The 262,833-nt window shown below is 42.5% G+C and overlaps 5 protein-coding genes and 1 pseudogene across 5 annotated transcripts; all 6 read right to left on the reverse strand.

Annotated features, from left to right (window-relative positions):
* Positions 1 to 9,442: 9,442 nt before the first annotated feature.
* On the reverse strand, positions 9,443 to 48,592 carry LOC141116698 (high affinity immunoglobulin gamma Fc receptor I-like). The gene is made up of 8 exons (XM_073609090.1): positions 48,562 to 48,592; positions 47,296 to 47,316; positions 41,448 to 41,711; positions 41,095 to 41,364; positions 38,067 to 38,348; positions 28,986 to 29,267; positions 28,559 to 28,840; positions 9,443 to 9,588 (listed from the first exon to the last, which is right to left on the reverse strand). The coding sequence occupies exons 1-8, from the start codon at positions 48,590 to 48,592 to the stop codon at positions 9,443 to 9,445; spliced, it is 1,578 nt and encodes a 525-aa protein (XP_073465191.1).
* Positions 48,593 to 58,580: 9,988 nt separating this feature from the next.
* Positions 58,581 to 102,013, reverse strand: LOC141116699 (low affinity immunoglobulin gamma Fc region receptor III-like). Its single transcript, XM_073609091.1, has 8 exons — positions 101,935 to 102,013; positions 83,393 to 83,659; positions 83,040 to 83,309; positions 64,394 to 64,531; positions 63,567 to 63,581; positions 62,977 to 63,051; positions 61,161 to 61,177; positions 58,581 to 58,787 (listed from the first exon to the last, which is right to left on the reverse strand). Exons 1-8 carry the CDS (start codon positions 102,011 to 102,013, stop codon positions 58,740 to 58,742), a joined length of 909 nt encoding a protein of 302 aa, XP_073465192.1. The 3' UTR covers positions 58,581 to 58,739.
* Positions 102,014 to 113,418: 11,405 nt separating this feature from the next.
* On the reverse strand, positions 113,419 to 161,912 carry LOC141116700 (low affinity immunoglobulin gamma Fc region receptor II-b-like; annotated as a pseudogene).
* LOC141117546 (Fc receptor-like protein 6) lies at positions 139,648 to 149,096 on the reverse strand. The gene is made up of 4 exons (XM_073610444.1): positions 149,057 to 149,096; positions 144,021 to 144,302; positions 140,095 to 140,376; positions 139,648 to 139,949 (listed from the first exon to the last, which is right to left on the reverse strand). Exons 1-4 carry the CDS (start codon positions 149,094 to 149,096, stop codon positions 139,648 to 139,650), a joined length of 906 nt encoding a protein of 301 aa, XP_073466545.1.
* Positions 161,913 to 176,243: 14,331 nt separating the features above from the next.
* On the reverse strand, positions 176,244 to 237,987 carry LOC141116701 (high affinity immunoglobulin gamma Fc receptor I-like). The gene is made up of 6 exons (XM_073609092.1): positions 237,924 to 237,987; positions 232,725 to 233,006; positions 231,874 to 232,155; positions 226,381 to 226,662; positions 213,847 to 213,937; positions 176,244 to 176,445 (listed from the first exon to the last, which is right to left on the reverse strand). The coding sequence occupies exons 1-6, from the start codon at positions 237,985 to 237,987 to the stop codon at positions 176,244 to 176,246; spliced, it is 1,203 nt and encodes a 400-aa protein (XP_073465193.1).
* A 554-nt stretch (positions 237,988 to 238,541) lies between these two features.
* On the reverse strand, positions 238,542 to 246,771 carry LOC141116702 (low affinity immunoglobulin gamma Fc region receptor II-b-like). The gene is made up of 5 exons (XM_073609093.1): positions 246,741 to 246,771; positions 245,469 to 245,489; positions 240,080 to 240,346; positions 239,734 to 239,996; positions 238,542 to 238,667 (listed from the first exon to the last, which is right to left on the reverse strand). The coding sequence occupies exons 1-5, from the start codon at positions 246,769 to 246,771 to the stop codon at positions 238,542 to 238,544; spliced, it is 708 nt and encodes a 235-aa protein (XP_073465194.1).
* Between the last annotated feature and the right edge of the window lie 16,062 nt (positions 246,772 to 262,833).

The raw sequence follows: 262,833 nt of genomic DNA on the forward strand, positions 1-262,833 counted from the left end.
ATTATCTCTAAGCCACACAGCGTCGGATTTTGCGGCCGCACTTCCGCACTTCCGATTGAGAAACGAATGTGAAAGTTTGGTTGGATGACTGCTGGGGCAGAGTAGACCAATGAGCATGAATGATGAAGATTCGACACAGAAACGAAAAAATGCAAACGTAAATCTTTGGCTTATGGTGTCTGTCGAAAGTTAGAAGATTCGACGGAGCAGCTAAACAAACTGTACGATGCTGCTATCATACATTTCCGGTCAAATGCATCCCGGTAAATTCGACTGGAATGTACGATTGCGACGTCGTACAGTTTAGCTGCTCCGTCGAATCTACTTTGAACATTCGACAGACACCATAAGCCTTTAATGACAGATTCGACCTTAATTCATTTAGATTTTCGGATGAATGCACGTTTTTAACGAAAAACGAAATAAAGAAAAACGAATTTCGGGAGTAACTAAATAAATTTATTTTTTGGACGAAAACGAAATTCCGAAACAAAATATTTCAGTGTGCACATGTCTAACCTAGAACACTCAACAGAGCCATGGCAGTTCATTGAGGACTATAAGCTGACAGCTGCAAAGACCTTTTGGTACTTGTTCAATCAATATCAGAACCCAATGACATGGCCATGTGGGTGGAGCCCTGCATGACCCACTCTGATGGGACAATGAAGGGGGGAGTGGCTGCAAGAGTGGGAACATGTTACATGTTCCCAAAGGTGAATTTATCCTTAAAAGAGCAATTTTTTGTGGAAGTTCACCTTCCTCTGGATCGGCCAAGGTTTCTAAAGCACAGGTTTAAATAGGACTTTAAATGACCTTTTACAGAGATAAAGAATACATATGAGTTCTCAAATACATTTAAACTATCTTCGCTGTATATTTTTTTAGTACACTTGTACAGTCCAGACTGACTCACTGATGATTGTATCTCCTGATCATCCTTGTAGAATCTTGAGGATTTTTTCTTTTTTTTTTTGCTCAATGTGCTAAGTTAAAATAACACTTAAGTCTCGTACACACGATCGGATTTTCCGCAGACAAAACCTCGGACTTTTGTGTGCCTGGATTTTATCTTGCGTACAAACGGCAAGGAATTGTCGACCAACAAACATGAACATATTGACGTACTACGTGGTTTTTCAGCTCTTTAGCGCCACCCTTTGGGCTCCTTCTACTAATTTTGTGTTAGTAGAAGTTTGGTGAGTGTTGATTTGCGCTTTTCATTGAGCACTTTTCATTTAGCGCTTTTCATTTCGCGCTTTTCATTTCATGCTTTTCAGTTCATTTCGGTCAACCAGACAAGTCCCAGAATCAGAGGAGATAATGTGTTATTTATTATTGGCCTTGGAGTTATTGCTTTGACCTAAGTCCAGTCCAGGAACAGGAGGATTTCTTGGACCAAAAATTGGTTGCTTTATTAATCGTTACCAATTATGAAATATGCCTTTGCTGCAGGAGCTCCAGGAGAATAATCTGGATGTTTTTCGAAATTATCTCCGGATGACGGACCCCTACTTTCACCAACTCTTGCCATTTCTGACCCCCTATATTAAGAAGCAGGACACATGCATGAGGCTTTTATTTTATTTTTTGGTGAAATAATAATGATTTGATTTGTTATATTTTCTATATTTTTGGATTCATAGAATGCACTTTTTGGCTAAGTTCAATTGGCAGATAGCATGTCTAATTTTAGTTGTAACTTTGATCTTAAAAACTACGGGATAGATGCAATGTGGAGTAGGACGTGCAGGACCCGAGCTCTGTCCACTACTTCTTCCTCACATCAATCCTGCTACCCAGTGACCTCCTGCAGCAGCCTGACATACCCCCCGGGGGCCCTTCATACACACAGACCCAATTCCGCGGGCCTCTTACTGGACGGGGGTCTAAGCAGTGCGATACTCCTCCACACGGCAGCAGCCACAACTATAGGCCGTGGCTTCAGCCTAGTCTCCGGATCCGGTGGCCATCTTGGTACTCCCGGCCTCTCCACCAGCACTGTATCCTGGCCTCTCTGGTGCCTGGCTCCCTCACCGCATGCAGATCCTGCTACATGGGATTCCGACCGGGCAGGAGTATGAACGAAACGGTGCCCTCCCACACGGCGGCAGCTCCAAACCCAGGCCACAGCTTCAGCCTAGTCCCGGCTCCGGTGGCCATCTTGGTACTCCCGGCCACTCCACCAGCGCTGCATCCCTCCTTTCCTGGTTACTGCATTCAGTGGATTGCCAAGCCCTCACACTGCTCCCCACAACCCTCCCAAGGGCTTCACAGTGCTCAGGCCTACGGACGACTCCTGCATCCTCCAGGAAATATTTGATCGGATGGCTTTTAAGGTAGCCCAGTCTATTATTTTCAAAGGCAGAGGCAAAATGTAGAACATAGTATTCAAAAGACACACCCCTGGGGCATACGCGGGATCCGATGATGGCGGACGTGTAATTCCTCCACTCCGATCCCCGCCGCCTTCCACAAGCTCCCGCACAGCGAACGGAATCTACATCAGCCCCGGGAGAACCCATACTGGACCATAGAACCCTACAGGCAACCCATGGTGAAGTACAGGCCAAAGCAAACGGCTCCATCACACACCCTGGAGCTGCGGCCTACACAAACACTGGATCACTTTCTGTACAGGCCTGAATCCCCGGCCTCGATTATGCAGAGCGCCCTGTTGGCTCCAGTGGACGCACACGAGGAGGTAGGAGACATCCCTCTGCTATTTGCACCCACTCCAAACACAGAGATGTCAGCCCCCCTCACAGTTGAAATACTGGATGCTAAGCTGCAGTCTCTCCTGCAAAACATGACATGCAATTTCACCAGAGAAGTGGGAAAACTGGTACAAGAACTGAGGGGGGAGATAATCCACATAGGAGAACGTACTGATCACTTAGAAGCTAAATTTGATGATCTGATACAATACTTTCAAGTCCTAGAAGAGGACAATGCAGGCTTAAAACAATCTATTTCCCAGCTTCAATCCCAACAAGAGGATTTAGAGAATAGAGAATGCCGTCAGAATTTACGCATCCGAGGCATCCCCGAGTCTGTGGGGGACTGAGAGCTTCGACCATATTTGCTGAGCCTCTTCAACACCTTAGCTCCCCAAATACCTGACATAGATTGGCGCCTGGACAGAGTGCACAGGTCGCTGGCTCCCAAGCCCCCTGCAGGGGTGAACCCCAGGGATATCATAGTACGTTTCCACTACTATGATAGCAAAGAAACCTTATCTATGACTACTCTCAACAAACCAATTGGAATTTAAGTGTGCAAAAATACAAATCTTCAGCGATTTATCACCCATAAACCTCGCTAAACGTCGCAGCTTTCGCCCGGTGACAACACACCTGTAATACCATCAAATTTCATATGGCTGGGGTTTCCCTTTTCGCTTATCCGATTCACGAGATGGCACCCAATTTTCCATGAGGGATCTTCAGGAAAGTGAGGCGTTCATATGCAATCTGGGCCTTCCACCACTACCAGACGAGGAACCCATACCACTTCCTGCAACACCTAAGCCAAAACCAATCCAGGTAGGATCTGGACCCCTGCTCGCCAGAAATCGCAGAAGAACTTCTCCACACCCCAACAATGCATCTTCTCCAAGATCCCAACTTGAGGACTCCCCTTTGACATTTTTGTTTGATTTTGCTTCGGCCCATGCCGTACTGAGTTCCCCCTGATTTGGGGAGTTTACCACCCATACCCATGTGTTGACTCTATGATGGTCCACGTTCCAAAATTTTTTTACCAGCTTTCACAAATTTTGCTGGAAGACGGCAGGGGATCACTCCAGACAAGTTGGAGCCCCCCATGCGCCTCCCTTTGATCTTCGGCCACGGCTGTGGAATCTGAGTGATCCTAACCCCTCAGGCTATGGTTTCAAAAATTTGAAACCATAGTCTTTTGCCCCTTGGTACCTCTGATGTATCTTCACTATCATTATTACCCATACTCTACATTAGCTACTTTAGGGTAAGAATGATTGGACTATAAGTCCTATGTCCCTCTTCTCCCTATTCTTTGATCAATTACCATTGATGAAAGATTTTTATTTTATTTTACTCTATTATAGATACCTCCAATGTATAGCTGCTCCTGATGAGTGGAAACAACCCACGAAACGCGTCGAGCATGAATTTTTGATGCTATGCCACATTAATCATGGGTTTACTAGGGTTTTACTGTTTGAATCAATCATGTAATCTTATATGCTATTTTATTTCTTATTATGTCCTTTCATGCATTAGGAATGTTGCCGGTTCATTATTTCATGTGTGCAATAATTTCTATTATATTACCTGGATTGTTATATGATGTACTTATCATGTCCTTCTTTATTCTGTATTGTACATATTGATTTATTATTATTAATGTTACCGGTATACAGTGCCTAATTATGGCTAACAATAAATATTTCTACAATTAATTGATTGATTGATTCAACCTAAGTGATGTGTATCATATAAAGTCCTATTTTCCCAATTTCCCTTTTCCAATTTTTTTCTCAACGAATATGGAATGGAGACCAATGTACGACATGTCATGGCCTCATATAAAGTTCCAACATTTTTTCTTTTTCTTTCAAAAATTTAGTTTTTATAGGTTTTTTTGACCTATTGTTCATTTTTTGTTTTTTTTCTTTGTTGCTCAAACCTTTTTTCATTGCTGATTTTCAATGATACTTTGTTACTTTATGCTTTCCCCCTACAGTATACACCATGGACTTTTTATGTTTTTTTCTTACTTTTGTTTTTGACTCTGTTTCTGATTTCTAACATTAACTACTGTACAGCATAACCATGTTATACCACTATGGCTTTACATGTTCTTATGCATAATGTGAAAGGTTTGAACTCCATTCATAAAAGATGGCTAGCCTTGAAGGAGTTCAAATCATCAGCTGCTGACATAATCCTGGTCCAGGAGACTCACCTCCGCCCTGGGGGATCCTTTAAGTTTGCTGCAAAACATTTCCCTATGTCATTTACAGCCTCCGACCCCTCCGATAAAGCAGGCGTGGCTATATTGATCAAAAAATCATGTCCCCTGAGAGTGAAATCCTCATTTATGGACCCCCATGGTAGATAACACTACAAATCCTTCATTCATTCATTCATTCATTCATTCATTCATACATTTTCCTGGACTGCGATTATCTCTCACGCTCTTTTACTCTAGTCAATATTTATGCTCCCAACTCAGGCCAAATTCAGTTTCTCACTGATGTGCTTGGCAAACTTGGAAAATATGCTCAACCATTCATGATTGGTGGGGGGTGATTTCAACATGACAATGTCCCCTAGAAGAGACAGACGCACACTATTATCTACAACCTCCTCTTCTAAGGTAGAACGTCAATCCACCTCTTTTCGTAAAATCATCAAATCTTACAACTTACTAGACATATGGAGAATTAAACACCCTACACATAAACAATTTACTTTTTTCTCCCCTCCCCACAAGATGTACGCTAGACTAGATTACCTTTTTGTGACAGCCCCACTATTAACATCCACAGTTGCATCAGAATTGAATCCCATAACCTGGTCAGACTTTGCTCTGCTCAGCTTGACCTCACACTCTCCTTATCTAGAACCTGCCACTGGAGACTTAATGATTCTCTCCTCCACAACCCTGTCACTAAAACTCAACTGTCTAAAGGACTATTTGAGTTCTTCCAACTAAATGAACACACTGTGGCGGACGTGTCTACCCTATGGGAGGCACATGAGGCCTACTTTAGAGTCCAGTGTATTTCGGCTGGCTCACGTTTAAAGAATGACTCTGCTGCTCAGGGACTTGATATTCTTTCCCAGATATGTAAAGCAGAAAACCTGCTGCTTGCCTCCCCTACGGTGGCATGTCTGCATACAGTCATCTCCCTACGCGAACGGTTGAAATCCATTGACATGAACAGATGCTCCAAATCCCTTCTTTGGGCTAAACAGAAATTTTACGAATATGCTAATAAACCGCATAGAATGTTAGTAAATAAGCTTAAGCCACGCACATTCCATTCCTACCCTGAATTTCTTACACAAATTGATGGAACTCCAACTCACTGTCCGCAAACAATGTCTAAAGTCTTTGGGGATTTTTATAAAAAGCTATATACCTGTTTACACACAGACCCTAAACACCTCTTTTCCCAAGACGACTTCAATTCCTTCTTTGACTCTTTAAAACTATCCAAATTGTCATCCTCTCAAAAATCAATACTTAACGCTGCCATCACACCAGAAGAATTAGCTGGGGTAATTAAAGATCTACCATTACATAAATTGCCAGGACCAGATGGCCTGCCCTATTCCTATTATAAGACGTTCCTTCCTATCCCAAGTCCTTACCTACTAGATCTTTTTACCTCCCTACAGAAAGGCACCATTCCTCATCCTCAATTCCTACATGCCCACATCACAATCCTTCCAAAACCTGGGAAGCCCCCTTCAATGCCAGACAACTATAGGCCCATACTCAATTCAGATTATAAAATCTTTACAAAAATCCTAGCCAATAGACTCACCTCTATAATCCCTAAGCTTTTTCATGATGATCAGGTAGGCTTTGTTTCAGGTAGACATACAGGTGACAACACCAGACGCACTATTGACCTGATAGACCTACTAGACAAGACCTCCCACTCTGCCCTTATTCTGAGCCTAGACACTCAAAAAGTTTGACAGGCTTGGATGGTCATATATGTTGGCTACGCTCACACAGTTTGGATTTACAGGCTCATTCATGGCAGCTCTCCAGGCCTTATACTCCTGTCCTACTTCCCAAGTACAACTGGCTTCCTTTCTGTCCCCATCCTTCTCACATAGCAATGGAACTAGACAAGGGTGCCCAATATCCCCCTTACTGTTTATACTGTGCCATGAACCCTTAGCCGAAGCCATACGCATACATCCAGACATAAGTGGAGTCTCCTTACGACAAACGGAGTACAAGCTCTCTCTATTCGCAGACGATATACTGCTAACGTTAACAAAACCCCACATCTCTCTTCCCAACCTCCATACTTTATTAAACACATTTGGCAAACTCTCCGGCTACAAAGTTAACACAGCCAAGACGGAAGCTCTTCCTATACATGTTTCCCCTACACATCTCACCACATTGCAAAATAACTTTCCGTACCACTGGTGTTCTTCCTCCCTTACATATTTGGGTATGCACTGTACCAAGCAAACTATGCCCCTTTTATTCTGGAAACACACAGGCTATTGCGTAACTGGGAGGAATGTCCTCTGTCTCTTTTAGGTAGGATAAATGTCCTCAAAATGTCTATACTCCCAATGTTTTTATACCTCTTTGAAACCTTGCCAATCGCAGTTCCCATGTCACAATTTTGAACTATCCAAAGGGCCTTTACTAAATTTATCTGGGGTAACAAAGCACATCGAAGTAGTATCGGTCTCATGGAGGGCTGGAAACCCCTGATATTAATAATTACTATTATGCTACCCACCTCACAGCGACTATCTCCTGGTCTACACGATTTGCAACAAACGGATGGTCAGAGTTAGAACTGAGCGTTACCAGTCCTGTACATCCTTGCTCCATGCTCTGGTCTGACTTGACCACCTCTATATTCCAGCTGAGAAATATATGCTTAGGACCGATGTTATTTACCCTCGCTATTTGGAAAAAATGCCAAAAAAGTTTCTCTCTCTCTTCTCCATGCCCACCTCTCCTAAGCATACTTTTCAACCCGGATATCTCGGACAGCCTGTCCTACATCAATATGTATCCATGGTCACAGCTGGGCATTTTTCAGCTCCATCATCTAGTACACCCTGTGACTCGTAAACTACTTTCGTTCCAAGACCTCCAAAACAAATTTGAGATCCTTAAAAAGCTCTTCTTTTCTTATCTTGAATTTAAACATTATTTTCCCTCTATATCACCTTACTTAAACTTAGAAAAACCTGCAGCCTTCGATGTTGTATGTGCTCAAGATCCATATAAACCTGGTCTCATATCTTCTATATACAAGATTCTCCATGAATCAAACACACTTACGATAAACTCACATGCATACATGCGAAAATAGACTAAGATAATTCAGACCCCTATATCCCTCCCTCAATGGCAAAAGATCTGGGATTCCACATCGAAAGCTTCCAGATGCGTGGAGCAGAGAGAGACAGCTTATAAGGTCCTCATGTTCTGGTATAGGACCCCAGAACCTATTCTCAAATATGACCCCTCTGTATCCCGGAAATGTTGGAGATTGCCTACAAGATCTGGGAACACATTACCATATCTTTTGGGAATGTTCGCTAATCGTACCATTTTGGACCTCGGTCCAATCTTTACTCCAGACAGTGCTAGAGACGGATTTCCCGTTGGACCCGGTCCATTATTTACTAGGCCTTCCAATCCCTGGAATATCTAAACACGCTAAAATATTGATGTCTTATATTCTGTTGGCTGCCAAGAAGCAATACCTACCCACTGGTTATACTCTAATTCTCCGAAACAGTCCCAATTAATATTGTCCATAGCACAGATACGTAGAATGGAACATATGACAGTAGTGATACATGACTCCTTACCTCAATTTTCCAAAATATGGGATCCCTGGGATGATTACAAAAAATGTGAAAATAAGTTCCGGCCCAGTGTAAAGTAAATAAAATTTACCAAATGGCTCCTTACATTAAAAAGTGCCTGACCCGCCTCCTGAAGACATAATCACGAAACGTAAGTCGAGGCGGTACCTGGTCACGTCTACCCTACGCCATATCTGGGTGTCTGGTTGTCTGCTGTGGTCGGTGGAATGCACGCCCTTCACAGAGCTGGAAGCGGTACAGATCCAGCTATCCTTGTGTGACAAGCCAGCAGCCCCAGTGCCGGGTCAGGCACTTTTTAATGTAACAAGCCATTTGGCTTTTCTTTTTATATTCATGTTTTAATAAACAGTATTATGCTATGGGAGTTTTTTGATTGTTTTTGCATATCCTGCCTTGCACTCTGAGGAAGAGGTTCCCTGTACATCTCCGACTTCATTTATAAGTGAGCAGGCATTATCCTGCCAAAGCGATATTTGTTGTGAGCCCAAATAAGCATGTCTTCCATGCTGAGCCACTGTTTTCTGTGTTTGCATCCACCTCGGAGATGCTTTTTTGATGGGGGGATGCAGCTAAGGAAAAAATGGGCTTTAAATGGTTTATGAAAGTTAGCAAAGCACACTTTTTGCAACAAAGTCAACTCTAAAGAGCATTTTTTGTGGGAGTTCATCTTTCTCTGCATCAACCAGTATTTCTAAGGATACAGTATTAAATAGGATTTTAGTTTACCTTTCACAGAGATAAAGAATACATCTGAATGCTCTTGTACATTTGGACTATAATTGCGTTGTATTTCTTTAGTACATTTGTACAGTCCAGACTGACTCATCATTATATTAGGAATATGGAACTCAGTCAGATTTTGATGATTTTATCTCCTGATCATCGTTGTAGAATTTTGTGTTTATTGCATTAAAATGTTCTACATGATGACATCTCAGAGTCAGGGGGTCTCCTTCATATATTGCAGATGGAGGTCTCTGTAGGATGACATAACCTGAAATATAATAAAAAATGATTTAGGTTGTTCAATTCACATCCAACAAATTGCAAGAGATTTGATGGATGACTCACTTTGTGTAACATTTAGGAAGACGGGATCACTGATATCACCACCGATGGTCTGGCACTGTTAATCTCCTCTGTCCTTCACTACTGAAGATGTTATATGAAGTCTCTGCTGATCTCCTGGTATTGGTCTCTTATCATTGCACCAGTGATAGATCCAGGGCTTCTCTGGTACAGTAGGCGGCACATCACATGTTAGAGTTACATTGTCATAAAATAATATATTCCCCAGTTGGGTGTGAAAGTCACCACAGGTTTGATGGCCCCTCCTATAGAAGAAAGGAGATCACACAGAACACATCGAGAGCACAGTGTGCAGCAAAACACAGATGGCTGGACTCATTTCGCTTAAAAAAAAAATTCTCTATAGGAAAGGAAATATTTGTAGTCCTGGGCACTGAAATTTTCCAACATGTTGGTAGATCTGTGTTTGCAAAAATTAAAACTACTCCCCTTACACAGCACATGTTTTCTGGTTACTGCAAGAGATGTTCTGATTAGTCCAAATACCTGAAGCAATCATGCTCCATTAAAAGGATTTCATTATAAAAATCCCATTTTTTTGTAGCCATTCTGGAAGGATTAGACCTTCCATCAAGGTTTTATAACTATCTGTGACCCCACTGGGGTGATTCACCCTCTTTTTCCAGGCGACCAATGTCACAGTTCTAGTCTATTTGTTTCTATTATATTCTAGTCTTTTCTGTTCTTTTATTTTCAATTCTATTTTGTTCTGTTTTATGCTATTATGTTATATTATTTTATTTTATGTTATATTCTTTTCTAGTCTATTTTATTTTTTTATTCTATGCCTTTATCTTCTATTCTATTTTATTCTCTTTGGAACCTGGAATACTTTTCGATTTTTAATTTGAAAACTATTCAAATTCGAAAACTTTTTGAATTTGAAAACTATTCAAAAACTATATGAAAACTATTCAAATTTTAATTTTGTCCAGTTTTTTTTTTCATTATTTCCGATTTGTTTAAATTCAATACTATTGTAATTCAGAAATTTGGATACATCCAAATTTCCCAAAAACTAAAATTTGTCCGAATTGTAATTTGGAAGGAAACGAACCGCACATGTCTAATGGAGTAAGATTTACTTTAATGTGCTGTTCCAAGTATAAAATGTTGGATGAAAAACATAATGTTTCTTTATAAAAATTGAATGTATCATTATTATTTTTGATCTTACTTACACATATCTGAAACCTGACAACTCTCTTTCTCTTAATGTGGAGTTAAAGTGTTTTAAGCAGAAAGGCTTTTATAATAGAATAGACTCTGTGAGGGGTATTTACTAAAAATGGAGCACTCAGAATCTGGTGCACCTGTGCAAAGTAGCCAATCAGGTTCTAACTTCAGCTTGTTCCAGTAAACTTTGGCAATAAAACCTGGAAGCTGATTGGTTACTGTGCAGAGATGCACCAGATTCTGAGTGCTCCAGATTTAGCAAATCCCCCCCCCCCCTTGTGTATCTTTACGGCAATGTATGGTTTAGTTAGCAATTTTATTCTGTTTGTTTGATAAGCCGCACATTCGGGATACATTATCTCCTGTGCACTTGAGCAGAGTTTCTCAGGTCAGGTGGGCATTATGGCTAAATCTGGAAGATAACCAGGTGAAGATGTCAACTGCAGCAATGGAGGACCAAGAGAGATCGTGGACCTTATATTGGTGGAGGGGCTGCCTTAGCAGTATGCCTATTATATGCTGTGCCTACACCACCCAAGTCTATCTGTGTAACAATGATGTGTTTTCATCAAAAAAGTACTAGACCTGCTTTGCCTTGCAGAAGCTGTATCTCCAAAATACTCAAATGTATTAATTGTCAGAAAAAGGTTTATTTTTCTCTTGTCTTTGACTGAAGTGAATGCCAAAAGACCTAAATTCAGAGACACAAGCCACAAGAAGGCAAAAACTTAAAAAATTGGTGCTAATATGGGGAAACCGGAGTAAGAGTTCACAATAGAAAGTCCATAGATATAAAATAAGGTCCACATGAAGAGAAGCTCACTGTTGTGGCAGCTCAGTCTGGGTGTAAGAATCCGCTCTGTGAGGGCACAAGGAGCAAGAGACAAATGCCAACTAATTGTAGCAATAAAGTTACTTTAATAAAGGTAAAAGAATATCACTCACAAAAAGAGTAAAATCTCAAGCATGAAGCTCTGTTTAAAAGTGTCCTTGCCATCACTAAACTCGGTCTCAGGCCTGAAGAAGGAGCTCCGCAAACGCGTTGGCACGTCTTTGCATCACCTCCGGTTGTGACGTCACATCTGCCAGGCTCAAAATATTTTACAGCGCACACATACAAGAATGACATTTCCTGCAGGGCTAGTTAAAAACACCTGAACACCTGAACATATTCAAAAAATACGGGGGTTTGGTCACACTATATGGTCATATAGTGCTAAGCCCACTTACTGCGACAAAGTACCCCGAATTAGTGGGTCTTACACTAGTAATAGAATGGAAGATCCTCTGTCTCAACCATGGGAGCTGAACTCCTCTATGTGGGAGAACTGAAAGGGATACATCCTAATCACTGGTGGCCACTAAATAGGAGGTAATGAGGAGGGGGAGGGGTGCTCCAGCCCAAAAACCTGGTCAGGGCCTATTATAACATACAAGAACATATTTGGGGGGCACACCATACAATGCATTTAAATTCAAGATGGTGCTGCTGTAAGACCTATAAACAGTACAAAATATTTTACAGCGCACACATACAAGAATGACATTTCCTGCAGGGCTAGTTAAAAACACCTGAACACCTGAACATATTCAAAAAATATGGGGGTTTGGTCACACTATATGGTCATATAGTGCTAAGCCCACTTACTGCGACAAAGTACCCCGAATTAGTGGGTACTTTGTCGCAGTAAGTGGGCTTAGCACTATATGACCATATAGTGTGACCAAACCCCTGTATTTTTTGAATATGTTCAGGTGTTCAGGTGTTTTTAACTAGCCCTGCAGGAAATGTCATTCTTGTATGTGTGCGCTGTAAAATATTTTGTACTGTTTATAGGTCTTACAGCAGCACCATCTTGAATTTAAATGCATTGTATGGTGTGCCCCCCAAATATGTTCTTGTACATCTGCCAGGCTCTTCATGCACCCAGGAGGCCTTGAGAGCCTCCAACGCTCCTAACAGCTTGGACCGCAGCCCTCAAACCCCAGATGGATGTAGACCTGGTTTAGTGACGGCAAGGACCCTTTTATACAATGCTACATGCTTGAGATTTTACTCTTTTTGTGAGTGATATTCTTTTGCCTTTATTAAAATAACTTTATTGCTACACTTAGTTGCCACAAACCACAGATAGGCTTCTAAAAATTAGATCTAAAGCCCTCAGGTATGGACCTTGACATTGACTAGCAGAACAGTTTACTGACAGCAGTCCAAATACAAAGACACAATCCACAGTAAAATGTCCTTACAAATATGTAAACATTCCATCAATTTTGAGCTTTGGAAATTTCAGATGAACTTAAGTTTGATCCAAATTCAAATTGAAGCACTGTGGCCTTTCCCCACAAGCATTTCTGTGATACATTGAAATAAATATTTAATCTCAATTATGTGCAAAATGTAGCTAACCCGCACAATATTAACCTGCACTGTTTTTGTATAGACCTTTACAGCTGCATTAAAGCAAAGCTATTGGCAAAATGATAATCAATGACCCAAACTCCTTTCTCAGGAAACTTTAAAATCACATTTTTATACTAATATTGCATTTAAGGCATATTATCCAGTATCAGCTCTGTACTCACCAGATTTTCCCATGTTTAAAGCTGAAAAGCCAGAATGCACTTGTTAGAAACTATCACGTACAGTACATGTCATTAAAACATATCTATTTTCTTTATAAGAGGGATGTTTTTAGGATCCTAATTTTCTCAGGTCACAAGAAGATTGAACCTGTGACTCTCACTTAATGTAGGTAAAAGCAGACATGGAAAAACTAAACCTATGGCTTCAGGAGACTGGATTGAACAATCAGACCATATGCTGACACTCTCCCATTGTGTAAGCAGCATCAACTGTCCGTATAGTCATCCCAAAAGCCCCCTCACACAATAATTAGACATGTTAATTTCCCCCTCATTCTTCCATGTATCCATCATAACCCTTTACCAAGCTTCTTCTATTATGCTTCATGCAACCTCCAGCCAACCCACCACCACCTTTATGAAGCTTATTTCCATCAGCAGCTAGACCTTTCCCCATACTTCTTATACAGTTCCAGCCATCAGACTCTACTATGTATGTCAGCGATAAGCCTCTGAAATATGCATTCACCAGAATCCCCCTTTACTCAGATACCTCATGTAGTGACTCCCAAATTCCCCATGAGCTGTATGCTGTTAGTCGAAGGGTGGAATTACAATTCTGGGATATACTGTGAAAGAGAATATAACTTAAAACAATATCTTAATGATGTGAGACAAGGAGCACTCAGCAGTAGACCCAGGACACATACCCCGGTACCCAACCCTACATTGCCCCAAACTTTAATTACATTTTTCTTCCTAGATATGACATTCAGCTGCATTCATCATTGACTTTGGCAATTAAAATTAAACTCTACTGAAAATCACAAATGTTGTTCTGACTTATCTAGGTAAATAGGAACCTTCCAGCCTATGTGACAAGACCACAAAATAGCTTACAATCAATACTCATAAAACAGCACTAGTCAGATGCTCCTCTCTGTGATGTGTAATCCACAGCAATGAGAAGATTATGGTAAACAATTGTGACATAATATACTTCTTATGGAGCAAGACAGCTGGCACTTAGCATCCTTGGTAGATATGATAGAAGAAAAGAAAGAAGAAGAAGAAAAAGGAGAAGGAAAAGGAGAAGGAGAAAAAAGCATAAGAAGAAGGAGTGTGTTTTACATAGAGCCTCCAAAAGGTTCATAGTAATGAGTTGTTTTATGTGTTTCACACAATTTCAAAGGAGAGACACTCAGTCGATATGAAGATAAAATTAAGTATAAATATGTTTCTACTTACACAGAAATACGATGGTGAGGAAGATGGACATGGTAGCCGGGACCTTGAAGTTATGACTGTCTCACTAAGAAGCAGAAGTTATGAACATCTTCTCACTTCCTGAGTTTGGTTTAATGACATTTCACCAGAGTTAAAACTGATGTTGTAAGATAGTAGAAAGATGAATAATCTGTAAATGCCAATCATATCTCAGATCAGTGTAGCCAGTTCTGATAAAAGTGCCTTGTCGTGTATGAAAGCCTAAACGAAATTCAAATGACATTTTAGGATGGACACTGTTGGCCTTTTAACTTGGGTTGCTTGCTAGTCTAGCTGGAATATACAATACTGAGGAAACTTGCGTAGAGTCCAGTTTTAGCTGTCAGTGATACATGCAAGAGTCAGCGCTCCAAGTATCCACTGCTGCAAATCCAATTGCGTACTAGTATAAGGTGCCCCTCCTCCCCTCGTGAAGGTAACACTGACAGAAAGGTTACTCCACATACAGGGAAATAAATCACAACATTGACTCCTCCCATATCTGGCAGCTCCATCTGAGGTTTCAGTCAGACAAAGTAAGCTTTAAAGCAGGCTCCAGAGTGCTCCAACATAGAAACCTTGCCAATAAGTGAGTTGTATGAAGCACGAAGCTACCCCTCACTGCCAAAACCTCTATAACCTACCACCGTCACCGTTTCCTTTGCCAGTTGGCTGCTTTTCCTTCTTGTTGCATTCTTCTTACACCATTAAAATGATTTTACCATTCACTCTTTTACTTTTTAACCAAGAGGAAGATCCATGGTTGTAACTCACTGTTTACCTGTTCTTTTGGATACACCTTGATTACACATTTATATCCTTCTCCCCACCTCAAGTAAATGACACAAGACAACTTCTTCTTTGAACAAGAACTCAGTTTACTGGATCAATTTGCAGAATACAAATGAGGTAGTACATTATTTCAGATAATTCTTTTACATACAAGGTTATACTTATACTTACAACTGATTATTCATTTATTTTGGCCCGTACGTTGGCCTGGCTGTTCTCTGTGCTGTTTCCTTAGTGGTGCTGCCCATACCCTAAAGTTAGAAAAGTCCTCATATACATGGTTGCCCATAAGCTGTTCCCAATGGGTGAATGGACACACAGTGCTGCGGCTCAGATTGGGTGCCCCCATAGCAAGCTGCTTGCTGTGGGGGCACTCGACGGGAGGGAAGGGCCAGGAGCGCCGGTGAGGGACCCAAGAATAGGAGGATCTAGGCTGCTCTGTGTAAAACTACTGCACAGAGCAGGTAAATAACATGTTTGTTATTTTTAAACAAAAAAAACAAGACTTTAGTATCACTTTAAATTCAACCAAGACATTTTCCATGTTCACTTTGATGTTACATTAAAGTCCTTAGATTCATAGAAGTTCTTCTTCTTCTCTACCACTTGTTGTGGAAGTAGGTGAAGCATACAGCAGCAGACAATACAAAGGCAGAGATCACCAGTCGTATTATATTCTGCACCGTGTAATCTGAGGAGAGAACCAGTGATGGAAGTTATATGATTTTTAGAACATATTGTGTGATTTTGAACTAATACAAATTCTGAGTCTATATGAAGGATCTGGATCAGCTTCCTTCTCATTGGACAGAAGCAATTATGTTGTTTTATGTTACAATAGTCCTTCTGTACGAGGGGAGGTGACATAGAAAGTAACAAAAAATAACTGGGGGGCAGAAGTAGCATGAGGAAGAGGAGTAACAGTAAGAGGAGGATAAGGAGGAGGAGGAAGAGAAAGAGGAGGAAGAGTAAGAGGAGGAGGAGAAAGAGTAAGAGGAGGAGGGGAAAGAGGAGGGGAAAGAGGAGGAAGAAGAGGAGGAAGAGGAAGAAGAAGAAGAGGAAAAAGAGGAAGAAGAGGAGGGGGAAGAGGAGGAAAAGAGGAGGAAGAGGAGGAAGCATAAGAGGAGGAAGAAGAAGAGGAGGAGGAGGAAGAAGAGGAAGAAGAAGAAGAAGAGGCGGACGAGGAAGAAGAATAAGGGAGGAGGAAGAAGTAGAAGTTCACAGTAGTGAGTTGTTTTGTGTGCTTCACGTGATCTCAAAGGAAAGACACTCAACTGATACTCAGACCATATAAACAATAAAAACCATTTTACTTACACAGGAACATGATGGCAAGGAAGACAGACATGGTAGCTGAGACCTGGAAGTTGTGAGCTTATTTCTTAGAATCGCAAGTCATGACTGTCTTCTCACTTACTGAGTTTTATTTATAGACATTTCACCAGAGTTAAAACCAATGTCATGAGAAAGAAGAAAGTGGAATAATCTGTGATAGCCAATCAGATCATAATTCTGTCATATTTGATATGATAGTTTAGACAAAACTCATATTACATTTTATGGTGGACACTGCTGCCCTTGTACCCGGGATTGGTGGTCAAGCTGGATCAAACAATAGTAAGGACACCTGATTGGAGTCCAGTGTTGTCACTTTGGCATGGTATGGCTTCCGTTTATATCTCACTGAATAGTACACTCAGGTGATACCATGTGGGCTTTCCTTTGAAGCAGATTTACTGATAAAAATTGTAAATTCAGGTTACACCCTACAGGCAATCTTTTGGGGTAGATGTACCAATAGGAATATAATCAATAACCCTTTTGGGGGAAATATATCAATAATATTAATAATCACTCTATAGTATTACCTTTCGCTCCTCCCCAAGCTACTAAATAAAAGTTTTTATTTAGAGAGCTGAGGATTGGAGGGATCAGAATTGACAGTAGCTGATACTTCTAGAAGAGAGGGCAATAATATGCAGTGGGGAGGGGGCTGTGTTAGGGAATTGACACTCCTGGAGTAGTCACATTTCTTAGCAAATTCAAAGGCAAGTTGGAAAGGAATAAAACATAATTTAGAGAAAAGAGCACCACAAATTAAAAATGCTATTCAATTTAATTTATTTAATTTTTCATATTCAAAGCAAGCTCCCCCATCCATCCATGTCTCCATGCTTATTTTGCTGAGAAATCACTTTGAACCCCCCCCAGCTTTTTTGGCCATGGCCATCTTGAGTAGGGACAGATGATTCATGTAGCATTTACTTCCGGTCACGTAAACGGGTGACCCCGCCCCCTCTCTGACACCACGTGACATCATAGGAAGGCGGGGGTCACCCGCTTACGTCATCAAGTGGCCCCGCCCTCAGCTATATAGCAGCTGTCATCGAAAAGAAGCGTCACTCGGCGGAAGCCTCCCACAGAGGAGGAGCTGTTGCGGCTTTTTTTCTTTTACTTTTTTGGCTTGTCGGGTGGCGTAAGATGGATTTACATTGCGGAATATTTTTGTTTTTTTATTTATTAATAAAGGACTTGTCCCAAAGTGTCTCCTGTCTTTTTTGCTATTTTTGACACTTTTGTACCCACTACCAATTCACATAGGAGGGAGGTCGTGATCTGGGGGTCCCCTTTTTAAAGGAGGCTTCCAGATTCCGATAAACCCCACCACCCGCAGACCCCCACAACCACTGGGCAAGGGTTGTGGGGATGAGCCCCTTGCCCCCATCAACATGGGGACAAGGTGCTTTAGGGACCCCAAAGCATACTCCCCATGTTGAGGGCATGTGGCCTGGTACGGTTCAGGAGGAGGAGGGCCACTCTCCCATCCCATCTCTTTTCCTGCAGCCTGCCAGGTTGCGTTCTCGGATAAGGGTCTGGTATGGCTTTTGGGGGGACTCCTACGCCATGTTTAAAAAAAGTTTGGCACAGGGTTCCCCTTAAAATCCATACCAGACCTGAAGGGCCTGGTATGGATTTTGGGGGGACCTCCATGCAATTTTTTTTACATTTTTGGTTCAGAGTTTCCCTTAATATTCGTACCAGACCCAAAGGGCCTAGCAATGGACTGGGGGGAGACCCATGCTGTTTTTTTCAATGAGTTTAATCTATATTGCCGAGAACCGACAATTCATTACAGCCGCGATCAGTTTTAAATGACTTTTTCCTTTAGAAATGTAATTTTGCTGTGGTAATGTTCTAAACACGGGAAAACTGCGCCACTTTACAGGCATACTATAGACACCCCCAGGCATGATATTTAAAGGAATATTTCATTTTTATTGTTTCACTTTAAGCATTATTAAAATCACTGCTCCTGAAAAAAAACTGCAGTTTTTAAACCTTTTTATGCATTTATCCATGTCCCCTGGGGCAGGACTCAGGTCCCCAAACACTTTTTATGACAATAACTTGCATATAAGCCTTTAAAATGAGCACTTTTGATTTTTCATGTTCATGTCCCATATACTTTAACGGTGTTCGTGTGTTCGTCTGAATTTTTTGCCTGTTCGCATGTTCTGGTGCTGGTCATGGCTTTGGAATGAGATGTCCAACAAACCCATATAGCTGTGATGGCTCATTGCTCACAAACGTTTGGACATAAATATTTTAGAGGTGCTTTTTAGGAATATGGTGTTTTTTATAATAGGTGAAAATGGGCATTTGTCCAGTGCCCCCATATTGAGATGGATGTTTGGGGTGCAGTTTTTCTTAATATGGGATGGATCACGTGATCTCAGTAGAAAGTTTATATGTCTTACTTTCACTTAGCATTCATTTTACCCAAGTCCAGTGGTGTGGTCTATGTCTGTGTGTGCAGAATAGAAAATGCTTGCAAACACCTTGTAATATATTGTACATATCATTGATCCAAAGGGATTTTTTACCTTAAAGTGGATGTAATCCTTTCTAAACTACTGCCATAGGGGTTATCTATAAGGATATACATGCCTCCTGCATGTATCTTTACCTGTCAAATGTCTCCCCTCTGTCTGTTATGAGAGCCGAAAAACTGCAGATTCTGTGGGTGGGTCTGTTGTCTGGAGCTCGGTGGGTGGAGTCTTGATGTCAGTAGACTCCCTGCCTACATCTACACTCCCCTTGTCAATATGCATTTCTCCTGTGTTACACCTCCTTCTCCTTACACTGAACTTCTGCTATGATCTCTAACATCCAGTGAAAAGACAGGAAAGTAACCACGTGACTTCAGCATGCCAAATCATGCTGAGGTGTGGAACAGCCAATCCTTGCAGAGCTGCTGAAGAAAGGAGTGGGGGGTGGGAATTAAAACAAAATGCATGTCTTAGGCTAGTGCACACGATATGTAAATCACCTGTTACTCACAGCAAGGGGGAGGATTTGACAAAGTTTTTCTCTGTTTGTCAAGATTTATCTCACTGAACAATAAAAGAGGATTGCTCAGAGCTGGATTAACTCTTTGTGGCAAGACTCAAATGATAGGAAATCTTATGCCCCGTACACACGGTCGGATTTCACGATGGAAAATGTCCGATCAGAGCGTGTTGTCGGATATTCCGACCGTGTGTGGGCTCCATCACACATTTTCCATCGGATTTTCCAACACACAAAGTTGGAGAGCAGGAGATAAAATTTTCCGACAACAAAATCAGTTGTCGGAAATTCCGATCGTGTGTACACAAATCCGACGGACAGAGTGCCACGCATGCTCAGAATAAATAAAGAGATGAAAGCTATTGGCCACTGCCCCGTTTATAGTCCCGACGTACGTGTTTTACGTCACTGCGTTAAGAACGATCGGATTTTCCGACAACTTTGCGTGACCGTGTGTATGCAAGACAAGTTTGAGCCAACATCCGTCAGAAAAAATCCTAGGATTTTGTTGTCGGAATGTCCGAACAAAGTCCGACCATGTGTACAGGGCATTATACTCTACATTATGAAATACAAAAAAAAAAATTTTGGGTTTACATCCACAAAGTTGAAGTTTATTGCTTTAAAAGTAAAAGGATTTCTAAATGGTAACTAAGCTTGGTTTGATCTTGGCTGCTCTCAGCACAGCCAACAAACACAATACTTTTCCGATTTGGATGTTGTACATTGCACTCTGGAAACAGCACAAAGCTAGATAGACTTCAATGGACTGTAGTAAGGGTCAGCCAAAGCATACAGTATGTTCAAATAAAGGTATTTTATGCTTTCAAATGTTTTATGTGGTTTTAACTATGTAGAATATTCCCTCTGCTGTTTGTTTGCCTCATCTTGTAATGATGGGCTCACATGTTGTAACTGTAATTTGTAGTGCCGATCAATCCCCTTATGTCCATGTATTTATTCACCTAGCTTGTCCTTATCCAGTAAAGAGATAACTTCTTGTGTCAGGTCACACAGCCTCCAATCCAGGCCTCACCATTTCCTCTGTGTTGTATCACAAATATGGGAGTGATAATGTGATGAAAGACTGCATGGTGAGCTCCCTGTTAATTGCTCTGTCTGTTTGTGTCTGTGTCAGATCTAATTACTGTGTGGACCTCACCTGCAGAGCACTAGTCTGAGGGACCCAGGGATTGTGGGACATATAGTTTCTTCACAGGAAGTGTCAGTTCGCAGACTACAGACAGAGGTCATGCTTTAACCTGTGCAATGCTATGCCTCATGTTTGAACACAAACAAAAACTTCTGACACCAGAATGTGAAGATTTCCTTTACTATAGGCTGTGTGTACAGGTCAACCAAATGACACCAAGACACCACATGATTCAACGCACATCTTATTCAGATGAAAAACATAAGGTGCAGGTATGAATGTTGATGACACATTTAATTCACCCTTATGTCCCGTACACACGGTAGGATTTTCCGATGGAAAATGTTCTATAGGAGCTTGTTGTCAGAAATTCCGACCATGTGTAGGCTCCATGGGACATTTTCCATCGGAATTTCCGTCACACAAAATTTGAGAGCTGGTTCTCAAATTTTCCGACAACAAAATCCGTTGGCGTAAATTCCGATCGTGTGTACACAATTCTGATGCACAAAGTTCCACGCATGCTGGGAATCAAGTAGAAGAGCCGCACTGGCTATTGAACTTCATTTTTCTTGGCTCATAATACGTGTTGTACGTCACCGCGTTCTTGACGCTCGGAATTTCCGACAAGATTTGGGTGACCGTGTGTATGCAAGACAAGTTTGAGCCAACATCCGTCGGAAAAAAAACATGGATTTTGTTGTCGGAAAATACTATCATGTGTACAGGGCATTAGACTCCAGAAGGCAGTGCACCTAATCTTGTGACACCGCACACTGAATCCTGGGAAAGCTGAAAGTGTTTTCTGCCAATGTTTGGAGGTCTCATTGACTTGATTTACTTTTACACCCTTACCATGTATCTGGATATAGAGCCCATCACTCATCTTCCTCACAGTGTCAGATGCTGTCCTCACTTCACAGGTATAATTCCCAGAATCCTCCAGCTGAGATGACCGCACTCTGTATGTATCAGATACATTGTATCCCCGCACAGTCCGTCCATCTCTGTAGAAGGCGAAGTGCAGCTCTGTGCCGCCTCTGAGCGGATCCAGTCTGGTGTCACATCTCACCATCATCTCATCTCCTTCTATTACCCTGGACGGGGTCACTTTTATTTCAGGAGGAGAGAAGATCTCTGGAGGAGGAAATTGTTAGAAATAGAAATTAATGGGAAAACACTTATTCTCCAAATAGATCACACAATGCTTTGCAGTGGACACAGAATAATTTCCATCTGTGTTTGGCTAAGCCAAGGGTCAGCATGGAGGGCCGCATTCACCTGCTAGTAAATGAAGATAAGATTACACAGCCCCCGCACCTCTGGATACCTTTACATTACACAGCCCCCACAGCTCTGGTCCCCTTTACATTACACAGCCCCGCACTTCTGGACCCCTTTACATTACACAGCCCCCATACCTCTGTACCTCTTTACATTACACAGCCCCATACTTCTGGACCCCTTTACATTACACAGCCCCAGTACCTCTGGACCCCTTTAGATTACACAACCCCCGTACCTCTGTACACCTTTACATTACACAGCCCCCCTGCATATTACACAGCCCCCGCACATCACACAAAAAATGTTTTGATCACTTTTATTGCTGTCAGAAGGAATGTAAACATCCCTTATGACAGTAATAGTCAGCGACAGGTACTCTTTATGAAGGGTATATAAGACTCCAAATCCCTCCTTTGCACTATAAAAGTATTCAAAACACCAAGTTTGGGAGTTTTGAATGCTGTAATTTTTTAAAATTTGGCGCCTTTAAGTCTTCTGTAAACCGCAAGTGATGTCATGACATAGCTTCCGGATTACTAGATCTGAGACCCGGTTGAAGCTCAAAAATTAAAATATAATTGCATTTGCACTAGGAAAATAAATAATACAAAAATAAATAATAATATAAAGTGCTTAGCTATCAAATGAATATACCCAAAATACTATTGTAATCTGTGCAACATTAATCTTGTGATACAACAAATAAAGTGCAACATGCGAAAAATTGAAAATACAGGTGTAAACTCCGGCTAGAGAGTGTCCACTCCTTCACCAAATTGATTTATAAAAAAAAAAAAAATCATAAACGTTCATTAAAATTATATCCTAAGTGCACAGATCCAGTGTTCATCAAAAGTGCTTTTCATCATGCTCATAAAAACCAGTGCAGAACATATAACATGCTTCAGTGCTTCTCCAGTGTTCCCCAAAAGTCTATGCGCTCACCTCAGAGCGTGTGACACAGTACCTAAACTATGCCAAAACACGCTTGGGAGCCACTCCTGGGCTCTAACAATATGCAGGTGATGAAATCCAACTCGCTCAATCAGTGGAATTCCAGATCATGGATAAAAGAGAAAAGCTCCATAGTGTGATATTGTAAAGACTTTTATTAAAAAGTAAATATTCCCCTCATAGGGGTACTCACATGGTATAGGTGCGTAAGTGCACCATCCTATTCAGGGCTCTGTAAGTACGAATCAGATCGCTGGTACGGCGTGCGGCAACTTAACTTAACCAACTTAACCAGTCAGTCACTTCTCATATTATTTCTCAGTTATATTTCCTGTTTCTTGGCTTTAAAGTGATATTACACCTTACATTTTTTAACACTTTCACTAGCGGATTTAACCTCTTACTGAGTATGCAGCTTCTTCATCTTTTAATCCTTGCCTATGCTCCAGTTTTAGCTGGTGCCATGACCGCTGCCCCAGGATTTCTGTTTAACCACTTCAGCTCCGGAAGGTTTTACCCCACTTCATGACTGGGCCATTTTTTGCGAAATGGCACTGCATTGCTTTAATTGACAATTGCGCGGTTGTGCAACACTGTACCCAAACAAAATTGATGTCCTTTTTTTCCCACAAATAGAGCTTTCTTTCGTGGTATTTAATCCCCTCTGCAGTTTTAAGTTTTTTAGTTATAAACAAAGGCGCCTCAGATGACGTCTTGATGACGAAACGCGTAAGGCGTGGTCTCTTGGTACGCATACGTCTTTTTATCCTTTCGTTGTTGTCCTGCACTTCCGGCATCGGCAGACGGCTGTGGAACGCACGCCGCTCACACTGCTCTGTCTGCGGCTTCTCACGTGGAGTCAGCCGGCAGAGTGCTATTTGTTTCCATTTGTTTTAATCTTCGGATTTTATTTATTCCTGTTGTGAGCTTAAGCTTAATAAATTTACTTTCGGAATTACACTATGAGGCTCTTCTCTTCTCCCTGCACATGATAACTGTTCCGGATGGATGTCCTCTGAGAACGATCTGGTGACACAAGTGATAAAAGGTGGTGAGGGGGACACCGACCGATTGGATCATCAGATTTGGATCTACATGCTCATTACCCCTGCAGGGGTTGGGCGCTCTGGTGAGTGGGGGCACTAGAGGGGACTCCACCTTGGACAGTATATAACTATTGGGACGGACTTACCTGTAACCTCTGAAGATGCACTAGCCTGTTGCACTAGAACTGTTTTACTGAACGACAGAACTAATATTCACGGCACTTGTTGTTTTTGTGTTGCTTTTTGATAACAATTTTGGGGTTACCTGGACTTTGTTTTTTTTCCCTATGTTTTTTTATTTTTATTTTTGTTTTGTGTTTTTTCACTTTTTTTCAACACATTTTTTCCAAATAATATATATTTGTTTCAATATTTGGCTACACCAGTATACACACTTATTTATAGTGGGCAACAGTGTGTTTGTCCCCACTCTTAGGTATAACTCACTTATATTTTTTATCGCACTTTTTATTGCATACACATCATTCATTCTCAGTGGACTCTGACAACCACTTTCTACACACACTTGATTGATCACTCATTGTTTGGAGTTCCATTTTTTATATATTTTTTATGTATTATATTCTTTTTTACTTTGGGTAGTCTGCACATTTTTGTGACCATTCCTAGCACTTATTTTTATTTTTCTAACAGCGTTTACACTGTGCTACATTTTTCATTCATTTATAATTGGGGTAAAATGTTTTCCTTGGAGTAGCAGTTTGTTTATAGTGGATTTCTTTATCTCATACTAGTGAACAACGCCAATCCCCTAATTCAGATTTTACAACTACTGGATCGCACCTTTGGGGCTTTCTTTATCTGGGGGGCTGCAGTTCAGTCACAAGCCCGTCCTAAGCGCAGAACACCACCATATACGTTTTATAAACAAAAAAAGACCAACAATTTTTTACTTTTTGCTAATAAACATTCTTCATCAGTTTAGGCCAATTTGTATTCTGATACATATTTTTGGTAAAAAAAATCTCAATAAGCATATAATGATTGGTTTGCGCAAAAGTTATTGTCTGCAAACTATGGGATAGATTCAGGGACTTTTTATTTTTTAAATATTTTTACTAGTAATGGCGGCGTTCAGCGATTTTTAGCAGGACTGCAACATTCCGATGGAGAAATCTGACAGTAAGTGACACTTTTTGGGGACCAGTGACACCAATACAGTGATCAGTGCTAAAAAGAAAGTACTGTCACTATATAAATGACACTGGCAGGGAAGGGGTTAACATCAGAGACGATCTGTGTTCTCTGGGGGTGTTTTCTTACTGTGTGGGGGACGGATGCAAGAACAGAGACATCTGTGTTCCTGATTAGCAGGAATCATAGATCTCTCTCTTCCTGCCTGACAGAACGACGATCTGCCTTGTTTACATAGGCAGACCATCTTTCTGTCTCTCCAGCAAGTGATTGCGGGTGACCGGCAGACATTGTGGCCACTGGACCAGCTGATTGGTACCCACTGTGTCCAATCACAGTGGGGCCGTGGCTCCATCGGCACGCCCCAGAGCCATGCACAAGAATCACGTACAGGTGCGTGTTTTTGCGCTTAAGGGCCCTGCCGCAGTAAATGTACCTGGGGCGGTCCTTAACCACTTCCGACCGGGCAGTGGTTCCGTTATCCTGAACGGACGTCATATGACTTCTTTCAGGAAAACAGCCAGTGCTTCCGGGTTACTCTGGGGGCGGCTCTTTACCATGTGATCAGCCGTGTCCAATCACGGCTGATCACAGTGTAAACAGGAAAAGCCGCGTATCTGCTTTTCCTCACTCGTGTCTGACAGACGCGAGTAGAGGAGAGCCAATCGGCTGCTTTCCTGACAGGGGGGTCTGCACTGATTGATTATCAGCGCAGCCTTCCCCACAGATGCCCACACTGGAAACCCAGGAATGTCCACAATGGATGGCCACCCTGTACCACCAGGGATGACAGTTAGTGCTCAGACAGATGTCAATCAGTGCCCATCAGCAATGCCTGCCAGTTCAGTGCCATTAGTGATGCCTATCAGTGTCCATCAGTGCCACTCATCAGTGTCCATCAGTGCCACCTATCAGTGCCCATCAGTGTCACCTATCAGTACCCATCAGTTCCGCCTATCAGTGCCACCCATAAGAGCCCATCAGTGCAGCCTTTCAGTGCCCATCAGTGTCACCTATGAGTGCCAATCAGTGCTGCCTATCAATTCCCATCAGTGCTGCATATTAGGTCTGATGTCTGCTTCAGGGCTCTCTCCAGCATTCGTTTAAACTGCTTGAACATGCCTGTCTGTGTGTCTGAGGTGCCTGCATCTGAGTCAGACTCACTATTCTCTTCCTGCAGTGACTGAGTATGGCGCTGGGTCTTTGCTGAGCGTGGCGTGCTGCGCTGTGAGGAGGAGGTCGGTGCCATCTTGCCTGACAAGCGGGCCAGCAAGTCCCTGATGTTTCCAGGCTTTAGTTTTGTTTTTGAGCCCCCAAAGACGATGGCGGTGTGAGCGGTAGGTACTCCAAGGTGGTGGATGTCGGCGGGTGCCGTTCTGGGAGCCTAAGCTGCGTTGTGTCCCCCCAGTGTGGTTCTCCCTGGAGCGGAGCGGTCGGCATTACCACTCGTGTTAGAGCTCGCGCATGCGCCCCACAATTAATTACTTTCAACCTTGTGGAATGAGCTTATAGATGGCTCTTCTCTGTTCTAGCATGACTGTGCCCCTATGCACAAAGCCAGCTCCATATAGAAATGGAGGATGTTGTAGTACAAAGGGGGACCAACTCAACATCAATGGTCATGGCTTTGGAATGAGATGTCCTACAAACCCATATAGCTGTGATGGCTCATTGCTCACAAACTTTTGGCCATAAATATTTAGAGGTGGTTTTTAGGAATATGGTGTTTTTATAATAGGTGAAAATGGGCATTTGCCCAGTGCCCCCATATTGAGATGGATGTTTGGAGTGCAGTTTTTCTTATTATGGGATGGATCACGTGATCTCAGTAGAAAGTCTCTATTTCTTACTTTCACTTAGCATTCATTTTCCCCAAGGCCAGTGGTGTGGTCTATGTCTGTGTGTGCAGAATAGAAAATGTTTGCAGACACCTTGTAATATATCAGGGATATGCAATTAGCGGACCTCCAGCTGTTGCAGAACTACAAGTCCCATGAGGCATAGCAAGACACCCAGAGGCAGAGGCATGATGGGACTTGTAGTTTTGTAACAGCTGGAGGTCAGCTAATTGCATATCCCTGTAATATATTGTACATACCATTGATCCAAAGGGATTTTTTACCTTAACAAAGTTGAAGTTTATTGCTTTAAACATAAAAGTTATGGATTTTTATACGGTAACTAAGCTTGGTTTGATCTTGGCTGCTCTCAGCACAGCCAACAAACACAATACTTTTCCGATTTGGATGTTGTACATTGCACTCTGGAAACAGCACAAAGCTAGATAGACTTCAATGGACTGTAGTCAGGGTCAGCCAAAGCACACAGTATGTTCACATAAAGGTATTTTATGCTTTCAAATGTTTTATGTGGTTTTAACTATGTAGAATATTCCCTCTACTGTTTGTTTGCCTCATCTTGTAATGATGGGCTCATATGTTGTAACTATAATTTGTAATGCCGATCAATCCCCTTATGTCCATGTATTTATTCATCTAGCTTGTCCTTATCCATTAAAGAGGCAACTTCTTGTGTCAAGTCACGCAGCCTCCAATCCAGGCCTCACCATTTCCTCTGTGTTGTATCACAAATGTGGGAGTGATAATGTAACGAAAGACTGCATGGTGAGCTCCCTGTTAATTGCTTTGTCTGTTTGTGTCTGTGTCAGATCTAATTACTGTGTGGCCTTCACCTGCAGAGCACTAGTCCGAGGGACCCAGGGATTGTGGGACATGTAGTTTCTTCAGAGGAAGTGTCAGTTCTCAGACTACAGACAGAGGTCATGCTTTAACCTGTGCAATGCTATGCCTCATGTTTGAACACAAACAAAAACTTCTGACAGCAGAATGTGAAGATTTCCTCTACTATAGGCTGTGTGTACAGGTCAACCAAATGACACCAAGACACCACATGATTCAACGCGCATCTTATTCAGATGAAAAACATAAGGGGCGGGTATGAATGTTGATGACACATTTAATCCACCCTTAGACTCCAGAAGGCAGTGTACCTAATCTTGTGACACCACACATTGAATTCTGGGAAAGCTGAAAGTGTTTTCTGCCAATGTTTGGAGGTCTCATTGACTTTATTTACTTTTACACCCTTACCATGTATCTGGATATAGAGCCCATCACTCATCTTCCTCACAGTGTCAGACCTCATCCTCACTTCACAGGTATATTTCCCAGAATCCTCCTGCTGAGATGACCGCACTCTGTATGTATCAGATACATTGTATCCCCGCACAGTCCGTCCATCTCTGTAGAAGGCAAAGTGCAGCTCTGTGCCGCCTCTGAGCGGATCCCGTCTGGTGTCACATCTCACCGTCATCTCATCTCCTTCTATTACCCTGGACGGGGTCACTTTTATTTCTGGAGGAGAGAAGAGCTCTGGAAGAGGAAAGGATGACAATGATTGGTCAGTATGAGTCCTATTCCCTCAACAAGTGACTGTCAGGGAATAAAGAAATTAAAAGTGTATGTAAGGATAATGTATGATTGGATCAAAGCCATTCTTTTAGGTTTACATCCTCACCATATATCTGGATATAGATCTCATCATTCATCTTCCTCACAGTGTCAGACACCGTCCTCACTTCACAGGTATAATTCCCAGAATCCTCCAGCTGAGATGACTGCACTCTGTATGTATCAGATACATCGTATCCCCGCACAGTCCGTCCATCTCTGTAGAAGGCAAAGTGCAGCTCTGTGCCGCCTCTGAGCGGATCCAGTCTGGTGTCACATCTCACCGTCATCTTATCTCCTTCTATTACCCTGGACGGGGTCACTTTTATTTCTGGAGGAGAGAAGAGCTCTGGAGGAGGAAATTGTTAGAAATAGAAATGAATGGGAAAACTTTTTTTCTTTAAATGTTGACAAATCACACAATGCTTTGCAGTGGACACAGAATAATTTCCATCCGTGTTTGGCTAAGCCAGGGGTCAGCATGAAGGGCCGCATTCACCTGCTAGTAAATGAAGATAATTACACAGCCCCGCACCTCTGGACACCTTTAAAATACACAGCCCCCACAGCTCTGGTCCCCTTTACATTACACAGCCCCCTGCACCTCTGGACCCCTTTACATTACACAGCCCCGGTACCTTTGAACCCCTTTACATTACACAGCCCCCGTACCTCTGGATGCCTTTAGTTTACACAGCCCTCCTGCATATTACACAATCCCCCCGTACCCAGCCCCTCCCTGCATATTACACAGCCCCCCTAGATGTGTGAGCATGGAGGGATGGGGTGCCTTACATTTTTTTTCTTCTTAATTTTATTTTGAAAAAAAATGTTTTGATCACTTTTATTGCTGTCAGAAGGAATGTAAACATCCCTTGTGACAGTATTAGGCAGTGACAGGTACTCTTTATGAAGGGATATGGCGTCTATAATACTCCAAATCCCTCCTTTGCACTTAAAAGTATTCAAAACGCCAAGTTTGGGAGTTTTGAATGCTGTAATTCTTAAAAACCTGGCGCCTTTAAGTCTTCTGTAAACTGGAAGAGAGGTCATGACTTGACATTCCGGGTTACTAGATCTGAGACCCGGTTGAAGCTGATTTCAGCTTCATTTGGGTCTCCGTCCAGCCGGCGGATGTGTCGGCTGGTTGCTTGGGCCTCCCGGTGGGACGGGAGAGCCTGGGCGTACCACGGAAGGTGGTGGGAGGGGAGATGTCCCCTCACGCTGTTTGGGATAACAGCTGAGCTGCAGGCATCACCCCCTTCAAGCCGAGGAAGCATATTTGCGTATGGTCAGTAGGGATGAGCCGAACACCCCCCTGTTCGGTTCGCACCAGAACATGCGAACAGGAAAAAAGTTTGTTCGAACACGCGAACACCGTTAAAGTCTATGGGACACGAACATGAATAATCAAAAGTGCTAATTTTAAAGGCTAATATGCAAGTTATTGTCATAAAAAGTGTTTGGGGACCTGGGTCCTGCCCCAGGGGACATGGATCAATGCAAAAAAAGTTTTAAAAACGGCAGTTTTTTCAGGAGCAGTGATTTTAATAATGCTTAAAGTCAAACAATAAAAGTGTAATATCCCTTTAAATTTCGTACCTGGGGGGTGTCTATAGTATGCCTGTAAAGGGGCGCATGTTTCCTGTGTTTAGAACAGTCTGACAGCAAAATGACATTTTGAAGGAAAAAACTCATTTAAAACTACCCGCGGCTATTGCATTGCCGACAATACACATAGAAGTTCATTGATAAAAACGGCATGGGAATTCCCCAAAGGGGGACCCCGAACCAAAATAAAAAAAAAAAAATGACGTGGGAGTCCCCCTAAATTCCATACCAGGCCCTTCAGGTCTGGTATGGATATTAAGGGGAACCCCGGCCAAAATTTAAAATAAAAAATGACGTGGGGTTCCCCCTAAATTCCATACCAGACCCTTAAGATCTGGTATGGATTTTAAGGGGAACCCCGCGCCAAAAAAAAAAAAAAAACGGCGTGGGGTCCCCACAAAAATCCATACCAGACCCTTATCCGAGCACGCAACCTGGCAGGCCGCAGGAAAAGAGGGGGGGACGAGAGTGCGCCCCCCCCCTCCTGAACCATACCAGGCCACATGCCCTCAACATTGGGAGGGTGCTTTGGGGTAGCCCCCCAAAACACCTTGTCCCCATGTTGATGAGGACAAGGGCCTCATCCCCACAACCCTGGCCGGTGGTTGTGGGGGTCTGCGGGCGGGGGGCTTATCGGAATCTGGAAGCCCCTTTTAACAAGGGGACCCCCAGATCCCGGTCCCCCCCTGTGTGAAATGGTAAGGGGGTACTTACCCCTACCATTTCACTAAAAAACTCAAAAATGTTAAAAATGACAAGAGACAGTTTTTGACAATTCCTTTATTTAAATACTTCTTCTTTCTTCTATCTTCCTTCATCTTCTGGTTCTTCTGGTTCTTCTGGCTCTTCTGGTTCTTCCTCCGGCGTTCTCGTCCAGCATCTCCTCCGCGGCGTCTTCTATCTTCTTCTCCTCGGGCCGCTCCGCATCCATGGCATGGGGGGAGGCTCCCGCTCCTCTCTTCTTCTTTTCTTCTCTTCTTCTCTTCTTCTCTTCTTCATTTTCTTCTCCGGGCCGCTCCGCATCCATGCTGGTATGGAGGGAGGCTCCCGCTGTGTGACGGCGCTCCTCGTCTGACAGTTCTTAAATAACGGGGGGCGGGGCCACCCGGTGACCCCTCCCCCTCTGACGCACGGGACATGATGGGACTTTCCTGTGGCATTCCCCGGGACGTCACAGGGAAGTCCCGTCAAGTCACCGTGCGTCAGAGGGGGGCGGGGTCACCGGGTGGCCCCGCCCCCCGTTATTTAAGAACTGTCAGACGAGGAGCGCCGTCACACAGCGGGAGCCTCCCTCCATGCCAGCATGGATGCGGAGCGGCCCGGAGAAGAAAATGAAGAAGAGAAGAAGAGAAGAAAAGAAGAAGAGAAGAAGAGAAGAAAAGAAGAAGAGAAGAGCGGGAGCCTCCCCCCCATGCCATGGGTGCGGAGCGGCCCGAGGAGAAGAAGATAGAAGACGCTGCAGAGGAGATGCTGGACGAGAACGCCGGAGGAAGAACCAGAAGAGCCAGAAGAACCAGAAGATGAAGGAAGATAGAAGAAAGAAGAAGCATTTAAATAAAGGAATTGTCAAAAACTGTCTCTTGTCATTTTTAACATTTTTGACAGTTTTTTAGTGAAATGGTAGGGGTAAGTACCCCCTTACCATTTCACACGGGGGGGGGCCGGGATCTGGGGGTCCCTTTGTTAAAGGGGGCTTCCAGATTCCGATAAGCCCCCCGCCCGCAGACCCCCACAACCACCGGCCAGGGTTGTGGGGATGAGGCCCTTGTCCTCATCAACATGGGGACAAGGTGTTTTGGGGGGCTACCCCAAAGCACCCTCCCAATGTTGAGGGCATGTGGCCTGGTACGGTTCAGGAGGGGAGGGGCGCACTCTCGTCCCCCCCTCTTTTCCTGCGGCCTGCCAGGTTGCGTGCTCGGATAAGGGTCTGGTATGGATTTTTGGGGGGACACCACGCCGTTTTTTTTTTTTTTTTTTTGGCGCGGGGTTCCCCTTAAAATCCATACAAGACCTGAAGGGTCTGGTATGGAATTTAGGGGGAACCCCACGTCATTTTTTTTTTAAATTTTGGCCGGGGTTCCCCTTAATATCCATATCAGACCTGAAGGGCCTGGTATGGAATTTAGGGGGACTCCTACGTCATTTTTTTTTTAAATTTTGGTTTGGGGGGTTCCCTTTTGGGGAATTCCCATGCCGTTTTTATCAATGACCTTCTATGTGTATTGTCGGCAATGCAATAGCCGCGGGTAGTTTTAAATGAGTTTTTTCCTTCAAAATGTCATTTTGCTGTCAGACTGTTCTAAACACAGGAAACATGCGCCCCTTTACAGGCATACTATAGACACCCCCCAGGTATGAAATTTAAAGGGATATTACACTTTTATTGTTTGACTTTAAGCATTATTAAAATCACTGCTCCTGAAAAAACTGCCGTTTTTGAAACTTTTTTTTGCATTGATCCATGTCCCCTGGGGCAGGACCCAGGTCCCCAAACACTTTGTAGGGTAATAACTTGCATATTAGCCTTTAAAATTAGCACTTTTGATTTCTCCCATAGACTTTTAAAGGGTGTTCCGCGGCATTCGAATTTGCCGCGAACACCCCAAATTGTTCGCTGTACGGCGAACTTGCGAACAGCCAATGTTCGAGTCGAACGTGAGTTCGACTCGAACTCGAAGCTCATCCCTAGTGGTCAGCGCAAAGGGGTTAAAATGTCCGCGGACCGGGTGTATATGAATTCACCACGTGCACTGACAGGCCGGACATTTAGCAACGGCGGGCCATAGGTTACCGACCCCTGTGCTATTGTATCCACTACAGTAATACACGGTAATAGAGAACCCGGTAAGGTCAGTTTTGTTACAAGTCATCTTTTCTACCTGTATATTTAGATTGTAAGTGGTCAACCAAGACACTGGAGATAACCAACACAAATACAGACTTCAATTGGGCAATGTCCTTGGAGGTAACTAGGCTCAGAACCCCAGTGCTGCAAGGGGAGGCTGGTAATAAGTCTACTTCAGGGATATGCAATTAGCGGACCTCCAGCTGTTGCAGAACTACAAGTCCCATGAGGCATAGCAAGACTCTGACAGCCACAAGTATGACATCCAGAGGCAGAGGCATGATGGGACTTGTAGTTTTGCAACAGCTGGAGGTCCGCTAATTGCATATCCCTGGTGTACTTGATTGCATTAGGGCTTATCAGTCTACTATCAACTTAACCAGTCAGTCACTTCTCATATTATTTCTCAGTTATATTTCCTGTTTCTTGGCTTTAAAGTGATATTACACCTTACATTTTTTAACACTTTCACTAGCAGATTTAACCTCTTACTGAGTATGCAGCTTCTTCATCTTTTAATCCTTGCCTATGCTCCAGTTTTAGCTGGTGCCATGACCGCTGCCCCAGGATTTCTGTTTAACCACTTCAGCTCCGAAAGGTTTTACCCCACTTCATGACTGGGCCATTTTTTGCGATACGGTACTGCGTCGCTTTAACTGACAATGGCGCGGTTGTGCGATGTTGTACCCAAACAAAATTGGTGCCCTTTTTTCCTACAAATAGAGCTTCCTTTTGGTGGTATTTTATCCCTCTGCGGTTTTAATTTTTTTCGCTATAAACAAAAAAAGAGCGACAATTTTGAAAAAAAAAATGTTTTACTTTTTGCTATTAAATTTCTTAATAAAAAAAATCTAATTTCTTCATCAGATTAGGCCAATTTGTATTTTGGTAAAAAAAATTACAATAAGCATATAATGATTGGTTTGCGCAAAGGTTATTGTCTACAAACTATGGGATAGATTTAGGGACTTTTTATTTTTAAATGTTTTTACTAGTAATGGCGGCGTTCAGCGATTTTTAGCAGGACTGCAACATTCCGATGGAGAAATCTGACACTAAGTGACACTTTTTGTGGACCAGTGACACCAATGCAGTGATGAATGCTAAAAAAAATAGTACAGTCACCGTATAAATGACACTGGGAGGGAAGGGGTTAACATCAGGGACGATCTGTGTTCTCTGGGTGTGTTTTCTTACTGTGTGGGCGATGGATGCACTCGAGGAAGAGGGACATCTGTGTTCCTGATTAGCAGGAATCATAGATCTCTCTCTTCCTGTCTGACAGAACAACTATCTGCCTTGTTTACATACGCAGACCGTCTTTCTGTCTCTCCAGCAAGCGATCGTGGGTGACCGGCGGCCATCACAGCCACCGGATTTGCTGAATGGTTTCTACTGTGTCCAATCACAGCAGGACCGTGGCTCCATTGGCACGCCCCAGAGCCATGCATGGGAATCACGTACAGGTACGTGATTTTGCGCTTAAGGGCCGCCCTGCCGCAGTAAATGTACTTGGGTCATTCCTTAACCACTTCCAGCCGGGCGGTGCTTCCGTTATCCTGATTGGACATCATATGACGTCTTTTAGGAAAACAGCCGGTGCTTCCGGGTTACTCTGGAGGATCTTTTCTATGTGATCAGCCGTGTCCAATCACTGCTGATCACAGTGTAAACAGGAATCTGACAGACGTGAGTAGAGAAGTGCCAATCGGCTGCTCTCCTGACAGGGGAGGTCTGCAGTGATTGATTATCAGTGCAGCCCCACGCGGATGCCCAAAATGGATGGCCACCAGGTATGCTACCCTGAACCAGGGCTGACGGTTAGTGCCCAGACAGATGCCAATCAGTGCCCATCAGCAATGCCTGCCAGTGCCATAAGTGATGCCTATCAGTGTCCATCAGTGCCACTCATCAGTGTCCATCAGTGCCACCTATCAGTGCCCATCAGTATCGCCTATCAGTACCCATCAGTGCCACCTATCAGTGCCCATCAGTATCGCCTATCAGTACCCATCAGTGCCACCTATCAGTGCCCATCAGTATCGCCTATCAGTACCCATCAGTGCCGCCTATCAGTGCCACCCATAAGAGCCCATCAGTGCAGCCTTTCAGTGCCCATCAGTGTCACCTATAAGTGCCAATCAGTGCTGCCTATCAATTCCCATCAGTGCTGCATATTAGGTCTGATGTCTGCTTCAGGGCTCTCTGCAGCATTCATTCAAACTGCTTGAACATGCCTGTCTGTGTGTCTGAGGTGCCTGCATCTGAGTCAGACTCACTATTCTCCTCCTGCAGTGACTGAGTGTGGCGCTGGGTCTTTGCTGAGCGTGGCGTGCTGCGCTGTGAGGAGGAGGTCGGTGCCATCTTGCCTGACAAGCGGGCCAGCGCGTCCCTGATGTTTCCAGGCTTTAGTTTTGTTTTTGAGCCCCCGAAGACCATGGCGGCATGAGCGGCATGTACTCCGAGGTAGCAGATGTCGGCGGGTGCCGTTCTGGGAGCCTAAGCTGTGTTGTGTCCCCCCAGTGTGGTTCTCCCTGGAGCGGAGCTCTAAGTCGGCATTACCACCTGTGTTAGAGTTCGCGCATGCACCCCACAATTAATTACTTTCAACCTTGTGGAATGAGCTTATAGATGGCTCTTCTCTGTTCTAGCATGACTGTGCCCATATGCACAAAGCCAGCTCCATATAGACATGGAGGATGTTGTAGCTACAAAGGGGGACCAACTCAACATCAATGGTCATGGCTTTGGAATGAGATGTCCAACAAACCCATATAGCTGTGATGGCTCATTGCTCACAAACTTTTGGCCATAAATATTTAGAGGTGGTTTTTAGGAATATGGTGTTTTTATAATAGGTGAAAATGGGCATTTGCCCAGTGCCCCCATATTGAGATGGATGTTTGGAGTGCAGTTTTTCTTATTATGGGATGGATCACGTGATCTCAGTAGAAAGTCTCTATTTCTTACTTTCACTTAGCATTCATTTTCCCCAAGGCCAGTGGTGTGGTCTATGTCTGTGTGTGCAGAATAGAAAATGTTTGCAGACACCTTGTAATATATCAGGGATATGCAATTAGGGGACCTCCAGCTGTTGCAGAACTACAAGTCCCATGAGGCATAGCAAGACTCTGACAGCCACAAGCATGACACCCAGAGGCAGAGGCATGATGGGACTTGTAGTTTTGTAACAGCTGGAGGTCAGCTAATTGCATATCCCTGTAATATATTGTACATATCATTGATCCAAAGGGATTTTTTACCTTAACAAAGTTGAAGTTTATTGCTTTAAATGTAAAAGTTATGGATTTTTATACGGTAACTAAGCTTGGTTTGATCTTGGCTGCTCTCAGTATAGCCAACAAACACACTTTTCCGATTTGGATGTTGTACATTGCACTCTGGAAATATCACAAAGCTAGATAGACTTCAATGGACTGTAGTCAGGGTCAGCCGAAGCATACAGTATGTTCAAATAAAGGTATTTTATGCTTTCAAATGTTTTATGTGGTTTTAACTATGTAGAATATTCCCTCTGCTGTTTGTTTGCCTCATCTTGTAATGATGGGCTCACATGTTGTAACTATAATTTGTAGTGCCGATCAATCCCCTTATGTCCATGTATTTATTCATCTAGCTTGTCCTTATCCAGTAAAGAGGCAACTTCTTGTGTCAGGTCACGCAGCCTCCAATCCAGGCCTCACCATTTCCTCTGTGTTGTATCACAAATGTGGGAGTGATAATGTGGGAGTGATAATGTGATGAAAGACTGCATGGTGATCTCCCTGTTAATTGCTTTGTCTGTTTGTGTCTGTGTCGGATCTAATTACTGTGTGACCTTCACCTGCAGAGCACTAGTCCGAGGGACCCAAGGATTGTGGGACATGTAGTTTCTTCAGAGGAAGTGTCAGTTCTCAGGCTACAGACAGACATCATGCTTTAACCTGCACAATGCTATGCCTCATGTTTGAACACAAACAAAAACTTCTGACACCAGAATGTGAAGATTTCCTCTACTATAGGCTGTGTGTGCAGGTCAACCAAATGACACCAAGACACCACATGATTCAACAACGCACATCTTATTCAGATGAAAAACATAAGGGGCGGGTATGAATGTTGATGACACATTTAATCCGTCCTTAGACTCCAGAAGGCAGTGCACCTAATCTTGTGACACCACACATTGAATTCTGGGAAAGCTGAAAGTGTTTTCTGCCAATGTTTGGAGGTCTCATTGACTTGATATACTTTTACACCCTTACCATGTATCTGGATATAGAGCCCATCACTCATCTTCCTCACAGTGTCAGACCTCGTCCTCACTGCACAGGTATATTTCCCAGAATCCTCCAGCTGAGATGACCGCACTCTGTATGTATCAGATACATTGTATCCCCGCACAGTCCGTCCATCTCTGTAGAAGGCAAAGTGCAGCTCTGTGCCGCCTCTGAGCGGATACAGTCTGGTGTCACATCTCACCGTCATCTCATCTCCTTCTATTACCCTGGACAGGGTCACTTTTATTTCTGGAGGAGAGAAGAGCTCTGGAAGAGGAAAGGATGACAATTATTGGTCAGTATGAGTCCTATTCCCTCAACAAGTGACTGTCAGGGAATAAAGAAATTAAAAGTGTATGTAAGGATTATGTATGATTGGATCAAAGCCATTCTTTTAGGTTTACATCCTCACCATATATCTGTATATAGAGCCCATCACTCATCTTCCTCACAGTGTCAGACCTCGTCCTCACTTCACAGGTATATTTCCCAGAGTCCTCTAGCTGAGATGACCGCACTCTGTATGTTTTAGATATATTGTATCCCGGCACAGTCCGTCCATCTCTGTAGAAGGCAAAGTGCAGCTCTGTGCCGCCTCTGAGCGGATCCAGTCTGGTGTCACATCTCACCGTCATCTTATCTCCTTCTATTACCCTGGACGGGGTCACTTTTAGTTCAGGTGGAGAGAAGAGCTCTGGAAGAGGAAATTGTTAGAAATAGAAATGAATGGGAAAACAATTTTTCTTTAAATGTTGACAAATCACACAATGCTTTGCAGTGGACACAGAATAATTTCCATCCGTGTTTGGCTAAGCCAGGGGTCAGCATGGAGGACCGCATTCACCTGCTAGTAAATGAAGATAATTACACAGCCCCGCACCTCTGGACACCTTTAAATTACACAGCCCCCACAGCTCTGGTCCCCTTTACATTACACAGCCCCCTGCACCTCTGGACCCCTTTACATTACACAGCCCCAGTACCTTTGGACCCCTTTACATTACACAGCCCCCGTACCTCTGGATGCCTTTAGTTTACACAGACCTCCTGCATATTACACAATCCCCCCCTGCACATCACACAGCCCCCCCTACCCAGCCCCTCCCTGCATATTACACAGCCCCCCTAGATGTGTGAGCATGGAGGTATGGGGTACCTTACATTTTTTTTCTTCTTAATTTTATTTTGAAAAAAAATGTTTTGATCACTTTTATTGCTGTCAGAAGGAATGTAAACATCCCTTGTGACAGTATTAGGCAGTGACAGGTACTCTTTATGAAGGGATATGGCGTCTATAATACTCCAAATCCCTCCTCTGCACTTAAAAGTATTCAAAATGCCAAGTTTGGGAGTTTTGAATGCTGTAATTTTTAAAAATTTGGCGCCTTTAAGTCTTCTGTAAATTGGAAGAGAGGTCATGACTTGACATTCCGGGTTACTAGATTTATTAGGTTACTGATTTCAGCTTCATCCGGGTCTCCGTCCAGCCGGCGGATGTGCCGGCTGGTTGCTTGGTCCTCCGGTGGGACGGGAGAGCCGGGGCGTACCACGGAGGGGGTTGGGAGGGGGGTTAGTTTAAAGCTGGCTTGCCATTAGTTAATATGGCGTTAGCTTATACGCTCCATCACCCTATTCGCGGCGGCCCTTACTCAAAATGGCACCGCGCTACCATTTAAATGACATACGTGGTGACAAATTCACAGCAGCCAATCCCCTGACGACGTCCTATTGTGACGAAATGCGTAGGGTGGGCCTGTGATACTGACGTCATCACATTTTGTCTCTATGGAGATTGATGGTATACAGTAGCAGGCAGAGGAAGCCCGAGGAGACGCCGCCATATCATATATTGACACACCGCATGTTTATCAGCTCCATGTCGTAAGTGCAATTTACTTGAGTTTAATAAAATATTCTTTTAAATACTGCACTATGGGCGCAATTTTTGTTTATGTCTTCGAGTAATAAAGATCCAGGAGTTGGGGACATCCATTATTAGGTTTTTGGGAGACCAAATTCCCTGTGCTTGGTGAGACCGGTGATGTGGTCGTTTTTTTGGGTAAGGAGAATACATACTCACTTCGGGTGTACAAGTCTGTTTGGAGGAAAGGTTTTTCTTCACAGCTTCATGACTACAATATATCTTCATACCCACATGGATGTCTTTTGAATCACTGTCTATTTTAATTGGGACTTTGGTTAACCTAAATTTATTTTATATATTCCTTTTATTACTTTCTGATTGAGGTATTTCACTGTCAAGTTTATGTGATGTTTTACATATATCTGTTTTCATTTATTTGAATTATATTTGTGGACTTCACCATTTATACTTTTTGGACCATTTATTACAATATTTGGTACTTGTACATGTCATTTGCCATTTATATTGTATACATTGTCCAATTAGGCTCACTATTTATGTAATATTATACTATATTTTACATTGGGACTCTGCTTTAGTTTTCCCTTTTTACTCACTTAGGTTTTTCACCACTTCTGAATATTTGACACAATTTTTAAATTTTTGTGTTTTTCTTACAGTGTTATTAGCGCTGCACCCACTTTATGTTTTCCACAGATTTGAGTTTGTTTATAGAGCTTTTTGGTACTGGCAGCTTTATTTATTTGATTTATTTCAATTTTTCTTTTTTACATATTGTTTTTGAGCGCAACGTTAACCATCTGGTTCTTTTTCCACTGTTAATTCTTTCCTGTGAAGACCAGAAGATCAGGAAAGCGGGAGCCAGCTACATTGAAAATTGTAATCTGCAATGCCAGGATAAGAATTTTACCAAACAGATTAATGGGGATTTTTTTTTTGCTCAATGTGCTAAAATAACATTAAGGGTTTGATTTTACTTTAAGAAGGAAACTTTCAATATTTGTAATGTTAGTACAGCTGTATCCGTACTTATCTGATCCTCTCATCCAGTACTGGAGGAGTCCCCAGCCTCACTGCTGGAAGTGGTTCTGGCTCAGGGACAGGTGTGTCTCTATGGGAGGCTGTACAGGTCTACTCTGCCCTGGAACTATCACCACATCCAATATTCACACAATGGAGGCCTCCAGAGCTGAATAGAAGTCTTGGCACACATATACACCACACATCACTTCACAAGCTACTGTATTATGACAGGTTCCTCTAGGAAATGTTTAAAATCTATATGATTTCTTTTAAGTTGTGAGCCCAAATAATCATGTCTTCCATGCTGAGACACTTTTTGCTGTGTTTGCATCCACCTCGGAGATGCTTTTTTGATGGGGGGGGGGGGGGGTGCAGCTAGGGAAATAATGGGCTTTAAATGGTTTATGAAAGTTAGGAAAGCACACTTTTTACAACAAAGTCAACTCTAAAGAGCTTTTTTTGTGGGAGTTCATCTTTCTCTGGATCAACCAATATTTCTAAGGATACAGTTTTAAATAGGATTTTAGTTTACCTTTCACAGAGATAAAGGATACATCTGAGTGCTCATGTACATATGGACTATCATTGAGTTGTATTTGTTTAGTACATTTGTACAGTCCAGACTGACTCATCATTATATTAGGAATATGGAATGTGGAGTCAGATTTTGATGATTTTATCTCCTGATCATCCTTGTAGAATTTTGTGTTTATTGCATTAAAATCTCTTATATGATGACATCTCAGAGTCAGGGGGTCTCCTTCATATATTGCAGATGGAGGTCTCTGCAGGATGACAAGTTCTGAAATGTAATAAAATGATACTTTAGGTTGTTCTATTCACACCCAACAATCTGTAATGATGGAGATGAGATGGATGACTCACTGTGTGTAACATCTAGGAAGACGGGATCACTGATATCACCACCGATGGTCTGGCACTGGTAATCTCCTCTGTCCTCCTCTACTGAAGATGTTATATGAAGTCTCTGTTGATCTCCAGGTATTGGTCTCTTATCTTTGTACCAGTGATAGGTCCGGGGCTCCTCTGGTACAGTAGACGGCACATCACATGTTAGAGTCACATCGTCATAGTATATTATATTCCCCCAGTTGGGTGTGAAGGTCACCACAGGTTTGATGGCCCCTCCTATAGAAGAAAAGAGATCACACAGAACACATAGAGAGCACAGTGTGCAGCAAAACACAGAGAGGTGATCACATCTTGTATGAGAAAAAAACATTCTCTATAGAAATGGGAATGTTTGTAGTCCTGGACAAAGAGATTTTCCTCACATGTTGGTAAATCTCTGTTTGCAACAATGAAAACTAATATCCTGACAGAACCATTTTGGAGTTTAAAAAAAATAATTTTAACCACTTCAATACCGGGCATTTTCACCCCCTTCCTGCCCAGGCCAATTTTCAGATTTCAGCATTGTAACATTTTGAATGACAATTGCGCGGTCATACAACACTGTACCCATATGAAATTTTGATCATTTTTTTTTTTTTTTAAAAAAAGAGCGACAATTTTGAAAGAACACACTTTTTTTTTAACTTTTTGCTATAATAAATATGCCAGATTTAAAAAAAAATAAATACATTTCTTCATCAGTTTAGGCGGATATGTATTTTTCTACATATTTTTGGTAAAAAAAATCACAATAAGCGTATACTGATTGGTTTGCGCAAAAGTTATAGCGCTTACAAATAGGTTATTAATTTATGGCATTTTTATTATTATTATTTTTTTTACTAGTAATGGCAGAGATCTGCAATTTTTTTCAGGACTGTGATATTGCAGTGGACAGATGGGACATTTTTGACACTATTTTGGGACCATTGACAATTATACAATGATCAGTGCTATGAATATGCACTAATTACTGTATAAATGTCACTGGCAGGGAAGAAGTTAACACTAGGGGGGCGATCAAGGGGTTAAATATGTTACCTAGGGAGTGATTCTAACTGTGGGGGGAGGGGACTGACTGGGGGAGGTGACCGATCGGTGTGCCTATATACAAGGAACACACGACCTGTCTCCTCTCCCCTGACTGTTCTGTGACCAGCAATCGCGGGTTCCTGGCGGACATTGCTGATTGACGTAGCTCACGCGCGCCCCCTAGACTGCCGGGAAGCCGAGGATGTCATATGACGGCCGCCCGGGATGGCAGAACCATCTTGCGGCCGTCATATTACAATACGCGGAATGGGAAGTGGTTAAACCTGAAGATTACTTAAAACCCCCAAAACATGAAGTATTTTCTGAAAGCAGTACCCCTGTGGCACTAACACACTCCCCCACCACCACCCACTGTCCTTACCTTGGAGTGGGGGAGTGTGTTAGTGTCCATCCTATTTTGAAGCCTATTAGAACCTCTGGTTCTGAACAGGTTCTTCAAAAAAAAAACCTGGCCCCTGTAATTCATGCGCCCGCTCACCAGAAAGGGGCCGGACACATGAATAGGTGGCGGCCGCAGATAGATTCATGCTATGCATGAATCTATCCACTGCATATAGGGGGTGGGGAGGAAAGAGGGGGCGGAACCTGGGCCACCCCTAATGGACGGGCCGCCCCTGATTGTATGGATGGAGAGGCTGCCTTGATAGTATATCATACTGCCTAAGCAGCATCTTGCACATTATGGTCAATTCCCACCCTCCACGATGTGGTTCCACTTTACATGGACACCAGCCAGGTCTGGACATAATGAGTTCAATGTCAGTTCACTTAAGAATTGTAAATCTGTTACGATTTTGGGGGATACTCTAAAGTTGCATGTGATTATACAGAAAAACCACAGCTTCAACCACAGCAGTTACAATGTACTTCTGTCATATTTGGCTGTTCTTTTTTTTATATAATTCTGTTGCTTACAACCAGAATCAACCCTGGGAAATTCCTACTTTAATTTGATTAATTTCAGTCAAAAATTTTTATCGGTAGTTTTTTTCCCAGTGGATTTAGCAATGATGGGTTTTCAGCAAACAATACTAGGCCTGTTTTGATCTGCGAACTTGTAGTCCCAAACTTCATACTTCATTTTTTTATTGTCAAGTCTCTAGACTTTGACTGGAGACAGACATGCCACCAACACACCTAAATGCAGAGAAACAAGCCAGAGGAAGGCTTCTAAAAAATAGAGGTGAAGCCATTGGTCCACATGGATTAGTGGCACCACCATTTTCTGACAGCACCAATAGGCCCAAATACAAAGGCACAAGCCACAAAGAGAGGATTTTCTAATAAATAAATAAATATTCTTGCCCATAAAAAAACAAAAAGCTTTTGAACTTTTTCTGCTAGTCTAAGAAGGCCTTGTACTTTACAAGGATACCCACAACTGTTTCCATTTTTGCATGTCATTTGGGTGACAGCAGGGCCAGAACAATGGGTGGGCAGGAGGGGCAACTGCCCCGGGTACAGTGAAGCAAGGGGGCAAAGAATAGATGCAAGGTGGTACACCCATTCTACAGAATGTATCATCAGTGGGGTAGGGGGCGCATTTCTGGACCCTTGCCCTGGGAGCTGGAGGACCCTGTCAGTTGCTTGTTTAGAAGCTCTCTGAAGGGCCAAATGTGACCATAAAAAAACTGTTTCCCACTGACTTTAAATTTTGGTAATTTCAGAAGGATTTAAGGTATGACCTGAATTGAAATCCCAGCACAAAGGGCCTTTCCAAGAAGCATTTCTATGATACATTCAAATTAACATTACATTTCACTTGTGTGCAAATTGTGGCTAATCCACAATGTTTAGAATGGTCGTCAACCATTGCATTAAAGCGATATTAACCGCTTGCCGACCTCCGCACACAGATATAGGTCAGCAGAATGGCACAGACAGGCAAATGGGCGTACAGGTACGTCCCTTTTAATTTGCTGCCTAGCGGCCTCGCATGCACGAGTGTGCCCGTGGGTCCCAGGAACTCGATGTTCACCGGCGGCCCGCGATTGCGGTATGGAGAAGTAGAACGGGGAGATGCCTATGTAAACAAGGCATTTCCCCATTCTGCCTAGTGACAAGACAGAGATCTACTGCTCCCTGTCATCGGGAGCAGTGATCGCTGTCATGTCCTAGGTAGCCCACCCCCCCCACAGTTAGAATCACTCCCTAGGACACACTTAACTCCTTCATCGCCCCCTAGTGGTTAACCCCTTCCCTGCCAGTGTAATTAATACAGTAATAAGTGCATTTTAATAACACTGATCGCTGTATAAATGACAATGGTCCCAAAATAATGTCAAAAGTGTCCGATGTGTCCGCCATAATGTCGCAGTCACGATAAAAATCACAGATTGCCGCCATTACTAATAAAAAATAATAATAATAAAAATGCTATAAAACTATCCACTATTTTGTAGACGCTATAACTTTTGCGCAAACCAATCAATATACGCTTATTGCGGGTTTTTTTTACCAAAAATATGTAGAAGAATACATATTGGCCTAAACTGAGGAAAAAAATGTGTTTTTTTATATATTTTTGGGGGATATTTATTATAGCAAAATGTAAAAAATATTGCTTTTTTTTCAAAATGGTCGTTTTTTTTTTATAGCGCAAGAAATAAAAACTACAGAGGTGATCAAATTCCACCAAAAGAAATCTCTATTTGTGGGAAAAAAAGGACTTTTTTTTTGGATAAAACGCTGCATGGCAGCGCAATTATCAGCTAAACCGACGCAGTGCCGATTCGCAAAAAATGCTCTGGTCAGGAAGGGGGTAAAACCCAAAAATGTAGTATAGCCCCCTCCTTTATAGGTGCTAGGAACAAATAGATAGATTTAGTGTCGACTCACTGTGTTCAGTGGAGCTGGGTGTGTTTTGATAGGTAAATTTAGTTTGTCCCACTGTAACCCTTGTGGCTGTCATCATTGTGTTAGGTAAATTTAGTTTTGCTGACTGTAACCAGTGCAGGTGATTAAATAGGTCATTAGGTTCAGTGTTCTCAGCTGCTGCTAGTTTGTTTACTCCCTCTGTTTTCCCGAGGCCTGGAGAAGTCTCTGGAACATAGGTGTGCAAGTATGCAAATTACAACATGAATATTTATGCAGCCCTGGCCAATCCCAGGGTGCAGGGCCCTGAAGGCTGCTGGGAGTCTGTATATATTCTCTGGAACACTGAGTTCTTGGTACTTTCCTACAAATGATCAGTCCTGCCTGAAGGGCTGCTGCCATCCAGGGCAATGCTGCCATGTGCGTGATTTTTGTAGGCCTTAGCTGGGCAACCTGAGGGCCTGGATGCGGAAACTAAGGAGAGCTGACTGAGGGGCTGTCTGCTGAAGATCTAGTCTGGTATCACCGGAGAAAAGTGTTGCTTGGAAGGAGGAAACCAACTGCCCCAGGACATTTTTTAGTACAGACTGCTGAGAGATCTTAGAGACTTGTTGACTGCTGCCATTCCCTGTTGTGCTAGAGAGTCAGCTGTGTGTTTGTACAAAGGGAACATTGGCTCCTGAAGATCTTAGTCTTATCTAGTTCTCTGAGAAGGGACTCTGCTCTTGTTGCTCTAATTAAGAAGCGTGTGTGCCATTAACTGCTTATATTACAAAGCCTTATTCACAATTTGCTGTAGGCAAGTACTTCTGCTTCAGCTTTACAGAAAGGAGTTCACTGTCCTCAACTTGTACATAGTTTCTGTTTTCGGAGTATCCCACTCAATTCCCTCAACCCTATTCCAGTTCTCCAAAGACAAAAACAACAAAAACAACACTCCTAGAGACTGGTTATTGAGGAAAAGTGTGGCTGAGATTGTGTGTCTGGCTGTGGGGCAGTCCACTGGAGAAGAAACAAGAGGTCCACGCTGCTCACAGGTGAGCCGGCTCCAACACCATGATCTCCTCACTGCGTGGTGCTCGCCCGGTCACAGCTGAAGCAATAATGAAAGGAAAGTCCGGATGGCTGCACACCAAACTGAGATCCAAAATGCCTTTATTCACATAAAACTATGAAGAACATGAGGAGCACTACATGTACAAGCAAGGGAGGCACAGCTCACATGTTTCGCACATGAATTGTGCTTTATCAAAGCCCACTGGTGAAGAATATGGGCAAAATTCCAGCAACTCCTACGGGAGTAAGCGCTGCAAGTCATATATTGCAGTTTACCAATTTAGTGGCTACATTAGTTTTCTTTTTAGGCTTTATTCCCTCTTTTTTCTCCTTGTTATCCAGTCAGTAACATGCCTCCTGTATTAGAGCGCCCCCATTCTGGATGAAGGAGAGCACAGGGGGCAGATTTGGACAACAGTCTTGTCAGTCTGGGGGGAGGGGGATGGGGTTGTTAGAAGTACTAGCAGATTTATATACAGTAAAACAGATTGGAGCCAAACTCCAGTTAATACTTCATATTCAGTTCTAGCAAACATCTTTTTCTTTTTGGGATAAAGGTTTTACATAAATAAATAAAAGCTGATCATTGCAAGCACCTCTGTCAGTGTTATATGGTCTCTCTCATCCCTGTAACTTCAAGAGAGCTTTTCTGTTGAAAAACAACTGATTTAGTGACCAGATTACCAGATGAAAATAGATTAAAAAGCTAAACTAATACAACCATTGCATGTAATTAGCAAGCTGCATTATAATAAATGTTTGCTTTGGGGTTTAAATACTGCTTTATTGCAAAGTTATTAACAAGATTATAATCAATGATCCAAAACCTGTTCACTATTTGTCATTAGTATTATTGTATTTATGACACATTGTCCAGTATCAGATTTGTACTCACCAGATTTCCCCACGTTCAAAGCTGAAAAGCCAAAATGCACTCCTTAGAAAATATTTTGTACAGTACATGTCATTAAAACATATCAAATGCATTTCAATCATTTATCTTTCTTTCATTTTCAGTTAGAGATTATAAAAAAAAAATTATAACAAAGATGTTAGGATCCCAATTTTCTCAGGTCACCAGAAGAAGATCAGAACTGCCTCTCTCTCTTAGATGACAAGCTATGGTTTGAAGAGGTCATGTTAGGCAACCAGACATTGTGTTGCCATTCCACCATTGGGTAAGCATCAGTTGCCGTTTTATTCACCCCACAAGCCCCCTTACACAGTGGACATGTTTATTTACCCATCAGAACATTCTATGAATCCATCATAACCCCCTTACCAAGACACTGCTATTGTGCTTTACATAGCCACCAGCCAACCCACCACCTCCTTTATGAAGCTTATTTCAACCAGCCCTTTTCCCTTCACCCTTATGCAGTTCCAGTGACATAACTATTAGAACCAAACTATGAAACCACCAGATCCCCCTTTACTGACCAAGCAACCAGTCCTCCCAACCCTTCATAAGCTGTAAAAGTCCAGGGGTGGAGATACTGGGATTCTGAGATGTACTGTGGACGTGAATATAACTTAAAACAATATTTCAATGACAAGGAGCACTCAGTAGTAGACCGAGGACACATACCCCGGTATCATACCCTAGAATTGCCCCAATCTTACTACAGTTTTCTCCTTAGAGCTGAAAGTCATCTTCCGTCATCATTTACTTTGACAATTAAAACAAAGCTCTTCTGAAAATCACATTTGTGGTTCTGACTTATCTAGATAAATGGGAAACTTGCAGCCTGTGTGACAAGACCACAAACACAGCTTACAAACAATACTTATAAAGTAGCACGAGTCGCAAATATGCTCTGCCCAGACGCCAATAGCCCATTTCTACAATGTGCAATCCACCATCACTGAGAGTGGATTATACTAAACAATTGTAACATATTGTATTTCTCATGGAACAAAATAGATCATACATTCCCCTTTAGATGGTGAACACAAAGTAAGAAGAAGAAGAAGAAGGGTCATCATACTTTGTCCACAACAGATGCAATAATGAATGTGTTTAAAGGAAAAGCCTCCAACAGGCTCATAGTAATGAGTTGTTTTTTTGTGTTTCACACAATCTCAAAGGAAAGACACTCAGCTGACACTCAGAATATAATAATAAAATACTCAGAATGAAAAAAAAGATCTTTCTACTTACAAAGGAGCACGATGGCGAGAAAGACAGACATGGTAGACGGGACCTTGAAGTTGTGACTGTCCTTCTGAGAAGCAGAAGTTTTGTCCGTCTTCGCACTTCCTGAACTTTTTTTAAAGACATTTCACAAGAGCTAAAACCATAAATGTCGTGAGAAGGTAGAAAGAGGAATAATCTGTTATGGCCAATCAGATCTCAGATCTGCCTTATCTGATATGAGACATGCTAGACAAAACTCATATTACATTTTAGAGTGAACACTGCTGGCCTTGTACCCAGGATTGCTGGTCTAGCTAGTTCATACGATAGTAAAGACCTTGTTTAGAGTCCATTGCTGTCACTTTGACAAGGTTTGGCTTCCATTGCTATCTTACTGAATAGTACACTCGGGTGACACCATATAGACAATCCTTTTTGTAGATGAATTGTAAACACAGACTGGAGCCTACAGGCAATCCTTTGGGGTAGATGTACAGATTAAAATAGAAACAGGCGCTCTTTTTGGTTGGGTGTACCAATATGAATTGTAAACTTGGTTACAACCTACATGAAATCCTATGATGTAGATGTACCAATAACAATTGTAAACTCAAGTTACAACCTACAGGCAATCCTTTGGGTGAGATGTACTGATAGGAATAAAAACGAGAGCACCCTTTTGGGGGAAATATGCTGACTAGTAAAGACTCTATAGTATTCCTCTTTTGGCTGCTACATATGCAGGGCCAGCATAGACAATAACTGTTACTACCAGAAGAGAGAGGGCTATGATGTGCAATGAGGGAGGGGGCTGTGCCAAGGAATCGACACTAATGGAGTAGTCACATTTTTTAGCAAATTCAAAGGCACATTGAAAGTGAATAAAACATGGGGCGCATGCTCGCAATCGCGGGAGATGGCTGCCTGAACTCCGTGCTCCGCGCCACCGGGCACTAAAGACCCGGCTCACAGAGCACAGACTCAGCTCAGACACGACAGCTCCAGCCCCTACGATCGTGGACACCGCCAGGCACCCAGGGGTATGTACAAGGGGCACAAAAACAAAATTCCGCTCTATAGTGCGGGATGCAATATCCATCGCCTCCGGCAAGCTCTCTTCTGATCTCATGCGAGGCCTTAAAGAGATAGGCCACCGCACAAACCAGCTAGAGCAGCAGATGGACATAACCACTACTGTGCTAGAGGGACATGAAGATGAGGTGGATAGGCTGAATGCTGAACTTACAGTCAATTGCAGCCATAAGGAAAAGCGCTATTCGAGGCAGTCTTGTGAAGACAGATAAACAGGCAAAAATCAATAAGAAGAACCATTTATCGATTTATTGTTGCCATAAGATGATTTTTTTTATAAAAAACAATTACAATTCTCCTTTGCATAGATAATATAATGGTGAACTTGAAGGCTTACATGATAAGCTGCAGGATGCCAAAAATAGGGCCCACAATCTCCGAATACGCGGGATCCCAGAGGTTATAACAGACCTGCAAGGCACCGCCACAGCCTTTTTCCAGGAATTAGCACATGAGCTCCCACTAGAGCACCTGGAATTCGATCGCATTCACAGATCCCTTGCGCCTAAAACCTATGGATGGCCCTTCCAGGGATGCTATTATAAAATGTCACTTTACCGCACTAAAGAGAGGCTTCTGCAAGCAGCAAGAGAACGCCCTGATCTTTCCTTCCAGAACCATTCTCTCCAATTGTTCACGGATCTTTCTCCAGTCACGATCGCAGAGCGACAGAACCTAAAACCATATCTACAGATGCTACAGAAGGTGTTCAGAGAATGGTCAAGACAAGTCATGTCTGGAGCTGATCGGTAAAGCAGGAGCCAATGGAGCAGACAGAAGCGGGGGCCAGAGGACAAGCCAAGGTAGGTGAAGGTGTTCAGAGAATGGTCAAGACAAAAACAGGTCTGGAACGGATCAGTAAAGCAGGAGCATAGGCGTGTGCACAGGGTGTGCCAGGGGTGGCTGGGCACACCCTAATCGCCTTGTGTGGTGCATATTCCCCCCTGTTTAGACCACTGATATTTCATCCCCAAAAAAAAGTTACAAAATAAAATAATTTATAAAAAAATAAAATAAAACTAATGACACTGTCCACTGCCCTACTGACACCATCAGTACATATACACATGCATATGTATTTGAGCTTTGGGGTGCACACCCTAATGCAAGAGGCTGCGCACACCTATGAGCAGGAGCCAATGGAACAGACAGAAGCAGGGGTCAGGGGACAAGCCAAGGTAGGTGCAGGTGTTCAGAGAATGGTCAAGACAAAGTGGGGTCAGAAACCTGAAACAGGATACAGATTCACAGGGTCACAGGTTACACAGGAGGCTGAAGACAAAGCAGCACTGATGCTGAACACTGGCTGAGTTTAAATAACCTGTTTGGCGCCAGCATCTGTCATAGGAGCACACAAGCACCGGGGCGTAGGAGAATGCGCAAGGGCACTTGTACACATATGCATTAGCCAGTACCCAATTTTTGCAAGTACGAGAGGGAACATGTATTAGCCTGTGCACAGAAGTCAGTCCAGAGAAGTTATCTCCTCTATTTGCAAGCCTTTCCTTACACATAATTTATTAAAAAGAAAAATGCTGTAAGTGCACATTTAAAATACTTGATTTGTTTGTGCTTTAAAGATGTTAATTAGGGGTGGGTGGCGCTACCTTTAACAGGGTACCTTAAAAAATATTATATATGCATATCCTAAAATAGAAAATACTCATAAGTGCAAAACCTCAATCACTCAAATTCATTGGATAGTGAATGTGAGTGTGCAACTCTTAAATAGTGAACCGTGCTACCATGCCAGTCTCATATCATGCATAATGGTGTATAACGTGTAGTTGACCATCAAAAATATATAATAAGTGACAACATAATGGTAAATGATAAATGACAGTAAATTAATTAAACCATTCAATAAACACCACAATCTGTGACATAGAAGGGAATCAGTCCAATAGGAATCCCCCTCAAGAAACAATGTGTGATCCACTTTCCAAATGGCATTAGTCAGCATGTGCTGCTGATACTATCCCATGCCTAAATCCTATGTTGATCCACAAGTGTGTCCAAAATTACATAAGGTGAAAAATCTAAAGCGGCTAAAATATATATATATATCATAAGTAGTCCCAACTTAGGTATAAGATGCAAAATGCAAACCTAAAAAATGGTGAAAAAATAAGGATAAGAAAAAATGGATGTGTCAGAATGCAGCATAAGCAAAAAACAAAAAAGTCTGTGATAAGTGACTTTCGTGAAGGCAGCTGTTCAGATCCAGTGACTTGCGGTGCTCCCCCTCAAAGATCCCCACTCACCAGCTCCCTACACCCCTGCAGGGGTAGTAGGCATGTAGTACCAGGCAACGATATGGTGTTTTGGGTCCCCAGGTGCTCCCGCTCCAGCTGTGAAGTATCCGTCAGTATATCCTCATATGGAAGAAACAGGGCTCCATAGTGTGATACATTTTAAATTCTTGAGGGGGATTCCTATTGGACTGATTCCCTTCTATGTCACAGATTGTGGTGTTTATTGAATGGTTTAATTAATTTACTGTCATTTATCATTTACCATTATGTTGTCACTTATTATATATTTTTGATGGTCAACTACACGTTATACACCTTTATGCATGATATGAGACTGGCATGGTAGCACGGTTCACTATTTAAGAGTTGCACACTCACATTCACTATCCAATGAATGTGAGTGATTGAGGTTTTGCACTTATGAATATTTTCTATTTTAGGATATGCATATATAATATTTTTTTAGGTACCCTGTTAAAGGTAGCGCCACCCACCCCTAATTAACATCTTTTTATCATTAAACTTACCCCTTTAAGGGGTAAGTGTAAGGGGAGGCTGCAAGCCTTCTGGTCCGTGAGCGCAGAAACCCGTCCCTCAGTTTGTTTGTGCTTTACCTGCAATTTTTTTGAGTTTGTGAAAGGGTCTGTTTAGCCTTACATGTTTCATTGGACAATGTGTTTGGGTTTAATGTGAAATTCAGTAGACTGGTTCTGGGAGGAAGTCCACCACCTTTTCTATTAACTGCATTGTATTGATCTGCACAACAAAAGTGAACTTCAGGCAAACAATTGAATACACAAATGATATACATACTGTATATGAGAGCTATTTTTCCTTCCAAAGGATTTGTATTTCTGTCCATCCAGTATTGAAATTACTTCTGCTTTGTGGCTTGTCATGTTTGGTGTATGATTTAATTGGTTTTATTGGTTTCATTGGTGACATTTTTATTCTTTTTTTTTTTTCCGAAGTCTGGCTAAGATTCTTATTGAGTTCTAGCGGAGAGTTCCTTTTAATCTTTTACATCAGCCAATATTTTTTTTCAGCTCCTCAAAGTTTCATGGAGGTCATCAATTTCTTATGCCCTGTACACAGGGGCTGACTTTTCGGCATCAAAGGTCCGACGGTCTTTCCGACGGACTTTCAACAGAGTTATGACAGACTTTCGACGGACTTTCTAACGAACGGACTTGCCTACACATGATCACACCAAAGTCCGACGGATTTGTACGTGATGACGTACGACCGGTCTAAAATAAGGAAGTTGATAGCCAGTAGCCAATAGCTGCCCTAGCGTCAGTTTTCGTCCGTCGGACTAGCACACAGACGAGCGGATTTTTCAACCGGACTCGAGTCTGTCGGACAAATTTGAAACATGTTCCAAATCTAAAGTCTGTCAGATTTTCAACAGAAAAGGTGTGCTGCAGGTCTGATGAAGCCCACACACGGTCGAATTGTCCGACAGATTCATTCTGTCGGACCAGTCCGGTCGAAAAGTCCGCCCGTGTGTACAGGGCATAAGAGGTTCTTCCTCGTCTCTACTGCTTGTTGTGGAAGTAGATGAAATATACAGAAGCAGCTAATGCACATAAATGTATTATATTTTTCACCATGTAATCTGAGGAAAGGAAGCAGTGAGGGATGAGACATAGTTTAACCTTTCTGCCCCCCAAGGGCCATATCTGTGTTTTTTGCTAAAAAAGTAACCACTTCCCGCCCGTAGGCCGTCATATGATGTTCTGGACTTTGAGTGGGGATATCTGAATGACCCCCCCTCCCGCCGTCCACCGGTACTTCTACCTGCGCGCCTGTGCGATCAGCGAATCAGAGAATGAATCGGTTGTCGCCCGAAGTTGTGCATAGAGTTTTCCGGTGACCAGATGGTCCCCAGTCATCTCTATGACCCTCGGAGGCCCGGGCACGCTGTTATGACGCCATGTCTGGGACAGCGGAAGTAAATAATGCCGGGGACGCAGCTGGAAAGGCCAAGACAGTTTTTTTTTTTTTTATCTCGGTATTTCCAGCCTGAAGGAGAGATGTGGGGTCTTATAGACCCCACATCTCTCCATAAAGGGGACCTGTCACGCACTATCCCTTTTTCAAGGGATATTTACATCCCTTGTATTTGGAATTAAAGGTGATAAAAAATTTTAAAAATCTAAAGAGAAAGTGTAAAAATAAAAAGTAAAATAAAGAATAATTAAAAGAAAAAAATAAAGTGCCTCCATTCTGTGCTTGCGCACAGAAGCGAACGCATACATAAGTCACGCCCACATATGTAAACAGTTTTCAAATCACACATGTGAGGTATCGCCGCGTGCGTTAGAACAAGAGCAACAATTCTAGCTCAATACCTCCTCTGTAACTCTAAACAGGTAACCTGCAAAAAAATTTAAAGCATCACCTATGGAGATATTTCAGTACCAAAGTTTGGCGTCATTCCACGAGTGTGCTCAATTTTAAAGCAAGACATGTTAGGTATATATTTACTTGGCGTAACATCATATTTCACATTATAGAAAAAAATGGGCTAACTTTAATGTGTTTTTTTTAATTTCATAAACATCGCTGCACAAATACCGTGTGACATAAAAAGTTGCAACAACCAAAATGTTATTTTCTACTGTCTCTGCTAAAAAAACATATATAATGTTTTGGGGGTTCTGAGTAATTTTCTAGAAAAAAAATTATGAATTTTACATGTAGGAGTAAAGTGCCAGAATTGGCCCGGTGGGGAGAGTTAACACCCCCAAAACACAATATACGTTCTGAAAGCAGACACCACGGAAAATAAATGGCAGCACTTCCAATTTTTTATGTCACACAGTTTTTCAAATGCAAAATTTCAGAAAAAAAAATATCCTGAAGTTAATTTTCTAGCAACCTAATGACATATATTAGTGTTAAAGGGAAACTTAATAGGTTCCCTACCAATGCAGTGGGAAGGTGAATAATAAATAAAATAAAAAAAAACACACAATATAAAGCTGCCCCTTCTAAGGTTGTGGAACCAATAAAGTGAAATATATGTGTGTGTTGAACTGCGCTTATTATGAAACTATTAAACAGTGCAACTGAACAGTACAAATCAAATATATGCAACTACCGGGTTAACTCCAGTGGGAAATGTTTAATGCGTTGTGTAAAAAATATGAAAAAAACTGTATTCAAACATCAATCATGAACTTCATATATTGCAATCATAATGTCCAAAGTGATAAACTAACATATAAATATGAGTTTAAAAAAGGTTCATCCAAAAATTTTACAGTGATAAGGTGCTTAGTCCAATGTGACCCCTGATAACGTTAGACGCACTGACGAAAAGCATAGGGTGTGGTCGAGTGTTATACGTCACTTCCGCCCATAGTGGAACGCAGGTGGAGCGCAAGCGGCGTCCCCGTGTCCATCTACATGTTTTAACCTTACTGCATGTTTTTTGGCTTGTTGATGCCTTTTTTACCAAATAAAACCCCCTTTTTTATGAAATACAGTACTTCATCATGGGAGATTGTTCCTTATTTTTATGTTCTACCTGGATATGAGTAACTATCCTTATCCGAACGTTTGTTTGGAGACACCGCCAGTATTGCTGAAACGGATGTCCGGATCCATTCCAATATCTTAAAGGCTCTTAAGATCTCTATGGTAGGGATCATCCCCATCTGGTGAGTAGGCTGTTTGCTTGGTGTGGTGGAGGATTTCTATAGTCACCTGTACATTGGACTAAGCACCTTATCACTGGAAAATTTTTGGATGAACCTTTTTTGAACTCATATTTATATGTTAGTCTATCACTTTGGACATTATGATTGCAATATATTGAGTTCATGATTAATGTTTGAATACAGTTCTTTACGTATTTTTTATATAACACATTAAGCATTTCCCACTGGAGTGAACCCGGTGGTTGCATATATTTGATTTGTACTGTTCACTTGCACTGTTTATTAGTTTTATAATAAGCGCAGTTCAACACACATATATTTCACTAATAATGACATATTTTACCTAGTTTTTTGGCAAAATATAAAAGATGGGGTTGCGAATAGTTAATAGATACCCAAGATGCCAAGCCTTAAAACTGTCTGCGTCTGTGATTTGGTTCCCCTAATTTTCCATAGGTGACACTTTAAAAGTCCCTACAGGTCATCAGTTTGTTCACTAAACTTTATTTTTCACCACATAGGAGACAAAAAGTCCCCTATATATAAACACTATTGGCATTTTTACATTTATATGTGCATGGCTTTTTGAGGAGCGAGTAGGAGGAGAAGGAAGAATTCCCAATCCTGAGATCTGGAAGGTGGATTGTTGGTCCCCTTGGGAGAGACAAAAGCATTATTGGATCATATTTGGGTATATGATCCAAGATCCCAGGTGAGAGCACAACCGGTGGAGGTTGCACATGGCATGAAGCATGTTTGGTACAGCACAGTAGATGATAGCCAGACTAGCACCATAGAACACTGAGGACTATATCATTTCCATATAGGTATATTCATTTGATTATTTATAATTAATCGGTTAAAATGTGAAAAAAAAGCCAATGAGCAAATGCATTTCAGGGATCAGAGTACCTCTCCTTTAAGGGCTGCAAACAGGCTGCGCCTAAAAAAAAATCTCTATATATATTGTGAGAATTGGTTTCAAACAGTAGAGTTTTAAAGATACAGCCACTCGCCAACTCTTCTTTTAAGGGCTTTCCTTGCCCACTTTTATTACAAGAAGCTCACAAAGACACATGGGTTACCCTTGCAGGGGTTCATTAACATTTATTCTCCAGAAAAAAAAAAACACACACAAATCCTAACATAATCCTCCTTGCTGGCTCTTGCAGAACTCTGCAACAATTTATAACAATCGTCAATCCCCATCTGTATCTATCAGACAGTCTCACACAGCCCTGTCTTCACATACACATTCTATATACACCTCACAGACTTCTTCTGTGCTGGCTCCTACTCTGACATCTGGGCAGAGACCACCTGTCCCCAAGTGGAGCCATGAACACCAATCAGCTCTCTAACAAAAGCCCTGTGCACACACCTGTACAATCAGTGTGCTGGTTGTCCCCTAAATGTGGACCCAGACCTGGAGGCTTCATCCCACCCAAGACTCTACATAATACAGTAGCCTCTTGACTCCAGGACAAAATCCAGGATTTATCAATCCCTGAGGAAACTGAAAATCCAGACACAAGCATCCCAAAACCCCTGCTAGGGTGAGAATCCTGGGTCAAACAAAAAAAGAGTAGATGGATAGATAAATAATAGACTGATCAAACCCTAAAGATAGATAATTTGAGGGTTCTTCAAAAAGTTTCTGAACTTTTTTAACTCTTTTTATTAAGAATTTAAAAAACAAATGACATTACTCGTACTAAACTGCAAGGTCAGCCGGCTTACCAGACAGACAGGTCACATGACACTCTCAGACAACTACTACTCCTCCCACCCTCACCATTTCCAACGATATTATAAAAGTGCAGAAACTTTTTGAAGACCCCTCATAGACAAACTGTAGAGGACAGATAAGTCTAAGCTTATAATATAATTCAGTATGTTCATTTACAACCAAAACATCCTTAACAAAACTTTAAAAAGTTTGGAATTTAACCACTTGCGGACTGTCCGCCGTCATTATATGGCGGCACTTTGAAGAGGAATATCGTTGTTATGGCAGAAGCTAGCTGCCATAACCCCTGTATCCTCTTCTTCAGCGGGCGGTCCTCTTTCAGATAAAAGTGGTCTCTGCTGCGGATTCGCTGCAAGATCACTTTTATTAGTGCCAGGAGAGGGGCCCCCCTCCTGCCATGCTGCGTCTCTGCCGCTTACCGGAGCCGCCTTGTAGTGGCGGAGACAATCGGGTCCTTTCCCCTGCTTGGCTGGCTGCCGAGTGAGGGGAGGATTCACTCGGCTCCATAGCATTGACTGGCGGAAGCGACGTCAAATGTCACTTCCCCCAATGCTCTTAAAGGAGACTTTTTTTTTTTAATTACATTTTTTTTAATTGCATTTTAGTGTAAATATGAGATGTGAGGTCTTTTTGACCCCAGATCTCAGATTTAAGAGGTCCTGTCATGCTTTTTTCTATTACAAGGGGTGTTTACAGTGTCAAAAAAAAAAAAAAAAAAAATAGAAATTTTTTTTTTTTTAAAGCGCCTCGTCCCGACAAGCTCACATGAGTAGCGCCCGTATATGAAAATGATGTTCAAACCACACATATGAGGTATCACCGCGATCGTTAGAGTGGGAGAAACAATACTAGCCCTAGACCTCCTCTGTAACTCAAAACTGGTAACCTGTATGAATTTTTAAACATCGCCCATGGAGATTTGTAAGGGTAAAAGTTTGTTGCCATTCCACGAATGGGCAAAATTTTGAAGCGTGACATGTTGGGTATCAATTTACTCGGCGTAACATTATCTTTCACAATATAAAAAAAATTGGGCTAACTTTACTGTTGTCTTATTTTTTAATTAAAAAAAGTGTATGTTTTCCAAAAAAAGTGTGCTTGTAAGACCGCTGCGCAAAAACAGTGTGACAGAAAGTATTGCAACGACCGCCATTTTATTCTCTAGGGTGTTAGAAAAAATATATTTAATGTTTGGGGGTTCTAAGTAATTTTCTAGCAAAAAAACATGATTTTTTTTTTTTAAACACAGAGCCTGAAAAATAGGTCTGGTCCTTAAAGAGTGGTAATATAGTTAGCTGACACATTCATAGTTTTAGCGGTATTATTTCTTCTTTTTGATCATTGTTGGTATTCAGAAAGTGCCGACTGGAATCACCAATATCATCCATGGAAATGTGCAGAGTTTGGTATCATCCATTCCAGGTCTGGTATCCTTTCTTAGATATTCGCATTATTCACAGTAGCGTATGTAACAGTCAGATCCTCCTGGAAATAAATAAAACAGATAATATAACTGGATTAGTGTTATAGGAGCACTGCTATCATGTTTTTGTCATCTACCAGTATATTTTTATCTATCTATCTATCTCATATCTATCTATCTATCTATCTATTTATCTATCTATCTATCTATCTATCTATCTATCTATCTATCTACAGTGGGGACGGAAAGTATTCAGACCCCCTAAAATTTTTCACTCTTTATTATATTGCAGCCATTTGCTAGTTCTGTCAGGTTGGATGGTAAACGTTGGTGGACAGCCATTTTTAGGTCTCTCCAGAGATGCTCAATTGGGTTTAAGTCAGGGCTCTGGCTGGGCCATTCAAGAACAGTCACAGAGTTGTTGTGAAGCCACTCCTTCGTTATTTTAGTTGTGTGCTTAGGGTCATTGTCTTGTTGGAAGGTAAACCTTCGACCCAATCTGAGGTCCTGAGCACTCTGGAGAAGGTTTTCGTCCAGGATATCCCTGTACTTGGCCGCATTCATCTTTCCCTCGATTGCAACCAGTCGTCCTGTCCCTGCAGCTGAAAAACACCCCCACAGCATGATGCTGCCACCACCATGCTTCACTGTTGGGACTGTATTGGACAGGTGATGAGCAGTGCCTGTTTTTCTCCACACATACCACTTAGAATTAAGGCCAAAAAGTTCTATCTTGGTCTCATCAGAGAATCTTATTTCTCACCATCTTGGAGTCCTTCAGGTGTTTTTTAGCAAACTCCATGTGGGCTTTCATGTGTCTTGCACTGAGAGGCTTCCGTTGGGCCACTCTGCCATAAAGCCCCGACTGGTGGAGGGCTGCAGTGATTTGACTTTCTACAACTTTCTCCCATCTCCCAACTGCATCTCTGAAGCTCAGCCACAGTGATCTTTGGGTTCTTCTTTACCTCTCTCACCAAGGCTCTTCTCCCCGATAGCTCAGTTTGGCTGGGCGGCCAGCTCTAGGAAGGGTTCTGGTCGTCCCAAACGTCTTCCGTTTAAGGATTATGGGGCCAATGTGCTCTTAGGAATCTTAAGTGCAGCAGAATTTTTTAGTAACCTTGGCCAGATCTGTGCCTTGCCACAATTCTGTCTCTGAGCTCTTTAGGCAGTTCCTTTGACCTCATGATTCTCATTTGCTCTGACATGCACTGTGAGCTGTAAGGTCTTATATAGACAGGTGTGTGGCTTATCTAATCAAGTCCAATCAGTATAATCAAACACAGCTGGGCTCAAATGAAGGTGTAGAACCATCTCAAGGATGACCAGAAGAAATGGACAGCACCTGAGTATATAAGTAAGTAAGTGAGTAAATATATGAGTGTCACAGCAAAGGGTCTGAATACTTAGGACCATGTGATATTTCAGTTTTTCTTTTTTAATAAATCTGCAAAAATGTCAACAATTCTGTATTTTTCTGTCAATATGGGGTGCTGTGTGTACATTAACCACTTAAGGACCAGCCTCGTTTTGAGATTTTGGTGTTTACATGTTTAAAACAGTTTATTTTGCTAAAAAATTACTTAGAACCCCCAAACATTATATATTGTTTTTTTTTTATAACACCCTAGAGAATACAATGGCAGTCTTTGCAATACTTTTTTACACACCGTATTTGTGCAGCGGTCTTACAAGCGCACTTTTTTGGGGAAAAAATTCACTTTTTTTAATTAAAAAATAAGACAACAGTTAGCCAAATTAGCCAAATTTGTCTGTATATTGTGAAAGATAATGTTACGCTGAGTAAATTGATACCCAACATGTCACGCTTCAAAATTGCGCCTGCTCGTGGAATGGCGACAAACTTTTACCCTTAAAAATCTCCATAGGCGACGTTTAAAAAATTCTACAGGTTGTATGTTTTAAGTTACAGAGCAGTTCTAGGGCTAGAATTATTGCTCTTACTCTACTGATCGCAGCGATACCTCACATGTGTGGTTTGAACACCGTTTCTCAGCCCCAATCCTCTTCTTCTCAGGTCTTCCACTGGCACTCCTAGCTCCTCTCCCGAAGTGCCCCCATAGCAAGCCGCTTGCAATGGGGGCACTCATGCATGCTCGCTCCCAAGCCAACTCTGTGCATCTGTAGACCCTCAGAGTGTGGCTTGGCCCTGCCCCTCTGCTCCCTCTCCACACCACTGGCTGTGATTTACTGCAGCAGGAGCCAATAGATCCAGCCGCTCTCTCTCTCCACCAATTAGGAGGGAGAGAGCCGGGAGAGCCGCTGCTATTGTGCACAGTGCTGGACAGATATGGGGGTCAAGTAAGTATGAAGGGGGGCTAAGGGGGGAGCTGCACACTGAAGGTTTTTTACCTTAATGCATAAGCGCCGACCCGAGAAATGCGTTGAATTTTGAAATGAATATGTTGAATACTTACATGTTTAATTCTTTTACCTATAAAGGGAATGAGTAAACAATGATCAGTAATTATTATATTAAAGAAAAATGTTACACTTTTATATACTTTTGTTGCCAAAGATGGTGTGATTAGAGCAATAGTTCTCAAACTTTTTAAGATCAGAGTATGGAAAATACTTCCAAAACCTTCCATGCCCCAACAGTAAAGAATAAAGTTCATACTCAAACAATAAAAGTATGGAAATACAAATAATGTATTGAAATGCTGGAAGGCTCTGGATGAGGTTGGAGTCACTATAGGGGGAGATGGAGGTTATGGAGGGGGTTCGAGGACTCTGCAACAGACTTGGTGGCCCTGTAGGGGTGAGGTTTTTGGAGAAAGCTGAGGGACAGTGTGGGACAGTGTTGGTGGTGGAGAGCACTATGGAGGGTCAGAGGCTGTGCAGCAGACTGGGGGGGGAGGGTCACTGTGGGAGGCATTGTGGATGTTGGGGGTGCTCAGGGGGCCTGGGGACACTTTGGGCCACTATGGGAGGTTGGGGTGCACATTGGAAAAATGGGAAAAAGTCCCCCGAGCGGGGTTTTTAGGCAGCTAGCTATAGATATGAACAAGGCATTAAGTAAAATATTAAAATGCTTTATTGAAGGGTAATGAATAAATGTAACAACATATAAATATAAATTGGGAGCTCCAGTGGGAAAATACCCATACCAAATACATATAATAGCAAACATAGGTTATACACAGCATGTGATAAGGCTATTGCATAACAATCCTGGTGCACATTGGGAGCTGAAAGTCACTGTGGGAGCTTAGCGGATCAGCAGATGGCTGAGAAGGGAAGCCATGGCCTGGCACTGGGCTACAGTCCGGGGGTTATAAGAACCACTGGATTATAAAACTAAAAATGAATATGGTAATCACATTCTTGTCCTGATTAATCATTTAAGCCAATATAATGGAAGCTCAACTAATTACATTTATTATACATTTAAACACTGAAATATTTCATTTCAGAATTTCAGTTTCGTCCAAAAAATACATTTATTTAGTTACTCCTGAAATTTGTTTAGTTAAGAAGTGCATTCGTATGAAAACCCGAACTAATTAATGTTGAATCTGTCAGTTGAAGGCTTATGGTTTCTGTCGGATGTTCTAAGAAGATGCGACGAAGCAGCTAAACTGTACGACGCCACAATCGCACTTTACCGTTTGAATGCTACGCCCACAAGCTTTAGTAGAATTCTAATGTTTGACTAGTAATAATTATAATTATTAATTATTATTACTAGTCAAACAACACTAGAATTCTTCTATAGCCTATAGGGGGAACATTTCATCGTAAATGACCGCTCGCGGCGATCGTATGTTTTTGGCTGCTTCGTTGAACGGTATTACCGCAAGTTCGATAGACACAGATCGCTATTGTCACCGTCATGTCAAATCTTCTATCTATCAATATGGAACTGTTGTCGCAACAATACAAAAATATAATGGATACGAAAATAAAGCATTTTTTATTTAGGATCTTTCGGATTTCGGATTCTGCACGTTCATTATCGTTTTGTTAAAACGAACACGAAAATTTCCGAAATTGGGGCGAAAATGCATTCGGACGATAACAAATGCACATGTCTAATATTTATGAGCATAAAATAATATTTCTGTGGTGACAGCGAGACCTAGATGGGTCATTAGGTATAAATCTCCTTAATTCAGTTATAAATAGAGGATATAACTAATTTTGAAATGTACCCTCTTTTCTTCAGAAGCAAACTTTTTCTATTTAATTTAAAAGTTTTGACAAATACAGTCACCTACTATGACAACTAACCTTTGGAAAGCTGACTTATATCTAGGTAGGCGTAGCAGACATCTTGTAGATCGGGGTCTGTGTTATTTACTGGAGAAAAAAATCACATGCAGGTGAGTTCATAGTTATTAAATAGACATTACAATGTAATCAAAGTAATCTTTCCTTGGTCAATGTGCTTATGTCCTTCAAATTATACATTTACAATATGTAACACAGCTTTTTGTCCCAGGACTATCAAGATTTAAAAATAAAACAAAACTTTCCATGGCTGTGTACAATTTTTTTAAAATTACATTCTGATTTGTAGTAATTTTGGTAAAAAACACCCTGACTAAAGTTTTTCTGACTATTAATATTCTCTATTTCATAAAAAAAAAGTTTTGGTGTATGTATACATATTTTCAATAGAAGTTTTAATGAGAAAATCAATAATAATATACACACACAATACCAGATTGGTAAAGTGCGCATCCTGGATGAGCCCCCCAATAAATAGCAACAGCGTTTAAAGAAGGACAGGCATTTGGTCAACCAATATAATAACTTAGATAAAATTAATATAAAGCTCAAAACAATATATGTGTGCAGCAAACTAATATACAGGCAAAGCATATTGACTATTTCTACCTGTTTTGCGAAAATTGAGTACTGTCCGTGATACTTTTTTTATTTGCACTAACATACAATTTTTCAGGACAAGCTTTCGGGGTATGTCCCCTTCTTCAAGGTCCAAGCAGTACTGAGTACTGAGCGGTCCAAGTTGAGTACTGCTTGGACCTTGAAGAAGGGGACATACCCCGAAAGCTTGTCCTGAAAAATTGTATGTTAGTGCAAATAAAAAAAGTATCACGGACAGTACTCAATTTTCTCTGTCACAATTGCACTAATACGGCTACAATCAAATCAAGTACCTGTTTTGCCTATTTCACAAGGCAAAGGGCAATATCCAAAATTAAATTAACAATGACAATCAGTTGATATCTTTAATTATAATGATCCTTCTGCACTGATGATAAGTGTCATGGGATTGGTTCCTTGAGTAAATGTAATCTAAACATTATAATCACATTTTGCATTGTCCTGCCTAATCTATATTTTATACACTTTATGTTTTTATATACTTTATTGTATTCGTCAACTAGACTTTTTTAATGAATTAAACAAAATGTTTGTATTCTTAATGCAGTAAGCCAAGTAAAATTAACTGTGCAAATCCAACCAGTGCCAAGATATTCTTATTGGTTGGGATGGGATAATACCTTTTTTCAACAAAGAGGTCTTATTATTAGGTGTACTTTGCTTAAAAATGACCAAGGATCTCTTTATTGAATAAGGCCACTTATAGAAATGTGATGGTTCCTGAACCTTCATTTCATTTTGAACGGTTCTGATTAGTAAAATAAAAAATCCTGCACTATAAATGAATTCTAATTACCTGCTGTAGGTATTGCTTGATGAGGGTCTTGATGTGAAAACCTTTTTCTTGTTTTACATTTCCAGATAAGAACAGCGGAGACAACAATGACCACAAGACTCCCAATTACGGCTGCAGCGATTACTGGTAATTCATTATCTGTAAGAAACATGTTGCATTAACTTTACAGAATATTACAGCTCTGCAGAATATAAAGGAAAGGGGACTTTTGCAAACATTAAATTGCAATATGGTTTGTGTACTAATTGTATATACTATATATGTTTTCTATTTGGTATATTTTTTTTCTTTTTTGCCAAAGTGGAGTTAACCATTAATGCAAAAATATACATTGTAATAACCTTAACACATAAGCAGATCTGTAAAATGTAACAAACCAATGGTTGATTTGGTAGAAAGTGTCCAAAACGCAAATGCCACCTTTAGGGCTCATGCACACTGCAGATCAAAAAAAAGTGGCTTTTAACCACTTCAATATCGGGCACTTACACCCCCTTCCTGCCCAGACCAATTTTCAGCTTTCAGCACTGTCACTTTTTAAATGAAAATTGCGCGTTCTTGCTACACTGTACCCATTTTTTTTTCATTTTGTTCCCACAAATAGAGCTTTCTTTTGGTGGTATTTGATCACCTCTGCAGTTTTTCATTTTTGCTAAACTAATAAAAAGAGACATTTTGAAAAAAAAAATGAAAAAAAAAAGTTTTTCTGTTTCTGTCATAAAATTTAGTAAATCAGTAAGTTTTCTCCTTCACCGAAGGGCACTGATAAGCTGGACTGATAAAGCGGCACCGATGAGGTGGCACTGATGAGGTAACACCAATGAGATGGCATTGATGAGGTGGCACTGATGGGCACTGACATTGGGCACTTACGGGCACTGATAGGCAGCACCAGTGGGTGACACAGATATGTAGCACTGATGGGCATGGATAGGCAGCACTGATGGGCACACATAGGTGGCACTGGTGGGCATTGATTGGCACTGATAGGTGACACTGATGGGCACTGAAAGGCTGCACTGATGGGTACTTATGGGTGGCACTGATAGACAGCACTGCTGGGCACTGATAGGTGGCACTGATGGGCACTAATGGCTGGCACTGATAGACTGCACTGATAGGCATCACTGGTGGCACTGGCAGGCATTTTTAATTGCCACTAATTGGCAGCTGCCTGGGCACTGATTGGCATATCCCTGGTGGTATAGGGTGGCATACCTGGTGGTCCAGTGTGGTGGCCATCCCTGGTGGTCCTGCCGGCATCCTGGTGGTCCTGAGTGGGCATCTAAGGGGGGCTGCACCGATAAACAATCAGCACAGACCCCCCCTGTCAGCAGAGCAGCCAATCGTCTCTCCTCTACTCACATCTGTCAGGCGCGAGTGAGGAAAAGCCGATCAATGTCTCTTCCTGTTTACATCGTAATCAGCCGTGATTGGACATGGCTGATCACGTGGTAAAGAGCCTCTGACAGAGGCTCTTTACTGAGATCGATGTAGCGGTTGTCAGACTGACACACCACACCATTGATCGCCACGCTGCGCGGCCCCACAAGCAAATCCACTTTGCACTACAAATGCACTGCAAGTGCACTTGGAAGTGCTGTCGCTGCAGATCTGAGGGGGACCTGCAAGGAAAATAAAAAACAGAATTTTAGCTTCCACATGATTGGATGATAAAATCAGCAGAGCTTCCCCTCATTTCAGATCTTCCCCTCTACAGATCTACAGCGACTGCACTTCCAAGTGCACTTGTAGTGCAGAGTGGATTTGCCTTTAGTAAATCAACCCCATAGTGTGCATAGACTCTATAGGGGTTGATTTACTAAAGGCAAATAGACTGTGCACCTTGCAAAGTGCAGTTGCACGCTGCAAGTGCAATTGCTCCAGAGCTTAGTAAATTAGCAAAAGCTTTGTTGACTTCCATCATCCAATCATGTGCAAGCAAAAATGCTGTTTTCTTTAATTTCCTTGCACATGATTGAGTATTCTTTGCAAAGTGAAGCTTTAACTCTTTTTTTTTGTTTTGTTTACAAAGTTTCTTTATTAATGTATTTTAGCAAGTACAAAGATATACGAGCAAAAGTATACATTCAAGAACCAATGTGATTATACAGATATACAGCTCTCATTGTGACATTATAGCAGAGTTCCACCCAAAAGCGGAATGTCCGCTCATTGTACTCCTCCCCCCATCTAGTGCCACATTTGTCACCCTTCGGGGGGGGACAGGATACCTGTCTTTCACAGGTATGCTTTCCCCACTTCCGGGAGCCTCATCTGCGGGTATTGACGTCACGGCTGGGGCTCCCTCCTCCTTCCTTCCTCCTTGTGTCACTTTTATTCCTATTACAAGGAATGTAAACATCCCTTGAAATCGAAAAAAAGCATGACAGGAATTCTTAAATATGAGATCTGGGGTCAAAAAGACCTCAGATCTCATATTTACACTAAAATGCAATTAAAAATAAAATAAAAAATTTGTCATTTGAAAAAAAAAAAAAAGGCCCTTTAAGAGCTATGAACGAAAGGGATGTTTTGACGTCCCTTCTGCCCTGCAATGGTATGGATACGGGTGGGGGCCATCTTCCCCTCACTCGTCTCCATACCCAGGAAGGACAAGCATCCGATCGCCTCCGCCGCTACCGACAGCTCTAGTAAGCAGCAGAGGACACCTGAGAGGGCCCCTCTCCTGCCGCCAATGAAAGTGATTTGGCTGCGAATCCAATCCAATATTATCAGAAACCGAACCACCCGCCGAAGAAGAGGATACAGGGGTTATGGCAGCTAGCTGCTGCCATAACAAAGACTAGGGATGAGCTTCGAGTTTGAGTCAAACTCATGTTCGACTCAAACATCGGCTGTTCGCCAGTTCACCGAACAGCGAACAATTTGGGGTGTTCGCGGCAAATTCGAAAGCCGCGGAACGCCCTTTAAAAGTCTATGGGAGAAATCAAAAGTGCAAATTTTAAAGTCTTATATGCATGATATTGTCATAAAAAGTGTTTGGGGACCTGGGTCCTGCTCCAGGGGACATGGATCAATGCAAAAAAAAGTTTTAAAAATGGCCAATTTTTTCGGGAGCAGTGATTTTAATAATGCTTAAAGTGAAACAATAAAAGTGTAATATTCCTTTAAATTTCGTACCTGGGGGGTGTCTATAGTATGCCTGTAAAGGGGCGCATGTTTCCCGTGTTTAGAACAGTCTGACAGCAAAATGACATTTCAAAGGAAAAAAAGTCATTTAAAAATACTCGCGGCTATAATGAATTGCCGGTCCGACAATACACATAAAAGTTCATTGATAAAAACGGCATGGGAATTCCCCACATGGGAACCCCGAACCAAAATTTAAAAAAATTACGTGGGGGGTCCCTCCAAATTCCATACCAGGCCCTGCAGGTCTGGTATGGATATTAAGGGGAACCCCGGCCAAAATTAAAAAATAAAAATTGCGTGGGGTCCCCCTCAAAATCTATACCAGACCCTTATCCAAGTAAGAACCTGGCAGGCCGCAGGAAAAGAGGGGGGATGAGAGAGCGCCCCCCCTCCTGAACCGTACCAGGCCACATGCCCTCAACATTGGGAGGGTGCTTTGGGGTAGCCCCCCAAAACACCTTGTCCCCATGTTGATGGGGACAAGGGCCTCATCCCCACAACCCTTGCCTAGTGGTTGTGGGGGTCTGCGGGCGGGGGGCTTATCGGAATCTGGAAGCCCCTTTAACAAGGGGACCCCCAGATCCCAGCCTTCCCCCCTGTGTGAAATGGTAAGGGAGTTGTACCCCTACCATTTCACAAAAAAACTGTCAAAAATGTTAAAAATGACAAAAGACAGTTTTTGACAATTCCTTTATTTGAATGCTTCTTTCTTCTAACTTCTTTCTTCTATCTTCTATCTTCCTTCGGTTTCTTCCTCCGTCTTCTTCTTCTTCTGGTTCTTCTTCCGGTGTTCTCGTTCGGCATCTTCCTCCGCGGCATCGGCGTCTTCTATCCTTCTTCTCCTCGGGCCGCACCGCATCCATGATGGCATGGAGGGAGGCTCCCGCTGTGTGACGCTTCTCCTCTTCTGACGGTTCTTAAATAACGGGGGTGGGGCCACCCGGTGACCCCACCACCCTCTGACGCACGGGGACTTGACGGGGACTTCCCTGTGGCATTCCCCATGACATCAGAGGGGGCGGGGTCACCCATTACGTAACCCCGCCCCCTTCTGACATCACCGGGAATGCCACAGGGAAGTCCTTGTTAAGTCCCCGTGCGTCAGAGGATGGCGGGGTCACTGGGTGGCCCTGCACCCCCTGTTATTTAAGAACCGTCACAACCGGAGGAAGAACCAGAAGAACCAGAAGAAGAAGAAGATGGAGGAAGAAACCGAAGGAAGATAGAAGATAGAATAAAGAAGATAGAAGAAAGAAGATAGAAGAAAGAAGAAGCATTTAAATAAAGGAAATTTCAAAAACTGTCTCTTGTCATTTTTAACATTTTTGACAGTTTTTTTGTGAAATAGTTGGAGTACTTTTATACCCCCTTACCATTTCACACAGGGGGGAGGGCCGGGATCTGGGTGTCCCCTTGTTAAAGGGGGCTTCCAGATTCCGATAAGCCCCCCGCCCGCAGACCCCCACAACCACTGGGCAAGGGTTGTGGGGATGAGGCCCTTGTCCCCATCAACATGAGGACAAGGTGTTTTGGGGGGCTACCCCAAAGTACCCTCCCAATGTTGAGGGCATGTGGCCTGGTATGGTTCAGGAGGGGGGGCGCTCTTTCACCCCCCCTCTTTTCCTGCACATCATTTTTTTTTTTAAATTTTGGTTCGGGGTTCCCCTGTGGGGAATTCCCATACCATTTTTATCAATGAACTTTTATGTGTATTGTCGGACCAGCAATTCATTAATAGCCGCGAGTAGTTTTCAATGACATTTTTTCCTTTGAAATGTCATTTTGCTGTCAGACTGTTCTAAACACGGGAAACATGCGCCCCTTTACAGGCATACTATAGACACCCCCCAGGTACGAAATTTAAAGGGATATTACACTTTTATTGTTTAACTTTAAGCATTATTAAAATCACTGCTCCCGAAAAAACTGCCATTTTTAAAACTTCTTTTTGCATTGATCCATGTCCCCTGGGGCAGGACCCAGGTCCCCAAACACTTTTTATGACAATAACTTGCATATAAGCCTTTAAAATTAGCACTTTTGATTATTCATGTTCGTGTCCCATAGACTTTAACGGTGTTCGCACAAATTTTTTGCCTTTTCACAAGTTCTGGTGCGAACTGAACAGGGGGGTGTTCGGCTCATCCCTAACAAAGACATCCCTCTTCAAAGTTAGGACGTATCAAAAAGAAAAAGAAGATATCCCCCGTGGGGCTTTAAAGCAGCAAAAAATTATGAAAATAATAAGTTGTTACTTGACAGGGTTTTTTTATCTAGTAGGACTTAACCGTAATGGTTAAAATAAGAGCTGTGCTACAGAAGATAACACAAATGAAGCTGGCACAAGTTTATACAATGATCAAGCGCTATAATAGGGTGATAATCCTGACGCGTTTCGACCCCGTTGGGTCATCTTCAGAGGATTGAGGCGCTGTGACAAAATTTATGTATTAGAGTTCATGGATGTGACCATAAAAATATAATATAATATATATATGTTTAACAGTATAATTACCAATCACATTGTGTTTGAGCAGTTTCTCCTGAGCTTATAATTCTCCGACGTCTTCCCCACCGGGTCCCGACAGGGGTCCCTGACCTTCCACCACGTCAGCAGGGGAAAAGAGGGGTTTACTCGTCCATGCGTGTCTTACAAGGAGTCACGCCAAGTGGATATTTCCCAAAACTGGGGAGGAGCGTGGGGGCAAGCGAGCGACACCTGCAGCCAAAGCATCAAATAACAGACAACTGTACCATCAGTGCGTTCTGTTTAGCACGGATAGAGATATATGTATCATGTGTCACTTTTTGAAAAAAAGGATAACTCTGTTTATAATTTATTTAATATTTGTTTGATGTTGTCTGTACTTATTGGGGTCAGCGATGTATGAATATTCCCATAGTGGTGATGGTAACAAAAGGGGGGGGGGGAGGGGTTAACAAGGGTAGATAGGACTGCATGTAGATATCAGTATGTCAGAGTATGTAATGTAATAAGTAAATAGTGGTATCTATGTGTTGGCCGTGAAATAAGTGACAAAGTAGGGTGAGAATATAGGAATGTAAAGAAAAAGGCGAGTGTGGGGAGAACATGTGAGGAAAGAAGGGGACGGGCAGACTAGTAGGGAAAGGGAAAAAAAAAAAAAAAAAACCCAGGGGAAAGAAAGAACGGGAAGGAGGGGGGATGGTTAAGGGGGGAAGGGGAAAAAAGATTAGGGAGTGAAGGAAAAAAGCTTAAGAGGAAAAGATCCAGTGGAAAAAAAAAAAAAAAAAAAGGAGACAGATTGGTGAAATGTGAGGATAGTGCAGGTGGGGTGATGCAAGTGAGTGAAAGGGAAGCATGGGGGTGGGGAAATGGGAAGGTGCAGTGCAAGGGGCCAAATAAAACAATCAAAAAGCAGTGAAAGCAAAAACATCAGCAAAAAACACACAATCCAACCGTGTGTATGTGAGAGATAGGTGTGTGTGATGGTGTACTGAAAAATGCATAGGTGCTGGAAAAGGGGTGATGAGGTGTAAAGATGGGAAGAAAATGGGACAGAGGTGAAACTAAGAGACACACAAGGTGAAGTGCAATAAAGGTGAACGTGTATTGAGGGTGGGTAGAATCGGATGTAAATTGTACAAAATGGTGTAACTAGTCACAGTGGGAAGGAATGACGTGAAAGAGACCCACAATACAGGGTATGTCATGTCAGGTCCAACTCATCAATGTGTTCAGATACTGGTGATTACCTGTCTCCAGAGTATAGGTCAGTTGGTCAGTCTGATGAAACAGTAGGAAGTAAATGCAGATCCCCCAGTCTGCTTGGTCATTATAAATAAAGTGCTGGCCGCTGATTGGATGCCTAATTGGGCTGCAGGTGCACGCAGGCTGTCCCCACCCCCCTCCTCCTCCAGCAGGGATTAACACTCCACATGTGGCTCCCCCGGCGTTCAGGAAGATGGATATCCTGGCACAGCCGTCACATCCGCCGTAATAGTGTGATGTCGTGATGTCACGCGCACGCATGCAGCATCGCGTGCCCGCAACGCCACGGCATCCGGATGTGATCCGGAACGCCGCTGGAAGGAAATTGGCGTGCGGCGGTCCGGAAGTGGTTAAGGTAATTAACTATATTTTCAAAAACTTTATTCAATAGGGATGAGCCGAACACCCCTCACACATGCGAACAGGCAAAAAATTTGTTCGAACACGCAAACACCGTTAAAGTCTATGGGACTCGAACATGAAAAATCAAAAGTGCTAATTTTAAAGGTTAATATGCAAGTTATTGTCATAAAAAGTGTTTGGGGACCCGGGTCCTGTCCCAGGGGACATGGATCAATGTAAAAAAAAGTTTTTAAAAGGGACTTTTTTTTGGGAGCAGTGATTTTAATAATGCTTAAAGTGAAACAATAAAAGTGTAATATTCCTTTAAAATTCGTATCTGGGGGGTGTTTATAGTATGCCTGTAAAGGGGCAAATGTTTCCCGTGTTTAGAACAGTCCGAGAGCAAAATGACATTTCTAATGGAAAAAAAGTAAATATAAAAGTACAGAACTCGCGGCTATAATCAATTGTCAGTCCCGGCAATACACATAAAAGTCATTGAAAAAAATGGCATGGGATTCCCCCACAGTCCATTACCAGACCCTTTGGATCTGGTATGAATATTAAGGCGAACGCCGAACCAAAATAAAAAAAAAATTGCATGGGGGTCCCCCCAAATTCCATACCAGGCACTGCAAGAAAAAAATAAATCCTTTGTGCCAGCCTGGAATAAGCTACAATGGATTCATATCTGCATCATCTTGGTGGGTTAACACTGCCTATGGATCTTGTCAAGTCAGCAAGTTGCCAAACTATCTCTGCAGACTGGGTCTCAGGAGGAATGTCTTTTTCATAAAGTCAAATTTGAGACAGATGAAGGGGAGAGTACAAAAAAATAATGACATATTAAAAAAAGAAGAAAATGTACAGATCAGAGGCTTGTTTGATTCTTCAAGCTTACTGTGTATCTGGATATAGAGTCCATCACTCATCTTCCTCACAGTGTCAGATGCCGTCCTCACTTCACAGGTATATTTCCCAGAATTCTCCAGCTGAGATGACTGCACTCTGTATGTATCAGATACATTGTATCCCCGCACAGTCCGTCCATCTCTGTAGAAGGCAAAGTGCAGCTCTGTGCCGCCTCTGAGCGGATCCCGTCTGGTGTCACATCTCACCGTCATCTCATCTCCTTCTATTACCCTGGACGGGGTCACTTTTATTTCTGGAGGAGAGAAGAGCTCTGGAAGAGGAAATTGTTAGAAATGATAAATTATGGGAATACATTATTTATTCTCTAAATGTTGATAATCACACAATGCTTTGCAATGGATGTAAAACAATTTCTATCCATGTTTGACTAAGTTGATTTGTTGTATCCACTACAATAATACACGTCAATAGAGAACCCAGTAAGGACAGCTTTGTCACAAGTCATTTATTCTACCTGTATTAAATAATAAAATGCAAAGATCAAAATAAGAAATAATCATCCAAGCATTAACAGCGCTAAAAAATAACTAGGAGTATTTAGTGCAATTAAAAGACAAACGAATTCCACACACAAACATCAATTCATATGTGACAGAGTCCAAAAAAAGTCCTTAGGAAAGATGTGGTGCTCCGTGACCCCTCAGAATCTTAGGGAAGCCTCAAAGCCTGAATACTGTGACCGAAAGTAACCTCGTGCTTAAGTGGTCCCCGTTGGTAATGCACTTACCACAAAAGAGCTTTAAAAATTCCTTGTATCTCCAAACACTATTAGGTAGGCTACTATCCTAGAATCAAATCCTTTGTGGACCAACACTAGGGATGAGCCGAACACCCCCCTGTTCGGTTCGCACCAGAACATGCGAACAGGCAAAAAATTTGTTTGAACACGCGAACACCGTTAAAGTCTATGGGACACGAACATGAATAATCAAAAGTGCTAATTTTAAAGGCTTATATGCAAGTTATTGTCATAAAAAGTGTTTGGGGACCTGGGTCCTACCCCAGGGGACAAGGATCAATGCAAAAAAAAGTTTCAAAAACGGCCGTTTTTTTCGGGAGCAGTGATTTTAATAATGCTTAAAGTCAAACAATAAAAGTGTAATATTCCTTTAAATTTCGTACCTGGGGGTGTCTATAGTATGCCTGTAAAGGGGCGCATGTTTCCCGTGTTTAGAACAGTCTGACAGCAAAATGACATTTCAAAGGAAAAAAAGTCATTTAAAACTACTCGCAGCTATTAATGAATTGCCGCTCCGACAATACATATAAAAGTTCATTGATAAAAACGGCATGGGAATTCCCCACAGAGGAACCCCGAACCAAAATTTAAAAAAAAAATGACGTGGGTGTCCCCCTAAATTCCATACCAGGCCCTTCAGGTCTGGTATGGATATTAAGGGGAACCCTGGCCAAAATTAAAAAAAAAATGGCATGGGGTCCCCCTCAAAATCTATACCAGACCTTTCAGGCCTGGTATGGATTTTAAGGGAAACCCCGGCTAAAATTTAAAAAATAAATGGCGTGGGGTCCCCCCCAAAAATCCATACCAGACCCTTATCCGAGCACGCAACCTGGCAGGCCGCAGGAAAAAAGGGGGGATGAGAGAGCACCCCCCCTCCTGAACCGTACCAGGCCATATGCCCTCAACATTGGGAGGGTGCTTTGGGGTACCCCCCCAAAACACCTTGTCCCCATGTTGATGGGGACAAGGGCCTCATCCCCACAATCCTTGCCCGATGGTTGTGGAGGTCTGCGGGCGGGGGGCTTATCGGAAACTGGAAGCCCCCTTTAACAAGGGGACCCCAAGATCCCGGCCCTCCCCCCTGTGTGAAATGGTAAGGGCCTACCATTTCACAAAAAAGTGTCAAAAATGTTAAAAATGACAAGAGACAGTTTTTGACAATTCCTTTATTTAAATGCTTCTTCTTTCTTCTATCTTCTATCTTCTTTCTTCTATCTTCTATCTTCTATCTTCCTTCGGTTTCTTCCTCCATCTTCTTCTTCTTCTGGTTCTTCTGGTTCTTCCTCCGGTGTTCTCATCCGGCATCTTCCTGCACGCAGTCTTCTACCCTTCTTCTCATCGCACCGCTCCGCATCCACCAAGATGGGAGGCTCCCGCTGTGTGATGCTTCTCCTCTTCTGACGGTTCACCACCCAGTGACCCGTTAAGTAACGTTGACCCCGCCCCCCTCTGACGTCACAGGGAATCAAGTCCCTCAAGTCCCAGTCAAGTCCCCGTGAGTCAGAGGGGGGCTAGGTCACCGGGTGGCCCCACCCTCCATTAGAAGAAAGAAGAAGCATTTAAATAAAGGAATTGTCAAAAACTGTCTCTTGTCATTTTTAACATTTCTGACACTTTTTTGTGAAATGGTAGGGGTACAAGTACCCCCTTACCATTTCACACAGGGGGGAGGGCCAGGATCTGGGGGTCCCCTTGTTAAAGGGGGCTTCCAGATTCCGATAAGCCCCCGCCTGCAGACCACCACAACCACCGGGCAAGAGTTGTGGGGATGAGGCCCTTGTCAACATGGGGACAAGGTGTTTTGGGGGGCTACCCCAAAACACCCTCCCAATGTTGAGGGCATGTGGCCTGGTATGGTTCAGGAGGGGGGGCGCTCTCTCATCCCCCTCTTTTCCTGCGGTCTGCCAGGTTGCGTGCTCGGATAAGGGTCTGGTATAGATTTTGAGGGGGACCCCACTCCATTTTTTTTTTAAATTTTGGCTGGGGTTCCCCTAAATATCCATACCAGACCTGAAGGGCCTGGTATGGAATTTATAGGGACCCCCACATCATTTTTTTTTTTTTTTTAATTTTGGTTCGGGGTTCCCCTGTGGGGATTTCCCATGCTGTTTTTATCAATGAACTTTTATGTGTATTGTCGGACTGGCAGTTCATTAATAGCCACGAGTAGTTTTGAATGACTTTTTTTCCTTTGAAATGTCATTTTGCTGTCAGACTGTTCTAAACATGGGAAACATGCGCCCCTTTATAAGCATACTATAGACACCCCCAGGTACGAAATTTAAAGGAATATTGCGCTTTTATTACTGTTTCACTTTAAGCATTATTAAAATCACTGCTCCCGAAAAAACGGACGTTTTTAAAACTTTTTTTGCATTGATCCATGTCCCCAGGGGCAGGACCAGGTCCCCAAACACTTTTTATGACAATACCATGCATATATGCCTTTTAAAATTAGCACTTTTGATTTCTCCCATAGACTTTTAAAGGGTGTTCCGCGGCTTTCGAATTTGCCACGAACACCCCAAATTGTTAGCTGTTCGGCGAACAGCCAATGTTCGAGTCGAACATGAGTTCAACTCGAACTCGAAGCTCATCCCTAACCAACACCAATGGGAAAGGTTAGAACCCGATGTCTCCTTATAGTGTGGGAGGAGCTCCTGTCCTTGATTGTTTCTTAGGTTGGCTCATAAAGTACACGATGCAGGAAAAGAAAGAAGGAACTTGCATAGCGTAATACTGTTTTATTTGGGAACACACTCGCAATATGCTTACAAGAACAAAAAATCAGCAGTAAAACATTGGGACTGTGCTGCACAGCGCATGTCACTCTTTCCTCTTCCTGGTGTTGTTAGCTGCGATGAGACCCGGAATGACACGTACTGAGACTGACAAACAGGGGAGCTGCTTGGTCATGGCTAACGCGTTTCGTCATCACGTCTTCTTTGGAGGGCATGGCCACGCAGCACAACTCACCCTTTATATACACCCGGAGAGTGAAGATTTTACTCTAATCTGCCAAAAGCAAACGGCGCCAGCACGGACCCCACCATGGCCAGCGCCAGTCAGCGCCACACTGCAGCCCTTACAGAACATCAGGACTGCAGAAATGTGCACATAAAAAGACGCCCAGTCAACCCTGCATGAAAAAAGGCACAGTGCGCACAGCAATGCTGGATTAAATAAATTCAAAAGAATAGACCAGTTTAAAAAAACTTGCACGGTGGCCAACAATTCCACACTCGTTCTTACATTGATAAAACAGCCGCCACTCTATCTCTAGTATGTCTGTGACCACACAACCAGTGCAATACTTACACGGGTGGGTGACAGGGACATGTGTGCACTTAAAAGAAGATACCAATGCATGCGTCAAATAAACATTGATAATAGATTGACATTAAAACCCAAAATTGTAGTGCTGTCATACATAAGGATGCGATCATAATGCGATAATATCTTTCCCGCATCTCAAACAGCACAACAACAATTAAAATTAAAAAGAAAGAAATACATGAATTTGAAATTAAATATATGGAGCTTGATACAAATGGATAAAAGAGACAATTATCATTTTTGAGATGACATCATACTCACTATGGCCAATGGCCATAGATAAAAAAAGGGAAGTCATCATAGGTGTGATGAAATCATACTCCCTATAACACAAAACCCAAAGAAAAATATACCGTATTTATCGGCGTATAACACGCACCGGTGTATAACACGCACCCCAAGTTTAGGAGGGAATTTTAAGGAAAAAAAAAACTTTTAGGAGGGAAGTTTAAGGGAAAAAAACTTACATTTAAATGCCCATCATTGCAGCCTTCTCAGTGCAGCCTTGCCCCAGTGCAGCCATGTCAGTGCAGCCATGTCAGTGCAGCCTTATCAGTGCAGCCTTCCCCAGTGTCCATTGCAGCCTTATCCCATTGCAGCCTTGCCCCAGTGCAGCCTTGCCCCAGTGCAGCCTTGCAGCTCGCAGTTTGAAAATGGCGCCGCTTCCCTGCGATCCTGTGATCCCCTGCGATCCTGAGCTTCAAAATCGCCGACCACGATTTGAAAATGGCGCCGACGGCGCCGAAATACACAGAGCCGGTCCTCGGCGGCTCTCGTTCCCTTTTGGCTCCACTCGTAGTCCCGCCCGGGATGGTCGTGACTGTGAGCGGAGCTATTCGAATCTAGCCGAGTACACTCGGCTAGGTTCGGGCGGCGCTCGAGTGAAGCCGAAAGTGGCCGAGAAGAGCCCAGGACCGGCTCTGTGTATTTCGGTGCCAGCGGCGCCATTTTCAAATTGCGGTCGGCGATTTTGAAGCTCAGGATCGCAGGGGATCGGCGTATAACACGCCCCCGTGATTTTCCCCTGATTTAAGGGGAAAAAAGTGTGTGTTATACGCCGATAAATACGGTATATGCATATATCACAGACACTCTCGAAGAAGGGCAATTCAAGCATTAATAAATATTTTATCGTAATTGAGGACAAAAAACAAACTTATGTAGGTTTTGGGGGTATGTCAAAATGTTATAAATGTGTTCAGAAACTCTCTTGCCCAGTGTTCTTTTGGTCCTGTAAATATACTTTAGGCCATAGGGGCACTCTAGTGCATACACAACGTGAGTAGAGAGGCATGCAATAAATTCCTTCACCTCAAATTCCATTCCAACCTGTTGGCATGCTTTGCCAACCTTTTTTACTACTTTGTTCCTAAAAGAGGACGTCCTTCTGTATATAAATGGAGGAGCATCTGGAAGAGCTTTATTTAAAATCTTATCCATTTTCAAGATTGACCAATGCTTCCTAAAAATCAATTCAACATCTCTATACTTTTCATGAAATTGCTAATAAAGCCCCATTCATGCCTTGAATACTGAATTTTTACCCTGGCTTTAAAGCAAGAATCTTCAGTTGCAGCTCCAACCTCATGGACCACCTTGTCTAGACATAAGGGGCTGTAACCTTTTTCTACAAATGTATTCTTAATCTGCTGTGCTTGAGCAGCATAATCAGAATCTCGGGAACAATTCCTGCGAATCCGCGTGAACTGGCTCTTTGGAATAATATGTAGCCAAAGCGGATGATGCCCACTATTAATTGGAATGTAACTGTTCCGATCGGTAGGTTTGAAGTATGCTTTGGTAAGCAGTGAATTTTGACTCTTCCTGACAGTCATATCTAAGTAGTTAATAGATTCACTACTCCAACTGAACTCCAATTTAATATTATTAGTGTTGGTGTTCAACCATTCTGAAAACTCTATCAACGAAGCCTCAGACCCCTGCTAAATAAAGAAAAGGTCATCAATGTAGCGTTGGTAAAAAATACGTTCTTTCCTCTTTTGACCATAAATCTACTTGTCTTCCCACTCACTCATAAATAAATTAGCGAGGCTTGGTGCAAATTTAGCACCCATCGCTACGCCACGTCTTTGGTTAACCTCCCTGGCGGTATGATTATTTCAGATTTTTGGTGCTGAAAGAGGTACCATTATTTTGCATGGAAATTTGGCATTTTATATTGTAAATATTATAATATTGTAATGTTATAACTGTAATTCTTAGGAATAACAAACTTATATCTGTCCAAACAAGAGTCTAGTAGACATCCCGGGTATGATAACGTTTGAAACACTAAATCATAAATTATAGTATAATAAATAACTATAAATAATTATAAGAAATAATAATATAATAATAATAATAATAAATATTCAATAATGTAATCAAATCAAAAACACTAAAATTTGCTCAGTTGCAGAATTGTTGCTGTCATTACTTTTAGTGTTTGACAGATTTCCCCACAAATCGCTATCACTCAATTCTGCAAGTGATTCTAATTTATTATAGCTGTTTTCTAGCTGGTCTAAACCTGCTTTTGATGTAAAGGGATGGTTTTGGTTGCTATGGACAATCTCCAGTTTCCAGGCAAAAAGAACAGTTTTTATAATATAAAACTGCATGCAGGGCACTGGAGAAAACACTAGGGACAAAAGGGAGTTGAAATAAATTGATACAGTAATGTAATCTGTAAGATTACAATGTACTGTATTTGTATAGTGTGTGTGTTTCACTTTTTGAATTTGGCGCCGTTCTCCGTCCCCGTGCGTCACAACGCTCGCAGGGAACGGAGCCCGGGCACAGTGATAGATCGAGCGGAGGACAGCTCACTCACACTGCAGGGAGAAATCACAGGATCCTGGGGACAAGGTAAGTAAGCTCTTCCTGGATTCTGCGATGCGATCTTGAGTCTTGCTCGGGGTTACTGCTTTTGGTACTGAAAATCCACCCCGAGCCAGACTCGGGAATAGCGCCAGGGAGGTTAAAGAATTTTCCGTCATACCAGAAGTAATTATGCATTACACAAAATTCTAAAACCATCCTAGGAAACTTCTTCTGAATATAAGGTATGTCTTCCCTTTTGCAAAAGGCCCAGTTAAGGGCTAGTAATGCATCGTCGTGTTGGATAATTGTATACAGTGACGATACATCCGCTGTTACCAAATAAACCTCAGCATCCTCAGAAAAAAACAGCATCTTTCAATAATTGTAAGAAAGTAGTCTTCGTGTAGATCCTGCTCATCTGTAGAAAGAGGTTGAGATATTGATCAATTCTCGATGTAACGGAATCAATCACATTTACAATGGGCTTAGCTGGTGGCTCAACTGGATCTTTGTGGATTTTCGGTAGGGTATATATTGTGGGAATGCGGCTAAAACTAGGTGTCAAATAAAACTTTTCTTTTTTTTTAAGTACTCTCATATAGAAACCATAGTCAACTAAATTGAAAAAAGTCCATCCTATAATTGTTAGTTGGATCTCTATCTAACTGAAGTTATGTGTTCTCATCTGAGAGCATAGTTGACAACTGGGAGTGGTAAAAACTTTTGCCCAAAATTAACACCCTCCCTCCCTGGTCAGCAGGTTGAATAATGAAATTGTTTCTGTTTTCCAATGCTTTAATACCTTCTTGGATGTATTTGAACATTCTTTGCTGAGCCGCCCAAATCATTCAAAACCAATTTCTTAAACACCTCAACCTGGTAACTGGCCAGTTGTGGAGGACTGAAAAGGGATCTATTCTTTAGACCACTATCAATAGACACCATATCTGCTCCTTTCCTATTCCTTATATTAAAATTGTTTGTCAGGAAATATTTTTTCATATTTAATTTCCTGACATATTTATGTATGTCAATATATACATTAAAGTTATTTAGGCTTTTGAGATGCATTTACAGTAAGCCCTGCATTGAGAATATTAATCTCCTTCTGGGTTAACGCTACATGGGTTAAATTATAAATCCCACTCAGTCCATTTCTCTTCGTCTTTTTTTGTTGGACCCTGCGTCCTGCTCTATAGCCCCATTGCGCATTGTCCTTGGGGGTCTGTTTGGACTGTATGGTTTCTCCCACTCGGGGGGGTTCCACCATTCCTGTGTATTTGGTGGAAATTGGAGTTGTGAGGGATGCCCTCTCCAGGGGCAGTTCCCTCGACCCCTCCCTCTCTGATGACCCCTCGTACCTCTCCCTAAAAAAGGAGGAAGGCAGGGAGATTGTGAATAGTAGTCATTCCCATGTTTTCCAAAGGCTCATAGCGGTTTTGTGTGTTCACCGAATATGAGCCCTGGTACCCAGAATAAGATGGATTCATGGGCTGGGAATAACCATTGTTCTTACCCCTTGAACTTTGTTTATTGCCCCTCCCTCTATTACCCTGGGACGGTGACATTGGTCCTGGATCTCTAGTCCAAATCTTTGCAGGGGGCTCTACTATGGTAGGTTTAGTCCCATTCACAGTTCTGTAATCAGTCACCGTTGGGTTATCCCTAACCACTCCTTCAGCAGCCCCGAATGGTTTGTCTGTGTCCTGCCAAAGAATAGAGTTCTTTTTAAAATCACTAATGTCGCTACAAAATTTTTAAAGTTTTTTCTTTTGGGTAGCTTTATCTGTTTTTTTCCAATCTTTTTTTAATTTCATTGTAAAAATTAATCAATTGTTGTGTTCCCTTAATAGGATCTAATTTCCCCTGTAAATCTGCGATCTTTTTTCTATCAGAGTAATTTTTTTCTTTTTACCTTTCAAAACTAATTGTTGTAGTTTAAAACCGACTCCATTAAAGAAGTCTAACCAGTACGTGTCATCCCGGGTCTCACTGCGGCTAACAACACCAGGAAGCGGTGAGAGTGACATGCGCCGTGCAGTACAGTCCTAATGTTTTACTGCTGATTTTATCTGATTTTCTTGTAAGCATATTTTATATTGTTTTTTGGGTGTGTTCCCAAATGAAACAGTATTATGCTATGCAAGTTCCTTCTTTCTTTTCCTGCATGGTGTACTTTATGAGCCCCATCAAATCATTCTTTGCAGCTATTACCTTTTGTACCACCACCCCCTCTCTTTAGAATGTAAGCTTTACGAGCAGGGCCCTCCTATACCTTTTGTATTGTACTGTAATTGTGTTGTCCCCCATATACATTGTAAAGCACTGCGTAAACTGTTGGCACTATATAAATCTTGTATAATAATAATAATAATAATGAGCCAACCTAAGAAACAATCGTTATAAATCAAGGACAGGAGCTCATCCCACACTTTAAGTAGACATCAGGTTCTAACCTTTCCCACTGGTGTTGGTCCATGAAGGATTTGATTCCAGGATAGTAGCCCACCTAATAGTGTTTGGAGATACAAGGCATTTTTATAGCTCCTTTGTGGTAAGTGCATTACCAACGGGGACCACTTGAGCACAAGGTTACTTTCGGTCACAGTATTCAGGCTTTGAGGCTTCCCTAAGATTCTGAGGGGTCACGGAGCACCACATCTTTCCTAAGGACTTTTTTTGGACTCTGTCACATATGAATTGATGTTTGCGTGTGGAATTCGTTTGTCCTTTAATTGCACTAAATACTCCTAGTTATTTTTTTAGCGCTGTTAATGCTGAGATGATTATTTCTTATTTTGATCTTTGCATTTTATTATTTGTTCTATTTATATAATAGCTGCTGTAGTGCACCAACTCCACTTATCTGTTTGAGTGCTGGGATCAGTGATACGCAGTCTTACTGATATTTTTGATTATTCTACCTGTATGTATATCTGGATGGTGAGTGGTAAACCGAGACACGGGAGGAAGCCAACACAAACATACAAACTTCAATCGGTCAATCTACTGAATGATAACTGGGCTCAGGGCTCCAGTGCTGCAAGGGAGTCCCCCTGTATAAAGTATTAAAGTGGTTGCAAACCCTTCCATATACCCAGTGAAGGGACTGGTCCCAGTCCAGAATTAATAAAGCTGGTAGAGCTATCAAAAAAAATGGGGGGGGGGGGCTGAAAATACATCAGTGAGGAGAGCTCTGAGAGCTGATTGGAGGGAAGGGACACACCCCCTTCACATAGAAACAGAGCTGAGGCTGTCACTCAGCATGGATCATCACACATTGGATATTGGCAGATCTGAGAGTATTTGGGTTTTCTGCTCATACAAGAAGACCCGACCAAATGCTGGATGTAGAGGTGACAGGTAAGTGTTTGAGGGAAGCACAGAAGGGAATATTCTTTTACCTTAATGCTGAGAATGCAAATCTTTAGCCTTTGCAACCACTTTTCTTCTATTTATTTCTGCAACAGTCACTTCAAAGATCATATTCTTTATGGGAGTTCACCTTCCTCTGGATCTACTAATATTTCTAAGAATACAGTTTAAATAGGACATTCATTTACCTTTCACAGAGATAACGGATACATCTGAGTGCTCTATCACATTTGGACTATCCTTGCGTTGGAATTCTTTAGTACATTTGTACAGTCCAGACTGACTCATCGTTATATTATGAATATCTAACTCGGAGTAATATTTTGATGATTGTATCTCCTGATCATCCTTGTAGAATTTTGGGTTTATTGCATTAAAACGTTTTGCATGATGACATCTCAGAGTCAGAGGGTCTCCTTCATATATGGCAGATGGAGGTCTCTGCAGGATGACAACATCTGAAATGTAATAAAATTATACTTTAGGTTGTTCTATTCACACCCAACAATCTGTAATGATGGAGATGAGATGGATGACTCACTTCTGGTAACATTTAGGAAGACGGGATCACTGATATCACCACCGATGATCTGGCACTGGTAATCTCCACTGTCCTCCTCCACTGAAGATCTAATGGTAAAAAGTCTCTGTTGATCTCCAGGTATTGGTCTCTTGTCTTTGTACCAGTGATAGATCTGGGACTCCTCTGGTACAGTAGATGGCACATCACATGTTAGAATCACACTGTCTTTGTATATTACATTCCCCCAGTTGGGTGTGAAGGTCACCACAGGTTTGATGGCCCCTCCTATAGAAGAAAAGAGATCACACAGAACACATAGAGAGCACAGTGTGCAGCAAAACACAGAGAGGTGAACACATCTTGTATGAGAAACAAAAACATTCTCTATAGAAATGGGAATGTTTATAGTCCTGGGCACAGAGATTTTCCCACACGTTGGTAAATCTTTATTTTAAACAATGAAAACTACTCCCCTTAAAGTGATATTAAAGGCAGATATTTTGAAAAATAAGAAACATGTTATACTTACTTTGTGTAATGGTTTTGCACAGAGCAGCCCAGATCCTCCTCTTCTCAGGTCTCTCACAGGCACCCCTGGTCCCTCCCCCCTGCCAAGTGCCCCCATAGCAAGCAGCTTGCTATGGGGGTATCCAAGCAGGCCCATTCCCAAGCCGCTGTTCTGTGTCCATTCACACACGTAGCGCAGCTCTACCCCACCCCCACTCTCTCCTCCTTGGCTCATTGGCTATGACTGACAGTAACAGGAGCCAATGGATCAGTCAATGAGGAGGAAGAGACCTGGGAGAGCAGCTGCTCTCATGTACATTGCTGGATCAGGATAGAGTAAGTATTGTAGATCTGGTGGGGGAGGGGAGGGGGGCTGCTGCATGCTGAAGGTTTTTTAAGTTAATGCATAGAAGGCATTAAGGTAAAAAAAACGTTGGGGGTAAACTTTCCCTGCCTGAGCCATTTAAAAAAATAATTTTAGGCCTGAAGATTGCAGAGATCCCGAAGAATAAAATGGTGGTAGTTTCATTTTTATGTCACGCAGTCTTAGCATAAGCAATATATTACCCAGTTAAAAAACGGAAAATCCCCCTAATGGGGCTTTAAAGCAGCCAGTAGTATAAAATGAGTAAAATACAAAAGGAATAGTAATGAATATTTTATTATTACAGCAAGTACTGACAACAAAAAGTTGGGACATAGACTGAAATCCAAAAATAAACAAAATGAGAGAACAATGCCAATAACAGAGGGCAGTGTGCGATAGGGTTACATCATAAGCAACAGTAATACAATAACACAGAGATGTTGATTGTGTGAGAAACTGACGCGTTTCGACCCCAATGGGTCTTCTTCAGAGGATAAATATATAGAAAGACTGTGAAGATGTAAACATGTGTCAAACGATTTAAAGCCAAGAGAAAAAGAATATATAAACAGTTCCATATGGTGCGTCTTTACCAGTCACGATGCACTCGATGGTTACAGATGGCCATGGTGTGAAGGAGTTTCCCTCTTATTGTATCCCCGATCTCCTTGCGGGTGGGCCGGTCACAAGGGGAGCAAGTGCCACCCACACATGCCTTACAGGGAATCACACACTGGATATCCCCAAAAGGTTGGGGGAGAGGAGGGGGTGTGTGCTGCACCTGTGATAAAATCATAATGTATATGAAGTAACGGATTCCAAAATAGGGTTTATAAAGGCAAAAAAGACAAAAAGAAAGATGTATCTATGTATGGCTGTTTAAATTCCGATAGGGTTAAAACTGAATGTTGACGGACGTGACAGGATAGCGGGTCCATACAAAAGGGAAGACATATGGGATAGCAAAAGTGAGGGAAAGAGGTGAAGGAAGGAAGGTGAGGGGGAGGAAAGAAGTGGAGGAAAGGGAGGTAAGTGATGAACGGGGATGGGATGGAGGGGGGGGAGGAAAAGCGGGTAAGGGAGGAAGGGGGGAGGTACAAAGGGGCCGGAAGAAAAAAAAAAGGAGATCGGGGATACAATAAGAGGGAAACTCCTTCACACCATGGCCATCTGTAACCATCGAGTGATCGTGACTGGTAAAGACGCACCATATGGAACTGTTTATATATTCTTTTTCTCTTGGCTTTAAATCGTTTGACACATGTTTACATCTTCACAGTCTTTCTATATATTTATCCTCTGAAGAAGACCCATTGGGGTCAAAACGCGTCAGTTTCTCACACAATCAACATCTCTGTGTTATTGTATTACTGTTGCTTATGATGTAACCCTATCGCACACTGCCCTCTGTTATTGGCATTGTTCTCTCATTTTGTTTATTTTTGGATTTCACATCTCTATACTTACCTGCTCTGTGCAATGGCCCTCAAATGAGGTCAGGTAAGTAAAATTGGGGGGGGTTAGGGGGGAGGCTGACACCTAAACTTTTTTTACCTTAATGCAAGGAATGCTTTAAGGTAAAAAAAAGTTTAGACTTTACAACCACTTTAAAGAATAGGTTACCTTAACATTTCATATTCCTGATATGTGTCCGCTGTACCATGTACTTGTATGAGAAAGTCTCCTGTTCCGTTTGTATTGCTTTCTGTATGTGAAATCCCTGGTGATCCTACCAGTCCCTCTTATTTCCTATAACAAACTTACCACTCTTAAACAGGAGAGCACAGCGTGGTCAGTTCCCTAGCTGTGCTGGGAACCAGTGGCAGATGGTGGTAAATATTTTTTTTTGGGGGGGCGCAAACCATGCACTCACAGTCATCCAGCCCCGCACTTACCCCATCTAGGTCGCGTACAGTGCTTCCTCTGGATGGGAGGTGGTGACTTCCACTGCGTCTCCTCCTCCTCCTAGTAGGCGGCCAATAGGATCGCTTCTCCTCTCGGCCAATTGGGTGACAGGTCTCAGGACCCATTTCCTATTTGGTCGGGAGGTGAATCGGGAAGACAATAATGAATGAAATGAAAATGAATGAAAATGTCACACAACTGGGTGGGCTCGGGGCACAGTGCTCTGCACCCCAAGCCCATCCTTTTTTGAAGCCAATTAGAGCCTCGGGCTCTAATCATGTAATTCTAAAAAAAAACAAAAAAAAAAACGATTGGAATCCTGTACCCTGTATGGATGGGCCGCCACTGCTAGAAACTCAGCCTGCTCTGGGTTAGGAGGTGACGTCACATCTGGTTGAACACATGATGAGTCTCTGGAGAGGACGGCAGAGCGGTTTCTTTACACACATAGAGGATGATTGGGCCGGTTGAGCTGACTGTGGATGCATACAGGCCAATCGAGCTGATGCTGGTCTGGTCACTTTTAAATGTAAGCGCATCAAACTGGATGTGTTTTTAATGGAAACATTTTTAATAAAAGTACTGCACAATCATTTCATAATTTGTTTTTCGGGGTATTTGGCAATACATATTGGATGTGAGAAATTATGTGTTGAAAGTGTGTGTGGAGATCGTACTAGATGGAGTATTTATCCTATTTGTTCCCGTGGGCATGATTGGCTGTATTGGTCTTTATGACCATAGGAATCTGGTGATCTCTTCTACTACACATGGTGGAGCACCATTTGTTTGAGGGTGGAAACGTTTTTCATACCCAATACATACTCTGCGGTGGATGGGATTAAGGGACTCATTGGAGTAACACAAGAATTGCACAGAAGAACTTTATGTGTTTTTTTAACTTCCCTTATTTTCATTTTCATTTTCATTATAAAGAAATTTAAAAAAATCAAATTTTTCAGCATGAAAATTGTATTGTTATAACATGGACACAGGGATTGAAGTGTTTTGGGCATTTTTGTGTGTGTTTAACATTTCACATTGTTGGAGAAAATTTATATTTTTTTACATTTGGTTCAGTGTTGCCAACCCCCTGAAGTGAAATTTACTGGCAGGATGACAAAATTTACAAACGGCACCACTTTTTTACTGGCAAAAATCATGAAAATTACTGGCAGATCTGCATTTTTTACTGGCGCTGCAAAAAAGTACCTAAAGTTACTATTTTCAGTGCTAAACAGTACAAGGATACATATTTGAACTATAAACATATAGCTAGTGCTATTAGCAATGTGTTTAAGCTAAACAAAAGTTAAAAAACATATTTCTCCATTGACATGAAGGTCAGGTTACTATAACCCAGCTAGCACTAGGTTCCCTCCTTACATCAGAGTCTGCAGGGATCCCCCTTACAGTGAAAGGGAACTCTTATGTAAAGGGGAACGCTGCAGATCATGATCTAAGGGGGAACTCAGATGTAGAGGGGAGGCTCTGGTGACCAGAGACCACCTTATATCAGATTCCACTGTGTTCACTTTACATCAGAGTTCCCAATTACATCAGGGTCTGCAGATTGAGTTCCCCTTTGCACTGTAAGGGGCAATCCTGCAGACTTTGATGTAAAGGGGAATGCCAGGAACTCTGCTGTGGTGGGCACTCTGGTGACCAGAGGCCACCTTCCGCAGAGTGAATACACTAAGGTAAGGGGAGTTACTAATTTAGGGGGAAACCTTTATATCAGTGCCCCTTACATTATTGTATTCACTCCCCCTTACATCAGCAACCCCCCTAGACTGGCCTGGCGGTGCTGTCACTGACCTCCTCTCAGGTGCATCGTGCAGGGCTCAGTCAGATGGCTCCAGCTTGGTGGTTCTGGTTTTCCTATGGTCTCCTCTCCACAGTCCACACACGTCTGCCTTCTCCCGTGACCCCATGATCCCGGCGGCGCTCCCACTCTTGACTCCTTTCCCGACTCCCCCTCAGAGACTGCAGACATGATGTAGGAATAAGTCAGAGGCTGCGGACAGGAGATGGTCAGAGGCTGCGGGCAGGAGATGGTCAGAGGCTGTGGGCACAGGAGATGGTCAGAGGCTGCGGGCACAGGAGATGGTCAGAGGCTGCGGGCACAGGAGATGGTCAGAGGCTGCGGGCACAGGAGATGGTCAGAGGCTGCGGGCACAGGAGATGGTCAGAGGCTGCGGGCACAGGAGATGGTCAGAGGCTGCGGGCACAGGAGATGGTCAGAGACTGCGGGCACAGGAGATGGTCAGAGACTGCGGGCACAGGAGATGGTCAGAGACTGCGGGCACAGGAGATGGTCAGAGACTGCGGGCACAGGAGATGGTCAGAGACTGCGGGCACAGGAGATGGTCAGAGACTGCGGGCACAGGAGATGGTCAGAGACTGCGGGCACAGGAGATGGTCAGAGACTGCGGGCACAGGAGATGGTCAGAGGCTGCGGGCACAGGAGATGGTCAGAGGCTGCGGGCACAGGAGATGGTCAGAGGCTGCGGGCACAGGAGATGGTCAGAGGCTGCGGGCACAGGAGATGGTCAGAGCAAAGGCTGTGGGCACAGGAGATGGTCAGAGCAGAGGCTGTGGGCACAGGAGATGGTCAGAGCAGAGGCTGTGGGCACAGGAGATGGTCAGAGCAGAGGCTGTGGGCACAGGAGATGGTCAGAGGCTGTGGGCACAGGAGATGGTCAGAGGCTGCGAGCACAGGAGATGGTCAGAGGCTGCGAGCACAGGAGATGGTCAGAGGCTGCGAGCACAGGAGATGGTCAGAGGCTGCGGGCACAGGAGATGGTCAGAGGCTGCGGGCACAGGAGATGGTCAGAGGCTGCGGGCACAGGAGATGGTCAGAGACTGCGGGCACAGGAGATGGTCAGAGACTGCGGGCACAGGAGATGGTCAGAGACTGCGGGCACAGGAGATGGTCAGAGGCTGCGGGCACAGGAGATGGTCAGAGGCTGCGGGGCGGGCACAGGAGATGGTCAGAGGCTGCGAGCACAGGAGATGGTCAGAGGCTGTGGGCACAGGAGATGGTCAGAGCAGAGGCTGTGGGCACAGGAGATGGTCAGAGCAGAGGCTGTGGGCACAGGAGATCATGGTCAGAGCAGAGGCTGCGAGCACAGGAGATGGTCAGAGGCTTTTACTTCTGTCACTCACTCACTCACTGACGTCCTGCCGTGGCCGGGCCCGGTAACATGGCTCCTCCTGCTCCCCCCCGCTGAACCGCCGAGAACTGAAGAACGAGCGGCGGCCGGCGGCTTCTGTTCAAAAATGGCGCCAGGCGGCGTCATTACATTACTGCGCATGCGCCGGCCTGCCGAGCTCGTACGATATTTCCCGAGTCCTGCAGGCTTCGGAACGGCGCATGCGCAGTTGCATGGCCGGCCCGCAGCCATATTTTTTACGGGCACCGGCTGCCCCTAACGGGCATTCACGGGCGCCCCGAAAATGGGGTGCTTTTTACGGGCTGCCCGTAAATTAACGGGCGGTTGGCAACACTGATTTGGTTGATCCAACTAAAGTAGATGTTTAGCACAAATATTGAAAATGTTATGATTTTTTTGGCCTTAAAGGGATTAGTTCCTTACTTTACCTATTTACTCTAACCATGAATAATGTGCCGAAAAATATTGATCTCACCCCAGTGTGCATGGCGATATGTAATGACTGTAGTGCAATTTACATTTCCATGTGTAGGTGCCCCCAATAGATACCTTTATGTTTGCATGTGTGTAGTGGTGGAGGTTTTTTTGTAGGGGTTGTAGGTGCCCGATTTAATTTTGAAACCATTGTCACTGAGATAGCAAGTGAGGGGATACCTAAAATTTTGAGCAGAAAGAGAGGATTTTTTTAAAAAGGCTACTTTCTGGTGACAACCATCTAAACAAGAATTCCTCTACTGGGGGAGATTTCCTCTCACTTCCTGTTATGTCTACGGGACAAGGAGAAAAATCTCTCCAGTGAGACACAGATGGCAGGAAAAAGATAGAGATTTAAACCCTTCCCTACCTATCTAAAAAAAAAAAAAAAAGGTTATGGCTTCAGATTTACTTGATTGTGTTACTTCCTTTATAAAATTCTAGAGGAAAAAAACGAAATATATCATTCTAAATGCTGGATGGATCATTAACATTGTTGCCTTTTTCTGGTCTATTTTGGTCTTGTTCACACATATCTGAAAGCTGACAACTCCCTTTCTCTTAAAGTGGAAATAAAGTGTTTTAAACACACCTTTCTAGAAGGAAGGCTTTTAAGGTAGAACAGACTCTGTGGGGTTGATTTATTAAAACTGGAGAGTGCAAAATCTGCTGCAGTTGTGCCTAGTAGCCAATCAGCTTTTAACTTCGGCTTGTTCAATTAAGCTTTGACAAAAAAAGGGGGGCGTGGCCAGATGGGGAAGAGAGCAGTCGCATAGACACACAGCTTCGGCTCTCGACGACCATCCTGCACTTATCCTTGGTCCTAAATCCTTGTGAAAGGTATCATTCTGTTCCCCACGGCTGTGGGCACCCACCAGACTGGCAGACATGGTGAAATACAGGCTGCCGTGGCCCTCACACACGGCGGGACAACTGGTGTGGTTCCGGAGGCAAAATGGCGTGAGACACATGCAGGGTACTCAAACACGCTGCCGCCCTCCTCCTCAGCCATCCAGTACTCTGTAACAGGGGTGAGTGCATCAATTCCTGCTATATTCCTCACACATACCGAACCCCTGCAGGCACAAGAATCACAGCAATCTGCTGAGTTTAGCCAGGCTATGGATTCTCCCCCTGCTGAGCCTACATTACCTACTATTATGCTGGCTATCCAGGATTGCAAGGCCTCCCTCTCCACTCAAATAGCTTCTATCCGTATGGACTTTTCTTTATTGAAACAAGATGTCCAGAACCTCATGGACTGCACAGGAGATGCTGAGGAACAGATCAGTACATTAGAAGATACTGTGCACCCCATGTCTGTTACCATACGTGATACTACAAGCGAGATGGCGGCACTGCGTGCCAAAATCGATGATTTGGAAAATCGCTCTCGCAGGAACAATCTCAGATTTGTGGGATTTCCGGAATGCATGGAAGGTTCCCATCCTGAAAAGTTTCTTTATTCATGGCTGCGGGTCATTTTTGGTAAAGACGCACCCTCATTCTCACATGTTATAGAGCGTGCGCACCGCACTCCTCCTCGTCCTCCTCCAGTGGGTTCCCCACCACGTTCCATCATTGCACGCATCCTCAATTTTCAAGATAAAGTGGCCATCCTACGCCTGGCACGAGAAAAAGGCCCGCTCACATTTAATGGCAATAATATTTCTGTTTATCCAGACTTTTCTGCTGAAGTTCAACGCCAGCGGATCTCCTTCTCAGCAGTGAAGTCTAGATTGCGCACGGAAGGCCTCTCCTACGCCATGCTCTTCCCTGCCAAATTGCGCATTATTCATGATGGTAAAGCCCATTTCTATACCAACCCCATGAGGCCATGAAGTGGCTGAATGATCACTATGGTGCAGCACACAGAAGCAGAGGAGACTGAAGTCACCATTATCATGCAAGGAGAGATCTACACCCTGCTACGCAAGCTACAGTGTCAACATTCTGCATGTCTTTTCATTTTCCCCTGACCTTCATCTCTACATTCCACCCTGCATTGGTACGGTTTGCAGCCCATGGTAACCTGCACACTAGAGTAATCATCCGGACAACTTTTTCCACATGAACAAACAGCTCATGTATCCTCCAACAGGACACGTCTATTGGGGGAAATTTTTGTTTTTTTCTTTCCTCGGTCATTAGTTGGGAGCCTCACCAGACCCCACGCTACCCTATTACCAGCTTGTGGCGAGGCCACGGTACAGTTTTTGACTTCCGCAGTTTTCTAATTAGGAAGGACTTTCAGTTTAGGGATCCAAAGCTTGCTATGTTTGGGATGGCTGAGCAGGGTGGGGGGCACAAAAGTTTAAAGGGAGCGGTTGTTGGGTTTTTTTTTCTTTTTTAGTTTTTTCCTTTTTTTTTTCTTTTTATTTCTTTTTCACACCTATACCATTTGCTAACAGAGAGTCATCAAGAGCATACCAGGTCACCACTTATAGTGGTTTATTAATGCCTCTGCTGTCATTTATATGTTTTATTTTTTTTCTAAAACAATTTTTTTTTTTCTGGTCCATACTATCCTACAAGCAGACCCACGCACTTTTTTGTCATGTGCTTGTGTGTGCTTCAGGTGGCGCAGCTTATTCACTTATATGGATACTAATTCAAAGGTTTACTTATGCTTCTTTATTATTACATGTTCCATTATCGCACAATCCCTTAGGATAGTCTCCTGGAACACTAGAGGCCTGAATGCACCTCAGAAAAGATCCTTGTTTTTTTCTGTGTTAAAAAAATGTCACCCTCACATTATTTGCCTCCAGGAGACTCACCTGACGGGTTCTAGGACAAGGGCCCTAAAGCGCCCATGGCTATCTAAGCTATACCATGCTACTCACACTAATTATTCAAGGGGTGTATCTATACTTTTGTCTAAATCCCTTCCAGCTGAGATGCTCAGCGTTAAAACAGACCCAGAGAGGAGGTTACGAATTTCTACTATAACCTTCACGTTGGTGAATATTTATATTCCCCCCCCCATTCTCAGTGGAAGTACTCTCTAAATTATCCCTCCAACTACTAAATAGGCCTCCAGGCCCTTTGCTTTATGTAGGGGATTTTAACGCAGTCTTGGACCCAACAGTGGACCGCCTGGGTGGGGGAGGCAGGTCTTTTCCCTCTTTTGTTGACTGGGCCCAGGTCCATGGTCTGACTGAGGTATGGCGATGGAAACATCCAGATGAACGCCAATTTTCCTGTCATTCGGATTCCTTCCATACTATGTCTAGGCTGGACATGGCATTTGCGCCGTCGGAGACCCGTCCTGTTGTCTCCGCCGTCTCATATCTGCCCAGGGGAGTTTCAGATCATGCCCCTGCCTTATGGCGCCTGAACTCGTACTGGCTGGAAGACGAGATGGTACAGGGTGAGTGTAGGATGAGTATTTCTAATTACTGGAAGCATAATTTAGATAAAGTAGATCCCTCCACGGAGTGGGACGCATTCAAGTCTACATTGAGAGGTACCTTTATGTCTATTACGGGGATTTTATGTAAAAATAATCAGACGCGCACTGAGGAATTAGAAAATGCTATGGTATGTGCGGAATCTGCTTATGCCTCTAACCCTGCCTCTGACACTAGGGAGACATGGTTACAGAGCCGTAGGGAATATGAACTCCGTCTGCTAGATCACACACAAAAACGCATGTTGTATGTTTCCCAAAAGTCATTTGAATATGGTAATAAAGCAGGACGTCTCTTGGCATACCTGACCAGACCTGACCATTCCCCCATTTCTATACCACGTATCCTTACTACTCAAGGTACTATTAGTGACAACCCAGGAGATATCCTAGACTCTTTTCTATGCTTTTACAGAAAGTTGTACACTTCCAGGGTTGACTATGATGACTCCCAGTTGTCTGACTATTTGGCTGACATATCTCTTCCCTCCTTGTCAGATGAGGGACGGGACATGTTGGAGGAGCCTATCACGGTCGAGGAGATTGCTGCAGCGGTCTCCAAAATGCCTGCACATAAGACTCCTGGACCTTATGGTTTCCCGACTGAATGGTATGCTAAGTTCAAGGACCTTCTATCCCCCTTCCTTCTCCGAACCTATAACAAAGCCCTAGAGACTGGGATCCTCCCCCCATCGATGAGGGAAGCTTTGATAGTACTCCTATTAAAGCCCCGAAAGGACCCACTTAACTGTGAATCTTATCGTCCAATTTCTCTCATAAATGTGGACGTTAAGATTCTGGCCAAAATATTAGCAAACCGTCTAAATGCTGTGGTTACATCCTTGGTTAATAGTGACCAGGGTGGATTTATCCCTGGTAGGTCTACAAGAATGAACATTCGCAGACTGTTCCACAACTTGCAATATCCACATGACTGCCCTTCTACACGTGTTATTGTGTCCTTAGACACCTGTAAAGCATTTGACAGTGTGGAATGGCCGTACCTTTTTCAGGTGTTACAGAAGTATGGTTTCGGTCCCCGGGTGGTAGCATGGATAAAACTTCTATACACATCCCCAACGGCTAGGATAAGGGTTAATTCATCTATCACTGATCCCTTTCCAATCACTAGGGGCACTCGACAGGGGTGCCCATTGTCGCCCCTGTTGTTTGCCCTGTCCATGGAGCCGCTTGCAGTTCGCATTCGCTCCTTCCCTACAATTAAAGGACTCCCAATTGCAAATATAGAGGAGCGCATTTCCCTTTATGCAGATGACACACTGGTGTACCTGGCAGATGCAAATGAGTCTCTGCAGGCTTTGCTGGAGGAGGTCAACACCTTTGGGGTCTACTCTGGATTCCGGGTTAATTGGGACAAGTCCAGTCTTTTTCCCTTGGATGTGAATAACCCTCCTCAGGTACACCCGGACTCCAAGCTTCAGGTGGTGTCTTCTTTTAGATATCTTGGAGTGTTGGTTCAGGCTGCCTTATCTCTATATGCCACTAATAATCTTGATCCTTTGCTGACCCGCCTCCAGGAACAAACTAGACAATGGATGGATTTGCCTTTAGACCTCGAGGGGAGGGCCAATATTCTTAAAATGATTAATTTACCCAGATTGCTTTATATCCTTACTAATTCCCCATGTAAAATATCAAAAGCTACTTTCAAACGCATAGATATGATATGTACTACTTTCTTGTGGAAGGGTGGATCCCCCAAAGTGGCACTTGAGACTCTGAGACTACCAGCTCATCTGGCAGGTCTAGCATTCCCTAATTTTTTCCTTTACTATATGGCATCCCAACTGGTGCACATACATGACTGGATGAACCCAGATCCAGCTAATGCCTGTACAGCCACAGAGGGGGCTATCGCATCTTCCCTTGAAACTCTGCATAACATAATATATAGAGGCCAGGTCCCGGACCTCCCTGGAACCTCTCTACTCTCAGTCTCCCTTTCACTGTTTAAATACATTACCACAAAAATATTGAAACATTCCTGGCTGAAATCCCCTAAAAACCCCTTGTGGTTTAATCCCAATCTGCAAGAATTATACTCTTTTCCAGATGCCAACCGCTGGTATTCAAAAGGGGTTAAATATCTGTGTCATTTATATACTACACAGGGCTTTAAAACTTTCTCTCAGTTGAGCAGGGACTTTGACTTACCAAGATCACACTTATTTTATTATTATTATCAACTCAGACATGCCATACATGCTCAATTTGGTACCTTAGATGATATCACTGATCTGCCTCCACTGGAAAGACTACTTAGGCAACCAGAACCCTCTAAATTAGTTTCCACTTACTATGCAGCCTTAATGACTGACTTTAACCCTAGGTTTCACAAAGCACAGGAGAAGTGGGATTCATCGGATATTTCTATGGTAAATGAGGATTGGTCAGAATTTAGCGACACATATAAAACCTCTTTCATTTCCTCCCAAGACCGTATCATACAAGTTCAAATTTTTCATCAGACCCACCTCACCCCGGCCAGACTGTATAAAATGGGTCTCTTACCATCAGCTGTCTGTTTCCGAGGCTGTGGCCAAGAGGCAGACTTCTTACATTGCTTTTGGTCATGCCCGATAATTAGTGACTTCTGGGAGGAAGTGGGTGCCTTTATTTCGACTGTGCTGGGCCTTCCTAACATAATTCACCCTAAGAACTGCCTGTTGGGAGTATTTGGAGATTTACACATATCATCACATTCCAAGAGATTGCTCTGTATACTTTATTTTTATGTTAAAAAATCTATTCTACTGTCCTGAAAAGGTGCACAGACCTCTTTGAAGTCCCTCTGGTTAAAACTTATCAATGACTCCATTCCATTATACAAATTAACCTTTGAAATTCGCAAACAAAATAAAACCTTTCATAAAATTTGGGGTAAATGGTTGGCTAGTCCGCTAACTCTCTCTCAAATTTGAATACAATTGATCATTGATGGGCCGTGCCACATGGACCTTCAATACCAGGTCCTTTAATATGGTTATGTCGTGCAAAGGTGCCTATATCTGATTGTTATTATTACCACTATCTCAGCCCTCTTGAAATGAATTGCCTACGATGATTTGTGTGATCTAATTACAGATTGGATACCACTTTTGTATGCTTAATGGATTAGATACTCGTGTGTGTTTTGTTTTTATATTTTTATTTGTGACTGTTTTGTGTTTGTTGGTTTGTGCTGAACCTAAAATCAATAAAAATATCTTTAAAAAAAAAAAAAAAAAAAAAAAAAGCTTTGACAAAAAAAAAAAAAAAATGGAAGTTGATTGGTTTCTATGCAGAGCTGCACCATATTTTGCACTCTCCAGTTTTAGTAAATGAACCACATTGAGATTGCTAGGTTAGGGAAATGTAGTTATTTTGGCTCCTCTGTAATCTGTGGAGAAGTTGTTGATTGTTTGGGGCTGTTCTGTGTTTCAAAGGCTGCAGGTTTGATTGTTCATCCCTGTATTCTGGAGGATTCTAGAATCAGAGTGAAATGGAAAGTCAAATGAGCAGTCTGAATATTTATTAGGTGGCCGAAGAGCGCACAAATAGTTGGAGGGCCTGGAGCAGCCCTTGTCTAAGCCCTAGTTATTGTCCTGGTTCTAGTCCTGGTTCTAGTCCTGGTTCTAGTCCTGCAGGAGGAGTCCTGAGCCTGAGGGGCTCTTCCCCTTTGGGCAGATTGCTGGAATTTTGCTGCATTTTCTAGAGCTAATCAAGGATCTGGTCTGAAGAGCTCACTGAAGAGTGCTTGGTGCAAGTTGAAAGGGTCTAGCTGTCTTGTGGCATTGTGACAATTAACCTCTCCCTCACTGTAGAGTGTCTGGTGGAGGCAGGAGGGAGGCATCTGGTGATCCTTTCACACTATGAGTACTGATCTAAGCTCAGCTCTTAGTGACTGTATGCTGTATTCCTTTTGGTGAAAGTGCAGTGGTAGCTCTAACCGAGATCTTTTTTTGCTCCTGCAATAAGACTATTGAGAGAGGCTTAGCAAAGTGAAGTGTCCTCCTGCTATCATTCAGTGTTTCTGGAGTATCTCATATCACCTTATTCACAAAAAGACATCTCTAGACTGTTTAATGAGCCAGTGTGAATGAACCATTGCTGTGTGTCTGGATGCTTCTGCACTTGGTAAAGAACCAGTTAAATTACAGTGGCTCCTGTGGGGGTAGTGCTACATGTCTTTTCTTTCATATAAGATTATTTTTGCAATTGTCTTCTGATTGTACGATACACATGTACGCCATCAATAAATTTGTGTAGTTCCGTTCCTTTCCATTTCGTATGAGAATTAATTCGTATTTCGTAATTCGTGTCTGAAATTCAATTTGCATTTGTACGAAATACGAATTTTCGTTAGGTTCGTTGACTTTTCGTAACAATTATGAATGTTCGTTATGATAAATGTATCATTATGAGGGGCTCCCACCATCCCTGTGCTGTGCTGACTTTCTGGGTTTTTAACTTTTAGGTTTGTTAACTTTTCATAACAATTACAAATGTTCGTTGTGATGAATTTATTATGAGGGGCTCCCACCATCCCTGTGCTGACTTTCTGGGTTTTTTAACTTCATTATAACGAATAATCGCAATTAACGAACATTCTTATTTTGTCCGATTCTGAATCTCCCATCGATCACCAGTACCAGTCTCCCACTCCCATATTAAAAAAGGTCATTTTCCCAACCCTCACTCAGCAGCAGAAGAAAACCTCTGATTGGCCAACAAAACACCAGTCATGTTTCCGTTGTAACAGAAATTGAATCCAAAATTCATAAACAAAATGTCATATTTCATACAAAATTCGGAAGCATAGCAATTTGTATTTCGGATCCTCCCGAATGTACGAATTTATGGAAATTCGTCCGAATTTTCGATTTGTACTAAACTAATCACACATGTCTATTGTACGATGAGCCACACATGCTATAGCTGCTGGTAGTGATCAAATGAAAAAAACTTGACAGGCTGGTTGATCGATAGATCAACTTCTGACAACCAGCCTACCCATAAATAGATCAGAATTCATCCAGTTCCTGCTGAACCAGCTGGCTTAACTCATATGCACATGACTGGGAGTTACATCATCCTAGGCAGCTTACCAAGATGGCTGAACCTTAGGGATAACCAGTGAAGATATCTGCTATGGGGAAGGAGCAAAGAGGGAGATCACAGACCAGAAATCGATGGGGGGGGGCTGCCTCGGTAGTATGCCGATCATACTGCCAAAGAAGCCTCTTGCACATTATGGCCAATTCCCACCCACCACAATGTGGTTCAACATTTAGCAAACACCACCCTGGTCTATGTATGTAATAATGATTGGTTTTGATCAAGCAGTACTAGTTGTATCCCCCAAAAAAATTTTGCTAGAAAAAAGGCTTTTTCTTGTCTTTGACTGGAGACAGACACCTTGGCATTAAACATCTACAAACCTAAATAAAGAGACACAAACCACAGAAAGGCTTCTTATAGTTATAGCTAAAGCTCTCACCTATGGATAAGTAAAAATTGTCTAGAAGTACCACAGTTTACTGACAGGACCAACAGGACCAAATACAAAGACACAAGCCACAGGACAACGTCTTGGTAAAAAAGGAAACAAAATTGTGTCAATAAAAAAGCAAACACTTTATAAGATTAGTTCTACTGCTAGTCTAAGCTGGCCTTATATGTTGCAATGATCCCCCACAACTGTGCCCAACTTCCCACATCATTAGGATGTCTTGCTCGTCTAGGTTTCCCATTGACTTCAATGCATTCAAAAATCTAATTCCTTAGAAATTCTATCAAATTTGAAATTTAGCTGTATTTAAGTTCAACCAAAAATAAAATCTCAGTACTATGGACCTTTCCAACAAGCATTTCTGTGATATATTCAAACAAAAGTTTAACTTCAAATGTGTGCAAATTTTGGCTAACCCGCGCTGATTTTGAAAAGACTTTTAGAAAATGGTAATCAATGACCCAAACCCCTTCACATAGATTACTCAGAAAACTTTAGGCTCACATGGATATTTTTTATATTATTAGTGATATTTATGGTATCGGTTTTAGTTCTGTACTCACCAGATTTTCCCATGTTTAAAGCTGAAAATAAAAAATGCACTATTTAGAAAATATTATGTACAGTACATGACATTATGTGTTTCAGTCATTTTCTTCTCTTCCAATTTCAGTGAAAATATATACAATTCTAACAAGAATATTGTTATGATCCCAATTTTCTCAAGTCAAAGGAACATTGGAACTGTCACTCTTTCTTCACAAATACACATGGAAAAATTAAATCATGGTTTGGTGAGGTTGGATTAAGCAATCAGATCTTATGTAGCCACTGCACAATAGTGTAGGCATCAACTGCCCTCATATTCACCCCATAAGCCCCCTTATAACAGTGATTGGACATGTTAGTTTACCCTTCAGATCCTTCCATACTTCCATCATAACCTTCTTACTAAGACTCGTCTTTTATGCATTATGCATTCACCATCCAACCCACCACCATCACTTTTATGAAGCACTTTTTTTTATCATCGACTTCCTCTTCACCCCTATTCAGTTCAAATCAAACAGCTATCAGACTTTGAATTATGTATTCACCTTGTCCCTAAACCAGGCACCCTCATTAAGCTCCCTTGTGAAGGGATCGGACCCCCACCCCTCAAAAGCTGTATAAGCTGAGGGATGGAGAGACTAGACTGGGATCTACTGGGAAAGGGGATATATCTTAATACAATATTTTGATGACATGAGACAAGGGATACTTAGCAGAAGAATGAGGACACATACCCCTGTGAATGGGAGCCTTCCAGTCTGTGTGACAAGATCTCAAACAGAGCTTACAATCAATACTTATAAAGCAGCACTCATCAACAGATACAAACGTAATCAGCGTATCTTATGTGGAGCCTCCAACAGGTTCATAGAAATTAGATGATTTGTGTATTCCACATAATCACAAAGAAAAAGACACTCAACCAATACTCAGATAATATAAAGAATAAAAACCATTCTACTTACACAAGAACACGATGGCGAGGTAGGCAGACATGGCAGCCAGGACCTGAAAGGTGTGACGGTCTTTCTGAGAATCAAATGTTTTTACTGTCTTCTCACTTCCTGAGTGTTATTTATAGACATTTTACAAGAGTTAACAACCAATGCCGTGAAAACGAAGTAGGTGTAATAACTATAGCCAATCAGTTGTCATTTCTGGCTTATTTGATATGACAGTCTAAACAAAACTCATGTTACATTTTAGGGAGGACAATGCTGGCCTTGTACCCAGTAAAGTTGGGCTGAACCCCCCCTTGTTTGGTTCACACCAGAACTCCCGAACAGAGAAAAAGTTCTGACCCAAACAGCAAACCCTATTAAAGTCTATGGGACCCGAACTTGAAAAATCAAAAGTCCCCATTTCGAAAGCTTATATGCATGTAATTGGCCATAAAAAGGGTATGGGGCCCTGGTACTGCCCTGGGGGACATGTATCAATGCTAATTTTAATCAGGAGAAATTATTTTAATGATGCATAAAGTGCAACAATAAAACAAAAAATTACTTTAAATATAGTGCCTGGGGGGTTTCTCCTTAGTCTACCTGTAATAAAGTGTTGCGTCTGTAATGTGTATAGAACCTGCTGTAGCAAAAATTAAATTTATAAAGAAAAAAAATTGCATGAAATGACATTTAAATTGCCAGCAATACAATACAATTGCAGGCAATAGAAAAATTTTAAAAATGTAAAAAAATAACAATTACAATGTCCCCTGCCACCACCGAGCCCGAAAAAGAAAAAAAAATGCTCCACTGTGAACTAAGCCAAACCGCCTGGCTTGCCGTTTGACAGTTCTTATATAGGTAAGGGGCGGGGCCACCTGGTGACATCACCTGTGGCTTCGCCCCCTTGTGACATCACCAACCCAGCATGCTCTGATCCGTGACATCACAAGGGGGCTGTACCATGTGTTTCGGCCTCATCCAGCACCTGCACCAGAGCTTTGTTCGCTGTCACGGCACGACCGATTCGTGCCTCTGTCAGGGAAAACATTTCACTGTTACGTACCGTGCTCCGATTCAAATCCAGGCGCATCCGTGATGCACCAATTCGATCCAGTGTGCACTAATGTTTTTTCTTTTTGCCACATTTCAGTACATGCTCCAGAGTCTGGTTCTCTGTCAGTCGCAGCTGTGGCACGACAGATTCGTGCCTCTGTCATGGTGAAACATTTTCATTCATTTCACTCTAAGACAAACATTTCATTCATTTCGTTGTCACATGCCACGCCCCGATTCAAGTCCAGGGCATCCGTCAGGCATCAATTCATCCCCGCAAGCCCCAGTTGGCATGGTCTCATTGGCACAGTCACGGCACACAGATTCGTGCCTCTATCATGGCATAATCATTTCACTCATTTTATTTAATTTCATGCACCTGTCGATTAAACACGTTACAAGTCACTTTTTCAAGTCAGGTAGTCAAACCCTTCATCGGTTGTCATCTGTCATTTTCCTCCAGGTCAGTCAAGTTAAAAAAAAAAAAAAGCCACACCCCGTCTTCCTTCGAAGTTCAGTCATGGTCCTGATTTATTCATTAAAACCTTGGCCTCGCTACTATTCCCCCTTATAGTCGCACAATCCAATTCATGTTGGTTTCATTTCATACACTTTACAAACCGATTCGTATCAGGATTCATTGTATACAACTTACGAATGATTTGTATTGGTTTAATTTCATACATGCTACAGTTTGATTCAAATCTGGTCGCATCGGTGGCACAGCGATTCATATCGGATCCATATTCATACTCTCCACAGTCCGATTTTATATTGGATTAATTTTCATACACTCTACAATCGGTTTGTATCAGATTAATTTCACACAACCGATTCGTATCAGGATTCATTTCATACACTTAACAACCGTTTCATATCGGATTAAATTTCATACACATTCAAGCACAACTTCTTGCAATCATTGCAAGCACGCATCGAATCACAACTTCTTCCAATCATTGCAAGCACACATCCAAGCACAACTTCCCGTAATCGTTGCAAGCACGCATCCAAGCATAAACTTCTTGCATTCGTTGCAAGCACACATCCAAACATAACTTCTTGCAATCGTTGCAAGCACACATCCAAGCATAACTTCTTGCAATCGTTGCAAGCACACATCCAAGCATAACTTCTTGCAATCGTTGCAAGCACATCCAAGCACAATTTCTTGCAATCATTGCAAACACGCATCCAATCATAAACTTCTTGTAAACACTGCAGGCATGCATTCAAGCATAACTTCTTGCAATTGTTAAAAGTACGCATCCAATTACAACTTCTGCAATCGTTGCAAGCACACATCCAAGCATAATGCCCTGTACACACGATCGGACATTGATCGGACATTCCGACAACAAAATCCATGGATTTTTTCAGACGGATGTTGGCTCAAACTTGTTTTGCATACATACGGTCTCACAAAGTTGTCGGAAAATCTGATCGTTCTGAACGCGGTGACGTAAAACATGTACGTCGGGACTATAAATGGGGCAGTAGCCAATAGCTTTCGACTCTAAATTTATTCTGAGCATGCGTGGCACTTTGTGTATCAGAATTGTCCACATACGGTCAGAATTTACGTAAACGGATTTTGTTGTCGGAAAATCTTATAGCCTGCTCTCAAACTTTGTGTGACGGAAATTCCAATGGAAAAAGTCCGATGGAGCCCACACCCAGTCGGAATTTCCGACAACAAGCTCCGATCGCACATATTCCGTCGGAAAGTCCGACCGTGTGTACAGGGCATTACTCTTGCAGTCTTTGCAAGCACATGCAGTAATACGAACTTCTCACAGTCACTACAAACACATCTCCAGCGACATAAACTCCCTTGCATTCGTTGCAAGCACACATTTAAGCACAACTCTTACAATCATTACAAGACACGCATCTTAGCATAACTTCTTGCAAACATTGCAAGCATGCATCCAAGCATAACTTCTTGCAATCGTTGCAAGCACACATCTAAGCGTAATTTCTTGCAATCGTTGCAAGCACGCATCCAAACATAACGGACAATACGGACTTCTCTCAGTCACTGCAAATACATCTCCATTGACATAAACCCCCTTGCAAGCACGTATTTAAGCATAACTCTTGCAATCATTGCAAGGCTCGCATCTTAGCATGACTCCTTGCAATCATTGCAAACACATTCCCAGTGGCACATAATCAGCCACACATCATTCTTCAGTGGCACTTAATTGGCCACTTGCCTCCAGTGGCATCTTCATACGAGCCACTCACCATTTTCTGTATCATTTCTCGTTTAGGTCAGTTGAGTTCAGGTTCCATCCCGCACCAGGTATCGTATTGCCACACGCAGCTGGCTCCTTCTCATAACACTATCAGGCTATACCTAGCCAGCATCCAGCATTTCCTGTCCTTACAGGACCCCAGAGAGCCGTCTGTGTTTACGGCCCATATAGTAAGATTCCTTCTACGTGGCATCCAGAAGCATCAGCCCATAGCTAATGGAAAACGCTTGTCACAACTGCTATCTTTAGGGACATATCAAAATCCTCACACGTTCCGCAGTCTAGTCATCCAAGCAGCCATCTACCTGGCCCTCTACGGTTTTCTACGGCCTAACAAATTCACTTTTAGTGGCACTGGCAGCCAGGTACTGTGTAGACACCACTTGACTTGCTGATAAAAGCATTACGTCCTTCAGCTTGCGGCCTCCAAAACTCAATAATCCGGAACCGAGGTCTACAATAACCTCTTTCGAACTAACAACTCCACGCAGGCCAGCCTCCCCCTTGACAAGCTGACCCGCATCAGGCCAGTTCCCCAAGACTTCACCCATACACGGGAGTGTACTAAGAAGCAGCTTCAGTCTTTCTTGGGAATGCTCAATTTTGCAATAACGTGTAATTCCGCAGGGTCGATCATCTGTGTCATGCTTCCTGGTCTTCCTCTCCCAGACACAGGACCCCTTTCAGATCCTTAATTTAGATGCCGCGGTGGTAGCGGACCTATCAATGTTAGAAGGTTCCGTACTACGTGGATCGGTATATCAATGTTTATACCATTTTGTCGCCCCTATCACCCCAGGTAGTGACAGATGCTGCAGCCTCCACAGGCTTCGCTGCAATTTTTGACCACCATTAGTTTACAGGAACATGGCCTCCAGAGATACTCCTAAACCCAACGTTTACTTGGACTTCCTCCCTCTTCAAGCTATACCCGGTCGTGGCAGCCGCTCAACTCTAGGGTCATATCTGAACAGGACAGGCCGTGGCTTTCGCCACCGACAACCGGTCCGAGGCCGATCTTGTTGATGAAGTCAGGTTCGCATCGCTCTGTTATGTCCTTCCTCAGCAGGCTGGTGCAATTTTCTTGGCAGCACCAGTTTAATGTCCACTGTACGTTCATTCCAGGCTGCCATCTTCCGGGACATGTCTACTATCTTTAGTTCGCCATTTGGCCTTCTACCCAGTCTGCTCATACAAGCAGCCATTTACTTAGCCTACTACGGGTTCTGGCGGCCCAGCGAGTTCACCCACAGCAATCCCACAGGCCAAGTTCTGTGTAGTTGGCTCGCTTCCTCCACCTTGCAGTGTCCAAAACCCAGCAATCAGGCTCCAGGATAGATATCCATCTCTAAAAAATAAACAACGTCCGGTGTCCAGTAACCATACTCAACCGCCTACTGTCACTCCTACCGGAACACTCAAACTCTAGTACCCTATTACCTTTTTGGGCAAACCCTTGAGTGCCTGCCAGTTCATCAAACACCTGGGGGTTCTTCTATGCAGCCTACACCTTGACCCCAGTCAGTACTCCGCTCACTCTTTGGGGCAGCTTTGGCAGCATCTCGGCATGAGTCCCAGATCACGTCATTAAGAGACTAAGCAGGTGGAACTCTGCCTACATCGCCCGGTACATCCCCAATCCTCAGGTGGAAATGGCACAAGCATTCACCAAACTTGCTCAATAAATAAAGCTAAAACTAATAAAACTACACCACTACCTGAATGGTTTTGCCCCCTTATTTTGGTATACCGACCATCAGACCAGGGCACACTTCAGGTCCATTTCATGTTGTAAGTCTTATGGTAAGTCTATTTGTTCATACCCGTATCATCCATAGGGCTTCGACCATAAGTAGGAAGGCCAGTATGGTGGCCTGAATTTATGGGAGGAGCCCGGGGGGTATTTAACCAGCCCACTCGCCTGTGGTCTTTGTCGGTTTCCTGTGCGCGGTACCCACCCTCCCATCCCGTTTTCAGAGCATTTCTCAAATTCATTTCTCTTCACAAAATATTCATTTCTAATCTAGGGTATGCCCCCTTATTTTGGTATATCGACCATCAGACCAGGGCACACTTCAGGTCCATTTCATGTTGAAAGTCTTATGGTAAGTCTTTTTGTTCATATCCGTATCGGCCATAGGGCTTCGACCAAAAAAAAAAATATATATATATAGATCTAGATATATATATATATATATATATATATCTAGATCTATATATAGATATATAGATATAGATATATATCTATATATAGATATATAGAGAGCTATATATATATTCAATTATAGTTTAGTATGCATTTGTAAGTTTTGGTACAGAACAGAATTTCTTTGTTACTTAAAGAATGTATCCATTACAAGAAGTGGCCATTTATCAGATGGTCAACACTACAGTTTTTTTATAGAATATTGTTATGTGTTTCTGTCAATCAAAGAAGTTTAAAAGACGTGTCAGCTATTAGCAATGTGAATATTTAGAATAATTACTAATATGATCATTTCACCTCTAGCTCAAATTATATACATGGATATAGCTTAATTTTGCTGACTTGTAGATTTGTAATACAGTAAAACCTTGGTTTGAGAGAAACTTGGTTTGAGAGTGTTTTGCAAGACAAGCAAAATGTTTTAATAAATTTTGCCTTGATATACAAGCGATGTCTTGATATAAGAGTAGCGTCATGTCACAACTGAGTATATAAAAGAAGAGAGGAGCCTCTAAGTATAGAAATATGGTTACATTTAGGGAAAGTACAACATTAGGCAACTTATTGCTACACTTAGAGGTGCCTTTCTTCTCTTTTATACCCTGTAAAAAAATGCTTTGATATACAAGTGCTTTGGATTACAAGCATGTTTCTGGAACAAATTATGCTTGCAAACCAAGGTTTTACTGTAGTATAAAAAACAGTGTTACACGAGGCTCCAGACACACACTTTCACACACACACTTCTACACACACACACTTCTTGACACTTCTTCTTCACACACACAGAAGGAGACACTTTCATCAAACACACACTTTCATACTCTGAAGGCCTATATTCAGCCTAACACCTAACAGCTGTTCTAACAGACACCTCTATGACAATAGAGAAAGCAAGAACCTAATTTGTTTCCTGTTCTTTCTTTTACTACAGTTTTTATTCCTAATATCTTTTGTTTTACTACATCAAGCTTTGTGAAGTTTTAACTTTGTATTTATTTTCAAGTTGATGCTAAATGTGATCAATTCAAACCCACACTTTGTTTTAAAACAGCCTGGCTATTGGACTATTGAACAAAATGCCTAAAAAGACACTATTGACATTACACGTGTCTGTGAAGTTTTCTTTACATTTGCAACTACATTTACTAACTTCACATTTATGCAATCAAATGTTTTAACACTCCAGCTGGTAGGGATGAGTTGAGTTACTTTTGCAAACATAGTTTTTCAGCAAAGTTACACATTTTCCTAAAATTGTTTAAGCAAAGACTGTCAATTATGTTCATTTTGCTGCTTAAGTGAAAGCAAAATTTTCCTGAAAATGTATTTAGAGGGTTTTTTTGGGGAGGGTGATGTTTAGGAGTTTTTTAAACTTTTGGTGCATTTGATCACATACTGTCAGTCTAAATTGTTTTAGTTTCTTAAAATATAGAGGCAAATAAGGGGCCAATGTTTGATGCAAGAATAAGTCCAGCAAATTACTGTCATTGACAGTCAAAGGGTTAAGGCTCACTTTGACTGGATATTTTCCATTATAGAGTTGCGATAAACCAAAAAAAAGAGAGCAAGAAAATTGCAAAGAAAATGAAAGAAAGGAAGTCCAAATGTGATAAAACAGTTCTTCAGAAATAAATACACCGTCCATCACAAGAAAGGGTACGTGATCCTTAGTGAATGCCTTCACCTTACAGAATGCGTGCTTACCAGCTTGTGTTGACCTCCTATTACAGAATGTCAATATCGCTTGTGGCTCAAAACCCAGCCAGGGCCTCTATCCATCCAAAGGGACTTAGGTTGAAGTAAGGAAATCCGCCACTTAGGAGACTCAATCGTGGTGGATTTCCTTACTTCAACTTAAGTCCCTTCAGATGGATAGAGGCTTTTTGATACAAGTCACTTTGACTGGAACCACATCTGGATTTGTCTGATAACGGAGGCACTTAACAATTTTAGCTTCAGCTATTAAGAGCTGTAAACAGCAATCTTGTTAGCAGTTGCCCTCCAGGGGCCACAGGAAGTATGACAAGCCATTGTATGTTACCTTAGACTCAGCTTCAGTGTGGGTTGATGGAACCTTCAGGCCAGAGGTCAAATTGAACTCTAGAAACCCACACACCTGTAGAAGGATTGTGTCTTCTCCTCAGCCTGCAATGTAGTCTATTCATACCTGAACATGTCTTCAAATTTTTAAAATGTGCCATTAAGCACTCACTTTACTCCACTAGCTTGCCTCTTCACACTGTATCTTTATCTGTATTCTGCCCGAAGGCACAGAGGGAAGCCACTATACTTTGCTTTACAAGGCCTTGCACACTGTGACCAACAGACTCGGTTGCTAGGAGGGTTCTGTACATAGCAGGCTCCAACATGGAAACCCTACCACTAAGTGAGGTGTATGAAGTGCTAAGCTACCCATCACTGCCAGAACCTCCACCACCAGCCACCGTCACCACTTCCTCTGCCAGTTGGCTGCTTTTCTCTCTTGTTACACTCTTCTCATACCATTAAAATGATTTTATTATTCACTCTTTTACTTTTTAACCCAGAGGGATAACCATGGTTTTACCTGTTTCTCTGTTCTTTTGACTATAGCATGACTACACATCTCTGTAATGTCCTTCTCCCCATTTCAAGCAAATGACAGAAGGCAACTTCTTCTTTGAAAAAGAACTCAGTTAACTGAATCAATTTGCAGAATACAGTTGAGGTATTACTTTATTACAGAAAATTCCTTTACATTTATGATTATACTTATTTATATTTTCAACTGATTATACTTTACATTTGTTTTTAATCTCTTTTTATTATTTTCAATCAACTTTAAATACAAATACATAAATACATTTTCATGTCTTACTAAAATCGTCAAAATACTCTGACTCTATGTTCAGGATATATATTGAAACATTTTCTATATTCTATTCTCTTACATAGGGTCGCTTACATTATCTTCCTTCCATTCATTCTAAACACCCAGATCTTCACCCCCCTCCCAAAAAAAAAACAAACAGAAAAACTAAACAAAAAAAAACCCATCCCTCCCTCCCCCCTCCCTCATACATACTTAAGTATATCTGCCGAGGACCTAAACTTTTCCCATGCTTCCCATATTTTTAACTTTTGGGTACTCATTTTCTCTTCAGTCATTATCCTTGTTTCTATTTGTTGTATTTCATTCATCTCACAAATTCATTCTACTATTGTAGGACTATTTGCTTGTCGCAATTCTTCTGGCTATTATTGTCTTGGCTGCTGTTGTCATATGGTGAAGGATATCTGTCTTGATTGTCTTTCTAGCTCCCGGAATAATATTCAATATTGAGATAATTACACTTGATTGTACCTCATGACTCGATATCTTCTGATAGATTTTAAAAACACTATCCCAGAAGTCCTTCACCATAGAACAGTTATGCCATATATGTGTCATAGTCCCCCTTTCCTTCAGACATCTCCAGCATATTTCTGAGTTGTTTCCATTTATCTTATATAATTCTACTGGGGTCCTATACCATCTCAAAATAATTTGATACTTCCTTTCTTGATTTCTGATCGCTATTGAGGTTTTATGTGCCAGGGAAAATGCTCTATACCACTCTGCCACTGGGATCATTAACCCCATTTCCTTCTCCCATTTCTTCATATATATTAACTCATTTAGAGGCTCCTTAGGAAGTAGGAGTTTATATATAGTTGATAAATTATGAGCCGGTCTTTGTTCCTTTATTAATAATTGTTCAAAAATAGTTAGTTGTCTATCAAATAAGGAGGGTTGTATACTAGTCCTAATGTAGGTCTCTAGTTGTTGATATTTCATCCATTTATGTTCATGTTCAGGTCCCAGTTCGAATAGTCTTGGAAGCTTACCATCCACTAGGATCTGAACTATCTTTACATTTTCAGTCCTTTTCTATTTAAGGAAGTTTTTAACTTTTAATGCTGGAGGGAATTCTAAATTCGAAAATAATGGAGTCAATGGACCCAGCAATGTGGATAGATCTCCCTTTTTCAAGATCTTATCCCATATCTTTAAAGTTGATATCATAAATAGGGTTAAATCTTTTTTCTCTGGTCTAAACTGAGGTTTAATTCATGGAAGGGATGTAAGCTGCAATCCGATAATGTTTTCCTCCATGATTACCCACTGTTTATTTTCCATGTTGTGATACCAGTCTATAATCCTGTTTAAAGATGAGGATTGTAGATATTTTATAAAAATCTGGCAAAACAAGACCATCATCCTTTTTTGTCCTAATTAATACATCCCATCTTATTTGTGGGGTTTTATGGGCCCAAATAAAGCTTCTTACAGTCTTGCGTAGCTGCATCATTAAATTCATTGGGGGGGGGGGGGTCAACAATATGGTTTGGAATAAATACAGCAATTTTGGTAATATATCCATTTTTACTGTATTGATTCTCCCCATCCATGAGTGGACCAGTTTATCATATTTTCGGTGTAGCTTTAAAATTTTACGTATCATTGGGGAATAATTCAATTCCTGCAATTTAGTCATGTCAGTTGGGATATATATCCGAAAATATTTAATTGACTCTTTTTGTCATTTAAAAGGGAAATTTTCCTGAAGATCCTGATCTTTCTTTGGCAATGATATATTTAACATCTCTGACTTATCGTAATTGACTTTAAAATTACTTAAATTCCCAAATTTCTTAAATTCCTTCACAAGGTTTGGAATAGTCATTATTGGGTAGGTGACATATATTAATATATCATCGGCATATACTGACATTTTGTATTCCTTTCCCTTAACTTTATTCCTTGAATATCCCTATTATTTTGGATGGCTGTTGTCAAATGCTCCATAACTATCGTATACAATAAGGGAGATAAAGCGCATCCTTTTCAGGTACCATTTGATATTTTAAGATAATCTGAAAGTATCCCATTCGTTCTTATTTTTGCTCTAGGATTAGAGTATAATGCCATGATCCTATGCAGCATCCTAGGTCCTATCCCAAGTTGGATTAGAGCTTCCCTCAGAAATCTCCATTCCACTGGATCAAATGCTTTCTCAGCATCGATCGCTAAAAGGCATGCTGGAATAGCTGTTTTTTTAGCATGTTCTACTAATATACATGTTTTCACAGTGTTATCTCTAACCTCCCTCCCCATTGTAAAACCAGCTTGATCCAGGTTAATATGTGCAGGTAAAATAGTTGTAAATCTATTTGCGATAATCTTGGAATATAGGCGTAGGTCTACATTTTGTAAGAGAAATAGGTCAAAAATTACCACAGATCATATGGTCCTTTTCTGGTTTAGGGATCAATACTGTATGAGCTTCCATACTCTGTGGTGTAAATAGTTGAGTATCAGATATAGAATTGTCTTTCTTAAAATGGGAGTGAGTATATCCTGATACTTCTTATAAAATCTTGAGATATATCCGTCTGGGCCCAGGCTTTTGCCTAGGGCCAAGGCAGATATAGCTTGTTGTAATTCCTCTACAGAGATGTCTTTTTCTAGCTCTTCTATTGTTTCTTAGGATAAGGTAGGTATTGCTGTTTCTCCCATGTATTGGCGTATTTCCTCTAGATTAGCTTTCCTGCCTTCACTTTCTTGCTATATGCTTGATGTTTTAGCAATTTCCCCAGGGTCATATGTTATTTCCCCCGACATCTTTTGAATTTTATTTATAGGAGTTATAGGTTTTTGTTGTTTTATGTTTCTCGCTAATACTTTTTCTGGTTTATTCCAGTGTTGATAGAACAAGGCTCTATTTCTGTCTCTTAATTGTAGGGATTGTTCATCCAACATTGTTTGTAGTTCAGTTCGTTTATGATTCAATTTTATTTTGTCCTCTGGGTTAAGATTTTGTTTATACATATTTTCTAATACAGAAATTTCTCCCTGTAGTTGCATTATTGTGTGCTCTTTCTCTTTTTTCAATCTGGTTCCATGTTTGATGAACAATCTCTGCAATACACATTTCAATGTTTCCCATTGTATGGGTATTGATGTATTATCTATTTCATGGATTTGCAAGAATTCTTTTACTGTTTGCCGAATCTCCTTTTCACATTTATCATCTTTAAGGAGGTTATCATTTAACCTCCAAGCCCCCAGAGGTTTCCTACCTTGGGTCGCTGCCAATTCCAGGAATACTGGAGCATGGTCCAACCATAGAAAATTGCCAATATCGGAAGAAGGCATCATCATTAGTCCTATTTGACTGACTAAAAAGTAATCTATTCTATGATATGTATTGTGTATATTCGAGTAGTATGAATAATTTTTCACTCTCTGGTGCTGAATTCTTCAGATATCTATCATTTGATGCTTCTCTAATAGTTGTTTCAATTCCTTTAATTGACCCCTATTCCTCTAAATTCTATTTGATGTTGTAACTAATTTTGAATCCATGACAAAATTAAAATCTCCTCCTATTATTACCATTCCCTCAGTTTTTTCCATTGCCTCCATCACAGCTTGTATTCCCATCTTAACTTGATCATAATTTGGGAGGTAGAGATTGATAATTGTGTAGATTTTCCCATATATTAAGATTTTCAGGATTAGAGATCTACCGTCTCCACCTTTCCATATTTGCAAAATTTGATGGGGCACAGTCTTATGGATTGCAATGGAAACTCCTCGTGATTTAGAATATGGAAATGCATTGTAAATCCATATTGGATGGTCTTTATGTTGTATATTGGGAATATGATTCAGCCAAAAATGTGTTTCTTGGAGCAATATAATTCCAACTTTCTGTTTGTGAAATGAGTTTAGTATTTGTGATCGTTTAATGGGAGAGTTAAGACCTCTAGCATTGAAAGAGCATAATTTTACTATATCCACCTCTCACTCAAAATAAAATAAAATTCACAATCCCCACAACAAATAATACGTACAAATCTCACATGTTTACTTCAATTATCTGACTTATTCGTCTATCTTAGTAAGGTCCCTATTAGGGGGGTTAGGGGCCACTACCACCAGATCTACCACACATTACTGTCTAGCTAGTCACATTAATACAATATATATTTACTGTAGTTCACTAAGAAGGGCTTTTCCCCCATATTTCTCATTCATATCTATCATTTATCTTATAGGTCTCTTGTTCATAGGACACTACTACCCATTTATTCTAATTCTTAAGCTTATTATTACAAATCCAAGCCCTAGGATTAAAGATACATATGGGAAATATAAATGAGAGGGATGGGAGAGAGGAAAAAAAATACTTTACATTTGGCTGCACGTTGGCCTGGCTGTGCTGTTTCCCTAGTGGTGCTGCCCATACCTTAAACTTAGGAAAGTCCTCATACACGCGGCTGCCCATAAGTTGTTCCCATTAAAGGGTGACGCTGCCTGTAGAATGGTTTACATAGCACTTAGGTCCTGAATGTTCTGCTCCCACACCAGACTGCGAGGAGGTGCCACACACCTACATGTCACACAATTACATAAACCCCACAAATTACATGTCACTCATGGTCATCATCCATGTTGTATACTCGGAAAGCAAGCAAAGAACGATTTCGGACTGTACAGGCCACACAAGGAGTAAACTATTTGTAATATAAAATCATACAATTTATTAAATAACAAATCTTAAAAAAAGTCATACAATACATATATTTTTTGCAGTTAAAAGCAATACTAATGCTGATACATTTCACTATGTATAATCATACACTAAAAGACAATGCTGGTAAAGTGAGTCTTGATATGCCAACGCATTTCACCAAACTCTGCTTCATCAGGGCTTATGAAGACATTGCAGCACTCATCTAAGAGAAAACAATAACATTTATATAGTATTCATACTGTAGATATCAATGGGACCCACCTCAGGCACTAAGTAACACCAGCACCATCACTCCCTGGGCAGGTGCTGGAACATCTTAGGGACCCTACCAACCACACTTCTGGCATGGATCACCAGCTATTAAAATAAGTTGGATATATCACCTGTCCCATCAAGATGTATTGCATGGGGACATTGCCTATTTTACAAATACCCCCATATATAGGGCATGTGTGTATAAGGGCGTCCCAGTACACATAAGGAATATAAATCAGGAGTCCTCAGTCTCTAGTAGAAAGGAAAAAAGGGAAAGAAGAGGCAATAAGATCATTAAGTAGACCTACAAGTGGGAATATGGATTTATATTATTGTAGCAATATGTATCAACTATTTAACCAAAGGAATAGTGTCATACTTAGATAAGTGCTGTAATGTCTTCATAAGCCCTGATGAAGCAGAGTCTGGCAAAACACGTTGGCATATGAAGACTCACCTTACCAGCATTCTCTTCTAGTGTATGTATATACACAGTGAATTCTGTCAGCACTAGTATTGTTTTTAACTGCAAAAAATATATGTATTGTATGAAATTCTTTTAACAATTGTTATTTAATAAATTGTATGATTTTATATTACAAATAGTTTATTCCCTGTGTGGTCTGTACAGTCCCAAATCATTCTTTGCTTGCTTTCCAATTACATTAATCCCTGCATACATTAGCTAAAAAAGTAACCACTTGCGGACTGCCTGCCGTTGCTGTACGTCGGCTGTTTGAAGTGGAATACTGTTGTTATGGCAGCAGCTAGCTGCAATAACCCCGGTATCCTCTTCAACAGTGGGAGGTCCGCTTTCAGATAAAAGTAGTCACTGTGGCAGAATCGCAGTGAGATTACTTTTATTAGGGGCGGGAGAGGGGCCCCCCACCCGCTCCGGTCATCTCCACCACTTACCGGCACCGTTGGGTAGCGCCGGAGACCATCACATCCTCTCCCCTCAACAGCCTGGAGCCAAGAGAGGGAAAGATGGCCCCCACTTGGCTCCATACCATTGGATGGCGTCAAGCGTCACTTCCACCCAATGGTCTTAAAGGGGAAAAAAACTTTTTTTGAAGAAATAATTCGCAGGAGCGAATGCATACGTAAGTCACGCCCACATATGAAAACGGTGTTCAAACCACACATGCGAGGTATCATCGCGATCGTTAGAGTGAGAGCAATAATATCTAGCCCTAGACCCCAATTGTAACTCAAAACTGGTAACCTGTAGAGATTTTTAAACATCGCCCATGGAGATTTTTAAGGGTCAAACTGTTGTCTTATTTTTTAATTAAAAAAAAGTGTATTTTTTCCAAAAAAAGTGCGCTTATAAGACCGCTGCGCAAAAACAGTGTGACAGAAAGTATTGCACCACCATTTTATTCTCTATGATGTTAGAAAAATATATATACAATGTATGGGGGTTCTAAGTAATTTTCTAGCAAAAAAAAAATATTTTAACTTGTAAACACCGAGTCTGAAAAATAGGCACCATCCTTAAAGAGTGGTAATATAGTTAGCTGACACAGTCATAGTTTTAGCGGTATTATTTCTTCTGTTTGATCATTGTTGGTCTTCAGAAAGTGCCGACTGGAATAACCAATATCATCCATGAAAATGTGCAGAGTTTGGTATCATCCATTCCGGGTCTGGTATATTTTCTTAGATAGTCACATTATTCACAGTAGCATATGTAACAGTCAGATCCTCCTGGAAATAATTAAAACAGATAATATAACTGGATTAGTGCTATAGGCGCACTGCTATCATGTTTTTACAATTCTATCATCTACCAGTATATTTTTATCTATCTGTCTGTCTGTCTATCTATCTATTTTATATATACAATGCTGCAATGTTTATTAAAGGCTCAACGGGGTTCATAGAAGAGAACTGGAAAGCTAATAAAATTGTTTGAGATTTAAGTTAAATTCAAAGGAAATTACAAGGACAACATATACAATAATCCTAACAGAGAAAAATAAAGAATTTTGAGGTACCAGTATGTAACAAATCTATATAAAATAAAATACTTTTATTTGTATCATAAAAAATGGGAGGTGGGGGGGTGTAATTATCCCATGGCTGCAATAATATAGAGCCACAGTTATATACATTTTAAAAACAAGATGAATTCCCCGGTGCACACTGATTTGGCGCCTTTGTTGACATTTGTTATCTGAGGAGCCATCTTTATAGATGCAATCGGAAGTGTTACATATGGCCATTTCAACCAGAGTTCCCCCCAAAAGTGGAACTTCCACTCATTTGTCTCCTCTCCCCCACTCCGGTGCATTTGGCACCTTTCGGGGGGGAGGGTGGAGCTGTCCCCACTTCTGGGAGCCACGCCCCTTGATGTCACTGCTTGTCTCCCTCCTGCCGCCGGACCAGTAGGATAGAGGAGCGGAGCCTCGCGCATGTGCAGTAGGGTTCCCGGCGTGAAGTCGTAAGGCTACACTGCTGGGTTCCCTTACCCGCAATGGCAGCGGCAGCGCCCGACAGCTGATAGAAACATCAGCTGTGGTGCCGACATTGCTGGACTCCAGGACAGGTAAGTGTTCTATTATTAAAAGCCAGCAGCTGCAGTATGTGTATCTGCTGGCTTTTAATTTTTGCAGTGGTGGGCGGACCTCCGCTTTAAAATCTGTTTTCCCTTTCTAGGCTGGATGAAGAGGCCCCTCCTCTGTGGTAAAATACTGAATGGTTGTTGTAACGACACGCCGAGTATGAAAGGGGTTAAAGTTGTTTAGGACATTTCAAACCCAAACACAAAGGCAGCTACCGAACACTCCAATCAGCCGAACAAGGAACCCATACAAATAATCTACCCCAAAAAACGAGGCACGGCTCTGTCTTCAGGTTTCAAGCAGGAATGAATCTTTATTCAAAAAACACATGTTATACAGATCCCCCTTCAAAACATTCCCCCCCCCCACCCTTGGAAAACAGGGCGGGTTAAACTGTCCAATAACAATGGACACACAGGTCAGGTGTGCTTAACTTCTCATCAGTAAACAGTCTTAACAGGGGGGCAGCTGGAGGAATCCCCCCTCCCTCTTTCCTCACAGCAATACACATCCTGTGATCCAAGGCAGACAAACACAATAGAACATTGGAATACAGCCCCACCCCAAACTAGCACAGCAAACAGTACACATATATACACATTTATATAGCATTGAGTCTCTGACTAGCACAGATCATAGTGGGGTTCTCATTCACCCTGTGCCCCATTAGTGACTCCCGTCACATGGCTCCCTCCTTGTGGAACACTCCGGCAGACCCGGCTTGATCCTTCTCGGGTCAACTTGGGGATGTCCGGAACTAGGAGGCCGGAGTGACGTCGGTTTGCCGGGACAACCCATCAGCATTGCCATTTTGCTTACCGGGTCGGTAGCTGATGGTGAAATTGTAAGGTTGCAGGGCTAAGCTCCACCGCAGCAACCTGCCATTGTCTCCTGAGACCCGGTTAAGCCAGACCAATGGGTTGTGATCAGTGACTAATGAAAATTCCTGTCCATACAAATAAGGGTTCAACTTTTTAAGGGCCCAAACCAGGGCCAAGCACTCTTTCTCCACTGCTGCATAGCTCACTTCCCGGGGTAATAGTTTTCTGCTCAGGTATGCGACAGGGTGTTCTCTTCCATCTTCCCCGATTTGGCTCAGCACAGCCCCCAGTCCAAACATGGAAGCATCTGTGTGGACAAGGAAACGTTTGTTAGGTACTGGGGCAGCCAAGACAGGGGCATTTACAAGTGCTTGCTAGAAACATGGCTTCACAAGCTGGAGACCGCAGGACCTGCCTAGGTTGTCAGGTCAGTCAGGGGCTTGGCGATAGCACTGTAATCAGGGACAAAACGCCGGTAGTACCCGGCAGTCCCCAAGAAGGCTAATACCTGGGTCTTAGTACGGGGTGTGGGCCAGTTAGCTACTGCCTCTACCTTGGCTGGCTCTGGTCTCTGGTTCCCACACCCTACTCGGTGTACTGCACCTCCGCCATAACTAGATGGCACTTGTCTGGTTTCAAGGTCAGGCCTGCGGCCCGAATCTTGTCCAGAACCACCCCTACGTGAACCAGGTGCTCCTCCCAAGACCCACTGTAGATCACAATGTCATCCAGGTATGCACATGCAAAATCCTGAAAGCCATCGAGGAGCCGATCCACCATACGTTGGAAGGTAGCCGCGGCATTTTTCATCCCGAATGGCATGACCTTAGACTGGTACAGGCCAAATGGGGTAACAAATGCCGACTTGGGGATAGCATCCTCGGCTAGGGGAATCTGCCAATAGCCCTTACACAGGTCTATTGTAGTTAAATAATGTCCCCTGGCTATACGATCTAGCATTTCGTCTACCCTGGGCATTGGGTAGGCATCAGTGGTGGTCTTCTCATTGAGTCGCCTGTAGTCCACGCAGAACCGGGTAGTTCCGTCTTTCTTAGGCACCAGGACTACAGGCGAGGCCCAAGGGCTGTCAGAGGGCTCAATGACTCCTAACTGAATCATCTCCTGTATCTCCTTCCACATTCCTTCTCGGACTGCTTCAGGGATACGGTAGGGGGGCTGACGAAGGGGTGCTTGTCCAGGGGTCTCTACCTTATGCACAGCCAGGGTCGTGTAGCCTGGTTTTTGGGAGAAAGTCGCCTGTTTCTCCCACAGAAGCCGCCTAGCCTGTTCCTTCTTTGTGGGGCTTAACCGGTCCCCTAGCTGTACGAGGCTAATGAGGTCAGTCTGGGGGTCTCTCTCTAGTAAGTCAGGAAGGGGTAAACTTTCAGAGTCGTCCGCAGCAGGGGCACATACTGCAGCCACATCCTCCTGCCGTTCCTGATACTCCTTCAGCATGTTCACATGAAAGGTTCGCTGGATTCTTTCATCTGCACAGCTGGCAATAACATAGGTAGTATCACATACCTGGGCTACTACTTTATATGGGCCCTGCCAAGATGCCTGCATCTTGTTGGTCTTCACAGGCTTGAGCACTAAGACCTTCTGCCCAACCTGGAAGATACACTGTCGGGCCCCCAGATCGTAACATCTCTTCTGTCTCCCCTGGGCCGCCTGGAGATTCTCCCTTACCATCAGAGACAGTTGCGCCATGCGGTCCCCGAGTTCCAGAACATAGGGCACTATGCGGGTCCCCTCCCGCTCTGTCTCTCCCTCCCAGTGTCCTCTAATGAGATTGAGGGGTCCGCGAACCCTTCTCCCATAGAGTAACTCGAAGGGAGAGAACCCAGTAGATTCCTGGGGTACCTCTCTGTACGCAAATAACAGGTGAGGCAGGAATTTCTCCCAGTCTCTGCAAGCGTCCGAAAAGGTCCTCAGCATTTGCTTGAGGGTCCCGTTAAAGCGCTCGCAGAGACCATTAGTCTGGGGATGGTAAGGTGAGCTCAGCAAGGGCTTAATATTGCATACCTTCCATAACTGCTGGGTGAGCACAGCGGTAAACTGGGTTCCCTGGTCAGAGAGAATCTCCTTAGGGAATTCCACTCTAGTAAATATTTTAACCAGGGCATCAGCTACAGTCTCTGCTTCAATGTTGGACATAGCTACTGCCTCTGGGTAACGGGTGGCGTAGTCCACCACGGTGAGAATATACTTCTTCCCGGATGGACTAGGCCTGGCCAAGGGACCCACAATGTCAACGGCTATGCGGTAAAAGGGCTCCCCAATAATAGGCATGGACATAAGTCTGGCCTTAGGGTGGTCCCCCCGCTTACCTACCCGTTGACATGTGTCACACGTTTTGCAGTACTGTCGCACATCCTGGTTAAAATTGGGCCAGAAGAAATTCTGTGTAATTCTATGGGCTGTGCGGCGGGACCCTAGATGTCCTGCTAGTGGTACATCATGCCCAATTCGCAGAATCTCCAGCTGGTATTTCTTAGGTACCACCAGCTGTTGTTTCTGCGAAGGGACTTTATTTCCCGGGGATGGCTTAGGGATCCTATACAGTCTATCCTCCACCCATTCATAAAGCTCCCCATCCATTCCCTTTTCCTGAGTATCTGCCTTAGCCCTATACTTATGTAAGGTCGGGTCCTCCCGGGTTTCCCTCCCGAATGCTTCTGGGGTATCTCAACTTAGGGGAGCCTGATCTAAGGTACATGTCGGGGAAGATAGTCTTACCTGGGTCTCAGCAGCAAGCGGGCCGGTTCCAATAGCATGGGTCTGGGCACGGGTAGTCACTGGGTTGGCCTCAGCGGGGCCCATCGGGGCGTAAGCAGAAACGAGGGGGGCCAAATCATTCCCCAGTAGTACATCCGCTGGCAAATCCTTCATCACCCCCACATTCACATGTCCCAAACCAACCCCCCAGTCCAGGTGAACACAGGCAATGGGTAGCCGGAAAATAGTGCCTCCTGCTACCCTTACGGCTACAGTGTCCCCGGTGTGTTGGCTCTCTGGGATGAGGTTCTTCCGTAGTAGGGTCATGGTGGCGCCAGTATCACGTAGGCCATTAGCTACCTTTCCATTAACCCAGACGGTCTGCCTGTGTTGCTGCCTGTTGTCCTGGTTAGCTGCTTGTACTGGATCAGCCTCGTGCAGGATGCCCCACTGTTCTTCCTCCTCAACGCAGTGAGCCGCAGGCATGGAGGTGCAGGGATTCCCCCCAGCTGGCTTTCTCCACGACTGGGACTGCCTGGCTGGATTCAACGGACAGTCTGGCTTTTTGTGCCCTAGCTGTTTACACCCGAAACACCCGAGGGGTTGTGAGTAGTCCTGGGAGTTGAACCTGGGCTGCTGAGAATAAGTGGCTGCTGGAGGTGGTGCTGTAGGGCGGTACGACTGTGGTTGGTAGGCGCCAGCTGGAGGGGGTGCCACTGATCGATAATCCACCTGAGCTGTTGTCTTGACCACAGGGTTATCCAGTTTGCGGGCGTCTGTGTATTCGTCCGCCAGGCGAGCTGCTTCAGACAAGGTGAAAGGTTTTCGGTCCCGGACCCACTCTCTGACTTCTGGGGACAGCTTGTCAAAGAAGTGCTCCAGCAGGAACAGCTGCAGCACCTCTTCCCCGGATACTGCTTGGCATCCAGCGACCCAGTGGGATGCCGTGCGGTGTAGGCGGCATGCCCACTCGGCATATGAGTCTCCAGTCTGCTTGCTCGTCTCTCAGAACCGCCTCCGGTATGCTTCTGGTGTGACGGCATACCTGGCCAAAAGTGCTTCTTTTACAAGTCCATAGTTCATAATATCCTTGTCTGGGATGGCCCTGAACGCTTCACTGGCCCGGCCGGAGACAATTTCCCAGACAAAATGGTAACCCATTCCTCTGTGGGCACCGGGTGTAGGGCACATTGCCGTTCAAAATCTGCAAGGTACCCATCAATCTCCCCTTCTGCTTCATTGAAATTTTTAAAAGCAGCAAAATGTACCTTTCTCCTTTCAGTTGGTGCTGCTGTGACTCCCGCTGCTGCAGCACCTCTTTGCTGTAGCCTATTTGCATCCACAGCCGCTAACGGTCTATGATCTCCGCTGTAGGGTTAGGGCCATAATGTGCCAGTCTTATGTTAACAGCCCGATCAAAATTTGCCTCTTCGGGTGTCCTGTCTGTTATGCTGGGTCTTTCGGCTATGTTGGGTCTTTCGGCTCTATCCATTTCGACTAGTTCTGCGATAATGTCCCTCTTCTTACGGTTGTTGGCCGGTCGGCCCCGGTTCTCCAGTAAGTCCTTGAGGGTAGAGCGCTTTAGCCGTTCATACCGTGCTTCCATTGGCCTGTGTCCTCTTGTAGCTGTCCTTCTAGGCTGTGGGAATCATCCCACTGCTGCCACCAGTGTAACGACACGCCGAGTATGAAAGGGGTTAAAGTCGTTTAGGACATTTCAAACCCAAACACAAAGGCAGCTACCGAACACTCCAATCAGCCGAACAAGGAACCCATACAAATAATCTACCCCAAAAACGAGGCATGGCTCTGTCTTCGGGTTTCAAGCAGGAATGAATCTTTATTCAAAAAACACATGTTATACAGATCCCACTTCAAAACATTTCCCCCCCCACCCTTGGAAAACAGGGTGGGTTAAACTGTCCAATAACAATGGACACACAGGTCAGGTGTGCTTAACTTCTCATCAGTAAACAGTCTTAACTGGTGGCAGCTGGAGGAATCCCCTCTCCCTCTTTCCTCACAGCAATACACATCCTGTGATCCAAGGCAGACAAACACAATAGAACATTGGAATACAGCCCCACCCCAAACTAGCACAGCAAACAGTACACATTATATATACACATTTATATAGCATTGAGTCTCTGACTAGCACAGATCATAGTGGGGTTCTCATTCACCCTGTGCCCCATTAGTGACTTCCGTCACAGTTGTGTATATCTATAACCAGGGATGTTGTCTTTTGAGCAAAAAGAATTCTAGTTGGCTGCACATCCAATAAATTCACCTTTATTTCAGCAAGTCCATAAAAACATATCCAAAAACACAAATAGAGGGGAACAGCATCACCACTAACGCGTTTCACTTTTCTTTAGCGCTTAGTCATAGATCACATACAAATATCCATTACAGGCAGGACCGTTTTTAAGGCAGGGCAAAAGGGGCAGCTGCCCTGGGCCCCATCATTGTAGTGGGGCCCAAAGCAGCTGCCTCATACTTGCTAACTATCCCAGTTTAAATTCCCTTATCCCTTAAAGTTTTAGTCACGTGCTGTGTTCAATATCTTAGTGTAAACTTCTGCTGCTGCCCAGCTTTATGTAAATGGTCATGGACTGCGGCATTGATATGTAAATAGAGGTGGCATTCATATGTATATCATGTCCCCCTGAGGTCACATCCACCATCACTTCTGCTGAATCCTGCCCACTGGGGAGGTAAAAGAGCATGCTTGAAAGTCCTGCCTACAGCTGTGGTCATTAAGCCTAACATCAGCCTGTTCTGCAAAAGTAAGCAAATTGGAGGTGGAACCCTTTTCAAAATAACATGGTGCCACAGCACCCTGAATTTTGGTGCATGTGAGTACGCAGGCAGGCAGTGAGGAGATGATGTGCTGTAACCTTTAGCAACCAATCAGTGAGCAGTAATGCTGTACACTAACCTCTTGCAACCAATCAGTGAGCAGTAATAATTTGCAGTAACCTCTAACAACCAATTAGTGAGTGGTATAGATGTTCAGTAACCTCTAGCAATCAGTGAGCAGTATTGGTGTACAGTAATCTCTAGCAACCAATCAACAAGCAGAAGTCATGTGCTGTAACCTCTAGAAAATAACAGTGAGCCATAATGTGTGCTGTAACCTCTAGCAGCCAGTGTGCGGTAATGATACACTGTAACCTCTGGCAACCAATCGCAATCGCTGCCTGATATGGTTCAGTAAACTGATTTTAAGTCTAGCTGCTATTTATTGTATGTCTCAAAGCATGTGGAGAGCGAAATTGCGTGGAAGAGGGGGCCCAAGAAAATGTTTGCCCAGGGTCCAATCAATATTAAAGACAGCCCTGATTACAGGGGTATATATACATATATGCAACAATTACTTGTGAACAATCTGTTACTTTGAACAATCTGTGTGAAACAATTGGTTTGCAGCTGCCAATAATTGGCAGATGACCGCCCCTGTTTAGGGATGCAAATGCAGAAATTCTAACATATATAACAGATATAAAACATCATCAAGAATCATATGAATAACAGACTGAATAAAAAAATATAAAAAATATAAAAATCAAAACCCACAATTTAGAAAAAGTTAGTAAAAATTTGAAAAATTTAAAAAATTTCTATTGGGGTAACTTATAGCAAAAACCTACGATGCACTTTATATTTCTTATTTTTATTTTTTGCTACTTTATTCATTCATAAAAAATGTTACACACCCAATTCATGGTTGAGCCCTACAGGTTTCCATGTACCTAGACGGAAGATCCAAAAAGCATCCTTTTTATACAGAAGTCTGAACTTATCACCACCTCTCCTGTGGACTATGATCTTTTCTACACCTTGTATAGATACAGCTGGGGGGTCTCCTGGATGACAGCCATTGAAGTGGTTAGATACATTGGTTGACGTTTGGCGTTTGGTTGGCGTTTGTTATCTGAGGAGCCATCTTTAAAGATGCAATGGAGAGTGATAAATTAGGCCATTTAAAATCAGTTTGCCCTTTCCTGGCTGGATAATGAGGCCCCTCCTCTGTGGTTGTATACTGATGGTTGGATATATCTATCACCAGGGATGTTGTCTTGATTTTAAATTGTATAAAACGGTGGCTGTATATTGTTACTAATTATTGATAATTATCCCTCACTTTGTCCTGAGGAAGCAGGCGCAGACTCGAGAAAAGCGTTGAATTTTGATATCCCAATGTCTACCTGATTAAAAAAATGCAAGGTGTACCTAATAAAGTGGTCGGTGAGGGCATATGTTTATATAAAATATATTTTATATTTATGTAAACCTTCAACACAGGCATACTTTATTCTCATTGTGGATTTTGTACCATTCTTTTATTGATGTAAAAAATAAAAAATATGTTTTGGCTATATCTACAGTATATATATTTGTTTTGCTCCCCTTTAAATAACCTTCTCTCAAAGTTACAGGGACACTGGCTTTCTGGCAGGATCAACAGATAATTTCATGTACTTACAAAAATTGTGCTTAGCTTGGAAAATAGGTAATAAAAAAGGCAGCCACCATACCTAAGGACTGCTAAGCCTAAAAAAAAATTTCCCTTAAGTTTAGACATCCATTTGAAGTGATTTTAAACATTCAAATAAAAAAAAAGAAGCAAAAATGTCATATTCACCTGCTCTTTTTAATCGTTTTGCACAGAGCAGCCCCGATCCTATTCTTCTCAGGTCTTCCACTGGCACTCCTAGCTCCGCCTCCCACCAAATGCCCCCATAGCAAGCCGCTTGCTATGGGGGCACTCATGCATGCTCGCTCCCAAGCCAACATCTGTGCATCTGTAGACCCTCAGAGCATGGCTTGGCCCTGCCCCCTGCTCCCTCCGCACACCACTGGCCATGATTGACAGTAGCAGGAGCCAATAGAACCAGCTACTCTGTCTCCACCCATTAGGAGGGAGAGAGCCGGGAGAGCTGCTGCTATTGTGCACAGTGCTGGACAGAGATGGGGCTCAAGTAAGTATGAAGGGGGACAAAGGGGGAGCTGCACACTGAATATTTTTTACTTTAATCCATAGAATGCATTAAGGTAAAAAAGCCTTCTGACTTCACAGCCACTTTAAGTGTGAAGTGAGCTAAAATAAAGTCATGTTAGCTCCAAGCATCCAATCATATAAATTAAATCAGCATTATTTTAAATGAATCTGCATACTTGTATATTTGTACTTTATATTACACTTCAGAAAATCTGTTTTATCATTTAATTGTTTTAGGTATTAAAAATAACTCAGCTTTCAGTTAGTCTATCGTTCTACAAAAAAAAAAATGAATGTATATTGTTACTAATTATTGATAATTATCCCCCACTTTGTCCCGAGGAAGCAGGCGCCGACCCGAGAAACGCGTTGAATTTTGATATCCCAATGAATATGACGGATACTTACATGTTTAATTCTTTTACCTATAAAGGGAATGAGAAAACAATGAACACTAATTGTTATGTTAAAGAAAAATGTAACACTTTTATATATTCTTGTTGCCAAAGATGGTGTGATTAGAGCAGTGGTTCTCAGACTTTTTGAGATCAAGGTATGGAAAATTTTTCCTAAACCTTCCATGCCCCAACAGTAAAGATTAAAGTTCATACTCAAACAATAAAAGTACGGGAATATAAAACATGTATTGAAATTCTGGAAGGCTCTGGATGAGGTTGGTGTCCCTATGGGGGAAGATGGAGGTTACAGAGGGGGTTTGAGGACTCAGCAACAGACTTGGTGGCCCTGTAGGGGTGAGGTTTTTGGAAAAAGCTGAGGGATAGTGTGGGACATTGTTGGTGGTGGAGAGCCCTATGGCAGGCCAGACTGGGGGGGCACTATGGGAGGCATTGTGGATGTTGGGGGTGCTCAGGGGTCTGGGGGCACTTTGGGACACTATGGGAGGTTGGGGTGCTCATTGAGAGCTGAAAAGCACTGTGGGAGCTTAAAGGATCAGCAGCTGGCTGAGAAGGGAAGCCATGGCCTGGCACTGGGCTACAGTCTGGGGGTTAAGAACCACTGGATTATAAAACTAAAAATGAATATGGTAATCACATTCTTGTCCTAATTAATCACTTGGGCCAATATAAGGGAAGCTCAGTTAATTATATTTATTATACATTTGCACACTGAAATATTAATTATAATATATTATATCATTTCAGTTTCGTCCGAAAAATATATTTATTTAGCTACTCCCGAAATTTGTTTTTATTTATTTTGTTTAGTTAAAAAATGCATTTGTATGAAAACCTGAATTAATAAAGGTCGAATCTGTCAATTGAAGGCTTATGGTGTCTGTCGGATGTTCTAAGAAGATTCAACAAAGCAGCTAAACTGTACAGCGCCACGATAGTACATTTCTGGTCGAATGATCCGCCCACAAGCTATAGTAGAATTCTAATGTTGTTTGACTAGTAATAATTATAATTATTCATTATTATTACTAGTCATACAACATTAGAATTCTTCTATAGCCTATTGGCGGAGCATTTGACCGTAAGTGTCCACTCGCGGCGATCGTATGTTTGTAGCTGCTGCGTCGAATCTTCATGTCGAATGATATTACCATAGGTTCGATAGACACAGATCGCTATTGTCACCGTCATGTCAAATCTTCTATCTATATATATGGAAATGTTGTCGCAACTATACGAAAATATAATGGATACAAAAATAAAGCATTTTTTATTTCAGATATTTCGGATTTTGGATTCTGCGTGTTCGTTATTGTTTTGTTAAAACGAACGCGAAAATCTCCAAAATTCGGGTGAAAAATTTGTACGATACCAAATGCACATGTCTAATATTTATGAGCATAAAATAATATTTCTGTGGTGACAGCGAGACCTATATGGGTCATTAGGTACAAATCTCCCTAATTCAGTTATAAATAGAGGATATAACTACCACAAATATGTGGTATGGTCCGCGCTCAGGATAGTAGCCTATTGCAGCCCCCCCTGTTGGGTTCCCAAGGGAACTTACAAAAGATACAGGTAAAAAGTGGGGTAAGTGGCGCTACCCTGTTAGATAAGGGGATATTAAATGGAGGGGAGAACCTGTCCTAATAGGGCTAGGTATATATATATATATATATATATATGCCCATCAATATTGAATATACAAAAATGTGCTGGTGCACATATAACTTAAGTAAAACCGAATGAATGTTATAAGTAGTCAAACAAAACTAATCGTTTATCTAGCTATACACATAATGCAAAGTATACATATATGTCTAGTAAACCAATGCTGTGAACTTAAAAAGCCATAATAATAGTGTTGCATAAATGAAATATCCAAAAATGTCCAAACATGTAATTAAAAGTGAAATAAAAAACTGTTGCTTGGTTGTGAAGTCCCACACAGATATATGTATAAAGAAAAATATATAAAAATATATATAGTCCCACACACAATGTGTATATAAAGTGCTCCCCCCGTTGGGCCCCACTTACCAAAAGTTGTTGCCCCTTCAGGGGTAATAGGCATATGTGGGTACCGTAGATAGACTTTCTCCTCAGCTCTCCCAGTGTCCCTTCTGTTGGTCCGATGGGCTGCTACAGCTGTTTCCACACAATCAGGGGTGGTGTGCACTGGTCAGCACCTCCTAGGAGTCACTCCACAATTTCTCAGGTCTGGGTCCTTGAGCACAGAGCTTTTTCAAAGACCAGCCGCACGTCCCGACATCCAGCAAGATTGCAACTAGGACTTGCTACTATACTTACCTTGGGTTTATGTTCAGTCTGACCCAGACCTGAGAAATTGTGGAGTGACTCCTAGGAGGTGCTGATCGGTGCACACCACCCCTGATTTTTTATATACTTTATTGTATTTGTCAATTAGACTTTTTTAACCGCTTGCCGACCACCTCACAACGATAGACGTCGGCAGAAGGGCACGTACAGGCAAAATCACGTACCTGTACGTTGCCCTTTAAGAGGCGGCCAGCGGGCGCGTGCCCGCAGCCAGCTCCATGAGTCGGGTCGCGGGTCCCATTTCTCAGGTCTGGGTCAGACTGAACATAAACCCAAGGTAAGTATAGTAGCAAGTCCTAGTTGCAATCTTGCTGGATGTCGGGACGTGCGGCTGGTCTTTGAAAAAGCTCTGTGCTCAAGGACCCAGACCTGAGAAATTGTGGAGTGACTCCTAGGAGGTGCTGACCAGTGCACACCACCCCTGATTGTGTGGAAACAGTTGTAGCAGCCCATCGGACCAACAGAAGGGACACTGGGAGAGCTGAGGAGAAAGTCTATCCACGGTACCCACATATGCCTATTACCCCTGCAGGGGTAACAACTTTTGGTAAGTGGGGACCCAACGGGGGGAGCACTACGAGTCACCTGATTTGCTGAGCACCGAAGTCACCCGAAAGAGTTGGAATTGGCTACTCTGGAATTATATTCTTCATTATTATACTCATGTTTTATATATATCACTTTTTGGGACTCATATGTTGAATTTTTATATACACATTGTGTGTGGGACTATATATATATATATATATATATTTTTATATATTTTTCTTTATACATATATCTGTGTGGGCCTTCACAACCAAGCAACGTTTTTTTTTATTTCACTTTTTAATTACATGTTTGGACATTTTTGGATATTTCATTTATGCAACACTGTTATGGCTTTTTAAGTTCACAGTATTGGTTTACTAGACATATATGTATACTTTGCATTAAGTGTATAGCTAGATACACGATTAGTTTTGTTTGACTACTTATAACATTCATTCGGTTTCACTTAAGTTATATGTGCACCAGCACATTTTTGTATATTCAATATTAATGGGCATATATATATACACCTAGCCCTATTAGGACAGGTTCCCCCCTCCATTTGGAGGTAGGGCATACACAAAAAGTTTTGACAAATACAGTCACCTACTATGACAACTAACCTTTGGAAAGCTGACTTATATCTAGGTAGGTGTAGCAGACATCTTGTAGATCGGGGTCCGTGTTATTTCCTGGAGAAAAAAATCACATGCAGGTGAGTTCATAGTTATTAAATAGACATTACAATGTAATCAGGGGCGTAACTAGAAATCACAGGGCCCCATAGCAAAATGTTGTATGGGCCCCCCCCACACACACAAAAAAAATAACTAATTTACCACAAATATGTAGAAGAATATATATTGGCCTAAACTGAGGAAAAAAAAATGTTTATATATTTTTGGGGGATATTTATTATAGCAAAATGTAAAAAATAATGCTTTTTTTTCAAAATTGTCGCTCTTATTTTCTTTATAGCGCAAAAAATAAAAATCGCAGAGGTGATCAAATACCATCAAAACAAAGCTTTATTTGTGGGGAAAAAAGGACGTCAATTTTGTTTGGGATCCACGTTGCACGACCGCGCAATTGTCAGTTAAATCAACGCAGTGCCGAATCGCAAAAAGTGCTCTGGTCAGGAAGGGGGTAAATCCTTCCGGGGCTGAAGTGGTTAATACAGCAGTTACTGTGACCAGTGCAGGACATTTAGCCCCCCTCCCCCCGCCATGCTGCATATTAGAAAAATCAGACAGTCACATCACAGACAGTTCATAATCTTCAGACTGCAGTCCGGCTATATGGCATCACACTGCATGATGCATCAGCTTAATTTAGCTTGTGCTTGCTTGCTTACTTACCTGTGAAAAAAATATGAATCTGGACTCTGTCACTCTGTGTCTGCAATAAAGTGGGTCATGGACAGTGCATTGAGGTTCCTCCTCGGCGGCGCTGCCTGGCTCCTCTTGGTTGCAGGCTGCAAAACAGTAGATCGCGACGCTCCTCCCATCGCGTCTCCGGCTGAGTGACGTCATGCCACTGGGACGGGGATGGCACCACTGTTCTGTCTAACGTGCAGGACAGGAGCTTGCCGACGCCGAGCCCTTAGCCACTCGGCAGTGGGCCCCACTCTGCAATGGGCCGTGGCTGAGGGCCCCACTCGGCAGCGGGCCCCACTCGGCAACAGGCCGCGGCTGAGGGCTCCACTCAGCAGCAGGCCCCAGTTGAGGGCCCCATAGCGACCGCGGGCACCATACCGACTGCGTGGGTCGCTATGGCGGTAGTTCCGCCACTGAATGTAATCAAAGTAATCCTTCCCTGGTCAATGTGCTTATATCCTTCAAATTATACATTTACAATATGTAACACAGCTTTTTGCCCCAGGACCATCAAGATTTAAAAATAAAACAAAATTTTCCATGGCTGTTTGTAAATTTTTTTTTAAATTACATTCTGATTTGTAGTAATTTTGGTAAAAAACACCCTGACTGAAGTTTTTCTGACTATTGCTTATTGATATTCCCTATTTCATTAAAAAGAAAAAAAGTTTTAGTGTATGTATACATATTTTCAATAAAAGTTCTTTTATGAAAAAATCAATAAATATATACACACAATACCAGATCGGTAAAGTGCACATCCCGGATGAGCCCCCAAGGAGCCCCCCAATAAATAGCAACAGAGTTTAACTAAAGACAGGCATTTGGTCAATCAATGTAATTACTCAGACAAAGTTAATACTAAACTCAAAACAAGATATATGTGCAGCAAACTAATATACAGGCAAAGCATATTGACTATTTATACCTGTTTTGCCTATTTCACAAGGCAAAGGGCAATATCCGAAATTAAATTAACAATGACAATCAGTTGATATCTTTAATTATAATGATCCTTCTGCACTGATGATAAGTGTCATGGGATTGGTTCCTTGAGTAAATGAACTCTACACATTATAATCGAGTTTTGCATTTTCCTGCCTAATCAATATTTTATTACTTTATTTTTTTATATACTTTATTGTATTTGTCAATTAGACTTTTTTAACTGCTTGCCGACCACCTCACGACGATAGACGTCGGCAGAAGGGCACGTACAGGCAAAATCACGTACCTGTACGTTGCCCTTTAAGAGGCGGCCAGCGGGCGCGTGCCCGCAGCCAGCTCCATGAGTCGGGTCGCGGGTCCCATTGACTCGATCGCCGCGGGGATATTCGCGATCACCTCACGGGGAGGAAGAAGGGGGAGATGCCAATGTAAACAGCATCTCCCCGTTCTGCCTAGTAACAGTGTCACTCGATCTCTGCTCCCTGTCATTGGAGCAGCGATCAGTGAACTGTCACACACAGCCCCTCCCCCCACAGTTAGAAACTCGCCCTTAGGACACACTTAACCCCTACACTGCCACCTAGTGGTTAAGCCCTTCACTGCCAGTGACATTTTTACAGTAATCAATGCAATTTTTTGCAAAATGTGTCAAAAGTGTCCGATGTGTCCACCATAATGTCGCAGTCACAATAAAAATCGCTGATCGCCGCCATTAAAAAAAAAAATTATTAATAAAAATGCCATAAAACTATCCCCTATTTTGTAAACGCTATAACTTTTGCGCAAACCGATCAATAATCGCTTATTGCAATTTTTTTTACTAAAAATATATAGAAGAATATGTATCGGCCTAAACTGAGGAAAAACATATTTTTTTATATATTTTTGGGGGATATTTATTATAGCAAAAAGTAAAAAATATTGAGTTTTTTTCAAAATTGTCGCTCTATTTTTGTTTATAGCGCAAAAAATGAAAACAGCAGGGGTGATCAAATACCACCAAAAGAAAGTTCTATTTGTGGGAAAAAAAGGACATCAATTTTGTTTGGGAGCCACGTCGCATGACCGCGCAATTGTCAGTTAAATCAACGCAGTGCTGTATCGCAAAAAGTGCTCTGGTCCGGGGCTGAAGTGGTTAATGAATTAAATAAAATGTTTGTATTCCTAATACAGTAAGCCCATGGTAACCAAATAAAATTAACTGTGCAAATCCAACCAGTACCAAGATATTCTTATTGGTTGGGATAGGATAATGCCTTTTTTCAACAAAGGAGTCTTATTATTAGGTGTACTTTGCTTAACCGCTTGCTGACCGCCGCCTGTACATTTACGTCCACAGAATGGCACGGCTGCGCAAATGGGTGTACCTGTACATCCCTTTGAATTTGCCACCGTGCCATCGCACGCGCACGCCCAGCCACAAGCTCCATGAGTAGGATCGCAGGTCCTGCGGATTCGATGTTCGCAGGGAATACCCGTGATTGTCTCATGGAAAGGAAGAACGGGGAGATGCTAATGTAAACAAGCATCTCCTTGTTCTGTCTAGTGACACTGTAACTAATCACAGCTCCCTGTGATCAGGAGCGGTGATCAGTGACATGTCACTCGTAGCCATGTACCCCCACAGATAGAATCACTCCCTAGGACACACTTAACCCCTTCCTAGCCAGCTATTGGTTAACCCCTTCACTGCTAGTGTCATTTTTACAGTAATCAGTACAATTTTATAGCACTGATCGCTGTAAAAATGACAATGGTCCCAAAAATGTGTCAAAATTGTCCGATGTGCATAATGTCGCAGTCACGATAAAAATCGCAGATCACCGCCATTACTAGTAAGAAAAAAAAATATTAATAAAAATGCCATAAAACTATCCCCATTTTGTAGACGCTATAACTTTTGCGCAAACCAATCAATAAATGCTTATTGCGATTTTTTTGCCAAAAATATGTAGAATACGTATCGGCCTAAACTGAGGAAAAAAATAATTTTTTATATATTTTTTGGGGATTATTATTATAGCAAAAAGTAAAAAATATTGCTTTTTTTCAAAATTGTTGCTCTTTTTTTGTTTATAGCCCAAAGAAAAAAAGGCAGAGGTGATCAAATACCACCAAAAGAAAGCTCTATTTGTGGGAAAAAAAAGGACATCAATTTTGTTTGGGTACAACGTCGCACGACCGCGCAATTGTCATTCAAAGCAACGCAGTGCCGAATCGCAAAAAGTGCTCTGGTCCTTGGGCAGCCAAATGGTCCGGGGCTGAAGTGGTTAAAAATTACCAAGGATCACTTTATTGACTAAGGCCGCTTGTAGAAATGTGATTGTGCCTGAACCTTCAGTTCATTTTGAAAGATTCTAACTAGTAAAAAAAAATCCTGCGCTATAAATGAATTCTAATTACCTGCTGTAGGTATTGCTTGATGAGGGTCTTGATGTGAAAACCTTTTTCTTGTTTTACATTTCCAGATAAGAACAGCGAAGAAAACAATGACCACAAGACTCCCGATTACAGCTGCAGTGATTACTGCCACGGGTAAATCATTATCTGTAAGAAACATGTTGCATTAACTTTACAGAATATTACAGCTCTGCAGAATATAAAGGAAAGGAGACTTTTAGAAACATTAAATTGCAATATGGCTTGTGTAGCAATTGTATATACTATATATTTTTTCTATTTGATATATATATTTTCTTTTTTGCCAAAGTTGAGTTAACCTTTAATGCAAAAATATACATTGTAATAACCTTAACACGTAAGCAGATCTGTAACGTGTAACAAACCAATGGATGATTTGGTAGAAAGTGTCCAAAACTCAAATGCCACCTTTAGGGCTCATGCACACTGCAGATCAAAAAAAGTATCTTTTAACCACTTCAATACCGGGCACTTACACCCCCTTCCTGCCCAGACCAATTTTCAGCTTTCAGCGCTGTCACTTTTTAAATGACAATTGCGCAGTCATGCTACACTGTACACAAACTAAATTTGTATAATTTTGTTCCCACAAATAGAGCTTTCTTTTGGTGGTATTTGATCACCTCTGCAGTTTTTCATTTTTGCTAAACAAATAAAAAGAGACTGAAAATTTTGAAAAAAAAAGTTTTTCTTTGTTTCTGTTATAAAATTTAGTAAATAAGTAAGTTTTCTCCTTCACTGATGGGCACTGATAAGCTGCACTGATAGGCACCGATAAGGCGGCACCGATGAGGAGGCACCAATGAGATGGCAATGATGGGCACTGATGATGGGCACTGATAGGCAGCACTGGTGGGTGACACTGATATGCAGCACTGATGGGCATTGATAGGTGGCACTGATGGGCACTGATATGCAAAACTGATGGGCACTGAAAGGCGGCACTGATGGGTACTTATGGGTGGCACTGATAGACAGCACTGCTGGGCACTGATAGACGGCACTGATGGGCACTGATAGGCGGCACTGATAGGCACTGATTACTGGTACTGATAGACTGCACCGATAGGCATCGCTGGTGGCACTGGTAGGCATTTTTAATTGCCACTGATTGGCAGCTGCCTGAGAACGGATTGGCAGCTTCCTGGGCACTGATTGGCATATCCCTGGTGGTTTAGGGTGGCATACCTGGTGGTCCAGTGTGGTGGCCATGCTTGGTGGTCCTGGCAGCATCCTGGTGGTCCTGGGTGGGCATCTGAGGTGGGCTGCGCTGATAAACAATCAGAGCAGACCCCCCCTGTCAGGAGAGCAGCCGATCGGCTCTCCTCTACTAGCGTGGACACAGCTGATCACGTGGTAAAGAGGCTCTGACAGAGGCTCTTTACCGAGATCGGTGTAGCGGTGTGTCAGACTGACACACTGTACCACCCATCACCACACTGCGCACCCCCACAGGCATGCGGCGGCTGTTATCCTGCTGGACATCATATGACGCCCAGTGAGGATAACTGAACCACCGCCCGGCCATCATTCTGCTATAGGCCGGGCGGGAAGTGGTTAAAGGCAGTTGAGCTTTAATTTCTCTTGAAGAAGCTTGTGCTCTTATACATGTTTTTATTGAGCTTCTTTGAGCATAAGTGTTTTGTCTTCACAAACCCTCCCCTCAGCTAATTTCTTCCTTTTTTTTGTGCGTTTTCAAGCTTCTTTGAGCTTTTTCCTGCTTCATCATGCTTTTTCGTGCTTCTTTGCATGTTTTTGGGCACTTAGGCATCTTTTCTGCTCGAAAGCTCCTCTCAAAAATGTGAGTTTGGTGGGGGAGTGTTTTCTGCCTGTAAGAGCATATGCCTGAAAACTCCTGAAAGAGCCATAGTGTGCATAGACTTTATGGGGTTGATTTACTAAAGGCAAATAGACCCTGCACCTTGCAAAGTGCAGTTGCACGCTGCAAGTGCAATTGCTCCAAAGCTTTGTTGACTTCCATCATCCAATCATGTGCAAGCAAAAATGCTGTTTTCTTTATTTTCCTTGCACGTGATTGAGTATTCTTTGCAAACTGAAGCTTTAACTCTTTTTTTTTGTTTTGTTTACAAAGGTTCTTTATTAACGTATTTTAGCAAGTATAAAAATATAAATGCACGGAGAGAATAAAGTTTACATTCAAGAACCAATGTGTGATTGTACGGGTATACAGCTCTTTTTGTGACATTAAAGCGGAGTTCCACCCAAAAGTGAAACTTCCGCTCATTGTACTCCTCCCCCCATCCAATGCCACATTTGGCACCTTTCCAGGGGGAGGGGGGACAGTATACCTGTCTTTCACAGACATTTTTTCCACAAGGTATTTTCCCTTTAAGAGCTATGGGCAGAAGTGACGTTTTGACATTGCTTCCGCCCTGCAATGGTATGGAGATGGGTGGCGGCCATCTTCCCCCTACTCATCTCCGTACCCAGGAAGGACAAGCATCTGATCGCCTCTGCCGCTACCGACGGCTACAGTAAGCGGCGTGGGGGCACTGGAGAGCGGCGGGAGGAGGGCCCCAGCGAATCTGCTGCAGAGACTACTATTATCGGAAACCGAACCCCTTGTCGAAGAAGAGGATACTGGGGTTATGGCAGCTAGCTGCTGCCATAACAAAGCTATCCCTCTTCAAAGTTAGGACGTATATCGGCGTGTGGTGGTCCGGAAGTGGTTAAGGTGATTAACTATATTTTCAAAAACTGTACTCAAGCAGGTGGCATAATGGACAAATTAATGACATTTGAAGTTAGAAGTAATTTCACAGTAAATACATAAATAATAAATTATTATCTTATAACATATAGCATAATGATATATGATTTAGCTTGTACCTTTACAGCAGCAGCAGATTCGTATTCTCCCTCTTAACTGAGAAAAACATGGGATTATGGGTAAATCTTATACATATAAACACATGTTTTTTCCTTGTAGATAAGAGGGCTGGGCTGGAAGCGAGTATTTGACTTTTGGACACACCCCTTCTATGACACTGCAGTGAGAGGCATGCCTCCACTGCAGCATTTTTATTGGACAGCTGGAGCTAATGGTACTTTACCATTGGTCCGAGGCTCCAATCTGTCCATTGAGCTCAGTGCCTCTGACAAGAAGTGAGGAGAGGCACTGTGAGCTCATCCTCTCAGTCTTCTGCAAACAGAGTGTGCCAGCTTGTATTTAAACTGGCCGCTCTGTATGTAGCTTCTGACAGGCTGCGCAAGGAGGCCCATATCTCTGATACCATAGGTCATAGGAGCCCCAAATTTTTACCAGTGTTGAGGTAGAACTGCAGCTACCAATTTGGGGTCTAGTGACCCCATATAGCTGAGCTTCGACTCTTGAAGTCAATCATTTTTTCATGGCACTGCCTCACCTACCTCCCCTGACTTCACGTCCCTGGTAGGGATGAGCTTCGAGTTCGAGTCGAACTCATGTTCGACTCGAACATTGGCTGTTCGCAAGTTCGCCGAACAGCGAACAATTTAGGGTGTTCGCGGCAAATTCGAATGCTGCGGAACACCCTTTAAAAGTCTATGGGAGAAATCAAAAGTGCTAATTTTAAAGGCTAATATGCAAGTTATTGTCATAAAAAGTGTTTGGGGACCTGGGTCCTGCCTCAGGGGACATGGATCAATGCAAAAAAAAGTTTTAAAAACGGCCGTTTTTTCAGGAGCAGTGATTTTAATAATGCTTAAAGTCAAACAATAAAAGTGTAATATCCCTTTAAATTTCGTACCTGGGGGGTGTCTATAGTATGCCTGTAAAGGGGCGCATGTTTCCTGTGTTTAGAACAGTCTGACAGCAAAATGACATTTTGAAGGAAAAAACTAATTTAAAACTACCCGCGGCTATTGCATTGCCGACAATACACATAGAAGTTCATTGATAAAAACGGCATGGGAATTCCCCAAAGGGGAACCCCGAACCAAAATTAAAAAAAAAAAAATGACGTGGGAGTCCCCCTAAATTCCATACCAGGCCCTTCAAGTCTGATATGGATATTAAGGGGAACCCCGGCCAAAATTTAAAAAAAAAATGACGTGGGGTTCCCCCTAAATTCCATACCAGACCCTTCAGGTCTGGTATGGATTTTAAGGGGAACCCCGCGCCAAAAAAAAAAAAAAAAAACGGCGTGGGGTCCCCCCAAAAATCCATACCAGACCCTTATCCGAGCACACAACCTGGCAGGCCGCAGGAAAAGAGGGGGGGACGAGAGTGCGGCCCCCCCCCTCCTGAACCGTACCAGGCCACATGCCCTCAACATTGGGAGGGTGCTTTGGGGTAGCCCCCCAAAACACCTTGTCCCCATGTTGATGAGGACAAGGGCCTCATCCCCACAACCCTGGCCGGTGGTTGTGGGGGTCTGCGGGCGGGGGGCTTATCGGAATCTGGAAGCCCCCTTTAACAAGGGGACCCCCAGATCCCGGCCCCCCCCCCTGTGTGAAATGGTAAGGGGGTACAAAAGTACCCCTACCATTTCACTAAAAAACTGTCAAAAATGTTAAAAATGACAAGAGACAGTTTTTGACAATTCCTTTATTTAAATACTTCTTCTTTCTTCTATCTTCCTTCATCTTCTGGTTCTTCTGGTTCTTCTGGCTCTTCTGGTTCTTCCTCTGGCGTTCTCGTCCAGCATCTCCTCCGCGGCGTCTTCTATCTTCTTCTCCTCGGGCCGCTCCGCACCCATGGCATGGGGGGAGGCTCCCGCTCTTCTCTTCTTCTTCATCTTCTTCTCTTCTTCTCTTCTTCTTTTCTTCTCTTCTTCATTTTCTTCTCCGGGCCGCTCCGCACCCATGCTGGCATGGAGGGAGGCTCCCGCTGTGTGACGACGCTCCTCGTCTGACAGTTCTTAAATAACGGGGGACGGGGCCACCCGGTGACCCCGCCCCCCTCTGACGCACGGTGACTTGACGGGACTTCCCTGTGACGTCACGGGGAATGCCACAGGGAAGTCCCGTCATGTCCCGTGCGTCAGAGGGGGGCGGGGTCACCGGGTGGCCCCGCCCCCCGTTATTTAAGAACTGTCAGACGAGGAGCGCCGTCACACAGCGGGAGCCTCCCTCCATGATGCCAGCATGGATGCGGAGCGGCCCGGAGAAGAAAATGAAGAAGAGAAGAAGAGAAGAAAAGAAGAAGAGAAGAAGATGAAGAAGATGAAGAGAAGAGCGGGAGCCTCCCCCCATGCCATGGGTGCGGAGCGGCCCGAGGAGAAGAAGATAGAAGACGCCGCGGAGGAGATGCTGGACGAGAAGGCCGGAGGAAGAACCAGAAGAGCCAGAAGAACCAGAAGAACCAGAAGATGAAGGAAGAAAGAAGAAAGAAGAAGTATTTAAATAAAGGAATTGTCAAAAACTGTCTCTTGTAATTTTTAACATTTTTGACAGTTTTTTAGTGAAATGGTAGGGGTACCTTACCATTTCACACAGGGGGGGGCCGGGATCTGGGGGTCCCCTTGTTAAAGGGGGCTTCCAGATTCCGATAAGCCCCCCCGCCCGCAGACCCCCACAACCACCGGCCAGGGTTGTGGGGATGAGGCCCTTGTCCTCATCAACATGGGGACAAGGTGTTTTGGGGGGCTACCCCAAAGCACCCTCCCAATGTTGAGGGCATGTGGCCTGGTACGGTTCAGGAGGGGGGGGGCCGCACTCTCGTCCCCCCCTCTTTTCCTGCGGCCTGCCAGGTTGCGTGCTCGGATAAGGGTCTGGTATGGATTTTTGGGGGGACCCCACGCCGTTTTTTTTTTTTTTTTTTTTTGGCGCGGGGTTCCCCTTAAAATCCATACCAGACCTGAAGGGTCTGGTATGGAATTTAGGGGGAACCCCACGTCATTTTTTTTTTTTTAATTTTGGCCGGGGTTCCCCTTAATATCCATACCAGACCTGAAGGGCCTGGTATGGAATTTAGGGGGACTCCCACATCATTTTTTTTTTTTAATTTTGGTTCGGGGTTCCCCTTTGGGGAATTCCCATGCCGTTTTTATCAATGAACTTCTATGTGTATTGTCGGCAATGCAATAGCCGCGGGTAGTTTTAAATGAGTTTTTTCCTTCAAAATGTCATTTTGCTGTCAGACTGTTCTAAACACAGGAAACATGCGCCCCTTTACAGGCATACTATAGACACCCCCCAGGTACGAAATTTAAAGGGATATTACACTTTTATTGTTTGACTTTAAGCATTATTAAAATCACTGCTCCTGAAAAAACGGCCGTTTTTAAAACTTTTTTTTGCATTGATCCATGTCCCCTGGGGCAGGACCCAGGTCCCCAAACACTTTTTATGACAATAACTTGCATATTAGCCTTTAAAATTAGCACTTTTGATTATTCATGTTCGTGTCCCATAGACTTTAACGGTGTTCGCATGTTCGAACGAACTTTTTTCCTGTTCGCATGTTCTGGTGCGAACCGAACAGGGGGGTGTTCGGCTCATCCCTAGTCCCTGGTGTAATTTAATATTACCAAAATGTGACTGTACTGTGATGTCACAGCAGTCTTTTTATAGTAATTTGTTGAGTTTTGGTATGTTCCTGTATACCCTACTTCTCTATAGTGTTAGATATATCAGCCCTTTGATAGGAACTCCCTTCTTCTCTGTGTGCCATGTTAGTCTCTCTTTCTGGAGAATCAGGAGGCTTTTAGATCAAAATGTTTTTAACCTCCAAGGAAAAAAAATCTTTTGTGCCAGCTTGGAATACGCTACAATGGATTTCACATCTGCATCATCTTGGTGGGTTAACACTGCCTGTGGATCTTGTCAAGTCAGCAAGTTGCCAAACTATCTCTACAGACTGGATCTCAGGAGGAAAGTCTTTTTCATAAAATGAAATTTGAGACAGAATCGGTGATGATGGGGAGAGTGCAAAAAAATAATTAAATTTTAAAAAAAGAAGAATATGTACAGATCAGAGGCTTGTTTAAATCTTAAGGCTTACTGTGTATCTGCGTTATCTGTATATAGAGCCCATCACTCATCTTCCTCACATTGTCAGACGCTGTCCTCACTTCACAGGTATATTTCCCAGAATCCTCCAGCTGAGATGACCGCACTCTGTATGTATCAGATACATCGTATCCCCGCACAGTCCGTCCATCTCTGTAGAAGGCAAAGTACAGCTCTGTGCCGCCTCTGAGCGGATCCCGTCTGGTGTCACATCTCACCGTCATCTCATCTCCTTCTATTATCCTGGATGGGGTCACTTTTATTTCTGGAGGAGAGAAGAGCTCTGGAAGAGGAAAGGATGAAAATGATTGGTCAGTATGAGTTCTATTCCCTCAACATGTTACTGTCAGGGAATAAAGAAATTGAAAGTGTATGTAAGGATAATGTATGATTGGATCAAAGCCTTTTTTTTAGGTTTACATCCTCACCATATATCTGTATATAGAGCCCATCACTCATCTTCCTCACAGTGTCAGACCTCGTCCTCACTTCACAGGTATATTTCCCAGAATCCTCCAGCTGAGATGACCGCACTCTGTATGTATCAGATACATTGTATCCCCGCACAGTCCGTCCATCTCTGTAGAAGGCAAAGTGCAGCTCTGTGCCGCCTTTGACCGGATCCAGTCTGGTGTCACATCTCACCGTCATCTCATCTCCTTCTATTACCCTGGACGGGGTCACTTTTATTTCTGGAGGAGAGAAGAGCTCTGGAAGAGGAAAACATGACGATTGCAATTCGCTGGAATTAGGATATTACATCCTAGCTGTAACCCATAGTTGTTTTCATTTACTACATTTATATATCACCAACACAGAACTTTACAGAGTACATAGAACCAGTCACAGGAGTCCCTACCCTGGTGGTGCTCACACTGTATGGTATTGTCACATAGACATACCAGGGCAAATTATGGTCAGAAACCAGTTACCGTATTTATCGGCGTATAACACGCACTTTTTCCCCCTTAAAATCAGGCGAAAATCATGGGTGCGTGTTATACGCTGATCCCCACTAATTGTGATCTATCGGCGGCGAACGCTGCCGACATTCACATAGCGTGTCATTTTAAATATGGCGCCGCAGAGTTCGGAGGGACTTGGCAGAGCTGATCGAGCGCCGCCCAAATCACAGTGACTGCTTGGAGCCGAGATACACATAGTCGAGCATATTCGGCTCTTTCTGGTGCCGCTCACAGTCACACCCAGTCCCACCATTGGACCTGTGTTATGTCCATCATAGGGTGGGACTGGGCGGGACTGTGAGCGGCGGCGGAAAAAGCCGAATACACTCGACTATGTGTATCACGGCGGCGTTCGTTCAGCTCCGCCGAGTCCCTCCGAACTCCACGGCGCCATATTTAAAACTACATGAAGCTATGTATATGTCGGCGGCGGCAAGCATGGACACTGGGGGCAAGGCTGCACTGACCACTGGGGCAAAGCTGCACTGACAAGGCTGCACTGACAAGGCTGCACTGGGGGAAAGCTGCACTGACAAGACTGCACTGGGGGAAAGCTGCACTGACAAGACTGCACTGGGGTAAAGCTGCACTGACAAGGCTGCAATGGACACTGGGTCAAGGCTGCAATGACACTAACAAGGCTGCAGATGAACACTGATGAGGCTGCATTGATGGGTATTTTAATGTAAGTTTTTTTACTTAAACTTCCCTCCTAAAAGTTTTTTTCCTTAAAATTCTCTCCTAAACTTGGGATGCGTGTTATACGCCGGCGCGTGTTATACGCCGATAAATACGGTAATTTTTCAGTATATTTTTGACTATGAGATGAGAGGAACCCAGACTAAACAGTTCAGACTATCACATAGGACCAATAAAATTTAAAACCAAAGACCACGGTGCTAATATGGCATTGCCCAGAGGAATATTTCAGAAAACAAGGGTCAACCCGTACAAACTGTGGTATGTAAAGCATAATGAAATACACTTTATGGCCAAATGTTTGTTGACATCTGACCATCATACCTACTTTTATGGCCTAAAGTATGGTGACACCTTTCCAAATGATTAACTCCTTCCCGCCGACACTTCCCAGCCCTGTAAGAGGTTCTAAATACTGGGAGGTGAGCATTCCGATCATGTGACCCCTGTGATTGGCAGTCACAGTGGTCACATGATCAGAAAGCTCCCGTTCACAAGTATGTATTGGGAGCTTTCCAGTACCGGAAGGTTACTGTGCTGGGAGCTCACAGGGAGTGCACTCTCAGCACAGTAAAGTGTTTACATAGGGACTCATACTGTATAAGCAACTGCTCAGCATTAAAGCCCACCCGCCAAGAGGCCACATAAGTGCGTACTGGCGGCAGGAAGTGGTTAGCCACTTTAATACTGGGCACTTTCACCCCCTTCCTTCCCAGGACAGTTTTCAGCTTCCAGCGCAGTCACACTTTGAATGACAATTGCCCAGGTCATACAACACTGTACTCATATGACATTTTTATCATTTTTTTTACACAAATAGAATTTTCTTTTGGTGGTATTTAATCACTGCTGGGTTTTTTATTTTTTGCTAAATAAATGAAAAACAATTTTGAAAAAATTTTTTTTTCTTTGTATCTGTTAACATTTTTTGCAAATAAATAATCGTTCTTTATATATTTATGCCAAAGTGTATTCTGCTACATTTCTTTGGTGAAAATAACTCACATCAGTGTATATTATTTGGTCTGTAGGGAAGTCCACAAACTATGGTATATAGATCTTAAAAACAATCAGTCCTGATGTACTGATCTTATTTCCAGAGGCCCAAAAATGCCAGGACTGTGCAAATATCCCCAAATGACCCTTTTTTGAAAAGTAGACAGTCCAAGGTATTTAGTAAGAGGCATGGAGATTTTTTTTACTTCTTTACATTTTTTGTCAAATTTTGGGGGAAAATTAAGAAATATTTTTTATCATATATATATATATATATATATATATTACATACTGTCATCAGTACAGTACAGCATTGTTATATAATTGGTGTGGTGGTGATCAGGGACACTGACTGGTGACAGTATTTTTTTTCTTTTTACATTTTTTTTTTTTACACACTGTGACCAGAGCAATACAGTGTTACCATAGTACTACTCTGGGGAAGCGATCAGAATTTTCTTTTTTTACACATTCAGATTTCATATACCAATGAGTTTCATTGGTATAAGCAGCCATTTTTACTGAATGAAACTGATTCGTTCAGCGAGTGTTGCTGTGATTAGCTATGATTGGCCACAGCTAATCACATGGTACAGATGGCGTGTGATTGGCCCTGTCTGGACTATGTGATCACTGTAACAAATCACAGCTAGCAACACAATTGTACACAATAAATGGCATGAAAGGAAGCCATCCATTCTTTACAATTGTCATGTGATCTGCTGTGAGTGGTCACAGCGATCACATGGTACCGGCAGCGGACCAGTACATTGATCTGTTATGGGCTGTGTCAGGTGGACACAGCAGGTAACAAGTGCTCACAAACTTTTGCCCAGTGCACTCATATTGAGATAGATGTTTGGGGTGCAGTTTTTCTAATTTTTCAAATTATGGGATGGATCACACGATCTCAATACAAAGTTTATCTTTCTCACTTTCACTTAGCATTTCCTTTTCCCAAGTCCAGTGGCACGGTCTATGTCTTCATATGCAGAATAGAAGCAGGCAAGAATCTGCAACATTTTTGCAAAAAAAAAAAAAATGTGTAATATATTGTACATATAGTTGATTCACAGGATTTTATTTTTTTAACAAAATCTGGAGTCAACTTTAAAATAAGAGTGATGGATTTTCAACAGATACCCAAACCCTGTCCGACCTTGGCTGCTCTCAGCAAAACCAACAAACACAGTGCTTTACCTATTTGGATGCTGTACATTGTACTCGGGAAACAGCAAAAAGCCAGACTTCGATGGACTGTAGTCTGAATTAGGAATTAGATAGGACCCAGGTTCTCTCCAAAAACCCAAGCATATGTTCCCTAAATCTTCTCTTATGCAATCTTCCCCAAACACATATTCCTGAAAATGTCTATTCGGTTTTGCTGGATGCTGTAGTGACCACAGGCTGGGAACCATAGACAATCCAAGTGAAGAAATGTCACCAGCACACCTTGTGTTTACCAAGTGTCCACAAAAATAAAGCTTTGGACCCATTTTGAGGAATCCTTGGCGTGCTGGGGACACTTCTTCACCTTAATCTGCCCTAAGACTCTAGAAAGCAGTCAACTGTTCACTCATGGTCTATTGATGCATCTAATCTGGTGGCACCAAATATTGGATATTAAGGAAGCTGCAAGTGTTTCTATCTGCCAATATCTGGGGATTGTTTTGTCTTCACTTTTACATCCTCACCATGTATCTGGATATAGAGCCCATCACTCATCGTCCTCACAGAGCCAGATCTCTTCCTCACTTCACAGGTATAATTCCCAGAATCCTCCAGCTGAGGTGACCGCACTCTGTATGTATCAGATACATTGTATCCCCGCACAGTCCGTCCATCTCTGTAGAAGACAAAGTGCAGCTCTGTGCCGCCTCTGAGTGGATCCAGTCTGGTGTCACACCTCACCGTCATCTCATCTCCTTCTATTACCCTGGACGGGGTCACTTTTATTTCTGGAGGAGAGAAGAGCCCTGGAACAGGAAATTGTTAGAAATGACAAATTATGGGAATACATTATCATTCTCTAAATGTTGATGACCCCACAATGCTGTGCAATGGATGTAGAACAATTCATATCTGTGTGTTTGGCTAAGTGGATCCATTGTACCCACTATAGTAATACACAATAATAGAGAACCCGGTGTGAGCTGTTTTTGCACAAGTTCACTTCTTCTGATACATATACATCACACATCACTTCACAAGATATGGTGACAGGTTCCTCTAAACAAACATGTTTTAAATTCATATGAAGTTATTAGGTTTTTAAGAAAAAATACAAACTTGTCTGGGTTTGTTGCAGCTGTAAATGGACACTTAGGGGTCTGTTTATTAAAAAAAAAAAAAAAAAACACTGTGGGATTGTCCCATCACCCCTCACTAGTCTGGAGAGGACACTGAAGCTCTCTGGATAGTCTAGCACCATCCTCCATGGGATGACTATTGGTGGCATAGTATTTAAGGTGGTTGTAAACCCTTCCATATAGTCAGTGAAGTGACTGTCCTCAAGTGATACACATAGATGGAACACATCCTCCAACATAAGTTGTACCACTTTATCTGCAGTCTTCTCCTCTCTATATCTGTTCATGTGCTGCATTTATAGGCTTGTCTGAGAGTTCAAAAAAGAGCTAAGGTTGCGCTCTGCCGAGCTCAGTGAGAAGAGGTCTGATGCCCCGTACACACGATCGGATTTTCCGATGGGAAATGTTGGATGTGAGCTTGTTGGCGGTAAGTCCAACTGTGTGTATGCTCCATCGGACATTTGATGTCGGACTTTCCGCCAACAAATCTTTGCTAGCATGTTCTCAAATTTTGTTGTCGGACTTTCCGATCTTGTACACAACTCCATCGGACAAAAGTTCATGCATGCTCGAAATCAAGTAGGAGCCAGAAGCGCTCGGTCTTGTAAAACTAGCATTCGTAATGGAGATATCACGTACGTCTTGTACGTCACTACGTTCATAATTGTTGGCCGACATTTGTGTGACCGTGTGTATGCAAGACAAGTTGGAGACAACAACCTTCAAACAAAAATCCACTGTTTTGTTGTTGGAAAGTCTGATCGTGTGTATGGGGCATTACAGTTTGGAAGGAAGGGACACACCACCTTCACACAGTACACAGGAACAGATCTGAGGCTGTCAATCACAGGCCGTGTGCTGGAGCTCCCTCCCCATCAGAAGTGATTCATGCAGATATCAGAGGAAGGAGGCAGCAGACAGAAATGACACTAATGCCCCATACACACGATCGGACTTTCCGACAACAAGACCGTGGATTTTTGTTCGAAGGATGTAGGATCCAACTTGTCTTGCATACACACGGTCACACAAATGTTGGCCAACAATTACGAATGTAGTGATGTGCAAGACGTACGTGATATCTCCATTATGAATGCTAGTTTTACAAGACCGAGCGCTTCTGGCTCGTACTTGATTTCGTGGACTTTTGTCCGATGAACTTGTGTACACACGATCGGGAAGTCCGACAACAAACATTTGTTGGTGGAAAATTTGAGAACCCGCTAGCCAACATTTGTTGGCAGAAAGTCCAACAACAAATGTCTAATGGAGCATACACACAGTCGGACTTTCCGCCAACAAGCTCACATCCAACATTTGTTGTTGGAAAATCAGATCACACTATAGAGGGATGTGCTTTGTTCATATTTCATGTCTGAGGTTTACAATCACTTTAAGTCTCTTGGAAGGGCCTTTTCTTTGGAGTTTATGGTAAGGTCTATTTCATTCTGGAGGTCACATTGGATTTTTCTCTAGGAAGTTCTGTTTTTTTATACAAGGAACTGAACTTGCTCAGTGTTTGGAAGGCAGCAGTGTTTCTACATTGGTGATGCCGCTTCTGATCCACCCCAGAACTAATAACTATTATTATGTAGAGTAAGGTCCCACATGGAAGGTATTGCTGCATAGTGTCACCCTTCTGCACCCCTTGTGTCTGCCCGTATGAGTGGTTAATGGATCTGATTCAAAATTAATAGCACATAAAATATCCCCATTCTTCATCACTAATAACCGGGAGTATTCTGTGTATGGAGATTTGTGGTCATGTATGGTCCAATTATCAGACATTGAATTACAACGAGTAGGCACACCTCAATACTCTATTGGTATAATGATAGAATGGTGTAAGGCAGAACTTTATGAGCGGGGTTTGAATACAGTCTGACTAATCTTATAGAACCCAAAAAACTGAAATGTTACCTTTCTAATTACTATATGTGATAATAATAAAAGCTTCCGGTCTTATGGGAAAAACATGTGGCTCTGTGAGGTACCTAACCGGCCAATAGACACGTGTGATTCGTTTAGTTGCAAATCAAAATTTTGATAATTTTAGAAACTTGGATGTGTCCGAATTTCCGAATGACAATAGTAAAGAATTTCAACGAATCCAAAATAAATTCTAACAAAATGAATTATCCAAATTCAAGAATTAATTCATATTCAAACGGATGAACAATCAAATGGATACATATTAATACAGGAAGTTGTAAACGTGAAATAAAACAATGATTCCTACTTAGGCTGCTTTATAGAATAGAATAGAATAAAACAGGACAGAACTGAATAGAATAGCATTGCATAGAATAAAATAGAATAAAATAAAATAGAATAAACAAGGATAGAACAAAATAGACTAAACTATGATAGAGAAATATAAATAATAGAATAAAACAGAATAGAATATAAATGATTAGAATAGAATAAGAAATAAAGAAATAGAATATATTAGAAAATAAAATAAATTAATAGAATAGAATATAAAAGAATATAAAATAAAAGAATATATTATAAAATAATTGAAAATAAAGGATGAATAAAAAAAAATAAAATAGAAAATTATTGAATAAAATAGGATAGAATAGAATAGAATAGACTAAACTAGAATAGATTAGAAAGAATATAATAGAATATTAAAGTATAGAATGAAATTGAATATAATAGAATAAAACAGAATAGACTAGAAAATAAAGAAATAGAATAGAATATAAAAGAATAGAAAGTAAAAGAATATACTATAAAAGAATAGAAAATAAAGGATGAATAACATACAATAAAATAAAATAGAACAGAAAATGATTGAATAAAATAGGATAGAATATAATAGAATAGAATAAACTAGGATAGAATAGAAAGAATATAATAGAATATAAAAGTTTAGAATGAAATTGAAAATAATAGAATAAAACAGAATAGACTAGAAAATAAAGAAATAGAATAGAATAGAAAATAAAGGAACAGAATAGAAAATAAAAGAATAGAAGAGAAAAGAATAGAAAACAAAAGAATAGAAAATAATAGAAAATAAAGGATTAGAATAGAATAAAATAAAACAAAATAAAAAAGATTGAAATAGAAAATGGAAGAATAGAATAAAACAGAATGGAATAGAATACAAAATAAAAAAAAATTGAATAGAAAAAAAATAAAATAAAGTTAATATAGCCATCTTCTGAAATTTGGGTTTTCAAAATCTGAATTTTGGAAGACAGCTATATTCCTTCTATTCTAGTCTAATTTATTTTTTTTCTATTCTATTGTACTCTAGTCTATTGTTTTCTATTCTATTCTATTTTATTTTTTTCTATTATTTTCTATTCTCTTCTATTGCTTTATTTTCTATTCTTTTTTATTCTATTCTGTAATTTTATTTTATTTTCTATTCTATTCAGCAGTCTAAGTGGGAATTGTCATCTTATTTTATTTGTATATCTTACTGTATTTATTGCAATATATTCCTTTTTTTATTTGAATTCATTTTAGAATTCAAATCAATTTGAAAATAACAAATATACCAAACAAATTCCAAAAAACAAACCATTCTAACATAAAAAATATGACGGAACAAAATTATTAACTTAATGAACAAATCCAAAACAAAACTCTTGTTTCCACCATACACATCTCTACCGGACAATATTCCAGATTTGAGCTGTACTTGCAGAAGACACAGAATGGTGTCCATATACAAAGCATTGAGATCTATGGGGGGTGATTTTTGGGTACCGATCCAAAATAAGGATCTCCTGGAAGTAGGAGGAGTGCAGAGAACATCAATAGACTAAGAAGGAGCCGAGAGGATCTCGGTTATGAGAACAGACTGTGTGAATGTAAGGAAATGTACAGTATCATTACATTTTGTCTATTTGGTTATTATACTCAGGACTAAAAATATGTTTTAAACTTTTTTTTACTTAATCAGGTACTGTTGTGACATGGGGGGGGGGGGCAGTGGATGGAATCACAATGCCTGGGGAGAAGACTCAGACATCCAACACACCCGGGAGGATGCTGAATGGGAAGATTTATCCAACTGCTTTGCTCTGCAATAGAGCGAGGATTCAAGGAATGCGCAATGATATGGATAAATGTTAAAGCGGAGTTCCGGACATTTTTTTTTTTTTAAATTGATCCTAGCATTATAAATAATTAATTAAAAAAACGAGTATACACGGTTCATTTTGGATGTTGCAAAAATAAAAATTTCATACTCACTATTTTCTTCCTCCTGGTGTGGCCGTTGCCATCATGATTGTGGGCATGTGAAGCCCAATCGATACCTCTTCCTGGATAGGCTTAGGAGAGGTGCAGGCTGGGTAACCAGCCTGCACCTCTCGATCTTGCGCATGCGCGATGCTCTGGCGCCGGTAGATTTTTTCCTCACAGTACTGCCCACAGCCTCCTGGGAAATGATGACTCACAACCAGCATGTACCAGCATGCACCTCTGGATCTCACGCATGTGCGATTCACCGGCGGCCGCAGCGCCGATTGTTTCTAAAGTTGCCATAACAACAGGCAGCGACAGAGGAAGGTCCCGCCCCGTTGGTATGGCAACACAGACAAACAAATCTCGGCGCTGTGATCCGCCCCTAAATTGTGTCATTTCCTGTCAAGAAATAACACGATTTTTGATCACAGTGCTGCCCACAGACTCCTGGGAATTGATGACACATCATCATCATTCCAGGAGCACAGGCAAGGGAGGAGGTGATGAGGAGCACCGTGGACCAGGAAGTGGCAGATTAGGGGGACTACATAGCAACAGGGCATTTCTGGTAAGTATAAAAAAATGTTTTTCCTCCAAATGTTTCTTTATGGGTTTAAAGGAGTCTGAATAAAGAAAAAAATATTTTCAGGGGGTTGGAACTCCACTTTAAGTTTCTTCTTTTTTTTTCTGCAGCAGATTTACTTTAAAATGCATTTTTAGGGGGTTCACCTTCCTCTTGATTGATCAAGCTTTCTAAGGATACAGTTATAAATAGGACATTAATTTACCTTTTACAGAGATAAAGGATACATCTGAGTGCCCATGAACATTTGAACTATCATTGCTGTATATTTGTTTAGTACATTTGTACAGTCCAGACTGACTCATCGTTATATTAGGAATATGGAATGTGGAGTCAGATTCTGATGATTTTATCTCCTGATCATCCTTGTAGAATTTTGTGTTTATTGGATTAAAATCTTTTACATGATGACATCTCAGAGTCAGGGGGTCTCCTTCATATATGGCAGATGGAGGTCTCTGCAGGATGACATAACCTGAAATGTAATAAAATGATACTTTAGGTTGTTCTATTCACACCCAACAATCTGTAATGATGGAGATGAGATGGATGACTCACTTTGTGTAACATTTAGGAAGACGGGATCACTGATATCACCACCGATGGTCTGGCACTGATAATCTCCTCTGTCCTCCTCTACTGAAGATCTAAAGATATGAAGTCTCTGTTGATCTCCAGGTATTTGTCTATTATCTTTGTACCAGTGATAGGTCCGGGGCTCCTCTGGTACAGTAGACGGCACATCACAAGTTAGAGTCACATCGTCATAGTATAGTACATTCCCCCAGTTGGGTGTGAAGGTCACCACAGGTTTGATGGCCCCTCCTATAGAAGAAAAGAGATCACACAGAACACATAGAGAGCACAGTGTGCAGCAAAACACAGAGAGGTGATCACATCTTGTATGAGAAACAAATATTCTATTCTATATTCTATAGAATGTTTATAGTCCTGGGCACAAAGATTTACCAACCAGCTGGTAAATTTCTGTTGCAACAATGAAAACTACTCCCCTTAAAGTGATTGTAAACAATCACCCTGTGAAACAACCCATTCAGTTTAAAATAGAAATGAAATACAAAACATTTGTGTATAGCTATAAAAAAACATTATAAATACATTCCTGTTTTTATAAATGATTACATTCCCTCTGTTCTCAGCTGCATAAGAGCTGGGGGGGGGGGGGAGAAACAGCAGCATATTGATCTTCCCAGTAATTGACTGTGCAGGTGAGTCGTGTCAGGACATGTCTGATCATTGAGGGAGAGTACACTGAGTTCCCAACATAGCTAGAGAACTGACCATGGTGTGCTGCCCTGCTTAGTGTGGTCATTTTTTATTAGGAAAGCAGAGGGACTGGCAGGATCGCCAGGGATTTCACACAAAGGAAGCAATACAAAGAGATCAGGAGATTTTCTCATACAAGTAGATGGTACAGCAGACACATATCAGGAATAGGAAATGTTGGGGTAACAAACGCTTTAACTCTTTCACTGTCAGAGCTTTTTGTGTGTTTTTGCACACATGTTTAAAAAAATCATTTTAAGCCTGAAGACTATTAAAAACCCCTGAGACTTGATATATTTTTTTGAAAAAGTCCCTGGAGAATAAAGTATTGGCAGTTCCAATTTTTAGTTCACACAATGTTAGTAAATGCAATATGTTACCCAATTTTGGGGGAAATACAAATGATGAGGTTGCACCAAGTACACAGGTAGCCTTAAAATTCGGTACCCATAATTTTCTATAGGTGACACTTTAAAACCCTTACAGGTCATCGGTTTACAGAAGGAGTGACCTTCCTGGACCACATTGGAAGAAGCGGAAATGTTGTGGGCTGCACATAAAATACACTAACCATAAAGAGAGCTGATGAGATAAAAAAAGGGCGGGCAGATGACAAGTTAATGATCACTCATCTAAATAATGTACCCAGTTCCCCTTATCCCCACTCAGTTTTAACCCACTCATGGAACTTATGGCCGAATATATATCCGCCAACATCCAAAAATCAAGGGATTCTCTGTGGGAGGTAGGATGCATACCATCAGCTTATTCGTGGACGACATCATATTGATGCTGACGGACTTTATATCCTCCTTGGCTTCTGTACATCAGGTTTTACAATTGTTCAACACTGTATCATACTATAAAGTCAAGTCATTCCTCTTAGGGCTTGGTCTAACCAGTGGCATTAGAAAGGATATCAGCACTAATTTCCCCTACATGTGGAAAGAAAAAGTGTAGACTACCTAGGAATTACTCTCACCCCTAGACTATCGGATCTAGTTAAAGAAAATTACACCCACTTCCTACACACCCTATGCCATAAACTGGATAATATAGGGGAAATTTGAGCTATCCTGGTCAGGCAGGCTAGCTGCATTTAAACTGCAAATTCTCCCACAATCTTATACCTGTTCAGGACCCTACCCATCTCAGTCCCTAAAAGATTTTTCCAACAAGCACAGTCTGAGCTGAATACATTCCTATGGAAAGGGAAAAAGGCATGTTGTGCCTTCAGCAGGCTTATTAACCTTAAACAAGTAGGTGGGGTGGGACATACACACATACAGGATTACCATGCTGCAACAATCCTAGCACAAATTAGGACATGGTGTGACCCTCATGCCAACGCCCTGTGGGCTGAACCTGAAAGGTTCCAAGTGCCAGAGGGTAACTTATACGACTTTCTGATAACGAGCCCTTTCCGCATATCTAAAACTCCAACACTTGCCCCTACCATACAAGCATCTATAGAAGCTTGGAAATACCTTTACAAGACAGAAGGGAGCACAAGTACCCTAATACCTCTGAAATTACCAATCACAGCCATAGCCTTCCTGATACCTGACATGTCCTTTAACACTTGGTGTACCACCAAAAATCTTCTCCTAGAAGATCTATATGTGGGACCAGCAATGAAGACATTCAGAGCCTTACAAATAGAATACTCTATCCCATCATCATTTTTTCAAATACCGTATTTATCGGTGTATAACACGCACTTTTTTCCCCTTAAAATCAGGGGGAAATCGTGGGTGCGTGTTATACGCTGATCCCCCGCTGTCTGTGGGCAAGAGGAGCGCCGATGACATTGAACGAGCCGAGTGTACTGTGTACTCGGCTCTGAGCGCAGTCACGCCCAGTCCCGCCTCCTACGTCCCGCCATTGGACCAGTGTTGTGTCCATCATAGGAGCCGGGCCAAGGGGCGGGTCGGGGGCGTGACTGTGAGCGGAGCAGAGTAGCCGAGTACACAGTACACTCTGTTGAAGGTAGGTAAGAAAATCCGGACAGCCGCACTCCAGGAAAATGTAGTTCAAAGTTGATGTATTATAAATTTAAGGACATAGAGCATACAAAACACAGTGGCAGAAAGTACAGGCAATCAGCTAACGCGTTTCGCACCTATGCCAGGTGCTTACTCATAGCAGCTATAAATCAACTTTGAACTACATTTTCCTGGAGTGCGGCTGTCCGGATTTTCTTACCTACCTTCAACATGACTCAGCATCAGCCAGCACCTGGGGCTCTTTATCCTGGGAGACAACTGAAAAGTTTACACCTGGTGTGGACCCATACCTGTGCGGTGAGAATCTTCCTGCTACACAGTACACTCGGCTCGGCTTGGCTCGCTCTGTGTAGGCGGGGAGAGGAGCCGAATATCTCGGCGGCGGCGGTGGCGGCAAATTTAAAAACCAAACATGTTGCAAGGCTGCAGACGGACACTGGACAAGGCTGCAGATGGACACTATATATAAAAAACAAATGTAGGTGTGGCGCTGTTCTAGTGGAGTAAGTGTTTGATGATAGAACCACTGTATTACACCTTGTGTAGTCTCCCAAACTAGGTGTGGAAACTGAAAAAATTTGTGTATTATAGATTAGTGGCAGATGCCTTGGACCTTGTGTGTGTACATATATACCACGGTGTAGGGCTACAAACTTATGGTATCCATTAGCAGTTAAAACTAATTTAAACAAAAAAATAGGTGAATGGATGAAAAAAATAAAAAGTGATGTATGTGTTACAACCTCTGGCACCTAGTTTGTGGTGGGGTTTGAATGTGTTTAATTTGTGTTACCGCCTCTGACAGCTGTTTGGCAATGTAGTTCCAGTGGCCAGAAGATATACTTCAGTGTATTTGTTTATCTCAAAATGGTGTGTTAGAGGGGTTTTTAAACTAGGCGATGGGGGGGAGGGTCCAGAGGCAGAGATAGCCAGCGCGGAAGATATTCCAGAGGGTAGTATTGGGGGCATTAGTGGTAGGTTAACCAAAGCAAAAAAACACAAGGTGAGTATAGTAGCAAGTCCTAGTTGCAATCTCGAAACACCCAATACGAAGACAATATGCGACTGGTCTAAACTATGTGGCATGTTCACCAATGCCAGGAGCCTGGCGGACAAGATGGGTGAACTAGAGATACTGTTGTACGAGGAGGATTTGGATTTTGTGGGAATTTCAGAGACCTGGTTCAACAGCTCTCATGATTGGCTGGCAAACATTCAAGGGTATAAACCTATACCGCAAGGATAGAGAGGGTAAAAAAGGGGGAGGGGTATGCCTATATAACAAGAATAATGTACAAGTGAATGTGAGAGATGACATCACTGAGGGAGCTAGAGAGGAGGTGGAATCCTTATGGGTAGAGCTCCAAAGGGATGAAGCTAAGGGGAAAATAATACTGGGAGTATGCTATAGGCCCCCTAACCTGAGGGAGGAAGTGGAGATGGATCTCCTATCACAAATTGGAGTAGCAGCAAGGATGGGAAGTGTTATCCTAATGGGGGATTTTAATTATCCAGACATAGACTGGGCAGAGGGAACCGCGCATTCATTTAAGGCTCGCCAGTTCCTTAATGTCTTGCAGGACAATTTTATGGGTCAGATGGTAGACGCACCAACTAGAAATAAAACATTACTGGATCTACTGATTACCAACAATACAGACCTGATCACGGATGTGGAAATGCGGGGCAATTTAGGTAACAGGTCAATTTGTTTCAGTATAAATCACACAAACAGGAAACATAAAGGGAATACAAAGACACTGAATTTCAAAAGAGCCAACTTCCCTAAACTACAAACCTTGCTAAAAGGCATAAATTGGGATAAAATATTAGGAACAAAGAATACGGAGGAGAGATGAGTTTGCTTTAAGAGCATATTAAATAAGGGCATTAGCCAATGTATCCCATTGGGTAATAAATTTAAAAGAGCGAACAAAAGTCCTGGATGGCTTAACTCCAATGTAAAAATGCATATAAAAGCAAAGGAGAAGGCCTTCAAAAAATGCAAGGTTGAGGGATCATCCTCAGCATTCAGACTTTATAAAGAATGCAACAGGAAATGTAAGGGTGCAATTAGGACAGCTAAGATAGAACATGAAAGACACATAGCGGAGGAGAGCAAAAAAAATCCCAAGAAATTCTTTAAGTATGTAAACAGTAAAAAAAGGGAGGACAGACCATATTGGCACCATAAAGAATGAGGAAGGACATCTCGTTACAAAGGATGGGGAGATGGCGAAGGTATTGAATTTATTCTTCTCCTCAGTCTTCACGAGTGAATCGGGGGGCTTCAGTAACCAAAACTGCAGTGTTTATCCTCATGACACAACACAGGAAGCACCTCCATGGTTAACAGAGGACAGAATTAAAATTAGACTTGAGAAACTTAACATTAATAAATCACCGGGACCAGATGGCTTGCATCCGAGGGTACTTAGGGAACTTTTTTACAGATAGTCTACTGACTGGAATGGTACCAGCTGATTGGAGAAAAGCCAATGTAGCACCTATATTTAAAAAGGGCCCAAAATACATCCCTGGGAATTACAGACCAGTTAGCCTAACATCAATAGTATGTAAACTCTTGGAGGGGATGATAAGGGACTATATACAGGATTTTAGTAATACGAACGGTATCATTAGCAGTAATCAGAATGGATTCATGAAGAATCGTTCTTGCCAAACCAATCTATTAACCTTCTATTAGGAGTTGAGTTGCCATCTAGATAAAGGAAGGCCCGTAGACGTGGTGTATCTGGATTTTGCAAAAGCATTTGACACAGTTCCCCATAAACGTTTACTGTACAAGATAAGGTCCATTGGCATGGACCATAGGGTGAGTACATGGATTGAAAACTGGCTACAAGGGCGAGTTCAGAGGGTGGTGATAAATGGGGAGTACTCAGAATGGTCAGGGGTGGGTAGTGGGGTTCCCCAGGGTTCTGTGCTGGGACCAATCCTATTCAATTTGTTCATAAACGATCTGGAGGATGGGATAAACAGTTCAATCTCTGTATTTGCAGACGATACTAAGCTAAGCAGGGCAATAACTTCTCCGCAGGACGTGGAAACCTTGCAAAAAGACCTGAACAAATTAATGGGGTGGGCGACTACATGGCAAATGAGGTTCAATGTAGAAAAATTTAAAATAATGCATTTGGGTGGCAAAAATATGAATGCAATCTATACACTGGGGGGAGAACCTCTGGGGGAATCTAGGATCGAAAAGGACCTGGGGGTCCTAGTAGATGATAGGCTCAGCAATGGCAGGCAATGCCAAGCTGCTGCTAACAAAGCAAACAGAATATTGGCATGCATTAAAAGGGGATCAACTCCAGAGATAAAATGATAATTCTCCCACTCTACAAGACTCTGGTCCGGCCGCACCTGGAGTATGCGGTCCAGTTCTGGGCACCAGTCCTCAGGAAGGATGTACTGGAAATGGAGCGAGTACAAAGAAGGGCAACAAAGCTAATAAAGGGTCTGGAGGATCTTAGTTATGAGGAAAGGTTGCGAGCACTGAACTTATTCTCTTTGGAGAAGAGACGCTTGAGAGGGGATATGATTTCAATTTACAAATACCGGACTGGTGACCCCACAATAGGGATAAAACTTTTTCGCAGAAGAGAGTTTAACAAGACTCGTGGCCACTCATTAAAATTAGAAGAAAAGAGGTTTAACCTTAAACTACGTAGAGGGTTCTTTACTGTAAGAGCGGCAAGGATGTGGAATTCCCTTCCACAGGCGGTGGTCTCAGCGGGGAGCATTGATAGCTTCAAGAAACTATTAGATAAGCACCTGAATGACCACAACATACAGGGATATACAATGCAATACTGACACATAATCACACACATAGGTTGGACTTGATGGACTTGTGTCTTTTTTCAACCTCACCTACTATGTAACTATGTAACTATACTATGTGTGGGTTACACCCTGTGAATATTAACCGCAAATATAATGTATGCTGTTTGCAAATGTTGAAATAAAGTTGCATTAAATATATGACCAATGTCATATCACATAAGGTTGCATTAATGAATCTTAATAAAAGTGCATTTGCAAAAAGTGCTTAGTGATCAGAAATGTGCACTAATTCAGCAACAATAAGTTAATTAACAAAGTGACTTGTGCTTAAAAGGTTAATTAACAAAGTGACTTGTGCTCAAAAAGGAAAAAAAAACAGTACTTGCTGGAAAAACAATATTATTTTAAAAAGTTTTCTAAAATGGCAAAGTGACTTGTGCTCAGAAAGAGTCAGTCCTTTATTGAAAGACAATATTGTTTAGAGGTCTTCTTATTCAGGTGCGGTTAGTATTCACAGGGTGTAACCCACACCATTTTCAGATAAACAAGTACACTGAAGTATATCTTCTGGCCACTGGAACTACATTGCCAAACAGCTGTCAGAGGCTCTTAACACAAATTAAACACATTCAAAACCCACCGCAAACTAGGTGCCAGAGGTTGTAACACATACATCACTTTTTATTTTTTTCATCCATTCACCTATTTTTTTTTGTTTAAATTAGTTTTAACTGCTTATGGATACCATAAGTTTGTAGCCCTACACAGTGGTATATATGTACACACACAAGGTCCAAGGCATCTGCCACTAATCTATAATACACACATTTTTTCAGTTTCCACACCTAGTTTGGGAGACTACACAAGGTGTAATACAGTGGTTCTATCATCAAACACTTACTCCACTAGAACAGCGCCACATCTACATTTGTTTTTTATATATATTCTAGTACACTCCACTCAGGTGGATCTGTACCTGTAGAGGCAGCAGTTCCTTATCTCATTTGTACCCATATCCACTGCGCGGATCCATTTCTATATCCTGCAGATGGACACTGCAAGGCTGCAGATGGTCGCTGTGCAAGGCTGCATTGATGGGCATTTAAAATGTAAGTTTTTTTCCTTAGACTTCCCTCCTAAAAGTTTTTTTCCTTAAACTTCCCTCCTAAACTTGGAGTGCGTGTTATACGTCGGCACGTTATACGCCGATAAATACGGTATATCCAATTGTCCCACCTACTAAAACAACACAACAAACTCACCACCCTTCTATCCTGGCAAATAGCCTTATACTATACAAATACAAATACCAAACTTAAAGGCACGTCCTTACTATACAAACCCTTACAGGACAAACAATCGTTTAAAAAAACTCCCAATATACAAGCCTGGGAGAAGGACTTTGGGGAAAATTACACAGAGAACAAGTGGCAGAAAGCTCTTAAATAACCTATGCGTCTACTAGAAGTGCTGGCCTATGGGAACTACACCAAAAGATTTTACTGCGCTGGTATCTCACCCCATACCGCATAGCGAAATTTGCATCTGAGACATCGTCTGCTTGAGAGGATCTGGAGGAACATTATCACATATCTTATGGGTATGTCCACGTATCAAAAAGTTCTGGTCGCATATCTTCCTCATAATTGCGCAGATAATTGGTATAAAGGTGGCACCTTCCCCAGGGCTAGCACTGCTATTACTTGACATAGAGTTAATTCCACCACATCTAAGAACAATGGTGACCCACATACTCTTGGCAGCTAGGCTCACCATAGTTTGTCACTGGAAAGACAACAACCCCCCCCCCACACACACACACACACACACACACTATATCAGAAACTCTACAAATAATGAATACACACAGTGTTTATGTGAATCAATTTGCATACAGTATTGGTACTCATGAGAGAACTAATAAGTTATGGAGTTACTGGCAGAACTGGTATACATGCAACCATGACCAAGATGGAGTGAAGCCTTGCTTGTTTGACAATAAACAGTGATGAGGTAATACTAATAATAACACCAATAAAAATGATGTTCTTTTAATGGATAGATTGACTGCTGGACATATCATTCTTATTCCTTTCTTTGGTTTGCTGCGCATTTCTATTCCTTTTCTTTTAGTTCCTTTTATCATTTATGTTCAGAAATAGGAGTATAAGTACTTCAAGGATATACATAGGATAGATCAGATATGATCACCACTACAGCTCAATATACACTAATGTTTAAAGTTGAATTATATTAAATGTCAACCTATGTTTGTGATTGTACCTATATATGTTAGCCAACATAACAGTTGGAATTATTTACTACGTTTCCATAATACCATGTACTTCCTTTGTTTACTTCTTATAAAACAATAAAAACTATTGAAACTAAATAATGTACCCATCTGAGTAATAAAACTCAGTAATAACCAGTTCCCGCCCACCATATAGCAGAATGACTTTCGAAAAGTGGTTAAGTTATCCTGACTAGACGTAATATAACGGCCAGCAGGATAAGCTGCTATTGCACGCCCACGCGCACCACAGTGATTGGTGGTGTGGTGTGTCACACTGAAACACTGCATCTCCAATCACGGTAAAGAGCTTCTGACATAGACTCTTTACCACGTGATCAGCTGTGGCCAATCACAGCTGATCACAGCGTGAACCAGGAAGTGGTTTGAGCTGACAGGGAGACCAGAACGGTAGCTCTCCTGTCAGAGGGGGGTCTGCACTGATAATCAGCACATTGATTATCAGCACAGCCCCCATAAAAGAGGTGCCCACCACATCTGCCAATCACTGCCCATCAGCTGCCAGTCAGTGCCCATCAGTAACACCTGTCAGTACCTCATCATCTGTGCTGCCCATCAGTGCCGTCTATTGGTGCCCATCAGTGCCACCCGTCAGTGCCAATCATTTATTTAAGGCTAGCTCTTCTGCCGGTCTAATCAGGTCATGTACTTTGCAAAGATCTCCCCCAACTGTTCCTGTATTCCCTCCATTTTGGTGACAGTAGTGCATTTATTAGCTCTCCGAAGAGCCAAGTGCAACCATCAGAAACCACCTCACATTCACTTCAATGCACTCAAAAAAAAAAATATTCCTAAAAAGTCACTCAAATTTGAACTTTGGAAGTTTCAGATCAATTTAAGTTTGACCCGAATTCAAATTCCAGCACTACGAGTATTTACAGCAAGCATTTGTGTGATACATTTAAATAAATTTAATGCCAATTTAATTTCGGTTGTGTGCAAATGTAGCTAGCCTGCACTATTTTTGAATAGTCTTCTACCATTGCATTAATGCAAAGCTATTAACAGAATTATAATCAATGATACAAACCCCAAAATTGTAAAAATTGTAAAAAAAATTTAAAAAAATGTTTTTTGTAGTATTTATGTGTTCATGGTATATTATTTATTGTCAGCTCTGTACTCACCAGATTTTCCCACGTTCAAAGCTGAAAAGCCAAAATGAACTTTTTAGAAAATGTTATGTACAATACATGTCATTAAAACATATCTAATGCATTTCAATCATTTTTCTTACTTTCATTTTGAGGTAGAAATTATACATTTTCAAATCACCAGAAGACGATTGGAACTGACTCTCTCACTTATGTGACAAGCTATGGTTTGGAGAGGTCGGGTTAAGCAACCAGACTTCACGTTACCACTCCTCCAACCTTTAGCCTTCAATTGTCCTTATATTCACCCCATAAGCCCCCTTACACAATGAATGGACAAGCTCATTTACCCATCAGATCCTTCTATGCATCCATCATAACCACCTTACCAAGACACTTCTATGATGCCTTATGTGGCCACCAGCCACCCCCATCACCACTTTTATGAAGTTATTTTAATCAGTAACCAGAACGTTCCCATTCCAACCAGCCAACAGAACTGAACTATGTATCCACCAGATCACTCTTTACTAAACTAAACACCTTCATTTAACTCCCTTATGTGTTAAGTGATCAGACTCCTACCCACCCCGAGCTGTATAAGTCGGGTGGAGATACAATTCTGGGATCTAATAGGATAGAGGATATAACTTATGACAATATCCTAATCACATGAGACAAGGAGCACTCAGAAGTAGAATCAGGACATCTACCCCGGTACCCAACCCTAGCATTGTCCCAACCTTTGACTGCATTTTTCTCCTTGGAGATGAAATCCAGCTATCTTAATCATTGACTCTTACAATTAAAACAAAGCTCTTCTGAAAATCAAATTCCTGGTTCTGACTTATCTAGATTAATGTAAACCTTCCAGCCTGTATGACAAGACCACAAACACAGCTTACAATCAATGATAATAACATCGCCAAGAAATGTTCTGCTTAGATGTCTTATTTAGCTCCTTTCTATAATGTGCAATCCACCATCACTGACAATGGATACTAATTAACAACTGTAACATGATGTATAGGATTTCTCATGGAACTAGACAGCTCATCCAGTGCCTATTGGATGGTAAATACGATGGAAGAATAATAATAATAATAAGAAGAAGAAGGGTCATCATACTTTGTCCACAACAGATGCAATTATAATGAGTATGCTTTACATCAAGTCTCTAACAGGTTCATAGTAATGAGTTGTTTTATGTTACACATCATATCAAAGGAGAGACAGCGATACTTTGATACTCAGAATAAAAGAATAGAAAATTAAGACTTAAAAAAAGAATAAAAAACATTCTACTTACATAGAATCACAATGGCGAGAAAGACAGTCATGGTATCTGGCACCTGCAAGTTGTGACTGTTTTTCTGAGAAGCAGAAGTTATGAAAGTCTTCTCACTTCTTGAGTGATATTTATGGACATTTCACGAGACTTAACACCAATGTTGTGAAAATGTAGAAAGAAGAATAATCTGTGATAGCCAATCAGATCTCAGTTCTGCCTTATCTGATATGATATGCTAAACAAAACTCACGATGGCAAGATAGACATACATGGTAGCCGGGACCTGGAAGTTGTGACGGTCTTTCTGAGAAGCAGAAGTTATGAGCGTCTTATCACTTCCTGAGTTTTATTTATAGACATTTCACCAGGGTCAAAGCCAATCTCATGAGAATGTAGAAAGCCTTATCTGATATGATATGCTAGATAAAACTCATATGATATTTTAGGATGGATACTGCTGGTCTTGTACCCAGGTTTACTGGTCTAGCTGGATTACATGGTAGTAAGGACCTTGCTTGGAATCCAGTGTTGTCATTGTGGCAAAGTATGGATTCCATTGCTCTTTCACTGAATAGTAGACTCGTGTGACACCATGTAGGCACTTCTCTGGGGTAGATGTACCAATAAGACTCAGATGTACCAATGTAACTCAGGTTACACCCAACGGGCAATCTTTTGGTCATGATGTACCAATAAGAATAGAAACAGGTGCTTTTTTGGGGTAGATGTGCCAATAGGACTTGTAAATTTAGGATACAACCTACAGGCAATCCTATCGGGTAGATGTACCGATAAGAATATAAACAGGTGCACATTTGAGGTAGATATACCCCTAAGAATTGTAAACTTAGTTTACAACCTACAGGAACTCCTATTGGGTAGATGTACTGATAGGAATGAAAACAAGAATCCTTCTGGGGGATATATACTGATATAAATAGTTAAAACTTAATAGTATTTCCCTTCATTCCTCTCCCAGGTGCTACATAAAAGGTTTTCTAGAGAGATGAAGGTTGAAGGAGCTGGGCCAGCATGGACAGTAACCGACACATCCAGGAGAGAGAGGGCTAGGTTGGTCAATGAGGGAGAGTGTTGAGCTAGTCTATTGGCTCTCCTGGAGTAGTCACATTTTTTTTAGCAAATTCAAAAGCACCAAGAGACACAGATGGCAAAAAATAGAAGTGGTTACCCCCTTGGTTGGGACTTTACATAGACCACCAACTCAAAAAATGTGTAAAAACTATTCTTTAATATTGTAGACTAAAATACATAGGACAACACATATGATAAAGATGCACAACATGTGCTACAATGAAAAATCAACCAATATATGTATATGGTTAGTAGGGATGAGCTTCGAGTTCGAGTCGAACTCATGTTCGACTCGAACATTGGCTGTTCGCAAGTTCACCGAACAGCGAACAATTTGGGGTGTTCGCGGCAAATTCGAATGCCGCGGAACACCCTTTAAAAGTCTATGGGAGAAATCAAAAGTGCTAATTTTAAAGGCTAATATGCAAGTTATTGTCATAAAAAGTGTTTGGGGACCTGGGTCCTGCCCCAGGGGACATGGATCAATGCAAAAAAAAGTTTTAAAAACGGCCGTTTTTTCAGGAGCAGTGATTTTAATAATACTTAAAGTCAATCAATAAAAGTGTAATATCCCTTTAAATTTCGTACCTGGGGGGTGTCTATAGTGTGCCTGTAAAGGGGCGCATGTTTCCTGTGTTTAGAACAGTCTGACAGCAAAATGACATTTTGAAGGAAAAAACTCATTTAAAACTACCCGCGGCTATTGCATTGCCGACAATACACATAGAAGTTCATTGATAAAAACGGCATGGGAATTCCCCAAAGGGGAACCCCGAACCAAAATTAAAAAAAAAAAATGACGTGGGGGTCCCCCTAAATTCCATACCAGGCCCTTCAGGTCTGGTATGGATATTAAGGGGAACCCCGGCCAAAATTTAAAAAAAAAAAATGACGTGGGGTTCCCCCTAAATTCCATACCAGACCCTTCAGGTCTGGTATGGATTTTAAGGGGAACCCCGCGCCAAAAAAAAAAAAAAAAAGGCGTGGGGTCCCCCCAAAAATCCATACCAGACCCTTATCCGAGCACGCAACCTGGCAGGCCGCAGGAAAAGAGGGGGGGACGAGAGTGCGGCCCCCCCTCCCTCCTGAACCGTACCAGGCCACATGCCCTCAACATTGGGAGGGTGCTTTGGGGTAGCCCCCCAAAACACCTTGTCCCCATGTTGATGAGGACAAGGGCCTCATCCCCACAACCCTGGCCGGTGGTTGTGGGGGTCTGCGGGCGGGGGGCTTATCGGAATCTGGAAGCCCCCTTTAACAAGGTGACCCCCAGATCCCGGCCCCCCCCCTGTGTGAAATGGTAAGGGGGTACATAAGTACCCCTACCATTTCACGAAAAAAGTGTCAAAAATGTTAAAAATGACAAGAGACAGTTTTTGACAATTCCTTTATTTAAATGCTTCTTCTTTCTTCTATCTTGCTTCATCTTCTGGTTCTTCTGGTTCTTCCTCCGGCGTTCTCGTCCAGCATCTCCTCCGCGGCGTCTTCTGTCTTCTTCTCCTCGGGCCGCTCCGCACCCATGGCATGGGGGGGAGGCTCCCGCTCTTCTCTTCTTCTCTTCTTCTTTTCTTCTTTTCTTCTTTTCTTCTCTTCTTCTCTTCTTCTTCATTTTCTTCTCCGGGCCGCTCCGCAATCCATGCTGACATGGAGGGAGGCTCCCGCTGTGTGACGGCGCTCCTCGTCTGACAGTTCTTAAATAACGGGGGGGGGCGGGGCCACCCGGTGACCCCGCCCCCCTCTGACGCACGGTGACTTGACGGGACTTCCCTGTGACGTCACGGGGAATGCCACAGGGAAGTCCCGTCAAGTCACCGTGCGTCAGAGGGGGGCGGGGTCACCGGGTGGCCCCGCCCCCCCGTTATTTAAGAACTGTCAGACGAGGAGCGCCGTCACACAGCGGGAGCCTCCCTCCATGTCAGCATGGATTGCGGAGCGGCCCGGAGAAGAAAATGAAGAAGAAGAGAAGAAGAGAAGAAAAGAAGAAAAGAAGAAGAGAAGAAGAGAAGAGCGGGAGCCTCCCCCCCATGCCATGGGTGCGGAGCGGCCCGAGGAGAAGAAGACAGAAGACGCCGCGGAGGAGATGCTGGACGAGAACGCCGGAGGAAGAACCAGAAGAACCAGAAGAGCCAGAAGAACCAGAAGATGAAGCAAGATAGAAGAAAGAAGAAGCATTTAAATAAAGGAATTGTCAAAAACTGTCTCTTGTCATTTTTAACATTTTTGACACTTTTTTCGTGAAATGGTAGGGGTACTTATGTACCCCCTTACCATTTCACACAGGGGGGGGGCCGGGATCTGGGGGTCACCTTGTTAAAGGGGGCTTCCAGATTCCGATAAGCCCCCCGCCCGCAGACCCCCACAACCACCGGCCAGGGTTGTGGGGATGAGGCCCTTGTCCTCATCAACATGGGGACAAGGTGTTTTGGGGGGCTACCCCAAAGCACCCTCCCAATGTTGAGGGCATGTGGCCTGGTACGGTTCAGGAGGGAGGGGGGGGCCGCACTCTTGTCCCCCCCTCTTTTCCTGCGGCCTGCCAGGTTGCGTGCTCGGATAAGGGTCTGGTATGGATTTTTGGGGGGACCCCACGCCGTTTTTTTTTTTTTTTTTTTGGTGCGGGGTTCCCCTTAAAATCCATACCAGACCTGAAGGGTCTGGTATGGAATTTAGGGGGAACCCCACGTCATTTTTTTTTTTAAATTTTGGCCGGGGTTCCCCTTAATATCCATACCAGACCTGAAGGGCCTGGTATGGAATTTAGGGGGACCCCCACGTCATTTTTTTTTTTTAATTTTGGTTCGGGGTTCCCCTTTGGGGAATTCCCATGCCGTTTTTATCAATGAACTTCTATGTGTATTGTCGGCAATGCAATAGCCGGGGGTAGTTTTAAATGAGTTTTTTCCTTCAAAATGTCATTTTGCTGTCAGACTGTTCTAAACACAGGAAACATGCGCCCCTTTACAGGCACACTATAGACACCCCCCAGGTACGAAATTTAAAGGGATATTACACTTTTATTGTTTGACTTTAAGCATTATTAAAATCACTGCTCCTGAAAAAACGGCCGTTTTTAAAACTTTTTTTTGCATTGATCCATGTCCCCTGGGGCAGGACCCAGGTCCCCAAACACTTTTTATGACAATAACTTGCATATAAGCCTTGAAAATTAGCACTTTTGATTATTCATGTTCGTGTCCCATAGACTTTAACGGTGTTCGCATGTTCGAACGAACTTTTTTCCTGTTCGCATGTTCTGGTGCGAACCGAACAGGGGGGTGTTCGGCTCATCCCTAATGGTTAGCATACAAAGTGAATGCCCAAATGCCCGACGCGTTTCCGGTATAAGGTGTTCCAATACCTTCCTCAGGGGCCAAGGGTTCAGAAAGTTTAACATTCAAATAAATTCCAGTATGGTGATTCCATGTCAGAAAAAAGCATTAGGGACCAGTGAGTCCATATTGGCACTACACGCCTCACCACCTGTGAGTGTTGTAAATATTGAGTACGTTCTCAAGGTGCACAGTATCTGCAAAGTCTATCAGGAAGTGACCCAATTGTTTACTCCCGTTGGGTGGGACAAAAGAGCTGATTGAAGACACTGCTGTTAGGCTGAATAGCCCAGGGAACAATGTCCCAGCGTTCCACCTCTGATGAGACAGGTGTGTCCGTCTGGTGTGTGATGTCTGGTCGCTGGATGAATGCCTGTGGCAAAAAAAGATCGGGGTTCTCTGCCCTATACAAAACAAAAAAGTTACTTCCGATTTACTTAATGTGTTGTTTTCTTTATAAAATTCCACATGAAAAACTAGATGTTTCATTATAAACACTGGATGTATCAAAAATATTTTTGTCTTTTTTGAACTTTTATTTTTGGTCTTGCTTACAGCTGAAAGTTGACAAGCTTCTTTCTTTTAAAGTAGAACTAAAGTGTTGTTTTGCCATCTTCTAGCATAAAGGCTTTTTATAGTAAAATAGACTTAGATGGTAATTTGCTAAAACTGGACAGTGCAAAATCTGGCACAACTCTGCATAGAAACCAATAAGCTTCCAAGTTTTATTGTCAAAGCTTAATGACTTGCCTACCAAGCACTTTTACCCCCTAGGCTGCACTGATGGGCACTGATGAGGCGGCACTGATTGGCATTGATGGGCACTGATAGGCACTGGTGGGCACTGATGGGTGGCACTGATGGGTGGCAATGATAGGTGACACTGATGGCTGGCAATGATGTTTGCCACTGGTGGGCATTGATGAGGCTGCACTGATGGGCACTGATAGGCGACACTGATGGGTGGCACTGATAGGTGACACTAATGGGTGGCACTGATGTGTGGTACTGGTGGGCATTGATGAGGCTGCACTGATGGGCACTGATAGGTGACACTGATGGGTGGCACTTGTAGTAGACACTGATGGGTGGCACTGAAGAGTGGCACTGATGGGCACTGATAGGTGGCACTGATGGGCACTAGTAGTCGGCACTGGTGGGTACTGATAGATGGCACTGATGGGCACTGGTCGGTGGCATAGATAGGTGACACTGATGAGGAGGCACTGATGGACACTGATTGGCAGCACTGGTGGGCACAGATTGGCAGCACTGGAGGGCACTGTTGGCACTGCACTGATAATCATGACAATGATAATCAGTGCCCTGATTATCAGTGTATTATCCCTTTTACACAAGCTGGTGATCTGCTCTCTTCTCCTCATGCTGCCAGCATGAGGAAAGTAATGCCGATAACTGGTTTCTGTGATTAGACACAGCTGATCGCATGGTTAGGAGCCGCTGATTAGACCTTTACGTTAATCTGTGATCGCAGTGTTTGAAGGACACTGCAAACACAGAGCGTGCCACCCACATGCCGCAGTGGCCGCTCGGTGGGCACGATCACAGGAGGACATCACATGACGTTCTCTCAGAACTGGCCAGCCACCCTGTAGCCGTCATTCAGCTATAGCGTGGTCGGCAAATGGTTAATTGAACAAGCTGAAGTTAGAAGCTGATTGACTACCATGCACAGCTGCACCAGATTCTAAGTGCTCCAGTTTTCGTAACCCCCCGTGTGTCTTTCTACCATATAAGGTTCTGATAGAAATTGTCTTTTGATTGGACGATGAGACGCACATGCTCAGCTCAGTGTATATTCTTGGCATGCCTCAGTGCCAGGATGCAGTAACTCGTGTGCACATGAGTATCAACCCAAGTCAGACTACCAAGTTAGCCAAACCTAAAGACAACCAGGTGTAGATGACAGCTGTGGCAATTAAGCGACAAGGGAGATTATAGACATTGCATTGATAAAGCAGGCGATTCCCACCCACTACAATGCTGCCATCTTGGTCTCTGCTTGATCTGCAGTTACCAGCTATGCAGCTATGATTCTGGTCATTTGATGGCTTGACAGTTCAACTGAGAGCAGACATAGGCAGACTAGTAACTATAAGAGTTATTCAAGCCATGGGAAACTGTACATTGGTGTGTTTAGTTTCTGCTTTAAAGCTGTACGTGGTATTACAGAGCCACCACAGTTTCCTGGAAGGGTCTTGGTGACAATGTACTTCTGGCATTGCATTTTTGGCTGCACTTTTTTTGCTTACAAACAACATCAGCACTGGAAAAATCTGCTTTAACTTCAGTCAAAACTATTTTTTTTTATAGATTTGACAATTATGTGTTTTTATCAATCTGCTTTGAACTGAAGAAGTTGTAGCCCCGAAATACTTAAATGTGTTTATAGATAGAAAGGGGCTTTTCTTTTCTTGTCTTTGACAGGAGACAGATGCATTGGCATTAAACACCAACAGAACTATATGTGAACACACAAGCCACAGGAAGGCGTCTAAACATTAGAGCAAAAGCCCTCAGGTATGGACCTTGACATTAAATAGTGGCACCACAGTTTTCTGACAAAACTAACAGGCCCCAATACAAAGACACGAGCCACAGGGAGATATCTTTGTAAAAGAAAAAAAATCTTGTCCATTAAAAAAAAAAAAGAAATTATTTAAGACTAGTTCTTCTGCCGGTCTAATCAGGTCATGTACCTTGCAAAGATCTCTCCCAACTGTTCCCGTTTTCCCTCCACTTGGATGACAGAAGTTCATTTAGAAGTTCTCCAAAGGGCCAAGTGCAACCATCAAAAACCACCTCACATTCACTTCAATGCACTCAAAAAATATATTCCTAAAAATTTCCAGCAAGTATTTGTGTGATACATTTAAGTAAATGTAATAACAATTTAATCTCGGTTGTGTGCAATTGTAGCTAACCCGCACTGTTTTTGAATAGTCTTCTACCATTGCAATTAATGCAAAGCTATTAATAGAATTATAATCAATGATACAAACCCCTTCTTTCTCAGAAAAAAGAACAGAATTGTAAAAAAGGTCAAAAAGAAAATGATATATATATTTTTTTGTAGTATTCGTGTGTTTATGATATATTATTCAATGTCAGCTCTGTACTCACCAGATTTTCCTGCGTTCAAAGCTGAAAATCCAAAATGCACATTTTAGAAAATGTTATGTACAGTACATGTCATTAAAGAATATCTAATGCCTTCCAATCATTTTTCATCCTTTCATTTAGAGTTAGAAATTATACATTTTCTTTATAACAAAAATGTTAGAATCACAATTTTCTTAGATCACCAGAAGATTGGAAATGATGTTCTCCCTTATGTGACAAGCTATGGTTTGGAGAGTTAAGTAACCATAGCCATCAAGTGCCCTTATATTCACCTCATCACCCCCTTACACAATGATAGGAAAAGTTAATTTACCCATCAGATCCTTCTATGCATCTATTATAACCCCCTAACCAAGACACTTCTTTTATGCCTTATGTAGCCTTCAGCCACCCCCCAACACCACCACTTTTATAAACTTATTTCAATCAGCAACCAGACCAATCCCATTCCTCCTTCTGCAGTTCCAGTCCATCAGCCATCAGAACTGAACTATTTATCTACCAGATCCCCCTTTACTAAACTAGACACCTTCACTTAGCTTCCTCATGAAGTGATCAGACCCTCTACCCACCCTGAGCTGTATAAGTTGGGTGGAAATACAATTATGAGATCTAATTGAATACAGAATATACCTTAAGACAATATTTTAATCACATGAGACAAAGAGCACTTAGCAGTAGAATCAGGACATGTACGCCGGTACCCAACCTTTGACAACATTTTTCTCCTTAGAGATGACATTCAGCTATCTTCATCATTGACTCTAGCAATTAAAACAAAGCTCTTCTGAAAATCAAATTCCTGGTTCTGACTTATATAGATAAAGGTGAACCTTCCAATCTGCGTGGCAAGACCATGAACACAGCTTACAATCGATGATAATAACAGCACAAGTCAAGAAATGCTCTGATTAGATGCCTTCTGTAGCTCCTTTCTATAATGTGCAATCCACCATCACTGAGAATGGATACTAATTAACAACTGTAACATGATGTATAGGATTTCTCATGGAACTAGACAGCTCATACAGTGCCCATTGGCTGGTGAATACGATGGAAGAAGACGAAGAAGGGTCAACATACTTTGTCCACAACAGATGCAAATATAATAAGTTTGTTTTACATCGAGCCTCTAACAGGTTCATAGTAATGAGTTGTTTTATGTTTCACACAATCTCAGAAGAAAGACACCGATACTTTGATACTTAAAATAAAAAACATTCTACTTACATAGAATCACAAAGGTGACAAAGACAGTCATGGTAGCCGGGACCTGAAAGTTGTGATGGTCTTTCTGAGAAGCAGAAGTTATGAGCGTCTTCTCACTTCATGAGTGATATTTATGGACATTTCAGACTTAACACCAATGTTGTGAGAATGTAGAAAGTGGAATAATCTGTGATAGCCAATAAGATCTCAGTTCTGCCTAATCTGCAAGCCTCATCTGTGCACCCCAAACTATAATTCCTTCTCTGCCTAACTCTACACATCAACCCGCCCCCCTCCTCCTCCACTTTTCTAACTTTTGCAGAACAAGCTGATGATAGACTTAATGATTATCACAGTTGAAGGCAGTGGGCACTAAGCAGCATTCAGTAGAGGTGATGGTGGATGGGACCATAGGGGGGCATACTATACATCTGAATACTGCCATTATTTACATCTCAGTTCCTCCACAATTTACATATTAATGCATGTTTTTTACATGTGAATGCTGACATGGTCTGCACGTAAGTCATCTGTTTATTGCAATAGGGCAGAGCTGGGCAGCATAGATGACAGCACTTCACGCTGGGATATCCAGACACAGCACGGGATTAAGACTTCACAGGACATGGGAATGTAAACCAGAGCAGTTGGAAGGTATGGGGCAGCTGATTCAGGCCCCGCAACAATGACTGGGCCCAGGACAGCTGCCCCTTTTGCCCGCATTAAAGACAGCCCTGCATGACTATACATCACTTTAATGTCCTTCTCCCCACCTTAAGTAAACAACAGGAGGCAACTTATTCTTTGAACAAGAACTCAGTTTACTGGTTGAATTACAGAATACTGTTATGGTTGCACATTAATACAGAATACTTCCTTTACATAAATGATTTCACTTTACACTACATTGAACTGTACATTGATTTTGCTGTTCTGTTTCTATAGTGGTGCTGCCCATACATTAAAACTGGGAAACTGATATATAAAATCCATTAACATGGTTGCCCAAAAACAGGTCACATTAAAGTGTGATGCTGCCGGTACATAATACACAGATCTTCACTGTATGATTCTAGGCTTCCACAGCAAACTGCACCACCAGGCCCGCTACCCCTATATATCTAGGCCCTGAAGAAGGGAGGTGCCACACATATAGAGGGGAAGACATGTCATACAATTACATTAACCCTTGCATGCGCCAACCAGAAACTTAAAAAAGCATAATACAGTAACAGGGATAACATAATATAATGTAGGTACACGGCTACAAGCATTTTACAAAAAGAGGTAAGAAGATTGGAGAAACATATGACAATTAGCCTACAATGTTATCTGCTAGCTAAAAATAAGAATATAAAATGTTAACATATAATAATTCTACATTACCTGACCATTAATAAAACAAGGCAATAGGGTTGATTTACTAAAAGTAGAAAGTTCAAAATCTGGAGCAGCTTCCCGTTTTTTTACGAAGTTTAATTGAACAAGCTGAAGTTAGAAGCTGATTGGCTACCATGCACAACTGCACCAGATTTTGTACTCCCCAGTAAATCTGCACCAATATATACAAAACCCACTTCATATCTTCTTTAGTTTTCAGAACTTAGACTAAACAACGTGATCAGTAAAGTGTTACATTTGTGTTAAGAGTCTTTTCTCAGTTTTTATTTTAAGAAAACCACTTTATTTCCTCCCTGTTATTCTCTCCTCCATGTGTGAACTCAGTGACCACTTCTACTTCCAAGGCTCACTGTATTCAGTTTATAAGCACATTAGTTTAATCACTCATAATTTTTTTCAGATTAATCAGATCAAGTTTTTTGTCAAAAAAGATGAAGTTCCTTGGAATTCAGCCAAGACCTTTTCCATGTTCACTTAGATGTTTCATTCAGGTCCTAAGATTCCTAGATGTTCTTCTTCTCTACCACTTGTTGTGAAAGTAGGTGAAACATACGGCAGCAGATAATACAAATCCAGAGATCACCAGGCGTATAATATTTTGCACCATGTAATCTGAAGAGAGAACCAGTGATGGAAGTGATGTGATTTTTAGGTACTGTAAGAAAAAAAACGTTATTTATGCAATTTTGAACATTTTGAATGTATATGAAGGATCTGGATTAGCTTTTTTCTCATTGGACAGAAGCAATGATGTTGTTTAATTTTCCAGTAATATGTTTAACTTATTCCAATAATAGGAGGACAGGTGACACAGGAAGCAATGAAGCTGAACTGGGAGATAAGTGTGTCACTTGCTCAAGAGGAGCATAAATCACAAGACTGGCTGACCAATCTTACAAATCTATTTGTTGGAAAACCATTAAAAAGATGAATTTCAACTTTATATTTAACTAACTTTTTTACTATGAAAAGCTTTTGCAAACATTTCTCTGCCCAGTATCTTCACATTATGGACCTCTCTTTTATGACTCATTATTGACTCTGCCATGACATAAAGGGAAATTGAATTGGGAGAGCTTCAATTAGGGTTCCATGTGGAATGAGTGCCCCAATTAGGGTTAGTCCATGTAGATGGAGTTCTTGTGGGAGTGTTAATTCTACTCCACGCAGGTTATTCCATGTGGAATTAGTGCCCCAATTAAGGTTCCAATTAGCATTCATTAGGGACTCTGGCCATTGACACTTGGCCAGTATTGACTCCTTTATGGCAGCGTTTTTACTATGTAGAGCTTTAGCAATAAATTCTCTGCCCAGTGTCTTCACCTTATGGAGGTAACAATTATTAGAGCCTGAACTATTACTGGGCTGGGATCAGTGGTTAAATATACCTGTTGGTTAACAAAGAGAGAAGATACAAGTCCCCAACATCAGGGCCCTATTTGGACACAATGTTGTTGTAAGTCCATCTGAATGATGGCGGAGAAGAAGGCCTTTATTGTCATGACATCCCTTTACCAAACCCTACCCCTTGTATTGTGATTATTTCAGTATGAACTAATTAGTGATGAACAAATCAGCTTGCGTTCAGTTCTCAAGCAATTCATGAATTTCGCTCGAAGTTCACGAACTTGGAAGCAAACATTATTAAAGTCTATGGATGGGAGGCAAATCTTAGTACTCTGCCCATTTGTGGGGCTTTTTAGCAAGCTATTCTTAAACAGAAGGTATAGGAAGCTGGGCACTGCCATGGGGTCATGTACCAATGGCAAAAATAAAAAATAAAAATATTTAATTTGAAAAAAAATCTCTGCCCACTCATAATTATCATCTCTCTCTCTAACAGCTCCAACATAAATAGACAATATGGCTGCCGTTGTGAGCACACTCTTTTATAGACAGAGGACCGAGTAATCTATTCTTTTAAATAATTGGTTCTTATTGTTCCTTATTTTTGGGGTTGAACCTGCAAACTTTTTGGCTTGTGATTCACAAACTTTGCAAATCCCACGGATTTGCCACAAACCCATGACAATGGTGAACTCGGGCCGCATTCCTAGAGCCAATGCTAGAATGAAGTAATGAAGGCAGAACAGGGTCTGCTTTATATTCTAAACTGATTTTCAGCATTATACTCCACAAATTTAAGAGAGAGAATCTTTGTGTTCCCGGACTTGTGAAGAGTCTTTTGATTTCTCTAAACTTCCCCACACCCCCTCTCTCCAACAGTTCTCTGACTGAAGGTAGACAGAGATCTCTAGAGATAGCTAGAAGAGGGAGAGGAAAGGAGAATAAGGGAAGGAAAGAAAAACTTATGCCCTGTACACACGGTTGAATTTTCCGATGGAAAAAGTGCGATCGGATTGTGTTGTCGGAAATTCCGATCGTGTGTGGGCTCCATCGGACTTTTTCCATCGGAATTTCCGACACACAAAGTTTGAGAGCAGGATATAAAATTTTCCGACAACAAAATCCGATCGTTTAAATTCTGATCCTGTGTACACAAATCCAACGCACAAAGTGCCACGCATGCTCAGAATAAATTAAGAGACAAAAGCTATTGGCTACTGCCCCGTTTATAGTCCCGACGTACGTGTTTTACGCCACCGCGTTCAGAACGATCGGATTTTCCGATAACTTTGTGTGACCGTGTGTATGCAAGACAAGTTTGAGCCAACATCCGTCGGACAAAATCAGATGGATTTTGTTGTCGGAATGTCCGATCAATGTCCGATCGTGTGTACGGGACATAAGGGAAAGAGAATAAGTAAAGGGAAGAATGACTAAGGGAAAGAGAATAATGGAAGGGAAAAAAGACAAAGAGAAAGAGAATAAGGGAAGAATGACTAAGGGAAAGAGAATAAGGGAAGGGAATAACGAGTAAGGGAAAGAATGACTAAGGGAAAGAGAATATTGGAAAGGAAAAAAGCCTAAGGTAATACTAATGTAAATTGAATAAGGGAAGGAAGACTAAGGGAAAGTAAATGAGGGAAAGGAATAAAAAAAAGTAAAGATAATAATGTATCACAATGTGTAAATGTTGAGTCATGGTGCTGCTCATCTTACCCTGCCACCCTAGGCTCTGGCCCACAAGTACCATTATAGTAAGCACAGCCTTTTTTCAGCCCTTAGCTCGGAACTCTCTTCTTCCCTGTGTACTGTATTTGTTTCTTTTTTACTGTTAAGTGAAGGAACTTTTAAGTGGGAGGCTTTTAGATCAAAATTTATTTCCACATGCAAACCCCCCACCCCCCAAAAAAACATACTATGTATATGCCAGTCTGGAACAAACTACAATGGACTCTCTTCAGCATTGTCTTGGTGGGCTAACAGTGCCTGTGGATCTTCTAAAGTCAGAAAGTTGTCAAACTATCTATACAGACTGGGTCTCAGGAGGTATTTATTTTCGATAAAGTGATATTTGAGACAGAACATTTACAGATCAGAGGCTAATTCAGTTCTTCAAGCTCACCGTTTATCTGCATTATCTGGATATAGAGTCCATCACTCATTTTCCTCACAGTCTCAGATGCCGTCCTCCCTTCACAGGTATAATTCCCAGAATCCTCCAGCTGAGATGACCGCACTCTGTATGTATCAGATACATCGTATCCCCGCACAGTCCGTCCATCTCTGTAGAGGGCAAAGTGCAGCTCTGTGCCGCCTCTGAGCGGATCCAGTCTGGTGTCACATCTCACCGTCATCTTATCTCCTTCTATTACCCTGGACAGGGGTCACTTTTATTTCTGGAGGAGAGAAGAGCTCTGGAAAAGGAGATTAAGACAATGATTGGTCAGTAAGATGTCAATGAATGGGTGCAAAAGTAAAAACAGTATACTTGTATAAATGTGTGAATGGACATAACTAATGATCAGGTAATTTCATATGATTGTTGGTGGAGGTGGGGAATTCCATGCAATCAATTCTCACTCAATATTTAGCCAAGTGTTTGTATGAAGACCTGCTTTCATGAGTGAGACAGTGCCCCAAGTGGTTGGAGGTCTAAGTACTATACCAGGCCCCACACCGGAGGGATAACATCTTTCCACCAGCCAGTGACACCGCTCCCCGCACTAACTACAAAGATTTTTTGAGGGAAATAGCATTATACATTGATTTTGTTCCACCAGATCTTCAACACGTGTTACACTTTAGAAATGTGCAGGACGTAAAAATGTATTTTGTTTTATTTCGGATTCATTTGTTAGGTTAATAATTTTGTTTCGTTGTATTTGTTATGTTGAAATAAAAATTAATTTGATTTTGAAATGGAAACATATTGCAATAAATACAGTGAGGTATAAAAGTGAAATAAGATGAAAACCCTCCAAGGCTTAGCAACTCCGGATGCTGTTTACGGTGTTGGATATTCTTATCCCGTATCTATCAAGTGGAGAGATCGGGGCATTCAATGGGTAGAGGACATTCTTAAAAACCGCTTACCCAAGCCATTCCCAGAGATAATTGGTCAATATGATATTCCCCCCACTGAACTTTATTCATATATTCAGATAACCATATTTATGGGCAACTATCCCATCCCAATGATAAAGCTCCCTCCCTTGATACAAACTTACTATGGATCTCCCACGTCTTGTCTAAAAGGCATCTCTCTCTTTTACAATACCCTTCAGTGCAAAACTACGTTCTGCAAATCTAGCCCTCACCTAAAATGGGAGAAAGATCTACAAGATACTTATACACCAGCACAATGGCTCCAGGCTTTTAAATGTACACATGGTATTTCCCACTGTACTAAACACTAGAACTCTCCCAAAAAAAATCATTTCTCGCTGTTACCTTACACCCTACTGAGTAGCCCAATTTTACCCCTCCCAATCGCCTCTATGTTGGCACAACTGTGGTCATGTAGGCAACCACCATCATATTCTCTGGTCTTGCAAGAGTCTCACAAGCTTCTGGAACCACGTTTGGTCTAATCTCCTCTGTTACATGTATCCTAACTCCACCTAACCTGGCTTTGGTCATGCTAAATTTAGAAATGGAAAACTTTCCACTTAATAGTCGCCCATATACTGTTAGCATCCTGAAGTAACATAACCAGATACTGGAAGAAAGACTTCACCCCTAATCTGTCCGAAGTGGTTACTTCTATCAACCTTACTTATGAATATGAAAACATTTTAGCATTGTGAGCTGGCAGCAGGGCCGGTACAAGGCAGGGGCGGGAGGGGCCACTGCCCTGGGCATAATGTGGGAGGGGGCGCTAAAACACTGAAGCATCATGCTCAGCCTCTGTGTTGCTAATTCTGTCCAAAAGCAGAGACTTGAGAATGTGCCCATACCTGCTGCAGGCTTCCCCGGAAAGGCCAGAGACGCTCTCCTGGGCACAGGTCCCTGATAGGCTGGGCGGCTGGATTGGACAGTGAGAGCTCCAGTACAGGTGGGCGGAGCAGGCAGAAAACAGTACACTGAAGCCCTGATCACTGCTTTCTGCCCAGCAGACATCAGAGCTTCCCTCTCTCCTCCGGCAGACTGAAGATAAGAAGTGATAGATAACAATCTGCTTTTCTCCTCCTGTGAGTCCCGACCTGTTCTGCTATCCACACTGTGATAGTTACAGAAACAATGCCGTGTGTGTCTCTCCCTCCTGTCAGCTTTCAGCTGCTGGACGGATTGATACACGGCACCGTTTCTGTAACTATCACAGCACACCGATCTGCCTCCCTGTTCGGACCACATATGATCCCCTCATAGGTGCCTGGTCTCCCCCCAGCGCTGCCTGTTTTCCTCTCCCTGAAAGCAGGGGGATTCATCAGGACACTGAGAGAGGGGGAGGGCTTGCCTGTCTTAATGCACAGGCACTTTTGCAAACTGCCCAGGGGTCCTAGGTGCATGGGGGGGCTTTGAAGTTTCCTCCCCGCATTTTTAGGCAGTGGTAACAGTTCTCCTCACTTTGGCTGTCTTTTGTTACAGTACAGGTGAGTTCTGTTATCTGTCTCTCTGATGTCTGCAATGCTCTTTCTCCCTCCCTGGCATCTTCCTCCCTGCCTCATCCACTATCCGGGCCGTCCTGCTCCTCCCTGTCATCCTCACACAGATCCATTCATCTTTGCCTGTCACACACTGCTCTTCTCAGATGCTTGTTATCTCTACCCCCTCCCTTCCCTGTCCTTTCATCTGCAGACACTTCACCTTCATACAGGTGTCTCCCCCAGGATCTACAAACATTACAAATGGCAGGAATCCCCCACCCTGCACACCCCCAACACTGTCTCTTTACTAGGCAATGGAGATCACTCCCTCTCCCCTCCCCGAGAGCCCATTTACTTTTTTTATACTATGGCTATTTCTTACCAGCTGAGAGTATTCCCCGTGCCTATCTCTGATTATCCCTCTCCAGTCCCCTTGACAGCCATCTATCCGCCCTCCCTTCCCCCCTGTCAGCACAAATCCTCCTTTTTTATACCTATAAAGACCAGGATTCCCCCAGTCTTGTTCCAGTTCTTCTCTACCCATCCCCCATCTCATACCCAGCCCCACTTTTACCCCCCTTCCTCTTTCTCCCCTACACTATGGTTCTCATCCCCACCCCATTTTTTTCAGGGTTTAACCTCCCTGGCGGTATGATTATTTCAGATTTTAGGTGCTGAAAGTGGTACAATTATTTTGTACGGAAATTTGGCGTTTTATATTGTAGGACTGTAATTCTTAGGAATAATTCACTTAAATCTGTCCAAACAAGAGTCTAGTAGACATCCCGGGTATGATAAAGTTTGAAAAACGAAATAAAAAATTATAATGTAAAAAATAACTATAAATCATTATAACAAATAATAATATAATAATAATAAAAATTATTCAATAAATGTAATCAAATCAAAAACACTGAAATTTGCTCAGTTGCAGAATTGTCGCTGTCGTTACTTTTAGTGTTTGGTGACGGATTTCCCCACAAATCACTATCGCTCAATTCTGCGAGTGATTCTAATTTATTATCACTGTTTTCTAGCTGGTCTAAAACTACTTTTCATGTAAAGGGACAGTTTTGGTTGCTATGGACAATCTCCAGTTTCCAGGCAGAAAGAATAGTATTTATAATATAAAACTGCATGCAGGACACTGGGCAGACCACTAGGGACAAAGGGGATGTGTAATTATTTGATACAGTACTGTAATCTGTAAGGTTACACTATACTGTATCTATACTGTGTGTTTTAATTTTTGAATTTGGCGCCGAACTCCGTCCCTGTGCGTTGCAACGCTCGCATATTGAATGATGTTCTTTGAAAATGTAAAATTTAATGCATTTGTTTTAAAGCAAACTATCCCCCAGAAGAAGACCATGACCAAATAGGTCGAAACGCGTCAGTTTTTGACATGGCAATTACTACCTTGTAATGCTATGTAATGTATGTTTGCAATGCTGCATCCTGGTATATGTATCATGCCTTATGACCAGAGCTCATATTTTAATGTTCAACATGTGATTCTAATTCATTTACTGTAATAAAGAATTTTATATATTAAATAATTTGTGATATTTTGCTGCTGAAAAACCTGGTGGGGGAACATTCCCATTCATGCCGCTGATGGGGGGGTGCTGAGATGCCACTGACCAACGGGGGGGTTGTTTGCTGCCTCCCCCCCACAAAAAAACACACCGGCCGTCACTGAATTACATCTTCCCTTTGTACAGACAAGTCCAGCAGTTACATGGCAGTGCAAGAGGTTGATGAAGTACAGAGGTCCTCTACGACATATGGTGCAGCCGCATGCATTCCAACTTGGTTCTGGAACCCGGGCCGGCTCGTCGCATCTTCACCAATCCACATCACCAGGGAGTCTGACAGCTGCAGGACGGCTCTCTCTCTCCCCCAGACAGATGAGGATTACATGGATCCGCATGAGGACTAATCATTATATGCCTATGACCTCTTACTATCTTGTAAGTGTTTTTAATCTCATTGTGCCTGTAATAAATCTTTTAACCACTGCACTTAGAGGCACCTTTCCCTTTCCTTTCCAGAGCTGCTTCTTCTCTACAAAGTCCTGCCTTCGGTGCCATCTCTCCACTGCTACAAAGGACCGGATACCCAGCCTCACCAGAGCGCTCTCATCTCTCCCTCCTACCTATATAAGTTGTACCAGTTTATCTGCAATCTTCCCTTCTCTACATCCATTCAAAGTGCTGTATTTATAAAGCTCTCAAAAAGAGGGAGGGAGCTGAAGTTACATCAGTGAGGAGAGCTCTGAGAGCTGATTGGAGGGCAGGGACACACACCCCATTCACACACCACACAGGAACAGAGCGGAGGCTGTCAATCAGCTGGAGGTCCCTCCCCTATCACCTTTTATCTCTTGGTGTCAGGAAAACTTGTCAGATGTGATTCATGCTGATAGCAGAGGGACATGACACTTAGTGGTCTGGATAGAGACAAGTACACACTATAGAGGGGTATGCTTTGTTCATACTTTATGTCTGAGGTTTACAACCACTTTACTGTAAGTCTTAGCAGTCCACCATCAATTTAAGCACCCAGTCATTGTCATACATTCCAGTAATATCTCATTTTTTCTTTTCAAGAAGGGAAAAGATCAATATATTTATTGTTAGTACAACTGTACCTCCACACATCTGACCATCTCATTCAGTATTAGAGGAGTCCCCAGCCTCACTGTTGGAAGTGGTCCTGGTGTTGGGACAGGTGTGGGAGGCTGTACAGGTCTACTCTGCCCTGGAACTAGCACCACATCCAATATTCACACAATGGCAGCCTCCAGAGCTGAATGACACACATATACACTACACATCTGTCACATACCTGGTAGGTAGAGCCCGGAATGCAGGGAACGGCCTCTCGTATACCTCTGACTCGGGAACCCCTGGTAGTGATGACAGGGGCTCGAGAGTGCAAAGGGGCACAAGTGCCTGACTGTAAAGCTGGAGCAGAGGGCTGGATCCTGTAGTCAGCTGGGAGGTGTCCTGTAGTCCAGCAGCAGGATGCAGACAGCAGGGAGGTGACTTGTAGTCCAGCAGCAGGATGCAGACAGCAGGGAGGTGTCTTCTAGTCCAGCAGGATGCAGACAGCTGGGAGATGTCTTGTAGTCCAGGAGGATACAGACAGCAGGGTACAGGCAAGCCGGGTCAAATACAGCCGGGCAGATCAGGTACAGAGGGTAAATCCGGGAGAATAGTCAAAGTCCAAAAGCTGAGATCAGGGCAGGCAGAAAACAGAGTAGTCAAAGTCCAAAAGCCCGTTCCTAAGCCGCTGTCCTGTTTCCATTCACACACGTAGCGCAGCTCTACCCCGCCCGACTCTCTCCTCATTGGCTCATTGGCTATGACTGACAGTAACAGGAGCCAATGGCTCAGCCAATGAGGAGGAAGAGACCTGGGAGAGAAGCTGCTCTCATGTACATCGCTGGATCGGGATAGAGTAAGTATTGTAGGTCTGGTGGGGGAGGGGGGCTGTTGCATGCTGAAGGTTTTTTAAGTTCATGCATAGAAGTCATTAAGGTAAAAAAACCTTGAGCGTTAACTTTCCCTGTCTGAGCCATTTAAAAAAAAAATAATTTTAGGCCTGAAGATTTTTTAAAACCCCCGAAACATTACATCATTTCTGAAAGCAAAGATCCTGAAGAATAAAATGGTGGTAGTTTCATTTTTATGTCACAAAATCTTAGCTTAAGCAATATATTACCCAGCGTGTCAGCGCCGGAGGATGGAGCTTATCTCACAGCAGTCTTCATTTACCAGCAATATTGCAGTACTTCCCTTAACGACAACCTCAATTGAAATTGATGAATATTTCCATTCTTTGGGCATTGCTCTGATTAATCAACAGACTCCATCCTTCTGTTCCCTGTGGTTGCAAATTTTGGGCCGCATCGCTGCCCCGGTGTAGGTGTGTACGCGCTGGTTTTGACGAGGCTCTGTGTTGGGTGAACATGGGGAATCAATAAGAGTGTCGGATGATATCACTACCAGTTTGCATATCCCTTGAAAAAGCGACAATGCGAAACATGTCGGGCTAGTATGCAATAAGTATCATCTGCTAAACTACAATACACACTCCAATCCCATCTGACCACCATGTTTTTAGAATTGTAAATTTTGATACTATGTATAATTTGTATGTCCTTTTTTAATGATTGGAATAATAAATTGCTTTTTTAGACAAAAACTCTTTTCTCTATGCATAGTTTGTTTGCACCGTTAAAATCCCTATAGTCTTTTTTGTATTTATATTTTTGTTCAGGGATGTGGTGCCTATTACTCAGGGTGTTTTTCCCATACTCGGTACCAAAACCATAAATACACAATATATTACCCAGTTTTTGGTAAAATACAAAAGATGAGGTTGCTTCGAATGAAGATAGATACCCAACCTATCAAACCTTAAAATGATTGTAAAGGTAATTTTTTTTTTAACATAAAAAAACATCTCTATACTTACCTGCTCTGTGCAATGGCCCTCAAATGAGGTCAGGTAAGTAAAATGGGGGGTGGGGGGAGGCTGACACCTAAACATTTTTTTACCTTAATGCAAGGAATGCTTTAATGAACTCCCAGCCCCCCCCCCCAGGGGTCTCAGGACCCATTTCCTATTTGGTCGGGAGGTGAATCAGGAAGACAATAACAAATATTAATTTGAAAATGTCACACAACTGGGTGGGCTCGGGGCACAGTGCTCTGCACCCCAAGCCCATCCTTTTTTGAAGCCAATTAGAGCCTCAGGCTCTAATCATGTAATTCTAAAAAAACAAACAAAAAAAAAACCTTGATTGGAATCCATGTGTCCGGTGCCCTCCATGTAGATTAGGGACTGGGCACTTGTATTGGGGCGGCAGCGCCGCTGTACCCTGTATGGATGGGCCGCCACTGCTGGAAACTCAGCCTGCTCTGGGTTAGGAGGTGACGTCACATCCGGTTGAACACATGACGAGTCTCTGGAGAGAATGGCGGAGCGGTTTCTTTACACACATAGAGGATGATTGGGCCGGTTGAGCTGATGCTGGTCTGGGCACTTTTAAATGTAAGCTCATTAAACTGGATGTGTTTTTAATGGAAACGTTTTTAATAAACGTACTGCACAATCATTTTGTCATTTGTTTTTTGGGGTATTTGGCAATACATATTGGATGTGAGAAATTATGTGTTGAAAGTGCGTGTGAAGATCGTACTAGATGGAGCATTTATCCTATTTGTTCCCGTGGGCATAACTGGTTGTATTGGTCTTTATGACCATAGGGATCTGGTGATCTCTATTACTACACGTGGTGGAGCACCGTTTGTTTGGGAGTGGAAATGTTTTTCATACCCAATACACACTCTGCTGTGGATGGGATTAGGTGACTCATTGGAGTAACACAAGAATTGTACAGAAGAACTTTATGTGTTCCTTTTAACTTCCCTTATTTTCATTTTCATTATAAAGAAATTTAAAAAATCTAATTTTTCAGCATGAAAACTGTATTGTTATAGCATGGACACAGGGATTGAGGTGTTTTGGGCATTTTTAGTAATTCTGTGTGTTTAACATTTCACGTTGTTGGAGAAAATTTATATTATTTTACATTTGGTTGATCCATCTAAAGTAGATGTTTAGCACAAATATTGAAAATGTTAGGATTTTTTTGTCCTTAAAGGGATTAGTTCCTTACTTTACCTATTCACTCTAACCATGAATATTGTGCCAAAAAATATTGATCTCACCCCAGTGTGCATGGCGATATGTAATGATTGTAGTGCAATTGCTATTTCCGTGTGTAGGTGCCCCCAATAGATACCTTTATGTTTCCATGTGTGTGTGGTGTTTTTTTTGGAGAGGTTGTAGGTGCCCGGTGTCATTTTGAAACCATTGTCACTGAGATAGCAAGTGAGGGGATACCTAAAATTTTGAGCGGAAAAAGAGGATTTTTTTTTAAAAGGCTACTTTCTGGTGAAAAACATCTAAACAAAAATTCCCCTACTGGGGGAGATTTCCTCTCACTTCCTGTTATGTCTATGGGACAAGGAGAAAAATCTCTCCAATGAGACTCAGATGACAGGAAAAAGGTAGAGATTTAAACCCTTCCCTACCTATCCAAAAATTGTATTAATAATTGTATATTGTATTACTTTCTTTATAAAATTTTAGAGGAAAAAAATAAATATATCATACTAAACACTGGATGGATCATTAACATTGTTGCCTTTTTCTGGTCTATTTTGGTCTTGTTCACACATATCTGAAAGCTGACAACTCCCTTTCTCTTAAAGTGGAAATAAAGTGTTTTAAACACAAATTTCTAGAAGGAAGGCTTTTATGGCAGAACAGACTCTGTGGGGTTGATTTATTGAAACTGGAGAGTGCAAAATCTGGTGCAGTTGTGCATAGTAGCCAATCAGCTTCTAACTTCAGATTCTTCAATAAAACAAAAAAAACCTGGAAGTTGATTGGTTTCTATGCAGAGCTGCACCATATTTTGCACTCTCCAGTTTTAGTAAATGAACCACATTGAGGTTGCTAGGATCAGATATTAGGGAAATGTAGTTCTTTTTGGCTCCTCTGTAATCTGTGGAGAAGTTGTTGATTGTTTGGGGCTGTTCTGCATTTTAAAGGCTGCAGATTTGATTGTTTATCCCTGTATTCTGGAGGATTCTAGAATCATAGTGGAATGGAAAGTCAAATGAGCAGTCTGAATATTTATTAGGTGGCCGAAGAATGCATAAATTGTTGGAGGGCCTGGAGCAGTCCTTTTCTAAGCCCTGGTTCTAGTCCTGGTTCCAGTCCTGGGTCTAATCCTGCAGGAGGAGTCCTGAGGCTGAGGAGCTCTGCCCCTTTGGGCAGATTGCTGGAATTTGTCTGCTTTTACTAATCAAGGGACTCCACCTAAGGATCTGGCATTGTGACAATTAACCTCTCCCTCACTGTAGAGTGTCCAGTGGAGGCAGGAAGGAGGCATCTGGTGATCCTTTCACACTATGAGTACTGATCTAAGCTCAGAGTCTTAGTGACTGTATGCTGAATTCCTTTTAGTGAAAGTGCAGTGGTAGCTCAAACTGAGATCTTTCTTTGCTCCTGCAATAAGACTATTCAGAGAGGCTTAGCAAAGTGAAGTGTACTCCTGCTATCATTCAGTGTTTCTGGAGTATCTCATATCACCTTACTCACAAAAAGACATCCCTAGACTGTTGTAATGAACCGGTGTGAATGAACTGTTGCTGTGAGTCTGGCTGCTTCTGCACTTGGGAAAGAACCAGGTAAATTACGGCGGCTCCTGTGGGGGTAGAGCTACATGTTTTTTCTTTCATATAAGATTCTTTTTGCAATTGTCTTCTGATTGTACGATGACCCACACATGCTATAGCTGCTGGCAGCGATCAAATGAAAAAAAAAAACCTGACAGGCTGGTTGATCGATAGATCAACTTCTGACAACCAGCCTGCCCATAGATAGATCAAAATTCATCCACTTCCAGCTGAACCATTTGGCTTAACTCATATGCACATGACTGGGAGTTACATCATCCCAGTCAGCTTACCAAGATGGCTGAACCTTAAGGATAACCAGGTGAAGATATCTGCTATGGTGAAGGAGCAAAGAGGGAGATCACAGACCACAAATCAATGGGGGAGCTGCCTCGGTAGTATGACAATCATATTGCCAAAGAAGCCTCTTGCACATTATGGCCAATTCCCACCCACCACAATGTGGTTCAACTTTTAGCAAACACCACCCTGGTCTATGTATGTAATAATGATAGGTTTTTATCAAGCAGTACTAGTTGTATCCCCCAAAAAAATGTTGCCAAAAAAAAAAGGCTTTTTCTTGTCTTTGACTGGAGACAGACACCTTGGCATTAAACATCTACAAACCTAAATAAAGAGACACAAGCCACAGAAAGACTTTTTATAGTTATAGCTAAAGCTCTCACCTATGGATAAGTAAAAATTGTGTAGTAGTACCACAGTTTATTGACAGGACCAACAGGACCAAATACAAAGACACAAGCCACAGGACAATGTCTTGTCAAAAAAGGAAACAAAATTGTGTCCATAAAAAAAACACTTAATAAGATTAGTTCTACTACTAGTCTAAGATGGCCTTATATGTTGCAATGATCCCCCACAACTGAGCCCATCTTCCTACATCATTTGAATGTCTTGCTTGTCTAGATTTCCCATTGACTTCAATGCATTCAAGAATCTATTTCTTAGAAATTCTATCAAATTTGAACTTTAAAAAATTTAGCTGTAATTAAGTTCAACCCAAAATAAAATCTCAGCACTATGGACCTTTCCAACAAGCATTTCTGTGATATATTCAAACAAAAGTTTAATTTCAATTGTGTGCAAATTTTGGCTAACCTGCGCTGATTTTGCAAAGCTTTCTAGAAAATGGTAATCAATAGGGATGGGCTCTATGTTCAGGTTGAACATGAGTTCGACTCGAACATTGGCTGTTCGCCCGTTCGCCGAATAGCGAACAATTTGAGGTGTTCACGGCGAATTCGAAAGCCGCCGAACACCCTTTAAAAGCCTATGGGAGAAATCAAAAGTGCTAATTTTAAAGGTTAATATGCAAGTTATTGTCATAAAAAAGTGTTTGGGGACCTGGGTCCTGCTCCAGGGGACATGTATCAATGCAAAAAAAAGTTTTAAAAATGGAAGTTTTTTGGGAGCAGTGATTTTAATAATGCTTAAAGTGAAACAATAAAAGTGTAATATCCCTTTAAATTTCGCTGGGGGGGTGTCTATAGTATGCCTGTAAAGGGGCGCATGTTTCCTGTGTTTACAACAATCTGACAGCAAAATGACATTTTAAAGGAAAAGAGTCATTTAAAACTACTCGCGGCTATAATGAATTGTCGGTCCGGCTATACACATAAAAGTTCATTGATAAAAATGGCATGGGATTCCCCCACAGGGGAACCCCGAACCAAATTTAAAAAAAAAATGCGTGGGGGGTCCCCCCCAAATTTAATACCAGGCCTTTTAGGTCTGGTATGGATAATAAGGGGAACCCTATGCCAAAAATTAAAAAAAAATGGCGTGGGGGTCCCTCTCAAAATCCATACCAGACCCTTCAGGTCAGGTATGGATTTTAAGGGGAGCCCTGCGCCAAAATTTAAAAAAAAATGGCGTGGGTTCCCCCCAAAAATTCATACCAGACCCTTATACGAGCACACAATCTGGCAGGCCGCAGGAAAAGAGGGGGGACAAGAGAGCGCCCCCCCTCCTGAACTGTACCAGGCCACATGCCCTCAACATTGGAAGGGTGCTTTGGAGTAGCCCCCCAAAGCACCTTGTCCCCATGTTGATGGGGAAAAGGGCCTCATCTCCACAACCTTTGCCCGGTGGTTGTGGGGGTCTGTGGGCGGGGGGCTTATTGGAATCTGGAAGCCCCGTTTAACAAGGGGACCCCCAGATCCCGGCCCCCCTCTGTTTGAGATGGTAACGGGTACATTGTACCCGTACCAATTCACAAAAAATTGTGAAAATGGTAAAAAAAAAAACATGCCGTGGGAGAAGTCCTTTATTAAAAAATAAAAAAATAAAACTGTCCCACGTAGTCCATTCACATCCGTCAATGGACCGAAAAAAAAATAAAGAAGATCTGCCTCCATGGGAGGCACATGCCATATGACATGTCCTCGCAGGTGACAGCTCTTTTAAAACTGTGGGCGGGGCTACACAGTGTCGTCGCCGGGTGACCCCGCCCCCTCTGACGCACGGGGACTTCCCTGCGACCCCGCCCCCCTCTGACGCACGGGGACTTCTCCGTGACCCCGCCCCCCTCTGATGCACGGGGACATCCCTATGGCTTTCCTGTAGCGTCAGAGGTCCGCCCCCCTCTGACGCTACAGGGGAAGCCATAGGGATGTCCCAGTGTGTCAGAGTGGGGCGGAGTCATGGGGAAGTCCCCGTGCGTCAGAGGGGGGCAGGGTCACCTGGCGACGACACTGTGTGGCCCCGCCCACAGTTTTAAAAGAGCCATCACCTTCGAGGATGCGTCATATGGTGTGTGCCTCCCATGGAGGCAGATCTTCGGCGGAGGTGAATGGACTACGTGGGACAGTTTTATTTTTTATTTTTTAATCATTTTTTTTCCATTATCACACTTTTTTTGTGAAATGGTACAGGTACAATGTACCCGTTACCATCTCAAACAGGAGGGGACCGGGATCTGGGGGTCCCCTTGTTAAAGGGGGCTTCCAGATTCCGATAAGTCATTCTCAAATCTCAGTTTCAGAGCAAGGAGTTCCAAAATTCAGCTCCTTGTACTTCACTCGTTCTCCCTCCACATGTTTTCTTTTTAAATTTTTGAATCTTCAGTATGGCTAAGTTCGCCGATCTCAAGGATCGGGTAGGCACATACTTGACAAATTTTTCCTTCAGATGCTCTGGGCCATATCCATGCAGTGCCTTATGGACAAGACATCCAGTTTTAAACAGAACCCGTTCTTTCACAGGCAGCCAGTGCAGGGCTCTAAGGGATGGAGTGATGTGGTCACAGCGACCAATATCTGTCAGTAACCTTGCTGTGGCATTCTGAATCAACTGGAGCTTGTAGATGGTACAAGCAGGCAAACCCAAATACAGGGCATTACAGTAGTCCAATCGACTGCTGATAATGGCATTAACCATGGCGATCTTGTCAGAGTCTGCGATATAGCGAAAAGTCAGGAGTCACAGGTAGAAGTGACATGAACTCACCACCTGATTTACCTGAGGGCGCAGGTTCAACCTAGAGTCAAAGATGACACCCAGGGCCCTGACCTGAGTGGCCGGAATCGGAAAAGGTTTGAAAGATTCCGGTCATGATGGAAACAAGTTGGAATACACGTTGTTACTGAAGATGATACATTCAGTTTTGGTGCCATTTAGCTTTAGATAATTGGCACCCATCCAATATTGGATTTCCTCCAGATAGTAGGCCAGCATGAACTGATCCTCCCCTTTCTTGGATAATTTGAAGTAGATCTGGGTGTCGTCAGCATAGACATGGAACGGGAGATTGTGACAGTGAATGATGTACAGCAGTGGCCTCATATAGATGTTAAAAAGTATCGGAGATAAAGCCGATCCTTATGGGACCCCGCAAAACAGGGGACTATCGGAGGAATAAAATGGTCCCAAATGTACCCTCTGAACCCTGTCTCGCAGGAACAAGGCTACCTATGCTACCCCAAAGCACCTTCTCAATGTTGATTGCATGTGGCCTGGTTTGGTTCAGGAGGGGGGCGCTGTCTCATCCCCCCTCTTTTCCTACAGCCTGCCAGGTTGCGTGCTCGGATAAGGGTCTGGTATGGATTTTTGGGGGGGCCCCACGCCATTTTTTTTTAAATTTTGGCATGGGGTTCCCCTTAAAATCCATACCAAACCTGAAGGGCCTGGTGTGTATTATGAGGGGGACACCCACGCCATTTTTTTAAAATTTTGGCGGGGGGTTCTCCTTAATATCCATACCAGACCTGAAGGGTCTGGTATGGAATTTGGGGGGACCCCCACGCATTTTTTTTTATTTAATTTTGGTTTGGGGTACCCCTGTGGGGGAATCCCATGCCGTTTTTATCAAACTTTTATGTGTTTTGCCGGACCAACAATTCATTATATCCGCGAGTAGTTTTAAATGACTTTTTTTCCTTTAGAAATGTCATTTTGCTGTCAGACTGTTCTAAACACGGGAAACATGCGGCACTTTACAGGCATACTATAGACACCCCCCAGGTACGAAATTTAAAGAAATATTACCCTAATATTGTTTCACTTTAAGCATTATTAAAATCACTGCTCCCGGAAAAAAGGCAATTTTAAAAACTTTTTTTGCATTGATACATGTCCCCTGGGGCAGGACCCAGGTCCCCAAACACTTTTTAAGACAACACCATGCATATAAGCCTTTAAAATTAGCACTTTTGATTTTTCATGTTCGCGTCCCATAGACTTTAACGGTGTTTGTGTGTTCAAACAAATTTTTTTGCCTGTTCGCATGTTCTGCTGCAAACCGAACGGGGGGTTGTTCGGCCCATCCCTAGTAATCAATGACCCAAACCCCTTGACATAGATTACTCAGAAAACTTTAGGCTCACATGGATATTTTTTATATTATTAGTGATATTTATGGTATCGGTTTTAGTTCTGTACTCACCAGATTTTCCCATGTTTAAAGCTGAAAATAAAAAATGCACTATTTAGAAAATGTTATGTACAGTACATGTCATTATGTGTTTCAGTCATTTTGTTCTCTTCAAATTTCAGTGAAAATGTATACAGTTCTAACAAGAATATTGTTATGATCCTGATTTTCTCAAGTCAAAAGAACATTGGAACTCTCACTCTTTCTTCACAAATACACATGGAAATGCGAAAGCATGGTTTGGTGAGGTTGGATTAAGCAATCAGATCTTATGTAACCACTCGTCTTTTATACCTTATGCATCCACCATCCAACTAACCACCATTTATTTTTATGAAGCTCATCGACTTCCTCTTCACCCTTGTTCAGTTCAAATCAAACAGCTATCAGACTTTGAATTATGTATTCTCCTTGTCCCTAAACCAGGCACCCTCATTCAGCTCCCTTATGGAGGGATCAGACCCCCACTCCTCAAAAGCTGTATAAGCTGAGGGGTGGAGATACAAGGCTGGGATCTAATAGGAAAGGAGATATAACTTAATACAATGTTTTAATGACATGAAACAAGGGATACTCAGCAAAAGAATGAGGACACATACCCCTGTGAATGGGAGCCTTCCAGCCTGTGTGACAAGACCACGAACAGAGCTTACAATCAATACTTATAAAGCAACACTAGTCAAAACAGATGCAAACAAAATAAGTGTATCTTATGTAGAGTATCCAACAGGTTCATAGAAATTAGATGATTTGTGTATCCCACATAATCTTGAAGAAAAGACACTCAACCAATGCTCATAATATAAAGAATAAAAACCATTCTACTTACACAGGAACATGTTGGCGAAAAAAAAACAGACATGGTAGCTGGTACCTGAAAGTTGTGGTTTTTCATGAGAATCAGAAGTTTTGACCAACTTCTGACTTCCTGAGTGTTATTTATAAACATTTTACCAGAGTTAAAAACCAATGTCGTGAGAACGAAGTACGTGTAATAACTATAGCCAATCAGATGTCATTTCTGGCTTATTTGATATGATAGTCTAAACAAAACTCATATTACATTTTAGGGTGGACAATGCTGGCCTTGACCCCGGTAGACTTGGGCTGAACACCCCCTTGTTCAGTTCACATCAAAACTCCCGAACAGAGAAAAAGTTCTGACCCGAACAGCAAACCCTATTAAAGTCTATGGGACCCGAAAAATCAAAAATCCCCATTTTGAAGGCTTATATGCATGTAACTGGCCATAAAAAGGGGTATGGGGGTCCGGGTACTGCCCCATTGGACATGTGTCAATGCAAATTTTTTTTTTTTAAAAAGATCATTTTTTCAGGAGAAATTATTTTAGTGAAGTTTAAAATGCAACAATAAAACGAAAAAATCCTTTAAATATCCTGCCTGTAAAGTGGCGCATTTGTACTGTGTATAGAACCTGCTGCACCAAAAACTAAATTTCTAAAGAAAAAAATATGCATGAAATGACACTGAAATTGCCAACAATACAATACCATTGCAGGTAATAGAAAAATGTAAAAAATGTAAAAAAAAAAAACTTTGTCAATTATGATGCCCACCGCCACCGCCGGACTCGAAAAAGAAAGAAAATGCTCCGCTGTCAGCTAAGCCAAACCGCCTGGCTTGCTGTTTGACAGTTCTTATATAGGTAAGGGCGAAGCCACCTGGTGATGTCACCTGGTGGCACCGCCCCCTTCTGACATCACCAACCCAGCATGCTCCGGTTCATGACATCACAAGGGGGCGGTGCCACCCACCCGTCATGTTGAGGGCATGTGGCCTGGTATGGTTCAGGAGGGGGGCGCTCTCTCACCCCCCCTCTTTTCCTGTGGCCTGCCAGGCTGTGTGCTCGGATAAGGGTCTAGTATGAATTTTCGGGGGGGGTTATGCATTTTTTTTTTTATTTTAGCATGAGGTTCCCCTTAAAATCCATACCAGGCTGAAGGGTCTGATAGGGACTGTGGGGGACCCCCACTCCATTTTTGTTTTCACTTTTTAATTGCCGGCAATGTTTTTTTTATTCAGCTGTCAGTGGGGAAGCCCATTGCCAGCTCAAGACTCATCGGTTGTTAAAGATGCCATGGCCAGCTTCTTGGCCTGATCCTTATCAGCCAGTTATTCACTGTGCCATGATTGGGCAAAGCTTTGCCCAATCAGGGCTCAGAATGCACTGTGCAGCACACTGTGCATTGAAGGGTGTTAGGCAGGGTGAACACCCACCGAACGCCCTGCAAATTCGGGTGTTCGGCGAATTGCCGAACAGGCGATGTTCGGGCCGAACTTTTGCTCGGCCTGAACTGTTGGATTAACTCTAGTACTCTGTAGATGTACCAATAAGGATAGAAACTAGCACCCATTGAGAGGAATTTTACCAATCAGAATTGTAAACACTCCATTATATCCCCTTTCACTCCTCCCCCAGCTGCCAAATAAAAGATTTTCTAGAGAGGTGAGGCGTGAGAAGCTGGGCCAGCATAGACAGTACCTGACATTTTAACCTCCCTGGCGGTATGATTATTTCGGATTTTAGGTGCTGAAAGCGGTACAAATATTTTGCATGGAAATTTGGCGATTTATATTGTAGGTCTGTAAATCTTAACAATAACACACTTAAATCTGTCCAAACCAGAGTCTAGTAGATATCCCGGGTATGATAAAGTTTGAAACACAAAAACATAAATTATAATATAATAAATAAAAATAAATAATTAAAAAAAATAAAAATAAATAGTAATAAAATAAATTTCCCCACAATTCACTATCGCTCAATTCTGCAAGTGTTCTAATTTACTATCGCTGTTTTCTAGCTGGTCTAAAGCCACTTTTGACGTAAAGGGACACTTTTTGGTTGCTATGGACAATCTCCAGTTTCCAGGCAGAAAGAACTTTGGCCCATGCAGGGCATGGGCCAAAGCACTGGGGACAAAAGGGATGTGAAATCATTTCATACAGTACTGTAATCTGTAAGATTACAGTACTGTATGTGTTATGATTTTGACTTTTTTTTTAATTTGCCGCCAGGCTCCGCCCCCGTGCGTCGCAACGCTCGCAGGGAACGGAGCCTGGCACAGAGAGGCTTCGGAGGAGGACAGAGCCCTCGGACACTGCGGGGGACATCGCAGGATCCCGGGGACAAGGTAAGTAAGGAGGCACCAGGATCCTGCAATGTAATCCCGAGTGTGGCTCGGGGTTACCGCTAATGGTCCTGAATTTTAACCCCGAGCCACACTCGGGAAAACCGCTAAGGAGGTTAAGAAGAGGGAGGGCTATGATGAGCAATGAGCATGATTTTAGGTTGCATTATTGCTTATCTTCCTCATAATGTCATTGCCATCCTCACTTCATAGGTTAATTTTCCAGCTAAGCTGGTGGCACTCTGTATGTATCAAATACACAAATTATCACACATTCCAGCCGGTTCCCTAACTAATTGGACTACATTTACTAACTTTACATTTATGCAATCAAATTTTTTAACACACCAGCTGGTAAGGAAAGAGTTGAGTCACTTTTGCAAACATCATTTTTCAGCAAAGTTACACATCTTCCTAAAATTTTCTAAGCAAAGACCGTCAATTATTTTCATTTTGCTGCTTAAGTGAAAGGGAAATTTTCCTGAAAATGTATTTAGAGGGTATTTTTGGGGAGGGTGATGTTTCAGCGTTTTTTACATTTTTGGTGCATTTGATCCCATATTGTCAGTCTAAATTGTTTTATTTTCTTAAAGTATAGAGGCAAATAAGGGGCCAATTTTTGATGCAGGAATAAGTTTAGCAATTGCTGTCATTGACAGTTAAAGGGTTAAGGCTCACTTTGACTGGATATTTTCCATGATAGAGTTGCGCTAAACCAAAAAAAGAGAGCAAGAAAATTGCAATAAAAAATGAAAGAAAGTCCAAATGTGATAAAATAGTTCTTCAAAAATAAATACACTGTCCGTCACAAGAAAGGGTACGTGATCCTTAGTGAATGCTTTCACCTTACACAATGCTTGCTTACCAGCTTGTGCTGACCTCCTATTACAGAAGGTCAATATCGTTTGTGGCACAAAACCCAGCCAGGGCCTCTATCCATCCAAAGGGACCTAGGTTGAAGTAAAGAAATCCGCCACTTAGGGAGACTCAATCATGGCAGATTTCCTTACTTCAACCTAAGTCCCTTTGGATGGATAGAGGGTTTTTGATACAAGTCACTTTGACTGGAACCACATCTGGATTTGTCTGATAAGGGAGGAGACACTTAACCATTTTAGCTTCAGCTATTAAGAGCTGTAAAAGGCAATCTTGTTAGCAGTTGCTCTCCAGGAGCCACAGAAAGTATGACAAGCCATTGTATGTTACCTTAGACTCAGCTTCAGTGTGGGTTGATGGCACCTTCAGGCCAGAGGTCCAATTAGAGCTCTAGAAACCCACACACCTGTAGAAGGATTGTGTCTTCTCCTCAGCCTGCGACGTGGTCTATTCATACCTGAACACGTCTTCAAATTAATTTTTAAAATGTGCCATTAAGCACTCACTTTATTCCACTAGCTTGCCTCTTCACACTGTATCTTTATCTGTATTCTGCCCGAAGCCACAGAGGGAAGCCACCAGTTTACTTTGCAAGGCCTTGCACACTGTGACCTCTCTGTGATCTCTCTGTGACATCTCTGTAATGTCCTTCTTCCCATTTCAAGCAAATGACTCAAGGCAACTTCTTCTTTGAAAAAGAACTCTGTTAACTGATACAATTTACCGAATACAGTTGAGGTACTATTTTATTAGAGAAAATTCCTTTACATTTATGATTATACTTATTTATACTGTTAACTGATTATACTTTACATTTGGCTGCACATTGGCCTGGCTGTGCTGTTTCCCTAGTGGTGCTGCCCATACCTTAAACTTAGGAAAGTCCTCATACACGCGGTTGCCCATAAGTTTCTCCTGTTAAAGGGTGACACTGCCTGTAGAATGGTTTACATTGCACTTAGGTCCTGAATGTTCTGCTCCCACACCAAACTGCAAGGAGGTGCCACACACATACAGGGGAAGATATGTCACACAATGACATAAACCCCACAAATTAAGTGCCACTCATGGCCATCATCCATGTTGTATACTCGGAAAGCAAGCAAAGAATGATTTTGGACTGTACAGGCCAGGCAAGGAGTAAACTATTTGTAATATAAAATCATACAATTTATTAAATAGCAAATGTTAAAAAAATTTCATGCAATGTATATATTTTTTGCAGTTAAAAGCAATACTAGTGCTGATACATTTCACTGTGTATAATCATACACTAGAAGAGAATGCTGGTAAAGTGAGTCTTCATATGCCAACGCATTTCACCAGACTCTGCTTCATAAGGGCTTATGAAGACATTAATAGTTTACTCCTTGTGTGGCCTGTACAGTCCCAAAATGTTCTTTGCTTGCTTTCCAATTACATTAACCCCCCTGGCGGTATTCCCGAGTCTGGCTCGGGGTGGATTTTCAATACCAAAAGCGGTATCCCCGAGCCAGACTCGGGATCGCATCGCAGGATCCTTGTAGATGTTACTTACCTTGTCCCCTGGATCCTGCGATGTCTCCCCCCTGTGATCTACGAGCCGCCGTATCTCGCTCGATTCACAGTGCTGAGCTCTGTTCCCTGCAAGCGTTGCGATGCACGGGGACGGAGTTCGGCGCCAAATTTAAAAAGTGAAACACACAGTATAGATACAGTATACTGTAATCTTACAGATTACAGTACTGTATCAAATAATTACACATCCCCTTTGTCCCTAGTGGTCTGTCCAGTGTCCTGCATACAGTTTTATATTATAAAAACTGTTCTTTCTGCCTGCAAACTGGAGATTGTCCATAGCAACCAAAACTGTCCCTTTACATCAAAAGTGGTTTCAGACCAGCTAGAAAACAGTGATAATAAATTAGAATCACTCGCAGAATTGAGCGATAGTGATTTGTGGGGAAATTCGTCATCAAACACTAAATGTAACAAAAGCGACAATTCTGCAACTGAGCAAATTTCAGTGTTTTTGATTTGATTACATTATTGAATAATTTTATTATAATTATATTATTATTTGTTATAATTATTTATAGTTATTAATTATATTATAATTTTTGTCTACTAGACTCTTGTTTGGACAGATTTAAGTGAATTATTCCTAAGAATTACAGGCCTACAATATAAAACGCCAAATTTCTGTGCAAAATAATGGTACCGCTTTCAGCATCAAAAATCTGAAATAATCATACCGCCAGGGAGGTTAATCCCTGCATGCATTAGTTAAAAATGTAACCTCTTGTGGACTGCCCGACGTTGTTGTACATCGGCTGTTTGAAGTGGAATATCATTGTTATGGCAGCAGCTAGCTCCTCTTCAACAGAGAGATCCGCTTTCAGATAAAAGTAGTCACTGTGGCAGATTTGCAGCGAGATCACTTTTATCAGGGGGTGGGAGAGGGCCCCCCTCTTGCCGTGTTCCAGTCAGCTCCGCCGGAGCCTACGGTAGTGGCGTAAGACCATCGCATTCTCTCCCCTCAACAGCTTGGAGCCAAGAGAGGGAACAATGGCCCCCACTCAGCTCCATACCATTGAAAGGGGTAAAAAAAATGTTTTGAAAAAAAAAAAAAGAAAAAATATATATAAATAAGTTAAGTGTAAATGTGAGACCTGAGGTCTTTTTTTTTACCCCAGATCTCACATTTAAGAGGTTCTGTCATGCTTTTTATCTATTACAAGGGATGTTTACATTCCTTGTAAATAGGAATAAAAGTGACTCAATTTTTTTTGAAAGGACAGTGTAAAAATAAAAAATAAAAAGTAAAATAAATAAGAAAAAAAAATATTAATGCGCCCCGTCCCACCGAGCTTGCGCGCAGGAGCGAACGCATACTTAAGTTGTGCCCGCATATGAAAACAGTGTTGAAACCACACATGTGAGGTATCACGGTGATCGTTAGAGTGAGAGCAATAATTCTAGCACTAGACCTCCTCTGTAACTCAAAACTGGTAACCTGTAGAATTTTTTAAATGTTGCCCATGGAGATTTATAAGGGTCAAAGTTTGTCGCCATTTCACGAGCGGGCACAATTTTAAAGCGCGACATGTTGGGCATCAATTTACTTGGCGTAACATTATATTTCACAATATGAAAAAAAATTGGGCTAACTTTACTGTTGAGAAATGAAAATTAGCGTACAATGTTATCTGTTGGCTAAAAATAAGAATACAAGATATTTATATATAATAATTAATTTTTACCTGACCATTATTAAAAAAAGACAATATATACAAAACCCACTTCATACTTTTTTTAGTTTTCAGAACTTTGAATAAACAACATAATCAGTAAAGTGTGACATTTGTGTTTTGCATCCCATCTTAGTTATTTTTTTCAAAGAAAAACACTTTATTTCCTTCCTGACAAACTCTCCTCAAGGTGTGAGCTCAGTGACCACTTCTGCTTTGTCCACAGCTCACTATATTCAGCGTTAGGGATGAGCCGAACACCCCCCTGTTCGGTTCGCACCAGAACATGCGAACAGGAAAAAAGTTTGTTCGAACACGCGAACACCGTTAAAGTCTATGGGACACGAACATGAATAAACAAAAGTGCTAATTTTAAAGGTTAATATGCAAGTTATTGTCATAAAAAGTGTTTGGGGACCCGGGTCCTGCCCCAGGGGACATGGATCAATGCAAAAAAAAGTTTTAAAAACGGCCGTTTTTTCAGGAGCAGTGATTTTAATAATGCTTAAGTCAAACAATAAAAGTGTAATATCCCTTTAAATTTCATACCTGGGGGGTGTCTATAGTATGCCTGTAAAGGGGCGCATGTTTCCTGTGTTTAGAACAGTCTGACAGCAAAATGACATTTTGAAGGAAAAAACTCATTTAAAACTACCCGCGGCTATTGCATTGCCGACAATACACATAGAAGTTCATTGATAAAAACGGCATGGGAATTCCCCAAAGGGGAACCCAGAACCAAAATTAAAAAAAAAAAATGACGTGGGAGTCCTCCTAAATTCCATACCAGGCCCTTCAGGTCTGGTATGGATATTAAGGGGAACCCCGGCCAAAATTTAAAAAAAAAAAAGACGTGGGGTTCCCCCTAAATTCCATACCAGACCCTTCAGGTCTGGTATGGATTTTAAGGGGAACCCCGCGCCAAAAAAAAAAAAAAAAAACGGCGTGGGGTCCCCCCAAAAATCCATACCAGACCCTTATCCGAGCATGCAACCTGGCAGGCCGCAGGAAAAGAGGGGGGGACGAGAGTGCGGCCCCCCCTCCCTCCTGAACTGTACCAGGCCACATGCCCTCAACATTGGGAGGGTGCTTTGGGGTAGCCCCCCAAAACACCTTGTCCCCATGTTGATGAGGACAAGGGCCTCATCCCCACAACCCTGGCCGGTGGTTGTGGGGGTCTGCGGGCGGGGGGCTTATCGGAATCTGGAAGCCCCCTTTAACAAGGTGACCCCCAGATCCCGGCCCCCCCCCTGTGTGAAATGGTAAGGGGGTACATAAGTACCCCTACCATTTCACGAAAAAAGTGTCAAAAATGTTAAAAATGACAAGAGACAGTTTTTGACAATTCCTTTATTTAAATGCTTCTTCTTTCTTCTATCTTCCTTCATCTTCTGGTTCTTCTGGCTCTTCTGGTTCTTCCTCCGGCGTTCTCGTCCAGCATCTCCTCCGCGGCGTCTTCTATCTTCTTCTCCTCGGGCCGCTCCGCACCCATGGCATGGGGGGGAGGCTCCCGCTCTTCTCTTCTTCTTTTCTTCTCTTCTTCTCTTCTTCATTTTCTTCTCCGGGCCGCTCCGCAATCCATGCTGGCATGGAGGGAGGCTCCCGCTGTGTGACGGCGCTCCTCGTCTGACAGTTCTTAAATAACGGGGGAGGGCGGGGCCACCCGGTGACCCCGCCCCACTCTGACGCACGGTGACTTGACGGGACTTCCCTGTGACGTCACGGGGAATGCCACAGGGAAGTCCCGTCATGTCCCGTGCGTCAGAGGGGGGCGGGGTCACCGAGTGGCCCCGCCCCTCGTTATTTAAGAACTGTCAGACGAGGAGCGCCGTCACACAGCGGGAGCCTCCCTCCATGCCAGCATGGATTGCGGAGCGGCCCGGAGAAGAAAATGAAGAAGAGAAGAAGAGAAGAAGAGAAGAAGAGAAGAAGATGAAGAAGATGAAGAGAAGAGCGGGAGCCTCCCCCCCATGCCATGGGTGCGGAGCGGCCCGAGGAGAAGAAGATAGAAGACGCTGTGGAGGAGATGCTGGACGAGAACGCCGGAGGAAGAACCAGAAGAGCCAGAAGAACCAGAAGAACCAGAAGATGAAGGAAGATAGAAGAAAGAAGAAGCATTTAAATAAAGGAATTGTCAAAAACTGTCTCTTGTCATTTTTAACATTTTTGACACTTTTTTCGTGAAATGGTAGGGGTACTTATGTACCCCCTTACCATTTCACACAGGGGGGGGCCGGGATCTGGGGGTCACCTTGTTAAAGGGGGCTTCCAGATTCCGATAAGCCCCCCGCCCGCAGACCCCCACAACCACCGGCCAGGGTTGTGGGGATGAGGCCCTTGTCCTCATCAACATGGGGACAAGGTGTTTTGGGGGGCTACCCCAAAGCACCCTCCCAATGTTGAGGGCATGTGGCCTGGTACGGTTCAGGAGGGAGGGGGGCCGCACTCTCGTCCCCCCCTCTTTTCCTGCGGCCTGCCAGGTTGCGTGCTCGGATAAGGGTCTGGTATGGATTTTTGGGGGGACCCCACGCCGTTTTTTTTTTTTTTTTTTGGCGCAGGGTTCCCCTTAAAATCCATACCAGACCTGAAGGGTCTGGTATGGAATTTAGGGGGAACCCCACGTCATTTTTTTTTTTTAATTTTGGCCGGGGTTCCCCTTAATATCCATATCAGACCTGAAGGGCCTGGTATAGAATTTAGGGGGACTCCCACGTCATTTTTTTTTTTTAATTTTGGTTCGGGGTTCCCCTTTGGGGAATTCCCATGCCGTTTTTATCAATGAACTTCTAAGTGTATTGTCGGCAATGCAATAGCCGCGGGTAGTTTTAAATGAGTTTTTTCCTTCAAAATGTCATTTTGCTGTCAGACTGTTCTAAACACAGGAAACATGCGCCCCTTTACAGGCATACTATAGACACCCCCCAGGTACGAAATTTAAAGGGATATTACACTTTTATTGATTGACTTTAAGCATTATTAAAATCACTGCTCCTGAAAAAACGGCCGTTTTTAAAACTTTTTTTTGCATTGATCCATGTCCCCTGGGGCAGGACCCAGGTCCCCAAACACTTTTTATGACAATAACTTGCATATTAGCCTTTAAAATTAGCACTTTTGATTTCTCCCATAGACTTTTAAAGGGTGTTCCGCGGCATTCGAATTTGCCGCGAACACCCCAAATTGTTCGCTGTTCGGCGAACTTGCGAACAGCCAATGTTCGAGTCGAACATGAGTTCGACTCGAACTCAAAGCTCATCCCTATTCAGCGTATAATTAAGCATTTAGCGTTTTAATCTTTTATATTTTTTCAAAATTAACATCAAGTTTTTTGGGAATATTAATTTGTTGAAAAATGCTGAATTTCCTTTAAATTCAACCAAGACATTTTCCATGTTTAGGTAGATGTTTTATTGAGGTCCTCAGATTCCTAGAAGTTCTTCTTCTTCTCTATCACTTGTTGTGGAAGTAGGTGAAACATACAGCAGCAGATAATACAAATCCAGAGATCACCAGGCATATAATATTCTGAACCGTGTAATCTGAGGAGAGAATCGGTGATGGAAGTTATACGATTTTTATAACATTTTGTGTGATTTTGAACTGTTACAAATGTATATAATGTTTATATGAAGGGTCTGGATCAGCTTCCATCTTGTTGGACAGAAGCAATGATGTTGTTTTATGTTCTAATAGTCCTCCCATAGGAGGAGAGTGGTGACATAGAAAGTAACAAAACTGAACTGGGAGATAAGCGCATCACTTGCTGAATAGGAGCGTAAGTTACAAGATGATAAAAGAAAAAGGTAAGGGAATAAAGACTAAGTGAAAGAGAATAAGGGAAGTAAATGAAGACTAAGTGAAAGAGAATAAGGGAAGGGAGGAAAGACTAAGAGAAAAGGAATAAGGTAAGGGAGTAAAGAGTAATAGAAATAGAATAAGGCAAGGAAGTAAAGATTGAGTTAAATAGAATAAGGGAAGTAAATAAAGACTAAAGGAAAGAGAATAAGGGAAGGGAGTAAAGACTAAGGGAAAGAGAATAAGGGAAGGGAGACTAAGAGAAAGAGAATAAGGGAAGGCAAGAAAGAATATATGAAAAGGAATAAGGAAAGGAAATAAAGACTAAGGGAAAGAAAATAAGGGAAAGTAAGAAAGACTAAGAGAAAAGGAATAAGGGAAGGGAATAAAGACTATGAGATAACCTTCAAACAGGTAAACAACATGATAGCTCCATATGCAACACCCCTTCAATGAAGAGGGTAGATCAGAACAACCCCCCCTACACTGGCGAGATCTTTCGATGGACTATCCATCCTTTCTCCCTTCTTTCAACATTTCTCTTACCCCTCATCTGTTCCCTCTCTTTTTCTTTTTTTTTTTTTATCAACATCCATTAACCTACAGCTTCACCCCACTCCTCTCCAGATTTATCCCCAGTTAGGAGGGCTACATTGGCCATTGTATAGAACAGGGATATGCAATTAGCAGATCTCCAGCTGTTGCAGAACTACAAGTCCCATGAGGCATAGCAAGACTCTGATAGCCACAAGCATGACACAGAGAGGCAGAGGCATGATGGGACTTGTAGTTTTGCAACAGCTGGAGGTCCGCTAATTGCATATCTCTGGTATAGAACATCATATTTGTACTTTTTGTTCCCATGACCAACCCTCCTAACCCAATCATACACACTCTGGGTTTACTTCATAACACCTTCCCCATTCCTCACCCCCTCCCTCCCTGTTTTTCTTTCTTCCTTCAAACACCCTCTTTCATACCTATTGGTTTGAGATTGACCCAGATATTTGATGTTCATTATCAGTTGCTTGATACAAAAACCTTCCTTGACTTTGGGCACTGATACCCCCAAGGCAGGCAAACTGTTGTACCCGTTACATCCCCCCAACGAATTATTACAACACATTGAATGTATACAACTATGCTTGATATATTTCTGTACTGTATGTCCAAAAAATTATTTTTTTCAATAAATCTTGTTTGGGTAGGACCCCACTGCCGCCATTTTTTATCTATACAGCGCTGGTTTTATATATTTACAGGTGAGTGTAATTCTTTTATAATAAATTTGTCATAATTTTTCATACGGGATTACACTATGTGGCCTCTCTTTGTTTTTCCCCTTTCAATATAACCATTTTTACTGAGGATATCACCCCGGAGGCTCATACGGTTCCATATATCACCTTTGGATCTTTTTACATCTTCCATCGAAGTTCAGTAGCCGATGATGACCAAAGCTTGTTTGACCCAATCAAATGTAGGTTTCATTGGGTCCAAAGGTTCCGGTAAGCCTTCTTATTGTTGGTGGGGGTGTACCGTGGAATCATCCTTTTCTTTGCCTATGGATGTGTGCAATATGAAGTCACATACATATTGAAGACTAACATCATTTTGCCAGACATATTCCTTGAGGACTATTAGGACTTTTCCGCTTTTTATGCACCCTTTATGTCCTCCTCTGTGAAGGGTATATAGGAGGAATCCATTGTTCATGTTATACAATACATGGTTGTTTTTTATATTAGCGCTACACTATTTTTGTTTTGTTGTTTTTTAATAAATCTTGTTTGTAAAAAAAAAAAAAAGACTAAGAGAAAGAGAATTAAGTAATAAAAGAAAGATTAAGGGAAAGAGAATAATGGAAATGAAAAAGTATAAGAAAAAGGAGAATAAGGGAAGGGGATAAAGATTAAGGGAAATAGAATAAGTTATCACAATGTGTAAATGTTGAGTCTTGGTGCTGCTCATCTTATTGACACCCTGGGCACTGACCCACATGTGCCATTATAGTAAATACAGCCCTGCCCGCTGGCTCATCCTTTATTTGTCACCAGAGACCAGTAAAGATTACTTTTCTAGGTTTATGGATGTTCACATGGGGTGACAATAAAGGTCAATGAAAATTGGGTAATAATAGTTCTGTTTATCACATTCACCTAGACGTGTTCTGTAATATTGAAGATGTTTCATGGCTCCTCCAAGCAGCTTTATTAACCCTAGTCAGTGTCAGGAACTTACCCCAGTATTTATATCCACATAGGAAACCCTTTGACCTTTATCCAATCACCATGGAAAGGGATAAGGCAAATGATGATTGGCAAGTGTTAAAATTTGTTTCTAACTTGTTGTATAAAGCTCTACATTCTTAATTTAAATAGAGCAGCTTGTCTCAAACACATTCCACGTAGAACTGGTTTGTGGGCTTCCCACAGGATGAACGGAGAAATGTCAGGGGTAGAATTGTCTTCAAGATATTCTTTTAGTGCAAGTTCAATATTAGGTCTCTAAGAAGCCAGGTCAGATCAGGTGCTTTTGGGATAGTAGAGGCTACAACAGTATATATTACACTATGATCTAAACATGGGAAGGGCAGCATTTTGGATGTTAAAGTTTCAGGCACCATACCTGTAGTAAATAATATGCGATCTATTCGTGAGAATGAACGTTGGGGATCTGAATATTGAGTATATTGTCTTTTAGTTGGATTTAGTTCACGCCAGGAGTCTACTAAATTATATTTTGTAATGAGTTGTGAAAAAATATAGGTGATTTATCTAGAAAGGGAAAGAGAGTTAGTTTAGAATCTCCACATATAAGTAAACTACATATTTGTGTGATTCAATTAACTGTAAAAGGTGAGAAAGGAAAGAAGTAGGTCTTTTATTAGGGGCATAGTATGAAACTACTGTTATGGCAGTATCATGTAAATGTCCTGGAAGAATCAAATAATGCCCTTCAGGGTCTTTAACCACTTCAGCCCCGGAAGATTTGGCTGCTCAATGACCAGGCCATTTTCTGCAATACGGCGCTGCGTCATTTTTAACTGACAATTGCACAGTCGTGCGACTCTGTACCCAAACAAAATTGACGTCCTTTTTTCCCCACAAGTAGAGCTTTCTTTTGGTGGTATTTGATCACTTCAGCGGTTTTTATTGTTTGCGCTATAAACAAAAGAAGAGCGACAATTGTGAAAAAATCACAATATCTTTTCGTTTTTTGCTATAATAAATATCCCAATTTGTAAAAAAAAATAAACAATTTTTCCTCAGTTTAAGCCAATATGTATTCTTCTACATATTTTTGGTAAAAAAATATTGCAATAAGCCTATATTAATTGGTTTGCACAAAAGTATATATTATATATATTATAGTGTCTACAAAATAGATGATAGATTTATGGCATTTTTATTATTTTTTTTTTTACTAGTAATGGCGGTGATCTGTGATTTTTATCGGGGCTGCGATATTGCAGCGGACAAATTAGTGTATAAACATTACTGGCAGGGAAGGGGCTAACACTAGGGGGCGATCAAGGGGTTACCTGTGTTCCTTAGGTGTGTTCTAACTGTGGGGGGGGATGGGACTTACTAGGGAAGGAGAGAGATCGATGTTCATACTTGGTATGAACACACAATCTGTCTCCTCTCCCCTAAGAGAACCAGGATCTGTGTGTTTACGCACACAGATCCCGGTTCTCGCTCTGTAACGAGCAATCGCAGGTGCCCGGTGGTCTTTGTTACGTCGTTACGTTGTTTTGCCCAGGGGAGCCAACCTGCTGCAGTACAACTGCGGGAGCTGGGCCGGGAAGGGGTTAATCCCTTTTAATAATGTAGATGGGTTATTGCAGTGGAATGCAATCAGTACGCCACGCTGTTTGGTTAAAGCTGAGGCTGTATAAACCTGTGTTTAACTAACACTCGCCGTTATCTGGCTTTACCATTCCCTCAGAGAGCGGAGCTTCAGGCGGGCATGTCCATTCCGCTCGGCTCCACGCATGTGCTGAACAAAATAATGTATTTTTCTATTCTTATTTTAATACCAGAGTATATCTTTTTAGTATGAGTGTTTTCACCAAACTTGATTTTGCAAAAAAATGATTGTTTTTTTTTATTTAAATTCTTTTAGAATTAGCCTCAGATTTCACCATGCAGATTGATAAAGTGAAATTCATTTGAAAAAAACTAAATTTATTTTTTTCAAAAACATAACTATGTTGGTTGGCGCTCACGTGGCCTTTACATGGCTTTATTCATCAGAAAAGCTACATCTCCGACAGGTGGCACTGTCTTTATGAATGGACTTGAAGTGATACTAAAGTCTTGTTTTTTTTCTTAAAAAATAACATGTTATACTTACCTCCTCTGTGCAGCTGGCTTTGCACAGAGCAGCCCAGATCCTCCTCTTCTCGGGTCCCTGTTGGCGCTCCTGGCCCCTTCCTCCTACCGAATGCCCCCACACCAAGCAGCTTGTTATGGGGGGCACCTGAGCTGAGCCGCTGCTCTGTGCATCCATTCAGACATGAAGCCACGGCTCAGCTCCACCCCTCTCTCTCCTCTTTGGCTCACTGACTTTGATTGACAGCAGTGGGAGCCAATGGCGCCTGCCAAAGTCTCAGCCAATCAGGAGGGAAAGTCCCAGACAGCCGAGTCTCTTGTGCAACATCGCTGGATCAAGATGGGGCTCAGGTAAGTATTAGGGGGGCTGAGGGGGGCTGCTCCACACAGAAAGTTTTTTATCTTAACCAGTTCCCGACCAGCCACCACAGTTATACTGCGGCAGGTTGGCTTCCATGTGCAAATTGCCGTACCGGTACAGCGGTCCATGCACTAGATTTTGGGGGCACGCGCCCACTGCTGGCCACTCACGGTCGCGGGAAAGAGAGCCAGAATGGAGATCTGTCAATGTAAACAAACAGATCCCCGTTCTGACAGGGAAGGAGAGAGAGACCAGCTGTACCTAGTGATCAGGAACAGTGAAATTTCTCTTCTCCCAGTCAGTCCCCTCCCCCCACAGTTAGAAACACCTCCCTAGGGAACACCTAACCCCTTGATCGCCCCCTAGTGTTAACCACTTCCCTGTCAGTGCCATTTATACAGTAATCAGTGCATTTTTATAGCTCTGATAACTGTATTGGTGTCACTGGTCACCAAAAAGTGTCACTTAGGGTCAGATGTGTCCGCCGCAATGTCGCAGTCCCACTAATAATCGCAGATCCCTGCCACTGCCAGTAAAAACAATTAAAAAAAGTCCCTAAATCTTTCACCTATTTTGTAAACATGATAACTTTTGCGCAAACCAATCAATATACGCTTATTGCTATTTTTTTTACCAAAAATATGTAGCAGAATACATATTGGCCTAAACTGATGAATACATTTGTTTTTTTATATATAATTTTTTGGATGTGTATTATTCCAGAAAGTAAAAAATATATATTTTTTTCAAAATTGTCGCTGTTATTATGTTTATAGCGCAAAAAATAAAAACCGCAAAGGTGATCAAATACCACCAAAAGAAAGCTAAATTTGTGGGGAAAAAGGTCTTCAATTGTGTTTGAGTAGAACGTCACACACCCACGCAATTGTCAGTTAAATTGACGCAGTGCTGTATCGCAAAAAATGACCTGGTCATTAAGAGGGTAAATCCTTCCGGGGCTGAAGTGGTTAATGCATAGAATTCATTAAGAAAAAAAAAATCTTCTCCCTTTACAACCACTTTAAAGTGCATGCAGAAAGAGATACAGTTCTTCTAAGCTTTTTTTGTTTTTGTTATAAAGAAGTAAAATAAAATAAAGTTTACAAATAAAAATGATGAGTGCTTTTCTAATCCTCAAGAGGCATTTATAGCCCATTTTCTTCTCTAACCTCATCCTCCACCCCCCCCCTCCCCCCCAAAAAAAAAATAAAATAAAAAACAACCTTAATCACCACCTTCCTCATTCAATTCATGATGGCAAATATTCCCAAGATGGCCTAATTTTCATTAGAATTACAGTAAAGCAAAAACCCCTCCGTTTCACTGATCCCTACATGTTAGTGGTGGTGATACTCTGATACCTGTTCATGTACAGTTGTGGTAGACAAGGACACTTTTTTATTTTGGCTTTAAAACCTGATAAATTCATAGGAATATTAGAAATTCTTGCCTAGAGGAACCTTTCACCATATCGTGTGAAGTGATGTGTGGTGTATATGTGTGCCAAGACTTCCATTCAGGAGGCCGCCATTGTGTGAATATTGGATGTGGTGCTAGTTCCAGGGGCAGAGCAGACCTGTACAGCCTCCCATAGAGACACACCTGTCCCGGAACCAGAACCACTTCCAGCAGTGAGGCTGGGGACTCCTCTAATACTGAATGTGAGGATCAGACTTATGTACTAACATTAAAAATATTGATTGTGCCCCTCTTTATGACAAACAGCACTAAATAATATTGGAAAATATGATGATAACTGGGTGGTTACACTGATGATGGACTGCAAAGTCTTAATACTCCATACAGGTGGACTTCCTTGCAGCACTGGAGCTCTGAGCCCAGTTATCACTCAGGACATTGCCTGCTTGAAGTTTTTATGTTTGTGCTGGTTTCCTCCCATGTGTTGCTTTACCACTCACCATCCAAATACACAGGTGGAATAAATCACTTGTGACAAAACTGACCATAGCGGGTTCTCTATTATTGTGTATTACTCCTGTGGATACAACAGGTCTACAACATTGATATAAATTGTTTTAAGTCCCTGCAAAGCATTGTGTGATTATCAACATTTAAATAAAATATTAATACATTCCCATCAATTGTTATTTTCAACAATTTCCTCTTCCAGGGCTCTTCTCTCCTCCAAAAATAATAATGCTGTACAATATATCAGGAAGAGGTTCCATGACGGTGAGATGTGACACCAGACTGGATCCGCTCAGAGGCGCCACAGAGCTGCACTTTGCCTTCTACAGAGATGGACGGACTGTGCGGGAATTCAGTGTATCCAATAAATACAGAGTGGAGGATTCTGGGAATTATACCTACTTCATTCACAACATTACACCAGAGATAAACCCCATGATGGTCTGGGAAGCCCATGAGTGCACTATGCTGGGAGAACTCATCAGACTAGGAGCCCAACGTAAAAAAGACAAAGGTGTCCTTTTATGAAACTGAGATCAGCGGCGATCCCGAGTCTCACCGCTGATCTCAGCGCTTTACCAGTTTATGAAACTGAGATAATCAGCGGAGAACATGTTCTCCGCTGATTATCTCAGCAGAGTGAGAATTCACAGAAACGGCCAGTTTATGAAGGTGCGATCTCCACACCTCACTTGCGATCTGTGACAGAATTCTCACTTTCTGATTCACCATTTCAGAAGTGGAGAATCAGAGTGAGAAGCCTGAAACTGGCTGATATTCTGGAGAAAGAAAGAAGTCTTTTGACTTCTTTCTTTCACCAAACAGTCAGAGCACACCTTCCCCACCATTACACACCCCAAAACCAGCAGGATAGGAATTTAGAGTGTATATATATATATATATATATATATATTTTTTTTTAGATGTTCACGTCTCTGGCTGGGTTCACACTTGTGCGATGCGTGAACCAGCGTGATTCCTGTGCGGGTTTTCACATCGCACCTACATTGACATCTGCGCACCACTGCGGGTGTCAATGTAAAGTTAATGACACCCCCAGATCATTTCACAGATCGCAGTGCAAACTATGTAATGGTGCAGGAATTGGATCGCATGGGTGTTCACACCCATGCGATCCGATTCCAGTGCGGACCAAATAAAGGGTCCTGTACCATTTTGGTGCAAATGCAATATGATTTAGGGCCAGTTCCCACTGCTGCGGTGTCCGAGATCGGATGTGATTCGCACCGCAGTGCAAAATCACATCCGATCTCTGTGCGATGCGATTTCAGCCATACAGATAGTATTGCTAAATTTGCATTGCCCTCAGACCAAACTCTTACAGGACCCTTTTTTTGGTCCACAGCAGAATCGGATTGCATGGGTGTTCACACCCATGCGATTCGATTACTGTCCGAGTTTGCAGATCGCACTGCGATATGCAAACTGATTTGGGGGTGTTAACTTTTAGGCCCAGTTCACACTTGTGCGATGCCGGACATCGCACAGGCATCGCTTGTCATTCGCAGCACACTGCCATTCACATTACATGCGATGTCTGTGCGGTGCGATATCAGCTGTACAGATAGTATGGCTGATATCGCACCGCATTCGGTGCAAACACGCACAGGACCCTTTTTTCTGTTCGGACCAGAATCGGATCACATGTGTGTTCACACATATGCGATCCGATTCATGTCCGAACTGTCAGTTCGCAGTGCGATATGCAAGCTGATCTGGGGGTGTCCTTAACAATGTATTGACACTCCCCAGCGATTCGCATATGGAAGTGTGAACAGACATGCGAGTCGGTGCGATGCGGGAACCCGCAGTGGATTCGCAGTGTTCTCGCATCGCACCAGTTTATCAATTTTTATGTTTATCTATAATGAAATATATTTTATTTTAATTTATTAATAAATATTTATACTTGTATACTTTATTAAAATTATTTTTTTAATGATTATAAATGTATTTTGCATTTATATGAATGGTGTATAGCTGCATTACATATGTGCATTACATTCATTTACTATACACCATTCACATTTAAATAGGGACATGTATGATCTTTAAATATTGATAAAAACAATGTTTTTTTTATAATTAGGTTAATGTATATTGTGTAGGGGGAATTTATCTTTATTATTTTATTAATATGTTGGGGAATAATGTGTGCTGATTTGTGTTACACTTTGTATTTTATGGTTCCTCATACTGTAATCCCGCTATATCACACGAGATTACAGTGAGAGGAGCCATTCTCAGGAGTTCCCGGCGTTTGTAGATCGCTCCTCAACTCAACATGAGAAGCGATCTACACACTTTCATAAACAGGCACTCAGAGAAGAGCGATCTCCTCTGAGAATGCCTGAGAACTGAAAAGCGGTATTTTACCGCACTTTCATAAAAGGACACCAAAGAGAAAGAAATCAAACACTTGACAGAGAAAATCCAATCCCTAGAAAACCAGCATAAACAATCTCTGATCGAACATTCTGCATTAGAGCTTTTAGAAACCATAAAAGCACTCCAACAGATTTTTGACACTAGGTTCAAAAGAATTCTATTTTTTAAGAAAAAAATTTATTATGAACACGGCAATAAAACAGTCAAATTTTTATCGAGAGCCCTGAAAAATGCAAGAATACAACAAAATATTTTCGACATATGAACGAAAGAGGGAAAATTGGACATCACTACTAAACATATCGCTCACCACTTCCACGACTATTACACGGCCTTATATAACCTACCTGAACCACAGAAACCAGGTACAATTCAGGGAACTAGGCAGCAAGTCATTCAAAATTATCTAAGAGAATCTAATTTACCCACTCTGACAGGAGATGACATAGACCAATTAGAGAAATCTATCAAAGCTATAGAACTCCAACAAGCCATCAAAGACCTTAAGACTGGGAAAAGCCCGGGACCAGATGGCTTTACAGTCATTTATTACAAAACCTTTCAAACCACCTTGCTTGGGGTGCTACTGAGAGCTCTGAACTCCATGTCAAAACTCAGGGAGACTCCACCAACTTTTCTTGAGGCACAAATAACAGTTCTTCCCAAGCCAAACAAGGACCCAGCGGATTGTGCCAGCTACAGGCCAATTTCACTACTTAATCTAGATGTAAAATTGATGTCAAAAATCATTGCCAACAGACTGAAACCCCTGCTTCACAGCCTGTCTGAGCAGGCTGGATTCATGCTGGGCAGAGAAACAAGAAACAATGGACAAGAGACACCCACTTTCCCAGCGACCTGCCCCACCTTTACATCAATAGTCAATCACTCATCCACTTTCACATCTCCCTTACAATGAGCCATTTGTCTTTCTAACCTTCATATCACCATATACATCTATAATTCTACATTCTGGTTTTCCTTGCCAGCAATTTGACACATTTTATGGGATACAATATGGATGGGGCCCCCTTGCCGGGGGGGAGTGGGGGTAATGGGGTGCCTTGTCTCACCCTGGGGCTGCGATGCATGGCAGTCTTTCCCCCCCCCCCACTTATTCCTTATACAGGTTGGGGGTTGGGGTCTTGCCTCATATGCATCGGCATCATGATTGGATGCTCTACTCAGTGCATTAACCTGCCTGAGCATTGAGCATATTCCCTCTTTCCATCCAATTGGGGCTCATGGTGCTGGTGGGGACCCGCCCTTTGCCGAGGATATAAGCTGCTCAGGCTGGCCAGCTAACCATTTCACATGAACCATTCACACAAGCAGGACAGCAGGCATGTCTCCAGCCACAGACCCACACACAAGGTAATTTAGTTTGATTCATACTCATCACTACATCTTTTGGGGTTTATTTTTTAGTTTTCACATTATACAGTCCACCATCCACTATTGGTTTGGTTATATTTATTTGGATTTAAGGTTGGGCGCCACCATTTGGCTGCACTGTAATTTTATTTTGAGAGATTGTTCTCCGTTTAAAGGATATCCTTACTTATAGATATTACTGATTTAATTTAAGAGCATCTTACTCCTGATGACTGGCATGAGCCATGAAACGTGCGTCGAGTTATATCGAACTGATGCTTTGACTATTTTGGCTCACCATGAAAAATCGATCATGTTCATTGAACTTTTATGAATGGATGAGTGTCCTTTTGTAACTAAAATGCTTATTATGTTTTATCTTACTCTGTATAATTATTATATATTCATGCAAATGTATTACATTAGATTGTGTCCTGTATTACAGATTGACACCTTCTATAATGTGATTTGTTATTAATAAATAATTTTATAAATTCAGTGACTTGCCTCATATAAAGTCCCATTTCTTTCCTATTTTTGTTGTTTACGATAGGACTTGCCATGAAAAGTACTAAATAAGATTAGAGATTTATTGGAGGACCCAATACTATTACACTACTATCTTCTTTCTAATCTTTCTCCTTTCAAGACTAAATCTCTTTCCCCTTTATTGAGACAATCTTTAAATTATGAGTTTTTTTGATACTATTTTTAGAATGTTAACATACATAGAATTTAAAAATTTCATACTAGACAACATTTTGTTGCAATGAAATACTATTACGTCTCACCATAAGTTTTCTTGCATACTCAATTTCTGTATTTTCATTACATGGAGCTGCGACTCCATAGAGGATTTCTTTTACTTCAATAAACTTTGATGTTAAAAAAAAAAACAACTGGAAGGGGAAAGTGCACAAAAGGCAGCCACATCCGTAATTATTAAGGGGGAAAAAAAATAGGGCAGTACTAAGTATTACCAAAAAGGTGGACTTTATTGGCTAAGAAACAATGGAGAAGAAATAATTTATAACCAATCAAATTTATTAAACTTAACAATATACAAAAAGTTTGCAACTGAGGCTTATGGGTATTGTAGGACAGCTAACTGCTTGTACTTACTGCGCATGTGCAGATGATTGTATGGCAAAGCAAGGAGCATAGGACGAGAACTCATATTAGAGTGGTGCAGTGTCTGGGATCACAGAGCCCTGCACATGCGCCATAAACAATGAAACCAACAGGTGCATTATGGGCAATGTAGGAACTAGTAAGCCGGTACATAGCTCAGGTACACATAAAGCCGAGAGAAGCCTACAACCATAGAAAAAACAGAGCCATTGGGGAACAAACTCTGCAATAATAATATTCTATGAAGAGAATTCAGTAATGGACAAAGTAAACAATGTGCCTTAGCTGTTATGCTAGCATCCTGCCGATGGCTTATTAGACATCATATACCTAAAGAAATTAAGTGAAAGAGTCTTTTATAATGCCGATATGCTAATGCTGTATAATCCAAGCGGCATATAAAGAAAGCGATAGAACATGAAAAAAAAAATGTAACTAATAATGTAAATATATCGTATCTGATCTTTACAAGTAAGCAGCACATGACAGATCATTAAAAACAGAGCAAAGATGCATATATGGTGACCAGAAAATAAGTATATACAACACAAATGAATCCCATTGCTTGTAATGATAAATGTAATGTTCAAAAGAATCATAGCAAAAACGATTCACATTAAGCATTTATACATAGTATATATGAATACGTATACATCAAGCATCCCTATTGCATGCACATAGTGAATATTGCAAGTGATACAGATTAGTATTTACATTAATATGTAGTCTTACATAGAAGAGGTTTATACTACAGAACAAATGCCAGGAAAAAAGGGGGAGGAGGAACGATATGAAAGGGTAAAATGTGGGCTACAACAAACAAATCGCAAAGTGAGTAAATAGGCTAAGCGCATTAGAGAAACGATTTAAAGCTAATCATGTCATTTAAGCCTGGATAAACCATGGCCTGTAGCTTGTGTATCCATTGCGTTTCTCGCTGGAGTACTTTTTTTATCAAAATCGCCACCACGAGGATCTGCATAGACGGTATCGAGAGCAGCAAATTTGAATACCAATGGGCCATAACCATGTTTGAAAGCTATATGATAACCCATCGTGGTATCTAAAAGACCATTTGTAGTATAATATACATGATCTTTGATTCTTCTCCAGAAGGGTCTGATAGTTTTGCCCACATAAAAGGCTCCACATTGACAAAAAATGATATAAATAACTCCTTGAGTTTGACAGGTAATGTGGTGCCGTAGAACATGTGTATGGCCATTTGGGAGAAGAACCGAAGGTCCCGTTACTAGAAAATCGCAGAAATCGCATCTACCACATTTAAAGAGGCCTGAAGGGGATTGTAATGCATTGGTCGTTTTATAATAATGGCTTCGTACTAGACAGTCTTTTAAGGATCTAGCTCGCCGAAAGGTAATCTCTGGTCTTAATCCTATGTATTTACTGATGGTGGGATCTGTGGTTAAGATATGCCAGTGTTTTTGGATAGTTGAGCATATAATTAGATGCTGGTCAGAAAAGGTTGTGATAGGGGGCGTGGCTAGCTGCCGAGCTGAATGGAAGCCTGATCTCACAGCTCCTGCACTGAACAGAGAACCGGACCTCAAATCACTGCCTCAGACCCCATAAAATGCAATCCTCAGACCCACACAACCTGGGGAACCAGACAGGAACCTCTAGAAAGAGGAAAGAATACAGGATTCCCACAAAAATCACAGATTTCCTCATCTTCCCTCAGGGAGATAAAATCCAAGATGGCGGCCGCGGCACTGCACAGCACACAGAGGATTCCTACACTAACCTGCCTGATGATGAAGAATCCTCCATTCCAGCCCAGCACAACTCATTGGGCTCCCAGCTATCCTCAGGCCTCTTATCCACCTCCAACAGCCCTGCAAAAGCAAGGATGCAACTCAATTCAGCGGATCAGTCACAGGAGGTAAGGCCTGCATTAGAAAATCTCCTAACACAGCCTTCTGCAGCTTCCCCCATAGCAGCCTTCCCTACTACAAATCAGCCTGTCATAGACACTATGCTGAAAGAAATGCTGATGTCACTTCACAGCTCCCTCCATTCTGACATTTCTTCAATGTTTACAGCATTTAAAACAGAAATGCTGCACACAGGGCAGAAAGTGGGGATTATTGATATAAAATAAGGTCCACATGAAGAGAAGCTCACTGTTGTGGCAGCTCAGTCTGGGAGTAAGAAGCCACTCTGTGAGGGCACAAGGACAAAGAGACAAATAATTGTAGCAATAAAGTTACTTTAATAAAGGTAAAAAAAATATCACTCACAAAAAGAGTAAAATCTCAAGCATGTAGCTCTGTATAAAAGGGTCCTTGCCATCACTAAACCTGGTCTCAGGCCTGAAGAAGGAGCTCCGCAAACACATCGCCACGTCTTTGCATCATGTCTGGTTGTGACGTCACATCTGCTAGGCTCTTCGTTCCATGCATTCAGGAGGTCTTGAGAGCCTCCGACGCTTCTAACAGCTTGGACTGCAGCCCTCGAACCCCAGATGGATGTAGCCCGGGTTTAGTGAAGGCAAGGACCCTTTTATACAACGCTACATGCTTGAGATTTTACTCTTTTTGTGAGTGATATTTTTTTTTTGCCTTTATTAAAATACTTTTATCGCTACACTTAGTTGCCACAAACCACAATTAGGCTTCTAAAAATTAGAGCTAAAGCCCTCAGGTATAGACCTTGACATTGACTAGTGGCAGCAAAGTTTACTAACAGCATCAACAAGTCCAAATACAAAGACACAATCCACAGTAAAATGTCCTTACAAATATGTAAACATTCCATTAATTTTGAGCTTTGGAAATTTCAGATGAACTTGTTTGATCCAAATTAAAATTGAAGCACTATGGCCTTTCCCACAAGCATTTCTGTGATACATTCAAATAACTATTTAATCATAATTATGTGAAAAATGTAGCTAAAGCGCACAATATTAACCCACACTGTCTTTGTATAGACCTTTAAAGCTGCATTAAAGCAAAGCTGTTGGCAAAATGATAATCAATGACCCAAACTCCTTTCTCAGAAAACTTTAAGATCACATTTTTATATTATTTTTGCATTTATGCATATTATCCAGTATCAGCTCTGTACTCACCAGATTTTCCCACGTTTAAAGCTGAAAAGCCAGAATGCACTTGTTAGAAACTATCATGTACAGTACATGTCATTAAAACATATCTATTTTCTTTATAAGAGGGATGTTTTTAGGATCCCAATTCTCTCAGGTCACAAGAAGATCGGACCTGTGACTCTGACTTATTGTAGGTAAAAGCAGAAATGGAAAAACTAAACCTATGGCTTCAGGAGACTGGATTGAACCATCGGACCATATGTTGACAATCTCCCATTGTGTAAGCATCAACTGTCCATATAGTCATCCCAAAAGCCCCCCTCACACAATAATTAAACATGTTCATTTGCCCATCATTCTTCCATGCATCCATCACCCTTTACGAAGCTTCTTCTATTATGCTTCATGCAACCTACAGCCAACCCACCACCACCACCTTTATGAAGCTTATTTCAATCAGCAGCTAGACCTTTCCCCATACTCCTTATGCAGTTCCTGACATCAGACTCTACTATGTATGTTAGCCATAAGCCTCTGAAATATGCATCCACCAGAAATCCCCCTTTACTCATGTAGCAATAACTCTCGGCGAAGCTGCTGGTTTAAAGCGGGCTTGTTACCTTCACTCTCCTTCCCTCTGTTTCACCGGCACCGGGTCTAGGGTTTCATTGAGTTTACCTCCGGACGATACAAGCACCAACACTTGAGTACGTTTTCAAAGCTTTATTGAACAATTAACGAAGGAAGTAGCAGGAAAGATGCAGGAGGGAAACTGCAGGGAAAGCTCAAATACCTTTCTGTAGGATTCTTGACAAATGTCCTTTAAAGTTGAATATTACAGTAGAATGCGCTCCCCTCGTGGGACACACTGTTTGCTTGCCTGGATAGGCCTCTCTCACTTGTCTAGCAGCCAGTACGCAGCACGAACAAAAGTCTCTGCCACAGACTTGCTTGAGATGAACCCGTACGATCCTCTGCCACAGGATGCATTTGTTTTGTGGTGAATGTCAGTCACAGTGCTTGAACCTTTAAGCCAAACCCGGCAACACTATGCTGTAAAGTTACTTTAGGATACGTCATCCAACCGAGTCACCAGGCCCCTCTCCAGACCAGCACTCTGCGTGATCCTTCCATGACGGGTCCCCCCCTGGGATCTCCTCGGTTGCCCAGATTCTTCACTCTGGATAGACAGCTCAGGACCATTCCTCGGCTGCTGTGGTAGGCCCCAGACAAGCTTCCGGGCCCACCCATGCGTCGCAGTGACGCGGGCCTCCGGAATGGAGGACCACGAGATAGCACTCTAACGCATACCTGTTGGCCAGGAGGGCCAGCAGGTGGCTGTAAAACGAACCCTAAAACATGGCGCCTGTCCCATAAATACCCTCTCCCAGAATCCCACTCGGAGGACCACCTCCACGTTGCCTTTCCAACACTGGCCAATAGTAACAACGACACCCACTGGCCCAGTATGGAAACACATGCAACGTCAGCGAAGCTGGAACAGAGGAAAATCTAACTTCCCCTAACGAGCAATTTACTAAATTTACCTATCAGATGGTAGATCACAAATCTACCAGCGCTACACTCAGATACCTCATGTAGTGATTCCCAAATTCCCATGAGCTGTATGCTGCTAGTCGAAGGGTGGAATTACAATTCAGGCATATACTGTGAAAGAGGATACAACTTAAAACAATATCTTAATGATGTGAGACAAGGGGCACTCAGCAGTAGACCCAGGACACATACCCCGGTACCCAACCCTACATTGCCCCAAACTTTAACTACATTTTTCTTCCAAGATATGACATTCAGCTGCCTTCATCATTGACTTTGGCAATTAAAATTAAACTCTTCTGAAAATCACAAATGTTGTTCTGACTTATCTAGGTAAATAGGAATCTTCCAGCCTGTGTGACAAGACCACAAAATAGCTTACAATCAACACTCATAAAATAGCACTAGTCAGATGCTCCTCTCTGTGATGTGTAATCCACCAGCAATGAGCAGATTATGCTAATCAATTGTGACATAATGTACTTCTTATGGAGCAAGACAGCTGGCACTTAGCATCCTTAGTGGATATGATAGAAGAAAAGAAAGAAGAATAAGAGTAGGGAAAGGAGAAGGAGAAAAAAGCATAAGAAGAAGTAGAGGGGTCATCATACTTTGTCCACAACAGATGTAAATAGAACAAGAGAGTTTTACATAGAGCCTCCAAAAGGTTCATAGTAATGAGTTGTTTATGTGTTTCACACAATTTCAAAGGAAAGACACTCAGTCGATATGAAGATAATATTAAGTATAAAAACGTTTCTACTTATACAGAAATACGATGGTGAGGAAGATGGACATGGTAGCCGGGACCTTGAAGTTATGACTGTCTCACTAAGAAGCAGAAGTTATGAACATCTTCCCACTTCCTGATTTTTGTTTATAGACATTTCACCAGAGTTAAAACTGATGTTGTAAGATTGTAGAAACATGAATAATCTGTGATTGCCAATCATATCTCAGATCAGTGTAGCCAGTTCTGATAAAAGTGCCTTCAGGGTGGACACTGTTGGCCTTTTAACTTGGGTTGCTTGCTAGTCTAGATGGAATATACAATATTGAGGAAGCTTGCGTAGAGTCCAATCTTAGCTGTCAGTGAGTCATCGCTCCAAGTATCCACTGCTGCAAATCCAATTGAGTACTAGTATAAGGTGCCCCTCCTCCCCTTGTGAAGGTAACACTGACAGAAAACTTACTCCACATACAGGGAAATAAATCACAACATTGACTCCTCCCATATCTGGCAGCTCCATCTGAGGTTTCAGTCAGACAAAGTAAGCTTTAAAGCAGGCTCCAGAGGGCTCCAACATAGAAACCTTGCCAATAAGTGAGTTGTATGAAGCACAAAGCTACCCCTCACTGCCAAAACCTCCATAACCTGCCACGTCACCGCTTCCTCTGCCAGTTACCTGCTTTTCCTTCTTGTTGAATTCTTCTTACACCATTAAAATGATTTTACCATTCACTCTTATACTTTTTAACCCAGAGGAATAACCACGATTCTAACTCACTGTTTACCTGTTCTTTTGGATACACCTTGACTACACATTTATGTCCTTCTCCCCACTTCAAGTTAATGACACGAGCCAACTTCTTCTTAAGGTAGCACAATATCACAGAGAATTCCTTTACATAAAAGCTTATACTTATACTTACAACTGATTATACATTTAATTTGGTTGTACGTTGACCTGGCTGTGCTGCAGGGTTGCCAACATCCCGCAGCATTTTTTACTGACAAAACATGGAAAATTTACTGGTAGAGCACATTTTTTTACTGGCAACCTGAGAACTTACAGAACTCCTATTGAAAACTAACACAGTGAATATTTAAACAGTATAAACATGATATGGAAACACTAACAATACCTATAAGTCATTTGCTTGATTTACACTTAAAATGTCAACACAGCATGAAATTATCAGCCCCTGATATTTAGTGGCAGTTGTAAAAAAATCACAGGTTTTAACAAACTGTCAGTAAATGTACTAGCGGTTGGCACCCTGCTGTGCTGTTTCCTTAGTGGTGCTGCCCATACCCTAAAGTTAGGAAAGTCCTCATACATGTGGTTGCCCATAAGCTGTTCCCAAAGGGTGGATGGACACACAGAACTGCGGCTCAGATTGGGTGCCCCCATAGCAAGCTTCTTGCTGTGGGGGCACTCGACAGGAGGGAAGGGCCAGGAGCGCTAGTGAGGGACGCAAATATATGAGGATCTGGGCTGCTCTGTGCAAAACTACTGCACAGAGCAGGTAAGTATAACATTTTTGTTATTTTTAAAGAAAAAAAAACAAGACTTTAGTATCACTTTAAATTCAACCAAGACATTTTCCATGTTCACTTTTATGTTTCATTGAAGTCCTCAGATTCATAGAAGTTCTTCTTCTCTACCACTTGTTGTGGAAGTAGGTGAAGCATACGGCAGCAGACAATACAAAGGCAGAGATCACCAGCCGTATTATATTCTGCACCGTGTAATCTGCGGAGAGAACCAGTGATGGAAGTTATATGATTTTTAGAACATATTGTGTGATTTTGAACTGATACAAATTCTGAGTTTATATGAAGGATCTGGATCAGCTTCCTTCTCATCGGACAGAAGCAATTATGTTCCTTTATGTTACAATAGTCCTCTTGTACGAGGAGAGGTGACATAGAAAGTATCAAAAAATAACTAGGGGCAGAAGTAGAATGAGGATGAGGAGTAAGAGGAGGATAAGAAGGAGGAGGAAGAGTAAGAGGAGGAGGAGGAAGAGTAAGAGAAGGAGGGGAAAGAGGAGGAAGAAGAGGAGTAAGAGGAAGAGGAAGAAGAAGAAGAAGAGGAGGAAGAAGAAGTGGAGGAGGGAGAGGAGGAAAAAGAGGAGGATGTAGAAAAGGAAGAAGAAGAAGAGGAGGAGGAAGAGGATAAAAGAAGAATAAGAAGACGAGGAAGAAGAATAAGGGAGGAGGAGGAAGAGGAAGAAGTAGAAGGTTCACAGTAATGAGTTGTTTTGTGTGTTTCACACAATCTCAAAGGAAAGACACTCAACTGATACTCAGATAATATAAACAACAAAAACCATTCTACTTACACAGGAACATGATGACGAGGAAGACAGACATGGTAGCCGGGACCTGGAAGTTGTGAGCTTATTTATGAGAATCAGAAGTCATTACTGTCTTCTCACTTCCTGAGTTTTATTTATAGACATTTCACCAGAGTTAAAACCAATGTCATGAGAAAGAAGAAAGTGGAATATTCTGTGATAGCCAGATCTTAATTCTGGATGACACAATAATAAGGACAATTGATTGGAGTCCAGTGTTGTCACTTTGGCAAGGTATGGCTTCCATTTACATCTCACTGAATAGTACACTCAGGTGATACCATATGGGCTTTCCTTTGAAGTAGATTTACTGATAAGAATTGTAAACTCAGTTTACACCCTACAGGCAATCCTTTGGGGTAGATGTACCAATAAGAATATAATCAATCACCCTTTTGGGGGAAATATACCAATAATATTAATAAACACTCTATAGTATTACCTTTCGCTCCTCCCCAAGCTACTAAATAAAAGTTTTTATTTAGAGAGCTGAGGATTGGAGGGGCCAGAATTGACAGTAACTGATACTCCTAGAAGAGAGGGCAATAATGTGCGGTGAGGAGGGGGCTGTGTTAGGGAATTGACACTCCTGGAGTAGTCACATTTCTTAGCAAATTCAAAGGCATGTTGGAAGTGAATAAAACATAATTTAGAGAAAAGAGAAATGTTACGACGGCACATTTCAAATAATTGATTTGTCTGCACTATACCTGCAATTTTTTGAGTTGGTAACCGGGGTTCTTTAATTTCACATGTTTCATTGAACAATGTGGAACTATACTGAATCTGAGCACCACAAATTAAAAACGCAATTTAATTAATTTTTCATATTCAAAGCAAGCTCCCCCATCCATCCATGTCTCCATGCTTATTTTGCTGAGAATTCACTTTGAACCCCCCCCAGCTTTTTTGGCCATGGCCACCTTGAGTAAGGGCAGATGATTCATGTAGCATTTATTTCCGGTGACGTAAACAGGTGACCCCACCCCCCCGACACCACGTGATGTTAGAGGAAGGTGGAGGTCTCCCGCTTACATCACCAAGGGGCCTCACCCTCAGCTATATGACAGCCATCATCGAGAAGAAGCGTCACTCGGCGGAAGCCTCCCATGGAGGAGGAGCTGTTGCAGCTTTTTTTCATTTACTTTTTTCGGCTCATCGGGTGGCGTGAGATGGATTTACATTGCGGAACATTTTTGGTTTTTTATTTATTAATGAAGGACTTGTCCCAAAGTGTCTCCTGTCTTTTTTGCTATTTTTGACACTTTTTGTGAAATGGTAAGTGTACAATGTACCCACTACCAATTCACATAGGGGGGAGGCCGTGATCTGGGGGTCCCCTTGTTAAAGGAGGCTTCCAGATTCCGATAAACCCCACCGCCCGCAGACCCCCACAACCACCGGGCAAGGGTTGTGGGGATGAGGCCCTTGTCCCCATCAACATGGGGACAAGGTGCTTTGGGGACCCCAAAGCATACTCCCCATGTTGAGGGCATGTGGCCTGGTACGGTTTAGGAGGAGGGGGGCCGCTCTCCCATCCCATCCCCCCTCTTTTCCTGCAGCCTGCCAGGTTGCGTTCTCAGATAAGGGTCTAGTACGGCTTTTGGGGGGACTCCTACGCCATTTTTTTAAAAAGTTTGCCACAGGGTTCCCCTTAAAATCCATACCAGACCTGAAGGGCCTGGTGTGGATTTTGGGGGGACCTCCACACAATTTTTTTTTACATTTTTGGTTCAGAGTTTCCCTTAATATTCATACAAGACCCAAACGGCCTGGTAATGGACTGGGGGGGGACCCATGCTGTTTTTTTCAATGAGTTTAATCCATATTGCCGAGACCCGACAATTCATTACAGCCGCGATCAGTTTTAAATGACTTTTTTCCTTTAGAAATCATTTTGCTGTGGTACTGTTCTAAACACAGAAAAACTGCACCACTTTACAGGCATACTATAGACACCCCCAAGGCATGATGTTTAAAGGAATATTTCATTTTTATTGTTTCACTTTAAGCATTATTAAAATCACTGCTCCCGAAAAAACTGCAGTTTTTAAACCTTTTTTTGCATTGATACATGTCCCCTGGGGCAGGACCCAGGTCCCCAAACACTTTTTATGACAATAACTTGCATATAAGCCTTTAAAATGAGCACTTTTGATTTTTCATGTTCATGTCCCATAGACTTTAACGGTGTTTGTGTGTTCGTCCGAATTTTTTGCCTGTTCGCATGTTCTGGTGCTGGTCATGGCTTTGGAATGAGATGTCCAACAAACCCATATAGCTGTGATGGCTCATTGCTCACAAACGTTTGGACATAAATATTTAGAGGTGCTTTTTTAGGAATATGGTGTTTTTTATAATAGGTGAAAATGGGCATTTGCCCAGTGCCCCCATATTGAAATGGATGTTTGGGGTGCAGTTTTTCTTATATATGGGATGGATCACGTGATCTCAGTAGAAAGTTTATATTTCTTACTTTCACTTAGCATTCATTTTACCCAAGTCCAGTGGTGTGGTCTATGTCTGTGTGTGCAGAATAGAAAATGCTTGCAAACACCTTGTAGTATACAGTGGCGTTGCTAGACGGGGGCGGGGGGTGCGGTCCGCACCGGGTGTCACCCACTAGAGGGGTGACACCATCCCGAGCAGGGATGATCCTGGACGGGGTGCAGTACACCCAGGCGCCACAGAGGTGGGGGCGCTGAAGCGCCAGAGTGCTCCCCTCCCTTCTCCTCTTCCTTGTCCGTAGGCGGCTCTCTGCTGATCGCCGTCTCGACCTGCCGAGTGTCGAAGCCCATCCCCCGTCCCTCCTCCCTCCTCCTGTCAGAGGAGGAGAGTGAAATTAGATCGGAGCAGCTGTCTCTGTGTGAGAGACCAGCCGCGCAAAGACGTGACTGATGTCACTGGGGGGGGCGTGCCCAACGTGTTCCACTTCAGACAGTTCTCCTCCTCCGACCTCCCTGACGCATGCTTCCCAAGCCTGACACACTTCATCCGGGCGGCGCGGCTGCATACTGTCCTCTCCTCTCCAGCTGCCACCCGGGTGTTTTAAATTAACCTAATGTGGGGGGGGTGGTTTGTCCTGGGGGGTCTATAGTAATGTAGGGGGAGTGGTTTGTCCTGGGGGGGTCTATACTAATGTAGGGGGAGTGGTTTGTCCTGGGGGGGTCTATAGTAATGTAGGGGGGGTGGTTTGTCCTGGGGGGTCTATACTAATGTAGGGGGGGTGGTTTGTCCTGGGGGGTCTACACTAATGTAGGGGGGTGGTTTGTCCTGGGGGGTCTATAGTAATGTAGGTGGGGGTGGTTTGTCCTGGGGGTCTATACTAATGTAGGGGGGGTGGTTTGTCCTGGGGGGTCTATAGTAATGTAGGGGGAGTGGTTTGTCCTGGGGGGGTCTATACTAATGTAGGGGGGGTGGTTTGTCCTGGGGGGGTCTATACTAATGTAGGGGGAGGGGTTTGTCCTGGGGGGTCTATAGCAATGTGGGGGGGGGTGGTTTGTCCTGGGGGGTCTATACTAATGTAGGGGGGGTGGTTTGTCCTGGGGGGTCTATACTAATGTAGGGGGGGTGGTTTGTCCTGGGGGGTCTATAGTAATGTAGGTGGGGGTGGTTTGTCCTGGGGGTCTATACTAATGTAGGGGGGGTGGTGTGTCCTGGGGGGTTCTATACTAATGTAGGGGGGTGGTGTGTCCTGGGGGTCTATACTAATGTAGGGGGGGTGGTTTGTCCTGGGGGGGTCTATACTAATGTAGGGGGGTGGTTTGTCCTGGGGGGGTCTATACTAATGTAGGGGGAGGGGTTTGTCCTGGGGGGTCTATAGTAATGTAGGGGGGTGGTTTGTCTTGGGGGTCTATACTAATGTAGGGGGGTGGTTTGTCCTGGGGTCTATACTAATGTAGGGGGGTGGTTTCGTCCTGGGGGGGTCTATACTAATGTAAGGAGGGGTGGTTTGTTCTGGGGGTGGTCTATACTAATGTAAGGAGGGGTGGTTTGTTCTGGGGGTGGTCTATACTAATGTAGGGGGGTGGTTTCGTCCTGGGGGGGTCTATACTAATGTAAGGAAGGGTGGTTTGTTCTGGGGGTGGTCTATACTAATGTAGGGGGGTGGTTTGTCCTGGGGGGTCTGTACTAATGCAGGGGGGTGGTTTGTCGGGGGATCTGTACTAATAGAGGGGGTGGTTTGTTCTGGGGGGGTCTGTACTAATAGAGGGGGGTGGTTTGTTTGGGGGGGTCTGTACTAATAGAGGGGGGGTGATTTGTTATGGGGGTCTGTACTAATGGAGGGGGGGTGGTTTGTTCTGGGGGGTCTGTACTAATAGAGGGGGGTGGTTTGTCCTGAGGGGGTCTATACTGATGGGAGGTCTGTACTGAGAGAGGGGTTTATACTTAGTGAGGGGGTCTGCACTTAGTGGAGGGGGGGTCTGTACTGAGGGGCGACTATAGTTGGTGGAGGGGGTGACACCATGTTTTACCGCACTGGGTGACACCAACCCTAGTGACGCCACTGGTAATATATTGTACAAATCATTGATCCAAAGGGATTTTTTACCTTAAAGTGGATGTAATCCTTTCTAAACTACTGCCATGGGGGGTTATCTATAAGGATATAGATGCCTCCTGCATGTATCTTTACCTGTCCAATGTCTCCCCTCTGTCTTTTATGAGAGCCGAAAACTGCATATTCTGTGGGTGGGTCTGTTGTCTGGAGCTCGGTGGGTGGAGTCGTGATGTCAGTAAACTCCCCGCCCACCTCTACACTCCCCTTGTCAATATGCATTTCTCCTGTGTTTTTCTTACACTGAACTTCTGCTATGATCTCTAACATCCAGTGAAAAGACAGGAAAGTAACCACGTGACTTCAGTATGCCAAATCATGCTGAGGTGTGGAACAGCCAATCCTTGCAGAGCTGCTGAAGAAAGGAGTGGGGGTGGGAATTAAAACAAAAAGCATGTCTTAGGCTAGTGCACAAGATATGTAAATCACCTGTCACTCACAGCAAGGGGGAGGATTTGACAAAGTTTTTCTCTGTTTGTCAAGATTTATCTCACTGAACAATAAAAGAGGATTGCTCAGAGCTGGATTAACTCTTTGTGGCAAGACTGGGCTCAAATGATAGGAAATCTTATACTCTACATTATGAAATACAAAAAAAAAAAAAAAAAATTTGGGTTTACATCCACTTTAACAAAGTTGAAGTTTATTGCTTTAAAAGTAAAAGTTATGAATTTCTAAATGGTAACTAAGCTTGGATTGATCTTGGCTGCTCTCAGCACAGCCAACAAACACAATACTTTTCCGAATTGGATGTTGTACATTGCACTCTGGAAACAGCACAAAGCTAGATAGACTTCAATGGACTGTAGTCAGGGTCAGCCAAAGCATACAGTATGTTCAAATAAAGGTATTTTATGCTTTCAAATGTTTTATGTGGTTTTAACTATGTAGAATATTCCCTCTGCTGTTTGTTTGCCTCATCTTGTAATGATGGGCTCACATGTTGTAACTGTAATTTGTAGTGCCGATCAATCCCCTTATGTCCATGTATTTATTCACCTAGCTTGTCCTTATCCGGTAAAGAGACAACTTCTTGTGTCAGGTCACACAGCCTCCAATCCAGGCTGCACCATTTCCTCTGTGTTGTATCAAAAATATGGGAGTGATAATGTGATGAAAGACTGCATGGTTTGCTGCCAGTTAATTGCTCTGTCTGTTTGTGTCTGTGTCAGATCTAATTACTGTGTGGACCTCACCTGCAGAGCACTAGTCTGAGAGACCCAGGGATTGTGGGACATACAGTTTCTTCACAGGAAGCATCAGTTCGCAGACTACAGACAGAGGTCATGCTTTAACCTGTGCAATGCTATGCCTCATGTTTGAACACAAACAAAAACTTCTGACACCAGAATGTGAAGATTTCCTCTACTATAGGCTGTGTGTACAGGTCAACCAAAGACATCACATGATTCAACTCACATCTTATTCAGATGAAAAACATAAGGTGCGGGTATGAATGTTGATGACACATTTAATCCACCCTTATGTCCCATACACATGATAGGATTTTCCGATGGAAAATGTTCTATAGGAGCTTGTTGTCAGAAATTCCGACCGTGTGTAGGCTCCATTGGACATTTTCCATCGGAATTTCCGATACACAAAATTTGAGAGCTGGTTCTCAAATTTTCCGACAACAAAATCTGTTGTCGTAAATTCTGATCGTGTGTACACAATTCCGATGCACAAAGTTCCACACATGCTCCGAATCAAGCATAAGAGCCACACTGGCTATTGAACTTCATTTTTCTCGGCTCATCATACGAGTTGTACATCACCGCGTTCTTGACGCTCAGAATTTCCGACAAGATTTGTGTAACCGTGTGCATGCAAGACAAGTTTGAGCCAACATCCGTCGTAAAAAAAACATGGATTTTGTTGTCAGAAAATCCTATTATGTGTACAGGGCATTAGACTCCAGAAGGCAGTGCACCTAATCTTGTGACACCGAACACTGAATCCTGGGAAAGCTGAAAGTGTTTTCTGCCAATGTTTGGAGGTCTCATTGACTTGATTTACTTTTACACTCTTACCATGTATCTGGATATAGAGCCCATCACTCATCTTCCTCACAGTGTCAGACCTCGTCCTCACTTCACAGGTATATTTCCCAGAATCCTCCAGCTGAGCTGACCACACTCTGTATGTATCAGATACATTGTATCCCCGCACAGTCCGTCCATCTCTGTAGAAGGAAAAGTGCAGCTCTGTGCCGCCTCTGAGCGGATCCAGTCTGGTATCACATCTCACCGTCATGTTATCTCCTTCTATTACCCTGGACGGGGTCACTTTTATTTCAGGAGGAGAGAAGAGCTCTGCAAGTGTAAATTGTTAGAAATAGAAATTAATGGGAAAACAATTATTCTCCAAATAGATCAGACGATGCTTTGCAGTGGACACAATATAATTTCCATCTGTGTTTGGCTAAGCCAGGGGTCAGCATGGAGGGCCGCATTCACCTGCTAGTAAATGAAGATAAGATTACACAGCCCCCGCACCTCTGGATACCTTTACATTACACAGCCCCCACAGCTCTGGTCCCCTTTACATTACAGAGCCCCCTGCACCTCTGGACCCCTTTACATTATACAGCCCCGCACTTCTGGACCCCTTTACATTACACTGTCGCACACCTCTGGACCCCTTTACATTACACAGCCCCGTACCTCTGTACCCCTTTACATTACACAGCCCCACACCTCTTGTTCCTTTTACATTACACCTCCCTGAACCTCTGGAGCCATTTACATTACACAACCCCATACCTCTGGACCCCTTTTACATTACACAGCCCTGTACCTCTGGACCCCTTTACATTACACAGCCCTGCACCTCTGGACCCCTTTACATTACACAGCCCCGCACCTCTGAACCCCTTTACATTACACAGCCCCGGTACCTCTGGACCCCTTTACATTACACAACCCCTATACCTCTGTACGCCTTTAAATTACACATCCCCCTGCATATTACACAGCCCCCCGCACATCACACAAAAAATGTTTTGATCACTTTTATTGCTGTCAGAAGGAATGTAAACATCCCTTGTGACAGTAATAGTCAGTGACAGGTACTCTTTATGAAGGGTATATAAGACTCCAAATCCCTCCTTTGCACTATAAAAGTATTCAAAACACCAAGTTTGGCAGTTTTGAATGCTGTAATTTTTTAAAATTTGGCGCCTTTAAGTCTTCTGTAAACCGCAAGTGATGTCATGACATAGCTTCCGGATTACTAGATCTGAGACCCGGTTGAAGCTGATTTCAGCTTCATTCGGGTCTCCGGCCAGCCGGTGGATGTGCAGGCTGGTCGCTCGGGCCTCCCGGTGGGGCGGGAGAGCCTGGGCATACCGCAGAACACGGTGGGAGGGGAGATGTCCCCTCATGCTGTTTGGGATAACAGCTGAGCGGCTTCTTAGCCACATTGGTTGTTATCCCAAGAAAGCCAACCGCTGGCTCTAAAAAAACGGTACTGAGGTGATGCCTGCAGCAGGCATCACCTCGCTACAACCCCTTCAAACCGAGGAAGCATATTTGCGTATGGTCAGCGCAAAGGGATTAAAATGTCCGCAGACCGGGTGCACGTGAATTCACCATGTGCACTGACAGGCCGGACATTTAGCAGCGGCGGGCCATAGGTTGCCGACCCCTGGGCTATTGTAGAGAACCTGGTAAGGTCAGTTTTGTTACAAGTCATTTATTCTACCTGTATACTTAGATTGTGAGTGGTCAACCAAGACACTGGGGGAAACCAACACAAACATATAGACTTCAAATGGGCAATGTCCTGGGAGGTAACTAGGCTCAGAACCCCAGTGCTGCAAGGGAAGGCTGGTAATTAATCTACATGATTGCATTAGGGCTTATCAGTCTACTGTCAACTTAACCAGTCAGTCACTTCTCATATTATTTCTCAGTTATATTTCCTGTTTCTTGGCTTTAGTGATATTACACACTACATTTTTTAACACTTTCACTAGCAGATTTAACCTCTTACTGAGTATGCAGCTTCTTCATCTTTTAATCCTTGCCTATGCTCCAGTTTTAGCTGGTGCCATGACCGTTGCCCCAGGATTTCTGTTTAACCACTTCAGCTCCGGAAGGTTTTACCCCACTTCATGACTGGGCCATTTTTTGCGATACGGCACTGCATTGCTTTAACTGACAATTGCGCGGTTGTGCAACACTGTACCCAAACAAAATTGATGTCCTTTTTTCCCAGAAATAGAGCTTTCTTTCGTGGTATTTAATCCCCTCTGCAGTTTTAAGTTTTTTCGTTATAAACAAAAAAAGACCAACAATTTTGAAAAAAAAACAAACATTTTTTTACTTTTTGCTAATAAACATTCTTCATCAGTTTAGGCCAATTTGTATTCTGCTACATATTTTTGGTAAAAAAAATCTCAATAAGCGAATATTGATTGGTTTGCGCAAAAGTTATTGTCTACAAACTATGGGATAGATTTAGGGACTTTTTATTTTTTAAATATTTTTATTAGTAATGGCAGCGTTCAGCGAATTTTAGCAGGACTGCAACATTCCGACGGAGAAATCTGACACTAAGTGACACGTTTTGGGGACCAGTGACACCAATACAGTGATCAGTGCTAAAAAAAAAGTACTGTCACTATAAAAATGACACTGGCAGGGAAGGGGTTAACATCGGGGATGATCTGTGTTCTCTGGGTGTGTTTTCTTACTGTGTGGGGGATGGGTGCACTCGAGGAACAGAGACATCTGTGTTCCTGATTAGCAGGAATCATAGATCTCTCTCTTCCTGCCTGACAAAACGACGATCTGCCTTGTTTACATATGCAGACCATCTTTCTGTCTCTCCAGCAAGCGATCGCGGGTGACCGGCAGACATCGTGGCCACTGGACCAGCTGATTGGTACCCACTGTGTCCAATCACAGTGGGGCCGTGGCTCCATCGGCACCCCCAGAGCTGTGCACAAGAATCACGTACAGGTGCGTGTTTTTGCGCTTAAGGGCCCTGCTGCAGTAAATGTACCTGGGGCTGTCCTTAACCACTTCCGACCGGGTGGTGGTTCTGTTATCCTGAACGGACGTCATATGACTTCTTTCAGGAAAACAGCTGGTGCTCCAGGGTTATTCTGGAGGCTCTTTACCATGTGATCAGCCGTGTCCAATCACGGCTGATCACAGTGTAAACAGGAAAAGCCGCGTAGCTACTTTTCCTCACCCTGTGCCACCCTGTACCCCCAGGGATGACAGTTAGTGCTCAGACAGATGTCAATCAGTGCCCATCAATACCTATCAGTGTCTATCAGTGCCACTCATCAGTGTCCATCAGTGCCACCTATCAGTGCCCATCAGTATTGCCTATCAGTACCCATCAGTGCCGCCTATCAGTGCCACCCATAAGAGCCCATCAGTGCAGCCTTTCAGTGCCCATCAGTGTCACCTATGAGTGCCAATCAGTGCTGCCTATCAATTCCCATCAGTGCTGCATATTAGGTCTGATGTCTGCTTCAGGGCTCTCTGCAGCATTCGTTCAAACTGCTTGAACATGCCTGTCCGTGTGTCTGAGGTGCCTGCATCTGAGTCAGACGCACTATTCTCCTCCTGCAGTGACTGAGTGTGGCGCTGGGTCTTTGCTCAGCTTGGCGTGCTGCGCTGTGAGGAGGAGGTCGGTGCCATCTTGCCTGACAAGCGGACCAGTGCTTCCCTGATGTTTCCAGGCTTTAGTTTTGTTTTTGAGCCCCCGAAGTCCATGGCGGCGTGAGCGGCAGGTACTCCGAGGTGGCGGATGTCGGCGGGTGCCGTTCTGGGAGCCTAAGCTGCGTTGTGTCCCCCCAGTGTGGTTCCCCCTGGAGCGGAGCTCTATGTCGGCATTACCACTCGTGTTAGAGTTTGCACATGCGCCCCACAATTAATTACTTTCAACCTTGTGGAATGAGCTTATAGATGGCTCTTCTCTGTTCTAGCATGACTGTGCCCCTATGCACAAAGCCAGCTCCATATAGACATGGAGGATGTTCTAGCTACAAAGGGGGACCAACTCAACATCAATGGTCATCGCTTTGGAATGAGATGTCCAACAAACCCATATAGCTGTGATGGCTCATTGCTCACAAACGTTAGGAATATGGTGTTTTTATAATAGGTGAAAATGGGCATTTGCCCAGTGCCCCCATATTGAGATAGATGTTTGGAGTGCAGTTTTTCTTATTATGGGATGGATCACGTGATCTCAGTAGAAAGTTTCTATTTCTTACTTTCACTTAGCATTCATTTTCCCCAAGGCCAGTGGTGTGGTCTATGTCTGTGTGTGCAGAATAGAAAATGTTTGCAGACACCTTGTAATATATCAGGGATATGCAATTAGCGGACCTCCAGCTGTTGCAGAACTACAAGTCCCATGAGGCATAGCAAGACTCTGACAGCCACAAGCATGGCACCCAGAGGCAGAGGCATGATGGGACTTGTAGTTTTGTAACAGCTGGAGGTCCACTAATTGCATATCCCTGTAATATATTGTACATATCATTGATCCAAAGGGATTTTTTACCTTAACAAAGTTGAAGTTTATTGCTTTAAACGTAAAAGTTATGGATTTTTAAATGGTAACTAAGCTTAGTTTGATCTTGGCTGCTCTCCGTATAGCCAACAAACAAAATACTTTTCCAAATTGGATGTTGTACATTGCACTCTGGAAACAGCACAAAGATAGATAGACTTTAATGGACTGTAGTCAGGGTCAGCCTGAAGCATACAGTATGTTCAAATAAAGGTATTTTATGCTTTCAAATGTTTTATGTGGTTTTAACTATGTAGAATATTCCCTCTGCTGTTTGTTTGCCTCATCTTGTAATGATGGGCTCACATGTTGTAACTGTAATTTGTAGTGCCGATCAATCCCCTTATGTCCATGTATTCATTCAACTAGCTTGTCCTTATCCATTAAAGAGGCAACTTCTTGTGTCAGGTCACGCAGCCTTCAATCCAGGCCTCACCATTTCCTCTGTGTTGTATCACAAATGTGGGAGTGATAATGATGAAGTGATGAAAGACTGCATGGTGATCTCCCTGTTAATTGCTCTGTCTGTTTGTGTCTGTGTCAGATCTAATTACTGTGTGGCCTTCACCTGCAGAGCACTAGTCCGAGGGACCCAGGGATTGTGGGACATGTCATTTCTTCAGAGGAAGTGTCAGTTCTCAGACTATAGACAGAGGTCATGCTTTAACCTGTGCAATGCTATGCCTCATATTTGAACACAAACAAAAACTTCTGACACCAGAATGTGAAGATTTCCTCTACTATAGGCTGTGTGTACAGGTCAACCAAATGACACCAAGACACCACATGATTCAACGCACATCTTATTCAAATGAAAAACATAAGGTGCGGGTATGACTGTTGATGACACATTTAATCCACCCTTAGACTCCAGAAGGCAGTACACCTAATCTTGTGACACCACACATTGAATCCTGGGAAAGCTGAAAGTGTTTTCTGCCAATGTTTGGAGGTCTCATTGACTTGATTTACTTTTACACCCTTACCATGTATCTGGATATAGAGCCCATCACTCATCTTCCTCACAGTGTCAGACCTCGTCCTCACTTCACAGGTATATTTCCCAGAATCCTCCAGCTGAGATGACCGCACTCTGTATGTATCAGATACATTGTATCCCCGCACAGTCCGTCCATCTCTGTAGAAGGCAAAGTGCAGCTCTGTGCCGCCTCTGAGCGGATCCAGTCTGGTGTCACATCTCACCGTCATCTCATCTCCTTCTATTAGCCTGGACGGGATCACTTTTATTTCTGGAGGAGAGAAGAGCTCTGGAAGAGGAAAGGATGACAATGATTGGTCAGTATGAGTCCTATTCCCTCAACAAGTGACTGTCAGGGGATAAAGAAATTAAAAGTTTATGTAAGGATAATGTATGATTGGATCAAAGCCATTCTTTTAGGTTTACATCCTCACCATGTATCTGAATATAGAGCCCATCACTCATCTTCCTCACAGTGTCAGACCTCATCCTCACTTCACAGGTATATTTCCCAGAATCCTCCAGCTGAGATGACCGCACTCTGTATGTATCAGATACATTGTATCCCCGCACAGTCCGTCCATCTCTGTAGAAGGCAAAGTGCAGCTCTGTGCCGCCTCTGAGCGGATCCAGTCTGTAGTCACATCTCACCGTCATCTCATCTCCTTCTATTACCCTGGACGGGATCACTTTTATTTCTGGAGGAGAGATCTCTGGAAGAGGAAAGGATGACAATGATTGGTCAGTATGAGTCCTATTCCCTCAACAAGTGACTGTCAGGGAATAAAGAAATTAAAAGTTTATGTAAGGATAATGTATGATTGGATCAAAGCCATTCTTTTAGGTTTACATCCTCACCATGTATCTGAATATAGAGCTCATCACTCATCTTCCTCACAGTGTCAGACCTCATCCTCACTTCACAGGTATATTTCCCAGAATCCTCCAGCTGAGATGACCGCACTCTGTATGTATCAGATACATCGTATCCCCGCACAGTCCGTCCATCTCTGTAGAAAGCAAAGTGCAGCTCTGTGCCGCCTCTGAGAGGATCCAGTCTGGTGTCACATCTCACCATCATCTTATCTCCTTTTATTACACTGGACGGGGTAACTTTTATTTCAGGAGGAGAGAAGAGCTCTGGAAGAGGAAATTGTTAGAAATAGAAATTATTGGGAAAACAATTTTTCTTTAAATGTTGACAAATCACACAATGCTTTGCAGTGGACACAGAATAATTTCCATCCGTGTTTGGCTAAGCCAGGGGTCAGCATGGAGGGCTGTGCAGTGCACATGAATTCACCACGTGCACTGACAGGCCGGACATTTAGCAGCGGTGGGCCATAGGTTGCCAACCCCTGGGCTATTGTATCCACAACAGTAATAGATGGTAATAGAGAACCCGGTAATGTCTGTTTTGTCACAAGTCATTTATTCTACCTGTATATTTAGATAGTGAGTGGTCAACCAAGACACTGGAGATAACCAACACAAACATACAGACTTCAAATGGGCAATGTCCTGGGAGGTAACTAGGCTCAGAACCCCAGTGCTGCAAGGGGAGGCTGGTAATAAGTCTACTTCAGGGATATGCAATTAGCGAACCTCCAGCTGTTGCAGAACTACAAGTTCCATGAGGCATAGCAAGACTCTGACAGCCACAAGTATGACACCCAGAGGCAGAGGCATGATGGGACTTGTAGTTTTGCAACAGCTGGAGGTCCCCTAATTGCATATCCCTGGTCTACTTGATTGCATTAGGGCTTATCAGTCTACTATCAACTTAACCAGTCAGTCACTTCTCATAATATTTCTCAGTTAGATTTCCTGTTTCTTGGCTTTAAAGTGATATTACACCTTACATTTTTTAACACTTTCACTAGTGGATTTAACCTCTTACTGAGTATGCAGCTTCTTCATCTTTTAATCCTTGCCTATGTTCCAGTTTTAGTTGGTGCCATGACCGTTGCCCCAGGATTTCTGTTTAACCACTTCAGCTCCAAAAGGTTTTTCCTCACTTCATGACCAGGCCATTTTTTGCAATGTGGCACTGCGTTGCTTTAACTGACAATAGCGCGGCCGTGTGACGTTGTACCCAAACAAAATTGGCGCCCTTTTTTCCTACAAATAGATCTTCCTTTTGGTGGTATTTATCCCCTCTGCGGTTTTAATTTTTTTCTCTATAAACAAAAAAAGAGCGACAATTTTGAAAAAAAAAAAATGTTTTACTTTTTGCTATTAAATTTCTTAATAAAAAAAAAAAAATCAAATTTCTTCATCAGATTAGGCCAATTTGTATTTTGGTAAAAAAAATTACAATAAGCGTACATTTATTGGTTTGCGCACAAGTTATTGTCTACAAACTATGGGATAGATTTAGGGACTTTTTATTTTTAAATATTTTTACTAGTAATGGCGTCGTCCAGCGATTTTTAGCGGGACTGCAACATTGCGACGAAGAAATCTGACACTAAGTGACACTTTTTGCGGACCAGTGACACCAATACAGTGATGAATGCTAAAAAAAATGTACTGTCACAGTATAAATGACACTGGCAGGGAAGGGGTTAACATCAGGGACGATCTGTGTTCTCCGGGTGTGTTTTCTTACTGTGTGGGGGATGGGTGTACTCAAGGAAGAGAGACATCTGTGTTCCTGATTAGCAGGAATCATAGATCTCTCTCTTCCTGTCTGACAGAACGACGATCTGCCTTGTTTACATACGCAGACCATCTTTCTGTCTCTCCAGCAAGCGATCGTGGGTGACCGGTGGCCACCGCGGCCCTCGGACCCGCTGATTGGTTCCTACTGTGTCCAATCACAGTGGGACCGTGGCTCCGTCGGCACACCCCAGAGCCGTGCATGGGAATCACGTACAGGAATCACGTACAGGTGATTTTGCGCTTAAGGGCCACCGTGCCGCAGTAAATGTACTTAGGGCAGTCCTTCTGGCCACTTCCAGCCGGGCAGTGGTTCCATTATCCTGACTGGATGTCATATGACGCCTTTTAGGAAAACAGCCGGTGCTTCCGGGTTACTCTGGAGGATCTTTACTATGTGATCAGCCGGGTCCAATCACTGCTGATCACAGTGTAAACAGGAATCTGACAGACGCGAGTAGAGAAGAGCCAATCGGCTGCTCTCCTGACAGGGGAGGTCTGCAGTGATTGATTATCAGCGCATCCCCCGCGGATGCCCACACTGGACAACCAGGGATGCCCACAATGGATGGCCACCAGGTATGCCACCCTGAACCAGGGCTGACAGTTAGTGCCCAGACAGATGCCAATCAGTGCCCATCAGCAATGCCTGCCAGTGCCATCAGTGATGCCTATCAGTGTCCATCAGTGCCACCTATCAGTGCCCATCAGTGTCACCTATCAGTGCCCATCAGTGTCACCTATCAGTACCCATCAGTGCTGCCTATCAGTGCCACCCATAAGTGCCCATCAGTGCAGCCTTTCAGTGCCCATCAGTGTTGCCTATCAGTGCGCATCAGTGCCACCTATGAGTGCCCATCAGTGCTGTAAATCAGTGCCGCCTATTAGTGTCCATTAGTGCTGCCTTTTAGGGCCCATCATCAGTGCCCATCAGTGCCACCTCATCAGTGCCCATCAGTGCCGCCTCATCAGCGCCCATCAGTGAAGGAGAAAAATTACTTATTTATAAAATTTTACAACAGAAACAAAGAATTTTATTTATTTTTTTCAAAATTTTCGGTCTTTTTATATTTGTTTAGCAAAAAAAAAATTGCAAAGGTGATCAACCACTAAAAGAAAGCTCTGATTGTGGGAACAAAATGATAAATAATTTGTTTGGGTACAACGTAGCATGACCGCGCAATTCACCCTTGCATTCAGGAACTAGAGAAAGACACAGCTCCATAGCCTAGGATGGCAAGGCACGTTCCTCCTCCCTCATCCTACTCCTCCCCCCACCCTATTTCTCTCTCCTCCACCTTCTCCAAGCAAATAGACTGACTAGAAAATGTGCTGTCTGCTGTTAATTCTTAAAGTGTGTGCAGCGCTAATAACACTGTAAGAAAAACACAAAAATTTAAAAATTTTGTCAAATATTCAGAAGTGGTGAAAAACCTAAGGGTCCCAATGTAAAATATAGTATAATATTACATAAATAGTGACCCTAATTGGACAATGTATACTCTATAAATGGCAAATGACATGTACAAGTACCAAATATTGTAATAAATGGTCCAAAAAGTATAAATGGTGAAGTCCACAAATATAATTCAAATAAATGAAAACAGATATATGTAAAACATCACATAAACTTGACAGTGAAATACCTCAATCAGAAAGTAGTAAAAGGAATATATAAAATAAATGAAGGTTAACCAAAGTCCCAATTAAAATAGACAGTGATTCAAAAGACATCCATGTGGGTATGAAGATATATTGTAGTCATGAAGCTGTGAAGAAAAACCCTTCCTCCAAACAGACTTATACACCCGAAGTGAGTATGTAGTCTCCTTACCCAAAAAAAATGACCACATCAGCGGTCTCACCAAGCACAGGGAATTCAGTCTCCCAAAAACCTAATAATGGATGTCCCCAACTCCTGGATCTTTATCACTCGAAGACATAAACAAAAATTGCGCCCATAGTGCAGTATTTAAAAGAATATTTTATTAAACTCAAGTAAAAAATTTTGTTGTATGTATACAATGACAATAAAGTATATCTATCTAAATTGCACTTACGCCATGGAGCTGATAAACATGCAGTGTGTCAATATATGATATGGCGGCGTCTCCTCGGGCTACCTCTGCCTGCTATACCATCAATCTCCGTAGAGACAAAAACGTGATGATGTCAGTATCACAGGCCCACCCTACGCACTTCGTCAGGATAGGACGTCATCGGGGGATTGGCTGCTGTGAATTTGTCACCAGGTACGTCATTTAAATAGTAGCACAGCGCTATTTTGACAAAGGGCCGCCACGAATAGGATGATGGAGCGTATAAGCTAACGCCATATTAACTAATGGCAAGCCAGCTTTAAACTAAGCACAATGAGGAAGCGATAGCTACTATAGCCATCTAGTGGCAAGTTGAAATACTACACTTATAATTCAAAACAATAGCTACTATAGCCATCTAGAGGCAAGTTATAATATTACTAAACGTATAATTTCAAAACGGTCATAGCAAGAAACAGTAGTTGGAAGCCGAGATAGATACAAAATAAAACAGCGAATAATTGATCTACTGTAAATACACATCTACAACATAGTATAAAACTTATATATGTATACCATTTAAATGGCATACAATATGCTATGATATGTATGTATATATGTATATATGATATGTATGCCATTTAGATTGTATACATATATAAGTTTTTTACTATGTTGTAGATGTGTATTTACAGTTGATCAATTATTCGCTGTTTTATTTTGTATCTATCTCGCCTTCCAACCCATGTTTCTTGCTATGACCGTTTTGAAATTATAAGTTTAGTAATATCATAACTCGCCACTAGATGGCTATAGTAGCTATCACTTCTTCATTGTGCTTAGTTTAAAGCTGGCTTGCCATTAGTTAATATGGCGTTAGCTTATACGCTCCATCATCCTATTCGCGGCGGCCCTTAGTCAAAATGGCGCCGCACTACTATTTAAATGACATACGTGGTGACAAATTCACAGCAGCCAATCCCCCGACGATGTCCTATCGTGATGAAACGCGTAGGGTGGGCCTGTGATACTGACGTCATCACGTTTTGTCTCTACGGAGATTGATGGTACACAGTAGCAAGTAGCAGGCAGAGGAAGCCCGAGGAGACGCTGCCATATCATATATTGACACACCGCATGTTTATCAGCTCCATGTCGTAAGTGCAATTTACTTGAGTTTAATAAAATATTCTTTTAAATACTGCACTATGGGCGCAATTTTTGTTTATGTCTTCGAGTGATAAAGATCCAGGAGTTGGGGACATCCATTATTAGGTTTTTGGGAGACCAAATTCCCTGTGCTTGGTGAGACCGCTGATGTGGTCGTTTTTTTTGGGTAAGGAGAATACATACTCACTTCGGGTGTACAAGTCTGTTTGGAGGTTTTTCTTCACAGCTTCATGACTACAATATATCTTCATACCCACATGGATGTCTTTTGAATCACTGTCTATTTTAATTGGGACTTTGGTTAACCTAAATTTATTTTATATATTCCTTTTATTACTTTCTGATTGAGGTATTTCACTGTCAAGTTTATGTGATGTTTTACATATATCTGTTTTCATTTATTTGAATTATATTTGTGGACTTCACCATTTATACTTTTTGGATCATTTATTACAATATTAGGTACTTGTACATGTCATTTGCCATTTATAGAGTATACATTGTCCAATTAGGCTCACTATTTATTTAATATTATACTATATTTTACATCGGGACTCTGCTTTAGTTTTCCTTTTTTACTCACTTAGGTTTTTCACAACTTCTGAATATTTGACACAATTTTTTAGTTTTTGTGTTTTTCTTACAGTGTTATTAGCGCTGCACCCACTTTATGTTTTCCACAGATTTGAGTTTGTTTATAGAGCTTTTTGGTGCTGGCAGCTTTATTTATTTGATTTATTTCAATTTTTCTTTTATACATATTGTTTTCGAGCACAACGTTGACCATCTGGTTCTTTTTCCACTGTTAATTATTTCCTGTGAAGACCAGAAGATCAGCGAAGCAGGAGCCAGCTACATTGAAAATTGTAATCTGCAATGCCAGGATAAGAATTTTACCAAACAGATTAATGGGGATTTTTTTTTTTTTTTGCTCAATGTGCTAAAATAACACTAATGCCCTGTACACACGGTTGGACTTTGTTCGGACATTCCGACAACAAAATCCTAGGATTTTTTCCGACGGATGTTGGCTCAAACTTGTCTTGCATACACACGGTCACACAAAGTTTTCGGAAAATCCGATCGTTCTGAACGCGGTGACGTAAAACACGTACGTCGGGACTATAAACGGGGCAGTAGCCAATAGCTTTCATCTCTTTATTTATTCTGAGCATGCGTGGCACTTTGTCCGTCGGATTTGTGTACACACGATCGGAAATTCCGACAACGGATTTTGTTGTCGGAAAATTTTATATCCTGCTCCCAAACTTTATGTGTCGGAAAATCCGATGGAAAATGTGTGATGGAGCCTACACACGGTCGGAATTTCCGACAACAAAGTCCTATCACACATTTTCCATCCGAAAATCCGACCGTATGTACAGGGAATACGGGTTTGGTTTTACTTTAATAAGGAAACTTTCAATATTTGTAATGTTAGTACAGCTGTACCCGTACTTATCTGATCCTCCCATCCGGTACTGGAGGAGTCCCCAGCCTCACTGCTGGAGGTGGTTCTGGTTCTGGGACAGGTGTGTCTCTATGGGAGGCTGTACAGGTCTTCTCTGCCCTGGAACTATCACCACATCCAATATTCACACAATGGCGGCCTCCAGAGCTGAATGGAAGTCTTGGCACACATATACACCACACATCACTTCACAAGCTACTGTATTATGATAGGTTCCTCTAGGAAATGTTTAAAATCCATATGATTTCTTTTAAGTTGTGAGCCCAAATAATCATGTCTTCCATGCTGAGACACTTTTTGCTGTGTTTGTATCCACCTCGGAGATGCTTTTTTGATGGGGGGGGGGGGGGGGGGCGATGCAACTAGGGAAAAAATGGGCTTTAAATGGTTTATGGAAGTTAGGAAAGCACACTTTTTACAACAAAGTCAACTCTAAAGAGCATTTTTTGTGGGAGTTCATCTTTCTCTGGATCAACCAATATTTCTAAGGATACAGTTTTAAATAGGATTTTAGTTTACCTTTCACAGAGATATTGGATACATCTGAGTGCTCTTGTACATCTGAACGATCAATGCGTTGTATTTGTTTAGTACATTTGTACAGTCCAGACTGACTCATCATTATATTAGGAATATGGAATGTGGAGTCAGATTCTGATGATTTTATCTCCTGATCATCCTTGTAGAAATTTGTGTTTATTGCATTAAAATCTCTTGTATGATGACATCTCAGAGTCAGGGGGTCTCCTTCATATATGGCAGATGGAGGTCTCTGCAGAATGACAAGATCTGAAATGTAATAAAATGATACTTTAGGTTGTTCTTTTCACACCCAACAATCTGTAATGATGGAGATGAGATGGATGACTCACTTTCTTTAACATCTAGGAAGACGGGATCACTGATATCACCACCGATGGTCTGGCACTGGTAATCTCCTCTGTCCTTCTCTACTGAAGATCTAATGATATGAAGTCTCTGTTGATCTCCTGGTATTGGTCTCGTATCTTTGTACCAGTGATAGGACCGGGGCTCCTCTGGTACAGTAGACGGCACATCACATGTTAGAGTCACATTGTCATAGTATAATATATTCCCCCAGTTGGGTGTGAAGGTCACCACAGGTTTGATGGCCCCTCCTATAGAAGAAAAGAGATCACACAGAACACATAGAGAGCACAGTGTGCAGCAAAACACAGAGAGGTGAACACATCTTGTATGAGAAAAAAAAAACATTTTCTATAGAAATGGAAATGATTGTAGTGCTGGACACAGAGATTTTCCTCACATGTTGGTAAATCTCTGTTTGCAACAATGAAAACTAATATCCTGACAGAACCATTTTGGGGTTAAAAAAAAAAATCATTTTAACCACTTCAATACCGGGCATTTTCACCCCCTTCCTGCCCAGGCCAATTTTCAGCTTTCAGCATTGTAACATTTTGAATGACAATTGCGCAGTCATACAATACTGTACCCATATGAAATAATCATTCCCCCCACATATAGAGATTTCTTTTGGTGGTATTTGATCACCTCAGCGGTAAAAAAAAAAAAAGAGCGACAATTTTGAAAAAACACACTTTCTTTTTAACTTTTTGCTATAATAAATATGCCAAATTTAAAAAAAAATAAATACATTTCTTCATTAGTTTAGGCGGATATGTATTTTTCTACATATTTTTGGTAAAAAAAAATCGCAATGAGCTTATACTGATTGGTTTGCGCAAAAGTTATAGCGCTTACAAATAGGTTATTGATTTATGGCATTTTTATTATTATTTTTTTTTTTACTAGTAATGGCGGCGATCTGCATTTTTTTTCAGGGCTCTAATATTGTGGTGGACAGATGGGACACTTTTGACACTATTTTGGGACCATTGACAATTATACAATGATCAGTGCTATGAATATGCACTGATTACTGTATAAATGTCACTGGCAGGGAAGAAGTTAACACTAGGGGGTGATCAAGGGGTTAAATATGTAACATATTTAAGGGAGTGATTCTAACTGTGGGGGGAGGGGACTGACTGGGGGAGGTGACCGATCGGTGTGCCTATATACAAGGAACACACGATCTGTCTCCTCTCCCCTGACAGGACGTGGATCTGTGTGTTTACACACACAGATCCAATTTCCTGTTCTGTGACCAGCAATCGCGGGTGCCTGGCGGACATTGCTGAGTGACGTAGCTCACGCGCGCCCCCTAGACCGCTGGGAAGCCGAGGACGTCATATGACGGCCGCCCGGGATGGCAGAGTCACCTTGCGGCCGTCATATTACAATATGCGGGATGGGAAGTGGTTAAACCTGAAGATTACTTAAAACCCCCAAAACATGAAGTATTTTCTGAAAGCAGTACCCCTGTGGCACTAACACACTCCCCCACCACCACCCACTGTCCTTACCTTGGAGTGGGGGAGTGTGTTAGTGTCCATCCTATTTTGAAGCCTATTAGAACCTCTGGCTCTGAACAGGTTCTTCAAAAAAAACCCTGGTCACTGTAATTCATGCACCCGCTCACCAGAAAGGGGACGGACACATGAATAGGGGACGGCCGCAGATAGATTCATGCTATGCATGAATCTATCCACTGCATATAGGGGGTGGCGAGGAGAGAGGGGGCGGCGCCTGGGCCACCCCTAATGGACGGGCCGCCCCTGATTGTATCGATGGAGAGGCTGCCTTGATAGTATATCATACTGCCTAAGCAGCATCTTGCACATTATGGTCAATTCCCACCCTCCACGATGTGGTTCCACTTTACATGGACACCAGCCAGGTCTGGACATAATGAGTTCAATGTCAGTCCACTTAAGAATTGTAAATTTGTTACGGTTTTGGGGGATACTCTAAAGTTGCATGTGATTATACAGAAAAACCACAGCTTCCACAGCCTGAGTAACAATGTACTTCTGTTATGTTTGGCTGTTTTTTGTTTTTTTTTACAACCAGAATCAACCCTGGGAAATTCCTACTTTAATTTGATTAATTTCAGTCAAAAAGTTTTAGTTTTTTTCCCAGTGGATTTAGCAATGATGGGTTTTTAGCAAACAGTACTAGGCCTGCTTTGATCTCATACTTGTAGTCCCAAACTTCATACTTCATTTTTTTATTGTCAAATCTCTAGACTTTGACTGGAGACAGACATGCCACCAAAATTTTTCTGCTAGTCTAAGAAGGCCTTGTACTTTACAAGGATATCCACAACTGTTTCCATTTTTGCATGTCATTTGGGTGACAGCAGGGCCAGGACAATGGGTGGGCAGGAGGGGCAACTGCCCCGGGTACAGTGAAGCAAGGGGGCAAAGAATAGATGCAAGGTGGTACACCCATTCTACAGGATGTATTATCAGTGGGGTAGGGGGGGCATTTCTGGACCCTTGCCCTGGGAGCTGGAGGACCCTGTCAGTTGCTTGTTTAGAAGATCTCTGAAGGGCCAAATGTGACCATAAAAAACTGTTTCCCACTGTCTTTAAACTTTGGTAATTTTAGAAGGATTTAAGGTATGACCTGAATTGAAATCTCAGCACAAAGGGCCTTTCCAAGAAGCATTTCTATGATACATTCAAATTAACATTACATTTTACTTGTGTGCAAATTGTGGCTAATCCACAATGTTTAGAATAGTCGTGAACCATTGCATTAAAATGATATTAACCGCTTGCCGACCTCCGCACACAGATATAGGTCGGCAGAATGGCACAGGCAGGCAAATGGGCGTACAGGTACGTCCCTTTAAAGTTGCCGCCTAGCGGGCTCGCATGCGTGAGCGTGCCCGTGGGTTCCAGAAACTCGATGTTCACCCGTGGCCCGCGATTGTGGCATGGAGAGGTAGAACGGGGAGATGCCTATGTAAACACGGCATTTCCCCATTCTGCCTAGGGACAAGACAGAGATGTACTGCTCCCTGTCATCGGGAGCAGTGATCGCTGTCATGTCCTAGGTAGCCCATCCCCCCCACAGTTAGAATCACTCCCTAGGACACACTTAACTCCTTCATCGCTCCCTAGTGGTTAACCCCTTCCCTGCCAGTGTAATTAATACAGTAATAAGTGCATTTTTATAACACTGATCGCTGTATAAATGACAATGGTCCCAAAATAGTGTCAAAAGTGTCCAATGTGTCCGCCATAATGTCGCAGTCACGATAAAAATCACAGATTGCCGCCATTACTAATAAAAAAAAAATAATAATAAGAATGCTATAAAACTATCCACTATTTTGTAGACGCTATAACTTTTGCGCAATCTTCCGGGGCTGAAGTGGTTAAACCCAAAAATGTAGTATAGTCCCCTCCTTTATAGGTGCTAGGAATAAATAGATAGATTTAGTGTCGGCTCACTGTGTTCAGTGGAGCTGGGTGTGTTTTGATAGGTAAATTTAGTTTGTAACCCTTGTGGCTGTCATTATTGTGTTAGGTAAATGTAGTTTTGCTGACTGTAACCAGTGCAGGTGATTAATTAGGTCATTAGGTTCAGTGTTCTCGGCTGCTGCTAGTTTGTTTACTCCCTCTGTTTTCCAGAGGGCTGGAGAAGTCTCTGGAGCATAGGTGTGCAAGTATGCAAATTACAACATGAATATTTATGCAGCCCTGGCCAATCCCAGGTTGCAGGGCCCTGAAGGCTGCTGGGAGTCTGTATATACTCTCTGGAACACTGAGTTCTTGGTACTTTCCTACAAATGATCAGTCCTGCCTGAAGGGCTGCTGCCATCCAGGGCAATGCTGCCATGTGCGTGCTTTTTGTAGGCCTTAGCTGGGCAACCTGAGGGCCTGGATACAGAAGGAGAGCTGACTGAGGGGCTGTCTGCTGAAGATCTAGTCTGGTATCACCGGAGGAAAGTGTTGCTTGGAAGGAGGAAACCAACTGCCCCTGGACATTTTTTAGTACAGACTGCTGAGAGATCTTAGAGACTTGTTGGCTGCTGCCATGCCCTGTTGTGCTAGAGAGTCAGCTGTGTGTTTGTACAAAGGGAACATTGGCTCCTGAAGATCTTAGTCTTATCTAGTTCTCTGAGAAGGGACTCTGCTCTTGTTGCTCTAAGGAAGAAGCTTGTGTGCTGTTAACTGCTTCTATTACAAAGCCTTATCCACAATTTGCTGTATGCAAGGACTTCTGCTTCAGCTTTACAGAAAGGAGTTCACTGTCCTCAACTTGTACATAGTTTCTGTTTTTGGAGTATCCCACTCAATTCCCTCAACCCTATTCCAGTTCTCCAAAGACAAAAACAACTAAAACAACACCCTTAGACTGGTTATTGAGGAAAAGTGTGGCTGAGATTGTGTGTCTGGCTGTGGGGGCAATCCACTGGAGATGAAACAAGAGGTTCACGCTGCTCACACGTGAGGCAGCTCCAACACCATGATCTCCTCACTGCGGGGTGCTCTCCCAGTCGCAGCTGAAGCAATAATGAAAGGAAAGTCCGGATGGCTGCACACCAAATTGAGATCCAAAATGCCTTTATTCACATAAAACTATGAAGAACATGAGGAGCACTACATGTACAAGCAAGGAAGGCACAGCTCACATGTTTTGCACATGAATTGTGCTTTATCAGCCCACTGGTGAAGAATCTGGGCAAAATTCCAGCTACTCCTACGGGAGTAAGCGCTGCTTGTCATATATTGCAGCTTACCAATTTAGTGGCTACATTAGTTTTCTTTTTAGGCTTTATTCCCTCTTTTTTCTCCTTGTTATCCAGTCAGTAACATGCCTCCTGTATTAGAGCGCCCCCACTCTGGATGAAGGAGAGCACAGGGGGCAGATTTGGACAACAGTCTTGTCAGTCTGGGGGGAGGGGGGGTGGGGTTGTTAGAAGTACTAGCAGATTCATATACAGTAAGACAGATTGGAGCCAAACTCCAGTTAATACTTCATATTTAGTTCTAGCAAACATCTTTTTCTTTTTGGGATAAAGGTTTTACATAAATAAATAAAAGCTGATCATTGCAAGCTCCCGTGTCAGTGTTATATGGTCTGTCTCATCTCTGTAACTTCAAGAGAACTTTTCTGTTGAAAAACAACAGACTTAGTGACCAGATTATCAGATGAAAATAGATTAAAAAGCTAAACTAATACAACCATTGCATGTAATTAGCAATCTGCATTATAATAAATGTTTGCTTTGGGGTTTAAATACTGCTTTATTGCAAAGTTATTAACAAGATTATAATCAATGATCCAAAACCTGTTCACTATTTGTCATTAGTATTATTGTATTTATGACACATTGTCCAGTATCAGATTTGTACTCACCAGATTTTCCCACGTTCAAAGCTGAAAAGCCAAAATGCACTTTTTAGAAAATATTTTGTACAGTACATGTCATTAAAACATATGTAATGCATTTCAATCATTTATCTTTCTTTCATTTTCAGTTAGAAATTATAAGAAAAATTTATAACAAAGATGTTAGGATCCCAATTTTCTCAGGTCACCTGAAGAAGATCAGAACTGCCTCTCTCTCTTAGATGACAAGCTATGGTTTGAAGAGGTCATGTTAGGCAACTAGACATTGTGTTGCCATTCCACCATTGGGTAAGCATCAGTTGCCCTTTTATTCACCCCACAAGCCCCCTTACACAGTGGACATGTTTATTTACCCATCAGAACATTCTATGAATCCATCATAACCCCCTTACCAAGACACTTCTATTGTGCTTTACATAGCCACCACCCACCAGCCAACCCACCACCTCCTTTATGAAGCTTATTTCAACCAGCACCTTTCCCTTCACTCTTATGCAGTTCCAGTGACATAACTACTAGAACCGAACTATGAAACCACCAGATCCCCCTTTACTGACCAAGCAACCAGTCCTCCCAACCCTTCATAAGCTGTAAAAGTCCAGGGGTGGAGATACTGGGATTCTGAGATGTACTGTGGACGTGAATATAACTTAAAACAATATTCCAATGACAAGGAGCACTCAGTAGTAGACCGAGGACACATACCCCGGTATCATGCCCTAGAATTGCCCCAATCTTACTACAGTTTTCTCCTTAGAGCTGACAGTCATCTTCCGTCATCATTTACATTGACAATTAAAACAAAGCTCTTCTGAAAATCACATTTGCGGTTCTGACTTATCTAGATAAATGGGAAACATGCAGCCTGTGTGACAAGACCACAAACACAGCTTACGAACAATACTTATAAAGTAGCACGAGTCACAAATATGATCTGCCCAGGCGCCAATAGCTCATTTCTACAATGTGCAATCTACCATCACTGAGAGTGGATTATACTAAACAATTGTAACATATTGTATTTCTCATGGAACAAAATAGATCATACATTCCCCTTTAGATGGTGAACACAAAGTAAGAAGAAGAAGAAGGGTCATCATACTTTGTCCACAACAGATGCAAATATAATGAATGTGTTTAAAGGAAAAGCCTCCAACAGGCTCATAGTAATGAGTTGTTTTTTTGTGTTTCACACAATCTCAAAGGAAAGACACTCAGCTGACACTCAGAATATAATAATAAAATACTCAGAATGAAAAAAACGATCTTTCTACTTACAAAGGAGCACGATGGCGAGAAAGGCAGACATGGTAGACGGGACCTTGAAGTTGTGACTGTCCTTCTGAGAAGCAGAAGTTTTGTCCGTCTTCGCACTTTCTGAACTTTTTTTAAAGACATTTCACAAGAGCTAAAACCAATGTCGTGAGAAGGTAGAAAGAGGAATAATCTGTTATGGCCAATCAGATCTCAGATCTGCCTTATCTGATATGAGACATGCTAGACAAAACTCATATTACATTTTAGAGTGAACACTGCTGGCCTTGTACCCAGGATTGCAGGTCTAGCTAGTTCATAAGATAGTAAAGACCTTGTTTAGAGTCCATTGTTGTCACTTTGGCAAGGTTTGGCTTCCATTGCTATCTTACTGAATAGTACACTCGGGTGACACCATATAGACAATCCTTTTTGTAGATGAATTGTAAACACAGACTGGAGCCTACAGGCAATCCTTTGGGGTAGATGTACAGATTAAAATAGAAACAGGCGCTCTTTTTGGTTGGGTGTACTAATATGAATTGTAAACTCGGTTACAACCTACATGAAATCCTATGATGTAGATGTACCAATAAAAATTGTAAACTCAAGTTACAACCTACAGGCAATCCTTTGGGTGAGATGTACTGATAGGAATAGAAACAAGAGCACCCTTTTGGGGGAAATATGCTGACTAGTAAAGACTTTATAGTATTCCTCTTTTGGCTGCTACATATGCAGGGCCAGCATAGACAATAACTATTACTACCATTAGAGAGAGTTCTATGATGTGCAATGAGGGAGGGGGCTGTGCCAAGGAATCGACACTAATGGAGTAGTCAAATTTTTTAGCAAATTCAAAGGCACATTGAAAGTGAATAAAACATGGGGCGCATGCGCGCAATCGTGGGAGATGGCTGCCTGAACTCCGTGCTCTGCGCCACCGGGCACTAAAGACCCGGCTCACAGAGCACAGACTCCGCTCAGACATGACAGCTCCAGCCCCTACGATCGTGGACACCGCCAGGCACCCGGGGGTATGTACAAGGGGCACAAAAACAAAAAAAACAAAGATACAGCCAAAAGCCTCCCTCACTGCGGGGAAAGGCAAAATGGCGCCTGAGCCGCCTGAGCATGATGATACCACGAGGCTCTCGGCGGCTGGTCCAGCTTCCCCAATGGATAGCCTGCTGCAGTTCCCCACTGATCTTGTAAGTCCAGCTTATACTGACCCAGAGACACTGCTCTCAAAATTCCACTCTATAGTGCGGGATGGAATATATACGGCCTCCGGCAAGCTCTCTTCTTATCTCATGCAAGGCCTTAAAGAGATAGGCCACTGCACAAACCAGCTAGAGCAGCAGATGGACTTAACCACTACTGTGCTAGAGGGACATGAAGATGAAGTGGATAGGCTGAATGCTGAACTTACAGTCAATGGCAGCCATAAGGAAAAGCGCTATTCGAGCCAGTCTTGTGCAGACAGATAAACAGGCAAAAATCAAAAAGAAGAACCATTTATTGTTGTCATAAGATGATTTTTTTATAAAAAAACACTTAAAATTCTCCTTCGCATAGATGATAGAATGGTGAACTTGAAGGCTTATTTGCTTATATACTCTAGTATAAGCTGAGTTTTTCAGTACATTTTTTTGTGCTGAAAGTGCCCCCTTCGGCTTATACTCGAGTCAAGCACTTTTCTGGTGCAAAGAATGACATTTTTTTCCGAACCGAGTTTGGGGCCCCATATCTCGGGGTTACTTGGTGCTAGGAACCCTATATTTGGGATGCAAACCCAGTGGAACTAGCACTACAACATATCCAAAGCTGGGGTTCCTAGCACCAAGTGGCCCCGAGATATGGAGCCCCAAAATCGGTTCAGAAAATGTAATTCTCTGCTGCAGAAAAGTGCTTGACATTTTCCAAACCGACTTTGGGGCCCCGTATCTCGTATCTCGAGATACGGGGCCCCAAAGTCAGTCAACTGTGTCCATCTGAAGAAATGTCATTTTGGGACCCCAAATTTTGGCTGCAGCTAGAGGGCATCTAGGAACCCTTAACTACCGAGTTTGAAGTTCGGGGGACCTATGGCTGCAAATTGGCACACTGAGGCTGCAATTGGGCATTGTTGACCCACTTTTCCACTTACAGTAGCTGTGCATTTCTCACCCTAGGCTTACACTCGAGTCAATAAGTTTTCTCAGTTTTTTGTGGTAAAATTAGGTGCCTCGGCATATATTCGGGTCGACTTATACTTGAGTATATATGGTACATGATAAGCTGGAGCATGCCAAAAATAGGGCCGCAGGGACAATCTCTGAATACGCGGAATCCCAGAGGTTATAACAGACCTGCAAGGCACCGCCACAGACTTTTCCCAGGACCTAGCACCTGAGCTCCCACTAGAGCATCTGGAATTCAATTGCATTCACAGATCCCTTGCGCCTAAACCTACGGATGGCCCTCCCAGGGATGTTATTATAAAATGTCATTTTACCACACTAAAGAGAGGCTTCTGCAAGCGGCAAGAGAACCCCCTGATCTTTCCTTCCAGAACCATTCTCTCCAATTGTTCACGGATCTTTCTCCAGTCATGAACACAAAGTGTCGGAACCTGAAACCATATCTACAGATCCTACAGAGGGTGTTCAGAGAATGATTAAGACAAGCCAAGTCTGAAACAGATCAGTAAAGCTGGAGCCAATGGAGCAGACAGAAGCAGGGGTCAGGGGACAAGCCAAGGTCAGTGCAGGTGTTCAGAGAATGGTCAAGACAAGACAGGAATGGGAACCAATCAGTAAAGGTTCCAGGAGCCAATGGAGCAGACAGAAGCAGGGGTCTGGGGACAAGCCAAGGTCAATGCAGGTTTTCAGAGAATGGTCAAGACAAGCCGGGTCAGAAACCCGAAACAGGATACAGATTCACAGGGTCACAGGTTACACAGGAGGCTAAAGACAAAGCAGCACTGATGCTGAGCACTGGCTGAGTTTAAATAGCCTGTGTGGCGCCAACATCTGTCACAGGAGTATGCAAGCACCGGGGCGTAGGAGAATGCGCAAGGCACTTGTGCACATATGCATTAGCCAGTACCCAATTTTTGCAAGTATGAGAGGGAACATGTATTAGCCTGTGCACAGAAGTCAGTCCAGAGAAGTTATCTCCTCTATTTGCAAGCCTTTCCTTACACATAATTTATTAAAAAGAAAAATGCTGTACGTACACATTTAAAATACTTGATTTGTTTGTGCTTTACCTACAATTTTCTGAGTTTGTGAATGGGTCTGTTTAGCCTTACATGTTTCATTGGACAATGTGTTTGGGTGTAATGTGAAATTCAGTAGACTGGCTCTGGGAGATAGTCATTTCCACCACCTTTTCTATTAACTACATTGTACTGATCTGTACAACAAAGGTGAACTTCAGGCAAACAATTAAATACACAGATGATATACATACTGTATCCAGAACATGCGAACAGACCGAAAGTTTGCGCGAACATTTGAACACCGTTAAAATCTATGGGACTCAAACGTGAGAAATCAAAAGTGCGAATTTTAAAGGCTAATATGCAAGTTACTGTCCTAAAAAGGGTTTGGGGACCCGGGTCCTGCCCCAGGGGACATGTATTAATGCAAAAGAAAGTTTTAAAATCAACCATTTTTCTGGGAGCAGTGATTTTAATAATGCTTAAAGTGAAAAAATAAAAGTGAAATATTACTTTAAATATCGTACCTGGGGGGTGTCTGTAGTATGCCTGTAAAGTGGCACGTGTTTCCCATGCTTAGAACAGTCCCTGGACAAAATGTCATTTTTAAAGGAATAAAAGTCATTTAAAACTGCTTGCAGCTTTAATGTAATTTCGGGTCCTGGCAATATGGATGAAAATCAGTGAGACAAACGGCATGGGTACCCCCCAGTCCATTACCAGGCCCTTTAGGTCTTGTATGGATATTAAGGGAAACCCCGCACCTGAATTAAAAAAAGAAAAGGCGTTGGGCCCCCAGGCCCTATATACTCTGAACAGCAGTATACAGGCAGTGCAAACAAGACAGGGACTGTAGGTTTGTTCTTATGTAGAATTTGCTTGTAATTTGGAACAGGTACATTTTGTAAATGTAGCTCCAGCCAAAAAATCTGTTTTAAAGCTTTTTGGAAAACATAGGGAAGGGTTATCATCACCCCTGTAACATTTGTTTTGCTGTCTGTTCCCCTGTTCAGATGATTTCACCTCACTTTATGTCCCAATGACAATTGGATTTTAAAAATTTGGGTTTTTTAACCACCTCAATACAGTGCATTTTCGCCCCCTTCCTGCCCAAGCTATTTTTCAGCTTTCAGCGCTGTCACACTTTGAATGACAATTGCGCGGTCATACAACACTGTACCCAAATGAAATTGTTATAATTTTTTCCCCACATATAGAGCTTTCTTTTAGTGGTATTTGATCACCTCTGCGGTTTTTATTTTTTGCGCTATAAACAAAAGAAGAGTGACAAGTTTTAAAAAAACACAATAATTTTTACCTTTTGCGATAATAAATATCCAATTTTTTTTTTCTTTAAAACTAATTTTTTCTCAGTTTAGGCCGATATGTATTCTTGTACATATTTTGGGTAAAAAAAAAACGCAATAAGCGTATATAGATTGGATTGCGCAAAAGTTATAGCATCTGCGAAATAGGGGATAGATTTATAACATTTTTATTTTTTTTAATTTTCTTACTAGTAATGGCGGCGATCTGCGATTCTTATCATGACTGCGATATTGCGGCGGACACATCGGACACTTTTGACACATATTTGGGACCATTCACATTTATACAGCGATCCGTGCTATAAAAATGCATTGATTACTGTATAAATGTGACAGGCAGGGAAGGGGTTAACACTAGGTGGTGATCGAGGGGTTAACTGTGTTGCTAGGGAGTGATTCTAACTGTAGGGGGCGGGCACTCACTAGGGGAGGAGACCGATCGGTGTTCCTCTGTACTGGGAACACACCATCGGTCTCCTCTCCTCTGACAGGACCGTGGATCTGTGTGTTTACACACACAGATCCACGGTCCTGCTGTGTTACCGGTAATCGCGGGTGCCCGGCGGACATCGCAGCCGCCAGGCACGCGCACCGGGTGCCTAGTGACACGGCACGTGCACGCGATCGCCGGTGGCGGCGCGCCCCCTGGTGGCCTAGGAGAGCGAGGACGTCATATGACGCCTGCCCGCCACGAGAGCTGCGCCGCCTGGCCGTCAATTGACGGCCCGGCGGTCGGCAAGCAGTTAAGGGAAACAAGGATTGGTGATAAATCAGCGGAGACACATTTTTCCCATATTAACTCTTACAGGAGAGAATTTCCCTTCCTAGGGGTAGATTTCCTTGTCACCTCCTGTTGTCTCCCTCCGTTTGTAAGTAGGAGTCGTTTGTAAGTAGGAGTCGTTTGTAAGTCGGATGTTTGAAAGTAGGGGCTTGCCCTATATACTCTGCAGAAAATTGGGCCTTAGGTGTTGGTGGTACCAGAACACTGTAAACCCTCACAGTTACTCTTGCTGGGCACTGGAACAGGCCCTGCTGTGAAATATTATATCAAGAATTGTAATTACATGCCCCTGTTGAACAGGGTCAGAAAAATTGGGTCTTTGGTGGTGTTGCCACAACACTGTAAGCCCTCACAGTTACTCTTGGTGGGAGCTGGAACAGGCCCTGCTGTGAAAGATTATATCAAGAATTGTAATTACATGCCCCTGTTGAACAGGGTCAGAAAAAATGGGCTTTAGGCACTGGTGCTGGTGCCACAACACTGCAACCCCTCACAGATACTCTAGTTGAGTGCAGGAATGAGCCCTGCTGCAAAATATTACAGCAAAAATTGTAATTACACTCCCCTGTTAAACAGGAGCAGAAAAATTGGGCTTTAGGCATTGGTGCTGGTGCCACAACACTGCAACCCCTCACAGATACTCTGCTGCAAAATATTACAGCAAAAATTGTAATTACATGCCCCCATTAAAAAGGGGCAGAAAAATTGGGCTTTAGGCACTGGTGCTGGTGCCCAGAACCAAAAATGTTCTTAGAAGCTATCAACATGCACATTGAGGAGGAATAGGATAGTCAGTCAGCATCAGCATAGGCAGTCTTCAAGGGATCGCACATTCATAAAAAAATTATTCGGTTACATCAGCATCAGGTACTTGGTAGACTGATTCATTTTTATGAAGGTGAGCCGATCAACCGAGTCGGTGGACAGGCGCACTCTGTGATCGGTTACAAAGCCTCCAGCGACACTGAAAGTGCATTCCGAAAGAACGCTGGATGCAGGCTAGTAGCTCAATTGCAAACTGTGCAAGCTCTGGCCAGTGATCCATCCTCAAGACCCAGTAACCCAGTGGATTTTCGGTTGGAAAGGTCTCCAAGTCTGATCTTGCCCCTAGGTATTCCTGCACCATGTACAACAGACGCTGGCGATGGTTGCTGGAACCAATCATACCTTGGGGCTGCGGACTAAAAAATTGTCTGAACGCATCGGTCAGACGGCCACCTTCTCCACCGCTCCTTCTGTGACTGACCGAAGGCTCAGCAACACATTGTCCAGGAATTTGTACCCTCCCAGGCTCTGGAAATGCATTGCACAAACATTTCTGCAAGGCCTCTCGAAGATATTTCATCCTCTGCTCCCTCTGCAACGGCTGGATAAGTTCCACAACCTAACCCTTGTAACGTGGATCAAGAAGGGTTGCCAGCCAGTAGTGATCCCTCTCCTTGATCACACGAATCCAAGGGTCCTTTCACAGGCTTTGCAGGATCAGGGAGGCCATGCAGCATAGGTTTGCTGAGGCATTCAATCCAGAGTCCTCTGGGTCACTAAGGATGACCTGATCCGCAGCCACCTCCTCCCAGCCACGTACAAGTCCATGGGTTTCTTGGGACTGTAAATGATCCCTTGAAGACTGCTGCTGATGCTGAGTGCTAGGCTCCACCTCCATGCTGACGTAATCCTCATCCTCCTCCTCCTCTTTCTGTGGGATCGGTGGGCCTGCAGGAATATTGTCTGGATAAAGGGGGCCTTGAGAGGTAAGGAAGTCCTCCTCTTCCTCCCTCTGTTCTGCCTCAAGTGCCCTGTCCATTATTCCACACAGCGTGTGCTCCATCAGGAAGAGAAGAGGGACAGTATCACTGATGCATGCACTGTCACTGCTCACCATCCTCGTGGCCTCCTGAAATGGTGACAGGACAGTGCATGCATCCTTGATCATGAGCCACTGGCGTGGTGAAAAAAAAGCCAAGCTCCCCTGACCCTGTCCTGGTGCCATACTCACACAGGTACTCGTTGATGGCCCTCTGCTGCGTGTGCAGCCGCTGCAGCATTGCCAATGATGAGTTCCACCTGGTGGGCATGTCACAGATTAGGCGGTTCTTGGGCAGGTTGCATTCCTTTTGAAGGTCAGCCAGCCGAGCACTGGCATTATATGACCGGCGGAAATGCCCACAGACTTTCCTGGCCTGCCTCAGGATATCCTGTAAGCCGGGGTACCTGCACAAGAACCGCTGCACCACCAAATTAAGGACGTGAGCCAAACAGGGCACATGGGTGAAGTGTCCCTGTCGGAGGGCGGAGAGGAGGTTGGTGCCATTGTTGCAAACCACCATTCCTGGCTGAAGCTGGCGTGGCGTCAACCACCTCTGAGCTTGCCCCTGCAGAGCTGACAGAATCTCTGCCCCAGTATGGTTTCTGTCCCCTAGGCAGACCAACTCAAGCACCGCATGGCATCTTTTTGCTTGCGTAGCCTCTAGAACACCTATGGAGCACCGCTGGTTCTGAGGACAAATCTGCACAGGAAGAGGCCATAGAGGAAGAAGAAGAGAAGGGGGTGGAGGAGAGAGGTGTGGCAGAATCACCACTACCAGCATTTTGGAGGAGTGGTGGTGGAACAAGCTTCAACAATACTGCACCCTGTCCTGCATCCTTCCCAGTTGCCAGCAGGGTTACCCAGTGTGCCGTGAAAGAAAGGTAATGTTCCTGTCCATGCCTGCTGGACCATGAGTCAGCGGTAATATTCACCTTACCGCTGACCGCCTTGTCCAACAAGGCTAAGACATTGCCTTCCACATGTCGCTAGAGAGCCGGAATAGCCTTACGAAAAAAAAATTGGTGTTTGGGAACCTGCCACTGAGGTACTGCACATTCCACAAATTCTTGAAAGGGGGCAGAGTCTACCAGCTGAAAAGGCAGCAGTTGGAGTGCTAGCAATTTAGCCAAACTGAGCATGTGGATGGCTGGGACAGAATTTCTGTCGCCGGTTTAGCAACTGGGGTAGGGAAATTTGCCTGCTACAATCGGACATTGGTGTAGCGATAGCAGACTGCCCGCAAGTACTTGGCACAACTAATTCTACACCTTCATTCCTGTCAGTGCTGGTTTCTGAGAGGACTGAAGGTATAGTGGGGTTGGAGATCCCAGCTGTTGAGGAGCAAGGAGAGGTCCGCCTTGTTCTTTGGTGTGGGTCTTTTAAGTACTGTTGCCAACGTACTGCATGGGAGCTCGACATATGTCTGGTCAAGCATGTGGTGCCCAAGCGGCTGCTGTTTTGGCCACGCTTGATACGCTTCAGACATATGTTGCAAACAGCAATAGTCAGCAGCACCCTGCACATGCGGAGCTCTGCGGTGTAATGCAGTCAGTTGGCTGCCCTTAAGCTGGCCCCTGGAGGGCATCCTGCCTTGTTGAAGATGTGCCTCCTCCTCCCCCACATCTCTTCTATCAGGCACCCACGTAGAATCAGTGACCTCATAATCCCCTCCCTCCTCAACACTGGAGCAAACCTGGCAGTATGCTGCAGCTGGGGGAACATGACTGCCAGTTTCTTGTCCTTCTTAGGCACCCCCTCTTCTCTCTGGGCTTCATCCTCAACCTGGGTACCATCATCAGAGCCTTCAAAATGCTACGCATCCTCCTGCAGCATGTACCCTACACTGTGGTCGAACAGTTCGGGGGACTCCTCAGGGCATGATGGTGGGGCTAGGGAAGGAGTGACTGATGACATGGAGCTGATGGAAGAGGCCGCTTTGGCAGCTGCATTGGCAGACAGAGTACCCTGAGCCTGGGTGACAGAGGATGAGGAGGATGAGGGCGGCTTGGTCATCCACTCTACCAACTCTTCTGCAACTCTACTGTTTGCTGTAGACACAGAGCCTGCTTGCCCTCTTTTAGTGGCCTGTGAGCGTCTGCCTCTCCTTGGTGGCCTTCCAGACATACTGTACAATTAGATTAGCAAAACAACGCCTGAAGTTTACTAAAAACAGTACACCAGGAATGGCTTACAGTAAGGTATAGGCTTGGCTGGAGTACAATGCAGTGGATATATATTTTATGAACTGCAGCTCAGTGAGTCACCTACCTGGCTGAAAGTGTCTTGGAACACGCACTAAGGTAATGGCCTAGTCAGGTATAGGCTTGGCTAGACTATATATATACAAGCCTGTATATATATTTAATAAATGAACTGCAGCTCAGTGAGTCACCTGCCTGGCTGAAAGTGTCTTTGAACACGCACTCAGGCAATGGCCTAGTCAGGTATAGGCTTGGGTAGACTATATATATATACAAGCCTGTATATATATTTATTAAATGAACTGCAGCTCAGTGAGTCACCTGCCTGGCTGAAAGTGTCTTTGAACATGCACTCAGGCAATGGCCTAGTCAGGTATAGGCTTGGCTAGACTATATATATATTACAAGCCTGTATGTATGTGTATATATATATATATATATATATATATATATATATATATATATATATAATGAACTGCAGCTCAGTGAGTCACCTGCCTGGCTGAAAGTGTCTTTGAACACGTACTCAGGCAATGGCCTAGTCAGGTATAGGCTTGGCTAGACTATATATATATACAAGCCTGTATATATATGTATTAAATGAACTGCAGCTCAGTGAGTCACCTGCCTTGCTGAAAGTGTCTTTGAACATGCACTCAGGCAATGGCCTAGTCAGGTATAGGCTTGGCTAGACTATATATATACAAGCCTGTATTTATATATTAAATGCTCTGCAGCTCAGTGAGTCACCTGTCTGGCTGAAGTATATTAGAAACAATACACCAGGAATGGTCTGCAGTGAGATGAAGCTAAACTGTATACAGTGTATATGTATATATATACAAAGCCGGGATGTATATATATGCTAAATACACTGCAGCTAACTGTCTCGCCCATCTGCCTGAAGTATATTAGCAACAGTACACCAGGAACGGTCTGCAGTGAGATCTAGCTAAACTGTATACAGTGTATATATATATATATACATACAAAACCGGGATGCATATATATACTAAATACACTGCAGCTATCTAACTGTCTCGCCTGAAGTATATTAGCAACAGAACACCAGGAATTTCCTGCCTACTCAAACTAAATGAAATGACACTCTTTCTGTCTCTCTCTGAATAAACGCCACCAACACACTACACGAGGCCGACGTGCGGGAGGCTTTATATAGTGTGGGGCGTGTACTTAACCCCCTGAGCCATAATTGGCCACAGGCACCTTGCCTGTGCCCAATTATGGCTCTCTTCGCTGACGGCGCTGTGATTTGCCAAAGCATGCCGGTCATAGTGCATGCTTGGCCAATCATCAGCCAGCAATGCACTGCGATGACACAGTGCATTATGGGTCATGACGCACTGCTCGAATTTGGCGCGAACGGCCCATAATGTTCAAAATTCGGCGAACAAGCGAACGGCCGATGTTCGAGTCGAACTCATGTTCGACTCGAACAGACAGCCCATCCCTAATACTGTATATGAGAGCTGTTTTTCCTTCCAAAGGATTTGTATTTCTGTCCATCCAGTATTGAAATTACTTCTGCTTTGTGGCTTGTCATGTTTGGTGTATGACTTAATTGATTTTATTGCTTTCATAGGCTAATTTTTTTTCTTTTTTTTTCCGCTGTCTGGCTAAGATTATTATTGAGTTCTAGCTGAGAGTTCCTTTTTTAATCTTTTATATCAACCAATACATTTTTTCAGATCCTCAAAGTTTCATGGAGGTCATCAATTTCTTAGAGGTTCTTCCTCATCTCTACTCTCTGTGGAAGTGAATGAAATATACAGAAGCAGCTAATGCAAATAAATGTATTATATTTTTCACTGTGTAATCTGAGGAAGGAAGCAGTGAGGGATGATACATGGTTTAACCCTTCTGCTCCCAGGGCCATATCTGTGTTTTTTGCTTAAAAAGTAACCACTTCCCACCCATAGGCCGTCATATAACATTCTGGACTTTGAGTGGGGATATCTGAATGACCCCCCCCCCCCGCCAGTGCTTCTACCTGCTCGCCCGTGTGATCAGCGCTCCAGAGAATGAATCGGTTGTCACCGGAAGCTGTGCATAGAGATTTCCAGTGACCAGGCCTGGGCGCAATGTTATGACGCTATGTCTGGGCCAACAGAAGTAAACAATGCCGGGGACACGGCAGGAAAGGCCAAGACAGTTTTTTTTTTTTAATCTCGGTATTTCCAGCCTGAAGGAGAGATGAGAGATGTGGGGTCTTATAGACCCCACATCTCTCCATAAAGAGGACCTGTCACGCACTATCCCTTTTACAAGGGATGTTTAGATCCCTTGTAATAGGAATAAAAGTGATAAAAAAAATAAAAAAATCTAAAGAGAAAGTGTAAAATAAAAAAGTAAAATAAAGAATAATATTAACTTGGCATAACATCATATTTCATATTATAGAAAAAAAATGCGCAAACTTTACTGTGTTTTTTTTTTTATTTCATGAAAATCGCTGTGCAAATGCTGTGTGACATAAAAAGTTGCAGCAACCCCCATTTTATTCTCTACGATCGCTGCTATAAAAAAACATTTTTAATGTTTTAGGGGTTCTGAGCAATTTTCTAGAAAAAAATTATGATTTTTACATGTAGGAGCGAAGTGCCCGGTGGGGAGGGTTAAGACCCCCAAAACATAATATACGTTCTGAAAGCAGACACCATGGAGAATAAATGGCAGCACTTCCAATTTTTTATGTCACACAGTTTTTCAAATGCAAAATTTCGAAAAAAAATATCCTGAAGTTAATTTTCTAGCAGCCTAATGACATATATTACCTAGTTTTTGGTAAAAATAAGTTAATAGATACCAAGGATGCCAAGCCTTAAAATTGTGTGCGTCTGTGATTTGGTTCCCCTAATATTCCATAGGTGACACTTTAAAAGTATAATGAAACATAAATATAAAAAATTTTGGATTACACCCTGCAGGAGTATTATGAAACTAATTTGAACAATGACTAATTTGCCCCAAGGGCAGGATACCTCCCCATAAGCAATTAGATACTCTATTCAAAAAATGAGGGACAAAGAAATGTACGCAGAAAGCAATTAAGGGATGGGTCAAAAATGGTATAATTGTACAGAAGATAAGGCTTTATTGATGAATTACACAATTTGATAAAAAAGAGTCCAACCAAATTGGTACAACGACCGTACTGGTGGACCTTTTTTGTACAATTATACCATTGTTGACCCACCCCTTAATTGCTTTCTGTGGATATTTCTTTGTCCCTCTTTTTTGAATAGACACTTTAAAAGTCCCTACAGGTCATCAGTTTGTTCACTAAAGTTTATTTTTCACCACACAGGAGACAAAAAGTCCTCTACATATAAACACTATTGGCATTTTTACATTTATATGTGCATGGCTTTTTGGAGGAGCGAGTAGGAGGAGAAGGAAGCATTCCCAATCCTGAGATCTGGAAGGTGGATTGTTGGCTCCCTTGGGAGGGACAAAAGCATTATTTGATCATATTTGGGTATATGATCCAAGATCCCAGGTGAGAGCACAACCGGTGGGGGTTGCACATGGCATAAAGCATGTTTGGCACAGACAGGTAGATGATAGCTAGATGAGCACCATAGAACACTGAGGACTATATCATTTCTATATAGGTATATTCATTTGATTATTTATAATTAATCAGTTAAAATGTGAGAAAAAGCCAATGAGCAAATGCATTTCAGGGATCAGAGTGCTTCCCCTTTAAGGGCTGCAAACACAAGCACCTAAAAAAAATATATATATATATATTGTTGGAATTGGTTTTAAACAGTAGAGTTTTAAAGATAATTCTTCTTCCTCTTCTTTTAAGGGCTTTCCTTGCCCACTTTTATTACAAGAAGCTCACAAAGACACATGGGTTACCCTTGCAGGGGTTCCTTAACATTTCTTCTCCAGAAAAAAAAACACACAAATCCTAACATAATCCTCCTTGCTGGCTCTTGCAGAACTCTGCAACAATTTATAACACTCATCAATCCCCATCTGTATCTATCAGACAGTCTGACACAAGCCCTGTGATCACATACACACTCTATATACACCTCACAGGCTCCTTCTGCGCTGACCTCTACTCTGACATCTGGGCAGAGACCACCTGTCTCCCAAGTGGAGCCATGAACACCAATCAGCTCTCTAACAAAATCCCTGTGCACACACCTGTACAATCACTGTGCTGGCTGTCCCCTAAGGCCCCTTTCACACTGGGGCGGTGGGAGCGTTGGCGGTAAAACAGCGCTATTTTTAGCGCCGCTTTACCATCGTTTTAGCGGTGGTATTCGCCCTCTAGCGGTGTGGTTTAAACCCCTGCTGGCGGCCGAATAAGGGTTAAAACTGCCCGCGAAGCGCCGCTACAGCGGCGCTATGCTGGCGGGATAGCCGTGCTGCCCCATTGATTTCAATGGGCAGGAGTGGTGAAGGAGCGGTGAATACACCGCTCCTTTACCGCTTCAAAGATGCTGTTTGAAGGAGTTTTTTTTTCTCTCCTGCCAGCACACCGCTCCAGTGTGAAAGCCCTCGGGCTTTCACACTGGAGAAACAGTAGTGGCAGTTTTAGGTCGGTTTGCAGGCGCTATTTTTAGCGCAATAGCACCTGCAAACTGCCCCACTGTGAAAGGGGCCTTAATGTGGACCCAGACCTGGAGGCTTCATCCCACCCAAGACTCTACATATAGTAGCCTCTCGACTCCAGGACAAAATCCAGGATTTATCAATCCCTGAGGAAACTGAAAATCCAGACACAAGCATCCCAAAACCCCTGTTAGGGTGAGAATTCTGGGTCACACAAAAAAGAGTAGATAGATAGATAATACACTGATCAAACCCTAAAGATAGATAATTTGAGGGTTCTTCAAAAAGTTTCTGCACTTTTTTAACTCTTTTTATTAAGAATTTCAAAAACAAATGACATCACTCAAACTAAACTGCAAGGTCAGCCAGCTTACCAGACAGGTCACTTGACACTCTCAGACACGACCAATTACTACTCCTCCCGCCCTCACCATTTCCAACGATATTATAAAAGTGCAGAAACTTTTTGAACACCCCTCCTAGACAAACTGTAGAGGACAGATAAGTCTAAGCTTATAATACAATTCAGTATGTTCATTTACAGCCAAAACATCCTTAGCAAAAGTTTAAAAAGTTCTGAATTTAACCACTTGTGGACTGCCCGCCGTCATTATACGGTGGCACTTTGAAGAGGGATATCGTTGTTATGGCAGCAGCTAGCTGCCATAACCCCGGTATCCTCTTCTTCAGTGGGCGGTCCTCCTTCAGATAAAAGTGGTCTCTGTAGTGAATTTGCCGCAAGATCACTTTTATTAGTCCCCCCCGCCATGGTCCAGTGGTCTCTGCTGCTTACTGGAGCCGCCTGGTAGCGGTGGAGACAATCGGGTCGTTTCCCCTGCTTGGCTGGCTACCGAGTGAGGGGAGGATGGCCCCCACTCAGCTCCATAGCACTGACTGGCAGAAGCGACATCAAACGTTACTTCCGCCCAATGCTCTTAAAGGAGACTTTTTTTTTAATAACATTTTTTTGTTGCATTTTAGTGTAAATATGAGATCTGGGGTCAAAAAGATCTCAGATCTCATATTTAAGAGGTACTTGTAGTGATTTAATAATATTGTGGTATAGTGGTATCGTGGGTATGATAATTAATTAGTAAGTACTCTTCCGCAGCAACCCAATTCTTCCAGAGAGAAGCACTTTATTGACTTCCAACACAGAACAAAGTCCAAAGTCCACAGATGACAAAAAATCCGACAGAGTAGATATAATTCAGAACCCCATGTTCCTAGGTCTGTGTGTCCATACACAGACAAGCCTCACTTAAAATATAGACTGAACACCATGTTATATTCACTAGATATTGAATGGCTGAGCAATTTGATTGGCCGTCTCCATTCAGGTCTTTTATATACTTTAGTCTTTCAGATAGACAACAACCCCCAGCCGTGAACAGCTGCAGTCATAAACCACCCCAATTTGCACTCCCGCATATCAACATCAACAAGTCCCCTTAGATATGTGTAATTAGATTAGATTAACAGATACTACCTGAACACCCTTTGAGATGTTCAAATAGACTTGCATAAGATTAACACATCAAAGGGTCTTCAGCTGTCCCCTTGCTATGTTAAAATTCAGTTGACTTGGACAATTCAGCTGAATTTCTGGTCAACATGGCACTCCAATACAATATTATACATAAATTGGCCAACATATTACAACATATACCCCCACTTGGGTCGGTTCTAACTATTAGAACTGACCCATAAATCAAACAAAAAAAAATATCATTATGATTTAAGGTACTGGATGCTTTACAATGGCTCATATAAAATATGAAGTTGAAACTGGTTACATCTCTCTTCGCCAGCCTCTAAAATATCCCCATGAAACAGTTATTAGATAATATAACTTTTAGACCATGACTAGAAAAGGATTTGGTAAACATCAGTGGCCCATATAGCTGTTAGGCCTTATTATATCACATCAAGATCTTGAATATTGCGCAAAGACGAGCTGATGTCACAGTCCATTCTTCGGTCTGACTTCATCACATCTCTCACCATCTCACTGAAAGTAAACTTGGTATGCTCTGGGAACTCCAATCCACATAAGTCCAGGATTTTTTTCATCTTCAGGCTCAAGCTTTCCATTTTTAAAGATGCTTTTACGCAAACACTCTACTTTCATCTTTACAGTAAGAAGAACCATCAATGTACCAGCACTCACTTTCAAGGTAGAAAAGGTTTGGATATGGCAGT

This window comes from Aquarana catesbeiana, linkage group LG13 (genome assembly GCF_042186555.1).
Source record: "Aquarana catesbeiana isolate 2022-GZ linkage group LG13, ASM4218655v1, whole genome shotgun sequence".
Classification (NCBI taxonomy): Eukaryota; Metazoa; Chordata; class Amphibia; order Anura; family Ranidae; genus Aquarana; species Aquarana catesbeiana.

Coding starts and splice junctions, on each gene's coding strand:
- LOC141116698 (XM_073609090.1), bottom strand. CDS start 48,592: ATGTCTGTCTTTCTCGCCATCGTGCTCCTTT. Junction 41,712..47,295: donor TTTGAACGTGGGGAAATCTG/GTGAGTACAAAT, acceptor TTTCTTCTATAG/GAGGGGCCATCAAACCTGTG. Junction 28,841..28,985: donor GATCTATATCCAGATATATG/GTGAGGATGTAA, acceptor TTCCTCTTCCAG/AGCTCTTCTCTCCTCCAGAA.
- LOC141116699 (XM_073609091.1), bottom strand. CDS start 102,013: ATGAATCGCTGTGCCACCGATGCGACCAGATTTGAATCAAACTGTAGC. Junction 83,660..101,934: donor TAAACCAATACAAATCATTC/GTAAGTTGTATA, acceptor TTTCTTCTATAG/GAGGGGCCATCAAACCTGTG. Junction 64,532..83,039: donor ATCCGTTATCTCTGTGAAAG/GTAAATGAATGT, acceptor TGTTTCTTACAG/ATAATGAATTACCAGTAATC.
- LOC141117546 (XM_073610444.1), bottom strand. CDS start 149,096: ATGCGTGAGATCCAGAGGTGCATGCTGGTACATGCTGGTT. Junction 140,377..144,020: donor GCTCTATATCCAGATACATG/GTGAGGATGTAA, acceptor TTCCTCTTCCAG/AGCTCTTCTCTCCTCCAGAA. Junction 139,950..140,094: donor GCTCTATATACAGATATATG/GTGAGGATGTAA, acceptor TTCCTCTTCCAG/AGCTCTTCTCTCCTCCAGAA.
- LOC141116701 (XM_073609092.1), bottom strand. CDS start 237,987: ATGAAGATATATTGTAGTCATGAAGCTGTGAAGAAAAACCTCCAAACA. Junction 233,007..237,923: donor AACAGACTTGTACACCCGAA/GTGAGTATGTAT, acceptor TTCCTCTTCCAG/AGCTCTTCTCTCCTCCTGAA. Junction 176,446..213,846: donor GATTCTTCATCATCAGGCAG/GTTAGTGTAGGA, acceptor ATGTTACTTCAG/GATGCTAACAGTATATGGGC.
- LOC141116702 (XM_073609093.1), bottom strand. CDS start 246,771: ATGTCTGCCTTTCTCGCCATCGTGCTCCTTT. Junction 240,347..245,468: donor TTTGAACGTGGGAAAATCTG/GTGAGTACAAAT, acceptor TTTCTTCTATAG/GAGGGGCCATCAAACCTGTG. Junction 239,997..240,079: donor CTTCCTAGATGTTAAAGAAA/GTGAGTCATCCA, acceptor ATTACATTTCAG/ATCTTGTCATTCTGCAGAGA.